Source organism: Thalassophryne amazonica, chromosome 10 (assembly GCF_902500255.1).
Source record: "Thalassophryne amazonica chromosome 10, fThaAma1.1, whole genome shotgun sequence".
NCBI lineage: Eukaryota > Metazoa > Chordata > Actinopteri > Batrachoidiformes > Batrachoididae > Thalassophryne > Thalassophryne amazonica.
In genome coordinates, this window is record NC_047112.1 from 59697460 (window position 1) to 59957590 (window position 260131).

Here is a 260131-nt window from a genome sequence, read left to right on the forward strand (position 1 = left end):
CTAGTAACCTCAACATATACACATTTATACAGATACTGTTTGCATTTTTATTTACGTATTTGTACCTGCCCGTTTTCCATTGCCCAAGTAAAAGTCTATTTGCGGCTTTTTATTTATTTATTTTTTACGTATTTTGTACAGTTTTTGGTTTGGTTTTCGTTTGTGCACATAATGTGTTCAACCAAGACATGAGTGAGCGCTCTTGTTATTTTTTTTTTTGCGATCTTTGGTAGTAGTGGGAGGAGCAGCTATTTTTGTTCCCAGCTAGTAGCTCAGGGAGCTAGTTAGCTAATCTACTAACGTGCTTGAAGTTTTTTTTTTTTTTTTTTTTAATTTAGCGTGTCGTTTAGGTTGTGCTGTTTCAATAAGATGGTCGTGTTGACTAATAACCATGAAGAGGAGGATATTATGTGAGTGAAAATAATGACCTTTTGGCTAGCCGGCTAGTTAGCGGTGGCATTAGCTCAATTTAACTCGACATTAAATAATTTTTCATGTCAGCCATTTTACTTGCTAACGTATATAATTAATTGTTTCGACAAAAACCTGCCTAAAACAGGCTCTATTCTTTTTGCAACCATTGTCTTATTCACGAACAGTTCTTAAGAACAAATTTGTTTTTAAGTCCTGCTTTTGAAGTTTTTACGAAGATTGTGGCATTCATGAATATTTTCCTATCCAAGACTTGTTCTTTAGTGAGAACAAATCCTATGAACACTCAGGAGTACACGCACATTAAAGTGTCGACATGTCACATTGGTTGAAGTTCATTAAAATGCGATATTTCCGTGAAATCTCTGTTCATTAATGGGTTGTCCTGGACTTTACCCGAGCGCCCTCTGGTGGCCATTTTTGGCAGATGAAAACATCGCCGAGCTCAATGCAAACGTAATTTGGTCACTTTTTAAAGAGGTCAGACTCGTCAATAAAGTCAATTTAATGTACAGTGGTTAATGTACAATGGTTAATTTCAGGTCAGCTTGGTGTATAAATCTCATCGTTCCAGGCAATGAGAGCTATCAGCTGGCTGTCAGAAGCAAGTTAGAGACAAAACAAAACTGGCTGATTTCATTAGACAGTCAATGCAGCCCTAGCTTGTTTTCATCGGGCGGCCAGTCACAGAGGTGCGAATTCTTGACTTCGGATTGGCCACTTTGCCGGAAGTAACGTGGCTCCGCTGCAACCCATATGTCGCGGACATTTCCAGTTTGTGGCTTTTTACCCACTGGGCAGATTTTTTTTGTGCCATTTCCGGATAGTTTTTTTGTGCCTTCATCTACCATAAGAGTACGGCTGCAGCTATCGATTATTTTAGTAATCAAGTATTCTATCGATTATTCTGGTGATTAATCAAGTAATCGGATAAAAAGTACTTTTGCATTTTTAAACAACATCTACAGTCCAGGGGTCTCCCTAAGCAATGGCACAATGATCGCAGTCGACTGGTGCTTTAAAAACTTAAATCATCACAGCATTTCATTATTCAGGTCTGATCAGCGGACCTGAAAACAGCCACTCAGTCACAGCACTCCAATCATTCACGGCAGCATTTGCCACAGCCAGTCGACTCATCAGCATTCTGTACACAATGAAAACGGTCCACCTTGATAAAAAATGAAAATAAAAAATAATGTTAAATTAGTCTGTTTGTGACCGGCACAACACCATGCAGTACTGACCTGAACCACTGGGTGGAAACGGGGTTGGCGACATACACTGGTTAATCGTCAAGGTGTGACAGCTGCGTTAATTTATTAGAATGTATGCCAGTGTTTTAATACAGTCGGTATAAGCAGGCTAAATCGTAAAGGTGTGACAGGGCCATTTACTCTTTATGAAATCTGCCTCTGGACACGGCAGTACAGTTCCATACCCGTTTATGGGCATTGATCAGCTGTTACTTATGCTAATCATTAGTGATGCTCAAATGAAGCAATAAAGCAGTATTGAGCCACTTTGCCAATTGTATTGAACATGGGTTCATTCATTCAAAGTTTCATTTCAGTGACATCTAGTGGTGAAATACTAGACAACACTGTCAAAATATGTTCAGCTGATTCAGTATATGTTGATTAGTATCTGGGATTGAGAGAAGGTGTCCTTTAGGAAACAAAGTATGTGCAGGGAATGTGGGCTGCGCTTGTGTAACTCAGGACAGTCATGAATTTTGGGGATGGGAATTCAGAGGTTTTAATTGAGGAATAATGCTGCGTTCACACCGGGCGCGACACGAGCGACTGCAGCCACAGGTTGCCATATAATCCCTATGGAATGATGCGTTTTGGCGCCAAGTCACGCAGCACGACGCGATGGGCGCGAGTGAAGCAATTTTGAGCGATTGGCGCATTTGTAGCGCGATATTGCGTTGCGTTGCGTTGCATCGCATCGCGTTGCCCTCCTCCCCATGTTGAAAAAGCTGAACTTTTTCGTCTCTTCGCGCCGCGATGACCAATCAGGGACTGAATATGTAGTGACGTGGAGATGTCTGGAGTTTGAAGATGTGAACATGTCCTGTCTCTGGTAGCAGCTTGTGAGCAGGACTTATGTCTCTTTTGTCCTTTATTTCACAATTATGACAGAGTTTTTGGAGCGAGCAGCAGCACCACAGCAGTGGGAGAGGAGTTTCTTTCTCTTTTTATTTTACATGCGCGCGCGCGAGGGAATCATCCATGGAGATTATTTTACTTATTAACTACACAGATGTATAATAAAGCAAATGGTGACTGGTTTCTAAACACAATTATGACAGTTTTTTTGGGGGAAAGATCGAGGAGCAGCCCCGCAGGAGGGGGAGTGGAGTTTCTTTCTTTCTTCTTTTTTTTTTTCTTTTTTTTTTGTTACGTGCGCGCGCGAGCGAATTGTCTCTGGAGAATATTTTATTAATTAACTACACAGATGTATAATAAAACAAATGGTGACTGGTTTCTAAACACAATTATGACAGTTTTTTTGGGGGAAGAGCGAGCTGCAGCAAGAAGCGGAGTTTCTTTTTTTTTTTTTTTTGTTTACATGTGCGCGCGTGAACGGGACAGTTGGTCCTCAAACTGGGTCCCGCAGAGGCAGAAGGACCACTGAAAGCGGCCATCATCCAGACGCAGCTCCTGCAGCAAATAATGATACTTCCTGTATTGGGAGCTTTCCACAACAACTCGCTCTGTGTGATCAAGGTCCGTCATGATGACTTGACGCCAAGCGGAATGGAAGCGCTTCCTATTTGATGACGCATTGGAGCGAATTTTCGCGGCGAAAGTCCACCCAAGCAGAGCGACACACCGGGCGAAGGTGGTGCTTCCGTCGCCACGCGACCCCCGCGAATCTGTAGCGTCTGATCGCGCCCGGTGTGAACGCGGCATAAGGTTTTCCACTGTTTGTGGACTCAGGCGATTTTTTATTTTTTCTTTGCTGACAACTTCTCCAGCTTTTGAAAAAACACGAGAGCTCACAGGAATTATACATCGGATGATGTTGTTTGTTGTGACAGGTGCCTTTAAGGTGTGTTTTGGCGCGCAGAAGCTTCCTGAAGCAAGTCTCACGTTGACTCATCTCGCAATATGAAGCGATTCATTCGGGACTGAAGCAGTCACTGCTTCATACGTTCTCGCTTGCGTCATTTGCTCTGCCGCAAAGCAAGCTTTAAAGCAGTGGTTCAAAGAGAATACAGCTTCGAGTTTGAAGCAAGGATCGGAGCTTTGGTGTCAGACTGACATCACTACTACAACCCCTGGCAATAATTATGGAATCACCGGCCTCGGAGGATGTTCATTCAGTTATATAATTTTGTAGAAAAAAAGCAGATCACAGACATGACACAAAACTAAAGTCATTTCAAATGGCAACTTTCTGACTTTAAGAAACACTATAATAAATCAGGAAAAAAAATTGTGGCAGTCAGTAATGGTTACTTTTTTAGACCAAGCAGAGGGAAAAAAAATGGTATCACTCAATTCTGAGAAAAAAAATTATGGAATCATGAAAAACAAAAGAACGCTCCAACACATCACTAGTATTTTGTTGCACCACCCCTGGCTTTTATAACAGCTTGCAGTCTCTGAGGCATGGACTTAATGAGTGACAAACAGTACTCTTCATCAATCTGGCTCCAACTTTCTCTGATTGCTGTTGCCAGATCAGCTTTGCAGGTTGGAGCCTTGTCATGGACCATTTTCTTCAACTTCCACCAAAGATTTTCTATTGGATTAAGATCCGGACTATTTGCAGGCCATGACATTGACCCTATGTGTCTTTTTTTGCAAGGAATGTTTTCACAGTTTTTGCTCTATGGCAAGATGCATTATCATCTTGAAAAATGATTTCATCATCCCCGAACATCCTTTCAATTGATGGGATAAGAAAAGTGTCCAAAATATCAACGTAAACTTGTGCATTTATTGATGATGTAATGACAGCCATCTCCCCAGTGCCTTTACCTGACATGCAGCCCCATATCATCAATGACTGTGGAAATTTACATGTTCTCTTCAGGCAGTCATCTTTATAAATCTCATTGGAAAGGCACCAAACAAAAGTTCCAGCATCATCACCTTGCCCAATGCAGATTCGAGATTCATCACTGAATATGACTTTCATCCAGTCATCCACAGTCCACGATTGCTTTTCCTTAGCCCATTGTAACCTTGTTTTTTTCTGTTTAGGTGTTAATGATGGCTTTCGTTTAGCTTTTCTGTATGTAAATCCCATTTCCTTTAGGCGATTTCTTACAGTTCGGTCACAGACGTTGACTCCAGTTTCCTCCCATTCCTTCCTCATTTGTATTGTTGTGCATTTTTGATTTTTGAGACATATTGCTTTAAGTTTTCTGTCTTGACACTTTGATGTCTTCCTTGGTCTACCAGTATGTTTGCCTTTAACAACCTTCCCATGTTGTTTGTATTTGGTCCAGAGTTTAGACACAGCTGACTGTGAACAACCAACATCTTTTGCAACATTGTGTGATGATTTACCCTCTTTGAAGAGTTTGATAATCCTCTCCTTTGTTTCAGTTGACATCTCTCGTGTTGGAGCCATGATTCATGTCAGTCCACTTGGTGCAACAGCTCTCCAAGGTGTGATCACTCCTTTTTAGATACAGACTAACGAGCAGATCTGATTTGATGCAGGTGTTAGTTTTGGGGATGAAAATTTACAGGTTGATTCCACAATTTATTCCTCAGAATTGAGTGAATCCATATTTTTTTCCCTCTGCTTGGTCTAAAAAAGTAACCGTTACTGACTGTCACAATTTTTTTTTTCTTGATTTCTTATAGTGTTTCTTAAAGCCAGAAAGTTGCCATTTGAAATGACTTTAGTTTTGTGTCATATCTGTGATCTGCTTTTTTCTACAAAATTAAACAACTGAATGAACATCCTCCGAGGCCGGTGATTCCATAATTTTTGCCAGGGGTTGTAATCATATGTTAATTAGGTTCACCAGGCACTTGCTTTCAGTTTACGAGGAGATGGGATTCATCAACTTAAGAATGCAACTGCGAACAATTCTGCAGTTTAAGAACACGTTGATGACTCTGACATAGAGTTTTCTTAAGAATCTTTTTAGATTTCTTCTTAAAATGTCCTTAAGAAGATTCTTAAGAAGATATTGGTGAATCAGGCCCACTGTTCCGAAAGATGATGACTGAGTCAACGTAGTCGTCAGAAATTTAGTAAAACAATGAAAAATCATAATTTACAGGAGCACAGTGTGATGTTACCAGTCCGTCAGCTCTAATTTGTGAAGGTGCAAGTGGTTTGTTAGTTTTCCTCGCAAACAGAAGGTCCCTGGTTCAGCGGCCTTGAACCAGGTACCTTCTGTGGTGACCCCAAGCAGAAACCACAGTAGCCAAAAGAAATTATGCAGGTGATACAAACCAAATAAATTCATACAGGGGAGATGAAATTTAATCTGAATCATCCTGCAAGCTCTGAAGGTTGTTCAGCCTTTACATATATGAGGATCAGCAGCTGTTTGATATAATTATAAGTTCAGTGGTTGGGTTTTGGGCCCATTGGTCATGTTGGTTGGACCTTTAAAGATGCTTTCCTGTGGTTATGGGAAACTGAGACAGGCATTTTCATATTTCGACATTTTTAATGATGACCTAGAGATGAATTTGTAATGACAATAATATGTAGTTGCAGCATGACATATTATTTCACTCCAGTAGTTCTGCTTTAGCGTCTAGCCTGTAGGGGCAAAGGGTGAAATTGCATCAGCAGAGCAAGTTCACTGTTACCAGGCAGAAAGGGATATACAGCAGAGACATGAGATGTTCACATAGCACCCTCTGAACAACATATAAGATACACAAGCTTTGGCAAAAATGATGAAATTGTCATAGGTAGAGGTTGCTTGCCAGATATTCTTACCTCGTAGTATGACGGAGGCTAGCAGGAGTAAATAGGCCTCACTCCCCTGACAGCTAAAGGATGCTCTGGCCACTCATCTTGCATCGTACTGCATTTTGTACGCATAACCTGAGGGAATAGTCCCAGGCTCACAGAGCCCATTTCTGTTTTAAAGCTTACTGTTTTCGGTGTCACCACCCACTGAGGTTGCAGAAATAGCTTGTCTTAGGTTTGACCCTTTGACTCTTTTTTCTGCTTTCTTCCATTTGTCTGTATTGACAAACTGATTCCTGAAGAATCGGCCCCAGCAAATCTCTCAGCATTTGTTCACCCTAAAAAATAAATAAAAATTGATTTAACATTGTTTCTGTGAAGGCTCTCAGTTGTCCAGGTGGTTTCCATAGTAGAGAAGTTCTCAACAAGGGTCAGACAGAAGTCAGACTACCAGAGCAAGAATTTTAGCTGAGGAAGCTTCTGCGATTTGAAGCGAAACATCCTCGCGTCAAGGCCATTTTTGTTCAGTAGCTTTACAGTCTGGCTTCCCGAAACAACTCAAGCTATTAAATAGAACTATGTGAATTTGTAGTGTTTTTAGTGGTGTTTCATGCACCTCGTTCACCGTTCAGTACAATTCACTGCTACAAGTTCACAGTATGGATCACATTATGAAACATTCCTGTCAGGTTTCTTGATATAGCTGTATGGAACAAAAGATTTCTACAAAATCAAGAGATGGTGTCTTAACACTTGAACTGTTTAACAATTGGCTTGAGGATCTGCAGCAGCATACCTTATAAATGTGATTTTTACTTTTGTTTTTTAGCCTGATAGAAGAACGTAAGTGCGTCTCCCTGCCCAGCTCTCCGGCCAAAAGAGTGTCACCAACAAAGAGAAAGCAGTTTTTTATCAATCAAGCCATCCGCAACTCTGACCTCATACCCCGAGCCAAAGGCAAGAAGAGCCTCCGCCGCCAGGAGAACAGTAAGTTTGTATTGCACTGCGATCAGATCATTCTGTTCTCCAGTGCTTCTGTGACTGTTGATCACCCCTGCAAACATGCTTCTAAAAGATAAATGTAAGCTTCTAGAAATTTATTGGACAGAAAAGGAAGAAATTGATCAATGAAGCAAGGCCCAAACAAACTAGCTACCATCAATAAATCATAATTTGGAGTCCATCACGTGCATTAATCATAAGATAACCCAGTTGTACTACTGTTCCTCGTCACACCATATATTGAACAGGTTAATAAGATGACTACTACAATGTATTTTTACTGAAAGGTGATACACAAATATACTGAACTATTCTCCTGTGTTGTGGTCACATTATTTTATGTGAAAATAGTAAAACCTTCCACATACAGTATAATATGACAATGTAGCAAATGTAACAAACCTACCAAACCTCTAACTTGGAAAAATACATGTAAAAAAGAATTATAGCCTAACCCAGTGATTCTCAACCGGGGTGCCGTGATCGATCGTCAGGGGTGCCGTGGGTATTTTTCATATTCGCGATTATTTTTCATATTCGCAATTACCGTGAATTATTTATTTTATCCACAAAGCATAAAACGACTCAGAATCTGATGTCAAACGTGCTGCAGCCTCGCTCTCGTCTTAAGGCGGGACAATAACAAGGAGGCTGACGGCCGATTAAAACAGTGCCGTCTTCTTCAAAAGCCGTCTAAAATGTGGAGCTGTCGGTGTGTGTGTCTGTGCCTGTGTGCGCGCGCTGAGTTAACAGGCGGAGTTAACAGGGGTGGGTGAGGGAGGGGGTGGGTGAGGGAGACTCCTGAATGCAGGTTCAGTGCGCAGCGAGCGCGGAGCAGAGAGAGGATTTTAACCCGAGTGAACGTTAACAAAACGGAAACGTGAAGCTGCCTTTACTTCTCTCTGAACTTTCTCTAAAGGTGTGATTCTGCCGTTACCGTCCTGTTCACACCATGTGCGCGTCGTATGCTGAATTTATGAGATCATGAGATGAAATAAATGGTCAAATATCTTTAAAAACATATTTAAAAAATGAGAATATATGAATGAACTGAGCCACAAAAAAAAAAAAAACAATGTTCAGACGCACAGATCACAAAAAGCAGGTGAGAACTCTGAACTTTAACAGCTGTTATTTTCCAAAGGTATTTATTTGTTCAATCTTGAGCTTAATGCAGTGTTTAAGCACAAAACGTGACTGATAAGGAGAAACAATTTCAGAAATGCAACAGAAACAACCACAATTCAGAAAAAATTGGGACTGTATGTAAAATGAAGATAAAAATAAAAATGTTGCACCATTCCCAGTTTCTCCACTCACAGAAGCCAAATGTTCTTCCAGAGTTGTGTAATTATACTACAATAGTAGAATATAAAGAAGGGAAAAAAGAAAAAAATAGACAATATATTCGTCAATCGCAATTATTTGTCTGACAATTAATCGTCTCCAGAAATTCCTAATCGTGACAGCCCTACTTGAGATCAGAGCGCAAAATGCTTGAGGATTTTCGAAATGCGGTGTTTTCTGTATCGATTTTCTATTAATAATAATAATAATAATGATATTTGGGTTTTGCGCAAAACCAGAGGTAATAGCATTATAATATTATTTTGGTTGGTGGTGTGCCGCAGGATTTTGTAAATATAAAAACGGTGCCACGGCTCAAAAAAGGTTGAAAATCACTGGCCTAACCAATATATTCAACGATATGAGCCTTTTACAAACACATAAGTATTGGTGTTAACTTTTCAGATATGAAAACTATTATTTTACCGAATAAACAGTGCAGGGAATAAACAATGCAGGTGTCATTACATAGGGTGATCTGACAGCATTATTTACCATGATGTCAAGCACGGCTGGGACCCTCATCACCCATTGGTCACATTAGCTACAATAGACAGGCAATGCAACTAGCAGCTAGTCACTATCTGCTATTCATCTTCAGTCAAGAGACAAGCAGTTGCTATGTAGGGCTGAAATGATTAATCGAGTAACACGAATAATTCGATTACAAAAAATGTTTGAGGTAAATTCTGTGCCTCAAAGCTTCGTTTAACATTGTAGTACATATGCCAGGCCTGTGTGTGGCGCTGCAACGTCCACAGAAAAAAAACAGAAGAAGACTGGAGCATAACAGCTAATCAAATTAGCAACGATAGCTACCGCTTTCCAACGTGACACACAGGGTAAAATAAAGCCTTTTAAGAGAAAGATGGTCCACCCTGATCATCTGAAATAGACTTACTGTGCATTTAAAGCGAAGCAGTCTGTTTGTGTATTTTTTAAAAACACGGTCTGCTCTACGTGGGGAGGGACTATTGACCTGGTGGCTGTCTGCTGTCTCTCTCTGCCCAGTGTGAGGGGCTCTCAGACCGGGCGAGTCACAGCTCTGTCCCCGGCTACATTGACAAACAGCAGAAGTCCACTCTTTCTTCTGTGTTTCCATCAGACTCACACTGAGTGTTTGACTTTTTAATTTTTGCTTTTTTGGGCAACACACAACACTTCACAAACACGGTAACTTAAATAAAATAATAAAAAAAAAAAACTGACTGCGAGGCTGCATGTTCAACCTCCAGCTGAAATGCATCTGAATTGCAGAGAAAGAGGGATAAAAAAAATCATGCAGGGACCCAGTCCACCAACCTTTATTAAAAAAAAAATAAATAAAAAATGGTTACATTTTACAAGTTGGAGAAAACAAAACAAAGCCACATCCCATCGCCAATTCAGCAAAATGCCAACACTTTGGCGCAGTGACATTGTGCCATTGCTTAGGGAGAGCCCTGGACTATTGATGTTGTTTAAAAACACAGAAGTACTTTTTATCCGATTACTCTATTAAATGCCAGAATAATCGATAGAATACTCGTTTACTAAAATAATCGATAGCTGCTGCCCTATTGCTATGCTGCCAGCCAGGCTTGGCCAAATTAAACAGGGTCTGTTTCATGCAAATGCTGAATGAGGTAACACGACAACTGCCAATCCGAGTGAAGGTAGGGTGACCGTAGCATGATGTACGTTGGTTAGTTGCTTAAACTAAATAATCCAAGATGGTGGAATATTCATTGCAACAGCTGTATTTCTATACAAATATATATGGAAACCTTATTAAGCAATATTCAAAACGGAGACAGCAATATAAGATCACATTGCACATGCTGGACAACATTAGCAAAGAGCATTGGCTGAAATACTGTAAAATTTTGCCTATTTAGTAGGGGTGCCGGAAAAAGTCGATTCACGTCCGAATCGCGATTCTTATTTATTACGATTCTGAATCGATCCAAAATGGCCAAGAATCGATTTTTAAAAAGTATTTTTTAAAACATTTTCTTGCTTACTCGCTGCGTGTACTGTTTGTCAGGCAACAGCTTCCGTACTACAGCGTCCCCGCGTGGGGAGAGTCTGGTGTGCTTCAAACATTCGTGAGCTGCAGCTTAGCATGGCGGACAAAGAGCTAATTCAGCCAGCACCACCTTTGCTGAAGGCAAATGTTTGGCCGCATTTTGGATTTTATTTTTTGCTGCGTAAGAAGGAGCTTGACATGACTTATGCAGTGTGCAAAATCTGCAAAATGAAAGTCAAGTACTTCGGAAACACTTCAGATCCACAAGCCCACATGATACGGCATCACCCGGAGCTAAAAGAGGGGAGCAGCGGTCTCTGCCGAGTACTGACCAGCGCTTCGCTAAACTGCCAGCCAACTCTGAACGAGCAAAGCAGATAAGTAAATTTACATCTAGAATCACTTGATTAACCTTGTAAAGCTGCATTTTCTTAAACATAAACATTTTTTAAGTAATATAACTATTTCTCAGAGCTCTTTGAATTGAAAATCGATTCTGAATTGAATCGTCACCCCAAGAATCGGAATCGAATTTGAATCGTGAGTTGTTATACGATTCATATCCCTACTATTTAGGGATACATTTTTAAGTATGTTGTTCCAATGAAAATTTTAAATTTGAGCTTGGTATCCATGTTTGCAAGATTCAGGAGAGTTTATTCCATCCAAAAAGAGTGGATACTAACCTCTGCTCAAAAATGCCACTACCTGAAAAACAAATGGTGGTAAGTGGTTTAGTCTGCCTGGATGTTACAAGCTGAAGCCGTCATCATATTTTAGTTTGTGAGCAGACAGTTGTGTTCCTGTTTGCTAACAACTAAAAGGACTTTGTTGTTGACATGCAGTCAAGGACATTTTATTTGGTACACTGTTCTGCGGTATAAAATGGTCAGTGTATATAACCAGGGTCCCATTGATCTCCTCTGATAACCAGCACGCTTCCTTGCCAACCTTCTTGAGAGAGATGAATGTTCCAAAGATGACTTGGAAGTTTGCAGTAATCCGACCATCCCGTCCATTTTCACTGAAGCCTGCACCAATAGAAGCTACATTGAGGTAGGTCAGCTGTGAGTAAACTTTACTGCCTTGCTGGAGACCATTTCTTGTGGACACGGACACATTTCACTCTGAAAGAAACCATCCATAAGCAATGGCATGCCACAAAAATCTTCATACCCCCTTCTGTCAAAAATGTTGAACTTGGTTTGTTTCTGCAAAATAATCCAACAAGATAGCACATGGCAGATAAATTATAATATGAATACATATTCTATTGCATTAAATCTTTATGGAGCAATAAAGTAGGTCAGTAACATTGTAAAGTGTCATGCAATGCTGTGCCATCAGATATAAATTAAATAATATGCATTGTATTGCATTTTATACACATAACCTGATGTAATAATCCCACCCCCAGAGCCCATTTCTTTTCTTAAACATCATACTATTTTCGGTGTCAATGCCCACTGAGGTTGCAGAAACAGTGTAGTTGCAGAAACAATCTGTCTTATGTTTGGCTCTTTTTTCTTCTTCTTCTTCCATTTGATACAGTATCTGTATTGACAAACTTAGTCCTGAAGAATCTGCCCCAGCAAATATCTCATCATCTGCTCATCCTAAAAAATAAATAAATAAAAATTGATTTAAACAGCCAAAGTCTACTGGGATTTCCATCTTTGTTAGATTTCACTTTGTTCTAGTGTCAGCTCAGTGACATCTCATGAGGAGAAATTTACCGGGATGCCCTTAAAAAAAGCTTTTGTTGGTGTAGTAGTCAGAGTAAGTCAGGCCTATAGACTTTGAGGTGTATTTGTGTTTATCTCTGGAGATCTGTAATGCGAAGTGGATGAGCAGCTACAACTTCCCCCATTCGGGATGCCAGACTGAACCAGGTTACTTCCCCAGCAAAGGCTGGTGTCCACTTACAGCTGGGTGGACTGGGACAATGCAGAGGAAGTGTCTTGTCAAAGGACACAAGGTAGCATGAGTGAGAAGTCTACATATTGGCAGGCCAGCTCCTTATCCACTGAGCTCCCTGCTCTACAGTATTGGTTGTGTGGCAAAAATGAATTATAGAAAAAGTCTATTGGTGTTTTTAAATTAGAGCTTTCCTTGCTTCCAAGTGATTTAAATTAGGGATGGCACAGTACAGTAAAACTTGCCTAAACCATCATTGTATAAACCGGATATTTACACTCCCAGTATGAAAGCAAAAGTCCTAATGCTTTTGTATGGTTTTCCATGTAATAAACACCATATATACCAAGATTTTGTATAACGGATTTTCGCTCACATCGGACAGAATGTCCTGTCCGATCACAATGCATTTCCATTAAAAACTAGACAGAGCAGTCTTGATGTGCCCAGTAACAGAGGTATGAAATTAAGTTCAGCACTGACACTTGCCGATTCGAGGAAAGTGCAACAAAATGCTTCCTTTTTGCTTGCACTGTAATATGATGTTAAGTTTCACATATTTCCCTGGGTGTGATGAGCCAAAGCGCTTTAGATCAGAGCCCTCTGCCTGGCTGCGAACCCTCCCCGTGACGTGCACTTGCTAAATGACTGACACCGCAAAAGGCTGTGATTTGTCACTTTTCTGGTTTCACTCCTTCCTCTCCTGTCATTTTTATTGCAGTGTGCACGCCAATTACATTACAATCATGGATCAAATATGTTTGGCAGAAAAGTTCGCAAATATGACCAACTTCACAACACGGAGTCGGAAAAAAGATGCCCAAATGACCTGCAATTCATGGAGGAAATTGTATGTACCATACCTTTGGTTTGGAGGTTGGTGATTGTATAAAGATGTGGAGCTCATTGAGGGACAAATTAATCCAGCCACTGTTCCTGCTGTAAATTGAACTTTAAATGATAACATGCACGTCAACATCATTGCATGGCCACAGAGTTAGAGTTGCAGAAGCATAAGTCAGGCTTTAGGATTTTAAGGTACCACTGGACTTAGAAAAAGGAGTGACTCCACCAAATGTAATCTTTTTAATGTGCATAATGCCTAGCACTTATTTAAGGCAGGCGTTTATTTTTTTCAGATAAAGTTTTGATCTCGTCATTAAATGAGGCAAGTCCTGATTTAGGATTCCCTGTAGATGTTTGGAACCTCCTGACTGTAACTAATCCATTACATACATATAACAGATTTTGTCAGTTTTATACGCATGACATACAAAATTCGCTGGTCCACCTGAATCCATTATATTCGAGTTTTACTGTCCTATATGATACTGATACTACTTTCAAAGCAACTAATTTGTTATTACACTTGACTGGATGTACTTGTCTAATCTAGCCATCTAACAAAACATTAAACTGTGAAACAATTACTCCAACATACGCAGCAGAAAAACAATTACTCAGATGTGTAATAGACTCTGCTTGGGGGACCCCCCCCCCAATTTCTGATAGTCATTTTGACCAATATCAGCCTCATACCCTAACTTTAAATGTTAATCAGAACTGCCTGGTTCACTTGGCAAGATAAGTATGCAGATTTCTGACCCAGTCGTCCCCTTCCGACAAGCTTAAGGACGCCCCGGCTATCGTGATGGCTCTAAAGATAATTTTATCAGATATTCCTGCTGTGTGTGGTGTGTTCAGAGTGCTCTAGTCTGCTTGGAAGGAGGTTGGGACTGCTCAGACCTCAAATCATGGATATTCAGCATGTTGGATTGTCTTGGCCCGATATCCCAGCGTGTGGGGTGTGCCCTGAGCACAAACAAGCATGCAGCCTGTTGAATGTGACATGTAGCCAATCAGAAAGTGAGGTGACTGAAGCACATAGGCGAATCTAAAATGAAAACAGCTGTCATAGCGCACCATAACGTCCGGTGCTCATGCTGTCTCCACTCCTTTAACAAATGCCTTTTGTTCTTTTTGTATAATTTTTTTTCTCAGTTAGAAATAGTCCACAATCCACAAATTTATCGCCATTGCTTCTTCCTTGTCCACCATGTTTGTTTACTCTAAAGTCATGTTTGATCTCAAGAGGTTTTGCAAGATTTTCCATCTGACCTGGGAATGTTTGCGAGTGAAATCTGTTTGTGTGTTGTATTGTCTTTACACACACCATACACTGTATGACCAAAACTGTTAAATATATGATTTTTTTTTTTTTTTTATCGCCATGTGTGGGGTCTCTCAGATTTTGAAAACCTACAGACAGTTTTAAAATCAGCAGTGTGAACCAGGCTTAAGCAGTTGTTCTGATTCTCCTTCTAGCCCTGGAATGACTTCATGAACTGCTCTGGTGAGGAACAGGAACGACTTTTAGCTCTATTGGAGGAAGAGGAAACCAAGAAGAAAATCACCAACCAGGTCCTCAAGGACCAGAGGAATGGTGAGAGTGCAGCATTACAACACCTACACTCAACAAAAATATAGACGCAACACTTTTGGTTTTGCTCCCATTTTTTATGAGATGAACTCAAAGATCTAAAACTTTTTCCACATACACAATATCACCATTTCCCTCAAATATTGTTCACAAACCTGTCTAAATCTGTGATAGTGAGCACTTCTCCTTTGCTGAGATAATCCATCCCACCTCACAGGTGTGCCATATCAAGATGCTGATTAGACACCATGATTAGTGCACAGGTGTGCCTTAGACTGTCCACAATAAAAGGCCACTCTGAAAGGTGCAGTTTTGTTTTATTGGGGGGGGATACCAGTCAGTATCTGGTGTGACCACCATTTGCCTCATGCAGTGCAACGCATCTCCTTCGCATAGAGTTGATCAGGTTGTCAATTGTGGCCTGTGGAATGTTGGTCCACTCCTCTTCAATGGCTGTGCCAAGTTGCTGGATATTGGTAGGAACTGGTACACGCTGTCGTATACGCCTGTCCAGAGCATCCCAAACATGCTCAATGGGTGACATGTCCGGTGAGTATGCCGGCCATGTAAGAACTGGGACATTTTCAGCTTCCAAGAATTGTGTACAGATCCTTGCAACATGGGGCCGTGCATTATCCTGCTGCAACATGAGGTGATGTTCATGGATGGCACAACAGTGGGCCTCAGGATCTCGTTACGGTATCTCTGTGCATTCAAAATGCCATCAATAAAATGCACCTGTGTTCTTCGTCCATAACAGACGCCTGCCCATACCATAACCCCACCGCCACCATGGGCCTGGGCTGGTGTGGTTACACGTGGTCTGCGGTTGTGAGGCTGGTTGGATGTACTGCCAAATTCTCTGAAACACCTTTGGAGACGGCTTATGGTAGAGAAATGAACATTCAATACACGGGCAGCAGCTCTGGTTGACATTCCTACTGTCAGCATGCCAATTGCATGCTCCCTCAAATCTTGTGACGTCTGTGGCATTGTGCTGTGTGATAAAACTGCACCTTTCAGAGTGGCCTTTTATTGTGGGCAGTCTAAGGCACACCTGTGCACTAATCATGGTGTCTAATCAGCATCTTGATATGGCTCACCTGTGAGGTGGGATGGATTATCTCAGCAAAGGAGAAGTGCTCACTATCACAGAGTTAGACTGGTTTGTGAACAATATTTGAGGGAAATGGTGATATTGTGTATGTGGAAAAAGTTTTATATCTTTGAGTTCATCTCATACAAAATGGGAGCAAAACCAAAAGTGTTGCGTTTGTATTTTTGTTGAGTGTATCTTTGTGTTTGTACAGGAGGCGTCACGTTAAACCTCGCCTGTATCAGACTCTGGCAATTACGCAACCTTTGTTCAACTCTCCACAGTAAATCCTGCCTTCACTGCTCAGGACTGCTTCCAGAGAATTGACCGAAGGCTGCGAGCCACTTTGAAACGGAAACAAATCCCCATGGTGAGCATCCCCTCTGTCTTCATAAAGCAGCATGACGATTTTTGATTGTTATGGAGCTCAAATCTGTGTAATTCTGATGTTTTCACCTTTTTGTGTTCTCAAAGGGAACTCTGGAAGTGCTTGAGGAAAACCTTCTGAGCTTCTTTAATGCTCAGCCTCGCTCAGTTTACACAACCAATCTCGCCAACAGGTATTAAAATTGTTGTTTTTATATGTTATACGAGGTCTGTCAATAAAGTAACGGTCCTTTTTATTTTTTTCAAAAACTATATGGATTTCATTCATATGTTTTTACGTCAGACATGCTTGAACCCTTGTGCGCATGAGTGAGTTTTTCCACGCCTGTCGGTGACATCATTCGCCTGTGAGCACGCCTTGGGAAGGAGTGGTCCCGCCCCCTCGTCGGATTTTCATTGTCTGGAAATGGCGGAATGAAAAGGACTTTTCTTCCATCAGAATTTTTTCAGAAGCTGTTAGAGACTGGCACCTGGAAACCATTCGAAAAATTTATCTGGCTTTCGGTGAAAATTTTACGGGCTTCACAGAGAATAAGGACTGTTACTACAGCTTTAAGGACCTCTTTAAGGACGCTCGGCGCGCCCCGCTCCGAGCTGCGACGACGCGGCACAAGCCACCGGACCATTTCTAAACGGATGGCTCTGTGGATACGAGACCGTCGTGTGCTCTTTCTCTGGTTATCACAAGAGCTGGACATCAGCCATTTTCCGGCACATTTCACTTTTAACAAGAGATATTGTCATGGAAAGCTGCGCGGAGGCTTCGCACGTAAAGACTGATTCGCTTTGGAAGCGAGACAAAGGAACACCTCCGTTTCGGCGTGTCAGAGGACAAGTTTGGACATGTCCAGCTCTCCACAATTTCTCTGATACTTACTGGACTGGTAAGCATTGAAAGCCGAGATAGGCATGTCCAAACTTGTCCTCTGACATGCCGAAATGGAGGTGTGAAGTAAGGCTCTTGTTACAAAAACAAAACAGGAAAGCTGCAGGCCCCGACCTTGTATCATCTGCCACTATAAAGTTCTGTGCTAATGAACTGGCTCAGTTTTTACTGACATCTTTAATTGGTCTCTGAGGCAAAACAGTGTCCCTGCTTGTTTTAAATCGGCTGTTATCATTCCCGTGCCTAAGAAACCAAATATTAGCTGCCTTAATGATTACAGACCTGTTACTTTAACGCCCGTGGTTAAGAAAATCTGAGCGACTAGTATGTGATCACCTGTCTAAACTGGCCAGATTGGACTCTGGTCACTTTGCATACAGGGCAAATAGGTCTGTTGACGATGCTGTGTCCATGTGTTTACATTCCATCCTGCAGCACCTTGAGACCCCAGGCAACTACGCTAAGGTGCTTTTTGTAGACTATAGTTCTGCTTTTAATACAATCTTACCCAGCAAACTCTTTTATAAGCTGCAGCAAATGGGAATTCATAGTTCCCTTTGTCATTGGATACTTGACTTTTTAACACAGCGCTCCCAAGTGGTCAAAATTCACAATAACACCTCCAAGGTTAAATATATAAGCACTGGTGCTCCCCAGGGATGCGTGTTGTCACCTCTTTTACTCGTATATTCCTTGTACACAAATGACTGCACATCACAAACTGATACTGTGAAAATGTTTAAATTTGCAGATGACACTACGCTAGTGGGTCTAATTTCTGGTGAGGACGATAGTGCCTATAGAAATGAGGTCCACTCACTCATACAGTGGTGTCACATCCATAATCTGGAGTTAAATGTAGCGAAAACCAAGGAGTTAGTGGTTGACTTTCGCAGACAAAAGAAGGCATCCCTGCCATTGCACATTAACGAATTGGAGGTGGAACGTGTGAACAGTTTTAAATTCCTGGACACTACGATAGATTCCTCCCTGAAATGGGATGAGAACCTTACTTGCATCACCAAAAAAGCACACCAAAGACTCTTCTTCGTACGCCAGCTGAGGAGGTTTAGGGTAGCCAGTAATGGGATGCTGCTGTTTTACCAAGCAGCTATTGAAAGTGTCCTGACATTTTCCATCACTGTCTGGTATGGCAACTCCACTGCTCAACAGAGGATGCAGATGGATAGGATAGTCCACACAGCCTCAAAGATCATTGGCTGTGAACTCCCTCCCATCTCTACTATTTACGAAACACGTATCTGTCGGAAAGGGTTGAAGATCCTACTAGATAAGTCACATCCAGCTAACTCCCTTTTAAACATCCTCCCATCAGGTAAAAGGTTGAGAGCCATATCCACTAAAACATCACGCTTTCTCACCTACTGCAGAGCCATTAAGCACTTAAATAGTTCTCCTACCCTGCACCAGCACCTTATGAAAGTAGGTTTTTATGACTATGACTGAGCTCATATACATTGTTGTATTTCTTTTTATCTTTTTATATATTTATTTATTTAGCATTTTAGTGCAATATGTCCATTTTGTATCTGCTGCGTACTGTACTACTGCACTTAGCACTTTAACAAGCCACTGCTGAGTCTATGTTTGCACTTGACACTTTAACCTGACTCAGGTTAAGGGGGTCTATTTTTTTTTTTAATTCTTCAGATATAATGTGTATGATTTTATGTGGAGTATTGTGTGTATGCTTATGCTTTTTATGTCTGTTCTTTATGATCACACTGAAACAAATCCATAGCAACTTGCATTGGTTGCATGGCAATAAAGTATTGAATCTTGAATCTTGGAATCTTAAGTGGAGTTTGCTGTGCCAGAGAGGAGACACTGTGGAGGTGGAGCAGCTGGGAGCAGGATGCTCCATCCAGAGCCGCGGAGCAGAGCACACGACCCGGGGAGGAGCGTGCCTGTCCCCGGTTACGCAGGAGATACCTACCGAACCTTTATCACTGCTTCTGTTTTGTGCATGTCAGCAGGCAGGGGCACCTGCTTGCAGCTGCGGGGCGTCAGTTTGGCAGTTTCTCACACAATGATATGATAACCGCTTTGCGATGCAGAATGATTTTTTTTTTTTAAGTGCTTGTTGTGCCACCCCCCATATGTGTCATGAAAAAAATGTGCCCTGGGTGGCTGCCCAGTTCGCCTGCACCAAAAACCGCATCTGATCTTGCCAGTTGTAAAACATGACATCAACTAAATGTGCCAAATGATAAATGCAATTTTTCACAAAACCTTCTCATTTTAATGAGAAAGTTCCTGCACTTTCAGTTAAAATCATTATAAAAACTTTACACAGTTTATTACCACACTTGAAAAATGTCAGCAACCTATTGTATAAACACTACCCAATGTAGAACCTGTGAATCCTCAAGGGCAGTGTGCCAGTTACCCATAATGCAGTATGGCGCAGCACTGCAGAAGATTGTTGCAGGAGTTCTGGTTTGTGTTTCTCTACTGATGTGTGGATTCACATTTTCAACACTAATATTACAACTTTCAGGAACATGATAATCCTAAGATCACTGGGGGGGTCAGCAAGGCAAAGTACAACTGTCAGGAATTTTAGTTCACTGTTATTTATTTATTTATTTGCTCAAATACTCAGGGAAAGAACAAATTGTTCAGAGTAAAGAGAGCGATGCCAAATTAGAGCTACTCCAAGAATTTTGCATGTATGCACCGCATTGCATTATGGGTAACAGCAAAACACCAAATTGCACCAAGAACTAATGCAATGCAAATAAACGTGATATGAATGAAAAGCAAACAGGTGGCATCAAATGCACACATACATGAACTCTGTTGATTGTCATGAGAGAAAAAATGTAATAATTCCAATTGCAAAAGTAACTGAAGGTTTGACCGGCTGTTGTTTGTGTGTCAGTTTTGAGCGACTGCTGCTTCATGCCGTCTGCCAGTATATGGACCTCGTCTCTGCAAGTGAGTAGAAATGTTTGAGACCAGTTTGATTATAATCCTAACTTATAAGACAAATATTGCACCCCCTCTTTTCCTACCATTCAACACTGCAGTATTTACTACTGTGTGTGTGTGTGTGTGTGTGTGTGTGTGTGTGTGTGTGTGTGTGTGTGTGTGTGTGTGTGTGTGTGTGTGTGTGTGTGTGTGTGTGTGTGTGTGTGTGTGTGTGTGTGTGTGAAAATGCTAAATTGTTATATTTCTACACTGCATACCTGAACAGAGTATTGATTATTGTACCCATGATATACTTATCAGAATTTGATTTTTCAACAAATTTGAACTGGACATTGTAATGAGTGAGTTTCAGACAACTTCAAATTTGAGTACAATCATTTTTCAACAGTACCCTCCTAATCTACAGTAAAACATGGTGTGTGTGGCTGCTCTGTGACTTTAAAAAAATTATTTTTTCATTTAGTCTTTGGATTTTTCAGGTATGGACTGCAACGGTGGACGTCAGACTGAAGTTGTGAATAAACAAGAGTACTTTCTGCCTCCTGGTCTCCTGCTGTCTGCCTACCTGGAGAAGATGAGCTGAGATGAGGACCACACCACGTGTCCCTGTACCATCCGAGCTGTCCTTGGTTAATGCTTCTCCACAAGGTGTAGAAAAACCAGCTCAGTCTGTACTTACCATGATAGTCTGGAGTGTGTGAGATGTCTTTTAAAACTCAACTCAGCCGTGCTGATGAGGCTGAAAAATGCCTCCTTCTGTTGCTCTGGGTTTTTTCCCCTTCAGCACTGCATTTTGTGGTAAATATTTTCTTTGCAAACAGTTTATCCACACACTGTTTGTGTGTGGATAAACATTATTCAGTTGTTAGCATGCCAAAAGTTACATGCTAAATGTAATTGTGTTGTCATGGCAGTATGTTAACATCCAGTCAATGTTACATTTAATTGTAGACATTAGCATGCTAACTGTAGCATTATAGTACAATGGAATGCTGCATGCTCGTATTCTACTCAGAGCTCAGGTGAGACTTATACTGCACCTGGGATGGTGCTATTTTGAAAAATTAATAAATCCTTTAAATCCCTTGTTTCAGATAGTAATTAAGAGTTGCAGTCATGATTTGGATTCATACAATTCAAACATTAAAATGCAAAAAATTGCAATGAACTTGAAAAGGACTCGCTCGAATGCATCTCTCTACCAAGGGCTACTCTGCCAATTTTTATTTTTTAATGCTTTAAAGTCTTCAACAAGATAGCAGTTGAATGTTGCAGTCAGCTGATTCATAAATATATGTACTCGTATGCATTTGTGTGTGCAGGTCGACGTGTTTGTAAATATAAATCTGAGAGACATGCATGCATCCACTCGGGCAGCTTGGGTGGATTTAGAGTCCTGTTGATGAGCAACTTGAGTTTACATTGTCTCAGTGATAATAGAACAATCTCTCACTGCTGATAGCTTACTTGTGTGTAGTCAGTTTGTTTAAAAGCAAAACATTGTTTCATAACTATGCTGTAATTTTCCACTGTATAAAGTCTCACTCAAGTACTGTTTAATGTAGGTGGGGCAAAACTATAAGAACAGCACCGTAATGGATGATAATAATATACTATAGTTTTAAGGACTTCAAGATTACCTGTACCGTTAAAAGCATAATTTTAGGGGTTTTTTCCCAATCTGCACAGTTAGAACTTTTAAAATGTCTAATATGCTTTGAAGATATACTGCATGTGCAGTAAATAAATGTTTTGCATTGACAAAAAAATTAGACCATTTAGTGTTTCAGTAGAAAACCTGTTTAAAGTTGCACATATTTATATCTCAATATTACTGTCAACCTTCACAACCCCACACAAACACTTATGTCTAATACAACTTTTTTTTTCTTGAACGTAAATTTTTACAGTTGGACATGACTGGATTTTGGAAGTGTACATCCTGTTTTTTTGAAAATCTTTCTTTAGTACAGTCACTGACTTTGTACTGAACCACGACTTTCAAGTGCATTTTGTTGACAGTCAAAGTTTAGGCTTTCTCTGTTTGCATGGAAATCTGATTTCTCAGGCTTTAAAATTTTTGCTTTGAATGTCATAATGTAAATTGGCAGTGTGTAATTTTCTACATACTTTACGCTTTCTTAAAGATGAACTTGTTTTCACCATGTTCACCCCAACACCTCTGGGCTTTTCCCAGTATTTCTAACCTTTTTAAAGGTCTTTCAAAGCAGTTAGTTGTACTGTAAATCTTGAAAGGTGCCAATATGTGGATTAAAAAACTGCCTACACTAAAAGCTTTAACAAGACATATGTAATTGTGCATTTAACTATGTGTGTGTAATTATGTATTTATATTTATCACAACTATTTTGTGGTACTTTTTCTTTTTTCCTTGTTTTCACTGTAGAATGTTTCAGACAGCAATAAAAAGCACATCTGGGCAGATGATCTTAATAAATGCCAATTTGCCTGCATACTTTTTTCTTTGCCTACATAATACTGTGGTGATTTTAATGTGTGATGTATTGATTTTTGTTCATGTTCAGGATTATTGATGAGAACTACATGACAGATGTTGGTTGCACAAATCCATTTATAGGCTCATCCTTGCATGTACAGTAGTGTTCAGAATAATACAACCCCTGGCAAAAATTATGGAATCACCGGCCTCGGAGGATGTTCATTCAGTTGTTTAATTTAGTAGAAAAAAAGCAGATCACAGACATGACACAAAACTAAAGTCATTTCAAATGGCAACTTTCTGGCTTTAAGAAATACTATAAGAAATCAAGAAAAAAAAATGTGGCAGTCAGTAACGGTTACTTTTTTAGACCAAGCAGAGGGAAAAAAATATGGACTCACTCAATTCTGAGGAATAAATTATGGAATCACCCCGTAAATTTTCATCCCCAAAACTAACACCTGCATCAAATCAGATCTGCTCGTTAGTCTGCATCTAAAAAGGAGTGATCACACCAAGGGGAGCTGTTGCACAAAGTGGACTGACATCAATCATGGCTCCAACACGAGAGATGTCAATTGAAACAAAGGAGAGGATTATCAAACTCTTAAAAAGGGTAAATCATCACGCAGTGTTGCAAAAGATGTTGGTTGTTCACAGTCAGCTGTGTCTAAACTCTGGACCAAATACAAACAACATGGGAAGGTTGTTAAAGGTAAACATACTGGTAGACCAAGGAAGACATCAAAGCGTCAAGACAGAAAACTTAAAGCAATATGTCTCAAAAATAAAAAAAATGCACAACAAAACAAATGAAGGAATGGGAGGAAACTGGAGTCAACGTCTGTGACCGAACTGTAAGAAACCGCCTAAAGGAAATGGGATTTACATACAGAAAAGCTAAACAGAAAAAAAACAAGGTTACAATGGGTTAAGGAAAAGCAGTCATGGACTGTGGATGACTGGATGAAAGTTGCCATTTGAAATGACTTTAGTTTTGTGTCATGTCTGTGATCTGCTTTTTTTCTACAAAATTAAACAACTGAATGAACATCCTCCGAGGCCGGTGATTCCATAATTTTTGCCAGGGGTTGTAGTAAGTAGTGCTATGTGTCTAAAAAGACTAATCCAGGTTTTGAGTATATTTCTTATTGTTACATGGGGAACAAGGTACCAGTAGATTCAGTAGATTCTCACAAATCCAACAAGACCAAGCATTCATGATATGCACCCTCTTAATGCTATGAAATTGGGCTATTAGTAAAAAAAAAAAGAAGGGGGTGTTCACACTAATAGTAGCATCTGCTGTTGACGCTACAAACTCAAAACTATTATGGTCAAACTGCTTTTTTAGCAATCTTGTGAATCACTAAACTAGTATTTAGTTGTATAACCACAGTTGTTCATGATTTATTCACATCTGCGAGGCATTAATTTTGTTGGTTTGGAACCATGATTTTGCTCATTTACTAGTGTGCTTGGGGTCATTGTCTTGTTGAAACACCCATTTCAAGGGCATGTCCTCTTCAGCATAAGGCAACATGACCTCTTCAAGTATTTTGACATATCCAAACTGATCCATGATACCTGGTATGCGATATATAGGCCCAACACCATAGTAGGAGAAACATGCCCATATCATGATGCTTGCACCACCATGCTTCACTGTCTTCACTGTGAACTGTGGCTTGAATTCAGAGTTTGGGGGTCGTCTCACAAACTGTCTGTGGCCCTTGGACCCAAAAAGAACAATTTTACTCTCATCAGTCTACAAAATATTCCTCCATTTCTCTTTAGGGCAGTTGATGTGTTCTTTGGCAAATTGTAACCTCTTCTGCACGTCTTTTATTTAACAGAGGGACTTTGCGGGGGATTCTTGCAAATAAATTAGCTTCACACAGGACTTACAGGTAACTCCAGACTGTCTTTGATCATCCTGGAGCTGATCAATGGGTGAGCCTTTGCCATTCTGGTTATTCTTCTATCCATTTTGATGGTTGTTTTCTGTTTTCTTCCACATGTTTCTGGTTTTTTTTTGTCCATTTTAAAGCATTGGAGGTCATTGTAGATGAACAGCCTATAATGTTTTGCACCTGCGTATAAGTTTTCCCCTCCCCAATCAACTTATTAATCAAACTACGCTGTTCTTCTGTACAATGTCTTGAACGTCCCATTTTCCTCAGGCTTTCAAAGAGAAAAGCATGTTCAACAGGTGCTGGCTTCATCCTTAAATAGGGGACACCTGATTCACACTTGTTTGTTCCACAAAATTGAAGAACTCATTGACTGAATGCCACACTACTATTATTGTGAACACCCCCTTTTATACTTTTTTTTACTAATAGCCCAATTTCATAGCCTTAAGAGTGTGCATATCATGAATGCTTGGTCTTGTTGGATTTGTGAGAATCTACTGAATCTACTGGTACGTTGTTTCCCATGTAACAATAAGAAATATAATCAAAACCTGGATTAATCTTTTTAGTCACACAACACTACTATTATTCTGAACACTACTGTATAGAAATTGTAAACTCACCAGACTCAGTTTAGATCTATATATGTTGGGAAAGTGTAGGAACACGGACCCACAACAGGGGGCGCAAATGAACGGACAATGGAGAAGGTAAATAAGTTTTACTGTTGTGAAACGAGCACAACCAATACAACAATCAACAATTTGGAGTTAAGCCGAATTCTGCTGGTGTCGTGTGGGCAGGCTCGAAGGTAGGAGACGTCCGTCCAAGTCGAACCGGAACCACCCAGATCTCCTCCGCCACCGAACCCTGGAAGTACTGGAACCGCCAAGTCCCGAATTCCCAGGTGGCCACTGCCTCCGCTCGTCGGATCCGGTACTGCTGGCAGGAGAGAGCAACAAACACACAGGTGTGGATGCGGTAGCACCCAGTAACACGGAGAGGGGAGAAGCCGCCTCCACCTCACGTCACAATACTGCAGGAAGGTGAGTACTTATCCGAAGCAACGGCTTTTTGTAGACAGCTGTCCTGCAATGCTCAACAAGAAAGACAATGTAATATTGTAAGAAATACAGCAGAGAACGTTACCTCTATCTCAAGGCGGTATCTCGGCACTGAGGTGGAGACGCCATCCTGCTGATATACCTCCGTGCTGAGTGGAACAGCTGTGTCCAGTGATGGGTGACAGCTGTCACCCTGGCTGCTCTCGTGAGGCGGCAGCGCCCTCTGGTGGTGGTGGGCCAGCAGTACCTCCTCTTCAGCGGCCCACACAACAGGACCCCCCCCTCAACGGGCGCCTCCTGGCGCACGACCGGGCTTGTCCGGATGGCGACGGTAGAAGTCGGCCAGGAGGGCCGGGTCCAGGATGAAGCCCTTCTTCACCCAGGAGCGTTCTTCGGGACCGTACCTCTCCCAGTCCACCAGGTACTGAAAACCCCGGCCCATTCGACGGACGTCGAGGAGCCGGCGCACAGTCCAAGCCGGTTCCCCGTCGATGATCCGGGCAGGAGGTGGTGCCGGACCCGGGGTGCAGAGGGGTGATGTGTGATGGGGTTTTATCCGGGAAACATGAAATACTGGATGGATCCGCAGTGAGGCCGGGAGCTGGAGCCTCACTGCGGCGGGATTGATGACTTTAAGGATCTTGAAGGGTCCGATATATCGTTCCTGGAGTTTTGGAGAGTCCACTTGCAGAGGAATGTCCTTGGTGGACAACCACACTTCCTGCCCAGGACGATACGTGGGGGCCGGGGCCCGCCGCCGGTCTGCATGTTTCTTCGCCCTCGTCCGGGCCTTCAACAAAGCAGAACGGGCGGCGCGCCACACCCGACGGCACTTCCGTAGGTGGGCCTGGACCGAGGGCACACCGACCTCTCCCTCAACCACCGGAAACAAGGGGGGCTGATACCCCAAACACATCTCAAAAGGGGAGAGGCCGGTGGCTGACGACACTTGACTGTTGTGGGCGTACTCGATCCAGGCCAGGTGGGTACTCCAGGCCGTCGGGTGCGCGGCTGTCACACAGCGTAGTGTCTGCTCCAGTTCCTGGTTGGCCCGCTCTGCTTGCCCGTTGGTCTGGGGGTGATACCCGGACGAGAGGCTGACCGTAGCCCCCAGTTCCCGGCAGAAGCTCCTCCAAACGTGCGAGGAGAACTGGGGACCGCGATCGGAGACGATGTCTGACGGTATCCCATGCAGACGGACGACGTGGTGGACCAAGAGGTCCGCTGTCTCCTGGGCCGTTGGTAGCTTCGGGAGGGCCACGAAGTGGGCCGCTTTGGAGAAACGGTCCACTATCGTGAAGACGACGGTGTTTCCCTGGGACGGCGGGAGACCCGTGACAAAGTCCAGGCCGATGTGGGACCAGGGGCGATGTGGAACGGGCAGCGGTTGTAGCAGCCCTGGGGTCTTTCGATGGTCGGCCTTGCCCCTGGCGCAGGTGGTACAGGCCTGGACGTAATCCCGGACGTCGGCCTCCAGGGACGCCCACCAGAAGCGCTGCCGGACGACTGCCACGGTCCTTCGCACCCCAGGGTGACAGGAGAGCTTAGAACCATGACAGAAGTCCAGTACTGCAGCTCTGGCTTCCGGTGGGACGTAGAGTCTGTTCTTTGGTCCGGTTCCGGGGTCCGGGTCTCGGGTCAGGGCCTCCCGGACGGTCTTCTCCACGTCCCAGGTGAGGGCGGCCACGATAGCGGACTCCGGGATGATGGGATCCGGGGGATCCGACGGCTCCGTTTTGACTTCGTCTTCGTGTACCCGGGACAATGCATCCGATCTTTGATTCTTGGTCCCGGGACGGTAGGTAATCCGGAAGTCAAAACGGCCAAAGAACAGTGACCAGCGGGCTTGCCTGGGGTTCAGCCGCTTGGCGGTCCTGATGTACTCCAGGTTCCGATGGTCAGTGAAAACCGTGAATGGCACCGATGTTCCCTCCAACAGATGTCTCCACTCTTCGAGGGCCTCTTTCACCGCAAGGAGTTCTCGATTGCCGACGTCATAGTTCCGTTCGGCCGGGGTCAACCTACGGGAAAAATAGGCACACGGGTGAAGAACCTTATCGGTCTTCCCGCTCTGGGAGAGCACCGCTCCTATCCCTGAGTCCGAGGCGTCCACTTCAACCACTAACTGGCGGCTAGGATCGGGCTGCACCAGAACTGGTGCAGACGAGAAGCGCCGTTTCAACTCCTTGAACGCGGCATCGCACCGATCCGACCAGGTGAAGGGGACCTTTGGTGAGGTCAGGGCTGTCAGGGGGCTAACTACCTGACTGTAGCCCTTAATGAACCTCCTGTAGAAATTTGCAAAGCCGAGGAACTGTTGCAGCTTCCTACGGCTTGTGGGTTGGGGCCAGTCTCTCACCGCCGCCACCTTGGCCGGATCAGGAGCGACAGAGTCTGGGGAGATGATGAACCCCAAGAAAGACAAAGAAGTGCGGTGAAACTCACACTTCTCGCCCTTCACAAACAGGCGGTTCTCCAACAACCGCTGTAGGACCTGACGGACATGCCGGACATGAGTCTCAGGATCCGGGGAAAAGATGAGTATATCGTCTAGGTACACAAAGACGAACCGGTGCAGGAAGTCCCGCAAGACATCGTTTACCAACGCTTGGAAAGTCGCGGGAGCATTAGTGAGACCGAACGGCATGACCAGGTACTCAAAATGACCTAACGGGGTGTTAAATGCCGTCTTCCACTCGTCTCCCTTCCGGATCCGAACCAGGTGGTATGCGTTCCTAAGATCAAGCTTGGTGAAGATCCTGGCTCCATGCAAGGGGGTGAACACTGAATCCAATAAGGGCAACGGGTATCGGTTGCGAACCGTGATTTCGTTCAACCCCCTGTAATCAATGCATGGACGAAGCCCGCCATCTTTTTTACCCACAAAAAAGAAACCAGCACCCATCGGAGAGGTGGAATTCCGGATCAACCCGGCAGCTAAGGAGTCCCGGATGTAGGTCTCCATTGATTCGCGCTCCGGCCGTGAGAGGTTGTACAGCCTACTGGACGGGAACTCACTGCCTGGCACTAAATCAATGGCACAATCATACGGGCGGTGAGGAGGAAGCGTGAGAGCCAGATCCTTGCTGAACACGTCCGCAAGATCGTGGTACTCCGCCGGCACCGCCCTCAGATTGGGCGGGACTCTGACCTCCTCCTTAGCTTGGGAGCCGGGAGGAACCGAGGAACCTAGACACTCCCGATGGCAGGTCTCGCTCCACTGTACCACTACCCCGGACGGCCAATCGATCCGGGGATTGTGCTTTAGCATCCAGGGAAAACCCAGAACCACACGGGAGGTGGCCTGAGTCACAAAGAACTCGATCACCTCCCGGTGGTTACCTGACACCACCAGAGTTACTGGTGGTGTCTTGTGCGTGATCGGCGGGAGGAGGGAGCCATCTAGTGCCCGAACCTGTACAGGCGAGGTAAGAGCCACCAGAGGGAGCCCTATCTCCCTGGCCCATCTACTGTCTAGCAGATTCCCCTCAGAGCCCGTGTCCACCAGTGCTCTTTTAGGACCAGTGACAGTCCGTTTACAAAGGCGGCGCGGAGGGCAGTGCTATTCCAGCCGGATCTCGCAGCCGCGATGCGGAAGGCGACTGCATAGGCAGCTGCGCTCCGACGCCCCTGTCTCATTGACAGTAGCACGGTTGAAGCGGTCTCTCCTCTATTGGGGTGATCGAACACCGTTCTGAGCTCCCGCACAAACCCATCGTATGTATGAAGGAGCCGTGAGTTCTGCTCCCAGAGCGCTGTAGCCCAAGCGCGTGCCTCCCCGCGGAGCAGGTTTATTACATAAGCTACTTTGCTAGCGTCAGTCGCGTACATCACGGGACGCTGTGCGAAGACGAGCGAACACTGCATCAGAAAATCCGCGCACGTCTCCACACAGCCTCCGTACGGTTCTGGAGGGCTTATGTATGCTTCAGGGGACGGAGGAAGGGGCCGTTGAACGACCAGTGGAACGTCACTATCACGCGCAGGATCCACGGGAGGGAGAGCCGCAGCGGCGCCCGGAGGGCGCGCTTCCACTTGTGCGGCGAGAGCCTCCACCCTGCGGTTTAGGAGAACATTCTGCTCGGTCATTAAATCCATCCGAGTGGTGAAAGCGGTGAGGATCCGCTGCAACTCACCGATTACCCCTCCCGAAGACGCCGACGCGCCCTGTTCTTCCATTGGCCGTTCAACAGCCGGTTGACGCCCCTCGGGATCCATGACGCTGGCCGAGATATCCTGTTGGGAAAGTGTAGGAACACGGACCCACAACAGGGGGCGCAAATGAACGGACAATGGAGAAGGTAAATAACAAGTTTTACTGTTGTGAAACGAGCACAACCAATACAACAATCAACAATTTGGAGTTAAGCCGAATTCTGCTGGTGTCGTGTGGGCAGGCTCGAAGGTAGGAGACGTCCGTCCAAGTCGAACCGGAACCACCCAGATCTCCTCCGCCACCGAACCCTGGAAGTACTGGAACCGCCAAGTCCCGAATTCCCAGGTGGCCACTGCCTCCGCTCGTCGGATCCGGTACTGCTGGCAGGAGAGAGCAACAAACACACAGGTGTGGATGCGGTAGCACCCAGTAACACGGAGAGGGGAGAAGCCGCCTCCACCTCACGTCACAATACTGCAGGAAGGTGAGTACTTATCCGAAGCAACGGCTTTTTGTAGACAGCTGTCCTGCAATGCTCAACAAGAAAGACAATGTAATATTGTAAGAAATACAGCAGAGAACGTTACCTCTATCTCAAGGCGGTATCTCGGCACTGAGGTGGAGACGCCGTCCTGCTGATATACCTCCGTGCTGAGTGGAACAGCTGTGTCCAGTGATGGGTGACAGCTGTCACCCTGGCTGCTCTCGTGAGGCGGCAGCGCCCTCTGGTGGTGGTGGGCCAGCAGTACCTCCTCTTCAGCGGCCCACACAACATATATATTTACCAAAGAAAAATGCTTGTTTAAATTTAACATGTTGAAATACTCAAGCAAATGTTTCACTGTATTTTAAACATTTTGAAATCGTGAGTCTTTCCGAAGTGGTTATTTCATCGTTATATTTTTTTTTTTGAGCCATTTCATTTATAAGTGTTTCAAGGCTGAATCAAATCTGTGGTTTTGAGTTTTTGGGACATTTAAAGTGTTTACTCAGATTTCTTATAGTGTTTCAAAGCTGAATCATTTCTCACTTTCATTGCAACATTCTCAAAAAGAATCTGTTTTTTAATTGTTTCAGTAAGTATTGAGCATTTTGGAATACACCTTTAGTGAAACGATGAGTTCAAATAGTGACGGGGTCATCGTTCATTTTCTTCTCCATCTTTCTCAAATTTCACATCTTGACTGAATACTTCAAGCTAATTTTCCCCCCAAATTGCACATGTTTTGATCAGTCAATATTAAGTAAATTATCTGCTTTATTTGCATAGATTTGTTTTTATTTACTGTCACAGTTTTAGTTGGTCTAACGTTTACATACATCAGCTTCACTTTAAACAACATGGACTATTTCAGAAATTGTTGGATAAAGCTTCTCAATGACAAATTTGCATAAGGATTAACTTTCTCTTACACAGTCATGAGGTTGTTATCCTTGCAGGAGAACAAAGGTCCAAGAATCGGGTCCTACTGTACAGCTGTGAGACTTGGACGCTAAGCAGTGATCAAAGGCGATGACTGGATGTCTTTGGTAGGTCTCTTTGGAGGATCCTTAGGTACAGCTGGAATGACTGTGTCAAACAAGTGGTTACTTGGAGAGACTGGGATGAGGAGTAATACTTGTAAGCGAGTGTCCATTTTGACATTCGGCTCATGTTCCCGCACGCAGGTACTTCAGTGGCTGGAGAAGACCAAACGAATGCCCACACTTCACCTGTGTGGACAGACTGGTTGTCTTCCTGGGTGGTTACCATCCAGGACCTGTGGATGTGTGGAAGTACAGCACCAGTGCATGCTTCCAAACGTGGAACTGGGGCACTTTGAAAATTTAGAAATGGCTCATGAGGTGGAACCCTGACATGTTGAGATCCAAATGTTGCTCCAGATGACCGGAATCCTGCTAGTTAGGACAAAGGAGCTGACGTATGCACTCTGTAAAATGCAGTGACTAAATCCAAAGTCCAAAGTTCTTTATTAATTGTCTACTTTCAGAGAAATTTAGCTTGGTGCATGAGGGGGCTCAACTGCACAAACAATAAACAGTACCAACATTACAACAGTGATACCCACAGAATAAATACAACCAACAATAAAATAGCATAAATAACCTTAAAACCAGTGAAAAAGAAAGAAAATCACTGCAACCACCCCACTATCAACTACTAAAACCACACAGCCATTAACAACTTGCCATTCCACTGGAAAATGTGCAAGATCTATCCTATGACAATGTGCAATTTAAGCTTGTTCATTACTAAGCTTAATGGACAACAGAACAAATGAATGTTTGTACTGGTTACATTTGCACAAAGGAACACGATATCTCTTCCCCGAGTTTAACAAGATATACTCTGAGTGCAGAACATGTGAGCTATCCAAATACATACAGATACCATGTAATTAACATTATCACTCAAAATTCCATCTTGCACAAGTTTATTTCTGCTTTATAGTGTTACTCTGACTACCACAAGGTGGCGAAGTAGTATTAAAAAAAAAAGTCCACTGAAGCACCCAGAAGCACCATCCTGACCACTCTGCCGCTGGAAGGTACAGGTCCAGTGTGGGTCATAGGATCCCGGCTGCTGCTGGTACTGGCCTACATAACTCTGTGAAAGAAATTGTTTTATTAAAATTATTTGGAAAAAAAAAATATACAAACACTAAAATAAATCTGTCCTTATGTTTATGAAGTTACTATTTTGCTGAAAAATGCATATAGCTGAAAAATAAATCTGTATGTGTTCTACTGTACCTGCAGGTGTGTTTACTGCTGTGACATTATGACCCTGGTGCTGATCATTCTTGAACCCTCTGATCACGTTTATTATGGTGAAAGTACAATCGTCCCATGAAGACTCTGGTATTTAAAGCGTCTGTGACTCTGTATACCTCCTGAAGTCTCTGACCCTCCTCTCATGCTGACTCTTTGTTGGGCCCTGATGGTGGAGATCAGGTTCTTGTCCTGCTGCAATATCCAACTTCATACAAACACAAAAGACAAAAAGAGGAAGGAAATAAATAAATGAATATTATGATGGCTCTTGTTCTCATGTCTGCAAAGTTTTCATCTTAAAGATAAATGCATATTTTGTAGAATATGTGTACCGCCATCTCAGACATGTCCTCACTGTCAGGTACAGTGGACCGTGGTGGTCTCCTGCTGCAGACTGTGGTTGTCATCATCAGCATCACCTCCAGGCCTTACACCAGGAAACGACACACATGAAAATCTGAATCTATTGCAAAAACAACAACAACAAAAAACACAAGAATAACAGATTTTCATTTCAGCAACTTCACAAATCTGGTTCACATATTACACAAATGTGCTTCCACTTGGATGACTGTAACATACAAAGAATACACAAGAAATGTAAGTATTTTTCACCAAAATTACAGATTACTTGGTAACAGTTACCATGTTGTTAAAAAAAAAAAAATCTATAAGGCAGAAAAATTCACTTCTTGCCCACACTCTAGGAGAAACGTATTTGCCTGCAGATCTTATTTCTTATTATTCTATTTTACTCTTCCTTTTTAGATATACCTAGTATACTTGCATAGTTCCACCTTAGAATTGGAATATAATATATAAGATATACCTAATGAATTTTCATGTATCTATGTACTCATGACTCTGGAATAAAGTCACTGTTATTATTATTATTATTATTATTGTTATTATTATTTATTATCAAACACAGAAACAAACATAACACGAGGAGTAATACAGAAGGTGATGCAAAATAATAATAATAATAAAACAAATACATAATGACTACTCAGGGGATACAAATATGTTTATATATAGCATAATCTTAGAAATTTATAGATTTTACATATCTTAAATATAGCATTAATTAATTTATTTATTATCAAACACAGAAACAAACATAACACATGAGGAGTAATACAGAAGGTGATGCAAAATAATAATAATAATAATAAAACAAATACATAATGACTACTGAGGGGATACAAATATGTTTATATATAGCATAATCTTAGAAATTTATAGATTTTACATAGCTTAAATATAGCATTAATTTATTTATTTATTATCAAACACAGAAACAAACATAACACATGAGGAGTAATACAGAAGGTGATGCAAAATAATAATAATAAAACAAATACATAATGACTACTGAGGGGATACAAATATGTTTATATATAGCATAATCTTAGAAATTTATAGATTTTACATAGCTTAAATATAGCATTAATTTATTTATTTATTATCAAACACAGAAACAAACAACACATGAGGAGTAATACAGAAGGTGATGCAAAATAATAATAATAATAATAATAATAATAATAAAACAAATACATAATGACTACACAGGGGATACAAATATGTTTACATATAGCATAATCTTATAAATTTATAGATTGTACATAGCTTAATAGTTTTGGTTAATTTTTATTATGCATTTTTAAGTTTGATATTGTTTTAAAGTATATCTCTAGAACTGACTTTTCAAAGGAAATATGAGAGGGCAATTTTTTTTTAAATACTTCCATTTCATGAACGTAAAATTTAGCCAAAAGAAGAATTTATTATATACCTGTTTTCACTGGAGAAATCTGGTCATTGAATATCAATTACAAGACTGTCCAGTAAGAGGCCATCGCCAAAAAGTAATGACACCCCGTACTTTAAAATGAACACTGTGCACATATATGAATATAATATTTACAAATATACGGGAGTTAACACGTGTAGTTGTAAATGGTGATTTTTTTTTTTTTTTAAACCACGTTCTTTTATCGACGCCCCCTGCGGGGGGAGTCTGGCTCGTGCTGATTCAGAAGTTCGGAATCGGAATTTACGTCTAATCGCCGTCTGTCGACCGGCGGCGCTGCTGCCGCTGTGACCGCGCGCCCACAGAGTCTCCACGCCTACGGGGCTTTTTTTTATTTTTATACTCCCAGCTCACAGTTAGGCGCAGCAGCAGTCGAACGTGTGGATACGATGCAGTCACATGAAGCCACTTTATTCGTGAGTGATAAACACACGGCCCACCCCTCTTCCGCTTTCGGCTGTTTGATTCTGTGTCTTCAGACGGGATCTACTCGGGGAAAACAGGAATGTTTCTTCCGGCTCCAAACAGTGTGAAAAACGAACGCAACCCGACGTGGTAAGTTGTTTTTTAAATCCTCTTTCTTTCTCTCTTTTATTTACAGCGTGTTTGTATTTACCTGTTGATTTGGTATTTTTGAAAATACGTGTTTCTGTTGCGCTCGACTGTTTCCACTTTGCTGCGACAGGCATATTTTTTTAATCGATACGTTATCAAATTGTGCGATCGATAATGTAGACAGCTGCCATATGTCAACCAGTGACTACAGTATAAACGAGCCCCATATAATGTCACTTTTTGGTGTAATAAAAATGAGATCGGCAGGTTTCTCTGCTGTTTTGCAGGTGTTACAAAAGATGACGTGACTCATCAGTTTGTGACCTTTAGCTAATTGTGAAGGTTTTACTCTATTTTGGCTGCGATAGAAGCTAATTGCACATGTTTTCCTCCGGCTATATTCATTTAGTTGAAGCTTAACACGCGACAGAAATGTACAAAAATGAGAGAACTGCAACAGAAATGACAGCAGAGGATCCAATGTTGGGGAAAAGTCATTGTAGCAGCACAGCTATGGAAGTCTGACATACAGCTAGTTTGTCAAATCACCACGTATCAAGACACATTTGCAGTTAGAATGGCACTCAGTAGAGTGTTGACAAAGACTGTTTACACTCGTTGACATAACGAGATCATTAATATTCAAATTAGTTTGTGGTTGTTAAGGTACCAAGGTGTTTAACATACAATGGAGGAGCTCCCTGAACATCTGGGTCACTCACGACCAGCTCCACAGTGCGTTTCTGGAAGTAAAAATATTATCCAGAGTTGCAACCATACAAAATAGACCCACTAAGCGCTACAGCATTCTGTAATAATTGTATGTGCTCCTGTAGAAGCCACGAGCCTACATGATATCAAGCTTATTGTAACAAAAACATGTTTTATTTACGGTTTCACTGAAAAGAACTACACTACCCGCAATCCTAAATTGAACAGCAGTGTCTCTGATTGGTGGACACCAGGTATTTTTTTAAGGGTTTCTCACATTGAACGCATTGTTCAGTAATTTGGAAACTACACTACCCGCAATCCTAAATTGAACAGCAGTGTCTCTGATTGGTGGACACCAGGTAAGTATTTTTTTAAGGGTTTCTCACATTGAACGCATTGTTCAGTAATTTGGACCCCTCACTTGCGTTGAACATGTTGGACACACGGACGGGGTGGAGATTTCTACGTCACTATCTGGTTGTTTGAGGGCCCGGTGAACAACACGGACATTCGGCATTATGGATTCATGACAGGAAAAAGCGAAACACTTAGTCTGCCAGTCATAACCACAATATTGAGAGAAAAAGCAGAAGAAACAGTGACGACATCACCTTGCTGGGGGAAGCGTTTTTCAGCAATTGTTCGGCGTGAGGCTGAGCTGAAGGGCCCGGCTAGCTGGAACTGAAGTTGTCAGTGTTTAGGCCAAAGCAAGACACAGCACCCAGTGTGATCGAGCAGACACACACAATCTGAAATTCTTCACTTTTGGATATATGCACACACACCCAGTTTGAGCAACAAAGCTTCTGCAAATTTGTCTGAGGTGAGTGAGTATATGAGCATAGTGCACCGCTGAAGATTTATCGGCTAATTTTATCTTAGTCTTTTAACCTTTAGCTGCAGAGTCATTCAACCTAGTTGAGTAAAAGTTTTATATTTGTAAATTGTTCAATCTACTTTTAATAAATAAAGCTAGTTTTTTTTTTTAATTGTTACTGCTGTGACTACAAGAAAAGTCTCAACTTTAAATAACTCAAATTTAATTTTTTTAACTATCTAGTAATCAGACCTCAAAGATTATATCACAGCACTTTTTCGTGTTTCTTTATATTTTAAGACATATATTTCTTCACTTGTCCCACATCAAGAACATTTCAACATTTGTTCTGCAGACAACCTTGTAAATACACATGCACTTCAAAAACTTCCAGTGATGGAGTTGAACACCACAACCTGAAGTCCAGAAGGAAGAAGAGAACATCTATGCTCTTCAAAATGTGAGGAAAGTGTCTCCAAAAACTCCATCAAGAGGTCGAAGCTGCAGAGGAGACCTTCATCAAAAATGTATTGAGGGTCCAGCTCACCTGTCGTCTCTGAAAACCAACACCTGCTGCTAAACGTCAAAATAAAACAAACGCTCTTTAAATAGCAACTATTTTATTCTTTGAAAAAACGGTGTTCTTTTACATTTTAACATTAAAGGAATGAATCATTAAACATGTCCATGAAGTCAAAGTTCAGTTAATGAGACACTTGCACAGGTAGAAGAAGCCCCGTCCCTATTGTGCACAATTTCAAAGCATTCACGATTACTAGGATAGTCAAATTCATATTTTAGTAATTACTGTTTTTATAGTCAGCGGGTTTGAGAGCATCGGAGGCTAGGACAATTAGCCAGGAAGTGCACGGCTGCTCAGGTTCGGGTTTCCCCAATGCTCGCCTTTATTACAAACGCAAAATATAACCATACAATGCCAGGTTATACGGCTACTTAACATATGAACCAAGTACGAATCCATACATCACTTGTGAGTTGAGTGGCAAAATATAAAGATGGGAGCTCGGCTTAAGACATACGTCCATACGAGAGTGCCACATAGACTGGCAAATAATATTAACTGTTGCGCCCTCTGGTGGCGTGGCATAGTCTCTCTTAAAGGTACATCACACGACCTCGACTGTTACACTTTGTGCAAGTGTGCAAAGAAAATTTTGAAATGTTCAAAATCTCTCACGCATTAAATATGTGAACATTGTGCAAACAATTAAAAAACTGTGTGTGAGTGCGAGTGATTACGTCAGCGCACCGCATCACAGCGCAACTCATCTGATCGACTATAACGAGATGTTAAATCTATCGTAAACATACTTTTACAGCTGTTCATGAGAAGGAATGAACATGCAACTGTCTTACAAAGCCATTACAATATAAACATTACAAACTAGAAGCGCTCAGAGAGTGCAAACCTCCGCCAAGGCCATGGGGTCACTGACCCCATAACATCTACACGCCGTGGAATCATTGAATCTAAAAAAGTCTAACAATGATGTTTGCTCAGTAGTAAAAAAAGTTTAATCTGCTGTGACTGGATAGCATGTATCCTTAGCACTTGGCATCACAGTTTATTGTAACTTGCACCTTTCCCAGAAGCTACTGTCATCTGAGCACTGATATTGATATTGCATGTGCTTATAGACAAAAACAAATAAGAGACAAAATTCAATTTATTATTCAACTAAACTGCAAATACGAGGTGTGTCCATAAAGTATAGGTCCTTTTATTTTTTTCAAAAACTATATGGATTTCATTCATATGTTTTTACGTCAGACATGCTTGAACCCTTGTGCGCATGCGTGAGTTTTTCCACGCCTGCGGTGACGTCATTCGCCTGTGAGCACTCCTTGTGGGAGGAGTCGTCCAGCCCCTCGTCGGAATTCCTTTGTCTGAGAAGTCGCTGAGAGACTGGCGCTTTGTTTGATCAAAATTTTTTCGAAACCTGTGAGACACATCGAAGTGGACACGGTTCGAAAAATTAAGCTGGTTTTCAGTGAAAATTTTAACGGCTGATGAGAGATTTTGAGGTGATACTGTCGCTTTAAGGACTTCCCACGGTGCGAGACGTCGCACAGCGCTCTCAGGCGGCGTCATCAGCCTGTTTCAAGCTGAAAACCTCCACATTTCAGGCTCTATTGATCCAGGACGTCGTGAGAGAACAGAGAAGTTTCAGAAGAAGTCGGTTTCAGCATTTTATCCGGATATTCCACTGTTAAAGGAGATTTTTTTAATGAAAGACGTGCGGACGGGTCCGCGCGTCAGCTCGCAGCCGCCGCGACGCTCCGCCACAGGAAAAACACCTCTGTTGGAAGCCTTAAAGACAAGTTGGAACATGTCCAGCTGTTAAACAATTTCTCATATACTCACTCCACTGAAAGCCATCAAAAGCCGCCTGGATTTTACAAATGGTTATCAACACGGAGGTGTTTTTCCTCTGCCGCCGCTCAGAAATGCGTTTGAGTGTGTGACGAATCAGGTGATGGATGGTGGTGTAAGGTAAACGCAAACTGTGAATGCAGTCAGAAATTAATCATTGTGTAATAACTAGCATATATTTTATTAACATAAACCTCAAAATGAGATTAAAAAAACACCTATTATTATATACTATTATTAATAATATAAACACTATGGTAATGTAAACAATTAGAAGTTTAAGTCTTGAATAGTTCTATCTTTTGGCTCAAGTTACAGGTTAACTAATGTTAGCTTGCTAAAACTAACATTTGCCTTATAAGATAAGGATCACTCAACAGGTAAGTGTGTGATTTGCATGCCGCCAGTAGCCACGACCACTTGGCATACAAGTCTTGTTACTGTAGCCACTCCCTTTCACTTAATTCCCAGCAAGAAACAGAGCTGTAAACCAGGGCAGCAAAGAGCTTTGCTTACTCTGTGTAAGTAAAATTATAATCTAAAAGACAAATATTTCATAGGTAAATGTGTTTGCTAAATGTAGCCGCTCTGCTTTTGGTGTGTCTGATCCCGTTTGATCTTCGAAGCTAAGCATTGCATGTCCTGATTACTACTTGAATAGTAAACCTCTTAGGAAGACCAGTGCGTGTTTCTCCAGATAAAACTGGAGTTACATCAGAAAGGATATCCTGTGTAAAAAAAATCCCAATGCAGATCTGTACTGGATGCGCTACAGCGACCCTGAACGAAACCGGTGGCAGCCGAAAGTCAAACAACGAAAATAATGCATTGTTCAATTAGGAATTACAACTAATTTCACTATCAGTTCTTAAGGACATGCGATTCATTGTAACATCACAATTTGAAAACTGAGTGACATTTTGGCAATTTACTTTTTAGATAAAATATGCTAATTTGAAGCACAAACACCTTTTCAAAGTAGGTGTTTAACTTTGCAAAACTGGAGAAACTTATGTTTACTTGTGGAACTTGGCCCCTTTATCTTCCACATGTATTTATGAAGTACCGAAATTCTTAAGAGGGATTTCCTGGCCTTTATCACATCCCACATCCTATTGTCCTCCAATCACCTTTTGAGACTTGAGCCTAGAAATTGCTGTGCTAATCTGTTTGGACCACTGTGGCATATGGTATCCTCTGAATGGCACAAGCCAACTGCAGCAGCTCAGTGTATAGACGACGCTGGGGAGGAACACAGGTGCTGTCCCATTGTGGATTTAAAAATATTTGGCAAATGTTGTAGTCATTCCTGTATTTTTGCAGGCCAGCCTAATGTATAGCACATCTTGTTATGCAGCATAGTTCAAGATGTTAATGTTTTATTTTTCCTTTTGGTTTGTGTAGGTCTCTTGTACAGCTTTAGCAACCTTTCAGAAGCATTTTCTCTAAAAGGGTAAATGGAGAATTTGAAGTGTGGTAAAATGTCAATATTAAGTTGATAATGTAGTATTGGGTATGTTGTTGGGCTAAAGCTGCAGAATAACTTATCTGACAGACTGTTTGAGCTGTTGAGTTGAAATCCAACACTCTGACATAGAAAAGGTCAGGGGTACACATGTCAAACTTTGGACATCAGCTTTCTGAGTCTTTGACAGCTGCAGTAGACATTGATTGCTCGTCCGTGCAGTTGTGATGTCATGTTTATTGCAGGTTCTCTTCTGACAAATTTGAATTTGTCCCATAGTATTGTTGTGTAGTGCGGCCCTTTCATTGAGGATAATTGTCTGTGGGTAGTCAAAAACATTATACATATGGAACCAGTGCCCTTTATAGTACGTTGCAACCTTTAAGGTCACTGTAGCAGGTTAGTAGGTTCAGCAGCAGTTTATGTCCTATGCATAGGCATAAGCCAGTAAAATGAATTAGCTATAGTTTAGCTTTAAAGATGGAAAATGTGTAATATAATTATAAAATTGAATGTGAAATTTCTTGAATAGCTTAGTCATGGATGATCTACTAGCAGAACTGATGTCCATCTGAGTGAAAGATCAATACTGATTTGAACTTCTAGCACTCCAGCCTACAGTAGGGGATTGAAAACTTTGATTGACAACAATATTGAGTTGGGCAACTTGTGGATTGTCAACATGCTTACCCCTCAGCCCCCTGTTCAATACCTTGGAATATTAGATTACAATTTGCTATGCTACTAGCATGTTAACCTGAACAAAATACAGGTGACACTTTGCATAGGTCTGGCTTGTGACCTCCTGTTGGTCGTTGACTTGAATGCCTTTTGTTGTAGGCCACAGATTGTAGTATTTTTGTAGTACAAATTATTTCCTTGTGGCTTCCATGGTTCTTTCATCACTTGTAAATGTAAACAAAGGACTCATTCTGTAGACTTTTCACTGAATAGTCTGCAGTACAGACTCAAGGTTATCAGTCTTAGAAAACACAGTGGTAGCGTTCTGTATGGTCTACTTGCAGGCATACCGTCAGGACTATGCAATGTTGTTTGAGCATCATCATCTTAAAGTGCATATGCGTGGTAGCAACATCAAAGGATGTATGATGTCAACCTACGGCTTTTTTGTTGCCTGATTTTTAAAAAAAACAACAAAAAACTTGTCCCTTTTTTTGGCATATTGCGATATATAGTCAGTCAGGTCTGGGAACATATGTCTTGCCACAATATCTATTGCACCACGGAACTCCTGGGTCTAGATAGCAGCCGCCCAGGCAGACGACTGGTCCATCTTGACTTTTTTAAATTATCCATCTATCTATCTCCCACAGCCAAATTAAATATGGGCATCTCCTGAACCTTCTCCGCTGCTAGACTCCTCAATTACTGAAGTACCTGCACATTGGATCATGCCTGGAGATGCGTTCCACATGGCCAGAATGTCATAGCTGATGTTTCATCATTGCAGAAGTCATCTGAATGTCCCCCAGTAATCGTTCTTTTGACACAGTCATTCCGTGGTACCCAAGGATTCTCCGAAAGACCTAGTACCTTAAACATCCAGTCATTACCTTAAGTCGTTGGGTGTCAAAGATTTATAACCATATAATAACTCAGGATGCGTCAAGACCCTACTTCAATTGCTGTAAAACATTTCACAGTGCCTTGTACCAGAAAAGAAAATGTAATTTTTGCACTCTATTATGCTGTTGACTTCCAATCGGAAAGATTGCACACATTTTTAAGGCGGGGGACAGTTTCGAGCTTCATCTCTGGAAAAGATGAAATCATAGGATGGCTCCACAGATCTTGTCTTTTGGGGTGGGGTGGGGGGAGATAATAATTGAAATACTGTTCTGAGTGGTCATCCTTTCATTGCACAGAAATTTATATTGCAGGGGGAAAAAACTGCAGTGTCAGTAGGCCTGTCATGATAACAGTTTGATAAACGATTTGATAAATGTTATTTTCATTTTAAAATTATTTTATGCAACCAGTAATGAGCGTACACCATTTGAAAGAGTGACTTTTAATTCTCAAGAACATTGTTAAATACAGGCTTTGCAGTACAATTATCACAATCCATGGGCCATTGTTACACCCTTACCTTGAGTCAAGTGCCGTTGTCACCAATTAGCATTGGCAACACGGTATCTTCACTTCACCTGCTTCACTGTTGTGTGGGGCTGAGCTACAACAGCAACAACTTGGCCATAGAGAGAGAAAAGCGTGTGTTTTTGTTTGTTCATTCAGCTTAGTTGGGATGGGGGATGCAGAGACACTGTGCCGTGGTAGTCCAAATTGGCTGTACTTTCTCATGTTAGCAAACACTTGTAAACACAACAGGGAGTATCATGGTCATGGTGTCGAGATATTATGCATTGTTTATTGTGTAATTATCATGAGAGGCCTAAGTATGAGTTTTTTTTGTGCATCCATACTTAACTGTTTATATGTTACATGAGTGTATTGCTGCGCAGATTCTTTCCTCCTGATATGGACACTGTTGCCACAGCTTGCTTTGGAAATGTGTGTCATGTAATCATGATGAAAAGGCAGGTTCACTTTGTTGTCCAAGGGATTGGTGATGTTTGTGCATCTGCATATATGTTTAATTTTGTTCTGTGCATTATTTGTGGACAAAACACAGGGTGTCTCCATTTTCAGACGGTTGACGGGCAGAAATCCACATTGTTTTCTGTTATCAGTAATGCCTGCTCACAGCCTGGGGTATTTAAGGAGCATTTAGAAGCAGTGTAGTATTCAAATCGGCCTGCTCGCTTTACCTCAGAGCATCGCGGCTGAGTGGGCTATTGTCACAGACTGGTGCCCACCACTGTGAACAGATGACAAACATGCACTGACAAAGCAAAGTGCATATGATGCCTGTTTTAGTCCATGGGCCAAGCAGGTTTTCAGTACCACTTAAGGGGAAGAAACGACACTTAGAATCCAGCCTCACTGTATCATAGCCTACATAAAAATGAATGATATCCATCCCAGGGTGGTAGCTGTAGCCAGGTAGGGGTCAATGAAGATTTACACAGAGGTCAAACTTTAAAAATGCTCCAGTCATGTTGAAAACTATATCACATTGCTTGTCTGATCAAAACGATTCCAAAAAAAGGTATAGTTTGGACTATCTATGACGGAACGTTCTGGAGTTTGGGGTCAAAACAGCAAAATTGGTGACAAAGGTCAAGTTCAGTTTGTACAGGGGTCAAAATTTAAGTTGCTCCAATTTCAGTGAATAATGATGCAAATTAATATTTGGGTTAATGGGGTTCTAATAAGGACTAGTTTGCATCATCTGTCATGCTTAGTTTTCATGTTACAGGGTAACATGTCACATGTCATAGAATCCAATGGATGTTGACCTTGTTTGACCTTTATTTTGGAGACCAAACATTCAACACAGTCAAAACTATTCCATTTATTAATCTTTATTTCAACCAATAATTTGCATCATTTTTTTTTACTGAAATTGGCACAGCTTTAACTTTTGACCCCTGTACAAACTGAAATTGACCTGTGTCACCGTTTTTGCCATTTTTACCCCATAACTCCAGAATATTCCGTCATAGATTGTCCAAACTATGCCTTTTTAGAATCGTTATGATAAGACAAGTAATGTGATATAGTTTTCAACATGATTGGAGCATTTTTAAAGTTTGACCTCTGTGTAATTCTTCATTGACCCCTACCTGGGTACAGTGACCACCCTGGGATGGCTATCATACATTTTTGTGTAGCCCATGATACACACTGAGGCTGGATTCTAAGTGTTGTTTCTTCCCTTTAAGTGGTACAGATTAGGTCAAAATTGATGACTGGCTCATGGACTATTTGTTTTCTCATTTTAATGAGAAAACAGTTTTTAGCAGGCTGTAAATGATTATATAATCCTTTACAGCCTGCTAAAAACTTTTTTTTTGGTGTTGCTGAAGTGAAATCTTGCTGAAAGGTGGAAAGGTGTTGGGTTTGACTTGAGGCCAACTTTGTGTTGTTGTTTTTAAGTAGCAAAGTATCAACACACATTTCACAAGTCATGTCTGCTGTCAGCTAGTTTTCCTGCTTTTAAAAGGAAAGGCTTGGCTGTGTTTGTGCCAAGATCTTCGCTCAAGAGTCTTTATTGCATGTGTGGCTTTTTATGCTGCCAAACATTGCTGGCGGGAAAAGAAGAAGAAAAAACTTCACAAAGTTATCTGACGGCTTGGGCCGGAGCCACGAGGGAATCCCACCAGCGCTAGCAGTGATGCAAACGGAACAGCCTGCAGGATAGTCTGAGCTTTGGGAATGCGCTGCTGTTCCAGAACCAGGGCTGGTGTCACAGCTGTAGACCTTCTTTTTCCAGTCTGCCGCTGGGTTGAAACTTACAACCAGCTAGCTAGGCTATCCTGGTACTTTTCTGCCTGGATACCAGCACAGAGCTGCAACATGCTGACACATCCATCAAAGCTCATGCATTTGCATTCCATGATTGCCAAAGTGTTCCCAGGGTAATTCAATCAGATACACTGTATTTTTTTTTTCTTTTCAGTTGGTGTTTCATGTGACTGATAACTGACCAGAAGATTCTTTAGCAGACATACAGTACCTGCTAGTTTTGTGTGTGTGTGTGTTTGCATTTGTGATTTTGTTCATGGTGCACCCATTAGTGCTCTTTGTCTTTACAATATTTCCATTTGTTCACCACTTCTCTGCAGACAGCTGTCTTGATTGTGAAAGATCGCAATACGACACTCATCATAAAACAAGTTAATCCAGTTTGGGATGTCGCCCAATGAAACTACACTCTCACCCCCAACCACCACCTCTCCCACACCAGAGGAACTATCATCCTGCCATCAGTCAGATAGAAAAGCAGTTCGTTGAACTCTACAAGTGATAACATGTAGGCTGTCTCATGAATGGCAAAGTCATTTTGCACACACAAGGAATTTGTCTGTTTCATTCCTGTAGGACACTAAAACGCCACCGTTGACTAGGACAGTGGAATATTAGACATTTGTGAAGTAGGTAGCAGAGTTTCACTTTCGTTGTGTGCATAGTTTATGTAAATAAGTTTTTCAAGAATGTGTTTGATGTCAGTCTGTTTTTTGTTTTCAAACTCATTACACCAATAATAGTGTATGTTAAATTATGGCACCAAAGGCTGCCAATAAAAATGTTTATTTTAAGAGGAGTTGAATTGGTTGTTCGTTAAACTGAAGCAAACATCATTTTCTCTGTCATGTATAACTGTTAAGCTTAAGTAAATTAATGAAATTGAATTAATTTTACTTGATTACTTGTGATTTTGTTGATGCTGCACCCATTCGAGTATTTACTTGATTACTAAAATAATCGATAGCTGCAGCCCTAGTCAGTTCATCAGCATTCTGCATGCAATGAAAATTAATCCCATGAACGACCAAGAAGACATTACTCTATTTGGCATATATTATTATTTTTGTTTTTTGCTGACATATGACCCTGACCGTTGTCCTGTCCTCTCCAAAAGTTCAATCATTTTGAGATCTCTATCCAAGTAATATCCCCACAAAGTTTGGTAAAATTCTGTCCAGTCATTGTTTCTTCTTAGTTATCTTGCATATGCACACGGGGCTGATTACAATACCCTGCTTGACTGACACGCAGAGTAAAAATAAATGCACAGAGAACGGAGATGAAATGACAATTAAACACAAACAAAATGTCAGTATTAAGTCCCTTCAGCTGCTCCCTTGTTTTCACTCGGGGTTGCCACAGCAGATTCAAAGTGGATCTGCACGTTGAATTGGCACAGGTTTTACACCGGCTGCCCTTCCTAGCGCAACTCCACATTATATGGAGAAATGTGAGTGGTGGAGTTTGAACCGGGAAACTTACCCACTGAAACTGAGCGGACCAACCACTTGGCCACCACCCCTGCACAAACATTTATCAGTAAGATAATTAATATGCAGAGTGAATGACTGCTAACCAATGTTCATTATAAAAGTAAACTGATGATTCACAATACTGCCACGTTTTATGTCAGTAGTGACCATTTAAAAAACAAACAAAAAAACTATTTTTTCCGTTACAGCTGCCATTGCGTGAGATTTCTGTTTGCTTCATAATGTTATGGTCTGTACCTGAAGATCTAGTTTGTAACCTCCACCAGTGAGGTGGCTGTGCTAAAATATGTGCAAACAACTGAATTATCAGACTTCATCTCAGCATTTTTTTTCTTTCTGTTTCAGATGAACTGCTGACTGTCCATATTATATGCTCCATCTATCGCAGTTTCTTTTTTCCTGTAATATGTTTGCTGAGACTGTTGATAAGCCTTTAGGGTGAGTGTCTGTGCTTTTGTCTTTTCCTCTTGTCTCATGCAAGCACATGCTGCAATGCTGTTTACTAGTTATGTTATTGTCAAAAGAAGAATTGAAGCCTTTTGCTGAATTCTGTATAAAAAGTGTTCTCAGTCAGGATGTTGGCCCGGTGCCTTGTACCAGAGTCTGATACTCCCGAGTTGCCAATAAAAGTTTCATTTCTTTAATACATTCCTTTAATTTTTCCCTGCATAGAGACCATACAGGGTTTGTACAGCAAAAATGTAGATAAGTATGAGCTACGCAGTGCCGTGTAGCATGACATTGGTGCACGAACGTACGTTTGGTCCTATCCTCCGCCCCTCCCACACTTGTTTCCTCATGGAGCAGGAAAGCGAGGAAAAAAGCGTCCAGATGAAACAGTCTTCAGTGATTCCAGTAACGATTAGAGGTGTTTTCACCATCCAAGGTTTGGCAGAAAATAATTATTTTTATATACAATGTCCAGCACACAGAGCAGGTGGAATTGTGTGCGCAAGAGGGCAGCCGCTCCAAAAATAGCCTCTCAGGTCCTGCATAGCTGCCAGGCGCTGGGATAATGGGCTCTTAGCAGCCTCATAAGCACCTTGCACATGCCTCTAAAATCCTCATTAATTGTCGTAGTAACTCATACGCAAACTGCCCCACGCTGTTGTTGCTAAATTTTGAACATCTTGAAATTCACGCTACGCTCAGAGATGAGCATCGTTAACCGAAGATAATACCTCTCAGAGCCACTGTTCTCCCACGACAGTTGAATAAACCCTCTCGTAGGGGGGAAAAAAAATACTGCGTGGCTCATTATTAATCCTTCATTATTTGGTGGGACCAGGGCTTTAGTCAACTAGTTGTTAGGTTGATAAAATGTGGAAAAAAACTAACAAAAATGTAGAAAATGTCGATCAATGTTTTCCAGAACCCAAAATGACAACTTCAGATGTTTTGTTTACAGCCCAAAGATGTTGAGTTTACTGCCCACGTTAGGAGTAAAGCAGCTGGTAAATTAAAAAAGAAAATATTCACATTTAGGAAGATGAAATCAAACACGTGGATACCTTTCCAAAAAAAAAAAAAAATCTTACAAAATGTATTGTATTTGCTGAGGAAGCTTCTGCGATTTGAAGCGAAACGTCCTCGCATCAAGCAACCCAGTCCAGTCGAAGATTCAAGCTTCTCTACTTTGCTAATGAAAATAGCATAATAGTGGCTTAATCATTGATTAATCGTTACAGCTTTTATGCTAGGTGATTTATGAAAAACTAGAAATTTACATGTTTTTTTTGTGTACACAAAGAACATGTAATGGGTTCATTGGTGCCCTTCGCCAACCAGTGCCCACCTTTGTCAGTAGCAGCCAACAAGTTAAGAGAGCAATCATGGGCTGAAACGTGATTATACCCACTTTTTTTTTTTTTTCAAAGGTCTTTTTATTGATGCAAAGTAACACAAATTGGTACATTATACAATCGTACATATTTTCAAAATATACATTTTTTTTAACCCCAAGAACAAATCCCCAGACAACAAAGACCATTAAACATATACAACTATCAATACAACAACACCAAACACACACAAACAAACAATAATCACATAATATGAACAATGTTAATACAGTACAGTTAAAGAGAGGGAAGCAGGGGGAAGGAGAGAAGGGGGAGGGGAAAAAAGGAGGCGGTTGGGGCTACTCGGAGACAATAGTAGTGGATTTATTAATAAATGTCATGAAAGGTTGCCATACTTTATAAATTTGTTTTCTGAACCACGGACAGTATATCTAATTTTTTCCAAATCCATACAGGACATAATATCCCTTATCCAGTGAGTATGAGAGGGAGGAATAGGGTCTTTCCACCTCAGCAAAACAACTCTTCTAGCGAGTAACGTTGACAAAGACAGCATTCTAAGCTTGAAGCCTGGCAGGTCGAGATCTGGGGCAACCTCAAAGATGGCGGAGACAGGGTTTGGCTCGACATGACACTGCAAGACTTCAGAAACTGTAAGAAAGACTGACTTCCTAAAATTGGCCAGGGAGGGACACGACCAGTACATGTGCAATAGTGAAGCAGGTGCACACCTACATTTTTCACAGGTTGGATCCACGTTCGGGTGCATGCGTGCTAATTTAACCTTGGATAAGTGCACATGATGAACCACTTAAATTGTAAGAGTGCAGATTATACCCACTTTGTGACTTTGTGCATAAACACGAGATGAAATGTATACTGAATGGAAATTTAAAACCACACTGAAAGACTGGATAGAATGTGGGCTGGGGATGATGCACACGCTTTTCGTTAGTCCTGTAAATTAGTGATGGCTAACTCGAAACACTATTTCAGAATGATTCGAAACCTTTACAGAGTCCATGTTTCAGAAGATAGTTCTGAAATCCATTTTAAAAGGATGGCATTGTTTGCTGTTCTAAATGGGGCCTCATTACGTCACCATCTGTTTTCAAAATGTTCCATTTGATTAGAGCTGTGAATAGTTGTGAACTATACTTTGCTTGTATAGTGATATTACTTGTATACAAAACAAAAAAAAATCTCGCAAACTCTTGTTAGTTTGTTAGAACAAACATTTGAGTAAAAACCAATTATCAGAGCATAGAGGGTGATTGAACACTTCGTACAAATGGCTTTAGGCCTCGCTTGCACAGCTGAAACTTGTTGCTTGATTAACAGCCACAAATCTCACTGCTGAAAAGTGGATCACCAAATTACTTTTGCTGTATGCCCAGATAATTTATGGCCTGGCTGGAGCTAATCAGATTTGACTCGTTAGGCTCTGGCTCACTGGAATAGTCAAGTGGAAATTGCGTGTCCAGCCTGTGCGACACTTCCTGAATGATCTTGTTGTTGGTGTAGTGGGCCTCAATGGAGCCTGTGTTACTGCTCTGAGAGAGTAATACGGGGAGGAATGTGAGAGAAGGATGCATAATCAGGACCAGCAGCAGTGGCTGACTTTTTCTTTTTTATAGAAAGGATCATGAATTGCTGATTTTACTACGTAGCTGTTCAATGATTTGCATTATATTAAGCAAAAAATATTTATTGTTTTTATCTGGTTGGAAGTTCTCACTGGTATACTGTCGTCCTGTTTTGTCTATATTGTACACATATTGGGTCCATTATTCAAAGACCACAATGGAAATAAGTGCTAGTTGCTTTATTGTGTTATCCTTTTCTTGTAATGGTATTTATGTCATACAATGGGATTTTAATAATAAATAAAATCAATCAATCCAGGCATCTTAAAAAATACAGATGAATCCTGTTAACTCGCACAAGTAGGGGTCCACAAAATCGGACCGCGAGTTATTCGTAACTGCAAGTTAGAGGTTGACCAAAAAAACTAAAAATCAGCTTACTAATAATAATACAATAGTTTAGACCATTTGAAGCTTGATTCCTTCCTGGATGGTGAAGATTTCTTCATCTGGAGTGAGTTCAGGATCATCTTCCTCCTTGGGCTGCTGCACTTCAGTGATGAAGGTGTCATCTCTGCTGACAATTCTGGATGATTCAAAGTTTTAATTGTTCAGATTGGGCCAAAATTTATAGATGGATGCGTCCCTCGCGCCAGAGGTGGACATGGATTTATACTTGCACCCACCTCTCCCAAAAACTGTCAAATCAAAATGGACTTTTGTACAGTAATCTAAATTTTTGGGGTCCACAAATCACAACTGCGAGTAAAGTGCCTTACGCGAACGTGAGTTAACAGGGAGCAGCCAAATGGACAACAACAACAACCTGTAGTAATATTCAAGTGTGCACTATGTATATTAAAGGGAAACGCTGGAATTTTTCAATCTCAGAGCCCCCCCCCCTTTTTTTTTCTTTTCTTGGTGGGGAGTGAATATGTTTTGGGGTGATCTTTTCACTCTGAAGAAAAACTATTTTTGAATCAGTTCGGTATTGATTAATAATCCAAACATAGACAACAGGCTAAATACCTACACAGTGCAATTGTACGTGACAAGCTAAAATGGTCACAGTAAACAGTTTCTTGTTGCTGGATCAGCAGGAGGCTAAGCTAAGCGGCTAACTGTATAATTGGTCATTTAACTTTCTTTACATTTAGTAAGGTAAACATGTATGTTTCCTCCATGGGATTCTTCTTCATACTACCAGACACTTCAAATGACGTTTTCACCTGTTCAGTGGTGAAAGAAGTGATTTACTGTGAATGCTTTTAGCTTGCCCTTAAAATCAAATTATGTAGCTGCTTAGCTTGTGACAGTGTTTGCATTATCAGTAAATACAGCACCATTTAAAATTGGTTTTGTCCCATGAGAGATAGTGGACCCAAAAAACATATAAAAATAGAGCGCAGGTTGGAAAGTTCTGGACTTCCCCCTTTAAAAGTGGCTGTGGTCTTTGTTTTCTATAGAATATAAGCTGGGTTTGCATTTTCCCTGTGGTATTAGACTCACAGAAAATCATTCACTTTTGTTTTACGGTTTTCTTGGAACAAACAGTAATTACAACCATTAGTGCTCACACAAACTGCTCATTCTGTTAACTAGATGAAGAAATCTGCACCACAGATCCTCAGACTGGATCAACAGAAAATCTGTCATTTAATCTTTGGGCGCTTCACTGTAGAAACACCACCAAAGAATGCTGAGATTCAAAGAGACAGACCCCCCCCCCCCCCCCCCCCCCCAAAAAAAGAGTTACCACTTTAAGAAACTTACCCCCTTTCTGGTTATCCAGTCAAGCATAACAGACATTCATTTTAATATCCATTTTCTACTTTCATGAAGACCTCACCCGGCACTTCTCAGTCCACACTTGGGGTGGGGGGGGGGGGGAGGAGTTTATGCAGTAAAAAGACTAGAAGACATTTAGACATGGTATCATTTAGATTTAATGCAATAATGCTGCTAATACAATTTTCTGTCCAGGTATCTTTGTAAACGCTTAGTGTTGACAGAACAGCTTTCATTCTTTTTTTGCGATCCTGTTAGTGTGTGGAATTCTCCTGCTAAACATTTTCATACAGACTATGTAGCTTTGTTGTGCATCGATTAAAGATTAACCCTTGTTGTCTCTGTTCAGTTAACACTGATGAACTGTGGTCAAGTCCACGACATAGCCCCTTAGACCTACTTTCCTTCCCACACACCATGTGCATAATATCTGTAATATAAGCAGTACGCCTTCTAGTGTTCAGCGTAAAGGAATTAATTTCTTTACGAACACTACAGGATCCATGAGAAGCAATCTTTTTTTTTTTCTTGCTTTCCAGTTGTGTAAAATATGTGCATGGAACACTTTAGAGACAAAACAAGGAGCTTGACAAATTAGTTATAGAACTGCATAACATAACTCTCCTCTCATATTCACAATGTAGTAAAATCATTAAAATGGTTTCTTTTCACTTTTACAGCTAAAAAAAAAATTGACATTGAACAGTAAGTAACTAGGGCTACACAAGCAACCCTACAAGTAACTGAGTTGAAAGCGCTAGCTTGTTAGCACTTCAGCGCTTTCTAGCTTATCAAATCTACTTTTGTTACTCTCGGCACATACAGTCTCTCTGAAATCCATTGCAGTAGTTAAATTTTTCAGTGTACTTAAGGCAAATTCCAGACTGGGAAAGTGGGAAGAAACTGACTGGAAGAAGGAGAAGGACATCATGGGGGCTTTGAAAGAATGGAATTGGTAAACGGTTGTCAACCATACCTACATAGAGGTATGAACAACAATAGAGTTCATGTTTTGTGTGGTCAGCATCATTAATTTGTTACTGTGCATTCATTCCAGAATTTCAGGGCCTGTAACACATTCCAAAAGAAAAAAAATGGGACAGAGCAATTTAGGTTGAATAATGAGGTAAAATAAATAAACCTTATTTTGTTACAAACAAGGAAGCTAAAGTTATGCACTGACCAACTCCCCAAATGTGTAAATCTCTCTTATTGGTCGTAAGAGAGTATTTACACATTTGTGCAGTCGGTTAGTTGGTTCAGTTCCACTCCTGTGTGTGTGTGTGTTGTGTGTGTGTGTGTGTGGTGTGGTGTGTGTGTGTGTGTGTGTGTGTGTGTGTGTGTGTGTGTGTGTGTGTCTGTCCACTCTGCTGTAAGCCATCTGGATGCATGAAGACCTGTTCACATGAAACGCTGGCGTGATTTTGGCAGGACTGGAACTACACAGTCCTTTTTTTATATTTTTTTTTATGGAAGTCAGAAGTCAGTGCACAACATCACTGGACTACACATTACAATTTGAACTTCAGCAGCAGTGGAACACCACAATGTAGGTCCCTTTCTGTTGTTATAAATTAATAAAATATCAAATGACAAGGATCTATTTAGCCATTATAAAACAAGTATGTTTTCAATGGACAAATATTTAATTTGGCGAAGCTGGAACATACTGCTCAACTCGCTTCGCCTCGTTGAATAGTTTGTTCCAGCTTTTGCCTCATGAAATATTCATACCATTGAACTTGTAAACATTATTTTGTATGCGTATGTATGTATGTATGTATGTATGTATGTATATATATATGTGTATATATATGTATATACACACACACAGTAGTGTTGAGAATAATAGTAGTGCTATGTGACTAAAAAGATTAATCCAGGTTTTGAGTATATTTCTTATGTTACATGGGAAACAAGGTACCAGTAGATTCAGTAGATTCCCACAAATCCAACAAGACCAAGCATTCATGATATGCACACTCTTAAGGCTATGAAATTGGGCTATTAGTAAAAAAAAGTATAAAAGGGGGTGTTCACAATAATAGTAGTGTGGCATTCAGTCAATGAGTTCGTCAATTTTGTGGAACAAACAGGTGTGAATCAGGTGTCCCCTATTTAAGGAGGAAGCCAGCACCTGTTGAACATGCTTTTCTTTTTGACAGCCTGAGGAAAATGGGACGTTCAAGGCATTGTTCATAAGAACAGCGTAGTTTGATTAAAAAGTTGATTGGAGAGGGGAAAACTTATACGCCGATGCAAAAAATTATAGGCTGTTCATCTACAATGATCTCCAATGCTTTAAAATGGACAAAAAAACCAGAGACGCGTGGAAGAAAATGAAAACAACCATCAAAATGGATAGAAGAATAACCAGAATGGCAAAGGCTCACCCATTGATCAGTTCCAGGATGATCAAAGATAGTCTGGAGTTACCTGTAAGTGCTGTGACAGTTAGAAGACGCCTGTGTGAAGCTAATTTATTTGCAAGAATCCCCACAAAGTCCCTCTGTTAACCTTGCTAAAGTGTCAGCTTTCTGTTACTATTCCTTATGTTAACGGGTCAGTTTCGACCCGCGTCTTAAATCAGCCAAAAAAAAAATGCCCCCAGAACAGTGGTTTATTAACCAATTTGTTTGTTGCCTCTTGGTTACCTTGTTAGGCTTCCATATCCATGAAAACTTTGATTTTAATATTTTTGGTGTGGCCCCCACAGCCTTTCCTTTTACAGCATACCTCTCTTTTTAAATTAAAAAAAAGGAAAAATGAAACCTAAGAGAATTCTATAGATAAACAAAAGGTTCTTATGCTATCTTAGTATTATTAAGAAGTATTAGAACACATCTCTAAAATAAATTTGTTTAATTATTTTGTTATTTTAATATTATTAACTATAGTTACATCTAGGGTGTTACGGATCAGTTTTGACCCATATATATTTACGTCAAAAAAAGAGAAAAACATTTCTTTTCAAATATAGAACTTTAATAAAAATATAAAATGAAAAGCAGGACAAGTAATAATACAAAATATAGATTCAGAAAAACAAAATTCAAAATTAAATAATTCAGGTTCTAGATCCAATATAGTCTTTGTGTGCAGGTACATGCATGCGTGTGTGTATTTGTTTAGAAGCATGTGTGGCAAAAAGTGGCACTTTTAGTGTGTTCTTTGCAGATATACGAGGGCTGTCAATAAAGTATAGGTCCTTTTTATTTTTTTCAAAAACTATATGGATTTCATTCATATGTTTTTACATCAGACATGCTTGAACCCTCGTGCGCATGCGTGAGTTTTTCCACGCCTGTCGGTGACGTCATTCGCCTGTGAGGACTCCTTGTGGGAGGAGTCGTCCAGCCCCTCGTCGGAATTCCTTTGTCTGAGAAGTTGCTGAGAGACTGGCGCGTTGTTTGATCAAAATTTTTTCTAAACCTGTGAGACACATTGAAGTGGACACGGTTCGAAAAATTAAGCTGGTTTTCAGTGAAAATTTTAACGGCTGATGAGAGATTTTGAGGTGATACTGTTGCTTTAAGGACTTCCCACGGTGCGAGACGTCGCTCAGCGCTCTCAGCCGCCGTCGTAACCTGTTCAAGCTGAAAACCTCCACATTTCAGGCTCTATTGATCCAGGACGTCGTGAGAGAACAGAGAAGTTTCAGAAGAAGTCGGTTTCAGCATTTTATCCGGATATTCCACTGTTAAGGAGATTTTTTTTAATGAAAGACGTGCAGACGGGTCCGCGCGTCGGGACGCAGCCGACGCGGTGTGGCAGCACAGGAAAAACACCTCCGTGTTGATAACCATTTGTAAAATCCAGGTGGCTTTTGATGGCTTTCAGTGGAGTGAGTGTATGAGAAATTGTTTAACAGCAGGACATGTTCCAACTTGTCCTTAAGGCTTCCAACAGAGGTGTTTTTCCTGTGGCGGAGCATCGCGGCGGCTGCGAGCCGACGCGCGGTGGCTGCGAGCCGACGCGCGGACCCGTCCGCATGTCTTTCATTAAAAAAATCTCCTTTAACAGTGGAATATCCGGATAAAATGCTGAAACCGACTTCTTCTGAAACTTCTCTGTTCTCTCACGACGTCCTGGATCAATAGAGCCTGAAATGTGGAGGTTTTCAGCTTGAACAGGCTGATGATGGCGCCTGAGAGCGCTGCGCGACGTCTCGCACCGTGGGAAGTCCTTAAAGCGACAGTATCACCTCAAAATCTCTCATCAGCCGTTAAAATTTTCACTGAAAACCAGCTTAATTTTTCGAACCGTGTCCACTTCGATGTGTCTCACAGGTTAGAAAAAAATTTTGATCAAACAAAGCGCCAGTCTCTCAGCAACTTCTCAGACAAAGGAATTCCGATGAGGGGCTGGACGACTCCTCCCACAAGGAGTGCTCACAGGCGAATGACGTCACCGACAGGCGTGGAAAAACTCACGCATGCGCACGAGGGTTCAAGCATGTCTGATGTAAAAACATATGAATGAAATCCATATAGTTTTTGAAAAAAATAAAAAGGACCTACCGTATTTTCTGGACTATAAGTCGCACCGGAGTATAAGTCGCACCAGCCACTTTATCCATTATAAAGAAAAACAAACCATAAATAAGTCGCACCGGAGTATAAGTCGCACCAGCCACTTTATCCATTATAAAGAAAAATAAACCATAAATAAGGTCCACTGGACTATAAGTCCCATGGACATACAGGTATGTTAACATGAAAAGTTCAGATGATAATATTGTGACGGCTACCGTTTTCGGATGCATATTTCACCAGTCGCAACTTGTAATCTGCAGAGTATGATTTTCTTTTGGTGGCATTTTTTCGGGCCTTCTCCGTTGTCTTGTTATGTTATCAGTAACGTTAAAATTTTTATTTTTCTATGGTAGTCAGAAGTCGCAGGAACAGTTACACAAGCCTTGAGTGCCCTCTCGTGAGCTGCATTTTACCTACGGATATGTTTGTATTTTGCGGACCACATTGCGAGCCGAACCATGCAGCGCCTACCTGCGCAGCTCATGACCACCCAGCGGTGTCGATCCAGCTCCTTCCAAGTGGAGACGCTAATCCTCCGCCGTCGCTCAGTGCTCCCATGCAGCTCTCAGCGTCAACTCTGCTCACACTGATATCCAAGGGTTGAAGCTGTCTTGTTAGCCGTCCCGGAATAAACACCATGTTCGTCTGCTTCAAACGCTTTTCACAATCATCGACGCCAGCTCCTTCCAAGTGCACACGCTAATCCTCCGCCGTCGCTCACCCAATGCTCCCACGCAGCTCTCAGCGTCAACTTAAACACTCTGCTCACATTGATATCCAAGGGTTGAAGCTGTTCTGTTCGCCAAGCCGGAATAACAGCAAGCACCGAGTTCGTCAGCTTCACACGCTGTGGGTGAGGTGAGGAATACGCATCCAAAGTTCTGTTCTCTGATTGGTTATCGCGACCAGCGTGAACTATAGGATGGCCGTCATACTACAGTGCCCATGATGCATTGCATTTCCTTTTCCGGTGGCCATTTTAAAACATAGATCGACTCTGTCACGTAAAATTGTTTTGTTACAGTAAATTAATTGAGATCCTACCGGTATATTTTTCATTTATAAGTCGCACCGGAGTATAGGTTGCACCCCCGGCCAAAACATGTAAAAAAGTGCGACTTATAGTCCGGAAAATACGGTATACTTTATTTAGTTTTTGCAGTTGAAGCACAATGTGTTTGTCTTTCTGTCCTTATTGCTAGGTCACACCTGACACCTCTTTCTTTTAGAATCAGGTGGCCTCAGTGGAGTTGTGGGTGTGCTGGTTGATGTTGAAGCAGGGCTGGCTGCAGCTGATGATGTGGTCGGCGTGCTGGATGAGCTCTGCAGCTCTCTGACAATGGCTGCAGCGGCTGGGTCTCGGGGCACCCCTTCCCTTCTCTGTGTGTGGCTTGACAAGCAAACTTCCTAGCTCCTCAAGAAACATTCTCCGCCTGTTGTTTTTGTTGGAGTTCCACCCTAAGTGGATGTGGGTCCACAAGACAAATGCATTGTATGCAGACACATCTAGGATGTTGTAAAACAGAACCATTGGCCATCTCCTGGTCATTCGCTGGCAAGTGTAGGTGGCAGTCAGCTTGTCCAGGTTGTCCACTCCTCCTTTGTTTTTATTGTAGTCCAGGATTATTACAGGCTTTTTGTCACTTCTTGTTGACACAGCTGCATCTTTGTGAAAAATGGACATAAGTACCACACTTACTTTTTTGGGGGGACAGTATGAAACAACAGTGGTGGTTTCTGTAAAAGCAAATTTTGAAGACAGTGGAGCCCTGTCTTTCACCAGCAAAATTTCAGGGGACAGCTCAGGTTTATTTTTTCTTATTGTGCCCACCATGGTAAGGTTTCTCCTGAGAAGTTCTTGTCCAAGATCATAGCTGGTAAAGAAATTGTCACACGTGATGTTGTGACCCCGCAGTCCAGTAGTCATATCAAGGACTACACGTTTTCCTTGATTTTTCTCAGGGATGCCACCTGCAGCTTTGCCTGTGTAAATCTGTAGATTCCAGGCATAGCTTGTTTTTGCATCACAGGCTGCCCAGATTTTTATGCCATATTTGCCTGGTTTGCTGGGCATGTATTGCCGGAAGGGGCATTTTCCAGGTGGGCATGTTTTTCCAGATGGGCATGTCTCTACATGTCTCTACATGCCACTACATGCCCATCTGGATGGCCTTTTTCAGTCTTAGGAAGCAGTGTATGAGGGACTATCAATAAAAGTAGTAGGGATAAATGGGGATGTTTGTTCAGTGAAGTAGATAAACAGGTAAAAAAAAAGAAGCCCCTAACATATTTATGACAGAGTTAGTGAGGTCACAGTGTGTTTATGATTTCAGTTTTGACACTGAATATTGGTTAATAAGCTTATATCATAACTGGGTCAAAACCGACCCCAACAGCCCAAACGTCATAATTTTCAAAAGAGCATTTTATAATTTAGTGAAATTATTTTTCTTTTTTTCTTTTGTTTAAATAAAGGTTCCTGACAAAGTCAAAAAAGCCTTGATGCAAGAAACATATTTAAAAGGCACTTTCATGCATTCAAAACCTGAAAACGGGTCGGTACTGACCCTAACACTTTAGGAAGGTTAAATAAAAGACATGTGCAGAAGAGGTTACAATTTGCCAAAGAACACATCAACTGGTCTAAAGAGAAATGGAGGAATATTTTGTGGACTGATGAGATTAAAATTGTTCTTTTTGGGTCCAAGGGCCACAGACAGTTTGTGAGACGACCCCCAAACTCTGAATTCAAGCCACAGTTCACAGTGAAGACAGTGAAGCATGGTGGTGCAAGCATCATGATATGGGCATGTTTCTCCTACTATGGTGTTGGGCCTATATATCGCATACCAGGTATCATGGATCAGTTTGGATATGTCAAAATACTTGAAGAGGTCATGTTGCCTTATGCTGAAGAGGACATGCCCTTGAAATGGGTGTTTCAACAAGACAATGACCCCAAGCACACTAGTAAATGAGTAAAATCTTGGTTCCAAACCAACAAAATTAATGCCTCGCAGATGTGAAGAAATCATGAAAAACTGTAGTTATAACAACTAAATACTAGTTTAGTGATTCACAGGATTGCTAAAAAAAAGCAGTTTGAACATAATAGTTTTGAGTTTGTAGGTCAACAGCAGATGCTACTATTATTGTGAACACCCCCTTTCTACTTTTTTTTTACTAATAGCCCAATTTAATAGCCTTAAGAGGTGTGCATATCATGAATGCTTGGTTTTGTTGGATTTGTGAGAATCTGATGAATCTACTGGTACCTTGTTTCCCATGTAACAATAAGAAATATATTCAAAACCTGAATTAATCTTTTTAGTCACATAACACTATTATTCACACTACTGTGTGTGTGTATGTATGTGTATAATACTCAACAAAATATAAACGCAACACTTTTGGTTTTGCTCCCATTTTGTATGAGATGAACTCAAAGATCTAAAACTTTTTCCACATACACAATATCACCATTTCCCTCAAATATTGTTCACAAACCAGTCTAAATCTGTGATAGTGAACACTTCTCCTTTGCTAAGATAATCCATCCCACCTCACAGGTGTGCCATACCAAGATGCTGATTAGACACCATGATTAGTGCACAGGTGTGCCTTAGACTGCCCACAATAAAAGGCCACTCTGAAAGGTGCAGTTTTGTTTTATTGGGGGGGGGGGGGATACCAGTCAGTATCTGGTGTGACCACCATTTGCCTCATGCAGTGCAACACATCTCCTTTGCATCATCCGTGAAGAGAACACCTCTCCAACGTGCCAAACGCCAGCGAATGTGAGCATTTGCCCACTCAAGTTGGTTACAACGACAAACTGGAGTCAGGTCGAGACCCCGATGAGGACGACGAGCATGCAGATGAGCTTCCCAGAGACGGTTTCTGACAGTTTGTGCAGAAATTCTTTGGTTATGCAAACCGATTGTTCCAGCAGCTGTCCGAGTGGCTGGTCTCAGACGATCTTGGAGGTGAACATGCTGGATGTGGAGGTCCTGGTCTGGTGTGGTTACACGTGGTCTGCGGTTGTGAGGCTGGTTGGATGTACTGCCAAATTCTCTGAAACGACTTTGGAGACGGCTTATGGTAGAGACATGAACATTCAATACACGAGCAATAGCTCTGGTTGACATTCCTGCTGTCAGCATGCCAATTGCACGCTCCCTCAAATCTTGCGACATCTGTGGCATTGTGCTGTGTGATAAAACTGCACCTTTCAGAGTGGCCTTTTATTGTGGGCAGTCTAAGGCACACCTGTGCACTAATCATGGTGTCTAATCAGCATCTTGGTATGGCACACCTGTGAGGTGGGATGGATTATCTCAGCAAGGAGAAGTGCTCACTATCACAGATTTAGACTGGTTTGTGAACAATATTTGAGAGAAATGGTGATATTGTGTATGTGGAAAAAGTTTTAGATCTTTGAGTTCATCTCATACAAAATGGGAGCAAAACCAAAAGTGTTGCGTTTATATTTTTGTTGAGTGTATATACACACACAACACCCATCTAGAATTGCATCAGGAAGGGAATCTAGCATAAAACCTGGATCCCTTCAAGTTCCACAGGAGAAGCCTATAGAAATTCGTTACATTGTTAACCATTTTGAATGTTAATTGTGTTGAATGTAAATTGTTAATCATTTTGAATAGTAAGTCCCTTCAGCTGCTCCCTTGTTTGCACTCGGGGTTGCCACAGCAAATCCAAGGTGGATCTGCATATTGAATTGGCACAGGTTTTACGCCGGATGCCCTTCCTGACGCAACTCCACATTACATGGAGAAATGTGGCAGGGGTGGGATTTGAACCCGGAACCTTCTGCACTGAGACCAAGCGCATTAACCACTTGGCCACCACCCCTGCGTTAACCATTTTGAATGAATTCTCTAAATATTTAATGTATCAGAAAATTGATTTTTAACAGTGTACTATTCTGATCCAAAGCCAGTGGCACCTAGAAAAGGCAGAAAATCTATATTAATTGCTAAGTGGCCTCTGTGTGCATGTGTGCATGTATGCCTGCATGCGTAAGTATGGCTTTGATCACAGAGAAACTGGGGACAGCTGACATTTGATGCTTGGTATGCTTATGTATATTGTGTCAAGAATGAATGTCGTGAAAAGGGAAAGCTGATAGGACTAATATTTTTGGAGAAACTCTGGATATTAGGTAACAACACTGAACAGTGGATGTTAATTATATTCTGGACTCGCACGCTATTCCACACTCATACGCCATTCCAGCGAATTGGCGTATGTCTAAGTGCATGCATCCATGATTTTATTGCCCTCTTCAGGTCGGTGGAGTGTCCTTGCCTCAAGTGGAGGAGTTTAGGTATCTTGGGGTCTTGTTCACGAGTGAGGGATGGATGGAGTGTGAGATCGATAGACGGATCGGTGCAGCATCTGCAGTGATGCGGTCGCTGTATCAGACCATCGTGGTGAAGAGAGAGCTGAGTAGGGGGGCAAAGCTCTCGATTTATCGATCGATCTACTTTCCGATCCTCAGCTATGGTCATGAGATTTGGCTCATGACCGAAAGAACGACATCGCGAGTACAAGCGGCCGAGATGAGTTTCCTCCGCAGGGTGGCTGGGCGCTCCCTTAGAGAGAGGGTGAAGAGCTCGGTCACTCGGGAGGAGCTCAGAGTCGAGCCGCTGCTCCTCCACATCAAAAGGAGTCAGTTCAGGTGGCTTGGGCATCTTTTCCGGATGCCCCCTGGACGCCTTGCTGGAGAGGTGTTCCGGGCACGTCCCATTGGGAGGAGGCCCCAGGGAAGACCCAGGACACGCTGGAGGGACTACATCTCTCGGCTGGCTTCGGAACGCCTTGGGGTTCCCCCGGAGGAGCTGGGGGAGGTGTGTGTTGATCGGGAGATCTGGGCAGCTTTGCTTGAGCTGCTGCCCCCGCGACCCGACTCCGGATAAAGCGGAAGAAAATGGATGGAAGGATGGAAGTTCAATGTTAGTACATAATATATTTGTAAATACATTCATAAAAATACAGGGATGACACAAGAAAGTGAAAACATCTGTCATCAATCTGTTGTGATCGATTTAAAAATCAATAAGACAGTAAATTAACATTAAAAATGACATTATTGGAAAATAAATAGTGCAACAGTTCTTATTGAGTCGTCTCCTCCAAATTTAGTTTTATCAATGAAACAAAGTTCATAAGAAAGGAGGGGGAGTTGCTATTTTATTTAATAATAATATTCTATCTAAGGAAATAAGGAAAGTGTGAATCTTTTGAATATGTTTGCCCTTCAGACTAAATTATTTTTCCATCAAGCAACATTTGTAACTGTTTATGGACCACCCAAATATAATGCAAAGTTTTTTGATGAGTTTACTAAGCTATTGTCAATTACAACCCCTGGCAAAAATTATGGAATCACCGGCCTCGGAGGATGTCATTCAGTTGTTTAATTTTGTAGAAAAAAAGCAGATCACAGACATGACACGAAACTAAGTCATTTCAAATGGCAACTTTCTGGCTTTAAGAAACACTATAAGAAATCAGGAAAAAAAAATTGTGGCAGTCAGTAACGGTCACTTTTTTAGACCAAGCAGAGGGAAAAAATATGGACTCACTCAATTCTGAGGAATAAATTATGGAATCACCCTGTAAATTTTCATCCCCAAAACTAACACCTGCATCAAATCAGATCTGCTCGTTAGTCTGCATCTAAAAAGGAGTGATCACACTTTGGAGAGCTGTTGCACCAAGTGGACTGACATGAATCATGGCTCCAACATGAGAGATGTCAATTGAAACAAAGGAGAGGATTATCAAACTCTTAAAAGAGGGTAAATCATCATGCAATGTTGCAAAAGAAGTTGGTTGTTCACAGTCAGCTGTGTCTAAACTCTGGACCATATACAAACAACATGGGAAGGTTGTTAAAGGCAAACATACTGGTAGACCAAGGAAGACATCAAAGTGTCAAGACAGAAAACTTAAAACAATATGTCTCAAAAATCGAAAATGCACAACAAAGCAAATGAGGAACGAATGGGAGGAAACTGGAGTCAACGTCTGTGACCGAACTGTAAGAAATCGCCTAAAGGAAATGGGATTTACATACAGAAAAGCTAAACGAAATGTGTGTGTGTATATATATATATATATATATATATATATATATATATATATATATATATATACACGTGTGTGTGTGTGTGTGTGAAGAGCTCTTTTCCAAAACGCGATAAACACCAAGTTAAAAAAAAAAAATGAGTTCACCACGCTATTCTGCTGTGTACTGAGCATATTCACTGCCCCATTAATGTTTCATGCCAAATCGCTATATTTCCTTGTTTATATGTGCTGCAAATTGTTGTTTCTTTCCAAACCGCGATTGTCGCTGCACACGGTTTTTGGCTGAGTGCGACATTTCCTCTCGACCAATCAGAGTTCCGTTAGCGATATCCAACATGGCAGCGATCTGAAGCGGGGAGTTTTGTTGCTGTGTAAGTTCTTGTGCCCAAACAACTTTCGGGAATGTTTGTTGTGAATACTTTTGATGGTTCCGACGAACCTGTGAGACCTACATCAGGTGGTAGAAGACGTCGTTTAAACAAAGACAACCATGAACGAGAGAAAATGAAGAAAATTCGCCATTCTGGTGGCGGGCTGATTCCCTCCGTTGGATGTAAACACACTGCTGCCAAAAACTTTTGCCATGCAGATACATTAGCACCGTATGACATCGTAATGAATTTTCAGAAGTTTTATGATAAGCCTGGTAAGGTTGAACAGGACAGGGCTCTACTTCATCTGATGACAATAACAGAAGTTAAGCGGCAGCGTCAAAAGGTTGACGATGAAGACCGAAGAAAGGACAGGAACATCTCTGTGAAATACAGTCTGCTGTGTAATGACCATCCGCATAAAGTACCAGTTTGCAAACCAACATTCCTCACAGTGTTGGGTAAGTACAATTTTGTACCTCTTTGAATCAAGCAATCTCAAAGAAAGCGACCATCAACTCCACTCTCAGCCAGCCATCCACCACAAACGCAAGTAACTAATAATTTGTCATCATATTATTTTCGCTTCTTACCTTGTGTTCGTCTTTTGGAACTTTAAAACACGTCGAATCCGGCCATAAGTGGGCTTATTTGTTCGTGACACTCCACAGAAAAAATAATATCCAGTTGTATTTCCCATAAAGTAATGCTGTATGTTGTTATAATCCATCAACGTCCATTTTTATTCCATGAAAAAGTAAAAATATGACGATAAAAACGCGTCTTTCCCGTGTTTCCGATACTTGTGGATTTTCCATGTGACTTGGCCTTATTCACTAACCTGTTTATAAATCCAGCGTAAGCTCCGTTCTTGCTACGCGCATTCTTCTGGTGGACGCTTTGGAGTAAAACGTGCGTTCCAAGGCAGTTACGCATTGAAGATTTTGGCCATTCAGAGCTAAGAAACCCAGTGACGTAATATAATAATGTTGATATTTACTGTAGAAATAGGAATGTCCCTTGTTTCCAAGAAAAATTCAGGGAAATTAGTTTTTTTTTAATTAATTGTGCTCGTAAGTTTCTTGTGTGGAAATGGTGTGTTTTGTATTGGTTTCAAAGTTGAAGTTAGTAAGTAAGTCTAAGCAAGGTAGATGACTGACAACCTAAATAATTTCCTTTTAATTTACTACAGGCATCAGGAAAGACCGTGCCTCCCGGGTTGCCCAGTATTATGCTGAGACTGCTGAGACACGTCCAGAGAGAAGAGGTGGTGCACGAAATATTCAGGAGAACAAACAGCGAAGGCAATTAATTGTTGAACACATACAGTCCTTCACATGCAGGGCCAGCCACTATGGACGGAGAGGAGCACCAGGCCGCAAGTATCTCCCTTGTGATCTGAATGTACGCAAGATGCATAAGCTCTTTGAGGCTCTCAACCACACGCACACGAGCTACTCCCTGTACTATTCTGTGTTTGCCAATGACTTCAATCTTGGCTTTGGCCACCCAGCTACGGACACATGTTCTGATTGTGCCAAATACAAAATCAGAATTTCTGATCCAAACTTGACTGAAAGAGAGAAGCAAATAGAATCTGCATCATTCATTTTGCATCGTCGCAGAGCTCGCATGTTCTATGACCTTTTAAATAGGGTTGCTAATGATTATGTAACAGTCTTTGATATGATGCAAAACTTGATTCTTCCGAAAACTCCAATAGGACAGGCTTACTACTCACGTCAGCTGTATCTGTACTTATTTGGTGTTGTTAGACACCATGGAGAAAACAGTCACCAGAGAAAAGAGGATGTCCACCTCTACGTGTGGCAGGAAAATGAAAGCAGCAAGGAGAGCAATATGATTGCATCTGCATTAAATGATTGCTTCAAGGTTCGCCTTGAGGTGAAATCTGTAAATCCAAGGGGCTTCGGCTGTTTAGCGACTCTTGTTTTGGGCAAAACAAAAATCTGACTGTGGTGTCCATGCTCATGGAACTTAAACATTTTTTTCCCAACCTTGGCATTGAGCACACCTTTCCAGTTAGAGGGCACAGTTATCTCCCAGCTGACCGTGTTTTTGGTAGGATTGAACAGAAGATCAGGAAAATTGACTCAATTCTGCTACCACAACATCATACTCTCCTGCAGCAGTTTGGCAATGTTTACATTTATGGCACAGACTGGAAGGCATTTGATTATAGGTCAGCCACAAAAGAATGTGTGAAGGCTCAGAGAAGCTTTAAGATCAGTGATGCACGCATGCTTGACTTGAGCACCAACAAGGTTGGCTTCAAGACGGTGTACAACGGGGAGTACTGCTTTCACAGTGTGTTGAAACGGGGCAAGCAGTGGGCTGACCTGAAACCTGCCATACTTCCAAAGCAGTCCACAGTGAAAGTCTCAAAGAAGCATGATGTGCTGGCACTTCTGGAAGCAATAGGTGTGTCTGATGGAGTGAGGGCTTTTTATAATGAGGCATTATCTGAGGTGAATGAAAATGCATACCAGAGTGATGAGGATGCACAGTAAACGCAGAAACACACGCGCACACACACACACACACACACACACACACACACACACACACTGTGGTCTGTCAGACTTGTCAGACATCCTCCTTACCCCTCTGAGGATGGTGCACACACAAACAATCCCACTCAGTTTTTGGTCTGGCAAAGTTGTAAAATCATCCCTCTTACCTCTCTCAGAATAACACACACACACACCTGTGGTCTAGCAGAGTTGTCAAACATACAACTTACCCTAACCTCTCTCAGGATGGCGAGCACACACACAAATACGTACAGGTTCAACACTAAACTTACTACTGAATGTATTGATTATTGTTTTTAAATGGTGTTTTTGTCATGCAAATTTAGGTGGCACTTCAGTAGGTTCAAGATGTAAGAATTAATTTAATATTGAGCACTAAAGTAATTTCTGTGTGTTAATTTTTGTTTTATGTAGCAGGTAAATTGCTACTTTTCCTTTTCATAGGTTCAGCATTTTACTGAATAACTTGAATAACTCGACTACGTTCATAATAGTTTGCTGTTACAGGTTCAGCACTTTACTGAATAACTTGAATAACTCTACTGAATGTATTTTTTTTATCAAAGTTCATAATAGTTTGGCGTTACAGGTTCAGCACTTTACTGAATAACTTGAATAACTACTGAATGTATTTTTTTTATCAAAGTTCATAATAGTTTGGCGTTACAGGTTCAACACACTATTGAATGTATTTTGTATCAATATTGATTATTGTTATTTAACACACACACACACTTGAGAGTTGTCAGACATCCCCCTTACCTCTCTCAGGATGCCGCACACACACATACAGGTTCAGCACTTAACTGACTACTGAATGTATTCTTATCAATGATTATTGTTTTTAAATTGTGGTTTTGTTATGCTATTTAGGGTTGCACATTGAATGGATTGCATTTAAAAAATGAACTGACTGTTTAGTTAGTTGTTTTCCATGGTGGATAGTCTTATAACATAAGATTAAGCATGTGGGAATGAATGTTATGAAGTGTTACTTTATTATTGCTTTTATTACAAATTGTTTGATGAAATTTCCTGATATCTACAACATGTTCTCTTGTTTTAAAATCAGAAAGACAGAAAAAAATGGATGGATTTATTGCGTTTTGCATTGCATTTTGAAAAAAGAATGAGTGGATTTATAGCGTTTTGGAAAAAACTAAAATAAACTTTGTATTATAAACAATAACATTATTGTTAGATTTGTCAATTATTGTTGAAAATGTTCAGACTGAACCAACCATCTATTACAACAGGACAAACTAAATATTTGCAAAATTTGTTGATCTGGATAAATAAGTCATTTTTCTCAAAACAATCAAAATGGATTTAAAGCATTTTGGAAAAGAGCTCTTCATATATATTTCCTTTTATTGTAATTCAAATGTCTTGTTTTTAATGTTCTTAATCCTGTAATGTTAAGGTGTTTTTGTTTTTAATCTTGTGAAGCACTTTGAGTTGCTTTGTGCATGAAAGGTGCTATATAAATATATTTGCCTTGCCTTGCCTCTAACAGGCTTATGGCTTCAAAAATGATTGCCGATATCATAACACATTTTTTTGTCATCTTAATGACCAGTATAATCCTTTAAGGCAAAATGGCACGAAACTAAATAAACTCATAGTTTGCAGTATGCCCCCCCCCCCCCCCCCAAAAAACATTTATTCAAGTTTTTCCTTTTAATTTGCAGGTTGTATTTATCTGGTTGGAATTAGACCCTGGGCTCTTATTCTTATCGCTATGTTCTGTTTGCTCTGATCTTGCAATCTTCCACTTGTCAAAGGTGGGTTTAAAAAAAACAAAACAACAATTAATCCAATAACTTCAATTCTTTCTCCTTTATCCTTCATTCAGTCAGCTGTCAAAGTTTCTGCCCCAGAGGCTCGTCTCTGTCCACATTTTGTTGCTTCAACCAATCTCAGCAAGCTCACCTCCTTCAACTAATTAAGGTGTTAAATGAGCCTTAAACATCTTATCAGCTGTGCTTTCATGTTATTTCACGTTTTGTGTATTTATTTTATTTGCCTACTTGTAGGGCTAATTCTGTATCCCCCTGGAAGAAAATTGCTTTTTCCATTGCTCCCACCACCCCGCTCCCTTTTAGGGAGATCAGAGGTCACGGTGGTGTTCAGTACAGAACATAATCCAGGTTGGGATTTATTACTCAATGTTTTAAACTTTGTATTTTCCTAATTCAGCTCACTATCCTACCCCACTAGCCTGCCCGCAAATTCTGTAATAAAATGTCAATTTAAGCATTAAAATTTGAATGCGAGTGAATGATTTGATGGCTGTTGCATTTAGGCCTCCTTTGGAAAGGTCTGCCAATAAAATTGTTGAGGAAATCCTTTATTACTCCACTAACTGGAAACAGGCCTGCAGGGTATCACACATGGACTTGCTGGTTTGACATCGAGCTTTGGTTTAGACATTAAATGTCTTATCACTGTTGCCAAGGTCTTTCATAATGTGGGAGAATGAGATTCCAAAAGTAAACCATAAGCCATTTTTCACAGCAGAGTCACGCTCAGAGGTTAAGGCCATGAGCTTCTAAAGCACTACTTTGATATTAAATCCAACCCAGGTTTCATGACTCAAGTCAGTCGGTCTCAGTGCCTTGCACTTTTATTGCCACAGGAAGGACTGATTCAGAACTCAGAAATGTTTGAAGATGCAGTATTTGGATTTTTCACACAGTCTCGCATCACATTAATTTTGAAACGGGGAATTGTGCTTTATGCAAACCCATTTCTGTTCAGGCTGCAAAAACAGCTGCGAAGGCCTTCGGTCACTTCTGGAAGGTTCATTTTATTATTAGGACAGGCAAACATCTTATTTATTTATTTATTCGTCTATTTACTTTTTATGAACATGTAGCATGACGTGCCCGTGTGTCACTGAGGAGTCTGGGTGTTTGGGTGCTGATGTTCGGTAACATTGGCCGGTCTGAAATAAAACCTGGAGGATTTGTTTTGACTGAAAATGACAAGACGGGCTGATTTTCACTTTAACTCTGTCCCATGCAGCAAACACCCACAGTGAGGTATATTACTTTAAAACCCCAGGGTGTAGGGCTTTGTATTTAGTGGTGCAGTTACAGATTGCGTTATGCCATCGCCAGCCATGAGTCTGTTTTCCTTCATGCTCTCATAATGAGGATTCATGCTCTCTTGCCTTATCTTGTAATAAGATATGTACGATCCTCCACTTCACCAAAATGAGAGTTCTCTAACTCATTAGCCTGCATCAGCAACCATTAAACTGTGTATAGTGGAGCAACCAGTGATTCCTCATCTTTTTTTCTTCAGTCTTCTGGTTGTGCTGCAAAATGCAAAAGTATGTCCATTTTAGCTACATGGCGGCATCCATGAGGGTGACCCACTCCCATGTAACTATGAAGTTTCATTCCAAGCTCAAAATGCATCGGTATGTTTGGTAAATTTGGTTCGGTTTGGTAAATTTTACACTAATGAACAGATTTTTATGAATGCTGTATTACATTGCTACTAATAAACATCCCTAAATCCTACACACTGTAGCTTTAAGGGAATTGTACTTAATTTATTTCTTTGCCATCTTGTGTGATATGACCCCCCCCCCGAACTCTATTCCTGTGTTGTCAGCGACGGAAATGAAGGCATACTTATGTGGTGTTGCAATGTAATTTTCTACCTCTGGCATGTAGGAAATTGTGTTTGTGTCTAAGAGTGGCGTGAAACAAAGTCACCACTTCTGCTTCTGTCTCCTATAGAAAATGTGGACGACATGTCTTTGTTGTAATCACTTCTGTCTTCAAATTACACCGATCTTATTTGTGGCGCAAATATTCAGTTTGGACTTATTTGCATTCATAGTTTTGATTTGTAAAACGTGTATAAACCGTAGTCCAATGAATGCATGTTGTACAGTACATTTATGATTTGTGTGTGTGTGTGTAATGTAATATATATATATATATATATATATATATATATATATTACACACAGGGTGGGCCAATAAAATGTTACCACTTTTTTAATTTGTACAATTTCCAAAATAACAAAGATTTCTTTTTCATTTTCAGGAATATCAATTCCTGAAAATGAAAAAGAAATTCGGAGTATCCCTCTTGAGATGTGTGGCATCACAAACTTCAATGTGCGTGTTGCAGCTGTAATCCAAAGAAGAGGAGCGTGGATTGAACGTCATCAATTATTGAACTGTGCGGAAAACGAGACAAAGTAGGAAACCTTTGGTATCAAATGTTAATTTGATGCTTCTGTTACAAGTCTGTAAATAAAATTTTCGAATAAGTTATCATTTCAAAAACTTGTGTATGATCAAAAAGTGGTAACATTTTATTAGCCCACCCTGTATATAGTTCAAATCCCCTCCACCAGTCATGCCGACAGAAACAAAATTGCATTCCGTCTGTGTTTGTCTCTGTCTGTCAACTTATATTTCTATAGTTCCTGTCAAGGGACCCAAAGTTGCTTTACACAGAGTTTAATCGGACAGGATTTTTAACAGCACAACAGCTTAGTGGTTATCACTGTTGCCTCACAGCAAGCGGGCCATGGGTTCAATTCCCACCTGTGGCCTGCCTGTGTGGAGTTTGCATGTTCTCTCCTTGTTTGCGTGGGTTCCCTCCGAGTGCTCTGGCTTCCTCAAACATACAAAAGACACTATGAATTGCCTGTAGGTGTGTGTGTGTTTGTCTGTCTATATGTGGGCCTGTCACAGACTGGCATCCTGTCCAGGGTGTACCCCGCCTCATGTCCTATGACTGCTGAGATAGGATCCAGCCCCCCCATGACCCTTAATTGGAGTAAACGGTTAAAGATAAGTAAGTGAGTGAGTGAAGCATAGCCCCTTCCAACAGGTTGGACTATGTACATTACATCATTGTTGAACAATGTCTATAACTTATGTATGAATGATTGCAAAATTTATATTCATAATTGTATGCTAGGTTTCTTCATCCTGTGAATCTTTGGACCATATGCAGTAATATTACACTCTGTCTGTGCATGAGTCCTTTTCTGTGGAGGTAGTTTCTTTTTAAATTGATGGTTGGCCCACGCCCCCCAGAAGCGGGGCATTTAAAATGTTTTATTTGTGCATTTGCTCATCACATCCCTCATCATTGTGACTCATTACACTTTCAGATATCATTTGCATACCAGATGCATTTATTTTGTTGTGATTTGGCGCTATATAAAAAAAATTGATTGATTGATTGATTGATTCTCTGGACCAAAATATTAGACAAATTTCCGTGCGAGCACCATATGGCCCTTGTAATCTAGTTAAAAGTAGTTCACGGTCAAAACCTTGTAGCCTCAATAATTCATCAGTGCTTCACTGCTTCCAGGTATTGCTTAAGTATGGGATACGAGGTCTGTTAGAAACGTATCGGACCTTTTTATTTTTTTCAAAAACCTGATGGATTTGAATCACGTGTGCTTGCATGAGCAAACCTTGAACCTTCGTGCGCATGCGTGAACTTTTTCACGCCTGTCGATTGCATCATTTTCTGGTAAGCAACCTTGTGTGAGGTGTGTCGTGGCGCTCAGCGGATTTTCATTCCAAGGAAAAAGACGGAACGACTGGAGCAGCGTCACAGTGGAATGTACCGAAAAAGTGCTGATGTCCACCTCTTCCGCAATTTCTCGGACAGTCACACGACGGTCCCGCATCACCATAGCGTTCACTTTGGAAATGATCTGGTCATTTCAGCATGTTGATGGCCAACTGGAGCGTGGCTCGCTCTCCACCGTTGTGCGGATGTCTTTAAACCGGTTGTACCGCTCCTTAATCTGTGTGATGCCCATAGGATCGTCACCGAAAGCCGTCTGAATAATCCGAATGGTTTCCACCTGGCTGTCGCCCAGTTTCTGGCAAAATTTGATGCAGCTCTGCTCCAGTCGTTCCGTCTTTTTCCTTGAAATGAAAATCCGCCGAGCGCACAGCACACACCTCACACAAAGGTTGCTTACCAGAAAATGATGCAATCGACAGGCGTGAAAAAGTTCACGCGTGCGCACGAAGGTTCAAGGTTTGCTCATGTAAGCACACGTGATTCAAATCCATCAGGTTTTTGAAAAAAATTAAAAGGTCCGATACTTTACTAACAGACCTCGTACAGATGCTTTCTGGACCATCATTTTAGAAGATATCACACATATCTCCTCTGTGACCTATGACCTAATTACAACTAGGTCATCATTAGGGCTGAAACGATTAGTCGAGTAACTCGAATAATTCAATTACAAAAAATGTTCGAGGCAAATTCTGTGCCTCGAAGCTTTGTTTAACGTTGTAGTACATATGCCATGCCTGTGTGTGTTGCTGCAACGTCTGCAGAAAAAAACAGAAGACTGGAGCATAACAGCTAATCAAATTAGCAACGATAGCTACCGCTTTCCAATGTGACAGAGTAAAATAAAGCCTTTTAAGAGAAAGATGGTCCACGCTGATCATCTGAAATAGACTTACTATGCATTTAAAGTGAAGCAGTGTGTTTGTCTATTTTTAAAAAACACACGGTCTGCTGTACGTGGGGAGGGACTATTGACCTGGTGGCCGGCTGCTGTCTCTCTCTGCCCAGTGTGAGGAGCTCTCAGACCGGGCGAGTCACAGCTCTGTCCCCGGCTACATTGACAAACAGCAGAAGTCCACTCTTTCTTCTGTGTTTACCTCAGACTCACACTGAGTGTTTGACTTTTTAATTTTTGCTTTTTGGGCAACACACAACTCTTCACAAGCACGGTAACTTAAATAAAATAATAATTAAAAAAACTGACTGCGAGGCTGCATGTTCAACCTCCAGCTGAAATGCATCTGTTGAATTGCAGAGAAAGAGGGATAAAAAAACAAAACAAAACAAAGCTACATCCCATCACCCTTTCAGCAAAAAACAGTTTGGCGCAGTGACGTTGTGCCATTGCTTAGGGAGAGCCCCTGGACTATTGATGTTGTTTAAAAATGCAGAAGTACTTTTTATCCGATTTCTCGATTAATTGCCATAATAATCGATAGAAATACTCGATTACTAAAATAATCGATAACTGCAGCCCTAGTCATCACCATCAAAACCTTGTTGCCACAATAACATCTCAACACTTCCAGGTATCTTCTTCATATCGGGCACACATGCTTTCAAAAAACAAAATCTTGGATAAGTTCAAATGTGAGTTCTCCTGTGACCTAGTTGGTTAAAGTAGGCCACTATCAAAATATTGTTGCTACCATAAATCATACATCCCACTGGGCATGGGCTGGTATGAGATTTGGATGGTAGTAACCGTGGCAAAAATACAGCAGTTTCACGGTATTATGTATAGCTTTAGAATGTGCTTTAACAACATTATGGCTATTTGCATATGAAGCATGCGTGATTCGGGCACACTGATTGATGCGATGTCTACCGCTACAAGCACTATACCACTGATAACTTTAGAGAAAATACCAAAATAATAGTTACTCTTTTAGACATGTAGCGTGTGTCCCATGGGAAACATGACTTACCTTCTTAGGGAGAAACGTGGCTGGAATAAGGTCCCGAACTCCAGATACTCAATATTGGCCCAGTTTCACACCAACAAAGTGCTTGGAATAGATGTATTTGTCCTTCTTGACATGTTTGTGGGAGAAGTTTGGTCGACCACAAGCACGACTGGAGTCCAGCGCTTGTACTTCTCAGTGGTTTCAAAGATGGGATAAAGTTTACTCCTTCCATGTAATCCTTTGCAGTTATCTTGAATTGCTCTGCGTCCAACACAGGCCATGGCTACGGTGCTTTGTTGCCACCGTTTTTGGCTTGAAGGGCTATTCCGCAGAAAATAAAACAAAAAAAACCGACTTGGTCCTTTTTGACGGAGGGAAAAGTTCAGTGCAGGCTTCGCCTCCTTCAGCCATGATGCAGAGCAAGGTAACATTAGCTGCCTGTTTGTAAACAGAGACAGAGGTGGGCGGCAGCGGCCACCTCTGCTCTGCCTGTCAAGAATTCTCATAACCTGCTCATACCGTAGGGACGGTATAACGGAAATTTTAGTGGTTTTGATACCGTGGCTTTTCATACTGCGGTATACTGTGAAAACCGGTTATCGGCCCATGTCTACATCCCACTATATGATATTTATCTGAATTAAGGGTGTAACATTACATGTAATTGTATTTAAACCGTTTCGGTACGGGACATTCGGTTTGGTACAGGGCTGGTCACAGGTGAGTCCGCGTTGCGTGTATTTACATTCAATGTTACCAACTTAGTGACTTTCTTGCTAAATCTGGCGACTGTCCAAACCCTCTTGACGACTTATTTTCTCAAAAGCGACAAGCGACAAATCTAGCTGCTTTTCCTGACGTTACTGGACACTTAGCTGATGTTTAGCTTAGCGACAGAAAGTGAAAGTCTCTGTCACTGAGCAGCAGCAGATCTCCCCCTCCTCTGCTGCCTGCAGCAGCCTGAAAGCACTGAGCGGAGGAATATCTACAATCCTCCTCACTCTGGCTCGCTCAGCCTACTGACTTCGTTTGATGTGCTGTGATTGAGAGGCTCTGGCTTTGAGAAGTTATTTTATTTTAATAAGTGATGGCCAATTTTAACTTAATTTTCACTTTTTTGCCACTCCCACAATGTTTTTGTTTTCAAAACTTTATGTATAAAGCTATATTAACAAACATTAAAAAAAACAGTTAATAGAAAGAAATAGAAAATAAAATAATTGTACAAAAAGTAAAGGGATTTTTTTTAAACATTAATTTTCTTTTAAAAAATCCTTAGAGTGTGACAGTTTGGACATTAATTTTCTGGCAAAAATATGATGGTTGAATAAAATTGAACAGGGCTTCATGCTGGAACCGCTATGCTGCACTTTACCTCGTGGAAAGATTTTATTTAAAGCTGTTTACTAGGATTGCATTTTTTATAATATTTCATACATTTGTCGTTTATTTGAGAACATTTTTTTAACTTATTACCAGGCAGCACTTTGCAATTATTTATTTTCCTGTTTGTATAATGTTACAATAAATTGTTGCTTTAAACAACAAGCAAAGGTTTTGCATTTTGTTCCCATACTGTACCGAAAATGAACCGAACCGTGACCTCAGAACCGAGGTACGTACCGAACTGTGATTTTTGTGTATCGTTACAACCCTTAGTCTGATATAGCAGAAAAGAGAATTCACTTTCTACCTCCAAGTATATGGAGTGTTTTAATCCAGTTTATACTGGTGCTATTTCTGATCTGACAACTGCGGGCTTTCAGTTGCGCCTGTGTCGCTCTGAAAGAATGTAATAAATCAATATTGAATATCTGTCGGCTGTCTTGCTGCATCTGCTGTGTCAGTTGTCACTTCCTTCACCCTGCAAAGAGTTTCACAGCTCTTACTTCCTTATGCCGTATTTCTCAGGCACACAGTAATGCTACAGTCCGGGCAAAGTCAAAGTCTATTTATGGAACAAATATTAAACAACTGCTGTTAAGCAAAGTGCTACACAGAGCCAAAACTGACATACATTTTTTTTTTTATTCTAAGTAAATTTTGACAATAAGACAAAATAATGGAGGGGTAGGGGTATGATGTGGGCACAATAGAGGAATTTAAACTTCATTAAAAACTAGTGTCCATCTGGTCGCTGCACTCACTAACTGGACAATAAACAGTGCACTTGCACGTTTCTGTCGTATAAATGAAATTTGAGATAAATCACTTCAGTGTTTGATTGCATAGCCTCGTCAGAGATGCACCTTGGTGTCTAGAAGGTTTCTGTTGTAACCAGCCTGCAGCCTGGTAGCACAGAGCCAAACAATTATTTGCAGTATAAGCAACTGGAACTTGAGATTTCAACATGTACTACACCATACTGGAATGCTATCCCAGTGCAGGTGCTGTCCATACCAGTAAACCAATAAATGCTGTCACATATCAACAGTTACACTGTGTTTTCCAGTGTTCTCTGTAGTCAACAACACTGCTATACTTAAAGCATGAGGAAAAGATCTCTTCCCATGGGAGTAAGGGAGGCAAGCACAGGTATCTAAATACCCTTTGGGCACCCTGTGTGACATGATGGGTATTGAGGGAAAGTTTGAACCCTGTAGCCCTGAGGGATGGTACAGAAGAAGGAGGTGGCTACACATGAAGTCAGAAATCTGTTATTAGTAAGATATTGATAGTTTTTCACTTTAGGGAAGCTATTCTAACACAAAGTAGTGTTTTGCAGCTAAATCCCTATAACCTGGATTGGTTAAATACAAAAAAAGTACCATGTCGATGTAAATATAATAAAATTAGTAGACCAAACCACCTGCACTCAAATAACTGACTCATGGGATTGGATTTCCATCTGATAAATATATGTAGTCCCACTTAAATTAAATTAAATGACATGGATGTACTTTATTTTATTTAGGGCTACATATATTAGATGGAAATCCTGCTGATAATTGAATCGAGTTCATCCAATGAGTCATTTTCTTGAGCCTGGTGATACGGGTCTTTTATTTCAATCGTGAGTCAGTGTAGGTGAATGAGTGGTGGGGTACAGTCATTGCAGTCTCTTGTCATAACTGGTTCTTTAGTATGTCCAGCACCTCGATTTCAATTCAATCAATTTTTCAATTTTTCAATTTTTTTTTTTATATAGTGCCAAATCACAACAAACAGTTGCCCCAAGGCGCTTTATATTGTAAGGCAAGGCCATACAATAATTATGTAAAACCCCAACGGTCAAAACGACCCCCTGTGAGCAAGCACTTGGCTACAGTGGGAAGGAAAACTCCCTTTTAACAGGAAGAAACCTCCAGCAGAACCAGGCTCAGGGAGGGGCAGTCTTCTGCTGGGACTGGTTGGGGCTGAGGGAGAGAACCGGGAAAAAGACATGCTGTGGAGGGGAGCAGAGATCGATCACTAATGATTAAATGCAGAGTGGTGCATACAGAGCAAAAAGAGAAAGAAACGGTGCATCATGGGAACCCCCCAGCAGTCTACGTCTATAGCAGCATAACTAAGGGATGGTTCAGGGTCACCTGATCCAGCCCTAACTATAAGCTTTAGCAAAAAGGAAAGTTTTAAGCCTAATCTTAAAGTAGAGAGGGTTCTGTCTCCCTGATCTGAATGGGAGCTGGTTCCACAGGAGATGAGCCTGAAAGGCTGAAGGCTCTGCCTCCATTCTACTCTTACAAACCCTAGGAACTACAAGTAAGCCTGCAGTCTGAGAGCGAAGCGCTCTATTGGGGTGATATGGTACTACGAGGTCCCTAAGATAAGATGGGACCTGATTATTCACAACCTTATAAGTAAGAAGAAGAATTTTAAATTCTATTCTAGAATTAACAGGAAGCCAATGAAGAGAGGCCAATATGGGTGAGATATGCTCTCTCCTTCTAGTCTCCGTTAGTACTCTAGCTGCAGCATTTTGAATTAACTGAAGGCTTTTTAGGGAACTTTTAGGACAACCTGATAATAATGAATTACAATAGTCAAGCCTAGAGGAAATAAATGCATGAATTTGTTTTTCAGCATCACTCTGAGACAAAACCTTTCTAATTTTAGAGATATTGCGTAAATGCAAAAAAGCAGTCCTACATATTTGTTTAATATGCGCTTTGAATGACATATCCTGATCAAAAATGACTCCAAGATTTCTCACACTATTACTAGAGGTCAGGGTAATGCCATCCAGAGTAAGGATCTGGTTAGACACCATGTTTCTAAGATTTGTGGGGGCCAAGTACAATAACTTCTGTTTTAATCTGAGTTTAAAAGCAGGAAATTAGAGGTCATCCATGTCTTTATGTCTGTAAGACAATCCTGCAGTTTAGCTAACTGGTGTGTGTCCTCTGGCTTCATGGATCGATAAAGCTGGGTATCATCTGCGTAACAATGAAAATTTGAGCAATACCGTCTAATAATACTGCCTAAGGGAAGCATGTATAAAGTGAATAAAATTGGTCCTAGCACAGAACCTTGTGGAACTCCATAATTAACTTTAGTCTGTGAAGAAGATTCCCCATTTACATGAACAAATTGTAATCTATTAGACAAATATGATTCAAACCACCGCAGCGCAGTGCCTTTAATACCTATGGCATGCTCTAATCTCTGTAATAAAATTTTATGGTCAACATTATCAAAAGCATCACTGAGGTCTAACAGAACAAGCACAGAGATGAGTCCACTGTCCGAGGCCATAAGAAGATCATTTGTAACCTTCACTAATGCTGTTTCTGTACTATGATGAATTCTAAAACCTGACTGAAACTCTTCAAATAGTGTCAGTTTAGTTTCTGTATGCTGTTGACTTGGCATGTGGCTCTTATCTCTGGCTGACTCATAGATGACCTGCTTTTTGTCTGGGAGGCATAATTACCCAAAACCCACACACCACTTACCATTTTGAACAGGTTCTGAGCAAATAGATAGCAGGGAAGGTAAACAGTTACACTCCTCTTGTATACGTTGATGGCTAAGATAGATTGTCATTGTATTATAAAAGTTGTCAAGCAAGAACAGAGATTTATTCCTGTGTGACTGTTGCGTAAAAAAAAAAAAAGGTAGCTTTGACCATTTTGTCTCTGTTGACAAAATGGGAATGTCACTTCTTAATATCAGCATGAATTACCTTCAATTTGAATTGTACGTAACATTTTTCCCATTTTGACGCACACTTGCTACCACCAACTTTGAGTGCTTTGCACAAGATTTAAATACGGCTGTACATAGGGAAAAAGACAACGTTATCACAGGTCTTTAAAGTATGGTCTCTCATTGGTCGTCATTACTCCGTCATTGTCAGTCTAATCTTTTGTTCCCCCTTATTTTTTTAGCTAACCCTTGTAAAAGAATTTAAAAACGATCTTCTCTAACATACTTGGAATTTAATTTAAACATGATTTTAGCTCTCCTGTGGGTTCACCACCTGCAGAGGGGGCCATGGGGGTCGGGTGCAGAGAGGATTGGGTGGCGGTCGAGGGCGGGTGGCCCGGCGGCCCGGTCCATGTTCACAGCCCCTGGTTGTTGGGACGTGGAAATGTCACCTCGCTAGGGGGGAAGGCCTGAGCTTGTGCGGGAGGTTGAGAGATACCGACTAGAGATAGTCGGGCTCACCTCCACGCACAGCTTGGGCTGTGGTACCCAACTCCTGGAGAGGGGCTGGACGCTTCACGGGGAGAGGTGGAGGGCTGGGGTCGCATTGCTTATTGCTCCCCAGCTCAGTCGCCATGTGTTGGAGTTTACTCCGGTGAACGACAGGGTCGCGTCCCTACGCCTTCAGGTCGGGGACAGGTCTCTCACCGTTGTCTCAGCCTACGGGCCGAGCAGCAGTGCCGGGTACCCGACCTTCCTGGATTCCCTGGGAGGGGTACTAGATAGCGCTCCGACTGGGGACTCCATTGTTCTCCTGGGGGATTTCAACGCCCACATGGGCGGCGACAGTGAGACCTGGAGGGGGGTGATCGGGAAGCACGGCCTCCCCGATCTGAACCCGAGTGGTGTTCATTTGTTGGACTTCTGTGCTAGTCACAGTTTGTCCATCACGAACACCATGTTCGAGCACAAGGGTGTCCATAAGTGCACGTGGCACCAGGACACCCTGAGCCGGAGGTCGATGATCGACTTTGTAGTCGTATCATCTGACCTTCAGCCACGTGTCTCGGACATTCGAGTGAAGAGAGGGGCAGAGCTGTCAACCGATCACCACCTGGTGGTGAGTTGGATCCGCCGGGAGGGGAGGAAGCTGGTCAGACCTGGCAGGCCCAAACGTATCATGAGGGTCTGCTGGGAACGACTGGCGGAACCCTCTGTCAGCGAGGTCTTCAACTCCCACCTCCGGGAGAGCTTCTCCCAGATCCCGGGGGAGGTTGGAGACATGGAGTCCGAGTGGACCATGTTCTCCACCTCCATTGTTGATGCGGCCGCTCGTAGCTGTGGTCGCAAGGGCTTTGGTGCCTGTTGCGGCGGCAATCCCCGAACTCTGTGGTGGACACCGGAAGTAAGGGATGCCGTCAAACTGAAGAAAGAGTCCTACTTATCTTTGTTGGTAGGTGGGACCCCAGAGGCAGCTGACAGGTACCGGCAAGCCAAGCGTGCCGCAGCCCGTGCGGTCACAGAGGCAAAAACTCGGGTCTGGGAGGAGTTTGGGGAGGCTATGGAGGAGGACTATCGGTTGGGCCTCGAAGAGGTTCTGGCAAACCGTCCGACGCCTCAGGAGGTGGAAGCAGCTCTCCACCAGCACCGTTTACGGTGCAGGTGGGGAGCTGTTGACCCTGACTGGGGATGTTGTCGGGCGGTGGAAGGAGTACTTCGAGGATCTCCTCAATCCCATCGTCACGTCTTCCGAAGAGGAAGCAGAGACTGGGGACTCAGAGACGGACTCATCCATTACCCAGGCCGAAGTCACCGAGGTGGTTAGAAAGCTCCTCAGTGGCAAGGCTCCTGGGGTGGATGAAATCCGTCCTGAGTACCTTAAGTCTCTAGATGTTGTGGGGCTGTCTTGGCTGACACGCCTCTGCAACATTGCGTGGCGATCGGGGACAGTGCCTCTGGATTGGCAGACCGGGGTGGTGGTCCCTCTGTTTAAGAAGAGGGACTGTAGGGTGTGTTCCAACTATAGGGGGATCACACTCCTCAGCCTCCCCGGTAAGGTCTATTCCAGAGTACTGGAGAGGAGAATTCGACCGATGGTCGAACCTTGGATTCAGGAGGAGCCGTGTGGTTTTTCGTCCTGGTCGCGGCACACTGGACCAGCTCTACACGCTCCATCGGGTGCTCGAGGGTTCATGGGAGTTCACCCAACCAGTCCGCATGTGTTTTGTAGATCTGGAGAAGGCGTTTGACCGTGTCCCTCGGGGCACCCTGTGGGGAGTGCTCCAGGAGTACGGGGTCCGGGGTCCTTTGCTAAGGGCTATCCGGTCCCTGTACGACCGCAGCAGGAGCTTGGTTCGCATTGCCGGTAGTAAGTCAAACCTGTTTCCAGTGCATGTTGGCTTCCGCCAGGGCTGCCCTTTGTCACCAGTTCTGTTCATTATTTTTATGGACAGAATTTCTAGGCGTAGCCAGGGTGTAGAGGGGTCTGGTTTGGAACCACAGAATCTCGTCTCTGCTGTTTGCGGACGATGTGGTTCTGTTGGCTTCGTCAAATCAGGACCTTCAGCGTGCACTGGGGCGGTTTGCAGCTGAGTGTGAAGCGTCCGGGATGAAGATCAGCACCTCCAAATCCGAGGCCATGGTTCTCGACCGGAAAAAGGTGCTTTGCCCTCTTCAGGTCGGTGGCGTGTCCTTGCCTCAAGTGGAGGAGTTTAAGTATCTCGGGGTCTTGTTCACAAGTGAGGGACGGATGGAGTGTGAGATCGATAGACGATCGGTGCAAGCATCTGCAGTCATGCGGATCGCTGTATTGGACCGTCGTGGTGAAGAGAGAAGCTGAGTAGGGGGGCAAAGCTCTCGATTTACTGATCGATCTACGTTCCGATCCTCACCTATGGTCATGAGATTTGGCTCATGACCGAAGAACGAGATCGCGAGTACAAGCGGCCAAGATGAGTTTCCTCCGCAGGGTGGCTGGGCGCTCCCTTAGAGATAGGGTGAGGAGCTCGGTCACTCGGGAGGAGCTCGGAGTCGAGCCGCTGCTTCCTCCACGTCGAAAGGAGTCAGTTGAGGTGGCTCGGGCATCTTTTCCGGATGCCCCCTGGACGCCTCGCTGGAGAGGTGTTCCGGGCACGTCCCATTGGGAGGAGGCCCCCGGGGAAGACCCAGGACATGCTGGAGGGACTACATCTCTCGGCTGGCTTGGGAACGCCTTGGGGTTCCCCCGGAGGAGCTGGGGGAGGTGTGTGTTGATCAGGAGGTCTGGGCAGCTTTGCTTGAGCTGCTGCCCCCGCGACCCGACTCCGGATAAAGCGGAAGAAAATGGATGGATGGATGGATGATTTTAGCTCCACTAATTACAACTACCAAAGTCAAATTTTGTACTAGAGGCTGATATTTTTTCAGGAATCCCAGGGGTCACAGGATTCCCATGGGATTCCCACAGGGTGGGAGTGAACTTTACTATTCATCACGTGATTGGGACAGTGCAGGATAAAAAGTTAACGGAAGCAGATGGGACCGGGAACCAACTAGTCGGAGGGAAAAAAAACAAAACAAAGGACCGGTGCCACCATTCTGTAGTTTTGTTTTAGCAAGCCTACACTGTAACACAAGTCAAAAAAACTATACGGCCCAGAAGCCAACAGGGTTTCTGGCTGCTGCTTTTCTCTGGAATTCAAAGAGCAGCAATGGACGGTGAAACACCAGCGGAGAAACCAGTGTGTTTAAAAAGTGATTTGCAACGCAAAATCAGTTGAAATTTATTGAATTTCAGGAGAGTCGAGTGTGACGTGTTAACACACTGTATGCTGCTTGTAAAACATGAGGAGAGGCACTCCACCCTCAATCCAGAAAATGTAGATGCACTTTTGTTCCTACATAGCAACATTTGAGGTAAAACGTGTTAGATGATAGTTGAACGTGACGATTCTGATCGTTAGCCCTAATTAGTTTCTGGGCAGTGTTTTCTTGCAAATAGACAAATATTCAAGTGTGCTGAAGAGTGAGAAAGTAGACTTATATGGCCATTGTATTTTTATTTAATATTTGCACCATATGCGCTTTTTTTCTTTTTCCAAAACTCAGGTACAGTATGTGAATTGTGAAGGTAATGATGCCGTTATGCACTTTTGTTCATTGTTGACAGCTCTCTTGTTGTTTTAGCAGTTTAAAACATAAAAGTAATGCCACTGTTTTAAGGGAAACAATTGCTCAGTAAATTAGTAAAATGCAACTTTATATGTTTGGGTTTATTCAACTAAGGTAGGCATGGTGTGACCCGTGCTTTCTTTTATTATTATTATTATTATTATTATTTTTTGCTGTAACTGACCCCTAAAAGAGCTAGAAACAGGGGCTTAGCAGCTGGTCCTCAGTTGAAAAACTGACCACAGGCCATGCATTATTTGTTTTGTGCCTTTTAGTGAATTTTTTTAATTTGGATTAAGGCAACAAGTGCCTGCCCTATATTACCACAGATGAACTGTTCCTGTTGCCATATCTTTTAAAATAAACCTGCAGAACACAATGCAATCTAAAAAATAATGGGGAGAAGATCATACAAATTCAGTGTATAGCCTAAAAACTAAAAGGAAAAAATGGGAGCAGTACAGGAGCGGGATGGGAGTGGGAGTTCATTTTACCAGGAGTGAGATGGGACAAGGAATTTTTTTACTCTGGCCCAGGATTGGGATGGGACAGGAATTTTTCTGTGGGGGTGGGATGGGACAGAAGTGAAAATGTACTCCTATGTCACCTTCTACTCTGTACCCCTAGAACATATCAGCTCTGCTGCTTGTGCTGTTTGACCACTCCATTTTTGAAGTAAGACATGTTTGTGTCAGTTTTCCTCTCGCACCATACACCCGGGTTCCTCCAAAAAAAGAAAAAAAAAAATACCTCTGCCAAATGCAGTGGCTTAAGGCTGGTTTCACTGCAGTGCTGCTGCCACAACTACATCATCTTGATTGACATGTGGCAGGCAGAGACTTTCTGTCTCCCCAGCGTTTCCCATTACAGCCAAGATTGTGGCGGCTTGCCATCATCAGTCAGCTCTTGTAGAACTCTTGATGCAGAGTTGTAGTGAAATCAAAGCAGATGTGTGTTCATGTGAACACTGGAAAATCAGTGGTAGGTTCACGTGAGTGGAGCATCTTAAAAACAGACGGCCTCTGCCACCTTGTGCTCTGCTCTAGGCTGTCTGGTGAATCCTCGACACGTCGAGGTCCAAGCTGTCGTTTAGCAGAATGGTGGGGCTGTGTGACGTTTATACTCTGTCTTGGGAAAACAAACTTAATGTGGATGAAAAGTTTAGAGTCTTTGCTTAGAGATGTCAGTCACGGTGGTAGTGTTCACTCTTTGGTCATGTGTAGCCAGAGTTTTCCAGAAGCTCTCTCTCTCTTTTCTTCCCCTCCTCTCCCTGAGGCTGTATCATCCTCTTTGTTGGTGATTCTGAAACATGTCTGAACTGAAAAATACATACGTTTAAGACATTAAGTCCATTTAAAAGCTGGGGTCACGCTACATGATTCTCAAGTTAATTTATGGTCAGTTTGAGCAGTTGAAGGCTATTGAAGGTAATTATGCTTTCACATTGGAACTCTAATCTGTTGGGTATGTGCTCCAAAACCATCTCCTTCAACTAGGTCATGATTGGCTCAAACCGGTTTTAATTGAACAAACCGGTTTTAATTTTAATGCATGTGTAACTTTGCAGTGCTGGGACATATTTAAGCAACTCCATTTTGCAGCATTGGTTGCACTGAGCAGCTGATTGAAATGTCTTGTTGCGTCATGTTGCCCAGATGAAGAAACTGACCAATCTTCCTGTGATTTCACTTCCTTATTTTTGTGACGTGAGAACATAAAGTATTTTGGTTCCATGTGTGACTGTCCTCTGTTTTTGTGAATCATGCGCTTATCACACAATGCACACAAAGCCAGGAAAGTATATTTAAACATGACAAATATGAATTTACCCCCCAGAATAAAGATAAGCTGATTATTTAGACATCAAATACAAATATTAGTTCTGTGGTACAGTTTGTGATTAGTATTTTAGGTACAGTGACTCTGTATTTTACATTTCTGTTTGTGGTGAAACATAGCATATTGGGTGTCTTAATAAATATAGCTTGGTTCAAGATGCCAACTTCATATTTGGTAAATATAGTTAATAAGGACATGTTCTTTCCCAGTGGTAAATTCTTTGTATGGTAAACCTTGTCAGACTTGTGCAGTATCCATTTGAATATAGGTGTGATGTTTTTTTTTTTTCTTAAATTTTTAATGCCTCATAAATCAGAAAACTTTATTTCTTCCAGAAAAATACTTTGTTGTCTAAATGGTAGTCTAACACGATAAGCAAATTCCAAAATTTGAAAGATCTGATGTGTTTCAGTGCAGAAATACAGAGGGCCAAAACCGCTCCAAAGCACAAATCAACAACTTTTTTTCTTAGTTTTCAGCAAGTTATAAACTGACAAATATGCAACTGTGGATGATCTTTTATAGTAAAGACATCTAGTACCTAAGAACAACTCCTGAAAATTTCTTGCATGAATAGTTCCAAAGTAACCCCCCCCCCCCAGTAAAATTTGTGTTACTGAGCCCTAATATCTCAAATAACATAAGAATATTAGGATGAAATTTTGTATTTGTGTTGGACTGGGAATATTACAACCCCTGGCAGAAATTACGGAATCACCAGCCTCGGAGAATGTTCATTCAGTTGTTTAATTTTGTAGAACAAAAAGCAGATCACAGACATAACACAAAACTAAAGTCATTTCAAATGGCAACTTTCTGACTTTAAGAAACACTATAAGAAAGTCAGGAAAAAAAAATTGTGGCAGTCACTAACGTTACTTTTTAGACCAAGCAGAGGGAAAAAAATATGGAATCACTCAATTCTGAGGAAAAAATTATGGAATCATGAAAAACAAAAGAACGCTCCAACACATCACTAGTATTTTGTTGCACCACCTCTGGCTTTTATAACAGCTTGCAGTCTCTGAGGCATGGACTTAATGAGTGGACAAACAGTACTCTTCATCAGTCTGGCTCCAACTTTCTCTGATTGCTGTTGCCAGATCAGCTTTGCAGGTTGGAGCCGTTGTCATGGACCATTTTCTTCACTTTCACCAAAGTTTTTCAATTGATTAAGATCCGGACTATTGCAGGCCATGACATTGACCCTATGTGTCTTTTTGCAAGGAATGTTTTCACAGTTTTTGCTCTATGGCAAGATGCATTATCATCTTGAAAAATGATTTCATCATCCCCAAACATCCTTTCAATTGATGGGATAAGAAAAGTGTCCAAAATATCAACGTAAACTTGTGCATTTATTGTGCATTTATTGATTATGTAATGACAGCCATCTCCCCAGTGCCTTTACCTGACATGCAGCCCCATATCATCAATGACTGTGGAAATTTACATGTTCTTTTCAGGCAGTCATCTTTATAAATCTCATTGGAACGGCACCAAACAAAGTTCCAGCATCATCACCTTGCCCAATGCAGATTCGAGATTCATCACTGAATATGACTTTCATCCTGTCATCCACAGTCCACGATTGCTTTTCCTTAGCCCATTGTAACCTTGTTTTTTTCTGTTTAGGTGTTGATGGCTTTCGTTTAGCTTTTCTATAAGTAAATCCCATTTCCTTTAAGCTGTTTCTTACAGTTCGGTCACAGACGTTGACTCCAGTTTCCTCCCATTTGTTCCTCATTTGTTTTGTTGTGCATTTTCGATTTTTAAGACATATTGCTTTAAGTTTTCTGTCTCGACGCTTTGATGTCTTCCTTGGTCTACCAGTATGTTTGCCTTTAACAGCCTTCCCATGTTGTTTGTATTTGGTCCAGAGTTTAGACACAGCTGACTGTGAACAACCAACATCTTTTGCAACATTGTGTGATGATTTACCCTCTTTTAAGAGTTTGATAATCCTCTCCTTTGTTTCAATTGACATCTCTCGTGTTAGAGCCATGATTCATGTCAGTCCACTTGGTGCAACAGCTCTCCAAGGTGTGATCACTCCTTTTTAGATGCAGGCTAACAAGCAGATCTGATTTGATGCAGGTGTTAGTTTTGGGGATGAAAATTTACAGGGTGATTCCATAATTTATTCCTCAGAATTGAGTGAGTCCATATTTTTTTCCTCTCTGCTTGGTCTAAAAAAGTAACCATTACTGACTGCTACAATTTTTTTTTCTTGATTTCTTATAGTGTTTCTTAAAGCCAGAAAGTTGCCATTTGAAATGACTTTAGTTTTGTGTCATGTCTGTGATCTGCTTTTTTCTACAAAATTAAACAACTGAATGAACATCCTCCGAGGCTGGTGATTCCATAATTTTTGCCAGGGATTGTATTATTTTGTGAAAGTATGAACAAAAAATCAAAGATGGTCAGTTGGGAACATAAAATCTGATGATTTGAGGTGAATGGATTTACAATGAGATTTGTGATCTGTTACACCACTACTTCAGATATTACTACACTTACTACTGGTGCTGCTCCACCCAAACGTGCTTCTCTTTCACCTCTAGGTACTAATGTTGAAAGTGGCAATCTGACACCCTGTTTTTATTCTTCTTCTTCACAGGTCTTTGTAGTCTGTCAGCAGACTTTTGTTCTACCTGCTTTTCCACTGCTCTTGCCTTGAAATTCGGGATACACTGCTCTGCCCTGCTGCTGGTTTTGCTCTCCCCAGTACACCAGGAAAAACCTTTGAGAAAGAGGGAGGTGTCTGAACTCAGAAGTAGAGCTGACCCTCTGGCTGAATGTCTCTGATCGCTGATCAGCTCCCTTCCTCTTCCTGTTTCCACTACCTCTCAAGGATCCACATTTTCATATAACCTCCAAGCCCACAGCCAGCTGTAATTCCTTTGATCACGGGCTCTTTTGGCAATCAGTCCCTCTGGACAAAAACATCAGTACCGTTCAGGCATCCCCTGACCGGCCCCCAACTGCTGCACTTTCTGCGGGGGAGGGAGGGGAAGCAAGGCAGCTGAAAGACGTGCGGCTTTCTCCAGAGATGAAGCTGCAAGCTGTCATGGAGAACCTGCACAGGCAGCAGAGGGCTAAGCTGCTTATGGAGCAGCAGCTACAGCAGCAAGCCGCCGCCCAGCTGACTCAGGCCCGCACTGGTGGGGGCGGAGGGGATGAACCAAAGGGGAGCCCGTCACCTGAGGTGGAGCAGGCCCAGATGGCAGCATTGGCAGCTATGCGGGCCGCAGCGGCCGGGCTGCAGAGGGTGTCGCACAGCCCTGTGTCCGAGCATAGCAGTGGTGGCGAGGAGGAAGACGACGATGATGAAGGCGAAGATCAGTACAAGGATATGATGGGGTCAGAAGAGGAGGAGCAGATGTGAGTGATGGAATTTTTTTGTAATCTTTTTTTTTTTGTTTGTTTGGTTTTTTTTTACTATTCAGAAAGCACCAAGTCTTGCTGTGCATGCTACTAAATCTTTTATTTATTTATTTATTTTTTTGTGGCCATCAGAACCACGTGACAACCTTTGTCACCAAGGTTAGTCTCCTGCAGTCTGAACAGTCAGTCACTATGTTTGATGTGAGTGACTTTTTCAGTCACTAAAAGGTATAGAAGCCACCGAACGCTGAATAATAGATTGTAGCGGAAGAAAGTGAGAAATTGAAAAGCAGTTAAATATGTATTTCTTTTTCGCTTACCTCAAAATTGAGCAAATTGACTTCATGTAGACATGAAGTACTTTTCATTTTTGTAGAATATCACAAAAACACAGCTAATTTTATTTTGAAAAAGTGTTTTGGGGAGATTCCATAGCAAATATAGCAAGTTGACTCTGTGAGATCTTGAAGATGACATGAAGGAGAGGTGTATTGCTTGCAGGCCAAGTAAAAATGTTGCAACCTTAAGTCATGTTCATATTGACAACTTGCACTTTTTAACTTGTGTGAGTGCTGTCTTGCTGGTCCAGCACAGATCCAGCAATGCTTTCTATGACATATGTATGTACTGAGTTATTCCCAACGGGATCTCTGGTCAGCTGTTTACTAGCTGTGTTTATATAACGGCTGAGTGGATCCTTGTCATTTGATTGGTGCTTTGTGTGTCACATGACATGGATTAATTCAGCCCATTTGTGTTGTATTGTATTTAGAGTGCAGTTTGGTTCCATATGTTTGGTACCATTGCACTCTGCTCGCGCACACACACACACACACACACACACACACACACACACACACACACACAAAAAACACACGTGTGCACACACAAAACAAATCCACTGCGCTGTAAGCCGTCTGGAGGCTGTTTGCAGGAAGTTAGAATGAGAAGCTGGACTAATTTCTGAAGTGATTTCTTTTTTGTTTTTCTTTTTCTTTTTTCCCTCGCTGCACTGAGGAATACAGTCTTTTTTTTGTAGCACACTGCACAGACGCGGGACAACGCCACAAGCGAGACAACAATTTGATTGAACTAAGCTAACTGTACTAGTTCTTGTCTCACACACACACACACATACACAAATTCCTGCTGTGATTTTTAGCTGCACTCTGGAGCTACACAGTCCTTTTTTTTTTTTTTTTTCTTCTTCTTAATGGAAGTCCAAAGTCAGTCCACAGCATCACGGACTACACATCACAGTTTGGACTGTAGCAGCAGTAGAACACCAAAATGTAAGTCCATTTTCTGTTGTTTCTAAATTAATAAAATGGCAAATGACAGGGATCTATTTTAGCCATTATGTCAAACAAATAATGAATATTTTTACGTTCTTTCAATGGAATGAATGTTTTATGAGGTGAAAGATAGAACATACCATCTTTCACCTCATAAATATTCTTACCATTGAACTCAAACATTCATCATTTGTATACTGTCGCGTTCATTCTACTTTCATTTGACATTTTTGGGGGCACTTACAGTCACAGATGTGGATCTGGCACATTGCTTCTGGTTTATTTTGCTGACAATAACCAAATTGCCTTCTAAGAGTCGGAAAAGTCCCCCATGTCATCTGTGATGTCATGGCATGTTATTGTCGTGTTTTACTCCACATGCGTCAAAGTCTGAGATTGTTTCTAGACAAAACACATTTTAATCATATTGGCGATATAACATTGTGAATCCTTAATTTCAATATTAAAGAATAAAATTATAGTGGTGCTCAAGAAAATTGAATATTTAAAAAGCAATAACAGGGCACTACTGTATTTTCTGGAGAATGCTGCTTTTTTTAAACTAGTTTGGGGGTCCTGCAGTTTAGAATCTGGTACGACTTATGTTTTTTTTAAAAATACACACAATGCGCTCACCTTTTTCTTGTTGTTTCCATACACACCAGAGACTTTGATGTCCACACATCATTCGTCTCCATCTGACCCTGTCCTTCTTCTGGATGGCCCCAAAATACATCTGATCCATTGTCCGATCCCCATCTTTGTCTGTGTTCATTATTTTTAGTACATAATGAGCCATAGTGTTTCTTGTGAAGTATGTGTTTCAAAAATGAAGGTGACTTATGCAGCTGTGTAACTTACACAGTGCACCTTTTTAAGTGTGCAGTAGTAGTGTAAAAATGTAAAGCTTTATTTGAGTTTGTTTAAACAATGTGCACAATTTATTTTTTATATTTATTCTTTCTTCTTTAATCCCATGACTCATTGTCTCCCAGTTGTCAGGAGTGGAAAAAATAAAATAATAGGAACAGCTTTTTTTTGTGTGTATAATGTTCTGCTCATTTTGTTTTCAGAAGGGAACATGCTGTTCAGTGCCACAGTGACATTGTTGTCCTTCATTCATGCATGTCTGTACATACAATGTCCTGTTTTTGCGAGCTTTAATAGCAAAATAGGAAATTACATCAACTGTCTTTCTGTTCCTCTCCGAAACAATCAGCAAGCAAAAATGGGACGAGGAGGACTTTGAGGGTGAGATAGATGAAGACTTTGATGAAGACCTGGCTGAAGGTCTGCCAACAGGTCATGACGCTGTTGCCCCTGGGAAGGGAATCCTCTTGCTGCCCCACCGTCAGCTCCACCCTCAGTCCCACCTGCTGAAGGCCCGTCCCTGTGTTGATCAGGAACCACGTGTAGCCATCCTCCCCCCTCACACCACACATGTCCACTTAGGTGCCCAGGACCATGGAGAATGGACCTATGAGGAACAGTTCAGACAGGTAGGAGCTCCACAGTGCATCTTCCCACCCCTCACTGTTACACGCAGGAAAGTTCTTCTGTAGTTCTCATGGTGTCACCCGGCTAAAATGAATGTGGTTATGCAAGAGTCCAAATACACTTAAAAAGGATTTATTTACACAAACGCGTACTTGGTCTTTAGCCACTCGACAGCAATACGAAAAAGAGCTGGGTAATAGCAATGACCTCATGATTTCATACATATCACAATACATACAGTATAGGGGGAAAAAGACATTTGCAACACACAGATGCACCAAACTACTAACTGTTGATTAAAAATGTGTGTGCACCCTTTAAAGCAACACACGGTCATACACGGCACTTTTGAAATGATTGTTTAGCATGGTGAAGCACAAATGCCACATCTGTGATATGTACACACAGGCCTTGCACTACACATTATGGTTGCATTCTTTACTGTTTGTTTCTTATTTTAGGAGTTGAAAATCATTGCATCACTGCCAGTAGAGAAATTAGCTCAAACTGTTCGCTTCAGCACCATAATTCACTTTCTCAGATGCATGTTGGGTAGTCAGAGTAGGGTGAGTATTTAACACAACAAGTCACTGGCCAAATGTTGGTTATCTTTAAGATTAGGTTTTAAACTATAGATTACATGTGTAAAATGTTCTTGTGTGTAAATACAGTGCAACAAAAGATGGATTTAACTGCATGGCGAGATACATGTTTGGTAACTGTTGTAGCCTGACACACACACATACATAATTCTGTCAGAGCTCAGACTGTGAAATGAGACTGAGTGACGCTGTGTGGGAGTGGGGTTATTTTACAACTTTACAAGCTGGAGTTTGTACTGTAAATATGCTTGTTGGTTGGATGTGATGTTATGGAAGAGGCAAGAGGTGGCCTGTTCAGGAAAAGATATTCAAGTCTGCAACAGCTACTTTGCTATGAAGAGCTGTTGTCAATAAAATAAGAGACAGAGGGATTGAATAAACAAAAATGTTCAATTTATTTAAATTGGAAACTTGTAGCAAATGTCATCAAAAATACAACTTAAAAGGGGAAATGAGGGTTTGACTTTTTTCAATGTAATGGCCTATATCATTATAATTATTATTTTAATTTTACAAGTTTGCTTTATAACCTCATTACAGACAAGTGGTGATATGTGCAGATAATTTGTGTGTATTTGTGGTGTGAACCTGCTTTTATAAGGTGCATGTGAGTGTCTCATTCTTTAGACAAGTTTAAGGAGCAGTCTCCCAATGTGGTTTTTTTTTTTTTTTTTTTTTTTGATCTCAGTTTAAAAGGTACAGAAGCTTATTGCATTCACTTGATAAATGTATTTTTTGGTTTGTTTTTCAGAGTAATTATTTGTGTTTTTCTGAGTAATTATTTTTGTCTGTTTTTCTGAACAATTATTTCTGTTTTTCTGAGTAATTTATTTTTTGGCTGTTTTTTGGAATAATTATTTCTGTTTTATTGAGTTTTTCTGTTTTTCAGAGTGATTTATTTTTATGGTTGGTTTTTCAAAATAATTTTTTTCCGGATTTTCTGAATTATTTTTTTTCTTCTTTTTTTTGGACCAATTTTTTTCTGAGTTTAGAGAGCATTTGAAGCATTCATTCATTGAGAGCTCGATTTGGTAACAAACATAACATTGTTCAGTTTAATCAAGTTTTACTTTGATCTGGGTTTAAGACACTGGGAGATTATCCTGTCTTTAAGTCATATAGATGGTATTATCATTAGTTTGTCGACTCTATGCAGGCACCTGAGGACTTTGCGGCTGTTCAGAAGGAAAGCCCATTCAGATCTGCTAGACATAGCAGTTTTTTCTCCAGGATCAGTTTGGACAGATATGGTATGCTCCATAGATACAGGATGATGCATTTGAAATGCATTCAGGCTGGCTACATGGTGACTCAAGAAATAGTAAAAAAAAACAAACAAACAAACAAACAAAAAAAAAAACAGAAAAAATAGTCCAAAAAAAAAAAACTCAGGAAACAAACCAAAAAATAAATTACTCAGAAAAACAGAAATTATTATTCCAAAAAACAGACAAAAAATAAATTACTCAGAAAAACAGAAATAATTACTCCGAAAAACAAACCAAAAATAAATTTATCAAGTAAATGCAATATGCTTCCGTAAAAAAGGGAGGTGATTGGACCCTTTTTTTTTTGTAGGTAAAATTGATGTTACAGCTGAAACTGATTTATTGCTGAATACACCAAAGTACATATGATTTTCATTCTGATTATTGTTTTTCTTCGCCACTCCCCTTTTTGTATCTGTTTTTTTCCCCCCCACACTCTTCCAAAATGCTAAAATACCTCTGTATACAGCTCAGAATGTCTTCTATTGAAGAGCAAGACATGCTTTTCATGGGTTTCATGTTGAGGATGAGGAATAGCATCAGAACAAGGCTTTGTTCAGAGAAGGATGGGTCCTGTTTTCTGCATATTGTACCCATTTGTCCTCCTTTACCTTCGTTTTGCTCGAGTTCCTCTGATCTCCACTACAATCACAATTTATCCTGTTGTCACAATTTTTTTTTTTTTAAACATGTCTAAAACTTTCACAGTATTCTACAGTGCTACTTTTACCACAGGTTACAGAATCTGATTGAGTATCTTATTATTAATATTATTATTATTATTATTATTTTATATTTATTGGCACCACCCTGTGACAGACTGACGTTCTGTCCAGAGTGTACCCCCCACGCCCTATGACTGCTGGAATAGGCTCTGGCCTCCCTTGACCCTTATTTGGAGTAACCGGGTAGAGAAAATGGGTGGATGGATATTGGATTCTGGTGATGAACAGTATAAGTGCAGCAGCTCTGCACCTGACCACTCATTGTTAGACCAACACACACACACACACACACACACACACACACACACACACACACACACACACACACACACACACACACACACACACACACACACACACACACACACACAGTATCAAGATTTAGAGGATATGGATGCTGAATGTAAAAATTACAGTTTGGCTGGAAACGGGCAGTAACACTGATGCTGGCTTGTTTGCAGGAGTTGAAGACGAGGCCTAAAGTTTCTGTTGAAAGTACAGACTTTCTTATGTGTAGCAGTATTCATGACCATAAAAACGTTTTTTGATGAGGAGCAGTTTGTCTTGTAGCTTCAAGGCGATTTATTGGTTTGGAGAAGTGTTGGGTGAAATTATTAACATTCTTTATGCTGGAGTTGAGATAAGTGAACATAGCACTCTGTCTACATGTGGTTCAATTTGAGATAATCATAGATGTGTATTTAAGACCTGTTTTTGTAATTAGAGTGTATGCAGTAGAAGTTCTTGTAAACCTATATTCTTGTTCTTTAAGCAGTCACCCCACCCCATAAAAGCTTAGTGTGCATGACCTTCAACAGTTGGTGGTTTTCAAATGTCAGATATGTTATTAGTTATGTGTTCAAGTACATTTTTATCATGGCATGTCAGCCAGCAGTGTCTCACCCACTCATGGATTTAGTGGTGTGGTCGGTTATGTAATCAAGACAGCCAGTATCTTAACTGTTAAAATAGCCTTACCTAGTCAATTCTTGATTAAAACCCATGTACTGTAAGACCTATACTTTGTCAGTGGAAGGTTCCTCCAATCTGAGATGGTGTACTAACAGGCATGCCTGTTTATTTGGTTGTTGATGAAATTCAAAGGCAGTTTTCACACCAAAATCTAATGTAAAATAAATAAATAAATAAATTCCATTCATGTTTTAAGCACAGGGGAACAAGCTGCAAAGGCCATACAGCTCTGCTTTTGCCAGACTGAAAATCTGACATTCATCATAATCAAAATGAGGATGTACTACTTTTACAGGTTTATTTTCAGTCACACCATGGAATGGATAAGACAAATAATGGAATGGCTTGTCTTTATCCTTCTTTCTATCCATTTGCACATGTGGACTGTAGAAGACGAGCTCCAACGTAATCTACTGAATACAAATGAATTGAACCAGGTTATGAATTGTAGTCATATCCAATGATGTTTGTCTGCAGGTTTTTAGAGAGTTAAGCCTTGTTCCCACTGAGTGAAGGAGTGAAGAAGGAGCCATGCACCCTGTTTTGTTTTTTTTGTTTCGTGAGCTATCGTGGCATTATAGTGGCTCAGAGTGGCTCTTAGAGGCATTATCTTCAGTTAACGAGGCTCCTCTCTGAGCGTGACGCTAATTTCAAGATGTTCAAAATTTAGCAACAACAGCGTGGCGCAGTTTGTGTTCGAGTTACTGCGACGACTTAGAGGCATTTGCGTGGTGCTTCCGAGTCTGCAAAAAGTCCATTATCCGTGCGCCTGGCACCTTCGCAGGACCTGAGAGGCTATTTTTGGAGCGGCTCCTCCTCTTGCGCACACAATTGCACCTGCTCTGTGCGCTGGACTCTATATATTTTGTAGTGGATTAATCATTTTCTGCCAAACCTTGGATGTTGAAAACACTTCTAATCACTTCTGGCATCACAGAGACTGTTTCATCTGGACACTTTTTTTCCTCTCTTTCCTGCTCCATGTGGGATGTATTTTGAACAGCTTAAGGTAATTATTTTTAATGTTTTTTTATAGCTTTATAAAACAGTTCCTAGCTGTAAAAGTATGTCTGTATGTTGATATCTGTTGTATGTAAAAGTATGTTAATTTAATATCTTGTTAATGGATCACATGAGCTCCGCTGTGTGTACGCACTGAGGCAGGACCTGAGAGGCTATTTTCTCTGTGCGCTGGTCTCTGTATAAAATAATTATTTTGTAGCAGATTAATCATTTTCTGTCAAAACTTGGATGCCGAAAATACCTCTAATCACTTCTGGAATTAATGGATCACATGAGCTCCGCTGTGTGTGCACACTGAGGCAGTGACTCATCGTCACGCTTCAAACGAGCATTTAGGCAGAACGCCAGCTCACAAAAGAGTGATATTTCAGTCAATATTGGACGAATACAAACTTAAAATTTGGGTGACTGCGTGAAAGTGGATGTGTGTTTAAAGCCATGGAAGATGATAACTCCAGTGGAGCAGCTAATAGCAGGAGCTGTGCGGCAACACAGGTGGAGAGCGCGCAAAAGAGCGATTTTGAAGACATAACACAAAGTTAAAAGTTGTATCATGGTGACTTGTAAGCTGCGGAAGAAATAAAGAAATATATATATAAAAGTAAGTCCCTTCGGCTGCTCCCTTGTTTGCACTCGGGGTCGCCACAGTAAATCCAAGGTGGATCTGCATGTTGATTTGGCACAGGTTTTACGCCGGATGCCCTTCCTGATGCAACTCCACATTACATGGAGAAATGTGGCAGGGGTGGGATTTGAACCCAGAACCTTCCGAACTGAAACCAAGCGCATTAACCACTCACCACCACCCCCTATATATATATATATATATATTATATATATATAGAAAATGATCCACAGGTGTATATAATAAAATGGCCACCTCATTCTGTATGCAGAACGGCGCCGCGCGCAAAAGAGTGCTTTTGCAGAAATAAACGGACGAACACAGTCAAAAGGGAATTCACGTTGTAAAAATGATTGTTTAAAGCCAGGGAAAAAAATAAAGCCAGCAAGCCACGGATGGAAAGGAAGCCACTTAGAAAGAGCAGAGAGGCGGCTGTCCATGAAAGGACAACAGCAGCGCGTGCGCAAAAGAGAGCTTTTGCAAAAACAAACGGACGAACACAAAGTTAAAGTGGATTCATGTTGTAAAAATGATTGTGCTTAAAGGAGACCTGCATTGAAAAAAAAATGCAGTCAGATTTTTTGAACAAAAAATGACTTACATTTACACGAGATCCTTCTGAATGTAGTAAAGTAAATCTGCAAGCCCAGATCTGTCATTCAACGGAGAAATCTTCATTTGAAAATGACAAATTTACAGCTAACATTTAGCCCTCCGCAAATTGTCCCTCTCATCATGGACGCTGCCGAGACGTCACGGACAAGACCCTCTCCCAGCATGCATTGCGCCAGTTGTAATTTGTGGATTTACGTCAGTTTGCATCTGCACCTTTTTCTTGTCTTATATGGAAGGATCTACTTTTTTAAAACTTTATATTGTCTTGCGGCACGTTTGGTGAGTACACATTTCTTTTATTTGTGCTTGAAAATTATTTTGGGGGACTTTTCATACGCCCGTTTGATTGAGTGGTGTCGTAATGAAAATCTGTCTTTCGCCTCCGGTACCTTCGCGGCATATGGAGGCGAGACCCACAAAGAATCCCAGTCATTAAAAATATATAAACTTCTCTCAGCGTCCATGGAGCTCTGGGTCTCCGATTGCCGAGACGTGCGGTGCTGTGGATTTTGCCGCAAGAAGTCTGTCCTTGCAGCAACAGGTGTACCGGCCGCTTCGCATTAAAACAGCGAGCGTAATCTCAGGACTTGTGCCAAGTGTGCCGCAGCTCCATTCAGTAGACAGAGAGGTGATGCCGGTGTTGTGCGCTGAATCTGGCACAACACCGGCTTCAAAACAGACACGGGCGGTGTGAGTGGCCCGCGTCGGCCGTGAACGAGCTCGTTAACGAGCCCGCAGACTTAATAAGCGCAGTGGAGGCAGAGAGCGGGAGAGGAAGAACGCCGCCCGCTGTCGATGTCGTTGCTGATCTGAGCACACAGATCTGTATCTCACATTCATTGCAGCTTACTTTTGGATGTTGAAACCAGGACGTGTCTTCTTCTTTGTCTTTCGGCTGTTCCCGTTAGGGGTCGCCACAGCAGATCAGTCGTTTCCATCTCACCCTGTCCTCTGTATCTTCCTCTGTCACACCAACCACCTGCATGTCCTCTCTCAGCACATCCATGAACCTCCTCTTTGGTCTCCCTCTTCTCATCCTGCCTGGTGGCTCCATCCTCAGCATCCTTCTCCCTATATACCCTGGGTCCCTCCTCTGCACATGTCCAAACCATCTCAATCTCACCTCTCTGACTTTGTCTCCAAACTGTCCCACCTGAGCTGTCCCTCTGATATGTTCATTCCTAATCTTGTCCATTCTTGTCACTCCCAAAGAGAATCTCAACATCTTCAGCTCTGCCACCTCCAGCTCTGCCTCCTGTCTTTTTGTCAGTGCCACTGTCTCTAAACCATACAACATAGCTGGTCTCACTACTGTTTTGTAAACTTTCCCCTTCACTCTTGCTGATATTCTTCGGTCACCAATCACTCCTGCCACCTTTCTCTACCCACTCCACCCTGCCTGCACTCTCTTCTTCACCTCTCTACCACACTCTCCATTACTTTGAACAGTTGACCCCAAATATTTAAACTCATCTACTTTCACCACTTCTACTCCTTGTAACTGCACTATTCCACTGGGCTCCCTCTCATTCACACACATGTACTCAGTCTTGCTTCCACTGACTTTCATTCCCCTTCTCTCCAAAGCATATCTCCACTTCTCCAGACTAGACTCAACTTGCTCTCTACTCTCACTACAGATCACAATGTCATCTGCAAACATCATAGTCCATGGGGACTCCTGTCTGATCTCATCTGTCAACCTGTCCATCACCACTGCAAACAAGAAAGGACTCAGAGCTGATCCTTGGTGTAATCCCACCTCCACCTTGAATGAGTCTGTCATTCCGATTGCGCATCTCACCGCTGTCACACTATTCTTGTACATGTCCTGCACTACCCTAACGTACTTCTCTGCCACTCCAGACTTCCTCATACAATGCCACAACTCTTCTCTTGGCACCCTATCATAAGCTTTTTCTAAGTCTTTTTCTGTCCTTCTCTGTACTTTTCCAACAGTATGAAACCAGGACGTGTATAAGTAACATTACTAACAGATAAAATCAGTTTCAGTGCGGGATTGGACTGAAGGCGGGAGCGCGTCGTCTTGTCCCTGACGTCATGGAAATGATACGGCTGTACAAACTGTTTTCACGGAGGGCTAAATTTTAGCTGCAAATTTGTCATTTTAAATGAAGATTTCTCTGCTGAATTACAAATTTGGGCTTACAGATTTACTTTACTGCATTCACAAGGGTCTTGTAAATACATATCAGCTATTTCTTTCTGAAATCTGACCACATTTATTTCAATGCAGGTCTACTTTAAAGCCAGGGAAAAAATAAAGCCAGCAAGCCACAGATGGTAAGGAAGCCAGAAAGAGCACAGAGAAGGCTGTCCATGAAAGGACAACAGCAGCGCGTGCACAAAAGAGTGATTTTGCAGAAATAAATGGCTTAGTGTGGCTGATGCGAGCCATTCGAGGCTGTAATGACAGGTGCTCGTGGCTCACTAGAGGCTGCTACGTGGCACATGCGGGGTACAGAGAGGCACATAGTGGCACCTTCATAGTGGATACGTGATAGATGAAAACGTGGGTCATTCTTCAAATAATCACACCACACCCATGCGTGGCTCCTTCTTCAGCCTTCATTATTCGGTGGGACCGAGGCTTTAATGACCACTATACTGTGAGCAGCTGACAGCTCTCCCAGCTCCTGCTGATAATGCATATTCTCTAGAATGTGCATCACAATAAAAGCATTTTAACTTAACCTAATAGCAGCTACACCCAGGACAGAGCTTTATTGTGAAAGGGTAATATGGGTGCTCAGGCTGACAGAATACCAGTAGTAATAAGCTAACATTCAAGTTATGATTTAAACAACTCATTGTATCAGGAAGATGTTTAGAAATAGCCCTGCGATAGACTGGCATCCTGTCCAGTATGTAACACTCCCCTCGCCCTGTGTTTGCTGGGATAGCCCCCCCACCCCCTTTTAATCCTTGACTGGAGTAAGCGGATATAGAAAATGAATATTTTAGATATACAGAATGTCCTAAAAACACATGTCTCTTGATGTAGTCTCTCTATGATTATTGCAGACAGCAGCAATAGGATAAGCTACTATGTTAACTCCCAAATTGGACCTTATGAAGGGTTACCTAATCAAAAGGATGCACAGTGCTTCACGTTCAGTGAGAAAGCAATCCGCCGGTGAAGGAATGTTAGCTGGAGTGCTGCAGGATAGCACCAGCAACCACAAAAGTGTCTTTCATTTAACATTACAAATTCAAGATTTTTATTTTCCATTGTCGTAATCAATCAACCTCACAGTTGATTGGGGGGAAATGGATTAAAAACAGATCTGGGGTGCTTGCACTGATGCTATGCATTGCTGCATCCATGGAACTGCCCCGTGTCCTTCCTACCCAGGCAAACAACCAGTCCATCCCCACCTCCCGCCAGTTGGCATTAATCTGCAGCAGCCAGGTGACATGTAGGTGTCTCCTTGGCCTTTTCCACTTGCTGGAGTCTTCAGTACGTGTGCATTTCCATGCCAGATCAGCTCCAGGAAATGTGCTTCATGACCATAATGGTGTAGCATGTTTAATTTAAGGTTGCAGCTTACGCTCTTAAACTCATCACCATGTTATGACTACTGTGTTCATGAAATGGTGTTGTATCCTCAATGAAAGTTGCTATTCCCATCTCTAAATTAATTTAACCAAAATCACATTCATTATTATAGTTTGGCTCACCCAATCCCCACCCAATCACAAATATTGATCGCTTCATACACAGATTGTTTTACTTAAGGAGAAAGAATTTCTAAACAAAAGGAGACTAATTAAATTAAAATAGCCATTTAGTTTCTCCCATCTTGCTGTAATATTAACTTTCAACAGACTGCCTTTTCGATTTTACAGTATACACTTGTCTTTTAACGTGATATTTGAATACAGTGACAACGGAAACATTTGTTTGCAGCCAGTTTTCCCCACAGTCTCATGGAACTGGTAAATTATATATTGTGAATCTGGTATTTTAGTCTTGCACATCATTCTCTCTGGGGTAATATTACCTCTGCATGATTACAGTCATTAGTAATGATTGCAGCACTCGACTGCGAGTCTTAATCCTAAGTGAATGTCTTGTGTCTGCAGTGCATAACTAAAAATGACCACCTGTTTTTGATGTTGGAATCAATCATTTCTGTCATATATATTTGATGCAATATAATTGATTTCTTCGTGTATAATGCCAATGCAGGGACTGAATTTGCATGTTGAAAATTCTTTCGAATTTCTCAGTTTGGATCAGATGATGATAGAGCAGTGAATCATTTAAAACAAATGTATTGTGTTCAAGGAAATGCGTCCTTGGTTATCGTTATATGATACATACCTCTTTCCCATTCAGTTGAAAGGGAAAGTGTGCTGAAACATTTGACTGGTACTGTCCATGAGTATTTGGTCATCAATACAATTTTTGTAATTTTTCATTTGCTGTCACAATGGAGTTAAAATAAAGCAGTCAAGATGTATTTGTCATGTAGACTTTCAGATTTAATAAATCAAGGAGTTTAATGAAAATATGGCATTAACCATTTAGGAATTATGGTTATTTGTGTGCATATTTCCTCCTTTTTCAGAGCCCATAAGTACTTGGACAAACTAAATGTAAGGATTATTGTTAATACAAATCATCACTTTTATAGCCAGTTTTCTTTAGACAAGTCAGGGGATGGATAATGAACATTTCCAAGTCACTGAATATATCTTGGACTTAATTTACATCAGACATTTAAAAAATACAATCAGTCCGTTTTGTACTCTGCAGTAAATCTGTCTGGAGAAGGCAGTTCTCAAAAACTGATTGACTGTGCAAGAAGCCTAGCGGAAGCAAACAAGACACATATGATGACTCTGAAGACGTTATAGGCTTCTGTGGCCGTGATTGGAAACTGCATAGTGCAACTTTTGTCTGTTGTAATGCCAGTTACAGCTTGACTGCGGAGTGGGATAGAGAAATGTTTTATGCAAGAAATGTCATCAAATCTGGGCTTCTGGCTACTTATGCTGCTGTAATTCCTAAATGGTTAATAGAATGTTTTTGTTAAATACCTTGAATTAAAGCTGGCAGTCTACACTACAAACATATCTTGTTTCGATTCAACTCCACATACATACACACACATTAAATAAAAAGAAATTAATAAAATATATATATGTAATAACGCTAAGCAACAGCATGTTTAACAAATTTTCTTTGTAATAATAGATATATTAGCGCTTGATCTGTTTTATTTTTTCCAGGAAAAAAAGAGGGGGCATCTTGATGGGGAGGAAGGGGTTAAGGCTGTACAGTTTATTTTGGGTAGGTGGGTGGAGGCTGTTGGAATGTGCCTGAGGGAGGGTGATAATGTGGCCACTCTGAGCCACAGACCCTCTGCAGAAACCTTGTCTGCTTTTATCAGCCAACAACAGTTGGAGAGTTTCCAAACTGAAAATTGTTTTTCTTTCTTTTGTCGAATTCAGTTTAAGCCGTATCAGGTTGATATGCAGGCCCATAACAGTAAAGGTTCTTGACCTTATAAGGATAAGGGGGGAGCCCCCCCCCCCCCCCCCCCCCCCCCCCCCCCCCCCCCCACACACACACACACACAAAACAGCATAAGGGGCAGGAAAACAAAGAAGTGGCATGATAGACCATTCAAATTTCAGTGATGGATTCAAGTTTATAGGTTACAAAGGTTTGCTTGTGGCCAGTGAATCCTCTGCATTCCCATCAAACCAGAAAATCACAAAAGCCTTGCTTTGAGTGACGGTAAAAAAAAGTCCCATTTATGTGCATGTCAGGTTTGAATCTGATTCCATGTTGAAAGTTGATCTGCGCACTGGCGTTTAATCTTGCGGGCCAGTGAGTAAATGCGTCGTAAACGGTGCGCGGTGCGCAAAGAAAACGTTAAAATGTTCAAAACGTCCGGCATACATTAAATTTGTGAGCTAGTCACATTGTGTAACCTATTCAAAAACACTGCATGTCAGTGTGTCAATGCGTGCAGCGCATCTGATCTTGAAATTGAGATTATGACAAGATGTTACATCTATAATTAAACATAACTTTAGAGATACATTATCTAACTCATAAAGAATGAAAATGCAACTGTTTAACCAGTCTATTACAATATTTTATGAGAAATAATTACCTTTGAAACAAGATTCCAAATGCATTCTCCACGGCACAAGGCGCACGACACAACCTGCAGCTGTAGATAATTTTTCTGTGATTCTGGGAACAATGAGAGAATGGTTTCATCAGCCAAGTTCTGAGAGCAAATGTGTCATTGGCTACAAAATTATTATTTTATTCAGTATGGCATCCAGTGGGACAAAGTTGGATGCATGACAAATTGTGTGGCAGTGTAGGGATCAAATTCATATAAGTGTCAAGGCACTATTGAGTCGCATGGAATCCCTTTTTTCCCCTAACTGGTTTCAAATCTGACCCAAATTACATTTTTTTTTCTTTCTCAAATCTGTTTTTGTCTGAATGCTCAGACTGGATTGTAGGTGCGTTTTGCTACATCTATATGGCCTCACACCTCAAACACACAGCACGTACAGGATTGTCACAAATATGTGTATTTACACCAGGCACAGTGTTTCAGCTGCTGCTCCAGTCATTTTGTTTGAAAGCTTTTTATTCCACATTTTGCATTTTTTGGTGAACATTTTTGGATGTCCCAATCTTGCACCCACTGGAACGGACTTTAGACTCCAATGACCCTTAAGTTGACTAATGGGGTATATAAGATTTTTAAATGTGAATTTTACAGTTTGGGCTTTTTTTTTATTTTATTGTACGTGTATGCTTGCACAAATGCATGCTCCCCCCCCCCCAGTCACTCAAGAATACACCTCCTGTCAAACATTTTTTTATTTATAAACCTAAAAATGGAAATGCATATGAACTCACTATAGCCTTTTCATTTTGATGATTCATATCCTGAGTCACAGAACTCTGTGTGGGGTTAGTTACAGCATGCGGCCAATGGACAGCAGTCATGTGACTATTTCCATGTGTGTGACATTCATTGCTATAGCAACTAATGCAGATAAGACAGCAGATGAGGACTGCAACACGGGCGAACAGATCAGATCTGGTCACTTGCTGTATATAATGTGGACAGTCAATTAGTGAGATCAGATATGCTATAAATCTTATTTAAACAGTCAGAACAAAGCCTAAGGTCCCCATGGCAAGGTCCTTAATCCCCAAACTGCTCCTGTTGTGCAGATGAGCACATTAGATGCAGACTGAGTGCAAACACATGCACTTTTCTAATTATAGCTGTTTTAAGAGGTTTTGCACCTCAAATATCTTTTTACCTTTAAATGCATCCAAGTACCTTCTATTCATCTCTTGCTACAGTTTGTCCATTCAGTGTCTTCATAGTTGTTGTATTTTTAGTTTGTTTGTTTTTTAAATAGACCTGAACGCTGCAACTTATATGTATTGGATTAAAACAAAAAGACTGTTATTAGTTTACCATAGAGGACAATAACCGCAGTGCCACATTCTTGTATATCATTGTCCTGGAGAGCTATATTCATTGACTTGAGGACACTTGAGGATGAGGCTTTAGGAAGATGCTGTCCAGATTCCTGGTCCTGCTTTTAAACTGATCTGCTCTGATTAAATCACAGACGTGATGTCATTCCTTCCTAGTCTTGTCATTGGTTTGAACTCCATAAACAAAAGCTTCTTATGTAGTTGTACCTTAACCAACTGTTTTTCTTACCAGCAGTGTGATTGTGTTTACACAATAAATTTGGGAGAGATTTTGTCGGTCCTGCCTAACAACTTATAACTCATCTAACATTTTCTTGAAAATGGCAGCAAGTTAAACAAGCAAGACTAATTAATTTCTTTCTGTTGAAATAAATTCAGTGAAACAAGTCTGAATTAGGACAGTCTAGATTGTAAACTCTAGGGGTGAAAGAACGTTTTGCCAGTTTTGGTAATTTTCTAATAATTACACCAACAGTTGTTGCCTTTTCACCAAGCTGCTTGACTATTGTCCTGTAGCCGTTTCCAGCCTTGTGCAGGTCTACAGTTTTGTCTCTGGTGTCTTGAGACAGCTCTTTGGTCTTGACCATGGTGGATAGGTTATAGTGTGATTGATTGATTGATTGTGTGGACAGGTGTCTTTTATACAGGTAACGAGTTCAAACAGGTGCAGTTAATACAGATAAAGAGTGCAGAATAGGAGGACTTCTTAAAGAAAATCTAACAGGTCTGTGAGAGCCAGAGTTCTTGTTGGTTTGTAGGTGATCAAATACTTACTTCAAGCAATAAAATGCAAATTAATTATTGAAAAATCATACAATGTGTTTTTCTGAATTTAGAGTCTGTCTCTCACAGTTGAAGTGTACCTATGATTAAAAATTACAGACCTCTCCATTCCTTGTAGGTGGAAAAACTTGAAAAATTGACAGTGGATCACATACTTATTTGCCTCACTGTATTCAGTGTCAAAGTCCACAAAAACACAGATTTCACACTATAAAAATTATGTTTTCCCCCATTCATTTTAGAGGCAGGACCTCAGGTGATGTCACAAAATTCATATTTCTGACAGCTTAAGGTTTTTGAGAGTTTAACAGAGGCAGGTGAAATCATGCTAATTTCCCCATGTTTATGATTGGCATATGTCACCAAAAATAAAATAAAATACATCAATATTTTCATAATTCTTAATTTATTTATAATAGTCAGCTTATTTGACATTTTATTTACTAGTGATATGAACTTTTGAGTGTCACAAGGAGCTGTGCTTGCACTGCAACTCATCCTTGCCTTATACCTCTGCTGTTGCCATTCAGGTGACACCGTTTCAAATGAGTGAGCAAGCTGCATTACCTGCTTTCATGCGATCTACCGGTCTACGTTAATCATAATAATTCTTAACTAAGCAACCATAGTGTTCCCAAACACCGGACATTATTGATAATGGAGGATCTGTAAGCTCTAGTTTGTCAGCGCTCATTGTGCTGTGCACATGAGCTGAACTAACATCATCTAGTCCTTTGATATAGTTGGTCAGGGAAAATGCGGTGTTATAAAGTGAGGGCTAAATGTTAGCTGTAAATTTGTCATCTTCAAATGAAGATTTCTCCGTTGAATGACAGATCTGGGCTTGCAGATTTACTTTACTACATTCAGAAGGATCTCATGTGTAAATGTAAGTCATTTTTTGTTCAAAAAATCTGACTGCATTTTTTTCAGTGCAGGTCTCCTTTAAGTAAATTAATGAAATTAAATACATTTTTTATCCAAATACTCGATTAATCGCCAGAATAATTGATAGAATACTCGATTACTAAAATAATCGATAGCTGCAGCCCTACACACAGGGCTCTAGTACACATGTATACTGAACAGAAATGCCCATTACAAAATTCTTCGGTACAGCTATGTGTACTGTTACACCCCTGCTATACTCATACCAAGGGCCACATCTCAACAAACTGATGCAGGTAAAAATATAACCTCTGATGGTCGGTCGACGGTCGTATTATGTCCAGTATTACTTTTTCAGCTTGTTTAAGTTCTGCAGTGCTGGGGAGGTAAGGACATGTACACACACATCACATTTTAAGTGAGTTTAGCTTGAGGCATTGTTGGCTAAGAAATATCATCCAATGCCCAACTTGCATTCCAAGTGGATCAGTGAGCCAGCTTCATCTCACTTTGAAAGGTCATACTAAATCAAGCCAAAAGGGCTGAATTCGTGTGTGTGTGTGTGTGTGTGTGTGTGTGTGTGTTTAATTAACTAATGCATTGTCAAACTGTGTGACATGTGGATAATATAGATATAAATAGCAACATGTTTTTAGGCTGATAACCGATGCCAGTAGTTGTGTTATTTTAGATTCTACGATCTAGATTTGTTGCTGGAGTACTATTTCAATTATAATTTCAGTGCCCATGTGAATATCTGTTCTTATACAACTGTCTACTTAATGCATCTTTGCCTCTTGAACTGTCTGTCAAAAAAAAAATCTCTGCATTACAAATAACTGTTTTGCAATAAATCTACTCTGTATTTTGACCGTGTACTTGGCAGTGCACCAAGACTGTTAAAAAGGTAAATAAAATTGAATCCCCTTTCTAAAAGAGAATTTAGAATTAGAAGAGTTTGATCACATTAAAATTCTTTGTAGATCTAAAACACAACAGGCAGCTAAGCAGTACTACAAACTTTTGCTCTTATCCAGCACAAGTTAAAATCCCATTCACGTACTGAAGCCAGGATCAGTCTCCATGCAGGACACTGATGACTAGTTTGTAGAGTGGGTTGTCCATTAACCATTCAGTTAATGGAAAAGCTACTCTTCAACCCAGCTATGGTTATTCTATTAAAAGAAAATTCCATTTTAAATGGTCTCTTAACTTTAAATCACCTTCCTTGTTTAAGATGTAGAATTTGCTGAACATGGATCTCTAAAGAGCCTTTTACACCTTGCCTACAGCGCGATCATTTTCTTGCATTTGCTCGCGCTTTTTTTTGTTTGTTTGTTTTTTGTAGTAACTGTAGCCACGGTGACTATCTGGCTTTTTGACCGTCCGGTGAACAACGCTGACAATCGCCATCATGGATTTGCAACAGGAAAAAATTCTGTGAGTTATAACCACAACATTTGGAACAAAAAGCAGAAGAACAAGTGACGGACATTGCCCTGCTGCGAGAAGCCTTTTTTTCCGTACTGAGTGCCGAGTGGCACTGAAGCGGCAGAGAGAGACAGCAGCAGGTATGATCGAGCAGATGCACTCAATTAAAAATTATTCACTTTTGGATATATACACACACACCCAGTTTGAGCAGTGGAGCTTCTGCAAATTTGTCTGAGTTGAGTGAGTAATCTGAAAATAAAATGTGATGTTAGTGTAGCACTGAGCACTGATTTTATCAGCAGTGATAGCTTAGCCTTCATCCTTTAGCTGCAGTATGCTGAAACAGTCATTCAGTCGAGCAGAGTGAAAGTTTTATCTTTGTAAAGTATTTGATTTATTTTTACCAAATAAATATGCACAATAGTTTTTTTAATTGTTACTGCTGTGACTACAAGAACAGTCTCAACTTTATATAACTTAGATTTTTTTTTTTTTTTTTTTTTTTTTACTTTACTAAATCAGACCTTAAAGAAAATAGAATGGCACTGTTTCATGTTTCTTTATATTTTAAGAAATATATTTCTTCACTTGGCCCACATCAGGACCATTTCAACATTTGCTGTGTAGAGAACCTTGTAAATCCAGATGCACTTGAGTTCCAGTGATGGAGCTGAACACCAAAGCCTGAAGCCCAGAAGGAAGAAGAGAACATCTCTGCTCTTCCAAATGTAAGGAAAGTTTCTCCAAAAACTCCACCAAGAAGTCAAAGCTGCAGAGGAGACCTTCATCTGGTTAAATGTCTTGAGGGTCCAACTCACCTGGCGTCTCTGAAAACCAACACCTGCTGCTACGCATCAAAATAAAACAATGGCTCTTTAAACAGCAACTATTTTATTCTTTGAAAAAGCTGATTCCTTTTATATTTTAACATGAAATGCATGAATCATTAAACTTGTCCATGAAGTCAGAGTTCAGTCAAAAAGACACTTGCATAGGTAGAAGCCCTGCCCCTATTATGCACCATTTCAAAGCATTCATGATCACTAGAATAGTCAAATTCATATTTTAGGAATTACTCTGTCCTGATTACAACATTAAAAGTTGTACAAAGATGTAATTAAATGTTAAAATGACTAAATTAAAAAATTATTTCATCATGAGGTGTATGTCACATTGAAAAATCCTAATTAACAGACACTGCAGTCATTCTTACATCATCTCATTTTGTTTATAATTATTTCTATTTTTTATGGTGTAATTTTTCCTGCTTGAAATGTAGATACGAATGAATGAATGAATCTAACATTACTTTTCATGCTATTTTATTTGTCTAAAAATAAATGCCCAAGGTTCTGTCATGCTTGATGGCACCAAGAGGTTGGACTCAAATGCAGGATTCAGGAGTCCGCTTAACAGAGTTTAATGTCAGACCAAGCTGGTTCAGTGCACAAAAAGGCAGTCCAAAAATAGCAACAGTAGCTGAAGCATCAAGCAGAGACAGGGCCCAAAAACAGGCAGACAGGTCGATACATGGTTAAGCAAAAAACAGGACTACGATACTCTGAGGACAAATGCTTGAAAGAGGCACAAAGAACAACAATCTCACAACTGAAAGAGGAAAAGGAAGTGGCATAAATAGGAGGAATGATAATGAGGAAATACAAGACAGGTTTGTGAGGAAGGTTCAGGAACGGAGCGTAGCAAGCATGAAGGGAGGAGGAGACACGCCCAACACTAAGCACTCACACCAGACAAGAGAAATCCCTTCACCAAAAACCAAGCACAAAAGTAACAGAGAAAATGTACCATAACACATAATAAGCCCCACAGACCCAATCATGACAGGTTTCTTATGTTAATCAAGAAATCATCTGACTCAGCAACAGATAAGTTATGGTTTTAATTTACAGATAAACATCAAAGATTTCTAAAGAATCTTTTTTTTTTTTTTTTTACTTAAAACTATTTTAATAGTAAAAATAACAATAGTACATTTTATTTATAGTGCCCTTTTCATCAATGATCTCGAGGACCTACAGGTTAAAAAGATAAAATAAGAAGCAAAAAAAAAAGATTTTAATTGCAAGTTTTCTAATGTAAGAAATGTTTTTTTTTAAACATCAAAATGTACAATAATCAGAACATATTGAGGTGTTTTGGCCTGCTGTCCCGTTTCTGCTGGACCCGCAACGCTACATCACAGCATGTGACGGTGAAAGTTGTATTGAGTTGAACATTGACCACGGTGACTTTGATGTCAAGTGGCGGTGCGCGCTCCCGGCGGAGCGTCATGCAAGCTTGATTTTTGTGCACTGCAATGCGATGCGATGTTTTCGCAATGCTTCTTAGTGATGACTAAGAAGTTCCTGGTTTTCATGGCGCGCTTTCTTTCACAAGAAGCGCGCCACATTTGTGTGCTTCCTGTGAAAGGTGGTATTTTAATGTTTGATATGTCCTCTCCTCATGTCACCCCCCATGATTCTTAATTGGAGTAAGCGGGTCTAGAAAATGGGTGGATGGATAGTGCCCGTGTATTCCATATAGAAGTGTTCAGAACAGTATTTGTCTATATGTGGCCATGCAATAGACTGGCAGCCCATCCAGAGTGGACCAAGCCTCTTGCCCAGTGATCGCTGTAGTAGCTGTGATAGCTTCCCCGGGATTCTTAATTTGGAATAAGCGGGTATAGATATTGAATGCCTGTTTTAAACAATCTCATATTTTGGAGTGTGAGACACATTTGTCTAGAACACTGTGTAAAATATATAATTTCTCTCTCAATCTGAAAATATGAAATGGGTTATCAGAAATTCTTGAATATACATTTTTAGTCATGTGGATCAAGTGTCTTGAGGTAAGAAATGGCGTTACCAAAGTCTTTAGGTCACAAAAGCATTTTAACATATGAAAAAGATTTTAAAACTACATATGATAAATGGAAAAATAATGAAATGGGCACCAGGACAGAGAAGGAACATACTCATGTGACTTTCTCCAGCCTCGCGGACTGACTGAGTCAAAGATCGTTTAAAGGAGAGATGAATTTTACAGCCAAGAATTGGTAGTTCCAGAAAGTGGTTGAATGAAGTCTCTATGATATCCTGTCGCTGATCTATTAAGCGAAACAAGACTAAAAGTACACTGAGACATGCAGCCACGTCCATAGAAATCAGAGTTAAAACTGCAGTGTGTAGGATTTATTAATGGGGATGTTGCACATTGCAATATGCTGTTGCTAGTCAGGATTTTGTTTCTGTTCACATTTTTGCTTATTTAATAGTAGGATTCAAAATGCAACAGTCTGCATAAGAATGTTCCTTTTGGGTTACAGTATCAACATGGCAATACAACATAGCGGCCTCTGATGGCGTCCACTCACATTTCGATATCAAGGGCTCATTCTAAGCTTATAAAAACACCTTGATTCTTTGTTGCAGGTAATTAATTACGCACTAATGAACAAATGGTTATGAATGTTATATCCTATTTCTCCTAATAAACAGCGCTAAATTCTGCACACTGTAGCTTTAATGCAGAGTCTGTATTGTATACATCCAATGTAACTATCCCAATCCCACTACTCCCTTTATAAACAGTATCCTCCTGAGGCCAGAAATGGTCTGGAGGCCATGCGGAGCCTTTGAAGTCTCCTCTCCTGTGTCTGTCTGCTTTAAACACCAGCAGCTGGGCAGATGGAACCCAGATGGACAGTAAAGTAGGGACGTCATTAAAAATTCATGACACCATGATCAGGGTGATTGGAGGGGCGTTGGCATTAAACATTAAATTGCTTGCACACGCACACACTCATCGGCAGTGGGAGGAAGGGGCTGTTAGTGGCCACAGGAAGTGTAACTGGAATAAGACCCAATAGGGAGCAACACTTACTGAGATTGCCAGTCAGGTTTCTGCTGATACAGCTGTCTCTAGGGTGTTTGTTTGACTTTTTATTCTGCTGTAGTTTTGTCAAAGCCTTTTGGCCTGTGTGGAGTTTGTGTGAATAGGTCAGACCATGCTGTGGTTTTTACATTTCATTTGAGCTTTGACCTTTTTCACAGCTACAGTTATAATTAAAGGCTTGGCACCAGAAAAGGCTGAATTGCAGCTGATACTTTTGCAATTAAGACTCTAAATGTCATCTTTGTAAAGGCTTCATTTGGAATATAAGTCAGCAAAGAAGAGACAGAAGGTGACAACGTTCTGTCTGTTAAAAGAAGAAATGCTGTAAATGGATTTTGACCATGTCATGAAAACAAGAAGCCAGAAAGGATGGAGGAGCATGGGAAGTTCTGTACAAGCCTTCCTGTTGAGTGCTGGAGGAGGGGAAAAGGATCTGTGCCACTGAGGCTAAAGGAAAAAGTCAGTTAGTTGTAGGTGGGCTTTGAACTAGTGCCAAGCAAAGTGTCGTACATGCTCGTTTTGACCGTGAAGCACTGCACAGCCTTTGATTCATGTCCGACGGCGAGCGTGCAGCACGGAGCTGATGTAAGAGCAAAACCGTACAGCGAAGGGGATTCTGGAAATTGGCAGACGTTCAATACAGAGTAGGAGAGGGAGGTTGGAAGAGGAATGTAAACAAAGAATGTGTAAAGGCTGAGGCTAGCACTTTCATTCTTTCTTTGCCTTTTTCTTAAAAAAAAAAAAAGTACATTTAGTTTGACACTTTGCCAGATTGTTCAGACACACTTTCCTGTCTGGGATACAGTGCACAACTTGGTAGAGAAAAAGGAAATTATTATTTATTGTAGTCAGGCAGGCTGTTTTTTTTTTTTGTTGTTTTTTTTTTTTTTTTGTGTTTTGTTTTTTTGTTTTTTTATCCTTCATTGTCTCTGACTTTTTGAGTGCTGCTGCTCTTTCATGTTCCTATAAGGAGTCTTGTACAGTAGCCTTGCATTTTTGAATTGAGTACAGGAATAGAGTAGCTCCGTGCCTTTTTTGGGCTGTCAACAAAGAAAACACTCAGTGATGTCTTTTGAAAGAAATGCCCATTCATATGAACAAAGGCACTGCGTGTTTGCTGCTGCCTTTAATGCTGATGAAAAGGTGGTGCGGTTCGAAAGCCTTCATTCCAGTATGCAGTTAGAAAATGGGTCAAACGTGGATGAAAAAAAGTGCTTTTGCTCCACATTGTCAAGGTCATAGTCTTTGTTTGCAATATAATCATTTGACTGTACACTCAACAAAAATATAAACGCAACACTTTTGGTTTTGCTCCCATTTTGTATGAGATGAACTCAAAGATCTAAAACTTTTTCCACATACACAATATCACCATTTCCCTCAAATATTGTTCACAAACCAGTCCAAATCTGTGATAGTGAGCACTTCTCCTTTGCTGAGATAATCCATCCCACCTCACAGGTGTGCCATATCAAGATGCTGATTAGACACCATGATTAGTGCACAGGTGTGCCTTAGACTGCCCACAATAAAAGGCCACTCTGAAAGGTGCAGTATTGTTTTAATGGGGGGGGATACCAGTCAGTATCTGGTGTGACCATTTGCCTCATGCAGTGCAACACATCTCCTTCACATAGAGTTGATCAGGTTGTCAATTGTGACCTGTGGAATGTTGGCCCACTCCTCTTCAATGGCTGTGCGAAGTTGCTGGATATTGGCAGGAACTGGTACACGCTGTCGTATACGCCGGTCCAGAGCATCCCAAACATGCTCAATGGGGGACATGTCCGGTGAGTATGCCGGCCATGCAAGAACTGGGACATTTTCAGCTTCCAAGAATTGTGTACAGATCCTTGCAACATGGGGCCGTGCATTATCCTGCTGCAACATGAGGTGATGTTCTTGGATGTATGGCACAACAATGGGCCTCAGGATCTTGTCACGGTATCTCTGTGTATTCAAAATGCCATCAATAAAATGCACCTGTGTTCTTTGTCCATAACAGACGCCTGCCCATACTATAACCCCACCTCCACCATGGGCCACTCGATCCACAACACTGACATCAGAAAACCGCTCACCCACACAACGCCACACACGCTGTCTGCCATCTGCCCTGAACAGTGTGAACCGGGATTCATCCGTGAAGAGAACACCTCTCCAACGTGCCAAATGTGAGCATTTGCCCACTCAAGTCTGTTACGGCGACGACCTGGAGTCAGGTTGAGACCCCAATGAGGACGACAAGCATGCAGATGAGCTTCCCTGAGATGGTTTCTGACAGTTTGTGCAGAAATTCTTTGGTTATGCAAACCGATTGTTTCAGCAGCTGTCCGAGTGGCTGGTCTGACAATCTTGGAGGTGAACATGCTGGATGTGGAGGTCCTGGGCTGGTGTGGTTACATGTGGTCTGCGGTTGTGAGGCTGGTTGGATGTACTGCCAAATTCTCTGAAACGCCTTTGGAGACGGCTTATGGTAGAGAAATGAACATTCAATACATGAGCGACAGCTCTGGTTGACATTCCTGCTGTCAGCATGCCAATTGCACACTCCCTCAAATCGTGCGACATCTGTGGCATTGTGCTGTGTGATAAAACTGCACCTTTCAGAGTGGCCCTTTATTGTGTACAGTCTAAGGCACACCTATGCACTAATCATGGTGTCTAATCAGCATCTTGATATAGCACACCTGTGAGGTGGGATGGGTTATCTCAGCAAAGGAGAAGTGCTCACTATCACAGATTTAGACTGGTTTGTGAACAATATTTGAGGGAAATGGTGATATTGTGTATGTGGAAAAAGTTTTAGATCTTTGAGTTCATCTCATACAAAATGGGAGCAAAACCAAAAGTGTTGCGTTTATATTTTTGTTGAGTGTAGAATAGAGCCTTTACTGTCATTGTGCATGCATACATACATACATACATACAGTGAAAATTATCCTCTGCATTTAATCCATCCTAATTACAGTTAGACAGAATCCAACCACTAGGAGCAGTGGACAGCCACAGTCTGGCGCCCGGGGACCAACTCCAGATGTAGAGACGCAGCTTTGGTCAGGGGCAGAGAAAGTCGCAGACCCTAAATAAACATGTTTTTGAATGTGGGAGGAAACCAGAGCACCTGGAGGAAACCTACGCAGTCTACGCAAACTCCAAACCGAAAGGGCAGGAAGCGATCCTACGACCTTCTTGCTGTGAGGCCGCAGTGCTAACCACTAAGACACCGTGCCATCCATATAGAAATAGTAATTCAGTTGTTGAGATATGGCTGAAATAGGCTGAATGGCTGAGAAGTGTCTGCGTCATAATTATGAGAAACCCTGTAAATCTTTTGATATTCTTTGTCAAAAGTATCCATTGACCTTCTTAAGTTTCATTAATGCTCAATGTTAAAGACACATATGGGTAGAGCCTTTTCTCCATACTCTTCGTTAGACCAGTTTGATATATTGTTTGAGCATAGATGTTGTGATACGCATGGAGGTAGTTTGGGGAAAGAAAGGATAATTAATCCCTTCCGCTTCTCCCGTTTTTGGTCACAGGAGATCTGACGTGGATCTGCATGTTGGCTTGGCACACATTTATGCTGGATGTGCCAAGTGTAAATTGGACAATTTGTTTTCTAGTGTGGAGGTTTTTGTTTTTAAGTCCAGTCTGAAGGTGATTCTGAAGAAGCTGTGGGGACACAACCTTAAGGTTTTGAGCCTTATTTAGACCACAGTGAGGAAGACTAAACCTTGGAGGAAAACCTTCAGTCTGACAACAGTGATGATACTGGCAGAGTTCAGAACGCAGAATGATTACAAAATATATAAATAAATAATGCAGGCAATTTTAGCATGCAGAGGGTGATTACACCCCCCCAACCTCTGTGGTCATAATTGACTGCTAAAAATTGTTTTTAAAAGTTTGTTTTGCTATCCTTGACATCAGGAAAAAAAAAAGAAGTATGGATTTTTATTTGTTTTTTTTTCTTCTTCTTCTTAGAAACAGGTACATACATTTCAAATCTGAAAAATTACATGAGACTGAAAATATCAGCTATTTTTAAAATAAATATTGTTTCTTTCTTGAATACAGTTAGTGTACTGTACGTTAGTAGCGTGATAGACATGCTATGCTAGACATGCTAGGAGTAAATAATATAGTATTACCTGTCTGTTTCAGTGAGATCATCTTCAGTCTGAAGAAACAGTCTGAAAATAATTTAATTCGTTTTCCTGGCTGAAGAAAAGTCCATGATGGTTCGAGTCTCTGCTGTTTAACGAGCTGCTTTGCATCGCAAGTTGAAAGACTCACAGCTCCTCATCTGCTCATAATGTATGTTTGCACGCGACAAAATTATCCCATGATCCACAAAAAAATAAAATGTGAAAATCCTCAGTTTTGCCTCCGTGTCGAGTGGAGAAGCCGCAGACACCATGCGTGTGCGCTTGTCAATATAAGCCTTCCACCTGCCAATTAAAAGGATGCCAGTGAGAATTAATCATCCTGACACTGAAACCACTGTGCAGCTCTGACCCGAACCACTCGGTGGAAATGGGGCTGTCAGTAGCCTGTAAAAATCCATAAATTAATGGGGCTATTAAGATAATGGTTCTCGTACTGATGTCACTTCCTCCTTCTTCTCCAATGTTCGGACTTGCCCGGAAGTTCCTGGTTTTCATGGCGCACAGTTCAAAATCCAAATATTTATCTGTTCAGTAACTGCTCACCAGGAAAGGATACATTTCAAACTGTTGTTTAATTTTAGTCTTAAATACTCACAATATACGTATATATATATTACATATCGTGTCACCTACACTTTAAGAGGAGAAGGATCTTTATTGTCATTGTACATCAGAGGTCTCAAACCAGTTCCAGAAAGGGCCAAGAGGGTGCAGGCTTTCTGTGCAACCACCCACTGCAGCAGGTGATTTCACTGATTAACATCACTTTGAGCAGGTGGAATCAGGTAATCAGTGAAATCACCTGCTGCAGTAGGTGGTTGCACAGAAAGCCTGCACCCTCTTGGCCCTTTCTGTAACCGGTTTGAGACCTCTGTTGTACATTAAATTAAATTTGTCCTCTGTATTTAACCAATCATAATTACATTTGGACACAATCCAACCACTCGGAGCAGTGGGCAGCCAAAGATGGGCACCTGGGGACCAACTCCAGGTGTTGAGACCCTGCCTTGGTCAGTGGGAGAGAGTGTAGCAGATCTTAAAGAAATCTGGATTTTCGTTGACTTTCGTTGGCATCGTTTAACCTTCACGCAGCTTCGTTCCTGCAGCTGGCACTTTGTCAGGAATTTTAAACTGTTGAAAAATTTGAACGAAGGGCAATGAAAACCTCAGTTCGTCTGTTTCGTTTTGCTGTCGTTCTTGATGTTTTTTTTTAATTGTTTGTTTAGTTTTTGTAATGTTATTGTTTAATTTGACTTCGTTGGAGCAGCTGAATGTTTTCACACAGTGCAGAAGTCGGTTTCTGAGCGCTGAGGCTGCTGTTGCTTCATGTACCTTTGGAAATTACAGGGCAAACTCAGCCTGCTTGCTTGGATTTTTTTTATCTGTGTGTGTGTGTGTGGGGGGGGGGGGGGGGGGGGGGGGGGTCAGCTTCAATGGGCTCAGGCACCTTACATAGGACAGAATTAATCTTTTGCGTGGATATAATTCATTTTGCCACAAGCAAATGTTGAATTTGAAACAACAAAAAGTTGTGTAATTTCTGACGGTACTTGAATGCAGCATTAGCAGCAGCATTTTTGTATTAAATATAACAATATGAGTGTAGGAATGACAGTCCAGTCCTTCTGTACATGTGGCAACAGGTAGATGAATCAAAATGATTATATAAAGAGCTGTTCTGGAAGACAGAATTCACGTTGTGGATCAGTGATCAGCTGGTGGAAATAACCGCACGAGTCAATGTTCACACACACTGATTAATTTACTACTCTGATATATTCAATCATCTTTACACTTAGATATATATTTATTCTCCCTTTTGGCAATTTTCTGTTATAAATCAATATATATGTATATATATATGCTTAGAACATAATACAGTGATACAGCAGTGACCACAGCATACTTTTTTTTTTTTTTTTTTAAATTGGAGCAAGACGGCGCATGCAGCGTGTCGACAGACAGTGTGGATTCTGATGATGATGGAGATGATCCCTCTTTTGTTCTGGACGAGGAACCAGAGCAGGTGGTCCACTGACGTGCACACAGATCTCCACAGCTTCTGTTAGCAGTTTCTCCAGGACTCAGGCACTGTGATCTCCGTCCCAGCGCCGAGTCCTGGAACGCAGAGATGCAGACACTCACTGCTCCAGTTATTGCTCCAGGTGCGTTTTGTTAAAGCGTCGAGATCGTGAGCTTCAGTTTTGTTAAGTTCCTCTTTCGTCCCTTTTTGCGCTTTTGCTTTGCATACTGTTCGGTGATAAAGCTCTTTCGTCCACCTTTTCTCAACGAATTGTCTTTTTTTTTTTTACTTTTTTCCTTTGTTCAGGAATCGTCGTGTGCCATGTGACTGGGCCATAAGCATGCTTTTGATAGTGTGAGGGAAACCAGCGTGCCCAGCCCATGCCGACACTGGATGAACATGCAAATTTCACACAGAAAGGAACTGGGCATGACTGGAATTCAACCCCAGAGGCAAGAGAGCTAACTAAAACCACCAACTTAAGCTGGCTCAAGTTGTTAACTGGCTTTCACTTAACATTATAATGCCAGACCCAAGAAATTTATGTATCAAAAATGATACATACAGCATTATTAGGTTAACTGCTCAAGTTGTAGCTCTGACAACAGCTAAAGTTATAAATGTTAAATTTTTAAAAATGTAAATTTTTTTAACTTTGCATCTGCCTAATTGGTGCTAATTAGAGCAATTGTTTAGTTACTAGCCTATAGCAGTCTGCCTCTCGGTAGGAGGGGTCTGGTTAGGTTTAAAACTTCAGCTTTTGTGGCTTCTGTTATTCTTCTCTACAAGAGTCAAGACAGAAGTCAGACTGCCAGAGTAAGAATTTTAGCTGAGGAAGCTTCTGCGATTTGAAGCGAAACGTCCTCGCGTCAAGCAACCCAGTCCAGTCGAAGATTCAAGCTTCTCTACTATCCCTCTGAGGAAGAAACCTCAAGCAGACCAGACTCAAAGGGGTGACCCTCTGCTTGCAAGTTAATTGTTATAAATTCCTGTATTTTTGCACAATACTATGCATGGTTTTTTGTGTGTGTGTGTGTGTGTGTGTGTGTGTGTGTGTGTGTGTGTGTGTGTGTGTGTGTGTGTGTGTGTGAGAGAGAGAGAGAGAGAGACTGGACGAAAATCAAATGGAACGCTGACGGTACGGGAAGTACGCAAATGATGAGGAACCATCAAGAAGGAAAGCAAAATGAATTATGGCTGAATTGAGGTTGTTGTCGGGATTCGTTCACATTTTTCAACAGTTTGAAAATTCTGATGAAGCGCCAGGTACAGAAACAAAGCTGGACGACGGTTAAACGATGTCTCTGAAAGTCAACGCAAGTCCAGATGTCTTGTTTCGTTTTGGCTTCAGTGTCCGGGGCTTTAAAAAAGGGTGGGGGGAACCCCAGCAAAGTCTCCTATGCTGGTTAAATCACAGCATAGGGGCCCCCTATGCTCAACTGCTCTGGCGAGAACACTGGTATGTGGGTGTGAGATAAAAATAATAGTACAGTGTCAGGTTTTTTCCCCCCAATATCATGTAGTCATATTCTGCATTCATTTCATCCATATTTGTCTAGTTTCTGAAGGTTTATGGATGTGGTCCAAACAGAGCAGTTCCACTGGAACTCGTGAGGGCAGTGTAGCCGATGACGAAAAGTTTGATGAGTCTAATATACATAATCTCATTGTGACGTATTTAATGGCCTCTTAGACCAACTCGATCTATTACACTTTTTCTCTTTTGCAGTAGATACATTATTCTAAACATTTTTTCCGCAAATGTGACTGGTTAATCTTGTGAGATTTCAGGCCATATAATATTAGCGTAACGATGGCAAAATATTGGATGTTTCACATTTCACATGTATTACTCCGCGCCCTGACCAGAGTTCTGACGACAGGCCAGCCCTCCGCAACTGCACATGAGCACGCATGCACAATATTGTCGGGATGTGGAACTGTCAATTTAAATGACGAGACACACAGTTCCACAGAACACTGGCTGTGTGTGCTGCTACGCAGATCTCATAATGGAGCCATTAGCTGAAAGCGAGAGAAAGTCGCGTACCGACACTGAAATGTGTGAATTTAAGCTACTATACGAAAGTATTGATGTCGATTCTGGCAAAGAATTACCGCTTCATATTTGATGGATTACTCCGCGCTCTGACCGCTGTTGGAGCGACGTTGGCTCACAGTAAGCCTCACCGACTGAGTTACCTACGGAAAAATAAACCGTGTAAACGATGGAATTGTATTAGAATGGGAATAACCCTGTTGTGTCTGATGATTTGTGGATGTTCATGCTGTTATATGTTCACAAATATCCGTTTTTAAAAATTCCTTTTTAAAGGTCAATTTGCGACTGTATAACAGCATAAACATCCACAAATCATCAGACACAACAGGGTTATTCCCAAATTACGATCTCTTCCACTGTTGGCATGTTTGACAGTGTCTGTTGCTTTTAAGCTACTTGATGTGTGGAAGTATGCAAGTCGTGGCTCTTTCAGTGGATAAGATGTCTACGTGATTGGACTGCATTCCCACCAAATGCCCATACACACACTCTTACGCATCTTTGTTGCCAAATGACAATTACTTTTAAAGCACATACAAAGTAAGCAAGTCCCTTTAGCTTCTCCCTTGTTTTACTCAGTGTTCCCACAGCAGATCCGAGGTGGATCTATACGCTGATTTGGCACACATTTTGCACTGAATGCTCTTCCTGCCACAACTCCACATTACATAGAGAATGGGCAGGGATGACCTTGACCTGGGAATCTTCCGCACTGGAAACAAGCTCACATAAACACTTGGCCACCACTCCAACAAAGCCAGCAAAGTGCATATTGACACAATTTACCAAATCTGTATTTAGCTTCTAAGAATATTGGATGAAGTGGCGTGACTATATTGGACGAATGACGATGTGGTCATTTTTAACCATGGCACATTCTTGTGTAAGCATGTAAGGTGCCTATTTTGGGGTTTAATTTTGTGCCACCATATTGTCAAGAGCAGAATCTTTAAAATCTGCAGCTTCATGCAGCCATTTAACCAGCATAGATTTACAGGTTGTTTGAGGTTAAACATTCTCTTACTGGGTTGTGCTTGACAGCATCCATACTGTGTGTGTGTGTGTGTGTGTGTGTGTGTGTGTGTGTGTGTGTGTGTGTGTGTGTGTGTGTGTGTGTGTGTGTGTGTGTGTGTGTGTGTGTGTGTGTGTGTGTGTGTGTGTGTGTGTGTGTGTGGCAGGTTTAGTATTTTTAAGTCCACCGTTTCCCCCTTATTAAACTCCCTGCCATGTCTGTCATTCTGAGTAACTCTACCTTTTTCTGACACTTCACAGCACATTGCTTCCCTGCCAGAAGCTGCAGCTCAGCAGTTTTACTTAATTGAATTTGACTTAATGTGTATTATTACGCAAGGTATTCCTGTTTATCTGATATAAAACCAGTTGTTTTTGCTTTAAAATAATTCATCTCTAACTGATAATCTTTCACTAACGTTAAAGTTATATCAACATCTAGTTTCCCTTGTTGCTGTGATGAACAGAACAAGTTGAACATTTTCAGTTTTGGACAGCACATTCTGTCATGGTGTGTGGTTGCTACTCTCACATCCAGCGGTTGCAGAATTTCGCTTTGTATTCTTATTGAAAATAATGTAACATCTGCCACACACCACAAACTGCCACACACCACAAACACATGAATGCACCGTTAGCCTTTCCAAGTCAGACCAAGTAACTTGTATTGTTTATTACCTCTTACAAGGGGCTAATGATTTCACCATGTTTGATTTCAACGTTTTATCTGTTAGCAAGGTAACTCAAATGAATGGGTTTCAGTGAAATTTGGTCAGCAGACACATAAAGTTCTGGGAAATAAGTGATTTAATTTTGGAGGTGATCCAGAATATATTCTGGAACTGAGATCTAAAAGGATGTTTGGTGCATAGCAACATTAACTCAAACGTGGTGAGAGGATGTCTATGAAATTTGGTGAGTAAATGGATAATGTCCTGGAAAATGAGGAATGTTATTTTGTTTTGGATCCAGGATCCAGAAGATGTTTGAAGCCGTTTGTGGCCTTCATGGAGGTATGCTCTCTCAGATTCTAAAAATTAAATGCTTCACCACACTTATGGATGTTCATCTGTTTCTAGTTGCCCTGATATCAAGTCTCCATCTGTCTGAATTTAGAGACAAACATTATCACGGCATCAGCAGTGGCGCTCAGTGCAGCCTTCTGCTTTCACACAAACTGCCATTAGATGCTTATCTCTGTCAGTTATTTGTTTTTTATTTGCTGTTTTGGGGTGGCTGGTGGTTCCAAGATGCATTATAATGCTTGTGATAAAATATTCATTACAGACATTACATTGAGCAAATCTCCACTGAGTTGTAACAGTTATTTAGTTGCTTTTTCACCACAGTAATTTATGATGTGAAATTGCTCCTGCACCCACTTCCTGTCTCTTAGTCTGTTCGGTTTTGCCCTCCCCTGCTAGGGTGTCCATCGTCATTGAGGACTCATTAGCTGTGTGGCGAGAACAATTGTTCCAAGCTACATACACCAGAGCATTATGAGCCTCCGAAAACTGGCTGCTATTTTGATTCTTATCCAGATGTGCACGTCAGGGCTGCTGATTGCGGACAAGAGGAATGGGTGGCACGTTGCTGTGGAATAGTGCTCATTCTTGCAGCATGTCCTGTCTTCATCAAGTGATGCTCAAGCTTTTCACATGTGAGAGGGGCAACTGTTCAACAAAAGCCATACATTAAAAATCCTTTGGCAAGTCCCCACAGGCCTGACTTAAAACATTTCCACCTTCAAGAAAACGGCTCCTCAAAAGCTACAGAGTTTCTGTAAAATATTTTAACGGGCAGGGAAAGTGTAAACACATACACTAATCCCATTGTTCCTGCTATAGCGTAAATATACATCTTCTAGCACGTTGTCTGTGGGGATCCACAGGCTCTAGATTGGGAGTGTTTATAGAATAAGTAGCTGACATTTTTCAAGGGTGGTAATAAATTATGCAAAGTTTCTATAATGAATTGTAATGGTGTGTGAATCCAGTATGTTTTTCAGACCTCAACAGTTTTTAGAGGAAGAACTCGACCCTTTTTCCTGTAATTGCATAATTTTTTAATGTTAATTTAGTGTCTTAATGTATTTATAAATTATTTAGGTTCTTGTTATCATGTGTACATTATTATTATTATTCCGAAAAGACAGGAAGTGGGTGCAGGAGCAATTTCAGCTCTCCACAGTTCGTCTGGGATTGAAGTTACACGTACACAGACACCACTTCGCTTTTAATATATAGATGGTGTACCGCCCCCTGCTGGAATGGCGTGTGAGTCCAGAATTTGATCAACATCCTTTGTTCAGTTTTTAGCTACTATCCCTAATTTCTCCAAAAATATTAGTCCTATCAACTTTCCGTTTTTGCGGCATTCATCCTTGACCCAATACATAAGCATACTGAACAGCAAATGTGAGCTCTCCCCAGCCATACTCATGCACACGCATGTACACACACACAGAGGCCACTTGGTTATTAGAGAGTGCATAAATGAAGGATGACGGCAAGTCTTTATTTGTGTATGAAGCGGCTGAAATGCACTGTGACGGTGCCGAAACAGACCATGTGACGTGTATGAGTTGAAGGGAGCACAACATGGCGTGCGCCATACATGTTTTGAATCAAGTGCAACTGTGGGCATGTCGTGCATGGGCTGAATGAAGCAAGGTCAATGGTGGGTGCTTAGTCTGTAAAGGTCTGATTCAAAGCCTCAAAGCACACATTGAAAATTCCAGAGAGTGCATAAATGAAGGCTCACAGCAAGTCTTTATTTATATATGAGGCGGCCGAAATGCATTGTGACAGTGCCGAAACAGACCATGTGATGTGTATGAGTTGAAGGGAGCACAACAGGGCGTGTGCCATGCATGTTTTCAATCAAGTGCAACCATAGGTAGCGCCTTGGGGCAACTGTTTGTTGTGATTTGGCGCTATATAAAAAAAAATTGATTGATTGATTGATTGATTGATAGGTGTGTTACCTTGCTTCATGGGCTGAAGCAAGGTAAATGGCAGGTGCTTAGTCTGTAAAGGTTTGATTCAAAGCTTCAAAGCAGAGAGTGCTTTCCGGCACAATCATTGCTTTGAATTATGTGATGTTGTGTGATGTTCATAAAAGTGCATACACAGAATAAGGCAAAAGTAGCTGGAACACAGGTGCACAATAATTTTTCAGGACATTTTGGTTAGAAGGGCAACAATGACCAAAAACTCCTGGAGCACCGCCTCAGAGACATGCAAACATGCAGAGTGGGGGCTGCTGCATGTACACAGGACAAAATTCACAGCAAAATTAAATTAAATTTATTTATTTTGTTGTTGTTGTTTTTAACATTATATATATATATATATATATACAGAGATTAAAGTTCTCTGTTGCTACAACGGATTTCCAGCAATTAGGCTGCCAAAAGGCAGGTTTCGCGCTGACACCGTCATGATAAAAAACTCGACTGAACGCAAGATATAAAATTTACCACATTCATAATGTTCAAAAATCCATTTTATAATGTCTGTCTGTTTTGTTGGGGTTTTTTTTTGTTTGTTTGTTTTTTCCTCCTGGCAGCGATTCCCTGTCTGTCCCTCTGTGTGTGTCTGTGATGAGTTTTACAAACACATTTTTAAACTTTTGTCTTCTGTCAAAGTCTGCTCTGAGTATTTCTGTGAGTGTCCTCGCTGTGGTTAAATTAAAAACACAGCTGCAGACCCACGACACACAACAACAAACACTAGTGTCTCCTCTCCCCCCAAAATATGTCTAAAATCTCTTTCTGAGAACAACATAACGTAAAATAGGCTCATAAAAACGTCTTACATCTCAAAGATAAAAAAACATTGGGACTTTTTTTTGTTTTTTTTGGTCTGGTGACGGCGAATATCTGGTTTATACGATGACGGTTTAGATGAGTTTTACTGTACAATGTACTGTACTGTAACCCGGCATTTTCAGCAAATAAATGATTAAAATAGCTGGATTTACATGCAGACAGATTAACAGCGAACACTATCTTGAACCCAAGATGGCACCACGAGTCACGTGACCGATTTTCTTCTTTTTTTTTTCTTTTTCTTTTTTTTTTTTTAACTTGTCATGTCACCACTCTCTCAATTAAGTCACACTAGCTGAAACCAGGCTTGCACTGTCCGAATGTGTTGATTTTTGGTTTTTGTCTCACACACACACACACACACACACACACACACACACACCACACACACACACACACACACACACACACACACACACACACACACACACACACACACACACACACACAAACACATAATATAGTTACTGAAACAATCCTTTTAGTGTGAGAACAGTGGGGCCACATATCCTTAGGTGCTTTCAAAAAGCACTATTTCAAAAACAGACCATGCATTGATGAGTCATATCGGTGCCCCCTGCCCATCCTGGCTCCACGTGAACCACAGTTTCCCTTCTTCATGATTTGTTTATGCACATTTTACTCTTAACTGTTCTTTCATGCAAAGTGCATCTTGGTTTGTGTGAGTGTGCCATAAAGCCAACAGGCCTGATGGGGAAGTGTGTTCTTTGTGTTTGCAGCTGTTTCACATAAAACTGCCCATCATAATGGTCCCTTTTTCTTTTATTGCAGTAGTTATGCCAGTTTGGAAAAGTTGTCTTACATTTGATGTGGAGATTGCTATTGCCTGTGTGGATTTGTTGAGTTGTTAGAAGGATTACTTTAAAACTTAAATATACTTATTTTCACAAAACTTGGTAAAGCTGTTATGTCTAACCTGTAATGGAAAACAATTTTGGGACCAAATCCAGACAACGAGATGGAGAAAATTTTGGAGCAGTTTTCTAACAATAAAAGATATGTAGCTATATTCATGAACTGCTCTGAAAGTAGGTAGATCTGTGTGAGAGATGATGTTTTCTCCAACATTGGGTGTGTTGCTGGATGCATTTTTAGAATTTTATTTTACTAATTTATTAAATATTTTACTATTTAATTTTACTCTGCACATAATTATATAAAGTATAACTCTGTATAATTGTTAACTGCAGAATACTTTGGGTTGTTGGGCTGGTTGATGTAAAGAAAGAAACAGGATTACAATGTATATGAAGTTGTGGAACCTGTTCATCAACATTGAACATTGGTTTAGCTTCTGTTAAGGAAAATGCAAACATTACTGTCTGTCCAATGGGTAAGACGAAGCTTATCTCAAGCTCATCATTTGAGATCTGGAAAAACACAGACATCATACTATTATAGTGTTATCACATCGTAGAACCACTCATGATCATGACTGTGCATGCACCTGTTATTTGTAACAGTTGAATAGTGATAAATCAGTAGCTGTGACTGATTAAAAACAGCTGTACTCATTTTCACAGCATATTTTATTCTTATAATCATCTATTACCATTTTGCTTAAGTTTTTTTTTTTTTTTTTTTTTTTTTAAAGAGCCAGAGTTCCCTCACACAAGTTATCAATTTGAATTGGTCATTAGGGCATTGCCAACCTTGTTATACAATAAGCAATATATTGATGTTCTGAAATCCCAAACAGACCAGGATAGATGTAATCGACTACAAAAACTGATCGAAATAATGTTTTAAGATCTCACATCATCTGTTGTCTGTGCAAACAACTGATTTAATGCAGTTAAAGCAATAAAATAAATGAGAATTCTGGTTATAGAGAGCACATTTAATGGCTTGTAAATGTGTGTGTATAGATGTATGTATGAGGTCTGTTAGAAAAGTATCGGACCTTTTTATTTCTTTCAAAAACCTGATGGATTTGAATCACGTGTGCTTGCATGAGCAAACCTTGAACCTTCGTGCGCATGCGTGAACTTTTTCACGCCTGTCGATTGCATCATTTTCTGGTAAGCAGCCTTTGTGTGGGACGTGTGAAACTGGGCAACAGCCAGGTGGAAACCATTCGGATGGTTCAGACGGCTTTCGGTGACTTTTCAGTCGTGTGACTATCTGAGAAATTGTGGAAGAGGTGGGCATGTCACAGCTTGTCTTGTGAGACTTCCAACACAGAGGTGCTTTTGCGCCGCCGTCAGCAGCAGCATGAATTTCACCACCAATCTTTTCATGGCCAAATCTTCTGTCACAGTGGAATGTACCGACAAAGTGCTGATGTCCACCTCTTCCGCAATTTCTCGGATAGTCACACAATGGTCCCACATCACCACAGGGTTCACTTTGGAAATGATCTGGTCATTTCAGCATGTTGATGGCCGACCGGAGCGTGGCTCGTTCTCCACCGTTGTGCGGACATCTTTAAACTGGCTGTACCGCTCCTTAATTTGTGTGATGCCCATAGGATCGTCACCGAAAGCCATCTGAATAATCCGAATGGTTTCCACCTGGCTCTCGCCCAGGTTCTGGCAAAATTTGATGCGGTGCTGCTCCAGTCGTTCCATCTTTTTCCTTGCAATGAAAATCCACCGAGCGCACTGCACACGTCCCACACAAAGGCTGCTTACCAGGAAATGATGCAGTCGACAAGCGTGAAAAAGTTCACGCATGCGCACGAAGGTTCAAGGTTTGCTCATGCAAGCACACATGATTCAAATCCATCAGGTTTTTGAAAAAAATAAAAAGGTCCGATACTTTTCTAACAGACCTCGTATATGTATGTATGTACAACCCCTGGCAAAAATTATGGAATCACCGGCCTTGGAGGATGTTCATTCAGTTGTTTAATTTTGTAGAAAAAAAGCAGATCACAGACATGACACAAAACTAAAGTAATTTCAAATGGCAACTTTCTGGCTTTAAGAAACCCTCTGCTTGGTCTAAAAAAGTAACCGTTACTGACTGCCACAATTTTTTTTTTCCTGATTTCTTATAGTGTTTCTTATAAAACACTATAAGAAATCAGTGTTCCCCAATCTCAGTTCTCTTTTGTACCCCTTCCCCTTGGCCCTACCCCTACGCCTACCCCTTTAAAACAAGGGGTAAGGTGAAGGGGTATGCCTCTAGCCCTATGAATTGAGACACCCCTCCGCCTTAGGAGAAAAAAAAACTGCCGTCTTCACTGTTTGTTAACATGGCAACCGAAATGCAACTTGTTGCAGTAGCTTGTTTGCTCTTTTTATTTTCTCGCCTTTCTGCGTAAATTCAATTCAATTCAATTGTTATGTGTCGACGCGGGTTGAGGAGCGGACCTGCGTCTGACAGAACCCAGCAGTAAAAATAACCAGAAGGCGGTTCCCAACAGAAACAATTTATTTTTCACCTGTGCTTACAAATGTAAAACATAAAAAGCGTCCCTCTGGTGGAGTGATAAGTGGCACGTTCTCCAGCGCCCGCAAGGATTAAAGCCCGGCGCTCCTGGACTCACTACCACCGCCAAACACCCCCCAGGTGGACACGACGAACCGATTCTCTTTAGGGTGTGCTGACAGCATGTGTCCTCACCCTTCCCTGCTTCACGGGCTCAATATGTCAAACCCAGGCGCGGTCCTCAGCGTCTCACAAACGAACGTCACAAGGTTGAGTTCCCGGCAGTTCTGCTCAAATCACACATGACTTATATGCAGAACGCCATCCAATTATCTGCTCCAGCTGCAAGTCTTCAAGGTCGCACGTGAGCCCCTGCCACAGGTGTTCCACATGACGCTAATAAGGGTGAGGACTCTTCAGCCAGCACTTTCTCCACAGACAAATCAGCCCTCATGCCACCTGGAGAGCAAAGAAAAGAAAAGAACACCAACACAGCCAGCCACGCCCCCCCAACACACAACAGTACCCCCCCATCAACGGGAAGCCTCCCGGCGACCGAACCAACCAGGCCCGAGAACAGCATCCCCCTCCAGGGTCCACGTCAGGAAGCAGGACAGGCACCGCAGCAGGAAGGCCGGCTGGAATCAACAAAAGCCCCCAAAACATTCCCCAAAAACAAGGTCACTCACACAGAAAAAAAAAAAACACAAAAACCCACCCAGCAACCTCCCCAGGGGACCGTCCCATCAACCCCGGGAAGAAAAGAAAAAACCCCAAACGCAAAACCCCCAACACAGTCCCACAAACACAATACAAACGTAAATGCATAAAAGAAAAGTAACAAACAACCCCCCCAGAGTGACCTGCAGAGCCCAACCCCCCCCCCCCCCCCCCCCAGAAGGCCTTCATTGCCAGTTCCAAAACCGTAAGCCCAACAAAGGTCCCCAGGTGCACATGGAGCAACACGGCGCCCCCCCCCCAGGGGACCGTACCATCAACCCCAGGAGGTACCCACCCCACAACCCCGGAACCCCAGACTTGGTCACACATGGCTGGTCGGTCCCAAGCCATCTCCCCCCCAGGGGACCGTCCCATCAACCCCGGAGGTGGAACCCGGAAGGAAAACAAAACGAAATCAAAAACCAACCCCCGGAGGACAACCAAAAACAACCCCGGGGGGATAGAAACGACCATAAATCCCGTTACCCTCCCCAGCACCCCGAAAGACCCCAGGTCCCTCCCAGAGCCCCCCGGCGGCTCAATTTTGGCAAACGGCCCAAAATAATAAGCCGGAGAAGGGAACAAGGAAAAAACTAACCCAGCTCAACCCCAAGGCGCAGCAGAGAACTGGAAATGCGTCCAGTGCCACAACTCGACCATACCCCAGCCGCTCGGGAAGGGTGGAACTACCGAAATGGCGAACTGCAACAGTTCGGCCCACCCCTCCGACTGAGGTAAGTCTCCGCTGCACCACACCCCGGCAACACCAATGACAAACGGTACAAAGGCTCACCAAGGCTGGAGTGGAACCGGGCCCTAACCAAACCAAAGAAACGCCTCCAACACCCCCCCCCCCCCCCCCCCCCCAGGTGCAGAGGTCTTCTGAGAATGCTCAGCGTGACCAACCTGCACCACCCCACAACCCACAAGACGAACAGGCTTGGGGCAAGTGAGGTCGGGGTTAGGGATGTAGAGAAATAAAAACAACAAAATAAAACGACCCAATCACCCAAACAAAAAATACCTAAACCACATACAAACTTGACAATTAAGTGAGCCCATCAATCACTCCACCAGATACGCCCCTAACTCCCCAAACACTCATAACCCCTAATTAAAGAAAACAAAACATTTACTTGTGCTAGACATTTATTTTATTTTTTTTCTTTTTATTGTGTTATTTTGCCTGTCCCAGAACACTTGGAGTTACGTCGCCGTTATTTCTCTTGACGCTTACGTGTCGGGGCAATACAGACATCTCTACTCGTCCGAGCTGCATGGGCTTGTCAGCAGGAGGAGCTGGAGGTCCCGTCGGAGGAGCCTCAGTGGGGCGAAGAAGAGGCGGCCCGGACCTGTGTCGGGGAAAGCCCCGAGACAAAAAAAAACGCTCTGATGGGCGTCCTCTCGCGTCCACGCTCCCTCATCCGATCATCCAGACGAATCACCAATGATATTAGCTCATCTAAATCGTTTGGCTCATCACGGACCGCCAGCTCGTCGTTTAGTGCCTCATTTAACCCGTCTACAAACACGCCCCGTAAAGCTACAGCATTCCAACCGGATTGAGCAGAAAAAATCCGAAAGTCCACGGAATACTCCGCCGCACTCCGCCTCCCCTGCCTGCGATTCAGCAACCGTTGAGCACCGGTATTCGTTTTCACCGGATGGTCAAAAACCAATCGGAACTCCCGGGAGAAATCCTTAAAGGACCCTAACAATGGCGAGTTGTTACTCCACAACGCAGTGACCCAAGCTAAGGCGTCGCCTCGGAGCAGATTTGTTACATAGGAGACACGACTTCCATCGGAAGAGAAGGAAGCCGGTCGCTGAGTAAAGACCAAAGAACATTGCATCAGAAACGAAGCACAAGCTTCGGCGTCTCCCGCATAAGGCTCCGGATGACAAATAACCGGTTCGAACACCGAATCCCTGGGTGACGGAGTTATCTGCCCCGGTATCGATGATGCCACAGCTGGAGCTGCAGGAAGCGGAACAGCTTGCGCTGCAAGCTCCGTAACACGGGCGTCTGTTTGTTCAAGTCGACTTGCGAGATGCTGTAATTGCTCCCATATTTTCTCCAAGTGTTCTAGCACCTTTTCGGCAAAAGGAACCGCCTCTGCCGCTGGGTCCATTATGGAATGGCCGGGAACTACTGTTATGTGTCGACGCGGGTTGAGGAGCGGACCTGCATCTGACAGAACCCAGCGGTAAAAATAACCAGAAGGCGGTTCCCAACAGAAACAATTTATTTTTCACCTGTGCTTACAAATGTAAAACATAAAAAGCGTCCCTCTGGTGGAGTGATAAGTGGCACGTTCTCCAGCGCCCGCAAGGATTAAAGCCCGGCGCTCCTGGACTCACTACCACCGCCAAACACCCCCCAGGTGGACACGACGAACCGATTCTCTTTAGCGTGTGCTGACAGCATGTGTCCTCACCCTTCCCTGCTTCACGGGCTCAATATGTCAAACCCAGGCGCGGTCCTCAGCATCTCACAAACGAACGTCACAAGGTCGAGTTCCCGGCAGTTCTGCTCAAATCACACATGACTTATATGCAGAACGCCATCCAATTATCTGCTCCAGCTGCAAGTCTTCAAGGCCGCACGTGAGCCCCTGCCACAGGTGTTCCACATGACGCTAATAAGGGTGAGGACTCTTCAGCCAGCACTTTCTCCACAGACAAATCAGCCCTCATGCCACCTGGAGAGCAAAGAAAAGAAAAGAACACCAACACAGCCAGCCACGCCCCCCCAACACACAACATCAATTTTATTTATATAGCGCCAAATCACAACAAACAGTTGCCCCAAGGCGCTTTATATTGTAAGGCAAGGCCATACAATAATTACGTAAAAGCCCAACGGTCAAAACGACCCCCTGTGAGCAAGCACTTGGCTACAGTGGGAAGGAAAAACTCCCTTTTAACAGGAAGAAACCTCCAGCAGAACCAGGCTCAGGGAGGGGCAGTCTTCTGCTGGGACTGGTTGGGGCTGAGGGAGAGAACCAGGAAAAAGACATGCTGTGGAGGGGAGCAGAGATCAATCACTAATGATTAAATGCAGAGTGGTGCATACAGAGCAAAAAGAGAAAGAAACACTCAGTGCATCATGGGAACCCCCCAGCAGTCTAAGTCTATAGCAGCATAACTAAGGGATGGTTCAGGGTCACCTGATCCAGCCCTAACTATAAGCTTTAGCAAAAAGGAAGGTTTTAAGCCTAATCTTAAAAGTAGAGAGGGTGTCTGTCTCCCTGATCTGAATTGGGAGCTGGTTCCAGAGGAGAGGAGCCTGAAAGCTGAAGGCTCTGCCTCCCATTCTACTCTTACAAACCCTAGGAACTACAAGTAAGCCTGCATTCTGAGAGCGAAGCGCTCTATTTGGGTGATATGGTACTACGAGGTCCCTAAGATGGGACCTGATTATTCAAAACCTTATAAGTAAGAAGAAGAATTTTAAATTCTATTCTAGAATTAACAGGAAGCCAATGAAGAGAGGCCAATATGGGTGAGATATGCTCTCTCCTTCTAGTCCCCGTTAGTACTCTAGCTGCAGCATTTTGAATTAACTGAAGGCTTTTCAGGGAACTTTTAGGACAACCTGATAATAATGAATTACAATAGTCCAGCCTAGAGGAAATAAATGCATGAATTAGTTTTTCAGCATCACTCTGAGACAAGACCTTTCTAATTTTAGAGATATTGCGTAAATGCAAAAAAGCAGTCCTACATATTTGTTTAATATGCGCTTTGAATGACATATCCTGATCAAAAATGACTCCAAGATTTCTCACAGTATTACTAGAGGTCAGGGTAATGCCATCCAGAGTAAGGATCTGGTTAGACACCATGTTTCTAAGATTTGTGGGGCCAAGTACAATAACTTCAGTTTTATCTGAGTTTAAAAGCAGGAAATTAGAGGTCATCCATGTCTTTATGTCTGTAAGACAGTCCTGCAGTTTAGCTATTGGTGTGTGTCCTCTGGCTTCATGGATAGATAAAGCTGGGTATCATCTGCGTAACAATGAAAATTTAAGCAATGCCGTCTAATAATACTGCCTAAGGGAAGCATGTATAAAGTGAATAAAATTGGTCCTAGCACAGAACCTTGTGGAACTCCATAATTAACCTTAGTCTGTGAAGAAGATTCCCCATTTACATGAACAAATTGTAATCTATTAGATAAATATGATTCAAACCACCGCAGCGCAGTGCCTTTAATACCTATGGCATGCTCTAATCTCTGTAATAAAATTTTATGATCAACAGTATCAAAAGCAGCACTGAGGTCTAACAGAACAAGCACAGAGATGAGTCCACTGTCTGAGGCCATAAGAAGATCATTTGTAACCTTCACTAATGCTGTTTCTGTACTATGATGAATTCTAAAACCTGACTGAAACTCTTCAAATAGACCATTCCTCTGCAGATGATCAGTTAGCTGTTTTACAACTACCCTTTCAAGAATTTTTGAGAGAAAAGGAAGGTTGGAGATTGGCCTATAATTAGCTAAGATAGCTGGGTCAAGTGATGGCTTTTTAAGTAATGGTTTAATTACTGCCACCTTAAAAGCCTGTGGTACATAGCCAACTAATAAAGATAGATTGATCATATTTAAGATCGAAGCATTAAATATGGTAGGGCTTTCTTGAGCAGCCTGGTAGGAATGGGGTCTAATAGACATGTTGATGGTTTGGCTGAAGTAACTAATGAAAATAACTCAGACAGAATAATCTGAGAGAAAGAGTCTAACCAAATACCGGCATCACTGAAAGCACCCAAAGATAACGATACGTCTTTGGGATGGTTATGAGTAATTTTTTCTCTAATAGTTAAAATTTTATTAGCAAAGAAAGTCATGAAGTCATTACTAGTTAAAGGAATACTCAGCTCAATAGAGCTCTGACTCTTTGTCAGCCTGGCTACAGTGCTGAAAAGAAACCTGGGGTTGTTCTTATTTTCTTCTAAATGCAAAGAAATAGAAGAAGTAGCATATTTCTTTGACGCATTGCATCCATTACCCAGGCAGAAGTCACCGAGGTGGTTAGAAAGCTCCTCGGTGGCAAGGCTCCTGGGGTGGATGAAATCTGTCCTGAGTACCTTAAGTCTCTGGATGTTGTGGGACTGTCGTGGCTGACACGCCTCGGCAACATCGCGTGGCGATCGGGGACAGTGCCTCTGGATTGGCAGACCAGGGTGGTGGTCCCTCTGTTTAAGAAGGGGGACCGGAGGGTGTGTTCCAACTATAGGGGGATCACACTCCTCAGCCTCCCCGGTAAGGTCTATTCCAGAGTACTTGGGAGGAGAATTCGACCGATGGTCGAACCTCAGATTCAGTAGGAGCAGTGTGGTTTTCGTCCTGGTCGCAGCACACTGGACCAGCTCTACACGCTCCATCGGGTGTTCGAGGGTTCATGGGAGTTTGCCCAACCAGTCCACGTGTTTTGTAGCTCTGGAGGGCGTTCGACGGTGTCCCTCGGGGCACCCTGTGGGCAGTGCTCCGGGAGTACGTGGTCCGGGGTCCTTTGCTAAGGACTATCCGGTCCCTGTACGACCGCAGCAGGAGCTTGATTCGCATTGCCGGTAGTAAGTCAAACCTGTTTCCAGTGGACGTTGGCCTCCACCAGGGCTGCCCTTTGTCACCGGTTCTGTTCATTATTTTTATGGACAGAATTTCTAGGCGCAGCCAGGGTGTAGAGGGGGTCTGGTTTGGGAACCACAGACTCTCGTCTCTGCTGTTTGCGGACGATGTGGTTCTGTTGGCTTCATCAAATCAGGACCTTCAGCGTGCACTGGGGCAGTTTGCAGCCGTGTAAGGCGTCCGGGATGAAAATCAGCACCTCCAAATCCGAGGCCATGGTTCTCGACCGGAAAAAGGTGCTTTGCCCTCTTCAGGTCGGTGGAGTGTCCTTGCCTCAAGTGGAGGAGTTTAAGTATCTTGGGGTCTTGTTCATGAGTGAGGGACGGATGGAGCGTGAGATCGATAGACGGATCGGTGCAGCGTCTGCAGTGATGCGGTCGCTGTATCGGACCGTCGTGGTGAAGAGAGAGCTGAGTAGGGGGGCAAAGCTCTCGATTTACTGATCGATCTATGTTCCGATCCTCACCTATGGTCATGAGATTTGGCTCATGACCGAAAGAACGAGATCGCAGGTACAAGCGGCCGAGATGAGTTTCCTCCGCAGGGTGGCTGGGCACTCCCTTAGAGATAGGGTGAGGAGTTGGGTCACTTGGGAGGAGCTCGGAGTCGAGCTGCTGCTCCTCCACGTCGAAAGGAGTCAGTTGAGGTGGCTCGGGCATCTTTTCCGGATGCCCCCTGGACGCCTCGCTGGAGAGGTGTTCCGGGCATGTCCCATTGGGAGGAGGCCCCGGGGAAGACCCAGGACACGCTGGAAGGATTACATCGCTCGGCTGGCTTGGGAACACCTTGGGGTTCCCCCGGAGGAGCTGGGGGAGGTGTGTGTGAATCGGGAGGTCTGGGCGGCTTTGCTTGAGCTGCTGCCCCCGCGACCCGACTCCGGATAAAGCGGAAGAAAATGGATGGATGGATGGATGGATAATAATAATAATAATTGATTAGTAATTTATTAATGTTAATGATACTAGTAATTAATCAATAATAATTAATATTCTTTGATTAATCATTAATTGATTGATTAGTAATTAAAATAATTTATGATAATACTTAAATTTATATAGCGCCAAATCACGACTAATCGCCTCAAGGCGCTTCACAAACATCATTTAAAAGCAGAATAAAATGAAATAAGATTAAAACACAATAAAAAATTTTAAAACATAAATAAATAAAAGAAGTAAAATAATAAAAATAATAAAGACACACAATCATAAAATACTAATGATAAAACAGGAAAACAGTTTATTTATTTAAAATAAACAAACACAAAATATATCAGTCTGCGTGCAATGAATGTATACATTATACAAGTTTCACTTTTTGAATGGAATTACTGAAACAAATCAAGTTTTTCATGATATTCTAATTATATGACCAGCACCTGTATGTATGTTATGGGCTGCATCTAGTTCGGTTAATATTTCTTTTTCAAATTCTCCCATTTTTTGCTTCCAGCTCTATTTCCTTTAGAAATTTCCTTGACAAATAATAGCAGTCTATTAGGACGTCAGGTTATATATTACACATATACATGTGCGTCTGTATATATTTTCCAACTTATTTCCATTGATTTAACTTCTCATTTTCTGCCTGAAAGCTTATTAGGAGGCGAGTGTGTTCAGGGCTCCCTGTTTGTTTACTAAATACACACACGTGTTACAGACCTTGAAATCCAACAGCAGGGGTTGATATTATACAAAGATTTATGAACATACAAATTAACGTGCTTATCCTTTATCATGATTTTCTCCATTGTGAGATATATGAGTGTCTTATCGTAGCGTTCATGTGTGTATGCATTATAACGCCTCAGCGCACGAGCAAAGTTACGATATTCCTCAGAATGACAATATACGCAACATGCATCCAGCAGCACACATGTTGCTGTCATAGACAACTGCCTGTAAAGTTTTTTGGCAAGTTATAACTTTCTAAACAAATCAAATCAATTTTATTTATATAGAGCCAAATCACAACAAACAGTTGCCCCAAGGCGCTTTATATTGTAAGGCAAAAGCCATACAATAATTACAGAAAAACCCCAACGGTCAAAACGACCCCCTCTGAGCAAGCACTTGACGACAGTGGGAAGGAAAAACTCCCTTTTAACAGGAAGAAACCTCCAGCAGAACCAGGCTCAGGGAGGGGCAGTCTTCTGCTGGGACTGGTTGGGGCTGAGGGAGAGAACCAGGAAAAAGACATGCTGTGGAGGGGAGCAGAGATCGATCACTAATGATTAAATGCAGAGTGGTGCATACAGAGCAAAAAGAGAAAGAAACAGTGCATCATGGGAATCCCCCAGCAGTCTACATCTATAGCAGCATAACTAAGGGATGGTTCAGGGTCACCTGATCCAGCCCTAACTATAAGCTTTAGCAAAAAGGAAAGTTTTAAGCCTAATCTTAAAAGTAGAGAGGGTGTCTGTCTCCCTGATCTGAATTGGGAGCTGGTTCCACAGGAGAGGAGCCTGAAAGCTGAAGGCTCTGCCTCCCATTCTACTCTTAAAAATCCTAGGAACTACAAGTAAGCCTGCAGTCTGAGAGCGAAGCGCTCTATTGGTGTGATATGGTACTATGAGGTCCCTAAGATAAGATGGGACCTGATTATTCAAAACCTTATAAGTAAGAAGAAGAATTTTAAATTCTATTCTAGAATTAACAGGAAGCCAATGAAGAGAGGCCAATATGGGTGAGATATGCTCTCTCCTTCTAGTCCCCGTCAGTACTCTAGCTGCAGCATTTTGACTTAACTGAAGGCTTTTCAGAGAACTTTTAGGACAACCTGATAATAATGAATTACAATAGTCCAGACTAGAGGAAATAAATGCATGAATTAGTTTTCAGCATCACTCTGAGACAAGACCTTTCTAATTTTAGAGATATTGCGCAAATGCAAAAAAGCAGTCCTACATATTTGCTTAATATGCGCATTGAAGGACATATCCTGATCAAAAATGACTCCAAGATTTCTCACAGTATTACTAGAGGTCAGAGTAATGCCATCCAGAGTAAGGATCTGGTTAGACACCATGTTTCTAAGATTTGTGGGGCCAAGCACAATAACTTCAGTTTTATCTGAATTTAAAAGCAGGAAATTAGAGGTCATCCATGTCTTTATGTCTGTAAGACAATCCTGCAGTTTAACTAATTGGTGTGTGTCCTCTGGCTTCATGGATAGATAAAGCTGGGTATCATCTGCGTAACAATGAAAATTTAAGCAATGCTTTCTAATAATACTGCCTAAGGGAAGCATGTATAAAGTGAATAAAATTGGTCCTAGCACAGAACCTTGTGGAACTCCATAATTAACCTTAGTCTGTGAAGAAGACTCCCCATTTACATGAACAAATTGTAATCTATTAGATAAATATGATTCAAACCACCGCAGCGCAGTGCCTTTAATACCTATAGCATGCTCTAATCTCTGTAATAAAATTTTATGGTCAACAGTATCAAAAGCAGCACTGAGGTCTAACAGAACAAGCACAGAGATGAGTCCACTGTCTGAGGCCATAAAAAGATCATTTGTAACCTTCACTAATGCTGTTTCTGTACTATGATGAATTCTGAAACCTGACTGAAACTCTCAGCTCAGAGGTACGGAGACACATTCATGCCAAAATGTCTGAAAGGAAATGCTGGCGACATTTGTCAAATAGAGCACAGCAACTTGCTCCATGTGATCAAGGTCCAGCATGTTGACTTGATGGCAAGCGGAATGGAAGCTCCTCCTATTTGATGACGGACTGGGGCGAATTCTCGCAGCAAAAGCAGAGCGACACACCGGGCGAGGGTGGCGCGTCCATCGCCAGGTGAGGCACATGAATTTGTGGTGTCACGTGGCGTCTGGTGTGAACGCGGCATAAACCAGGTAAAAATCCAGACATTTACACTGAAATTAGAGCAAATTACCCCGCCCCCCACCTTTTTTTGATAATAATAATAATAATATTCAGTTTGTCAGACAACTAACTGATAAATCAACTAATTATTTAAAATTGTTGTAAATTTTTCAAATCTCTAAAAATGTTTTGCAGCCACTTTTATAAACTAAGACTGGCAGGATGATCTACTTTCCTCCATGTGTTGTTATTTTTAGGGTCATGAGGAGCATCAACACAGATAGAAGCTAAAGTGTTGAGTGACGATGGTGATGGTGAGTCCGTCCTGGAGGCCGACTGAAGGACTCAGCGTAATTTGTAATGAAAGCCGCTTCATTTGTGCGGCTCTTTCGGCGCCATGTTGGTTTTTTCGGAGACAGCAGTAAGCTACTCCAACCCCTCCAAACGGAGTGTGCATCCAGATTCACTCCAAACGGAGGGGTTTGTAGCTCTCCGCCTACCCCTCTGCCTCGCTACTAAAAGAATTGAGACACCCCTCTGTCTCGCTTGCCCGCGCAAACGGAGGGGAAGGGGTAAGGGGAAGGGCCAAGGGTAGAATTGAGACTCAGCCTAAATCAGTGATTTTCAACCTTTTTTGAGCCGCGGCACCCTTTTTATATTTACAAAATCCTGCGGCACACCACTGTCACGTGTCACGCACCACTAACTCGACTGTCTCTACACGGTGCGTTAGCACGTTAGCAACACGTGTGGTACAGATTTGACGTAACATAGTATACTATAGTCATGGAGCTGTATATAAGAACTAGAGAGCGCAGTCCCAACGCTGCACACTAAACGAAAACGTCCGTTCATGGACGGCGACATGACGTCTCCTAACCGGGCAAAATATTGACGAAGTACCCGGATGTTAATGCATTTTCAATGGACATTCGCGACTGAACACAGAAAAATGCCGCAAAATACGTGTTAAAATGCCATTTTGTCCTGGATATCGAGCCAGTAAAATTAAATTACATTAAATTATGTCAGGAAAGTATTAAACTTACTCTGACACACACACATTCTCAAATATTAGTGTTGAAAGTTACACAGATCTGCGCTGATAAGCTACGCTGCTCGGCTGAGCTGCAGCTGTGTTCAATGCAGCGCGGCTCCTAAAACCATTAGAATACATTTATATACATTATATTTTTACACAATTATCCTTTATTGACCGAGTTTCATTCATGAAGTCAGCCGTGTGTGTGTGCACATCTCTGTGTGTGTGGCAGCACAGCGCGGGTCATTAATCTCATTATTTTAAGGTGTAAAAAAAAAAAAACTCCCCAGTCTTGTCGAACAATTTTTAGTCACTAACGACAAGAATTTTAACTAGACATTGGTCTAGCAGTGGAAAATATCAACTAGACATAAGTGAAATTAATGATCCGTGTCATTGGGCGACACAGGTACGGCAGGAGACATACAGTTGTTTATCATCCAGATATCACGGTCAAAGTGACAACAATAACCAAAACCACTTACTTATAGAAGGAAATATTGTCTCCCTTGTTCCTCCGTTTGTGACTTTGCCAACATGCGCCGCTTTCCGGCATATTCCACCTGTTTCTTGACGAGACTAAGTGAACTTCTATGCACACAAATCACTAACTTACCTGGAATTAAAATGGTGATCACCCCTCCTTGTCGGCACACGGCTCAGCGCTACTGCGCGCTTTGCTGCCATCTACTGGAGAAAAGAGCATTACACCATCTGCCACACTATTACAGCACATACACCCGATAATGGTGATATTTGATAATTGCCCACGGCACCCCTGATGATCAATCACCCCGGTTGAGAATCACTGGCCTAAATCATGTATATATAAAAAGCATGCGTGCACGTGTATGTGTGCGATTTTATTTAGTAACTTCAATGTAATTACATAATATAATTGTAAATACGTTAAAAGTACATGGATGACACAAAACAGTGAAAACACTTATTTCCATTGTGATCCGTTTAAAAATCAAATGACAAAGTAGAAGTATGTAATTAACAGGAAACAAAAGGGTTGAGTTGTTTTCATCAAAACTGTTGTGATCTGAGGTCTAAAGCCCCTTTCACACTGGGCCTGCATAGAGTTGCATTGTCTGTTAAGCAGGAATGGCTGCGTATGTTGCGTGTGGGGGGGTGGGGGCTTTGGCTGCCTCTTCTTCTTCTGTGGTTTTAAAGCTTCACTGCCAGCAAAGTTCAGCAGAGTCCAGCGGGATGAATAAAATGTAACAATGCGGGTATGTATTGACTTAAGAAAAAAAAAACCCCAAGCAAACAAAAAAAAAAAACTTAAAAGGATTTCTCGCCGGACTGGTGTAGGGTAGCGTATAATTGTGGAGGCTTTGTGTACAGTAGCACATTGTTACGTAGACTTGCATAGAGCACTGGATGCAGTGCGCTACGCCGAATGTCCGGACCCCTTTTGCGTCCCTCAGCATATTGCCATGTAGGGCTGCCTAAGCTCGGCGTAGTCAGTACTAGGGCTGCAGCTATCGAATATTTTTGGAATCAAATATTCCAGCGATTATTTTATCGATTAATCGAGTAATCGGATAAAAAGTACCTTTGTGTTTTTAAACGTTATCGGTAGTAGCCGGGCTCTCCCTAAGCACTGGCACAATGTTGCTGTGCCATCATGCAGATTTTTAAGTTTAGGGTGTTCTCTCTGTTTTGCCAGGTCATTATTTATTTTTTCATATTAACCATTTTAGAGCTTTGCCAAGCCATAAGCCCAGGAAATCTTCAGTCTGCGGACAATGCATATTTCATTTGCACTTTTTATTACTGTGATTTATTCAGTGTTTAGTGTATATTTATACATGCCGTACAGAGTGTAGCTCAAAACAAAGTCAAATTCTTTGTTTTCTATGGATATTTGGCAAATAACACAGCCTTTGAAAAACAGCTGTGGATTGCATTTTTAATCATTAAACATGACTCATTTAAAGTGTGCGTCCTTTCTCTTCATCTGCGGAGGTGGAGAACGGCCAGTGGAGCAAAACATTTTTATATATATATATATATATATATATATATATATACAAACACACTGCTTCACTTTAAATGTGCAATAAGTCCGTTTCAGGCACTACCCTTTCTCTTAAAAGGCTTTATTTTACTCAGCGTGTGGCTTTATAAACTTGTAGCATCGCCTGCTACATTGATTAGCACTATGGTCTTCTTCTGTGTTTTTTGTGGGAGCGTTACAGCGCCACATACAGGCCTGGTGTATGTACTACAGCTTTAAACAATGCCTCGAACATTTTTTGTAATCGAATTATTTGAATTACTCGATGAATCGTTTCAGCCCCTGTCAGTATGCTGCATTATGCAACTCTGTTGGCCCAGTGTGAATGGGGCTTAACGTTCTAAGAACATTCTGGACTCGTGCGCCGTTCCAACTCATTACAGAAACCTTGCATAATTTATTACCGCCCTTGAAAAATGTCAGCTACCTATATTATATGTACTACCCCATCTAGAGCCTGTGGATCCCCTTGGGCAACATGCGTGTGTGTGTGTGTGTGTGTGTGTGTGTGTGTGTGTGTGTGTGTGTGTGTGTGTGTGTGTGTGTGTGTGTGTGTGTGTGTGTGTGTGTGTGTGTGTGTGTGTGTGTGTGTGTGTGTGTTAGTTAGTTGAGCTTGCATAATGTTGATAATGGTGCTTTGGGGTTGCAGAAAGATTTCATTGCAGGTATCGGTTACAGAAGGTCAGGTCACACCTTGCAGTAGTAGTAGCTGTGACAGTCATTTTGAAGGTTGACTCATTTACATTGGTAGTTGAAGCAGAAGCTTTTGTCTGACTTTAAACAAAAGTGAAACTCACTCTCTCCACCTCTAAAACACCACATCTCATTTCATTCCGAAATATAAAGAACATTGACCCCGACAATCTTGTTTCAAGTATCCACTCCCTTCAACTCCTTGACATCCACAACCTATCCACCCCTGATAATTTGGTTTCTCATTACAACAACGGTCTCTATAATATTTTCAATTGTCTCACTCTGTAAAAAAATCAGATTGGTTTCTCCTTCCATCTCCGCCCCTTGGTTCACTCCCGACCTTTATCACGTGAAAGCCCAAGGTCGGCAGCTTGAATGACTCTACAGAAAAACTGGTCTCACTATTCACAGAGAAATGTATAATAATCATATCTTACAGTATAAGGACTCCATTGCCAACATCAAAACACGACTACTCCAGTATAATCACTGACAATAAGGGAAACTCCAAGTCACTAAAAGATCAATAGAAGATGCACATAGAGAAATGAAAATGGGAAAAAAAATTCTCATTACTTTCTCGAGGTTTAATTATTTGACCAGTTAACAGTCATTACAAACTAAAAATGGTGGGTAGTCCAGTCACTTGCAGTTGTTGCAGTATTTGTTCAGAGATGAAATACACTGGTACCAAAAGTTCAAAGCATAATTGCAGTATAAATATTAGAGGCTCTTGTATTCTTGGAATACAGCAAGCTCGATCCTGACATTTTCTGGTACCATAATCCCAATTATGATGCAATTAAAGGACAAGATGGTCTCTTTGCTAAACCATAGTGTTATCACTTGTTCCTGAAAATGTGTTTCAAACTTTGGCCCATGCCAGAAAACAAACAAGTTTAATTAAACACAAGCTATTCTAAAACAGAAGAGTGATCAAATAGCCATTGTCTGGTCAAAGGTAAACTTACTGAAAACCATCCGTTTTCTGTACCCACTTACTCCAATTTAGGGTCACAGGGGTCTGGAGCCTGTCTTAGCACTCATAGGGTCTGAGGCAGGTTACACCCTGGACAGGACCCCAGTCTATTGTAGGGCCACGTATAGATAAACACTTTCACACCCGCACGTGCACCTATGGACAACTTAAAGTTTCCAGTTCGTCTAATCTGCATGTCTTTGGAGGGAGCAGGAAGCCGGAGCACCAGGAGCAAACCCGTACAGACCCCACACAGAACAGACTAGGTCAGATTTGAACCAGAGACCTTCTTTCTGCTAGCCACTAAGAAACATTCAACCAAATATTACGCATGTGTATGTAAATAAAGATTGTTCTTTCTTTTTCTTTCTTTCTTTCTTTCTTTCTTTCTTTCTTTCTTTCTTTCGTTCTTTCTTTCTTTCTTTCTTTCGTTCGTTCGTTCGTTCGTTCGTTCGTTCGTTGTTGGGGTTTTTTTTTTTACCTTTTATGGACAATATAATTTTTCCACCTGTGTTGATTTCAGAAAATCTGTAATAAATTAGACTTGTGCATAAAATCCTTGTTTTTTTCCCCTAATAATAAAGGATTATTAACCGAGCAAGCAAGGTCAATAATTTGTTTATTATATGGCTATTATGTATCTAAACATGCAAATGTACGGTATTGACCAAATATGAAAGCTGCTAATAGTTTCTGACTTGTAGTCAGACCTGTTCGCTTCACCTTCATGAAGAACTTGCTAACAGTTGGGCCGGTCGTTAGCTGGTAAACTTTCAATCTGTGTGTTTTTTCCAATGCTGTTTAGATATTTATGGAGTATGTTCATGTCTGACTTTTTGTATTTTTAGCTTTCTGGTTTGTAACAAATTTGATACGCGATCTGGACCGATTGTCATGGTAAAGGTCTGATATGGGAAAATATCAGACTGGAAATCAGCCAATCAGAGCGCGCATAGCGTCGTAGCCATATAATACAGATGCATTTTGTGCAGTCATTCTGCCTGAGAGTGATTTAAGCATGGTGGCTTACTGGTTAGCACTGTTGCCTCACAGCAAGAAGGTTGTGGGATTGATTCCCACCTGTGGCCTTTCTGTGTGGAGTGTGCATGTTCTACCCATGTTTGTGTGGGTTTTCTCCGGGTGCTCCGGTTTCCTCCCACATTTAAGACACGCAGGTTAGGTGAATTGGAAACTTTACAATTGTCCAGGTCTCCCTTGCAAAAAAGATTTCGATCTCAATGGGACTAACCTGGCTAAATAAAGGTGAAATTCAATTAAAAATTAAGTAATTGAAAGCCGTAGCATTCATGTCTGTGGTGAGTGTGTATAAAATTCTGACCACAGTTCGATGTCATATGTAACTCTCTGTGTGCTGGCTCGCTATCATTTGCATTAATGATAAAGTCTCTCCTGGCTGCACAAACACACCTTATAGTCTCATTGCTGCTTTGATGGCCGTAAAGCTGAAGCAGCAGACTGTTTGCTTTGGTTACTGATTATTTGATGTTTCAAAGAACTTTGTTTTCTGTCACTTTGTTCTGTTTATAATTTATCTACAGACCGGCTGTCATTGACCTACATTTATAACCAGGGTGGGAAATTAAAGGACAGGTTCACTTTTTTACAACCTTGATCACACTAAAACATTGCTTGGCAGTCAAGCTGCAAGTGCTGTAGTCTTTTCTATTGTTTACAACAAAAAACTTATCTTTGTCTCTTGTTCAAAAGAAGCAGTCGTCAGGTGTGAGCAGATCAATTGGCATCTTGATTGCTAATATTTAAATCTGAGTGGAATTGTAAAGGTGAATTCATCTTTATGTAGTTTATCTGTTGTGACTTGTGAAATGTTGGTCAATCAGTTGTTAAGCAGCTAATTACAGATTGTCTCCACTGTGCGGTTTTAATATTTAGAAAATCCTCAAACTGTAAAATGTTTAAAATCCTGCACCTTATTATATGATCTGGAAGCACTAGTTCTCCCCTCATCCAGGTGGTTTTAACGGTTTGTTTTGGAAGGACTGGGCGACAGAGTGTGAGCTTGCGTTACCAGTTGGCCCAGTTTCTTCTCATTTATCTGTGTAACAGAGCTCCCAACCCCCCAGGACAGAAGCCAGCACACATCCTATAGATGATAAACTGACATGAAAGGGTTGTATAAACCTACAGCAGCCACACCCGATCTCAGGCTGATAAACCGCATATGTGCGTGTGTATCTGTCTTGGGTACATGCTGATTGTCAGATGAGATGAGAGACAAATGGGGGGAGACAGAGAATTCTTGAAACGGTAGAAAAGCGTGGCTTGAAGGAAGAGCTGGGGGAGGAAGTGTGGTCTTCTTGCTGGTTGGGCAGGAACCAGTTTGGTCCATCTTCAAATACTACATTCAATAGAGAAGCTGGCACATTTCCAAACCAGTTTCTGTCCACGCCGCCTTTTCTCATGCTTTAACATGAATATATTTTATTCTTAGCATTTTCTGTTTTTCTTTTGGGGGATATTTGCATGGGGAGTGTTGCCATTTGTAATCTGTTGCCAGATATAGACTGAAAACTAGTTATTTCCATACTGAAGGGGCACTGCACAGTATAGTACAGTATTAGTTTACTTCTCACGCCCTTTTGTTCAACCATTGTTTGCCTTTTTTTTGAAAATGTGCTTCAAGCTGTTCCTCTAACAGCCATAAGGGGCAGACATGCCTGAATGTGCAGAAAGAGTTATTCATTAACTGAAGTGTGAGGAGGGGTCCAGAGTCTGATACTGTGCATCCGTACTAAGTGTCCTTGAAGCCTGAACCCCAAACTTACCTGGTACTGGTTTGAATAAAAAGTGTCTTTTTCATAGAATGCACAAAAAATGTCTGAACGCAAGAACAGGATTGTGTGTCTTGAGATACCGTGAAAAGTAAAGTGCCACCCTAAAACGGTCCCACAACCTGTGAGGGGTTGAAAATTCAAGATTAAAAAACAATCATTTACAGGATCGTGCACAGCAACAATTTAGGAGATGACGTGAAATGATGCATTTTTAACTCTTTGTCAAGTGAGCTGAAGCATTATTGAGTTTTTGAAGTTGATGATTTAGGTTTTAGGAAAGAGCATCATATGTAGAGGTAGACAGGAGACTTGCTTATTTAGTGTAGATGACTACCTTCCTCCAAAAAAGTGAGAAGTGGGAAACACTTGTCTGAAATGGTACAAAAATTCCCCTAAAACAATGCCTTCCTTGTAAAGACAACAAATCTGGAATATGCACCCATATTGTTTGTGATGGCACCATGGGGACTTAGAGGTTAGCATTGTTGCTTCACAGCGAGAAGATTCCAGGTTCACTTCCAGCCTTATCCTTTGTGGAGTTTGCATGTTCTCCCTCTGTTTGTGTGGGTTCCATCCAGATGTTCCAGCTTCCACCCACTTCCAAAAACATGCAGGTTAGGTGGAATTGGTGACTTTAATTTGGCCGTAGACCCTTAATTGGAATGAGTCTGTGTAGACAATGAATGAATTGTTGTGGACAGACTGTGTGTGCGTGCATGTCTGGAGCGATGCCGAAGATGTGTGTTAACTGGCAGAAGCAAAGGCTGCACTGTTGGTGACAATACTGCTGCACATAAGTGTATAATTCAATACTAATTTTTAGTAAGAATAAGTAGCTGGGTATCTTTTTTTCTTCTTTTTTCCCCCTCTTCAACTCTAGTGACTAATGAAGACTGTGGTTCCCCTCGAATGTGGTCTAGCACACAGTTTGATGATATAAGATGATGCTGGACATGTACCATATGTTGGGTGCCAAAACAACTGTAGCATAACTATAGTATGAACTTTGCACAATTTTGGGCACTTCTGGAAATCCTCCTGGCAATGTCACCACATGTACAAGGATATTACAGGCTTCCCAAAAATGCAAGGGATTACCAAAGCTTGCAACTTAAAAAAATGGATTTTTGAACATCTTGAAAATAGCTGCAGTTAAAATAACCACAGCACAAAGTTGGAATATCCAGTTTATCACAGACATCTTTATTTCACCATCGAAGGCTTTCCAAGGTGTCGACAAGGTTTCAAACTGTGACCTTCTGGGATGCATATCCATGAAAGTATAAACAGTGCATTACACTTTTAAAACAGCTTTAGTTTTTACCAGAATTCTGAATGGAAAAATATGCAATATAACTCTCCTCTTTGCACAAAATTCCAAAGAATTTTGTAAATTAAAAAAAATGTAACAGATCATTTGGTTTTGCTTATCGATCTTGTATTGGCCTCCTTCTCATCGCTTACGCAGGTATTAACGATGCACAGGTGCAATGTAACAATCACTGTGTGACAGTTTGCATTTTAACAGTTAATTTAATACTTTGTGTCATTAGTAACATTGATGGTCTCTCCTGCAGTTTTTTTTGCCTGTGTGTTGAACATGTTCACATTGGGCGTAGCAGATAATAATTACAAAAGAGGCAGACAATTGACCAAACCCATGCAACTGAAGTCACCTGAACTATGGTTCTTTTTCTCCTTTATGACAATGAAAACACTAGAGAGAGAGAGAGAGAGAGAGAGAGAGAGAGAGAGGGGTTGTTATGGGGGGGATGGGAATTGAGAGTGGGTGTAATTTCCAAGATTTATGGTGCGGCACTTCACAAAATGCATGCATCCTGTAATTAAAACTCCCCCTTGCTTCCAGCAGGCCTGCACATTAGCAGGCATCACCCCCAACCCACTAGATAATAAGATCTTATGGCAGCTTTGCATCACTAATGAGCACTGAACACCAAAATGAGGGACAGTCTGGTAGTAGTTAGACGCCACTACTGTCACCATCACAAAAGAGTTCACATGGACCAGCCGCTTATTTTCATTTCGTGTGGGTGTGTGCTGTAAGTGAAAGAAAGTATATGGTAATTGACTGCAGTTTGTCATCTATTAATGGTGATGGTGGGGATTATTTATTTATTAGTAATGTAACCAACCTTATTATGTTGATACTCTGTGCTGGAATAGTGATCCACACCTCCATATCAACCAAAAATGATGCTCTGCTTCCAGAACGTATTTACATTTAGTCCTCTTTGCATCATCTATACTACAGTCTTTCCTGTGTGTGGGTGTGTGTGTGGTCTTCCTTAACAAGCAAAGATACCACTTTGTTTAAAATAAAAAGAAAAGACTGCTGCTATCTAATGACAAAGCATGTTATAGTTGCATCATTTATTCTTAGTGTTGGCTCTTAATCTGTTGGGAAAATTCTGTATGTCATGCTCTCATGTGCACATTGATCTGCTTAAGTGTTTCTTCAATGTTTTCCGGTTTCCTGTTTAGGTATTGGATAGTTGTTAATAGGGGTAAGTATGTATGCCTTAGACTTGCACATGCCCACAACCTCCTGTAACTAAATGTATTTAAGATCCAAACCCAATGCGTTTGAGCTAAGTGGTGAATTTCTAAAAATGTAAATGTTAGCTTGTTTTTTGTGACATGCATAGAAAGACCTCCTGCCAGCCATATCACTCACAGTGGGAAATGTCTGTGGATAAATAACAACAGGCTGAATGGGTCACTGTACTCCCCAGAGTGAGTGCCCTGATTTTACTGCTGGCTTTTCCGGAGCCCGGGGCCCCATGAGCAGCTGGACCTACATCAGTCTCTCATGAAACCAGGCTGTCCAACAGCATTTCTGTTTATCATTTTGTTTTTGATTTTCTCTTGTGTTTAGAGGGTGACTGATTATTTCCTCATGATTGATTGGCATAGCTAACGAGTCATGCAGTCATTTAAAAGTGGCGCTTTGGTACAGTTCAACATAATTTTTTCTTTGCAGTACTATGCATATATTCAAATAGCGTTCACGGGAGCATCACAGTCACAGTAAATTTTGCAGAAATAACCCCAAATCAACTCTGTTATAGATTTAAACCACCTCTAAGAGCGGACTCATACAACACCTGGTTGCTTTGTGCCATCCCCGAGCACGACTGTCCTCTCTCCCCACTGCCCCGCTGGCCAGCCAGCAGTCACATTGCACTACACGTTCCAGGCCCAAGCACGTTTACTTCATCACCACATAACTGTTGTTTTGAGAAAGAACACTAGCCCTACTCTGACAAGGTTAATTTAATTTGAGGAGGTGAAGTAATGAAACATTTATTATGGCCAAATAGCATGAGATAAGGCGGCTTGATAAATGACAAACATGGGAGTAAGTATTCAGAAACTGGGCTAGACAATTACCCCCCCCCCCCCCCCCAAAAAAAAAGCATAGACAAAAAACAACCAGTGTTCTGCACTCTTTCTTTGTTCTCGACTCTGTGAATTTCACTTTTATGCTGTGTGTGTGTGTGTGTGTGTGTTAGTTGGTTTCACTTATTTTTTTTTCCTATTTATTTATTCTTTTTTTTTTTTTTTTTGCTGCATTCTCTCTGTGCACATGTGAAGAGCATTCAGTCTAAACATCTCTCATACAAACACAAAACAAATGCACTGGCTTTGCATTTAGTATATGTTTACCTCCAGCAATAAAGTTGGGCAGAGATTGTTTTCACTCCTGTTTGTTTGTGAACAGCCTGCAACCCACAATTTTGCATATGTCATTATTATTATTATTATTTTTTTTTTTTACTGAAGATTCATATCCTGATAGACAAGAACTGATTCGGTTTTCAAGGTCTCGGAAGAAAATTGGAAAATCCATATCCTTTAACATTAAACACATTTTCAAAAATTCATAACTCTGTCAAAAAAATATTCATTAATCATTTCATCAATCGTTCTCATTTTTCTGTTATGGATTAACCTACACCACCAAAATTGAATGGCTGTTCCAATTTTATGCCTGTTTGTCTATCTCCCACTTATCAGTCGGAAACCAAGTGCCAAAAAAACTTGTACATAGCAGAGATAACCAATGTTATGTGAAAATTATCTGAAAAAGAATTCAGAAACTGAAAAAGGTACACCTACCTCCACAAAAAAACTTTGATTCAAGTGCATGAAATAAATGCATACTCCTGATATTTCATCACATCTAATTTAGCTTATAAAAAGTCACTTCTAAAAATTTTTTCCAAGGTACAAATTTGTGGAATTGAAAAATAGTGTTGGCGGAGGTTTGCGCTCTATGAGCATGGTGTTCTAGCTTCTTTTTTTAAATCTCCATGTAAAATGTCACTCGTCGCACTCCACATTGTGCATGCTGCATGCCAAGGCAGGTGTTCCAAAGATGCACAGTGATGCAGAGCTGAGGAGCTAATATGAACATGATCACACAGTTTCAGAGACTTGAGCTATAGTATGTGTGAAGTCATTGATACAGAAAATCGGTACATACAGTAGTGTTCAGAATAATAGTAGTGCTATGTGACTAAAAAGATTAATCCAGGTTCTGAGTATATTTCTTATTGTTACATGGGGAAAAAGGTACCAGTAGATTCAGTAGATTCTCACAAATCCAACAAGACCAAGCATTCATGATATGCACACTCTTAAGGCTATGAAATTGGGCTATTAGTAAAAAAAAAAAAAAAAAAAAAAAAAAAGTAGAAAAGGGGGTGTTCACAATAATAGTAGTGTGGCATTCAGTCAGTGACTTCATCAGTTTTGTGGAACAAACAGGTGTGAATCAGGTGTCCCCTATTTAAGGATGAAGCCAGCACCTGTTGAACATGCTTTTCTCTTTGAAAGCCTGAGGAAAATGGGACGTTCATGACATTGTTCAGAAGAACAGCGTAGTTTGATTAAAAAGTTGATTGGAGAGTGGAAAACATATACGCAGGTGCAAAAAATTGTAGGCTGTTCATCTACAATGATCTCCAATGCTTTAAAATGGACAAAAAAAAAAAAAAAAAAGAGACACGTGGAAGAAAACGGAAAACAACCATCAAAATGGATAGAAGAATAACCAGAATGGCAAAGGCTCACCCATTGATCAGCTCCAGGATGATCAAAGACAGTCTGGAGTTACCTATAAGTGCTGTGACAGTTAGAAGACGCCTGTGTGAAGCTAATTTATTTGCAAGAATCCCCCACAAAGTCCCTCTGTTAAATGAAAGACGTGCAGAAGAGGTTACAATTTGCCAAAGAACACATCAACTGGCCTAAAGAGAAATGGAGGAATATTTTGTGGACTGATGAGAGTAAAATTGTTCTTTTTGGGTCCAAGGACCGCAGACAGTTTGTGAGACGACCTCCAAACTCTGAATTCAAGCCACAGTTCACAGTGAAGACAGTGAAGCATGGTGGTGCAAGCATCATGATATGGGCATGTTTCTCCTACTATGGTGTTGGGCATATATATCGCATACCAGGTGTCATGGATCAGTTTGGATATGTCAAAATACTTGAAGAGGTCATGTTGCCTTATGCTGAAGAGGACATGCCCTTGAAATGGGTGTTTCAACAAGTCAATGACCCCAAGCACACTAGTAAACGAGCAAAATCTTAGTTCCAAACCAACAAAATTAATGCCTCGCAGATGCGAAGAAATCATGAAAAACTGGTTATACAACTAAATACTAGTTTAGTGATTCACAGGATTGCTAAAAAAGCAGTTTGAACATAATAGTTTTGAGTTTGTAGCATCAGCAGCAGATGCTACTATTATTGTGAACACTGCTGTAAAAATGAAAACTGAACATCAAATCTCACCTGTCAACAGGATGATGGCTTCCAAATCATCCTGGGTCTTTAAGTGCCTCCATATTGAGATAAATGGTGGAAAACTCATTTTCCACAGGATATTATGAGCATGTCTATTTACATGGGATTAATATAGCCCAAGGTAATTTCTAAAGATCATTTTACAGAAGGTAAAGGCACCAGACACTGGTTAGCATCAATGTCGCGACCCCCAGGTATAAACAGAAGCAGCCAAAGAAAACCACCACTACATATTTGTTGTTGTTATTCACAAAATATTTCTTTCCACAGTTGTATGAACTAGATGGAGACCCAAAAAGAAAAGAGTTTCTGGATGATCTCTTCAGCTTCATGCAAAAACGAGGTATGTAAGTGACTGTGTGGCTTACCAGAGCTATGACAAATTTGTTTTTTTTGTTTCTTTTTATTACATATGTGTTTAATGTCTTATTGTTCTGTTTTAGGCAGCACGGTGGCTTAGTCATTAGCACTGTTGCCTCACAACAACAAGGTCATGGGATCGATTCTCACTTGTGGCCTTTCTATGTGGAGTTTGCATGTTCTCCCCATGTTTGTGTGGGTTCTCTCTGGGTGCTCCGGTTTCCTCCCACATTCAAAGACATGCAGGTTAGGTGAATTGGAAACTTTAAATTGTCCATAGGTGTGCGTGTGAAGGTGTTTGTTTGTCTGTATTTGGCCCTGTGACAGACTGGCGTCCTGTCCAGGGTGTACCCGCTTCAAACCCTATGACCACTGGGATAGGCTCCAGACCCCCATCATCCTTAATTGGAGTATGCAGTTGAAGATGAGTGAGTGAGTGAGTGAGTGTTCTGGTTTACATATCTGTGCTTTACTTTTGGCCAGTATCAAGTGAATTGCTCGTAACAGTTTGCAGCTGACATTCGACACGCTGCTTTTACTCTTCTTTCACTCCAGTGGGTGGGTGGGGTCTATTCATTTTGGACATCGTGGCTTTATGGGTAGTGGCCCTATGTAGTTCCCAGGCTATAATGAGGAGTGGTATATTGTGTTGATGCCTGGGAATGGATTGGTTTACCGCCCACGCAGCCTGACCCACACACACACACACACACACAAAGCCAGCCACCATGCTGGCGTTGTCACAGTTGCAACCTGAGCTACAAAAATGTTAATTACAAGTTATTTAGACAGTAGTTTCTTGTACAAACAAAAAATAAATAAATAAATTGTGGAAGCGGTAAGAATGTGCAATTGTACTTGCATCCAGTAGGAGCAAAGGTGTCCAGCGTCTTAGTGCAGAAGGTCTTTGTTCTTAAAGATGTATAGCCTTTGGGTTCTTAAGAGTTAAATCAGAATTTTCAATGGATTTTCTTTGACACCACTGTAATTTTATTTATTAGCTTTTAAATTGTAATATGACATTGCCAATATGATTAAAATTCACTTTGTCCAGATAAAATTAATAAGTAGTTGCCCTGAAGGGCAAAATTTCAAGAGAATGGACATTCTTGAACTACATTTGGTAGCGACCCATATAGCCTTTGGGAGCAACGTCATAGATCATGTGCGAGGGATGCTGGGAAGCACATGGCGACAGCCAATCAGAGTACAGAATGGCCGGTGATGTCACTGCTGCTCTCTTAAGCAAAACTATTCAAATGGTGGAAAATGTTTTGAAACGACTGCGTTTCTGTATAAATCTAATATATTTCTCATATGTTTTGCAAATGTCAGCGAGATAATGAACACTTCTAAATCTAAAAATGCTGTTTTTGAAACCAGATAACGCCTCTGAATTGATTTGCAAGACATCTTACAGATGTTTGTGTGCACGACTCATGTACATGCATCACACGAGGTCAAAGGTAACTTTTTCAAAACCTCAATACTTTACCTGGCACACGCACTTCCTCCTGAAGCTCGAGTTAAAAGGAAATTTAAATATTTGTTATGGAATTCTCTCACGGTAAATGTGTTCTCTTCATTAAAATGAGTTGTAATTTTAAAAGATGTTTCAAACATAAACAGACACTATAATGCTTGGATTTCAGTAGAAACTACATTTTGTCAGTTTTGTGAAATTTGAAAGGCTGTACAGCTTTAAATACTATAATGATTTGTTGGTTTGACATCTTGGAGTCAGTCACAGCTGATATAATCAGACCTGCGGGCTGCTGACTGATGTAGGACAACACAGACGTGCTCAGAAATTAAAAAAACAAAACAAAACAAAAAACAGTTTACAGTGTGGGACACAGCAGCACCCATGGGTGGGTCTGCTGGATTTTCACTGTGGCTGTGAGAATGCCCCCTGGAGGCCATCCTAAGAACCAGACCATCGCCACATTGTAAGTCTGTTGTGGTATAGTCATGTTTTGTGACAGACATGCTCTCGGAACTTTGTGATTTGGTCACACTTGGTGTTTAAAGGAATTTGATGAATGAAGGTGTTGAATTGCCTTAGAGGAAAATCACTCACTGATTAAAGCGGCACCAAAGGCATTTGTTCACAGACTTGTTACAATCGCATCATGTCTGGTATGAACATAAGAAAAGCAGTGTTAGCGCATTGCTTAAGTAACAAAAGAAAAATTTGTCTGTTCTGGAAGACACAAGAAATATGGGCATTGTTCTTTTCCTAAACAAAATCAAAATAAGTAGTGTTACATTTCAGGATCACTTTGATCACAGACAGCTGAAGGGTAAAATGTCTGCTGAACTGCATTAAACTGACGTCAGTTGTAATAAACAGGGTGAGAGTCATTATACATCACTGCCATCATTCTGAAATCCTGATCAGCTTAAAAGCATGTGGTTAGTCAGTTAAATGGATAAAGTAGCCTGTGAATATCAGTTTTAAACGCTTTTGTGGCCTGTAGTCCACACTTTTCAATTGTCTGACAAAACCCACAAAGTGAGAACAAGTTCAGGAAGGTTTTAGCAGGGACTAAATATCGAACTGAACTGAATAAATGTGTAATTGTATAATGTAGTGTGTGTACAAAACGCTTGGCAATCTTCATTACAGCATGTATTATGTTTTAAAATAAATCCCAAACATTTACAGGCTGTGTAAAATTTAGTTTATACTCTGTGACTGCTGCATGTGACACAGCAGTTCAAACCCTCAAAAACTATTGTTTGCTGTTCAGAATCTTATGTCGTCAGCCTCAGTTTGTCACATGCTCAGACTGATCTAGTTTTATAATGTGCCTAGTTTACATAACACCTGTGAGGTATTGCTTACAAACTGTGCTGGAATCATGTGAACAAGTTCATACCACTTGTATGAGGCCAAGTGTACTTATTATACCCTGACCATATTCTGTTCAGCCATCCATCTGAAGACTGTTTATGTCCGGGTGATATTGCTAAAACTATTAGAGATATGTTCAATTCAGTTTAATTATACAGAACCAAATCCTACCACAAGTTCACCTCAAGGCACTATACTTGCTTAAAATTGAGAGCTTTCTCACCCCATGAGAATGCACATGAATGACCGTAGTAAGATAAAACTTAATTTACGTGGTCTATTAGAAAAGAAACCGACCTTATTATTTTTTCAAAAACTATATTGATTTGAATCACGTGCGATTACATCAGACAAGCTTGAACACTCGTGCGCATGCGTAAGTTTTTTCACGCCTGTCGGTTGCGTCATTCGCCTGTGGGCAGGCTTTGAGTGAGGAGTGGTCCACCCCTCCCGTCTGTTTTCATTGTTTAGGAATGGCTCAGAGACTGCCGCTTTGCTTGAACAAAATTTTTTTCAGAAACTGTAAGGCACATCCGAGTGGACAGCATTCGAGAAATTCAGCTGGTTTTCGGTGAAAATTTTAAGGGCTGATGAGAGATTATGTAGTGTTACTGTCGCTTTAAGGACAACCCACGGAGCCGGAGGGCGCGCCGCGCTCCGAGCCGCCGTCGTCAGCCTGTTTCGAGCTGAAAACTTCCAAATTTAAGCCTCTGTTGACCCAGGACGTCGTGAGAGAACAGAGAAGTTTCAGAAGAGGTCGGGATCAGCAGTTTATCCGGACATTCCACTGTTAAAGGAGATTTTGTAATGAAAGGCGTGCGGACGGATTTGCGCGTCGGCAGGCAGCCGCTCATGGCCCGGCGCCACAGAGAAACACCTCCGTGTTGATAACCATTCGTAAAATTCAGGCGGTTTTCGATGGTTTTCAGTCGAGTGAGTATCCGAGAAACTGTTTAACAGCTGGGCATGTTCAAACTTGTCCCGTAACGCTTCCAACGGAGGTGTTTCTCTGTGGCGCTGGGTTTGCATGTTCATCCTGTGTTTGCGTTGTTTCCTTCCAGGTGCTCCAGCTCCCTTCCACTTCCAAAGGAATTTCTTGTCTTGTCAGGTTAGATGATTTGGGAACTTTAAATTGACCGTAAATATGAATGTGTTTGCCGTCTAAGTTGCCCTTGCAATAGAGTGGTAGCCTGTCTAGGGTCTATGTATCCCTTTCTCCCAAAGACCGCTGGGATAGGCTCCAACCCCACTGTTACCTTTAATTGGAATAAGCTGGTAAAGAAAATAAATGGGCAACAATAATAAACAAATGCAAAAGCCTCTATCCATCTGTGCAGTTTTTCTGTTCTGTCTTAATTTTTCCCAAATTTTGTGTCCATTTGGAAGGGTAATTGCTAATTTCATTCATTCGTTAATTTTCTTCCGCTGCTTGTTCTGTTAGACCTCAGTGCTGCTTTTGATACTGTTGACCATAAAATTTTATTACAGAGATTAGAGCATGCCATAGGTATTAAAGGCACTGCGCTGCGGTGGTTTGAATCATATTTATCTAATAGATTACAATTTGTTCATGTAAATGGGGAATCTTCTTCACAGACTAAGGTTAATTATGGAGTTCCACAAGGTTCTGTGCTAGGACCAATTTTATTCACTTTATACATGCTTCCTTTAGGCAGTATTATTAGACAGCATTGCTTAAATTTTCATTGTTACGCAGATGATACCCAGCTTTATCTATCCATGAAGCCAGAGGACACACACCAATTAGCTAAACTGCAGGATTGTCTTACAGACATAAAGACATGGATGACCTCTAATTTCCTGCTTTTAAACTCAGATAAAACTGAAGTTATTGTACTTGGCCCCACAAATCTTAGAAACATGGTGTCTAACCAGATCCTTACTCTGGATGGCATTACCCTGACCTCTAGTAATACTGTGAGAAATCTTGGAGTCATTTTTGATCAGGATATGTCATTCAGTGCGCATATTAAACAAATATGTAGGACTGCTTTTTTGCATTTGCGCAATATCTCTAAAATTAGAAAGGTCTTGTCTCAGAGTGATGCTGAAAAACTAATTCATGCATTTATTTCCTCTAGGCTGGACTATTGTAATTCATTATTATCAGGTTGTCCTAAAAGTTCCCTGAAAAGCCTTCAGTTAATTCAAAATGCTGCAGCTAGAGTACTGACAGGGACTAGAAGGAGAGAGCATATCTCACCCATATTGGCCTCTCTTCATTGGCTTCCTGTTAATTCTAGAATAGAATTTAAAATTCTTCTTCTTACTTATAAGGTTTTGAATAATCAGGTCCGATCTTATCTTAGGGACCTCATAGTACCATATCACCCCAATAGAGCGCTTCGCTCTCAGACTGCAGGCTTACTTGTAGTTCCTAGGGTTTGTAATAGTAGAATGGGAGGCAGAGCCTTCAGCTTTCAGGCTCCTCTCCTATGGAACCAGCTCCCAATTTGGATCAGGGAGACAGACACCCTCTCTACTTTTAAGATTAGGCTTAAAACGTTCCTTTTTGCTAAAGCTTATAGTTAGGGCTGGATCAGGTGACCCTGAACCATCCCTTAGTTATGCTGCTATAGACTTAGACTGCTGGGGGGTTCCCATGATGCACTGAGCGTTTCTTTCTCTTTTTGCTCTGTATGCACCACTCTGCATTTAATCATTAGTGATTGATCTCTGCTCCCCTCCACAGTATGTCTTTTTCCTGGTTCTCTCCCTCAGCCCCAACCAGTCCCAGCAGAAGACTGCCCCTCCCTGAGCCTGGTTCTGCTGGATTTTACTTCCTGTTAAAAGGGAGTTTTTCCTTCCCACTGTCGCCAAGTGCTTGCTCACAGGGGGTCGTTTTGACCGTTGGGGTTTTTCCGTAATTATTGTATGGCTTTGCCTTACAATATAAAGCGCCTTGGGGCAAATTTTTGTTGTGATTTGACACTATATAAATAAAATTGATTTGATTTGATTTATGCGGGTCACAATAGCAACAAACTAAGCAGCACATTCCACACCCTCTGTTCTCCGCCAATTTCTGTAACAGTTCTTCGACGATCCTGAGGTGTTCCCAAGCTAGCTGGGAAATACAATTGTGAAACATGTTTAGGTCTTCCTCCCAGGTACATTTGCCTGGAAAAACTCCTTAAGGAGAGAGCCAGGGGGCATTCTCACAAGATGCCTAAACCACCTCAGCTGGTTCCTTTTGATGTGAAAAAGCATCAGATGTATTCAGAGCTCCTCAGATACTCAAGCTTCTCAACATGTCCCTCAGTATAAGCCCAAATACTGAACAGAGGACCCTCATTTCCGCCACTTGTAACCATGAAAATTCAGTAGGTATATCTTATATATTATATTTCAATTCTAAGGTGGAACTATGCTAGTATGCTAAGGTATATCTAAAAAGGAAGAGTAAAATAGAAGAGTAGTGTAGAGCCACTTAGGTGCCTGGTCTTGAGAACCAGGGATCATTGTAAAACTGAAAAAATTAATGTGATAAGTTCATGTACTAACCCAGGTCTATTGTAATTAACTAGTTCTTTTAATCTACGTTCTAAATCTGTCTTTGTAGTTGCATGTTATCTATTGCGCTTACCTGACCGTTTTTTGAACTTACGTTGTTTTTTGTTAAAATATGTCCATATAACAATATTTTCATTATCTTTTTTAGGAAACATTACCAAGTTTCTTGACATTGTCATTAAGCCCATACAGATAAATTGTGGCTAGTTCTTTGTACCAGTATTCCTCCTTTTGTAATCGTTTAGAGACTAAGCTAAGGCATTCACCCTCTTCCAAAACACTTCCTCTATAGGCATAACCTCTATGTCATCTACATTATGACCATATGAGCAAAAGTGTTGGTATAAAAATAAATCACACACTTTATTAAGCCTCTGTCTATGGTTATTCATTCTACTCTTAACGGTTTAGCTAGTTTCTCCTACGTATTGGATACCACATTTTTTGCAGCTAATCAAGTAAATTATATTTTTTGTGTTGCATGTCATTTCTGTTTCACTTGAGTTAACCTTGTATTGTCTACCTGTGGCGTTACTACTAAAGTTATTTCCTTCTACTATGTATTTGCAAGTTTTACATTTACTAACATTAGTGTCCTGTATAGCATCAGTCGCATCCCTTCCTACCAAGGTAGGGTTTGGGGATGTAACATCATAATTACAGGACGAGTTGGAAATAATAGGTATACCCTCCTTTAAGGGACTAGGGTATGAGTCCATCACCTTGGTCTGCTAGGTTAGTGACCGCCCCCTTTTATACATAGCCATCATGATATTTAAACCCTTGTTTAAGGGACTAGGGTAAGAGCCCATCACCTTGGTTTTTAGGGCTAGTGACCACCTTATATTAAAAGTAGCTATCATATATAGTTACTTATGTATAAGGGACAGGGTAAAAGTATATTATCTTATTTTGTAGGACTATTATTATACATAGTTATCATAATATCAGGAAAGTATAGAAAATTATTAATAGCTAGAAAAAAAATGGTCTGGTCTTGAGAACCAGGGATGGTAGGTTGAAAAGCTTGTTCTTGACCTTGTTCTTTTGGTCATTACCCAAAGCTCATGCCCAAAAGTGAGGATAGGAGCATAAATTGACTGGTAAATTGAGAGCCATATGCCTCAATTCTTTCTTCACCACAATGGTCCAGTACATCGTCCAGTCTACACTCTCTGGGCCCCCTTTTTAAAGATGGGAACCATTACTCAACTTTGTCAATACAGAGGTGTTGTCCCAGACTTTCATGCAACATTGTGTATAGCTAAATACCATTCGGAGACTTCAGCGTCTCATTGTGAATCTTGTCTGCTTGTGGCGACTTGAAACCAAGGATTTTTATTTTTTTGACTACCTCATTGACTTTGACTAGAGAGAGGATACTAGATCTGCCCAAGCCTTCCATCCCCTCCCCTGAAGAAGGCAGTTGGGAAGGTTTGGGGCAATGCTCAGTGTTTCTTCCACTGTCCCATGATATCCCTATTCCAGGTAAGCAGCTCTCCACCCTTGCTGAAACCAGCTGTGGCTAAGAAGTGCCTGCCTTTCCTGAGTCGAAATTTGGTTTGCCAGAACCATATTGAGGCCTACTGAAAGTCATTCTCCATGGCTTCTCCAAATTCCTCCCACACCTGACTTCTTTCTCAGCAGCCACTGAGGCTGCAGTCTTTCTGGCCTGCCAGTACGTGACCGCTGATTCCACAGACCTCTGTGTCAGCCACACACCAAAGGTGTCCTTTTTAATACCCATTTTTACACACCAATTGTGATTGTCAATTTTGTCTGTTGTGTTTTATATGCGTGAATTAACATGTACGCCATAGGCCCTTGAAATTTACTTTAAAATCTTTATTTGCTTCTTTACTTCAGACTGTTGTTCCTTCACTAAATCCTCATGTTCCCACCTATCCCCACTCAGGCAGAAATTCTGTGGAGCTGTTCCTGGTTCAAGCAGAATGTGAGCACAAATAAAGTATTGTGAAATTGTTTTTGTTTCAGGAACTCCTGTGAACCGCATTCCCATCATGGCCAAGCAGGTGCTGGATCTTTATATGCTCTACAGGCTGGTGACGGAGAAGGGCGGTCTGGTGGAGGTCATCAACAAAAAACTTTGGAGGGAGATCACAAAAGGACTCAACTTGCCTACCTCAATCACCAGTGCAGCCTTCACCCTCCGCACACAGTCAGTATTGATACTCACATAATTAGGATGTGATCACATCTCCATTTAGGTTTCTTTTGTGTGAACTATAGCTGGAAAGGTTATTTGTGAAGATATTGTTAATTTTGTGTAGCTTCACACTGATAATTAGGTTGGTGTTAGAAGTTTCTCTAACCTGACAGATCAAAACAAGTGATCTGAGTTCCCATAACTGAGGTACTTACAAATGTCCAGTCTGTGTTTTCTTCTCCAGTGGTCAAACCTGTTGAGAGCACTTTAAAAAATATAAAAGCAGAAGTCTAGATTTAATTTTGTTCTCATCAGCTCTTCAAGCATGCAGAGCTGTTGGTCATCAATGGCAACAACTGTTTTGTTCCACCCATAAGCCTTTGTTTGATGTCATTTTCCATAGTTAGTGGAGATAACAGCACATTCTAAAAGCACTTTCACACTGGCCATGTATATTTTCTTGCAAATATTTTGAAATGTGTGCATTCCATGGGTTGAAGTATAAGTTTATACACTGCAGTGAGGCCTTTGATTGGGTTGTGGAAGCAATAACCCAGGGAACCCAGAAGGACCCCTGCATGCAGCGTACGTACATCTTTGGAAAGTAATGTCTGACCAATGTCTCATCATCACCACAGCACCAACTTTACTCAACAAATGCAGGTCAGGGCTGAGATCTGGGAACATACTCATGTTGTGCATCGCCACATCTACCACATGAGGGAGCCGCCTTGGCTTCTAGATAGCAATTTTCCTGGTAACAACCGGTCCAAAAGTAACCATCTATTTTCCAGCAAGGTGAAACGTGTGGGATTACTTGGCCTTCTACAGTGGTTGGGACCGTCAGCACTGATACACCATGAGCTGGATTATGTCCAGACAAACAATGCAGTTCAAGTGATACTCCTTGTCATCGTCTCCTTAAATAATCTGGTGTCTGACACAAAATCCAGTGGCATTCAAGGATCATCTGAAGAGACCTAGTACCAAAGGCATACAGTCTTGTCTTTGGTTACTGGTTCATAAGCTCTTCCCAGGCGACTGTCTGTCTCAGAGAACGAGGACCCGGAGACATGAATATCACTGCTGAGATAAGTGAACGTCTCTGAGTTCAAAACTTTTACTGCACATAAATATACTTCTGATGGCCAACTTCAGGATGCAATGAACACTGAGAGGATTAAATTAATGTTGAGGCGAAACAACAAATAATTTGTATCACTGGAAGATAAGATCGATACTGAAAATCAGCATCCACTTTTTCGGATATAATTTTAGTAGTATAGAGTTGTATGCAGAGTTTCCACACAGAATCTCACACTGCACAGATATGAAATGGATGATATTATTGATGAACTGACTGCACTTTTGCTATTAGGAGAAAGATAAACTTCAGCTGTGTTGTTTGACTTTTTCAGCAGCAAGATGTGGTTTAATGTTTAATAGGTTCTCAGCAATGTGTGGCATGAGTTTGGTAATCTGTTCGCTGAGCATGCATATTCTGTCTTCCTTTCAGATACATGAAGTATCTGTATCCATATGAATGTGACAAAAGGGGTCTGAGCAACCCCAATGAGCTCCAGGCAGCCATTGACAGCAATCGGCGAGAGGGTCGACGACAGAGCTTTGGTACTTCCCTCTTCACATACTCCCCAAATGGGACGCCCACTATGCTTTCCTCACCCAAGCTCCCCACAACCAGTGTGGGTCTGCCAGTGGTCACCAATGGGGCATCACTGGCCCCTATCCAAAAGAACAAGAAAGGTGAGACTTTTTGTTAGGTTTGTGTTATACTGCTCTTGAGCCTGTACCACTGTGAGCATTCACTTCAAGGTGAACGTGAGCTAAGGCAGGAGAGCCTGCAACATGGGTATGATCTGGCTTTGATTTTTTTTTTTTTATATTAATTGAAATTTCTCATTGAAAATGACTTAGGCGCTTGTAATTATTAAATTTTAAGATGTGGTGATGGTGACTAGCAATCACCAGGACCTTGACGAAGACATGAAATGACTCTCAAAGCCTTACAGCCCCCAATCTGCTGAATGCAAAAAGTTGTTGTTGTGAATGTACCCCTGGTCAATGGAGTTAATAGTCTATCATTTAAGATGGACCCAAGAAGATGTGGGTTAATGTATAGATGAAAAACTAAAAAGAACAAGGCTGTTAGCTGGTGTTTAACCATCATACACTAGACTGCTTGGAAAAGAATGTCCAGTGCAGGAAGTACAAGTGAGGCGAGCTGGAGCAAAATACAAAGAAATTCAAAGACATTTATTTGCTTTTTCTGTGAGAAAAATTCACCTGCCTCTGAATTAAGGCAAGCTCGATCAATGCAATTGAACCATTGATTGAATGAGTGTGACCAATGATCGAAGACTTCTGGTGATGAGCAGTTGTGGTGATGCAGTTGCTCATGTCAAAACCTGATATTCTATCTGTGTACGAGTAAAAGGAAGCTGTAGTTAATGTCTACACACTTGAGTACAAATGTTGCATTTCTTGATGTTTTGCTTTGTGTTTTTAATAAATTAGACCTTTTTTTTTGGCACCACTTAGAACACACTTTGTATATTTTTAATTAAAAAAGTAAAACATTTATCTAGAGTTTCATTCTTAAACATTGATGTGAAATATTTCTTGTTGCCGGTGTCACAGACCGAATGGTCCCCCCTAAAATAAAACTGGCCCCCTCCCTTCACTGCGCATGCGTCATCAGCCGCGGTTCACAGATTATCACCTTGCTTCTTCTTAAAACTGCACTCCAGTCATCATCTGTCTCAGCGACAGATAGCGACAGAAGCTTTTCTACAACAATCATTTCCACATAAATTCAGCATTGTTTCATCATAAAAGACGGAGGAAGCGATCAGAGCGACGCGGGTAGATGGGCTGCTAGCTGCTGCGTTTTGTAAAGTCCAAATGACATATAATAGTGTACTTAACATAACTGAATGTGCTGTGCAAATATGGTCATTTATCACAAGAATTAGTTTACATTATTAGTGTTTATTAACTATTTTAAAAAGAAGAGAATGGATTACTCTGGCCTGTGTGTGTGTGTGCGTGCGTGTACACACATATATACACACACACACACACAGAACAAAAAAAAATGCAACCTTGTTTTTACTCACATTTTTCATGAGCTGAACTCAAAGATCTAAAACAGTTCCTATCTCTCTCAAATATTGTTCACAAATCTGTCTAAATCTGTTAGTGAGCACTTTTAATCCATCCCACTTCACAGCTATGGTAAATCAAGATGCTGATTAGACACCATGATTGTTGTACAGGTGTGCCCTAGGCTGGCCACAATAAAAGGCAACTCTAAAATGTTCAGTGTTATCACACTGCACAATGCCACAGATGTTGCAAGTTTTGATTGTTCATTTCTCTGCCATTGTTCATTTGTCTATTGGTCTCCAAAAGCATTTCAGAAATTTGGCAGTGCATCCAACCGGCCTCACAACCACAGACCACGTGTAACCACACCAGCCTGGGACCTCCACATCCAGCACGTTCACCTCTAAGATCGTCTGAGACCAGCCCCCTGGACAGCTGCTGCACCAGTCAGATTGCAGAACCAAAGAATTTCTGCACAAACTGTCAAATGGTCTCAGATGATCATCTGCATGTTCATCGTCCTCATCAGGGTCTCGCCCTGACTGCAGTTTGTCGTTGTAACTGACTTGAGTGGGCAAATGCTCACATTCAATGGCGTCTGGCTGCTGATTAACTCTATGGAAAGGAGATGTGTTGCACTGCGTGAGACAAATGGTGGTCACACCAGATACTGACTGGTTTTCTGACACCCCCCCCCCCCCCCCCCCCCCCCAATAAAGCAAAACTGCACATTTCAGAGAGGGCTTTTACTGTGGCCAGCCTAAAGCCCCGGTCACATGGCACCTGTTGTTAGCTGAATGAAGGAAAAAAGCCACAAATCATCAACAAAAAGTGGATGAATGAGTTGACACTTCCATCACTGAAAAGCCTGCGAGTGCGGAGCGCATAAAAGACTGAAACGAAACCAAAACTAACAACAGAAAAACAAAGTGAACTGCACCCTTGACACTGTGATCATTTCTGCAGTGAGTCTGTGCTCTCCACAACCACCGGCAGCTGCATTGTCTTGACAACAGATTTGTCTTCACTACGTGTGCGCGCACATGCAGGTTGGAGCCAGAGACGGCTGCAATGTGCGTCAATACTGAAAGTAGTTGATCAGATGTTCTTGCCGGTATTTTTTCTGTATAACGTTGCTTTTTGTCTCACACATGGATGAGTCACGTTCAGCTCGTCTGATCTTTAGTTATTGATCCGTTCAGATATCGTCAGTGTTCGTGCAAGACGTCGGACTTGGGTGGTTAGACGAAGTTGGACAATCAAATGGAACGCTGACAGTACGGGAACTATGCAAACGATGAGGACAGAAAGCAAAATGGAATACGGATGAATTGAGGTTGTTGTTAGGATTCATTCAAATTTTTCAATAGTTTGATAATTCTGATGGAGGGCCAGCTACAGAAACAAAGCTGGACGACAGTTAAACAATGTCTCAGAAAGTCATGTAAGTCCAGATTTCTTGTTTCGTTTGGTTTCGGTGTGCTTGGTTAGTGCCGTGTGACTGCGGCTTAACGCACACCTGTGCAACAATCATGCTGTTTAATCAACATCTTGATTTGCCACACCTGTGAGGTGGGATGGATTATCTCGGCAAAGGAGAAGTGCTCACTAGCACAGATATGTGAACAATATTTGAGAGAAATAGGTCTTTTGTGTATAGAGAAAATGTTTTATATCTTTGAATTCAGCTCATGAAAAAATGGGAGCAAAACAAGTGTTGCATTTATATTGTTGTTCAGTGTGTGTACATTTTATATATTATGTGTATAAAACAAACCCACTTTCCTTGAATCGAGTGTCAGTGCTGAATGTCATTTCGTACATATGTTGTGACCTGGACATGTCCACACTGCTCTGTCCCATACATGTGAGGCGTTTTTAATAGGAATACATTGTGATGGAATGGGATGTTTTGTCCGATGTGAGCAAAAATCTGTTAAACAAAATCCGCTATATACGTTGTTTATTACATGGAAAACCAAACAAAAGCTTTGGGACTTTTGCTTTTGTTCGTTGAGTGTATTTGGTTTATACAGTGTCTGTCTGCTCGTGGGATAGAAATTGGGCTACTAATATATAGACCTTGACTTTATTATTGGTAACACTAGCTGTCTCTGTACAAGTCATTTCATTTGCGTTGTCCCAGTCCACCCAGGGGAAGTCTCAGTCTCTTCTCTATTTCATGCTACAGAATGTGATGATAAGCACCAGAACCAGTGGACCCCAAAAATATTTAACATCCAAGACTATAAATATTTTATTTCTACCATCTAATATGAGCTGAGCTTTGTGCATGGTTGCCGTCTCCACTGGAATTGGAGTTTGTGTCCAAGTTCAAGTAAATATTTCAAGGCCTGGATATACAAGTGATATTCATCAAGTTAGTAATTTTGTGTTTAAGGAGAAGCATTCGTCATATCTGGGTGGGAAACCCATCCTACTTGGCAGGATTTGGCTTTGCTTTACTAAAGCTCAACCTTTTCATGGCCGTCTCCCTCTCTGTCCTATCTGACCAGAAGAGGAGGGAGGCCACCCGTTGCCGGGGGTTGGTGTGGCTCGAATGGCAGCTGGTCCCTTAGCGGCTCACCCTGTGACTGCTGTGCAAGCAGCGGCAGCGCAGGCAGCAATGGTGGCTCAGGTGGCAGCTCTGGAGCACCTAAGGGACAAACTGGATTCTGGTGAGCCACCAGAGAAGAAGATGGCGCTGTCGGCTGAGGAGCATCATCGAATGCTGCAGAGAGCACTGCAACAAAATCTGCTGGCCATGACAACCCAACTACCTATGAACATCCGCATCAACAGTCAAGGTACTGAAGTCATCGCCTGCTGTCGGTAAACAGAATAACCCATACATGATTTCTGATTTCACTTGCCCATTTGTCCAGAATTTTAATTATGTAAAAAGCATATCTAATGTTAAACGCCTGAATAGATTCTTGTCATTTGATTGGTGGATTCTATGTCATGTAACAGTCATTGTTTATCCCATTGCATGGCTGTTTTCACTAGTGTGCATTGGCGTCTTGTTTCCTGATACGAGGAAGCTAAATCCAGCAGCTGCGGTGTTTGAGGGGACATCTTTAAGAGCTGTTGAAATGCTGTCTATGGAGAATTTGAATTTTTTATTTTTTTTCCTCTTCTTCTTCATCTGATTGAAGATGTCTGTCCCCCCACCAGCACACACACACACACACACACACACACGGGAATGGGAGGTGATGGTCTAGTGGTTAAGGTGTTGGGCTTGAGTCCAGAAGAGCATGGGTTCAAATCCCCACCTGACCCGAAAATCACTAAGGGCCCTTGGGCAAGGCCTTTAATCCTCTATTGCTCCTGGTGTGTAGTGTGCGCCTTGTATGGCAGCACCTTGACATCGGGTGCTGCCATACAATTGGGATTGAAAGGGAGATAGGAGCATCTTCTTTACAATATGTGAAATTGAGTTTAGGTGTGGTAAGGTGACATTAGTGCAGGGATTTGTAAACGAGTTGTTATTGCACATGATTTGTGGACATATTGCATATGGTTATTTCACAGTGTTATTGTACAGTCTGACAGCAGCAGGGAGGAATGACCTGCTGTATCGTTCCTTCTTGCACTGAGGGTGCCTGTCACTGAACGAGCTGTTCAGCTCCACTACGGTCCGGTGCAGAGGGTGAGAGGAGTTGTCCATGATGGATTTGAACTTGGTTAGCACCCTCCTCTCAGCCACCTCCTCCAGAGAGTCCAGAGGACAGCCCAGGACAGAGCTGGACTTCCTGACCAGCTTGTTCAGTCTCTTTCTCTCCCGCTCTGTACTACCCGGGGCCCAACAGACGACAGCCTAGAGGTGAGCTGAGGCTACAACAGAGTCTTAGAAGGTCTTAAGCAGAGGCCTGCTCACTCCAAGAATCTCGGTCTCCTCAGGAGGTGGAGGCGACTCTGGCCTTTTTTGTAGCGCTATATAAATGCAGTCCATTTGCCATTTACACACACAGGCACATGGCTGAACTCCTCAGGGCAGCGGCTCTCGCTGTCACTGAAGTCAGTGGTGTGTTGGTGGTTCCTGCAGGGCTGAGTGAGCTGCTGGGTCCCTCTATCCTCAATTTGCTGCTCACAGAAGAAACACCTAATTTTGTATGCATTATCAAATGAGGTGAACCTATTGAGATGTCATATAAACCAAATAATGAATCTTTTCCATTCATGCAGTGTAAAGAATGTCATTCATTGAAAGATGAAGTGTGTGGCATGTTGTATCTTTCAGAACATGCAAATATTCTTACCATTGCGCTCATAAACATTCCTTTATTTGTATGATATTTGCTCATACGTTTTACTACATAAAATTCATAATCAAGTTTTTGTTTCTTCGTAGCAACAGTAGCGACTTTGTGAATTTTGTTTTTCTTGCTTCAACTTCCCTCTCCATTGTCACATTTATTGACAGTTAGTGATTTTGTCATTGCATTTTTTTTTACTTCTTGCCACAGACCACAATAGTCAACAGTGAGGAAGCAGCCCATAGAAGCTCTATAGGTTGACCCATTTACCATATAGAACAGGCAGATATACATGCTGTTTCTCTTTGTGTGGATTCCCCTTTTCAAACAGCTGCTTTGATCTTATAGACGCCTGCAAGCTTTGCGTCGCTTGCTAACTATCAGCTAAACATGTTGACTGTTTCTGATGAGCCAGGTGACTTTAAGGAAATGTTTAGGGGCATGTGTAAATACACATACACAAGTCTGCAGCTGCAGTAGCTTTGTGCTGCAAAACTCAAATTGTTTTATTCCGTCACTGTCAGATTCCACAGTCTACGGAAATTGGTATCGTTTTAAGTAATGAATCAAGTATTTAAGTGTGTGTGTGTATGCACATTTTCTGCAAAGGCACACATTCCCCCCCAAAGGCACATGTCATGAATGCTTTCCTTGTGCATTTATATCTAGAGATAGTGAAGTCATTCAACGGAGTTAAACGTATGGAGCCAAACCGAGCAGTAAATGGGAAACGAATTGCACAAAAAAATAACCTGAATTGGGGCAGCACAGTGGCTTAGTGGTTAGCACCATTGACTCACAGCAACAAGGTCCTGGGTTCAAATCTTTGTGTGGAATTTGCATGGGTTCCATCTGGGTTCTCTGGCTTCCTCCCACTTCCAAACACATGGTGAATTGGATGCTTTAAATTGCCTATAGGTGTGAATTTTGGTCAGCGTGGTGCCCAAGTGGTTAGTGCGCTTGTTTCCAGAGAAGAAGGTTGTGGTTCAAGGACCACCCCTATTCTTTCTCCATGTATTCTGTACTTGTGTCATGAAGGCCATCCGGCATAAAACTTGTGCCAAATCAATCTCTGATCTGCCATGGTGACCCCAAGTGGGGGGGGGCAGCTGAACTGACTTATTTAATTTAATGTTTAAACGCTACCGTCAGTGCAAGGTCTGTATGCCCACTAACACATAAGTTGTTTGTGTATAAGTAAATGGACTCTGTTGTCATGGATCTGTGGTTTTGTGTCCGACAGACGGCAGGCAGGACTCGGCTCTGAACCTCACCACCAATGGCATGAGCAGCATTAACATGTCAGTGGAGCTCAATGGAGTGGTGTACACCGGTCAGTACCTTAATCATGTGACGCTACACAGCTCATCACATCCTTTCTTTGCACTTTATTTATTCTCCATTTCATCATTTCAATCAATCAATCAATTTTTTTTATATAGCGCCAAAACACAACAAACAGTTGCATTTAGTATGTATATTTAAACATTTATTCTTGAGTTAATCCAGTACCAGCTTTGTGTTAAAATAATTGTATTTATGTAGCACTTTAACAACATCCACACAAAATACTAAACCAGTGTGAAAAATTTAACTAAATGGAGACAAATTTAAAATCTTAAAGAAACAAGTCAGTCTTATAAACCCTCTATAACTTGACTGCTAGTTCTCTGGAGGCAGACTGTTCCACAATAACAAACAGAAAGCTTTACCTCCTCCATTTTCTCTTACCTTTGAGCATGGAGCAAACGCCACCCTGTGACCGCTAAGCCTGTGCTGTCACATTTAGCCGAGGTCAACTCCATAATACATGATGGCACACAGCCCATTATTATTTTCAAGGTCCATTTAATGCAAGAATTTACAACAAGAAATCCAGTAGCCCATGTGCTTTCTGACGAACTGCAGCTGAGATTCGTCTTCCACCGTGAAGCTGTGTAACTGCTGATGCAACAGAGAAAATCTGCGCTCTGCACAGTTTCTCCAGTCACAGCAGCAGAAGCCTCCAAGTCCTCAGAGTTGTCGTGGGTGTCTGGTGGCTCCCTCACTAGTCTCCCTCGTTGTTGATTTAACCTTCAGTAATATTACGTCTTAATGATTGACGTAAATAAAGTCCGAGACATATTCAGTGACTCATTTCTTCATCTCTTCTTTTATATCTAAAGAATACAAGCTGTCAAAGCAATGAGGTGTGTTGTGTCATCGGTGCGCCTTTTTGTTTCTATTATTTGCAGTAGTGGTGGAAAATTTGGTTTTACACACTGTAAAGAATGCTCATTCCAACAGCAGTTTTGTATTCTGTTTGTGTGTGTGCGTGTGTGCACAGGTGTCCTTTTTGCCCAGCCGGCAGCGGGGTCGTCCTCGTCCAGTTCCTCTGGATTGTCGGTTTCCAATAAGGCCGTCAGCAGCCGTGTCTCCTCACAGCAGCAGAACACACCTACCTCATCCTCATCTTCTACCAACCTAATGTCTTAACAAACGCTTACATGTTATTTTTTAAGTACCACGCTAAACGAAGCCCAAAAATGACCTCATTTTCTATGTAGCTGATGCCAAACACAATCATAAACCATATGGAGAGACACAAACTGAAACTCGTATCACTTGAAGTACACTATCTCAGGTTTTCTCTCTCAAACTCGCCTCTTTTGTTCTTCAGAGCCAAAATATTTTGGAAAAAAAAATCCCAACTGAGAGCAAATATATGCTTAAAAAAAAAAAAATGCACAGCCTGGGAATTATTTATTTCTGCATAAATGTACAGATTATTGGAGAACAAAAGAGAAGGTAATAAATAGGAATGGTAATGCACTGTTTCCACACCAACACACCTACTGACTGACAGCTATATTTTATTTTCTAACAGATATTTTTTATTTTACCTTTTTATCATCATTATTGTTATTCTCATTGTTTTATCGTGTAAACGATTCACAAATCCTCCTACTGCAGAAAGAAAAAAAAAAATCTATATTTAGAATTCTACGGTAAAGAATAGAAAATATGGATATCCTCTATTTTAAAGGTATATGTTTCTTCAGGGTGTATTACATTGCTACCGTTGTGACCTCATTTTATGTAAAAATAAAATAAAAATTTCACCTGATGCACGTGGCACCCGTTTGGGGACTCCGCTCAGGAGCTGTGGTGATGACATGTAGCCACATACACATTACGGAAATGACAAATTTCTAAGCTAATGTCAAAAGGAACTGGATTTCAGGAACATGCGAGGATGTTGGCTCACATTTTAATATATTTAGTCCAGACACTAGTCTGCTAGAAATACACTAGCCAGTAAGAAACTACTGAATTTAAGTAGGTCCAGGCTTTGTTCTTGTTGCAGATCTCTAATTTAATGATTTCAGTCCTCTGAAGTTATATATATATAGACTCAGGCCAGCCTAATAATATCATTTTTAAAGGGCAGATTTTAAAAAAGGTTAATGATAGCCACTATGACGGAGGTCAGTTGTATGCAGGAATTTTTATTATTATTAGTATCATTATTATTATTATTCACTGCCTTTTAATGCTCAGACCTTTGAGCCTCTGCAACATGTACACAACTTATTGTGGTTGTTATTTGGGCTTCAGATGTTATATGAATTCTGTATTTCCTTTTCAGTTGTCCAGTTGTCATGAAATTACCTCTTTACGGAAAATATTTTACAACAAAGCCGCTTTAACTGCTTCGAGATCACGTGTTTTGCCCTTTTAGTGAAGTGGTTGTCTTACGCCCCGTTCTTGCTTTCATCAATATGCATCCTGGAAGTTCACTTTGATAACCTTGGAGGCACTGAGAAGGTGCCCGTGATGAACTGCGATATTCTGCCATTGTGCCATGGTCTTGTTTTAGCTGTAGCCAGGTTTTCAAAATGTTTGAAGATACCTTCCCCCAGTTGTAAATGTTAGTATACTTTCAAAGCTTGTAATGTCGTATGTGCTGTGACATCACCGAGAGGTTTTCTGGAAGCACCGCGGTTGTGCTAAAGTTAAGCAACAGTTAAGATTCGGTGAGGCTACAGATGTTTTTGCTGACATCACATTGTACAAGTCTGGCAAGTTGCATCATGAAGTTGTGCACTAGATCACATTCATGAACAGTCGTGATTTTTTTATTTTTTTTGGTTTGTTTTTGCATGTCAGTTTGTCATGGTTGTAGACCATGAGTGTCCAGGATGCATATCCCCGAAAGTGGGGCTTGAAGGTCGATTGCATGATTGTATTTGTATATGAAGCTCTTCACGGGTGAAGTCGGAAAATGTTGATTTCCTGCTAGAAATTCTCAGAAGTTGTGTATTTACAAATTACTTGTGGAGATATGCACATGCAGTCTATGTTTCAGAAGCAGCATACACTACAGTACCCTCCAAAAGTACTGGTCCCCTCAGTATGTCACATATTTTAATGTATTTATGCCATTTCAAATACACAAAGTAAATTAGGCCTCTCAGTATAAAAATTTCTAAAATTACCTTCCTTATACTCAAAGCAAAGCTCTACAATTTGATATGACTTAAGGGGATGGATACATGAACATTTTCAAGTCACTAAATATGTCCTGGGCTTTATTTACAACAATTATGAATTATGAGTAGACAGTTCTCAAAAACTGAGTGACTGTGCAAGAAGAACAGTGAGGAAAGACACCCAGACAGCAGAGAAGGAATTTCTTTCACCAAAACATCAAATCTAGGCTTGCATCAAAGATGTACCTTCTGGCAAATTGTAGCTGAACTTTAAGGTCTTCAGAAAATCCTCCTCTATACCACTTCATCATGAAGCTGTGTAACTGGGGATACAAAATGCAAAACATGCTCTATGCACAATTTCTCCAGTTGCAGCCACAGAAGCCTATACCTTCTTCTTTGTGGCTTTCCTCACTCTTCTCCTTCTTGCACAGTCACTCAGATTTTGAGAACTGTCTACTCCACACAGATTTGTGCCATACTATTTGTATTTCTTCATAATTGATGTAAATAAAGTCCAAGACATATTCACTGACTTGGAAATGTTTGTGTATCCATCCCCTGACTGGGTGAAGAAAACTGGCAATTAAACTCATTATTTACAGGTATTTACACCAAAGCGTTCTATTACTTATACAACCCATCATCTTTGCTTTTATATTTTTAATTAATTTATATCAACTTGTAGAGATTTGCTTTCAGTTTGAGTTTATGGGGGGATATATATATATATATATATATAGATAGAGAGAGAGAGAGAGAGAGAGAGAGAGATGATTTACTTTGGGTATTTGAAATGGCATAAACAAATTAAAATGTGTGAAATGCCAAGGTGCCCAGTACCTTTGGAGGGCACTGTATCGTCACTCTTTCAATTAAGGTGTTTTTTGTTTTGGGGGGTGGCGGTGGGGGGCATTCTTACTGAAGGTACCATATTTTTCCTCGGTCAGGTATATGTTTCATAAAACTCGTGCTTCTTTAGATTCAAGTGCTTCTTATTTGTGCTGTGGTGAGAACAGAGAATGTCAGGAACATTTTAATGATTTTACGGGAATATCTAGTGATTTTTGTTGTTTTCCAGATTATATTAACTCAGGCTTTTGACAGTTACCTGTAGAAGTAATCCAGACTCATGGCCAAGTGCTTTCTTCTTTTAGTTAAATCTGTATCACCGGAGATATCACACTGTTCACAAATAGTTGCGTCTGCATTTTGAAGTGTATTGAACGGAGAGCTTTTTGAACTTTAACCTGTCTTACCTCTTCAAGGACCTGTCTCTGGTCAGTAGAGTGTTGTTACCCACTGTCTCTGCCTTTCTTGAACAAAGCGATCCAACAACAGTGAAGTGGTTCTTATGTGCGGTTCTGTTCTGGAGACTTAACACAGCACATCTCACCAGTATAGCCAACAGTACCTCATTCTTATCCGTTTTTTATTGTTCTCGTCAAATGCCACCAGCTAGCGGTCGCTGTTTTTCTTCTGTGCTCACTTGAGTAGGCAGTTGGCTGGAAAACACTGGTAACATTTGGCTCTGTACTCTTCCTACTGCTTTGACTGGTGCACTCATGAAGTCTGTTTAAGTTTGTAGAAATGGTAAAAGTTCCCGCTTATCTGCTTCACTAGTTGCTATAGCAGCAGAGTTTTTTCTTGAGATTTCGTACTATGGAGACACGGTGGTCTGGGAGCAGAAGTGTGATCTGGTTGGTTATCATTCAATGTAAAATGCAGTGGTAGTTACTTTCCGTGCATGTGACTGTCGCAGTTGAAATAAAGCTGTATATGAATCTTCGGTTCTGATGTTGCGGTCTACATTTAAAGCTACAGTGTGTAGGATTTAAAGTCATCGAGTGGTGAGGTTGAAGATTGCATTATGTTCTGTGGTCATGATTCTGTTTCCCTTCATGTTTTCGCTTGTTTGGTGAAAAGGATTCATGCTCCTTTGCCTTCCTTGAGATAAGCAGCATATATGATCTTCCATTTAATAAAAAAAAGGAAAAAAAATCAGAGCTCTTAAGCTTGTTTTCCTGCACGAGCACCCAAGTAGTTGGTGTTTACAGGGAATCAACACCACTGATCCCCCCCCACCCCCAATTTTAAGGCAGTCCTGAAAAATGCACACGTGTGCCCATTTCAGGCAACTGTAACATCACGGAGTTCGCTGCCATGTACATATGAAGGGCTCATTCTGAGTTTATGAAAACATATCTCTTTTTTTTTTTTTTTTTAAATAATTATACACTAACTACACATGGTTATGAATGCTATATTCCATTTCTGCTAATAGATGTCCATAAATCCAGCACACTGTAGCTTTAAATGTCATTTGCTGTACCTGGTATTAGGACTTTTGTATCAGTGACACTGCTCTTGTTTATATCGCCGGGATGTTAACTACATCATCTCACCTAGTTTTAATTTGGATGTGAACAAAACCAATCATGGAAACAACCAGATGACATGACTATCTGTTGGTGTAGTGCCGTTGCACCCCCCCCCCCCCCCCACCCCATCAGTGGCACCATTTTCAGACTCCCGTCAGTAATCAAAGGCATTGCACGTTTTAACAAATACATTATTTTTTGTCTTGCAATATACACAGTTTTGTTTCGGCATTCAGTTGTTTGTCAACAGAGTTGTTGTTTTATACGTAGATGTACAAAAGAAGTGGTCAGATGTGTTGTTTTTCTGATTTGTAACAAACGCATTAATTGTGTTGCAGATCTTATCACAGCAGTGTGGTTGCACAGCCAGCAAACTGCAGCCATTTTTCCTTATAAAATATGAACGGCATTAATGCAGTTTTGACTTGATTAAGTCTGATTGAGGCCTCTTACGCGGCCTGCCTGAGTATTGAGTATTGATTAGTTCCTAAGTGTAGATTTGGACAGAGGAAATTGATGCATTTCTGCCATGAAAAATGTAGATAAGAGACGTGATAAATGGGCAATACCGTCTTTCATGATGCAAATAATGCCAATATCTTCTTCAAACCACTGTGTGAGATGGCCGCCCATACGTGACCACACCCGTCATGCAGCTTTTTAAAGGATTATTATTGCTATCATCAGTGCTGTTAGTTATAGTAGGTGGATTTTCAATTTTGAGTCTTTCTTGTTAGGATCATTGAACATCTGTTTAGGTTAGTATAACTTTTCCCTGGTACCATGTCGGGCCTCTGAATGGTTTCTCAATCTGTGCGACTTTCTGGTACCTCACTGTAAGCCAGTGATTTTCAACCTTTTTTGAGCCGCGGCACCCTTTTTATATTTACAAAATCCTGCGGCACACCACCAACCAAAATAATATTATAATGCTATTACCTCTGGTTTTGCGCAAAACCCAAATATCATTATTATTATTATTATTAATAGAAAATCGATACAGAAAACACCGCATTTCGAAAATCCTCAAGCATTTTGCGCTCTGATCTCAAGTAGGGCTGTCACGATTAGGAATTTCTGGAGACGATTAATTGTCAGACAAATAATTGCGATTGACGAATATATTGTCTATTTTTTTCTTTTTTTCCCTTCTTTATATTCTACTATTGTAGTATAACTACACAACTCTGGAAGAACGTTTGGCTTCTGTGAGTGGAGAAACTGGGAATGGTGCAACATTTTTATTATCTTCATTTTACATACAGCCCCAACTTTTTCTGTTTCTGTTGCATTTCTGAAATTGTTTCTCCTCATCAGTCACGTTTTGTGCTTAAACACTGCATTAAGCTCAAGATTGAACATTTAAATACCTTTGGAAAATAACAGCTGTTAAAGTTCAGAGTTCTCACCTGCTTTTTGTGATCTGTGCGTCTGAACATTGTTTTTTTTTTTTGTGGCTCAGTTCATTCATATATTCTCATTTTTTAAATATGTTTTTAAAGATATTTGACCATTTATTTCATCTCATGATCTCATAAATTCAGCATACGACGCGCACATGGTGTGAACAGGACGGTAACGGCAGAATCACACCTTTAGAGAAAGTTCAGAGAGAAGTAAAGGCAGCTTCACGTTTCCGTTTTGTTAACGTTCACTCGGGTTAAAATCTTCTCTCTGCTCCGCGCTCGATGCGCACTGAACCTGCATTCAGGAATCTCCCTCACCCACCCCCTCCCTCACAGTCTGCAGCCTGTTAACTCCGCGCGCGCACACACAGGCACAGACACACACACCGACACAGCTCCGCATTTTAGACGGCTTTTGAAGAAGACGGCACTGTTTTAATCGGCCGTCAGCCTCCTTGTTATTGTCCCGTCTTAAGACGAGAGCGAGGCTGCAGCACATTTGACATCAGATTCTGAGTCGTTTTATGCTTTGTGGATAAAATAAATAATTCACGGTAATCGCGAATATGAAAAATACCCACGACACCCCTGACGATCGATCGCGGCACCCCGGTTGAGAATCACTGCTGTAAGCAACAAGCGCGCCCACAAATCCGTTATCAATCCCCCCACCCCCACCCGAGTAAATAGGCTGGACGAACCTTGAAACAGGTCGGCAGTAGTACTGAGTTTTAATACCTGGGTTTAGACCAATCTGCTCTAAGATGTTTGGTTAAGAGTTTGAATTTATAACTTATTCTGAGGTGTGAAAGGCTTTATTAGCATTAATGAACTTTTTCAAGAGAGTGCTCGTGCCCAGTGTTTTTTATGGTGATTTTGCACTGCTGTGATAACTTAAAAGTTGTGTACCCATGACAAAAAAGATCATGTTTCCTAAGCAAATGCTACTGTAGATGACATATAACCAAAAAAGTTTTTGCTCAATAAATTATTCTGGTGGGACCCAGCAAGGCAAGAATTTCTTGCCGGGTTGCTCCCCTCTGCTGGAGTAACAGATGTCACAGTTACGGGTAATGGCTGACAATCAAATAGAGACATGCTGTGTCCTGAAAAGATTGGATTGGGAGGTGGGGGTGATGTAGAAAGAAAAATCCAATCAAACCTGATGTAAAGGATCAGCTCAGCTTTTTGTAACTTTTAACCCTGCGACCTATTTTCCCCTTAGGCAGCATTCAAGCACCTGTCCCCTTCACTGGATCCATCTTTATCACATATCTATCGACCAGCATTCGGAGGTATTTGCATTTGAACAGCGAGGGGATGTTGCAGCACGCCGCCGCCTCATTCTTCTTGCAGAGAATGACAGCATGCTTTTAACTGCATGGTAGTGACAATCAGAAGGGATTATGACAATGTTGTATACCCTAAAAACAAATCACATCGAACCTTCTTTACATCGACATTAGAAGCTGTGGGGTCTGATTTAGTCACCTCAGTCACAGCAGTGACTCATACTGAAGGCTGGAAATCATGATGAGTTCACTTTTGAACAAGATTGTAGACAATCAGTTAACCACTAAAATGTTATTCATGCCGATGACTGACAGTGTTTTGGATGAGCATTTGTCACCCTTTTGTAATGTAGGAGTGCCTGGAGATGACAGTATTCTATGATGCAGTTCAAGCTTCAGCATTTGTGACAAGAGCGCCCCTCAGTGGCACGTTGTTACAACGTGCATTCAGTTTTGCTCAGTTTCGCTCAGATGGATATGTGTTTGAAAACTATTGTTTTTCCTTGTTGCTGTTGGGTTGCAGAGGCCAGTGAAATGGCTTTTATTCTATTATGCAACAGAAAACTGCCACTGAGCACAAACAAACTCGTAGTATTTCAAGACTAAGCAACCCTCAGTACTTTAAATTATATGGAACGTATGGAAGTTCACAGAATTTAAATAAAATTTTGTGAACAATCTAATATCCTTCAAGAGTTTTCTCACTTTATTTCTCTGTATCTTGACGGTCGACTGATGTTTTGGACTAAGACATTCCAGCACTAGGACATTTGGGCCTCATGCTAATCCAGGTTGATAAAGAGTGTAATATTGGAGTTAGACATTCAAATACACTAAAAACCCAAGTAATCTTAATCTCTGTTTTCAGTATCTAGGTTAAACTACAAACATCTAAAATGTTCACGTTATGGCATTTTTTTTGCCCAAAATGTTCTAAGCTGGATCATCCTGGTCTGAAACATCCTTCACTCGGTTCTCTATAGGCCAGGTATTCTGCATCACAGTAGGTGATGACTGTCTTATGTTTAATAAACCTTGTACATTGTCGGACTGAAAAGCACCTGGAGTGAAACCACAGGACTTTCTACCTTTTAAAAAGTTTGCAGTAGATTTCTGTTCAGGCCAGGATTTTTCTGAATGCTGCCATCTACACTGGTATCAGTAGCTTCATAAAACCTGCATCCTAGCTATGCTAGGTTGTTGTTAGAGTAGGATAATGTGAGTCAACTTTTTTTTTTTTTTTTGGTCATATAGACAGATTTGTTTGTGCTGGACTTCCAGGTTGTGGTGCATTCATGTGTTGTATGAATTGGAAAAGTTAAGTTTCAGAAATGATAGACTCATTTATATATCTTAAAGGAGAATGTGTGTTTGTGTTTTGTTTTTGTTCAGATTTTTTGTGTGTGTGTGTAATTACGGTAGGTGGTGTTCAGCAGTCACGTTGGATGTCTGAACTTCCGATCTGTGCATACACATTTGAGTCTCTTGTGTTTGGTTTACTCAGTTGATGTAAACTGGACCTGAATAAGAAAGTCATATATGTAGAGAGTTGTATGCTTTGGAAATAATACTGCTGTTATTCCTGATGGAGTCGTTGCTGGAAAATTTTTGCAATCTTCTGCCTCCTGTTCCTGCATGTTAACAACTTGGAAATTGTGCCTGAAGGTTTTCAGATTAAGGTGCAAATGGAAAAGGAGCTTCTGACTAGAGTTCACCATAGATTTTGTATCTGTATCAAACTGTTGAAAATATATATGATGACAAGAAAATAAGATGCCTTCTGCTGTGACAATTGTATGAATTAATGTGTAATGCTAAGATTCTGTATATTAGAATATTCCTGAAATTGATTTTTAAGGCTGTGGATTATTGTTTCAACAATTTATTTTTCTGTTTGCTCTCTTCTTTTTGGACGTGCCGTAGCCGCCCCCAGCACTCAGAGGTTAGCAGATTAATTGTGATTAGAATCATGATGATAATGTGACTGTTTCAGTGAAGCATCTGTTTAGGTGAGTGGCTTCAGTGTGGAATTAACGTGTCTTCAGGAAACTTGTAAACTTCAGAAAGGAAACAAGGCTTTTGTCTCTTAAAACTTCTCAGGAAAACCTACCTCTACCTCCAGTTTGACCCATTTAACTTAGTTAGGGCCCAAGTTACAGTTTCATGGGCGCGCAAAGAGGGCATGAGAGGTGCGCGACAGGGTCTACAACTTGGTAATACTTCTGCCTTTATGATTACTAAACGGGGACCCTCCAACTAAAATTAGTACTGCAGTACATGTGTAGTAAATACAGCGACTAGTAGTACTGCTAGTGCTACATTATTGTTAGTCTATTATTAATGTGTGCTTATTCCTACTTTTTTCTATACTGACTAAACTTTGAATGGGATGTTTCCCGGTAACCATAGTAACATTAAAGTTGCCGGGCAATGCAACTTTTTTTTTTCTCATTTGGAAGGGTGAAGAGCTGTTCTTACCTATTTACTTTGTGTGAATACTTTTATTTTGAATCTGAAATGAATAAAATATCAGCTTTCTAAAATGTTACCAGTTTTTGAAGTATTTTTTAAATGTGTACTTTGACCTGTAAACAAGCCTTTGTGTTTTGCCTTGAGTCTAGTTCAGTCCATGTTTAAAATTTCTTGATTGTGTGCACAGCCTGGAAAAAACTAACTTGGCCCTTAACGCTTCATCACTAGAAAGTGCTGCTGAAATTAACACAGACAAATGATCACTTAACAGCCAGGATTTCTGTTTGTTTTTAAGTTCATGGATGCATGAACATTTCCAAGTAAATATGTTCCAGAATTAAATCAGTCATTAAGAAATGTAAATACAATGGTGCTTCAAAATTCAGAGATTTGAACCTATAACTTCAAAACTTATACAACCCAAGCTCCAACAACAGACACTATGGTAAGCCTTTTTTTCTTACTTTTTCAGTCTGTTTGGTTGTTAGAATTTAGAATTTAATGTATTGTTGGGGTACAACCTCAAAACTAAGAAGTTTTCATATATCTTCAGAGTTTTCATTGTGGTTCTTGTGTTGCTTTTCCACTGATGCACTTCCAGGGTCAGTTTGGACTCTGTGCTGAATCTCAAACCAGTTCTTCACATTTTCACAAACAAATAACTGGCTTTCCATGAGGAAAACCAGTTTCAGTTGGGAACCAAGATAATCCATTTATTTTGGGTCAGAGCCCTCAGAATGGATCAAAAATTGTGTGAATCAAAACTGTTACTGAAAAGGCCCAACTGAGTGTTGTCCCTGAAACTTTTTTTTTTCAAATCTTATTTGACTCCTTAACCTCAAATCATCCCAAACATGAGAAACAATTTTAAGAGTTTAAAATGGCCATTTCAGGAATGCTCCTCAGAAATGATACATTCCTTCTAGGTTCTATATATTTATAGCTTGATATACTGGAGGGACTTGTGAAATTCTCTGACCCTCCATCTGTCAACCATACCAGGCAACGAGTGCGCCACCTACAACCCCTGGCAAAAATTATGGAATCACCGGCCTCGGAGGATGTTCATTCAGTTGTTTAATTTTGTAGAAAAAAAGCAGATCACAGACATGACACAAAACGAAAGTAATTTCAAATGGCAACTTTCTGGTTTTAAGAAACACTATAAGAAATCAGGAAAAAAAATTGTGGCAGTCTAATGGTTACTCTGTTAGACCAAGCAGAGGGAAAAAAAATATGGAATCACTCAGTTCTGAGGAAAAAATTATGGAATCATGAAAAACAAAAGAACGCTCCAACACATCACTATCAATCAATCAATCAATCAATCAATCAACTTTTTCTTATATAGCACCAAATCACAACAAACAGTTGCCCCAAGGCGCTCCATATTGTAAGGCAAGGCCATACAATAATTATGAAAAACCCCAACGGTCAAAACGACCCCCTATGAGCAAGCACTTGGCCACAGTGGGAAGGAAAAACTCCCTTTTAACAGGAAGAAACCTCCAGCAGAACCAGGCTCAGGGAGGGGCAGTCTTCTGCTGAGACTGGTTGGGGCTGAGGGAAAGAACCAGGAAAAAGACATGCCGAGAAGGGGGGCAGAGATCGATCACTAATGATTAAATGCAGAGTGATGCATACGGAGCAAAAAGAGAAAGAAACAGTGCATCATGGGAACCCCCCACAGTCTACGTCTAAAGCAACATAACCAAGGGATGGTCCAGGGTCACCCGATCCAGCCCTAACTATAAGCCTTAGCGAAAAGGAAAGTTTTAAGCCTAATCTTAAAAGTAGAGAGGGTATCTGTCTCCCTGATCTGAATTGGGAGCTGGTTCCACAGGAGAGGAGCCTGAAAGCTGAAGGCTCTGCCTCCCATTCTACTCTTACAAACCCTAGGAACTACAAGTAAGCCCGCAGTCTGAGAGCGAAGCGCTCTAATGGGGTAATATGGTACTACGAGGTCCCTAAGATAAGATGGGACCTGATTATTCAAAACCTTATAAGTAAGAAGAAGAATTTTAAATTCTATTCTAGAATTAACAGGAAGCCAATGAAGAGAGGCCACACGGGTGAGATATGCTCTCTCCTGCTAGTCCCCATCAGTACTCTAGCTGCAGCATTCTGAACCAACTGAAGGCTTTTTAGGGAACTTTTAGGACAACCTGATAATAATGAATTACAATAGTCCAGCCTAGAGGAAATAAATGCATGAATTAGTTTTTCAGCATCACTCTGAGACAAGACCTTTCTGATTTTAGAGATATTGCGTAAATGCAAAAAGGCAGTCCTACATATTAGTTTAATATGCGCTTTGAATGACATATCCTGATCAAAAATGACTCCAAGATTTCTCACAGTATTACTAGAGATCAGGGAAATGCCATCCAGAGTAACGATCTGGTTAGACACCATGCTTCTAAGATTTGTGGGGCCAAGTACAATAACTTCAGTTTTATCTGAGTTTAAAAGCAGGAAATTAGAGGTCATCCATGTCTTTATGTCTGTAAGACAATCCTGCAGTTTAGCTAATTGGTGTGTATCCTCTGGCTTCATGATAGATAAAGCTGGGTATCATCTGCGTAACAATGAAAATTTAAGCAATACCGTCTAATAATACTGCCTAAGGGAAGCATGTATAAACTGAATAAAATTGGTCCTAGCACAGAACCTTGTGGAACTCCATAATTAACTTTAGTCTGTGAAGAAGATTCCCCATTTACCTGAACAAACTGTAATCTATTAGACAAATATGATTCAAACCACCGCAGCACAGTGCCTTTAATACCTATGACATGCTCTAATCTCTGTAATAAAATTTTATGGTCAACAGTATCAAAAGCAGCACTGAGGTCCAACAGAACAAGCACAGAGATAAGTCCACTGTCCGAAGCCATAAGAAGATCATTTGTAACCTTCACTAATGCTGTTTCTGTGCTATGATGAATTCTAAAACCTGACTGAAACTCTTCAAATAGACCATTCCTCTGCAGGTGATCAGTTAGCTGTTTTACAACTACCCTCTCAAGAATCTTTGAGAGAAAAGGAAGGTTGGAGATTGGCCTATAATTAGCTAAGATAGCTGGGTCAAGTGATGGCTTTTTAAGTAATGGTTTAATTACTGCCACCTTAAAGGCCTGTGGTACATAACCAACTAACAAAGATAGATTGATCATATTTAAGATTGAAGCATTAAATAATGGTAGGACTTCCTTGAGCAGCCTGGCAGGAATGGGGTCTAATAAACATGTTGATGGTTTGGATGAAGTAACTAATGAAAATAACTCAGACAGAACAATCGGAGAGAAAGAGTCTAACCAAATACCGGCATCACTGAAAGCAGCCAAAGATAACGATACATCTTTGGGATGGTTATGAGTAATTTTTTCTCTAATAGTCAAAATTTTGTTAGCAAAGAAAGTCATGAAGTCATTACTAGTTAAAGTTAATGGAATACTCAGCTCAATAGAGCTCTGACTCTTTGTCAGCCTGGCTACAGTGCTGAAAAGAAACCTGGGGTTGTTCTTATTTTCTTCAATTAGTGATGAGTAGAAAGATGTCCTAGCTTTACGGAGGGCTTTTTTATAGAGCAACAAACTCTTTTTCCAGGCTAAGTGAAGATCTTCTAAATTAGTGAGACGCCATTTCCTCTCCAACTTACGGGTTATCTGCTTTAAGCTACGAGTTTGTGAGTTATACCACGGAGTCAGACACTTCTGATTTAAAGCTCTCTTTTTCAGAGGAGCTACAGCATCCAAAGTTGTCTTCAATGAGGATGTAAAACTATTGACGAGATACTCTAACTCCCTTACAGAGTTTAGGTAGCTACTCTGCTCTGTGTTGGTATATGACATTAGAGAACATAAAGAAGGAATCATATCCTTAAACCTAGTTACAGCGCTTTCTGAAAGACTTCTAGTGTAATGAAACTTATTCCCCACTGCAGGGTAGTCCATCAGGGTAAATGTAAATGTTATTAAAAATGATCAGACAGAAGGGAGTTTTCAGGGAATACTGTTAAGTCTTCTATTTCCATACCATAAGTCAGAACAAGATCTAAAATATGATTAAAGTGGTGGGTGGACTCATTTACTTTTTGAGCAAAGCCGATAGAGTCTAATAATAGATTAAATGCAGTGTTGAGGCTGTCATTCTCAGCATCTGTGTGGATGTTAAAATCGCCCACTATAATTATCTTATCTGAGCTAAGCACTAAGTCAGACAAAAGGTCTGAAAATTCACAGAGAAACTCACAGTAACGACCAGGTGGACGATAGATAATAACAAATAAAACTGGTTTTTGGGACTTCCAATTTGGATGGACAAGACTAAGAGACAAGCTTTCAAATGAATTAAAGCTCTGTCTAGGTTTTTGATTAATTAATAAGCTGGAATGGAAGATTGCTGCTAATCCTCCGCCCCGGCCCATGCTACGAGCATTCTGACAGTTAGTGTGACTCGGGGGTGTTGACTCATTTAAACTAACATATTCATCCTGCTGTAACCAGGTTTCTGTTAGGCAGAATAAATCAATACGTTGATCAATTATTATATCATTTACCAACAGGGACTTAGAAGAGAGAGACCTAATGTTTAATAGACCACATTTAACTGTTTTAGTCTGTGGTGCAATTGAAGGTGCTATATTATTTTTTCTTTTTGAATTTTATGCTTGAATAGATTTTTGCTGGTTATTGGTGGTCTGGGAGCAGGCACCGTCTAGTAGTACACACTAGTATTTTGTTGCACCACCTCTGGCTTTTATAACAGCTTGCAGTCTCTGAGGCATGGACTTAATGAGTGACAAACAGTACTCTTCATCAATCTGGCTCCAACTTTCTCTGATTGCTGTTGCCAGATCAGCTTTGCAGGTTGGAGCCTTGTCATGGACCATTTTCTTCAACTTCCACCAAAGATTTTCAATTGGATTAAGATCCGGACTATTTGCAGGCCATGACATTGACCCTATGTGTCTTTTTGCAAGGAATGTTTTCACAGTTTTTGCTCTATGGCAGCAAGATGCATTATCATCTTGAAAAATGATTTCATCATCCCCAAACATCCTTTCAATTGATGGGATAAGAAAAGTGTCCAAAATATCAACGTAAACTTGTGCATTTATTGATGATGTAATGACAGCCATCTCCCCAGTGCCTTTACCTGACATGCAGCCCCATATCATCAATGACTGTGGAAATTTACATGTTCTATTCAGGCAGTCATCTTTATAAATCTCATTGGAACGGCACCAAACAAAAGTTCCAGCATCATCACCTTGCCCAAAACAGATTTGAGATTCATCACTGAATATGACTTTCATCCAGTCATCCACAGTCCACGATTGCTTTTCCTTAGCCCATTGTAACCTTGTTTTTTTCTGTTTAGGTGTTAATGATGGCTTTCGTTAGCTTTTCTGTATGTAATCCCATTTCCTTTAGGCGGTTTCTTACAGTTCGGTCACAGACGTTGACTCCAGTTTCCTCCCATTCGTTCCTCATTTGTTTTGTTGTGCATTTTTGATTTTTGAGACATATTGCTTTAAGTTTTCTGTCTTGACGCTTTGATGTCTTCCTTGGTCTACCAGTATGTTTGCCTTTAACAACCTTCCCATGTTGTTTGTATTTGGTCCAGAGTTTAGACACAGGTGACTGTGAACAACCAACATCTTTTGCAACATTGCGTGATGATTTACCCTCTTTTAAGAGTTTGATAATCCTCTCCTTTGTTTCAATTGACATCTCTCATGTTGGAGCCATGATTCATGTCAGTCCACTTGGTGCAACAGCTCTCCAAGGTGTGATCACTCCTTTTTAGATGCAGACTAACGAGCAGATCTGGGGCCTGTACTACGAAGCGGGGTTAGCTTACTCAGATGTAACCCAGGGTGAACTTCCTAAACCGGGGTTGACAAAACCTGGTTTCCTCAAGTGGTGTTAATCGGTACTACGACGCTGAATAAAATGTTGATTTGTTGAACCTGTGTTACCCTAATTGGAGTTTGTGCGCGTTCACATAAAAGGGGCAGGTTGCAGCACATGTCACCATTTTTCAATGATGGCACGGTCACCTTACTTTACCGAAGAAGAATGCACGATTATTATGCGGCGCTATGAGGAATTTAAATTAATGTTAAGTGGGAACTGAACCACATCATCTGCCAATAAAGCAAGACAGGTTCGACTGAACACATCATCTGCCAATAAAGCAAGACAGGTTCGACTGAACACATCATCTGCCAATAAAGCAAGACAGGTTCGTTGGCAACGTATTGCTGATCGGGTAAATACGTACATACAATTCAATGGTTCCCCAAATCTGATGATGATTAACCTGTGGAATGTCTGATATGTGTAAAAAAAAAAAAAAATGACCTTCATTAATTACACCCAGATGCAACACGATTCAGAAGTGGGCATAGGCCTACTAATAAATGTTAGGTTAATTCAATGTTTCCTAAATAGGCTACCTTGACTGTATGATTGCTATTCCTAATCCTGTCAATATTTCAGATTCAATAGCAGTGCCAAACGCACCTGGTAGCAGGTGAAGATGAAATATAAAAACATCCTTCAGAACGGTAGGTTTATATTCATAGCTTGATAAGCCCCACTTCGCCTAATTAATGGACATGCATTAGACCTATTTTGATATTAGTAATTACCCGCCGATTGCATAAAACCCTTCTTGATTTGCATTGTGGATAAATGGCCAGGGAAAACGACAAATGCATCCAACAGTTTAGATAGAGCAAGTACTACCTTGAGAATCATACGACATACAGTATTCTTGCTCAGATGTTCAGCATCACCGATGGAATACATAAATTGTCCACTGGCAAAATAGGCACAAGGCACATTATCTGCTCGATCGTTGGGGCATTGTTACACTGTAAAAAAATGACTTGTTTTTACAGGAAAACACTGGCAGCTGTGGTTACCAGGGAATTCCTGTAAAACATACAGCAGCACAGTAGATAACATTACAGACATAATATGTATATGGATTTACAGTGAATGAACCACGGCTGACTCACATTAAAAGAACTGTTAAATCTACAAACAAGAGCTCTCTTTTTTGTACATTTAACTGCTGTATTTTTTACAGGAATTCCCTGGTAACCACAGCTGCCAGTGTTTTCCTGTAAAAACAACAGTCTTTTTTTTACTGTGTACGATGGGTGATGTTACAGACTTCTGGCCCGATCAGCTGACAAAGATAACGAATTCCCTCGGCTGAGAATCTATATCTTTCATGGAGAATATCGTCCGGGTATGTCAGCGGATTCTGGCGGTCTTTAAAAACCTTCGCCCTGCGAAGAGAGCCACTCACAATTTGTGCCCCAATATCAAACGGATCATCCAGGTAGGCCGGCATTGTCTTCGGAGTGATTGAAGGTGGATGGACGGTACTTATAAAAGGAGTGGTTAAGCGAAAACCTCAAGCTAACCGAGAACATAACCTGCTCGGAGCAGGTTTGGCGCACAGCATAAATTGCCATGGCAGCATACCTCGATCGAAACCTATCCACCTTTCGTAGTATGGGTTAACCGCGAAGTTACTCCACACGTCATCAACTTACTCCCGAAGTTACCCTGATAAGCCAGTAACCCCGCTTCGTAGTACAGGCCCCTGATCTGATACACGTGTTAGTTTTGGGGATGAAAATTTACAGGGTGATTCCATAATTTATTCCTCAGAATTGAGTGAGTCCATATTTTTTTCCCTCTGCTTGGTCTAAAAAAGTAACCGTTACTGACTGCCACAATTTTTTTCTTGATTTCTTATAGTGTTTCTTAAAGCCAGAAAGTTGCCATTTGAAATTACTTTAGTTTTGTGTCATGTCTATGATCTGCTTTTTTTCTACAAAATTAAACAACTGAATGAACATCCTCCGAGGCTGGTGATTCCATAATTTTTGCCAGGAGTTATACTCAGTTAAATAACATTATTATTACATCCACAGCTACTGTTGCGACTTTCCAGATGCACCTTAGCGTTAAGGTTTAAGTATGCAAAAGCGCTGAAGACACATACACAACCAACACGTGCATGTCTATTATTCTGGCAAGATGTTAGACATCTCCAGTACCGGGGTTCTAGTGACTGATCTGCCAGTCAACCAGTGAAAATTCTTGAGTCGGGGCCCAAGGCAAAAATTCACAGGGGAACCCCTCCATCCAGTGTTTATCAAAATTGCACATTATTGTACGTGTAGCACTGTCTTTTATCATCAGTCATGTTGTTTCCTTAATCTTTTTTTTTTTTAGTATTAACCATTCAATGCTCCAGTAACAGTATCAAAATAGTTTTAAAATAGTGTAAATTTAAAAAAAAAGTGTAATGTAGGGCACCCCTTGAGTTATTAACACCACTAGCATTTGTCTAAACCATCGGGCAAATGTGGCTTCACTTTAAAATTTGCTAACCTTTGGGGGGTGGGGGGGTCTACTGGCCTGGGACCCCAACAGTTATCTGCTTTGCCTGTTGGCAAGCAGCACCTCTGCAACAGTAACCAGCAAAGGTTTAAATTAGATTATATAGAATTTTATTGATCCCTTGGGAAGACTCCCTCAGTGAAATTGAGGTTCCAGCAGCATTGTATAGCAGCACAAGAAGCACACAGTATCAAAAGTGAAAGCAAAAAAAAAAAAAAATTGCAAATATAAATATAAGTACATAAATATAAATACCAGAAATACTGCTCACTACTGGTTTACTGGCTACTACTGTTCCTCTCCTTCCCGTCCTCTGTCTTCCTGTTACTCCTCCTCCTGAGTGAGGAGTTGTACAGTCTGATGGTCTGATGGACAAAGGGGTTTTTCCAGTCTGTTGGTCCTGCACTTGGGAAGGAGCAGTCTGTGGCTGAAGAGGTTCCTCTGGTTGCTGATGACGGTGTGCAGAGGGTGACTGGCATCGCCCATAATGTCCAGCAATTTGTCCAGTGTTCTCTGCCACCGTCACCAGAGAGTCTAGCTTCATGCCAACCACAGAGCCAGCCCACCTGATCAGTTTATTGAGGCTGCAAACGCAATGAAACAGCTGAGGGTGAGGAAAGCTCCAGGGCTCTGCGGTACTGCAGTCGAACCTCTCCAGCTGGGCAAGATGCTGTTCCCCTAACATTGAAAACAATCTTTGATTCAATCTGGGAGATGGGTATCATCTCCACAGTAAGTCCCTTCGGCTGCTCCCTTGTTTGCACTCGGGGTCGCCACAGCAAATCTGCATGTTGAATTGGCACAGGTTTTACGCCGGATGCCCTTCCTGACGCAACTCCACATTACATCTTATTAGGAAGCAAGAAATGACCTCCCTTGAAAAGCCAATGCCAGGGTACGAGAGAGGAGATTTTGATCGTGAATTGAAACCTTAGATTGAGGAGGACCAATGCAGGTTCCATCCGGGTCATGAAATGGTGGACCAGCTCTTTATCCTCGCAAGGATATTCGAAGGGAGTTGGGAGTTTGACCAACCAGTCTGCATGTTTTGTGGACTTGTCAAAGCCATATGAACGAGTCCCTTGAGGTGTCCTGTGTGGGTGAGGTGGGAGTATGGGGTACCAGAACCACTACACCGTGCGATCTGGTCTCTGACCAAAGCAGGAGATGTAGCCACTTTCTCTGCAGTACATGGGACCTGTTTCCGATGGATGTTGGACTCCACCAATCCTGTTTGTGATGTTCATGGACAGGATTTCACGGCATAGTCAGGGACCAGAGGGTGTCCAGATTGGTGACATCAGTGTTGCATGTCTGCTTTTTGCAGATGATGTGGTTCTGTTGGCTTCATCAAGCAGTGACCTCAGAGGTGCACTGAGCAGGTTTGAGTCCAAGTGTGAAGTGACTGTGATGCGAATCAGCATTTCCAAATCTGAGATCATCTGCTGAAAAAAGTTGGACTGTCTCCTCTGGGTCAGGGGAGTTATTGCCCCCAACGGAGGTATTTAAATATCTTGGGGTCTTGTTCGTGACTGGAGGTAAGTTGGACCATGAGATCGATAGATGGATTCGGGTGGCGTCTAAGGTTTTATTGATGTTTACTGGATCATCATGGTGGACCTGAGCAAGAATGGCAGACTCTCGATTTACCAGTCAAGTTACACTCCTATATTCATGAATGCGCAGTGACTGAAAAAATAAGATTGAAGATTTAAGTAGCAGAAATGAGATTCCTCTGTCAGGCATCTGGGCTTACATCTCATTGAAAATGACTTAGGCGCTTGTAATTATTAAATTTTAAGATGTGGTGATGGTGACTAGCAATCACCAGGACCTTGACGAAGACATGAAATGACTCTCAAAGCCTTACAGCCCCCAATCTGCTGAATGCAAAAAGTTGTTGTTGTGAATGTACCCCTGGTCAATGGAGTTAATAGTCTATCATTTAAGATGGACCCAAGAAGATGTGGGTTAATGTATAGATGAAAAACTAAAAAGAACAAGGCTGTTAGCTGGTGTTTAACCATCATACACTAGACTGCTTGGAAAAGAATGTCCAGTGCAGGAAGTACAAGTGAGGCGAGCTGGAGCAAAATACAAAGAAATTCAAAGACATTTATTTGCTTTTTCTGTGAGAAAAATTCACCTGCCTCTGAATTAAGGCAAGCTCGATCAATGCAATTGAACCATTGATTGAATGAGTGTGACCAATGATCGAAGACTTCTGGTGATGAGCAGTTGTGGTGATGCAGTTGCTCATGTCAAAACCTGATATTCTATCTGTGTACGAGTAAAAGGAAGCTGTAGTTAATGTCTACACACTTGAGTACAAATGTTGCATTTCTTGATGTTTTGCTTTGTGTTTTTAATAAATTAGACCTTTTTTTTTGGCACCACTTAGAACACACTTTGTATATTTTAATTAAAAAAGTAAAACATTTATCTAGAGTTTCATTCTTAAACATTGATGTGAAATATTTCTTGTTGCCGGTGTCACAGACCGAATGGTCCCCCCTAAAATAAAACTGGCCCCCTCCCTTCACTGCGCATGCGTCATCAGCCGCGGTTCACAGATTATCACCTTGCTTCTTCTTAAAACTGCACTCCAGTCATCATCTGTCTCAGCGACAGATAGCGACAGAAGCTTTTCTACAACAATCATTTCCACATAAATTCAGCATTGTTTCATCATAAAAGACGGAGGAAGCGATCAGAGCGACGCGGGTAGATGGGCTGCTAGCTGCTGCGTTTTGTAAAGTCCAAATGACATATAATAGTGTACTTAACATAACTGAATGTGCTGTGCAAATATGGTCATTTATCACAAGAATTAGTTTACATTATTAGTGTTTATTAACTATTTTAAAAAGAAGAGAATGGATTACTCTGGCCTGTGTGTGTGTGCGTGCGTGTACACACATATACACACACACACACAGAACAAAAAAAATGCAACCTTGTTTTTACTCACATTTTTCATGAGCTGAACTCAAAGATCTAAAACAGTTCCTATCTCTCTCAAATATTGTTCACAATCTGTCTAAATCTGTTAGTGAGCACTTTTAATCCATCCCACTTCACAGCTATGGTAAATCAAGATGCTGATTAGACACCATGATTGTTGTACAGGTGTGCCCTAGGCTGGCCACAATAAAAGGCAACTCTAAAATGTTCAGTGTTATCACACTGCACAATGCCACAGATGTTGCAAGTTTTGATTGTTCATTTCTCTGCCATTGTTCATTTGTCTATTGGTCTCCAAAAGCATTTCAGAAATTTGGCAGTGCATCCAACCGGCCTCACAACCACAGACCACGTGTAACCACACCAGCCTGGGACCTCCACATCCAGCACGTTCACCTCTAAGATCGTCTGAGACCAGCCCCCTGGACAGCTGCTGCACCAGTCAGATTGCAGAACCAAAGAATTTCTGCACAAACTGTCAAATGGTCTCAGATGATCATCTGCATGTTCATCGTCCTCATCAGGGTCTCGCCCTGACTGCAGTTTGTCGTTGTAACTGACTTGAGTGGGCAAATGCTCACATTCAATGGCGTCTGGCTGCTGATTAACTCTATGGAAAGGAGATGTGTTGCACTGCGTGAGACAAATGGTGGTCACACCAGATACTGACTGGTTTTCTACCCCCCCCCCCCCCCCCCCCCCCAATAAAGCAAAACTGCACATTTCAGAGAGGGCTTTTACTGTGGCCAGCCTAAAGCCCCGGTCACATGGCACCTGTTGTTAGCTGAATGAAGGAAAAAAGCCACAAATCATCAACAAAAGTGGATGAATGAGTTGACACTTCCATCACTGAAAAGCCTGCGAGTGCGGAGCGCATAAAAGACTGAAACGAAACCAAAACTAACAACAGAAAAACAAAGTGAACTGCACCCTTGACACTGTGATCATTTCTGCAGTGAGTCTGTGCTCTCCACAACCACCGGCAGCTGCATTGTCTTGACAACAGATTTGTCTTCACTACGTGTGCGCGCACATGCAGGTTGGAGCCAGAGACGGCTGCAATGTGCGTCAATACTGAAAGTAGTTGATCAGATGTTCTTGCCGGTATTTTTTCTGTATAACGTTGCTTTTTGTCTCACACATGGATGAGTCACGTTCAGCTCGTCTGATCTTTAGTTATTGATCCGTTCAGATATCGTCAGTGTTCGTGCAAGACGTCGGACTTGGGTGGTTAGACGAAGTTGGACAATCAAATGGAACGCTGACAGTACGGGAACTATGCAAACGATGAGGACAGAAAGCAAAATGGAATACGGATGAATTGAGGTTGTTGTTAGGATTCATTCAAATTTTTCAATAGTTTGATAATTCTGATGGAGGGCCAGCTACAGAAACAAAGCTGGACGACAGTTAAACAATGTCTCAGAAAGTCAATGTAAGTCCAGATTTCTTGTTTCGTTTTGGTTTCGGTGTGCTTGGTTAGTGCCGTGTGACTGCGGCTTAACGCACACCTGTGCAACAATCATGCTGTTTAATCAACATCTTGATTTGCCACACCTGTGAGGTGGGATGGATTATCTCGGCAAAGGAGAAGTGCTCACTAGCACAGATATGTGAACAATATTTGAGAGAAATAGGTCTTTTGTGTATAGAGAAAATGTTTTATATCTTTGAATTCAGCTCATGAAAAATGGGAGCAAAACAAGTGTTGCATTTATATTGTTGTTCAGTGTGTGTACATTTTATATATTATGTGTATAAAACAAACCCACTTTCCTTGAATCGAGTGTCAGTGCTGAATGTCATTTCGTACATATGTTGTGACTGGACATGTCCACACTGCTCTGTCCCATACATGTGAGGCGTTTTTAATAGGAATACATTGTGATGGAATGGGATGTTTTGTCCGATGTGAGCAAAAATCTGTTAAACAAAATCCGCTATATACGTTGTTTATTACATGGAAAACCAAACAAAAGCTTTGGGACTTTTGCTTTTGTTCGTTGAGTGTATTTGGTTTATACAGTGTCTGTCTGCTCGTGGGATAGAAATTGGGCTACTAATATATAGACCTTGACTTTATTATTGGTAACACTAGCTGTCTCTGTACAAGTCATTTCATTTGCGTTGTCCCAGTCCACCCAGGGGAAGTCTCAGTCTCTTCTCTATTTCATGCTACAGAATGTGATGATAAGCACCAGAACCAGTGGACCCCAAAAATATTTAACATCCAAGACTATAAATATTTTATTTCTACCATCTAATATGAGCTGAGCTTTGTGCATGGTTGCCGTCTCCACTGGAATTGGAGTTTGTGTCCAACTTCAAGTAATATTTCAAGGCCTGGATATACAAGTGATATTCATCAAGTTAGTAATTTTGTGTTTAAGGAGAAGCATTCGTCATATCTGGGTGGGAAACCCATCCTACTTGGCAGGATTTGGCTTTGCTTTACTAAAGCTCAACCTTTTCATGGCCGTCTCCCTCTCTGTCCTATCTGACCAGAAGAGGAGGGAGGCCACCCGTTGCCGGGGGTTGGTGTGGCTCGAATGGCAGCTGGTCCCTTAGCGGCTCACCCTGTGACTGCTGTGCAAGCAGCGCAGCGCAGCGCAGGCAGCAATGGTGGCTCAGGTGGCAGCTCTGGAGCACCTAAGGGACAAACTGGATTCTGGTGAGCCACCAGAGAAGAAGATGGCGCTGTCGGCTGAGGAGCATCATCGAATGCTGCAGAGAGCACTGCAACAAAATCTGCTGGCCATGACAACCCAACTACCTATGAACATCCGCATCAACAGTCAAGGTACTGAAGTCATCGCCTGCTGTCGGTAAAACAGAATAACCCATACATGATTTCTGATTTCACTTGCCCATTTGTCCAGAATTTTAATTATGTAAAAAGCATATCTAATGTTAAACGCCTGAATAGATTCTTGTCATTTGATTGGTGGATTCTATGTCATGTAACAGTCATTGTTTATCCCATTGCATGGCTGTTTTCACTAGTGTGCATTGGCGTCTTGTTTCCTGATACGAGGAAGCTAAATCCAGCAGCTGCGGTGTTTGAGGGGACATCTTTAAGAGCTGTTGAAATGCTGTCTATGGAGAATTTGAATTTTTTATTTTTTTTCCTCTTCTTCATCTGATTGAAGATGTCTGTCCCCCCACCAGCACACACACACACACACACACACGGGAATGGGAGGTGATGGTCTAGTGGTTAAGGTGTTGGGCTTGAGTCCAGAAGAGCATGGGTTCAAATCCCCACCTGACCCGAAAATCACTAAGGGCCCTTGGGCAAGGCCTTTAATCCTCTATTGCTCCTGGTGTGTAGTGTGCGCCTTGTATGGCAGCACCTTGACATCGGGTGCTGCCATACAATTGGGATTGAAAGGGAGATAGGAGCATCTTCTTTACAATATGTGAAATTGAGTTTAGGTGTGGTAAGGTGACATTAGTGCAGGGATTTGTAAACGAGTTGTTATTGCACATGATTTGTGGACATATTGCATATGGTTATTTCACAGTGTTATTGTACAGTCTGACAGCAGCAGGGAGGAATGACCTGCTGTATCGTTCCTTCTTGCACTGAGGGTGCCTGTCACTGAACGAGCTGTTCAGCTCCACTACGGTCCGGTGCAGAGGGTGAGAGGAGTTGTCCATGATGGATTTGAACTTGGTTAGCACCCTCCTCTCAGCCACCTCCTCCAGAGAGTCCAGAGGACAGCCCAGGACAGAGCTGGACTTCCTGACCAGCTTGTTCAGTCTCTTTCTCTCCCGCTCTGTACTACCCGGGGCCCAACAGACGACAGCCTAGAGGTGAGCTGAGGCTACAACAGAGTCTTAGAAGGTCTTAAGCAGAGGCCTGCTCACTCCAAAGAATCTCGGTCTCCTCAGGAGGTGGAGGCGACTCTGGCCTTTTTTGTAGCGCTATATAAATGCAGTCCATTTGCCATTTACACACACAGGCACATGGCTGAACTCCTCAGGGCAGCGGCTCTCGCTGTCACTGAAGTCAGTGGTGTGTTGGTGGTTCCTGCAGGGCTGAGTGAGCTGCTGGGTCCCTCTATCCTCAATTTGCTGCTCACAGAAGAAACACCTAATTTTGTATGCATTATCAAATGAGGTGAACCTATTGAGATGTCATATAAACCAAATAATGAATCTTTTCCATTCATGCAGTGTAAAGAATGTCATTCATTGAAAGATGAAGTGTGTGGCATGTTGTATCTTTCAGAACATGCAAATATTCTTACCATTGCGCTCATAAACATTCCTTTATTTGTATGATATTTGCTCATACGTTTTACTACATAAAATTCATAATCAAGTTTTTGTTTCTTCGTAGCAACAGTAGCGACTTTGTGAATTTTGTTTTTCTTGCTTCAACTTCCCTCTCCATTGTCACATTTATTGACAGTTAGTGATTTTGTCATTGCATTTTTTTTTTACTTCTTGCCACAGACCACAATAGTCAACAGTGAGGAAGCAGCCCATAGAAGCTCTATAGGTTGACCCATTTACCATATAGAACAGGCAGATATACATGCTGTTTCTCTTTGTGTGGATTCCCCTTTTCAAACAGCTGCTTTGATCTTATAGACGCCTGCAAGCTTTGCGTCGCTTGCTAACTATCAGCTAAAACATGTTGACTGTTTCTGATGAGCCAGGTGACTTTAAGGAAATGTTTAGGGGCATGTGTAAATACACATACACAAGTCTGCAGCTGCAGTAGCTTTGTGCTGCAAAACTCAAATTGTTTTATTCCGTCACTGTCAGATTCCACAGTCTACGGAAATTGGTATCGTTTTAAGTAATGAATCAAGTATTTAAGTGTGTGTGTGTATGCACATTTTCTGCAAAGGCACACATTCCCCCCCAAAGGCACATGTCATGAATGCTTTCCTTGTGCATTTATATCTAGAGATAGTGAAGTCATTCAACGGAGTTAAACGTATGGAGCCAAACCGAGCAGTAAATGGGAAACGAATTGCACAAAAAAATAACCTGAATTGGGGCAGCACAGTGGCTTAGTGGTTAGCACCATTGACTCACAGCAACAAGGTCCTGGGTTCAAATCTTTGTGTGGAATTGCATGGGTTCCATCTGGGTTCTCTGGCTTCCTCCCACTTCCAAAACACATGTGAATTGGATGCTTTAAATTGCCTATAGGTGTGAATTTTGGTCAGCGTGGTGCCCAAGTGGTTAGTGCGCTTGTTTCCAGAGAAGAAGGTTTGTGGTTCAAGACCACCCCTATTCTTTCTCCATGTATTCTGTACTTGTGTCATGAAGGCCATCCGGCATAAAACTTGTGCCAAATCAATCTCGATCTGCCATGGTGACCCCCAAGTGGGGGGGCAGGCTGAACTGACTTATTTAATTAATGTTTAAACGCTACCGTCAGTGCAGGTCTGTATGCCCACTAACACATAAGTTGTTTGTGTAGTAAGTAAATGGACTCTGTTGTCATGGATCTGTGGTTTTGTGTCCGACAGACAGGCAGGCAGGACTCGGCGTCTGAACCTCACCACCATGGCATAGCAGCATTAACTGTCAGTGGAGCTCAATGGAGTGGTGTACACGGCACGTCAGTACCTTAATCATGTGACGCTACACAGCTCATCACATCCTTTCATTTGCACTTATTTATTCTCCATTCATCATTCAATCAATCAATCAATTTTTTTTATATAGCGCCAAAACACAACAAACAGTTGCATTTAGTATGTATATTAAACATTTATTCTTGAGTAATCCAGTACCAGCTTTGTGTTAAAATAATTGTATTTATGTAGCCTTTAACAACATCCACACAAAATACTAAACCAGGTGGAAAATTTAACTAAAGGAGACAAATTTAAAATCTTAAAGAAACAAGTCAGTCTTATAAACCCTCTATAATTGACTGCTAGTTCTCTGGAGGCAGACTGTTCCACATAACAACAGAAAAAGCTTTACCTCCTCCCATTTTCTTCTTACCTTTGAGACATGGAGCAAAACCGCCACCCTGTGACCGCTAAGCCTGTGCTGTCACATTTAGCCGAGTCAACTCCATAATACATGATGGCACACAGCCCATTATTATTTTCAAGGTCCATTTTAATGCAAGAATTTTACAACAAGAAATCCAGTAGCCCATGTGCTTTCTGACGAACTGCAGCTGAGATTTCGTCTTCCACCGTGAAGCTGTGTAACTGCTGATGCAACAGAGAAAATCTGCGCTCTGCACAGTTTCTCCAGTCACAGCCGCAAGAAGCCTCCAAGTCCTTCAGAGTTGTCGTGGGTGTCTTGGTGGCTTCCCTCACTAGTCCTCCTCGTTGGTGATTTAACCTTCAGTAATATACGTCTAATGATTGACGTAAATAAAGTCCGAGACATATTCAGTGACTCATTTCTTCATCTCTCTTTTTATCTAAAGAATACAAGCTGTCAAAGCAATGAGGTTGTTGTGTCATCGGTGCGCCTTTTTGTTTCTATTATTTGCAGTAGTGGTGGAAAATTTGGTTTTACACACTGTAAAGAATGCTCATTCCAACAGCAGTTTTGTATTCTGTTTGTGTGTGTGCGTGTGTGCACAGGTGTCCTTTTTGCCCAGCCGGCAGCGGGGTCGTCCTCGTCCAGTTCCTCTGGATTGTCGGTTTCCAATAAGGCCGTCAGCAGCCGTGTCTCCTCACAGCAGCAGAACACACCTACCTCATCCTCATCTTCTACCAACCTAATGTCTTAACAACCGCTTACATGTTATTTGTTAAGTACCACGCTAAACGAAGCCCAAAAATGACCTCATTTTCTATGTAGCTGATGCCAAACACAATCATAAACCATATGGAGAGACACAAACTGAAACTCGTATCACTTGAAGTACACTATCTCAGGTTTTCTCTCTCAAACTCGCCTCTTTTGTGTCTTCAGAGCCAAAATATTTTGGAAAAAAAAAGTCCGCAACTGAGAGCAAATATATGCTTAAAAAAAAAAAAAAAATGCACAGCCTGGGAATTATTTATTTCTGCATAAATGTACAGATTATTGGGAACAAAAGAGAATGTAATAATAGGAATGGTAATGCACTGTTTCCACACCAACACACCTACTGACTGACAGCTATATTTTATTTCTAACAGATATTTTTTATTTTACCTTTTTATCATCATTATTGGTATTCTCATTGTTTTATCGTGTAACTATTCACAAATCCTCCTACTGCAGAAAGAAAAAAAAAAAATCTATATTTAGAATTCTACGGTAAAGAATAGAAAATATGGAGTATCCGCTATTTTAAAGGTATATGTTTCTTCAGGGTGTATTACATTGCTACCGGTTGTGACGGTGCATTTTATGTAAAATAAAATAAAATTTCACCTGATCACGTGGCACCCGTTTGGGGACTCCGCTCAGGAGCTGTGGTGATGACATGTAGCCACATACACATTACGGAAATGACAAATTTCTAAGCTAATGTCAAAAGGAACTGGATTTCAGGAACATGCGAGGATGTTGGCTCACATTTAATATATTTAGTCCAGACACTAGTCTGCTAGAAATACACTAGCCAGTAAGAAACTACTGAATTAGTAGGTCCAGGCTTTGTTCTTGTTGCAGATCTCTAATTTAATGATTTCAGTCCTCTGAAGTTATAATATATAGACTCAGGCACAGCCTAATAATATCATTTTTAAAGGGCAGATTTTAAAAAAGGTTAATGATAGCCACTAGTACGGAGGTCAGTTGTATGCAGGAATTTTATTATTATTAGTATCATTAGTATTATTATTCACTGCCTTTAATGCTCAGACCTTTGAGCCTCTGCAACATGTACACAACTTATTGTGGTTGTTATTTGGGCTTCAGATGTTATATGAATTCTGTATTTCCGTTTCAGTTGTCCAGTTGTTCATGAATTGACCTCTTTAACGAAAATATTTTACAACAAAGCCGCTTTAACTGCTTCGAGATCACGTGTTTTGCCCTTTTAGTGAAGTGGTTGGTCTTACGCCCCGTTCTTGCTTTCATCAATATGCATCCTGGAAGTTCACTTTGATAACCTGGAGGCACTGAGAAGGTGCCCGTGATGAACTGCGATATTCTGCCATTGTGCCATGGTCTTGTTTTAGCTGTAGCCAGGTTTTCAAAATGTTTGAAGATACCTTCCCCCAGTTGTAAATGTAGTATACTTTCAAAGCTTGTAATGTCGTATGTGCTGTGACATCACCGAGAGGTTTTCTGGAAGCACCGCGGTGTGCTAAAGTTAAGCAACAGTTAAGATTCGGTGAGGCTACAGATGTTTTGCTGACATCACATGTACAAGTCTGGCAAGTTGCATCATGAAGTTGTGCACTAGATCACATTCTGAACAGTCGTGATTTTTTTTATTTTTTTGGTTTGTTTTTGCATGTCAGTTTGTCATGGTTGTAGACCATGAGTGTCCAGGATGCATATCCCCGAAAGTGGGGCTTGAAGGTCGATTGCATGATTGTATTTGTATATGAAGCTCTTCACGGGTGAAGTCGGAAAATGTTGATTTCCTGCTAGAAATTCTCAGAAGTTGTGTATTTACAAATTACTTGTGGAGATATGCACATGCAGTCTATGTTTCAGAAGCAGCATACACTACAGTACCCTCCAAAAGTACTGGTCCCCTCAGTATGTCACATATTTTAATGTATTTATGCCATTTCAAATACACAAAGTAAATTAGGCCTCTCAGTATAAAAATTTCTAAAATTACCTTCCTTATACTCAAAGCAAAGCTCTACAATTTGATATGACTTAAGGGGATGGATACATGAACATTTTCAAGTCACTAAATATGTCCTGGGCTTTATTTACAACAATTATGAATTATGAGTAGACAGTTCTCAAAAACTGAGTGACTGTGCAAGAAGAACAGTGAGGAAAGACACCCAGACAGCAGAGAAGGAATTTCTTTCACCAAAACATCAAATCTAGGCTTGCATCAAAGATGTACCTTCTGGCAAATTGTAGCTGAACTTTAAGGTCTTCAGAAAATCCTCCTCTATACCACTTCATCATGAAGCTGTGTAACTGGGGATACAAAATGCAAAACATGCTCTATGCACAATTTCTCCAGTTGCAGCCACAGAAGCCTATACCTTTCTTTGTGGCTTTCCTCACTCTTCTCCTTCTTGCACAGTCACTCAGATTTTGAGAACTGTCTACTCCCACAGATTTGTGCCATACTATTTGTATTTCTTCATAATTGATGTAAATAAAGTCCAAGACATATTCACTGACTTGGAAATGTTTGTGTATCCATCCCCTGACTGGGTGAAGAAAACTGGCAATTAAACTCATTATTTACAGGTATTTACACCAAAGCGTTCTATTACTTATACAACCCATCATTTGCTTTTATATTTTTAATTAATTTATATCAACTTGTAGAGATTTGCTTTCAGTTTGAGTTTATGGGGGGATATATATATATATATATATATAGATAGAGAGAGAGAGAGAGAGAGAGAGATGATTTACTTTGGGTATTTGAAATGGCATAAACAAATTAAAATGTGTGAAATGCCAAGGTGCCCAGTACCTTTGGAGGGCACTGTATCGTCACTCTTTCAATTAAGGTGTTTTTTGTTTGGGGGGGTGGCGGTGGGGGGCATTCTTACTGAAGGTACCATATTTTTCCTCGGTCAGGTATATGTTTCATAAAACTCGTGCTTCTTTAGATTCAAGTGCTTCTTATTTGTGCTGTGGTGAGAACAGAGAATGTCAGGAACATTTTAATGATTTTACGGGAATATCTAGTGATTTTTGTTGTTTTCCAGATTATATTAACTCAGGCTTTTGACAGTTACCTGTAGAAGTAATCCAGACTCATGGCCAAGTGCTTTCTTCTTTAGTTAAATCTGTATCACCGGAGATATCACACTGTTCACAAATAGTTGCGTCTGCATTTGAAGTGTATTGAACGGAGAGCTTTTTGAACTTTAACCTGTCTTACCTCTTCAAGGACCTGTCTCTGGTCAGTAGAGTGTTGTTACCCACTGTCTCTGCCTTTCTTGAACAAAGCGATCCAACAACAGTGAAGTGGTTCTTATGTGCGGTTCTGTTCTGGAGACTTAACACAGCACATCTCACCAGTATAGCCAACAGTACCTCATTCTTATCCGTTTTTTATTGTTCTCGTCAAATGCCACCAGCTAGCGGTCGCTGTTTTTCTTCTGTGCTCACTTGAGTAGGCAGTTGGCTGGAAAACACTGGTAACATTTGGCTCTGTACTCTTCCTACTGCTTTGACTGGTGCACTCATGAAGTCTGTTTAAGTTTGTAGAAATGGTAAAAGTTCCCGCTTATCTGCTTCACTAGTTGCTATAGCAGCAGAGTTTTTTCTTGAGATTTCGTACTATGGAGACACGGTGGTCTGGGAGCAGAAGTGTGATCTGGTTGGTTATCATTCAATGTAAAATGCAGTGGTAGTTACTTTCCGTGCATGTGACTGTCGCAGTTGAAATAAAGCTGTATATGAATCTTCGGTTCTGATGTTGCGGTCTACATTTAAAGCTACAGTGTGTAGGATTTAAAGTCATCGAGTGGTGAGGTTGAAGATTGCATTATGTTCTGTGGTCATGATTCTGTTTCCCTTCATGTTTTCGCTTGTTTGGTGAAAAGGATTCATGCTCCTTTGCCTTCCTTGAGATAAGCAGCATATATGATCTTCCATTTAATAAAAAAAAAGGAAAAAAAATCAGAGCTCTTAAGCTTGTTTTCCTGCACGAGCACCCAAGTAGTTGGTGTTTACAGGGAATCAACACCACTGATCCCCCCCCACCCCCAATTTTAAGGCAGTCCTGAAAAATGCACACGTGTGCCCATTTCAGGCAACTGTAACATCACGGAGTTCGCTGCCATGTACATATGAAGGGCTCATTCTGAGTTTATGAAAACATATCTCTTTTTTTTTTTTTTTAAATAATTATACACTAACTACACATGGTTATGAATGCTATATTCCATTTCTGCTAATAGATGTCCATAAATCCAGCACACTGTAGCTTTAAATGTCATTGCTGTACCTGGTATTAGGACTTTTGTATCAGTGACACTGCTCTTGTTTATATCGCCGGGATGTTAACTACATCATCTCACCTAGTTTTAATTTGGATGTGAACAAAACCATCATGGAAACAACCAGATGACAGTACTATCTGTTGGTGTAGTGCCGTTGCACCCCCCCCCCCCCCCACCCCATCAGTGCACCATTTCAGACTCCCGTCAGTAATCAAAGGCATTGCACGTTTTAACAAATACATTATTTTTTGTCTTGCAATATACACAGTTTTGTTTCGGCATTCAGTGTTTGTCAACAGAGTTGTTGTTTTATACGTAGATGTACAAAGAAGTGGTCAGATGTGTTGTTTTTTCTGATTTGTACAAACGCATTAATTGTGTTGCAGATCTTATCACAGCAGTGTGTTGCACAGCCAGCAAACTGCAGCCATTTTTCCTTATAAAATATGAACGGCATTAATGCAGTTTGACTTGATTAAGTCTGATTGAGGCCTCTTACGCGGCCTGCCTGAGTATTGAGTATTGATTAGTTTCCCTAAGTGTAAGATTGGCAGAGGAATTGATGCATTTCTGCCATGAAAAATGTAGATAAGAGACGTGATAAATGGGCAATACCGTCTTTCATGATGCAAATAATGCCAATATCTTCTTCAAACCACTGTGTGAGATGGCCGCCCATACGTGACCACACCCGTCATGCAGCTTTTTAAAGGATTATTATTGCTATCATCAGTGCTGTTAGTTATAGTAGGTGGATTGTCAATTTTGAGTCTTTCTTGTTAGGATCATTGAACATCTGTTTAGGTTAGTATAACTTTTCCCTGGTACCATGTCGGGCCTCTGAATGGTTCTCAATCTGTGCGGACTTTCTGGTACCCTCACTGTAAGCCAGTGATTTTCAACCTTTTTTTGAGCCGCGGCACCCTTTTTTATATTTACAAAATCCTGCGGCACACCACCAACCAAATAATAGTTATAATGCTATTACCTCGGTTTTGCGAAAACCCAGAATCATTATTATTATTATTATTAATAGAAAATCGATACAGAAAACACCGCATTTATCGAAATCCTCAAGCATTTTGCCGTCTGATCGCAAGTAGGGCTGTCACGATTAGGAATTTTCTGGAGACGATTGAATTGTCAGACAAATAATTGCGATTGACGAATATATTGTCTATTTTTTTTCTTGTTTTTTTCCCTTCTTTTATATTCTACTATTGTAGTTACTAACACAACTCTGGAAGAACGTTGGCTTCTGTGAGTGGAGAAACTGGGAATGGTGCAACATTTTTATTATCTTCATTTTACATACAGCCCCAACTTTTCTGTTTCTGTTGCATTTCTGAAATTGTTTCTCCTCATCAGTCACGTTTTGTGCTTAAACACTGCATATAAGCTCAAGATTGACATTTAAATACCTTTGGAAAATAACAGACTTGTTAAGTTCAGAGTTCTCACCTGCTTTTTTGTGATCGGTGCGTCTGGAAATTGTTTTTTTTTTTGTGGCTCAGTTCATTCATATATTCTCATTTTTTAAATATGTTTTTAAAGATATTTGACCATTTATTTCATCTCATGAATCTCATAAATTCAGCATACTACGCGCACATGGTGTGAACAGGACGGTAACGGCAGAATCACACCTTTTAGAGAAAGTTTCAGAGAGAAGTAAAGGCGGCTTCACGTTTCCGTTTTGTTACGTTCACTCGGGTTAAAATCTTCTCTCTGCTCCGCGCTCGATGCGCACTGAACCTGCATTCAGGAATCTCCCTCACCCCACCCCCCTCCCTCACAGTCTGCAGCCTGTTACTCCGCGCGAGCACACACGGCACAGACACACACACACCGACACAGCTCCGCATTTTAGACGGCTTTTGAAGAAGACGGCACTGTTTTAATCGGCCGTCAGCCTCCTTGTTATGGTCCCGGTCTTAAGACTAGAGCGAGGCTGCAGCACATTTGACATCAGATTCTGAGTCGTTTTATGCTTTGTGGATAAAATAAATAATTCACAAGGTAATCGCGAATATGAAAAATACCCACGACACCCCTGACGATCGATCGCGGCACCCCGGTTGAGAATCACTGCTGTAAGCAACAAGCGCGCCCACAAATCCGTTATCAATCCCCCCCCCCCACCCGAGTAAATAGGCTGGACGAACCTTGAAACAGGTCGGCAGTAGTACTGAGTTTTATACCTGGGTTAGACCAATCTGCTCTAAGATGTTTGGTTAAGAGTTTGAATTTATAACTTATTCTGAGGGTGAAAGGCTTTATTAGCATTAATGAACTTTTTCAAGAGAGTGCTCGTGCCCAGTGTTTTTATGGTGATTTTGCACTGCTGTGATAACTTAAAAGTTGTGTACCCATGACAAAAAGATCATGTTCTAAGCAATGCTACTGTAGATGACATATAACCAAAAAAAGTTTTGCTCAATAAATTATTCTGGTGGGACCCAGCAAGGCAAGAATTTCTGCCGGGTTGCTCCCCTCTGCTGGAGTAACCGATGTCACCGTTACGGGTAATGGCTGACAATCAAATAGAGACATGCTGTGTCCTGAAAAGATTGGATTGGGAGGTGGGGGTGATGTAGAAAGAAAAATCCAATCAAACCTGATGTAAAGGATCAGCTCAGCTTTTGTAACTTTTAACCCTGCGACCTATTTTCCCCTTAGGCAGCATTCAAGCACCTGTCCCTTCACTGGATCCATCTTTATCACATATCTATCGACCAGCATTCGGAGGTATTTGCATTTGAACAGCGAGGGGATGTTGCAGCACGCCGCCGCCTCATTCTTCTTGCAGAGAATGACAGCATGCTTTTAACTGCATTGTAGTGACAATCAGAAGGGATTATGACAATGTTGTATACCCTAAAAACAAATCACATCGAACCTTCTTTACATCGACATTAGAAGCTGTGGGGTCTGATTTAGGTCACCTCAGTCACAGCAGTGACTCATACTGAGGCTGGAAATCATGATGAGTTTCACTTTTGAACAAGATTGTAGACAATCAGTTAACCACTAAAATGTTATTCATGCCGATGACTGACAGTGTTTTGGATGAGCATTTGTCACCCTTTTGTAATGTAGGAGTGCCTGGAGATGACAGTATTCTATGATGCAGTTCAAGCTTCAGCATTGTGACAAGAGCGCCCCTCAGTGGCACGTTGTTACAACGTGCATTCAGTTTTGCTCAGTTTCGCTCAGATGGATATGTGTTGAAACTATTGTTTTTCCTTGTTGCTGTTGGGTTGCAGAGGCCAGTGAAATGGCTTTTATTCTATTATGCAACAGAAAACTGCCACTGAGCACAAACAAACTCGTAGTATTTCAAGACTAAGCAACCCTCAGTACTTTAAATTATATGGAACGTATGGAAGTTCACAGAATTTAAATAAAATTTTGTGAACAATCTATATCCTTCAAGAGTTTTCTCACTTTATTTCTCTGTATCTGACGGTCGACTGATGTTTTGGACTAAGACATTCCAGCACTAGGACATTTGGGCCTCATGCTAATCCAGGTTGATAAAGAGTGTAATATTGGAGTTAGACATTCAAATACACTAAAAACCCAAGTAATCTTAATCTCTGTTTTCAGTATCTAGGTTAAACTACAAACATCTAAAATGTTCACGTTATGGCATTTTTTTTGCCCAAATGTTCTAAGCTGGATCATCCTGGTCTGAAACATCCTTCACTCGGTTCTCTATAGGCCAGGTATTCTGCATCACAGTAGGTGATGACTGTCTTATGTTTAATAACCTTGTACATTGTCGGACTGAAAAGCACCTGGAGTGAAACCACAGGACTTTCTACCTTTTAAAAAAGTTTGCAGTAGATTTCTGTTCAGGCCAGGATTTTTCTGAATGCTGCCATCTACACTGGTATCAGTAGCTTCATAAAACCTGCATCCTAGCTATGCTAGGTTGTTGTTAGAGTAGGATATGTGAGTCAACTTTTTTTTTTTTTTTGGTCATATAGACAGATTTGTTTGTGCTGGACTTCCAGGTTGTGGTGCATTCATGTGTTGTATGAATTGGAAAAGTTAAGTTTCAGAAATGATAGACTCATTTATATATCTTAAAGGAGAATGTGTGTTTGTGTTTTGTTTTTGTTCAGATTTTTTGTGTGTGTGTGTAATTACGGTAGGTGGTGTTCAGCAGTCACGTTGGATGTCTGAACTTCCGATCTGTGCATACACATTTGAGTCTCTTGTGTTTGGTTTACTCAGTTGATGTAAACTGGACCTGAATAAGAAAGTCATATATGTAGAGAGTTGTATGCTTTGGAAATAATACTGCTGTTATTCCTGATGGAGTCGTTGCTGGAAAATTTTTGCAATCTTCTGCCTCCTGTTCCTGCATGTTAACAACTTGGAAATTGTGCCTGAAGGTTTTCAGATTAAGGTGCAAATGGAAAAGGAGCTTCTGACTAGAGTTCACCATAGATTTTGTATCTGTATCAAACTGTTGAAATATATGATGACAAGAAAATAAGATGCCTTCTGCTGTGACAATTGTATGAATTAATGTGTAATGCTAAGATTCTGTATATTAGAATATTCCTGAAATTGATTTTTAAGGCTGTGGATTATTGTTTCAACAATTTATTTTTCTGTTTGCTCTCTTCTTTTTGGACGTGCCGTAGCCGCCCCCAGCACTCAGAGGTTAGCAGATTAATTGTGATTAGAATCATGATGATAATGTGACTGTTTCAGTGAAGCATCTGTTTAGGTGAGTGGCTTCAGTGTGGAATTAACGTGTCTTCAGGAAACTTGTAAACTTCAGAAAGGAAACAAGGCTTTTGTCTCTTAAAACTTCTCAGGAAAACCTACCTCTACCTCCAGTTTGACCCATTTAACTTAGTTAGGGCCCAAGTTACAGTTTCATGGGCGCGCAAAGAGGGCATGAGAGGTGCGCGACAGGGTCTACAACTTGGTAATACTTCTGCCTTTATGATTACTAAACGGGACCCTCCAACTAAAATTAGTACTGCAGTACATGTGTAGTAAATACAGCGACTAGTAGTACTGCTAGTGCTACATTATTGTTAGTCTATTATTAATGTGTGCTTATTCCTACTTTTTTCTATACTGACTAAACTTTGAATGGGATGTTTCCCGGTAACCATAGTAACATTAAAGTTGCCGGGCAATGCAACTTTTTTTTTTCTCATTTGGAAGGGTGAAGAGCTGTTCTTACCTATTTACTTTGTGTGAATACTTTTATTTTGAATCTGAAATGAATAAAATATCAGCTTTCTAAAATGTTACCAGTTTTTGAAGTATTTTTTAAATGTGTACTTTGACCTGTAAACAAGCCTTTGTGGTTTTGCCTTGAGTCTAGTTCAGTCCATGTTTAAAATTTCTTGATTGTGTGCACAGCCTGGAAAAAACTAACTTGGCCCTTAACGCTTCATCACTAGAAAGTGCTGCTGAAATTAACACAGACAAATGATCACTTTAACAGCCAGGATTTCTGTTTGTTTTTAAGTTCATGGATGCATGAACATTTCCAAGTAAATATGTTCCAGAATTAAATCAGTCATTAAGAAATGTAAATACAATGGTGCTTCAAAATTCAGAGATTTGAACCTATAACTTCAAAACTTATACAACCCAAGCTCCAACAACAGACACTATGGTAAGCCTTTTTTTCTTACTTTTTCAGTCTGTTTGGTTGTTAGAATTTAGAATTTAATGTATTGTTGGGGTACAACCTCAAAACTAAGAAGTTTTCATATATCTTCAGAGTTTTCATTGTGGTTCTTGTGTTGCTTTTCCACTGATGCACTTCCAGGGTCAGTTTGGACTCTGTGCTGAATCTCAAACCAGTTCTTCACATTTTCACAAACAAATAACTGGCTTTCCATGAGGAAAACCAGTTTCAGTTGGGAACCAAGATAATCCATTTATTTTGGGTCAGAGCCCTCAGAATGGATCAAAAATTGTGTGAATCAAAACTGTTACTGAAAAGGCCCAACTGAGTGTTGTCCCTGAAACTTTTTTTTTTCAAATCTTATTTGACTCCTTAACCTCAAATCATCCCAAACATGAGAAACAATTTTAAGAGTTTAAAATGGCCATTTCAGGAATGCTCCTCAGAAATGATACATTCCTTCTAGGTTCTATATATTTATAGCTTGATATACTGGAGGGACTTGTGAAATTCTCTGACCCTCCATCTGTCAACCATACCAGGCAACGAGTGCGCCACCTACAACCCCTGGCAAAAATTATGGAATCACCGGCCTCGGAGGATGTTCATTCAGTTGTTTAATTTTGTAGAAAAAAAGCAGATCACAGACATGACACAAAACGAAAGTAATTTCAAATGGCAACTTTCTGGTTTTAAGAAACACTATAAGAAATCAGGAAAAAAAATTGTGGCAGTCTAATGGTTACTCTGTTAGACCAAGCAGAGGGAAAAAAAATATGGAATCACTCAGTTCTGAGGAAAAAATTATGGAATCATGAAAAACAAAAGAACGCTCCAACACATCACTATCAATCAATCAATCAATCAATCAATCAACTTTTTTCTTATATAGCACCAAATCACAACAAACAGTTGCCCCAAGGCGCTCCATATTGTAAGGCAAGGCCATACAATAATTATGAAAAACCCCAACGGTCAAAACGACCCCCTATGAGCAAGCACTTGGCCACAGTGGGAAGGAAAAACTCCCTTTTAACAGGAAGAAACCTCCAGCAGAACCAGGCTCAGGGAGGGGCAGTCTTCTGCTGAGACTGGTTGGGGCTGAGGGAAAGAACCAGGAAAAAGACATGCCGAGAAGGGGGGCAGAGATCGATCACTAATGATTAAATGCAGAGTGATGCATACGGAGCAAAAAGAGAAAGAAACAGTGCATCATGGGAACCCCCCACAGTCTACGTCTAAAGCAACATAACCAAGGGATGGTCCAGGGTCACCCGATCCAGCCCTAACTATAAGCCTTAGCGAAAAGGAAAGTTTTAAGCCTAATCTTAAAAGTAGAGAGGGTATCTGTCTCCCTGATCTGAATTGGGAGCTGGTTCCACAGGAGAGGAGCCTGAAAGCTGAAGGCTCTGCCTCCCATTCTACTCTTACAAACCCTAGGAACTACAAGTAAGCCCGCAGTCTGAGAGCGAAGCGCTCTAATGGGGTAATATGGTACTACGAGGTCCCTAAGATAAGATGGGACCTGATTATTCAAAACCTTATAAGTAAGAAGAAGAATTTTAAATTCTATTCTAGAATTAACAGGAAGCCAATGAAGAGAGGCCAACACGGGTGAGATATGCTCTCTCCTGCTAGTCCCCATCAGTACTCTAGCTGCAGCATTCTGAACCAACTGAAGGCTTTTTAGGGAACTTTTAGGACAACCTGATAATAATGAATTACAATAGTCCAGCCTAGAGGAAATAAATGCATGAATTAGTTTTTCAGCATCACTCTGAGACAAGACCTTTCTGATTTTAGAGATATTGCGTAAATGCAAAAAGGCAGTCCTACATATTAGTTTAATATGCGCTTTGAATGACATATCCTGATCAAAAATGACTCCAAGATTTCTCACAGTATTACTAGAGATCAGGGAAATGCCATCCAGAGTAACGATCTGGTTAGACACCATGCTTCTAAGATTTGTGGGGCCAAGTACAATAACTTCAGTTTTATCTGAGTTTAAAAGCAGGAAATTAGAGGTCATCCATGTCTTTATGTCTGTAAGACAATCCTGCAGTTTAGCTAATTGGTGTGTATCCTCTGGCTTCATGGATAGATAAAGCTGGGTATCATCTGCGTAACAATGAAAATTTAAGCAATACCGTCTAATAATACTGCCTAAGGGAAGCATGTATAAACTGAATAAAATTGGTCCTAGCACAGAACCTTGTGGAACTCCATAATTAACTTTAGTCTGTGAAGAAGATTCCCCATTTACCTGAACAAACTGTAATCTATTAGACAAATATGATTCAAACCACCGCAGCACAGTGCCTTTAATACCTATGACATGCTCTAATCTCTGTAATAAAATTTTATGGTCAACAGTATCAAAAGCAGCACTGAGGTCCAACAGAACAAGCACAGAGATAAGTCCACTGTCCGAAGCCATAAGAAGATCATTTGTAACCTTCACTAATGCTGTTTCTGTGCTATGATGAATTCTAAAACCTGACTGAAACTCTTCAAATAGACCATTCCTCTGCAGGTGATCAGTTAGCTGTTTTACAACTACCCTCTCAAGAATCTTTGAGAGAAAAGGAAGGTTGGAGATTGGCCTATAATTAGCTAAGATAGCTGGGTCAAGTGATGGCTTTTTAAGTAATGGTTTAATTACTGCCACCTTAAAGGCCTGTGGTACATAACCAACTAACAAAGATAGATTGATCATATTTAAGATTGAAGCATTAAATAATGGTAGGACTTCCTTGAGCAGCCTGGCAGGAATGGGGTCTAATAAACATGTTGATGGTTTGGATGAAGTAACTAATGAAAATAACTCAGACAGAACAATCGGAGAGAAAGAGTCTAACCAAATACCGGCATCACTGAAAGCAGCCAAAGATAACGATACATCTTTGGGATGGTTATGAGTAATTTTTTCTCTAATAGTCAAAATTTTGTTAGCAAAGAAAGTCATGAAGTCATTACTAGTTAAAGTTAATGGAATACTCAGCTCAATAGAGCTCTGACTCTTTGTCAGCCTGGCTACAGTGCTGAAAAGAAACCTGGGGTTGTTCTTATTTTCTTCAATTAGTGATGAGTAGAAAGATGTCCTAGCTTTACGGAGGGCTTTTTTATAGAGCAACAAACTCTTTTTCCAGGCTAAGTGAAGATCTTCTAAATTAGTGAGACGCCATTTCCTCTCCAACTTACGGGTTATCTGCTTTAAGCTACGAGTTTGTGAGTTATAACCACGGAGTCAGACACTTCTGATTTAAAGCTCTCTTTTCAGAGGAGCTACAGCATCCAAAGTTGTCTTCAATGAGGATGTAAAACTATTGACGAGATACTCTAACTCCCTTACAGAGTTTAGGTAGCTACTCTGCTCTGTGTTGGTATATGACATTAGAGAACATAAAGAAGGAATCATATCCTTAAACCTAGTTACAGCGCTTTCTGAAAGACTTCTAGTGTAATGAAACTTATTCCCCACTGCAGGGTAGTCCATCAGGGTAAATGTAAATGTTATTAAAAAATGATCAGACAGAAGGGAGTTTTCAGGGAATACTGTTAAGTCTTCTATTTCCATACCATAAGTCAGAACAAGATCTAAAATATGATTAAAGTGGTGGGTGGACTCATTTACTTTTTGAGCAAAGCCGATAGAGTCTAATAATAGATTAAATGCAGTGTTGAGGCTGTCATTCTCAGCATCTGTGTGGATGTTAAAATCGCCCACTATAATTATCTTATCTGAGCTAAGCACTAAGTCAGACAAAAGGTCTGAAAATTCACAGAGAAACTCACAGTAACGACCAGGTGGACGATAGATAATAACAAATAAAACTGGTTTTTGGGACTTCCAATTTGGATGGACAAGACTAAGAGACAAGCTTTCAAATGAATTAAAGCTCTGTCTAGGTTTTTGATTAATTAATAAGCTGGAATGGAAGATTGCTGCTAATCCTCCGCCCCGGCCCATGCTACGAGCATTCTGACAGTTAGTGTGACTCGGGGGTGTTGACTCATTTAAACTAACATATTCATCCTGCTGTAACCAGGTTTCTGTTAGGCAGAATAAATCAATACGTTGATCAATTATTATATCATTTACCAACAGGGACTTAGAAGAGAGAGACCTAATGTTTAATAGACCACATTTAACTGTTTTAGTCTGTGGTGCAATTGAAGGTGCTATATTATTTTTTCTTTTTGAATTTTTATGCTTGAATAGATTTTTGCTGGTTATTGGTGGTCTGGGAGCAGGCACCGTCTAGTAGTACACACTAGTATTTTGTTGCACCACCTCTGGCTTTTATAACAGCTTGCAGTCTCTGAGGCATGGACTTAATGAGTGACAAACAGTACTCTTCATCAATCTGGCTCCAACTTTCTCTGATTGCTGTTGCCAGATCAGCTTTGCAGGTTGGAGCCTTGTCATGGACCATTTTCTTCAACTTCCACCAAAGATTTTCAATTGGATTAAGATCCGGACTATTTGCAGGCCATGACATTGACCCTATGTGTCTTTTGCAAGGAATGTTTTCACAGTTTTTGCTCTATGGCAGCAAGATGCATTATCATCTTGAAAAATGATTTCATCATCCCCAAACATCCTTTCAATTGATGGGATAAGAAAAGTGTCCAAAATATCAACGTAAACTTGTGCATTTATTGATGATGTAATGACAGCCATCTCCCCAGTGCCTTTACCTGACATGCAGCCCCATATCATCAATGACTGTGGAAATTTACATGTTCTATTCAGGCAGTCATCTTTATAAATCTCATTGGAACGGCACCAAACAAAAGTTCCAGCATCATCACCTTGCCCAAAACAGATTTGAGATTCATCACTGAATATGACTTTCATCCAGTCATCCACAGTCCACGATTGCTTTTCCTTAGCCCATTGTAACCTTGTTTTTTTCTGTTTAGGTGTTAATGATGGCTTTCGTTTAGCTTTTCTGTATGTAAATCCCATTTCCTTTAGGCGGTTTCTTACAGTTCGGTCACAGACGTTGACTCCAGTTTCCTCCCATTCGTTCCTCATTTGTTTTGTTGTGCATTTTTGATTTTGAGACATATTGCTTTAAGTTTTCTGTCTTGACGCTTTGATGTCTTCCTTGGTCTACCAGTATGTTTGCCTTTAACAACCTTCCATGTTGTTTGTATTTGGTCCAGAGTTTAGACACAGGTGACTGTGAACAACCAACATCTTTTGCAACATTGCGTGATGATTTACCCTCTTTTAAGAGTTTGATAATCCTCTCCTTTGTTTCAATGACATCTCTCATGTTGGAGCCATGATTCATGTCAGTCCACTTGGTGCAACAGCTCTCCAAGGTGTGATCACTCCTTTTTAGATGCAGACTAACGAGCGATCTGGGGCCTGTACTACGAAGCGGGGTTAGCTTACTCAGATGTAACCCAGGGTGAAACTTCCTAAACCGGGGTTGACAAAACCTGGTTTCCTCAAGTGGTGTTAATCGGTACTACGACGCTGAATAAAATGTTGATTTGTTGACCTGTGTTACCCTAATTGGAGTTTGTGCGCGTTCACATAAAAGGGGCAGGTTGCAGCACATGTCACCATTTTTCAATGATGGCACGGTCACCTTACTTTACCGAAGAAGAATGCACGATTATTATGCGGCGCTATGAGGAATTTAAATTAATGTTAAGTGGGAACTGAACACATCATCTGCCAATAAAGCAAGACAGGTTCGACTGAACACATCATCTGCCAATAAAGCAAGACAGGTTCGACTGAACACATCATCTGCCAATAAAGCAAGACAGGTTCGTTGGCAACGTATTGCTGATCGGGTAAATACGTACATACAATTCAATGGTTCCCCAAATCTGATGATGATTAACCTGTGGAATGTCTGATATGTGTAAAAAAAAAAAAAATGACCTTCATTAATTACACCAGATGCAACACGATTCAGAAGTGGGCATAGGCCTACTAATAAATGTTAGGTTAATTCAATGTTTCCTAAATAGGCTACCTTGACTGTATGATTGCTATTCCTAATCCTGTCAATATTTCAGATTCAATAGCAGTGCCAAACGCACCTGGTAGCAGGTGAAGATGAAATATAAAAACATCCTTCAGAACGGTAGGTTTATATTCATAGCTTGATAAGCCCCACTTCGCCTAATTAATGGACATGCATTAGACCTATTTTGATATTAGTAATTACCCGCGATTGCATAAAACCCTTCTTTGATTTGCATTGTGGATAAATGGCCAGGGAAAACGACAAATGCATCCAACAGTTTAGATAGAGCAAGTACTACCTTGAGAATCATACGACATACAGTATTCTTGCTCAGATGTTCAGCATCACCGATGGAATACATAATTGTCCACTGCAAAATAGGCACAAGGCACATTATCTGCTCGATCGTTGGGGCATCGTACACTGTAAAAAAAGACTGTTGTTTTTACAGGAAAACACTGGCAGCTGTGGTTACCAGGGAATTCCTGTAAAACATACAGCAGCACAGTAGATAACATTACAGACATAATATGTATATGGATTTACAGTGAATGAACCACGGCTGACTCACATTAAAAGAACTGTTAAATCTACAAACAAGAGCTCTCTTTTTTGTACATTTAACTGCTGTATTTTTTTACAGGAATTCCCTGGTACCACAGCTGCCAGTGTTTTCCTGTAAAAACAACAGTCTTTTTTTTACTGTGTACGATGGGTGATGTTACAGACTTCTGGCCCGATCAGCTGACAAAGATAACGAATTCCCTCGGCTGAGAATCTATATCTTTCATGGAGAATATCGTCCGGGTATGTCAGCGGATTCTGGCGGTCTTTAAAAACCTTCGCCCTGCGAAGAGAGCCACTCACAATTTGTGCCCCAATATCAAACGGATCATCCAGGTAGGCCGGCATTGTCTTCGGAGTGATTGAAGGTGGATGGACGGTACTTATAAAAGGAGTGTTAAGCGAAAACCTCAAGCTAACCGAGAACATAACCTGCTCGGAGCAGGTTGGCGCACAGCATAAATTGCCATGGCAGCATACCTCGATCGAAACCTATCCACCTTTCGTAGTATGGGTTAACCGCGAAGTTACTCCACACGTCATCAACTTACTCCCGAAGTTACCCTGATAAGCCAGTAACCCCGCTTCGTAGTACAGGCCCCTGATCTGATGCACGTGTTAGTTTTGGGGATGAAAATTTACAGGGTGATTCCATAATTTATTCCTCAGAATTGAGTGAGTCCATATTTTTTTCCCTCTGCTTGGTCTAAAAAAGTAACCGTTACTGACTGCCACAATTTTTTTCTTGATTTCTTATAGTGTTTCTTAAAGCCAGAAAGTTGCCATTTGAAATGACTTTAGTTTTGTGTCATGTCTATGATCTGCTTTTTTTCTACAAAATTAAACAACTGAATGAACATCCTCCGAGGCTGGTGATTCCATAATTTTTGCCAGGAGTTATACTCAGTTAAATAACATTATTATACATCCACAGCTACTGTTGCGACTTTCCAGATGCACCTTAGCGTTAAGGTTTAAGTATGCAAAAGCGCTGAAGACACATACACAACCAACACGTGCATGTCTATTATTCTGGCAAGATGTTAGACATCTCCAGTACCGGGGTTCTAGTGACTGATCTGCCAGTCAACCAGTGAAAATTCTTGAGTCGGGGCCCAAGGCAAAAATTCACAGGGGAACCCCTCCATCCAGTGTTTATCAAAATTGCACATTATTGTACGTGTAGCACTGTCTTTTATCATCAGTCATGTTGTTTCCTTAATCTTTTTTTTTTTAGTATTAACCATTCAATGCTCCAGTAACAGTATCAAAATAGTTTTAAAATAGTGTAAATTTAAAAAAAAAAGTGTAATGTAGGGCACCCCTTGAGTTATTAACACCACTAGCATTTGTCTAAACCATCGGGCAAATGTGGCTTCACTTTAAAATTTGCTAACCTTTGGGGGGGGGGGGGGGGGGTCTACTGGCCTGGGACCCCAAACAGTTATCTGCTTTGCCTGTTGGCAAGCAGCACCTCTGCAACAGTAACCAGCAAAGGTTTAAATTAGATTATATAGAATTTTATTGATCCCTTGGGAAGACTCCCTCAGTGAAATTGAGGTTCCAGCAGCATTGTATAGCAGCACAAGAAGCACACAGTATCAAAAGTGAAAGCAAAAAAAAAAAAAAAATTGCAAATATAAATATAAGTACATAAATATAAATACCAGAAATACTGCTCACTACTGGTTTACTGGCTACTACTGTTCCTCTCCTTCCCGTCCTCTGTCTTCCTGTTACTCCTCCTCCTGAGTGAGGAGTTGTACAGTCTGATGGTCTGATGGACAAAGGGGTTTTTCCAGTCTGTTGGTCCTGCACTTGGGAAGGAGCAGTCTGTGGCTGAAGAGGTTCCTCTGGTTGCTGATGACGGTGTGCAGAGGGTGACTGGCATCGCCCATAATGTCCAGCAATTTGTCCAGTGTTCTCTGCCACCGTCACAGAGAGTCTAGCTTCATGCCAACCACAGAGCCAGCCCACCTGATCAGTTTATTGAGGCTGCAAAACGCAATGAAACAGCTGAGGGTGAGGAAAGCTCCAGGGCTCTGCGGTACTGCAGTCGAACCTCTCCAGCTGGGCAAGATGCTGTTCCCCTAACATTGAAAACAATCTTTGATTCAATCTGGGAGATGGGTATCATCTCCACAGTAAGTCCCTTCGGCTGCTCCCTTGTTTGCACTCGGGGTCGCCACAGCAAATCTGCATGTTGAATTGGCACAGGTTTTACGCCGGATGCCCTTCCTGACGCAACTCCACATTACATCTTATTAGGAAGCAAGAAATGACCTCCCTTGAAAAGCCAATGCCAGGGTACGAGAGAGGAGGATTTTGATCGTGAATTGAAACCTTAGATTGAGGAGGACCAATGCAGGTTCCATCCGGGTCATGAAATGGTGGACCAGCTCTTTATCCTCGCAAGGATATTCGAAGGGAGTTGGGAGTTTGACCAACCAGTCTGCATGTTTTGTGGACTTGTCAAAGCCATATGAACGAGTCCCTTGAGGTGTCCTGTGTGGGTGAGGTGGGAGTATGGGGTACCAGAACCACTACACCGTGCGATCTGGTCTCTGACCAAAGCAGGAGATGTAGCCACTTTCTCTGCAGTACATGGGACCTGTTTCCGATGGATGTTGGACTCCACCAATCCTGTTTGTGATGTTCATGGACAGGATTTCACGGCATAGTCAGGGACCAGAGGGTGTCCAGATTGGTGACATCAGTGTTGCATGTCTGCTTTTGCAGATGATGTGGTTCTGTTGGCTTCATCAAGCAGTGACCTCAGAGGTGCACTGAGCAGGTTTGAGTCCAAGTGTGAAGTGACTGTGATGCGAATCAGCATTTCCAAATCTGAGATCATCTGCTGAAAAAAGTTGGACTGTCTCCTCTGGGTCAGGGGAGAGTTATTGCCCCCAACGGAGGTATTTAAATATCTTGGGGTCTTGTTCGTGACTGGAGGTAAGTTGGACCATGAGATCGATAGATGGATTCGGGTGGCGTCTAAGGTTTTATTGATGTTATACTGGATCATCATGGTGGACCTGAGCAAGAATGGCAGACTCTCGATTTACCAGTCAAGTTACACTCCTATATTCATGAATGCGCAGTGACTGAAAAAATAAGATTGAAGATTTAAGTAGCAGAAATGAGATTCCTCTGTCAGGCATCTGGGCTTACACTCAGGGACGGGGTGAGAAGCTTGAGTGTCCAAGAGGGTCTCTGAGTAGAGCCACTGCTTCTTCACAGCAAAAGGAGCTGTGTGTGTGTGTGTGTGTGAGAGAGAGAGAGAGAGAGAGAGAGAATTGATTCCTGTGAAAGCACTGCAACCTGGACCTGGAAATGTGGTTGAAAATGAATGAATAATGATAACGGATGTAATTTTTTGGTTTGCCACACTAATATTTAGAAGAAAAATACATAAATAAAAAATAAAAAATACATACATAAATCAAAAATAAAAAATACATAAATAAAAAAAAAATACAATATAAAAAATACAAAAATACATCTTCTAATACATATTAAAGTAGAGAAGCTTGAATCTTCAACTGGACTGGGTTGCTTGACGCGAGGACGTTTTGCTTCAAATCTCAGAAGCTTCCTCAGCTAAAATTCTTGCTCTGGTAGTCTGACTTCTGTCTCTAACGCAGAAGTCAGACTACCAGAGCATAATTGGGAATATTCTTAATTCATAATTGGGATTTGGTTGTTCAAGTGAAGCTGTAAAAAGTGTTTTTCACTGCTTAAACCACAACACGGCAGGCTTATCAGCCTGAAGGACAAATTGTCCTGCTCTTTTCCTCCAGAGGAATGTCTTCAGCCTTGGTGAACATTTGGCTGTTTCTTATCTCAACTCACAAAGACAATAAACTGTTTCACAGGACTGAAGCATACTCCACTCCCTCTCCCCACCCCCTCCTGCCCCCCATCACACACCCCCCACTCCACTCCGGCTTCTGCTCACGTCATCCCTTCTGCGGGGGCGGCACGGTTTTAGCTGCAGCAGGTCCGCCTCCCCAAGCTGACGGTGGCGCGACTCAGGGTTGCTGCGAGACTTTCACCCACTTGCCTCAATTCGGATAACGGACTTCTTCAAATTTAGTGCACATAAACAATGCAAAATGTGTCTGTGCTGTCTTTAATTCTGATGTGTGCCATTATTACAGTAAACAATAATTGTGGACTAATTGCTGTCTGAGGTCACTGGAGTGTAAACATAATTTCTCCACTGTGAAATCAGTAAAGTATATCTCATCTCATCTTTTTCCTTGTTGAACTTTTTAGGTCTCATTTTATTTTCTGGTTTCTGTCACTGATTTCCCTGCTTCTGTTCACTTAGTTTCACTTTCCTGCACTCTCTTGCACCTGCTGCTGCCATCTTTGTCATGTCCTCACCTTCACCACACCTGACTCTTATCACGTCCTAATTATCCCACCTGCATTTAAGCCCCGTCTTTCATGGTCTTCCCTGCTAGTTCGTTGAGCTCCATGCTTTGTGCTTCTGCCCTTGTTCCAGCCCAGTTTGACTTTGATCTGGTTGCCTTACTGTATATGATCCTGCTTGTGTTTTTTGGACTCTGCTCTCATCTCAACCTGCAAACTCTGTCTCACTGTGTTTTTTGAACACTGATTGTGTTTTGACTACACCTCAGCCCGTCTGCCTGTTACCTCTGTATCGCTGCCTGCCTACCCGTGTACCGAACCACTGCTTTGCCTACAGATAAAGCCTTTTGATAATTCCCTCATCTCTGCCTGTGGGTCTGCATTTGTGTCCTCCACTTTCTGTGGCACTCATTCAAAAATCCTGACAGATATTTAATATTCAGACCGATAAACTTTATTGTTTTGTGCAAATATTTGCTCATTTTGAAATGGATGCCTGCAATATGTTTCAAAAAAGCTGGGACAGGGGCAACAAAAGACTGGAAAACTTGATGAATGCTCAAAGAACACCTGTTTGGAACATTCCACAGGTGAGTGTCATGACTGGGTATAAAAGGAGCATCCCCAAAAGGCTCAGCCATTCACAAGCAAAGATGGGGTGGGGATCACCACTTTGTGCATAAAAAATAGTCCAACAGTTTAAGAACAATGTTAATGTTCAATTGCAAGGAATTTAGGGATTCCATCATCTATAGTCACTAATATAATCAGAAGATTCAGTGAATCTGGAGAACTTTCTGCACGTAAGCGGCAAGGTTGAAAACCACCACTGAATGCCCGTGACATTCGATCCCTCAGGCAGCACTGCATTAAAAACCTACATCATTGTGTAAAGGACCTTACAGCGTCGGCTCAGAAACAATTCAGAAAACCATTGCCAGTTAACACAGTTTGTCGCTACATATACAAGTTAAAACTCTACCATGCAAAGCTAAAGCCATACATCAGCAACATCCAGAAACGCCGTCGCCTTCTCTGGGCCCGAGCTCATTTGAAATGGACAGACGCAAACTGGAAAAGTGTGCTGTGGTCTGATGAGTCCACATTTCAAATTGTTTTTGAACGTTGTGTCCTCCAGACAAAAGAGGAAAAAGATCATCCAGATTATTACCAGCACAAAGTTAAAAAACCAGCATCTGTGATGGTATGGGTGTGTGTTAGTGTCTATGGCATGGGCAACTTACACATCTTTGATGGCACCATCAATGCTGAAAGGTACATCCAGGTTTTGGAGCAACACATACTGCCATCCAAGCAACGTCTTTTTCAAATCAAATCAAATCAATTTTATTTATATAGCGCCAAATCACAACAAACAGTAGCCCCAAGGTGCTTTATATTGTAAGGCAAAAGCCATACAATAATTACAGAAAAACCCCAACGGTCAAAACGACCCCCTATGAGCAAGCACTTGGCGACAGTGGGAAGGAAAACTCCCTTTTAACAGGAAGAAACCTCCAGCAGAACCAGGCAGGAAGGGGCAGTCTTCTGCTGGGACTGAGGGGAGAGAATCAGGAAAAAGACATGCTGTGGAAGAGAGCAGAGATCAATCACCAATGATTAAAAGCAGAGTGGTGCATACAGAGCAAAAATAGGTGAATAAAAAGAAACACTGGGTGCATCATGGGAAACCCCCCAGCAGTCTAAGTCTATTTCAGGGATGTCCCTGCTTATTTCAGCAAAACAATGCTAAGCTACATTCTGCACATGTTACAACAGCATGGCTTTGTAGTTAAAGAGTGCGGGTACTAGACTGGCCTGCCTGCAGTCCAGACCTGTCACCCATTGAAAATGTGTGGCACATTATGAAGCACAAAATACGACAACAGAGACCCCGGACTGTTGAACAACTGAAGTCATACATCAAGCAAGAATGGGAAAGAATTCCACCTACAAAGCTTCAACAGTTAGTGTCCTCAGTTAAAACTGAGGACACTTATTGAGTGTTGTTAGAAGGAAAGGTGATGTAACACAGCAGCAAACATACCACTGTCCCAGCTTGTTGCAGGCATCCATTTCAAAATGAGCAAATATTTGCACAAAAACAGTAAAGTTTATCAGTTCGAACATTAAATATCTTGTCTTTGTGGTGTATTCAACTGAATATAGGTTGAAGAAGATTTGCAAATCATTGTGTTCTGTTTTTATTTACATAAGAAGAGGCAGCAGAAGCTTTCTCTCGGCTCAGGGAGATTTGTCCTTCAGCTGGCGCCAATCTGAAGGATGCCAACGGCACCAACAGTGCATCCGAGAATGAGGGAGAAGGATATTCAGACAGACTTCCCCCCTTGTGGTGTACTGACTGTGTAACAGGCCAGCACCACTCCACATGTATCTACATGTAGTAATTTCCTGCTCAGGAAGTGGTGATGATTGGAACTGTGTCGCGATTTGATAGGAGTGCAGTAATTATACCAGGATTTTCTTGGGTTGTTTGACTGTGCTAATTAATAGGAAATAGGTGGTAGAATTGCTAATTTTCATTTATGAATTTAAGACCCTGGTGATTCATTTTTGGGGTTTCATGGGGCTTACGTTTTGGGCCACTGGTGCAAATTGGAGGTTGCAACATTTACCTGGGACTTGGTTTGGTGAAACAAATCCGAAACTAATCCCATGGGATTGCCTGGTAGTATTTGTCAATGATTTACCATGTAGTTGCATTTAGTTTAAACAGGGCTGTGGATATCCAGCGTGTACTGGATGATGTCCAGTGTACACCACAGCAGATCCTTAACCTGAGTGACGCTACACAGGGCCAGGCCAACACAGCTCTCTGGTGACAGCAACGAAAGGGCTGGGTGACATCAACCACCATGCACGATGTCTTCTGCACAACCAACCCCGACGCTACAGTGCACAAGGTCGTGCAGTATGACAGAAAAGATCTCAGTCAGGTACAAAAAAATGACAGAATAGCCAATGGAGTTGTTTACCTCGATTCATTGGAATTTCTCAGCCTGTAAATTTATCAGTTTTTTTTCTCTTCAGATACCAGCTATCAAGTGGGGCTGAGACCATGAACAACAAGCCAGAGAACAATACTAAGTGTACTCCACCTGTAATAGGATTTTCCATCGGTACAATTCTTCTATAAGAATTGCAACATCTGCTTAAATATTAAGTTGATTTGCACACCAATGACCATAGCTGTTGTTTACACAACCATACTCACTGACTGCAACTGTGTTTGAATATCATTCCAGGAGCTTCTCCTGATGGACTGAAACTCTGCTCTCGTCATGGGATCTGCATGCTGGAGGTCAAATACCAGAGGTGAGACGAAGTCACTGTCAAGTCATTCTCAAGTCATCAATCTGCAAGTCCCAAGTCACGTCTCAAGTCAGCTTACAAACAATTGGTGGTCATTATGACTTGAGACGTGACTTGGGACTTGCAAATTCATGATGTGAGAGTGACTTGATGGTAACTTCGTCCCACCTCTGTCAGATACCCATACAAGTGCAGAGACGTTCACCCTGGAGACCCTGTGTGTCTGGCTGACTCTGCCTACTGTCTCAACAACAACCTTAACCTCAAGGTCAATCACAGATACTACACACAGATCCAGACACACATGCTGGTGACTGGGGCCTCGTCTTGTGATGTCATCGTTTGGACAACTGCTGGAATGGTTGTGGTAAATGTAGAGCAGGATCAGACATTCACACAAAATATATTATCCAAATTTATACATTGGTCAGTGAGAATTCCATGTCTAACTGGCGTGCATTATTTTCGTTTATACGTACACGTAGTTCGGCGCGTTAAGTCACTGTAATATCACTCCGCTCTGGTGGTCACCATAGCAACGTGCAAATCAGTTGGTGCAGATCAGCTGTGCTTTGACAGGTGAATGACAGAAACACGATAAAACATGGATTTCCAAATGAATTTTAATATTTTGGCTAAAATAAAACGTTTGAGGAATAGGAGGAGAGCAAACAAGAAGAACAGCAAAAGCAGCGGCATAAAGATTTAACATCGGACAAACTGGACAAGACTGAAGATGGGAAAGAAGAAGAGAACATGAAAAAAGTTAACTTAAATAAATATTTGTGTTAGCTCACTGTATGGGACCATGGTGCACTTCGCGGAGGAACACCAATCCGCTTTGCGTTGTGGTGTTTTAGACTCTGCGTCATGCATTCAAACCGTATAATGCACGGCTTCTCGTTGTTTAATCCTTACGTATTCAGTTTGTCAAAACTCATTTCTGAATTGTTTACTATCCTACTACTACTACGTTCAAAATGTTGATGTAATAGCTTCTAAAGAGGACGACCCAAACAAACTGTTCTGCTCCTGCAAGAAGCCATCATTTGGGAAAATGATCAAGTGTGACAATAATGATTGTGTGGATGAATGGTTCTACTACCAGTGTGTTGGCATCAAAAGGAAGTTGGTTCTGTGCCTTTGTACATGTGCAAAATGAACTCATGTTTCACATAAATACTGATCTGTTGGAATTTATGCTTATCAGATCAACGATATTTTCTTGTTGTATAAAGTTCTCTTAGTTTGACCACTTCACACAAGATAACATCAACAAACAACATTTATTATACTAAGCGAAGGGAATTCAACTCATTCCAGAAAGCGCAGAGAGGGTGCAGGTGTTCTTTGCAACCACGCACTCCACTGGGTGATTTCACTGATAAACTGATTCCATCATGATGGAAAGTGATGTTAATCAGTGAAATCACCTGGTGCAGTGCATGGTTGCAAAGAACACTTGCACCCGCTCTGCGCATTCTGGAATGACATTCTGGAATGACATTCTGTACTGACTCCAGTACCAAGCATTCAAATAACAAACATTTAATTTCAATAAACAATTAAAATTAATGGAAAAACAGTCATTCAATTCACGAGCTTGGGAAGAAAATTTGGCAGGGCACTGCAGATCTCAACAATTTTGGTTGCTAGGGGGGGCAAGGGAAAGGGGCATGACTTGGCATAAAATCTTGAAGTTCTGGATACGCCCTTGCACGTGCTCCACGTGTATACGGACGTTTGAGATCTGTTGCGCCTTTTGTACAACTTGTCCTGATAGGTGTTTTCGGCCAACTGCAAAACGTGATATAACTAGGGTTGCACCTTTCATTGCGAGTTCTTGTGCAATGGTAAATCCATGGTCAGCCATGACCATGTCACCATTGTCCCGTTTTTCATAGAACCCACTCAGCTCTGTTATCTCTTTGTCCGAGATATGTCCACCCCAGCACTTGGAAAGGAACGAAACAGTCCCATATGGTGTTATACCAATCAGGAACTTGAATGTGTGGTGGTGCTTATAGTTGCTCCAGGTTTTGGCACGTGAAGCAAGGTTGTAGGGTGTGTCAGCGAAGCTCTCGCTGCAATCGATGATCACCCTACACTTGGAGTACTTTCACCTAAACTATCGGGGAAGGCTGTGTCGCACAGCGTCTGGACTGGGCCAGTGTATGAGAAAGCGGAGATGTGCAGCAAGCACTGGGATACACCAGTTGATGATTTTGGAGACTGTTGTTGACGAGATCCCAAATTGACAGCCCAAGTCCCTGTTCTTCTGTCCTAGTCTGAGTTTCATCAGAGTGATGAGAATCTGAATAGCTTTGCTCACTGCCTTCAGACTTGTGATGAAATCACCCACAAGACCTTCTACATAGTTGTACAGAGCCATGGTTGGTATCCCAGTGTAGAGGCAACACTTCGCATCATTCAACTCAGATGCCGAGACGGTGGCTTCTTTGAGCTTTGCCCTCAAGTCATCTCGCTCCTTTCTCAGGTTGTCCGCTTCCTGCTGAAGACACTGGGACACGCCTCAGATGCTCATTCTCTGTCCTCATCTTCTCGTACTGCTCCTTGAGAGTCACAATGTCCGATGGCTCATCAGATGAAGACTCGTTACTTCCAGCAGCATCTGAAGGGATTAAGTGTAGATACACAAAAAAAAACTATAAAGTTTCTTGTCAACATACTGCCATCTTGCTGGCCTGAGGCCCCCTGCACGTGGCCTGCGGGCTCATTACTGCTGGGATATCAGCCAACTTGGAAAGTACCTGACAGATCAAATGACTGATAGAGCCCTTTTTTTGGGGGTTGAACACCTGCTAGTTCAGCCAGAGGACATACAGTTCAGATCAGGACACTTGATAGTTCATCACAGTTCAAATAAGGACCTAAAAATTCTTCTACAGTCCCTCCTCTGGGACTCGAAAGAGTCCCATTACATCAACTATACTCTTGGGTTGTTTACTGACAAGACATCCTCATTTGTGCATTGCAATAATAAAAAAGAAAAACACATCACTCGACTTACTGATAACTCTGGTGCGGATATGAATATAAGTGATACTTCACACGGTAAATATATTTAAGTGTAAGTGCAGGTGAACCTACATACTAAGGCACAAGGTGATCAATTAGCTGGATTATATCAACGCAAGGTGACATTCAAACATTGAGTTTTGGTGTAATTCAAGGCACTTAAAATGGCCACATAAAACAAGTTACATCAACCTCTTAATCATGGCAAAGTAAAGGCCTTACATTGACATTAGTGCAACCAATCGTCTTCTGGCATCTATTGTCTCACTCAACCAGAGGCTCCAACCCATTATACTTGGTTCTACATATTATTTTGTTAAAGCGTCACACATTTATTTTTTTAAATGCATCAAATAACCCCTACGTTACCACTATTTAGTCAACCAATCAAGAAACTATTCTAAGGTTGCGCAGCTATATCTAGTTAAATGATAAACACAATAAATGGTTTCCCTTCATGTCCGTCCTTAAGTCATTTGCCTTAGTCAATCATATAATGGTTTTCATTATAGGCCATTTCTCAACATTTTCCACTTTGTTTTTCTTCTTTTTCAGCTTGTTTTCTAATGCCCTTTTTGGCCAGATGCCAAATTTAGGCGATGCATGTCTCTTAAGGCATGCTATAATTTAATAAAAAGGGATCCCTATGGTGCATCTTTACTACTAAATCTCTAAACACGCCGTGTAAGGGTCCCCTTTTTATAACTTTGCAATGTGATATCTATGTGTATGCATTTAGCTTTATCTGTGTTACGCAGATGATGGTAAGGACAGACATTTACCCGACCTTCGTTACTAACATATATCCTTCTTTGTTTTTTTTTTATTTTTTATTTACACTCAGATTTCTGAAACCAGTCCGTAATTCAAACTCAAGAACCAAGGTCATCGTCCGTTTTCAGTGCCATTACGTCGGTCCGTGCTCCTCAGCATTTACTCAGCATCTGAAGTTTTGGGAGAAGTTGGGGAATATGGGGAGGTTGGCCTTTCAGGGGTAGTGGGGGAAGGATCAGGAATTCTGGCTTTCAGACAGTCGCGCAGTTCTCTGATGGATCTTTCCAGCTCCTTGTGCTGCTTGGCCAGGTTGTACAGGGCCCCCAGAGAATTCTTGCCCACATTCAGGGTGGTGGTGGCCAGCCCTAGGTGTTCCCTCTCCATATGCTCCATCATGCTGGCTAGCATGTCCATACTAGACTGAAGACCACACAGTTGAGTATGGAGGCCCTCCTGAGCACAAGAGATGTTGGCATTGTCACGGTGTATCCTTAACAGGTATGCAGCTGTCTGACTCAGTTGTGGCATGAGTTCCTCAAATAGTCCATGGGGAATGTGATTTGTGAGGGGCAGGAGCTGCTCCAAGGTTTTTGGAACAGACTCTTGTGGAAGACAAAGCTCTCGAACCAAGATTGCCATGTCCTGTGGGGTGACCATGACCAGATTAAGGTTGTGCAGTCCAGGGGACAGGAAGTACAAGGGGGAAGGCATTTCGTGTGTGGGGGGAGTATTGCTGATGTCGCTCGGGCAAGTGGCTGGGACACTCTGGGCATTTAGCAGCCTGTACAAAGCTCCCCTCTGTCCTGGTCGGTGAGTTTGACTAAGGTCCACCCCTGCTGATCCTCCTCCAGAGGTACTGGGCTGATCGGAATATCTCTCCTGCCTTGGGGGTGGAAAGCTGGGGACAGGTCCTAGCAGTGAATTGGGTCTAGGATGCACTCGGGCGGTTGCTGCATATGGCCGACCTTGGCTGCCTCCCCTGGAGGGTATCATTGCCACTGGCACATGTGACTGTCTCCATGGCATCTGCGGAAGGGGTGTGTTCCTGAGTCCAAAGGGTCCTTCAGGTGATGGTGGAGTCCTCGGGCCGACTCTTGCTGCAGGCAGATTCTGTGAAGCCATCATCGCCAGGTGCTGGAACGATGAAGATCCTTCTGTTGCCAACTGGTTTAGCTTCTGGATGGATGGCGGCTGTGGCGACCAATCATGGCTCGACCATCCCTCCTGTATATCCTCTTCTCCAAACAGTTCTGAGAGTCCAAGCAGACTTGATAGAGGCAGATCAGGCATAAGTCCCTGATCAGGGGAGTCTGGTCTCTCAGCCATACTCCTGTGTCCTATTAATATACATATACGTTCATTATTACAGCTCCATGTCATTCTTTCAGATACTGTCTACCCTATCCCTCATTGTTGTGGGAGCATGTGTGTGAGTGTAAATGTGCGTGCATGTCTTCTTCCTCGTCTACAATATCACCAAGCATGGTCCATCCCAGTCCTCCCTATCTGGGGTATACGCCACAATATTAGGTAGCTGGGGGCTATCGGGGAGGATAATTGGTATTTCATCCATTTCCATATATTCTGGTTCTCTGTCTATTTTGTTTGTGCTTTCTTCTAAAGCTCGGACGGCTAACAGTGGGAGCTGTCCTACTGTGGATGAAATCAATTTATTGTCCAGAAATTTTATCAAGGGAATACCACAACATATTACCAGCAAGACCGCCACCCCTGTTAGTGCCAAGATTACACCTATCTGATATAACCAGTCTTTCCATGATATCCACCCTCTCCTTAGAGCCCCAAACAGTGAAAATAGTGGGCCAATATTCATTCCATTCCCTACAATGTATCCAGAATCGTCAGTTTCATTTCTCCCTCCTATGGAGTTACTTAATAGTTCCTGTTGCATCTCTTCAAGTGTGATTAAGAGCTCTGTCAAATTTCCGTCTTCCCCTGTACGCATGGGAATAGCTGTGCAACATTCGGTGGCTTTGATCATAATACAAACTCCTTGTTCATCAGCCATCATCATCTCGATAGCTAATCTATTTTGCATTGTCATTAGCGAGGTGGCGTGCAGTTGTTCGGTTAAGGCTCCTACAGCTGCCAATGTCCAATTCAAATATCTTTGTTGATTATACCACAAGTAATTAATCCACTGCACCTCCTGGAACCTAGAACGGACTTTTGGAGTAACCCCGAACAGAGCCAATGCCCATCCCCATTTATCCCCGTCTTCATCTGCTTTAACTCTGCTACTGTCTATGGCTTCTAATTGTCGGGGTATCCCTTCTGGTATCCCGTTTCTTACTGTGATGTTGTAGTCTGTTTTAAACGTCATTATTCCTCTTTTCTTACAAAGTTTCTGTGGCATGGGTTGTATTGAATTTGGCATTTCAATTACTGTTATTGCTCCTGTGAGCATCAGCCTTTCCAATTAGGGGACAGCAATGACAGGAGTTTCCTTTTTTGTCCGCATATCCAAAAGATGTCAGCCAAGGGTACCGTTCCCTTAGCTAAATTTGGAGTAGATACCCATGAAGCATGGGTGAGATTCAGTCCAATTACAGACCCCCCTGTGGCCGGTACTATTTGTTCACACTGTATGCCTGCTGCTGGCAGAGTGTGACAGACGGTAATGTTCCATGCTGTTTTGGCCGGTTTGTATTCTTGCTGCTGTTGCATACACTGTATGTGGTGTTTTGACTGGGTCGTCCCTACCTGCCAATCACTTATGTATTGTGCTACTAAGCCTTTAGCTATACAGAATGGGTGTATCATCCCTTTCTCTATTTTAATCATAGGTGGAACGGTTCCTTCTGTACTTAGAGGCACTGGACAAAGTTTACTGTCGGCAGCATATTTTTCATCACCTACTGCCATTTTCATAACACATTGTGTATAGCATTCTGCTTGGTCTGAGTTATGTTGGGGGCTCCTATAACAGTTGTTGATATCAGGTAGGGGTTTAGCCTGAGGTATCACACCCTTCCGGTGACAGGCTATGCACGGCTTTTCACTGATCTGCCTAGCCGAAAATTTCAACCATTGGTAAAATAGATTTGTCTTCAACCCTTGTGTACGGGCTAGGTCTGTACTGGGATCCCATCTCCCTAAGTGACTGCTTGTTTCTAGGCTTCTAATTGTCCTCTTTTTCCTTGGTTTGATTTTTACCCATTTTGTGGCTTCATGTACTGTAACAGTTACGTCTTGCTTGGTTTCCCTGCATCCTCTTTTATCACAAATTACCTCTATGTTGAGTGTTCCCTCCTCTTCACATTTGATGCTAATGGCTTCGCCTAATATGTAATCCCCCAGCTTTCCCTGTATTCCTATGTTCTTGTAGGCTTTTGATTTAATGTATACCAAATTATATGTTTTTCCTGTGTTTAGAATGCCTTGTTTAGCTGCTATTGCGGCCATGGCCACGGCACAGTCCGTTGTATGTTTTGGACGTCTATGTTCTCCCATACTAACCACCAGTAGTATTGTCAATCCCTTAAATAATTCCTTAATCATTGTTCTGGTGACTGTTGAGATGTACTACTAGATGTGCTACTGAGTGAGCCGTCGCTAGATGAGCTGTCACTAGGGATGTGTGGTGTATCTGTGCTTTGTCTGGGTTGTACTTCCTGCGGTTCTTCTGTCGGTAAATCTACTGAGTTGCTGTCCGAGTCTGATGTCTCCTGTGGCCTGTCTATCTGTCGGTCTGTATTTCTGTCTGTCTGTTGGCCTGCGTCTCCAGTTGTTTCTGAGTCTGCATCTGAGTCTGTCGCTGCTCTATCTGGCAGGGATCCACTACTCTCTGAAGCTGTGCGTCGTCTTTGTTCAATCAGTCTCTGTGAGCGCCTTGGCCGGTGTTCGCCTGGCTGCAGGGAGGCGTGGCCTTCCCTCGGTGCTGCTTCTGGCTGCAGGGAGGCGTGGCCGTCCCTCGGTGCTGCTGTAGGGTCTCTGGCTTCTCTTGCTTCCCCCTTGGCCCGGCGGCTCTGCCAAGACGAGCTTGCTGAGGCCGCAGGGGCGCTGGGCCACCAACCCTACAGCAGTGGTTTAAATGAAACCAAGTGTCCTTACCGTCTACTTTGACTGCTGTACGTGAGGCAAGAATAACTTTAAAAGGACCTTCTCGGGGGGGCCTGTCCCACTTCTTTTTGAACATTTTGACGTAAACCAGATCACCAGGCTGGATGCTCTGATTTTCAAGTGGAATCTCTGCTTCTCTGTCTTCTGTAGCACCTTTGACCTGCAAAAAGATAGTTTTGTGTATTTGGGTTAACTGTCTCAGATAATTATGCCATTCGTCTTGTAGCTGCTCCAGCGATGGTCCTTCGTAGGGTCCTCTCAGGTATGGAATAGGCATCGGCCGACCTGTAAGAGCTTCAAATGGTGTCAAATGGGTTAGTCGGTTAGTTTGTGAGCGCATTGACAATAAAGCAAGCGGCAACGCATCCAGCCAGGTTAGTTTGCCATTGCTGTCTGCTATGATTTTTGCTAGTTTGTTCTTTAAAATGCCATTAGCCCGTTCCACCGCCCCATTTGATTGAGGGTGATAAACACACCCAAACTTCTGTTTGATACCCAATTGTTTGAATGTTTCTTGTGTAACCTTGGCTACAAAAGCCCTACCGTTGTCAGATGAGATAGTATCTGGAATGCCAAATCTTGGAAAGACATCTCGGCACAAGAATTTGGCTACCGTTTTATGGTCTTGATTTGCAGAGACTACTGCCTCAATCCATCGGCTGAATCTGCATATCACTACCAAAACATATCTCATTCGTTTAACTCGATTTTCAGCTCCCATGTCTATGAAATCCATCATAAGATGTCTGAATGGCCCATCAGGGACCGGAATGTGGGCTAAAGGGGCTGTGAATGATTTCCGGACATTATACTGTGCACATACCTCACACTCATTCAACAAACGGTCCACTGTAGCTGCCATATATGGTGACCACCAGACAGCTTTTAGTTTGTTCATAATTTGGACTCGCGAACAATGATCGGGTCCGTGGGCCCAAATGATTGCATGTCGTAATAAATTGGTGGGTAACACAAAATGTCCATGACTACTGCGCCACAGCTTGTCCGCTGGCCCCTGACTGCGTGTCTCAATAGCGCCTCGTTTAACCCACATTCGTTTTTCTTCTCCACTGGCCCTACTTTGAGCCACTATCAGTGCGTCAAGTGAAACCAGTGGGGCACAATCTTGGATGGTTAACAGGGGAAACATATTTTCCCCTTGTGCTCCTTTGCGAGCTGCGTCATCTGCTAGGTTGTTACCTTGAGCTATGATGTTATTATTCTTTTGATGACCTGCACATTTAATGATGGCTACCTCAGACGGCAATTGGAGAGCTTGTAACAGTTGGGAAATCGCTTCTCCATGAGTGACAGGGGTGCCATCTGCTCTCAGGAATCCCCTTTGTTTCCAAATGTTTGCATGTACATGACATACGCCATAAGCGTAGGCTGAGTCTGTGTAGATATTAACACGTTGATCTTTAGCTATCTGGCAAGCCATAGTTAAGGCTTTGATTTCTGCCAGTTGGGCTGAACAAGGCTGATCAATTCCTTGGGACTCCAGTAATTCAAAGGTCTCGCCATCCGTGTTTAGTTTAACAATCCCCATACCCGCATGCAATCCCGCGGCATCCCGAAAGCATGAGCCATCCACGAACAGGGTTAGATCTGCATCTATGGCGTGATTATACAAATGTTCTCTGGCTCTCAAAAATTTCTCTGTCTCTGTCACACAGTTATGTGGAGTACCATCTAACGGTGTGGTCAATTTGGTGGCGGGATTCACCGTGTGACGTTGTATTGTTATTTCTGGAGCGGACAACACAACTTCATATCCAGTGCGTCTAGACAAAACGTTGACTGGTTAGCAGGGCATGTAACTGATGCGACGTGTACAACGTTACGGCATGTCCCATGATTATGGATGATGCTTTTTGAAATGCAAAGGCAGCTGCTGCTAGACCCTGATAGCATGGTGGCAATCCTGTTTCAATGTTGTCAAGCTTTGTACTATAATAGGCCAATGGTTGTTTTCCTTCATTTGTTTCCTGCATTAGTACAGCACAAGCATATCCAGCTTTTTCAGTAACATACAAATGGAAAGGTTTCCCATAATCTGGGTTACCTAATGCGGGAGCAGATTGCATGTCTGTTTTTAGGGCCTCAAAAGCTCCCGTTGCCTCATCTGTCCAGACGAGGAGAGCTGCATTGCTTGTTTGCCCCACTGCTCTAATCATGGCACGCAAAGGTGCAGTTTTTATAGCATAATCACAAATCCACGGCCGACTGTACCCTGCCATCCCAAGGAATGAAAGCATCTGTCCCACTGTTTGGGGTTTGGGAGCCTTGATTATAGCCTCCACTTGGCTTGGGGCTATGCATCGCGTGGTCCCACACAACTGTCTTCCCAAGTATTCTACTTGTTGTTTGCAGAACTGCAATTTGTCCTTACTTACTTTATGACCTCCATCTGCCAATGCATTCAATACAATTAATGAATCTTTTTCACACTGTTCTTGAGTCTCTGATGCAATAAGGAGATCATCCATATATTGCACCAATGTACTGGGTATGTCAAGGTGTTGTAAATCTTCAGCCAGGACTTTGTTAAAGATGGCTGGGGACAGGTTCAGTCCCTGAGGTAGCCGTGTATACGTTAGCTGTTGTCCCAGAAATGTGAATGCAAACAAATGTTGTGAGTCTGGGTGCACAGGCACACTGAAATAGGCTGAACACAGATCGATTACTGTGTACCATTTTGCTCCAGCAGGGATGCTTGATAGTATAGTATGTGGATCAGGTACTATAGGTGCATCCATTTCTATTATTGCATTGATAGGACGCAGATCATGTACCAGCCGATACTCTTTGGTATTGTTTTTAGGGATAGGGTAGATAGGAGTATTGCATGGGCTTGCAGTTTTTATTAAAACTCCAGCTGCCATTAGTCCCTTAATTACTGGTTTTATGCCTTCAATAGCCTGAGGTTTTAATGGATATTGCCTTTGGTGAGGCAGTTTTGCTCCCGGTTTTACTTTTATTTTTACTGGTAAGGCTGTTTTTACTAGTCCTACATCTGTTTTGCTTTTGGACCACACCACTGGTGGTATTTGCTCTAACAATTTCTCTTGTTGGGCCAATAACACCATCTGTCCCTCTGGTCTAGGATTGAGCTCCACTTTTTGAGCTATAGCCTCATCATTTACTTTTAAGTTAATTCGTACAAACTGATGGTCTTTTGACAGATGTACTTGTGGACTTTCCATGTTTTGCCATTCTTCAACTTCTGAGGCTGTCTTTACCATTGGACCTAGGTCATGGGATTCGTACTTTTCTGAGACTAAAAGGGTCACATGAGGCGTGGCATTCGGCACTTGATACCATTGTTGTTCAGCCGAAGTTAGCTTGACAGAAGCTGCGGCCCCTTGGGGGCCTAAATAAATTTCTGCGGTGGTTATGTGAAACAGCCGTTGATTCATCAATACATCCCAGCAGCATGCATAGTCAGTTTGTTCTTGTTTGGCATCGAACATCAGGGTGACATGTAAAGGTAAACTAGGTGTATATACTGCTTCATAGTGTTGTTCTGCCCAGGGCTTCCATTTTTCCCATTCCAGTTGAAGATTTGAATTTTCTGGTTGTAACTTCAGCCAGTATACCATGGGTTGCACAGGTCGGACCTTGTTTTCCATATCCATAAGCACCATAATGTCGGCAAGTGCTTCGTCAGGAAAGTGTATTTGCAGTCCTTGATGGGTACACACTATCTGGGTTTGTAGCTTACATAAAATGTCTCTTCCCAGCAAATTCACAGGTGTATTTTGTGAGTATAACAGGGGTGCTTCAATTGTTTTTCCTGCAATCGTTACAGGAAGTGGGCGTGTAAAAGGTATTATTTGAGTTTTCCCAGAGAAGCCGATGGTCTTAATTACAGACCCAGAGAGGGGGAGATGAGCGCCCATTTTCCCTATGCAAGAGTATGTTGCCCCTGTATCCACCATGAAAGGGAAATCTCTGTTTTGTATATTAACGGTGACGGTTGGCTCTTCCTTAGGTATCATCGAAATAGCTAATGCCACCGTTTCCCCCTCTGTCTTCTCTAGGCCCCCCTATTGCCAATAGGCAGAGGGTCCAACCCAAGGTCGGGCCGGACAATTTCTCATTCGATGTCCAGGTTGTCCACAGCTCCAACACTCATTAGAGGGTTGATCCCCTATTGGGGGTGTTGGTCCCATAGGCGGTCCCGCTTGACTGTTCCTGGGAGCTGAGTTTTGGAATCTGCTTCCAAATGAAGGTTGGCGAGATCCTCTTCGCCACCCTCCTCTTTGACCTTGAAAGTTCTGTGACTCTCCTCTCCACCCATGACTGTAGGTGGGTCCATTCCCGGGTGTACCAGTGCTATGGTAGTGATAGTGATGCTCCACTGGTGCTGAGACTTCTCCTGCAGGAGTGCTCCCTGCTGCTCCTTGGGGGCTCTGTGTGGCTGTTACCACAGGTGCCTGTATGGTGGCAGCAGTGTTTGCCATAGGGCCTGTGCTTGCCGGTTCAGAAGGAACAGGGGTCATCATTGGTGCCTGGGTCTTTGTTTTTTCTTTCTTGCCTTTGGTTAGTTCTCCCAACTGCATCTGCACCAATTTTTTCGTCAGGGATTTTGCTGCATCTTCTTCTTTTTGTTTTTCTTTCTTGTAGATTTCAAGATGGTGACAAATATGCTCAGAGTATAAAGCCCAATTCATTTTCGATAGTCCCACGACTCCATCTAGGGCTTTCTGAACCTCATCTGGTAGAGCCTTTTTTACAGTTATTTTAAACAGGATTTCAGTTGCTGGAGAATGGTTCCATGCATTTCCTGTTTCCTCCGCCCATCTCTTCTGGAATCGGTGCAGGAACTTCTTTGGGCACTCTTCAGGTGTCCACTCCTCATCATCCAATTTAGAGGGATCCAAGACCTCAGGGTACTTTCTTCTCAGTCCTTCCCACATGGAGTTTCTATAGCGATTAAAGGGGACTTCATCATGTTGATTAGTGCCCATCATCTGTGTTAGTCCAACCTTTCCTGCTAATTCTTCAGTGTCATGTTTTCCCATTACATGCATTAGCAAGGCTTTTATGTCACCTAAAGACAAGGTTACACCTGCAGTGCCTTCTTCTAAGGCAGTTATCCATCTCCCAGCTCCTTGGGTGATGTCTGGCAGCCTGTTGGCCAGCCCCACCATGTCTGTCCAGCTCCATGGGGTATACACATGATGACCATTTCTGACCACCAGTGGGCATATGAGGTCTTCGTCCTCCTCTTCTTCTGTGGGGGCTCCATATTGTCTTCCAGATCGAGTGCGACTGACTGGTCCCAGGTGGTCCATCCAGTTGGTTATATCCTGTTCTAAAGCCGCTATGTCTTTGGCTACACATTGTTGTCTTTGCCTGAGTCGGGCCTCTTTTGCACTCTCAATGATGATCTCACCAGAAATCTTTCGGGTGGGTGGCTCTATAATGTGATTCCCTTGATTGGGCGTCGATTGTTGTAATATTCTTCTTTCCTCGGCGTCCCTATGTCTTTGTATTCTTTCCTTCGCTAGCCGAAGTTGCTCAGCTAGTTCTTCATTATCTCTTCTGGCCAGATCCAGTGTGTCACAGAAGCTCTTGTGCCACTCTTTGGAGCCTCTATAGCCTGAGAAGGTCCAGTCGGTTGACTTATGGTGGGAGGGGACGGTTTTCAGTGGACCTCGATGTGCAGGTGGAGACTTCAGTTCTTTCTCTCTATCTTCGTCTACCTCAGTGTTACTGTTATATGTGGCTCCCCCTACTGGTCGTGATGGGAAACCACTTACCTCTGGACTTGGAGACCTTGTATGATCCATCTGACAGATCGAGGACCTGTCTCCTTGTGGCTCCCGAGCTTTTAGTGTCAGTGTGAATTTGCCCTCCATATCCATGCCTTGGTCCTCTTCACGAGTGCCTAATACAAATTGTCCAGCTGTCTTTCCCATATCATGACGTTTATATGGGGGTGGCTCTGCTTCCCAGCTCAGTGCACTGGCTTTAGTGTCTTTGGATCTTTCCTCTGTCATTTTTTCTCTTTTCTGCTGTAGCCTCTGCGCTTTCTGCTTGAACAAGGCCAAAACGTCTTTTTCTTCAGTGCGGTTTTTGTTGTTATTCACGTTCTTCTGCTGATCTTTAATTTCTTTTTTCTGTATTTCTACCGCAACTGCTTCACACATCACCGGATCAAATGATCCCTCCAAAGGCCATTGCCTGCCCCCATGTGACCTTTTGTGCCACTTTCTCATACATTGGTTGGCCTTAATGCGTTTTCCTGGATATTTTCTTAGTACTAAGTCTAGCGGGGTACTTTCCCGACCTTGACCTTGAGAGTTACCCATGTAACCCTGACAAACACTATGTGAGATGTTTCTATGGTGCTCTGGTAGTCCCTCAGGGGCTGTCCTGATCCAGACCAATAGCTTGCTGGCTGTAACACCTGTTTTGTATTTTAAATCCTTAAAAGGATTAAATTTCCAACTGTTATGCCCGTCTTCTTTTTCTTTAACTAAATATGAAAATGTACCTGTTTCCCACCGAACCTTCCTTGGGACCACAGTCAGAGTCAACCTAGGAAACAGTTCTTCACCTGGATCGGTTGGTAGTGTTACTAAATGATTTAATGGTATGCTAATTTCTTTATTAGGATCAGCACAAAGCAGCTCCAGCCACGGAGTTAAACCCTGATGCCACAGACGTCTTATCAGCAGCTCCCAATTAATTAGAGGGAATTGTTCTTTCTTTTGCTTCAGATTGATTACCTTAGTAATCTGCCATAATTTCTGATTGATCTCTTGTTCGTCCTGCCAATGTTCTGCTCCTACACTGTCAAAATAGGTCCTTTCCAGCCAAAAATGTGTCCTGATTCCCTGGGTTTCGATGTCTCCGTCAGTCAAGTAATGTTCTGGGAGTATTATTTCATCATCACTTAAGTCTCCCATCAAAGACTGTCCCAAGCATTGATTAGTCTGTCAGCTTTTTCACTATAATCTAAGCTTTAACTTTTTTGATTTATAACCAACTTTATTTATTTAATCCTCTTACAACCCTAACACTTCCTAATGTCTTTGCTCCCGACTTTCTATTTTCCTTCTAATTTTTTTCACTGTCCACTTCTCTTTTTCGCTTCTCTCTTTTTCTGCTATGTTTGTTTATTAGTTTTCTCTCTTTGAAATAATATCTACCTTCTCTGTATTTACATAGCAGTCTCTTCTCCTGTCTTTTTCTTCACTGTCTCTGTTTCACACTTTCCTCTCTGCCTGTCATGCACCTCCCAAGTCCTTCTGTTGGGTCTAAACGTCTCCTCCTCCTCGTACTCTTTACATTAATCTTGTATGTCAGCCAGCCTGCAAGCCCTCACAGCTTTGCCTGCAACTCCCCGCTTACTCTCCGCTCTCCCACACACCAATCTTCAAAAGCTTTATACACAAAAATTATTAAAAACAACTTTCTATATATCTCTATCTAGACTTCTGCCACCCTTTACTCCGCGGCTTTAAACAACCTTTTTATTCACTTAGACAGCTTCTCCGGCGCTGCCAGCAACTCATATATTATTTTTTAACAAGCCCTCTTTGAGCGTACAATATTTCATTTACTTCTATGCCTTACCGCGCCTCGCATGCGTATCCTGTGCCTTTCTGCACTTTCTTCTACTTTTTTCACTTACTGAGCTCCTCGTGAGCTTAATGTGCCTTTGCACTGAAAGTACTCTCTTTTTCTTTTCTTATAAAAAAAACTCATATTACTGTGTACTTAATTACTTATTCTTCTCCCACGCCCCACAAGCGTGTATTTGGTGCCTTACTGCACTATTTTCTGCTTCATTAATTCTCATGTATTCTGCACTAACTCTTCATTCATTTTTTTTCTCTTTTCTTAAAAAATGACATCCTTTATTGAGCTCTTTTACTTACTGTCAGCTGTGCTACTTTGCACTTTTCTCTTTAAATCTCTTTATCACGTACGGTATTTCTACTGCGCCCCCTCAGGCGCTTATCTTGTGCTTCCTTTGCACGTATTCTCTGTTAAACTCTTTTTCTCACTTATTTCACTTCAGTCTCTGTTAAACTCTTTAAATAACCTTGTATTACCTTGTATCTATTTGTCAGTATACTCCCCTAAATTAACCCCTACAGCGCATGCTATCAGCCGGCACGTTAGTAACGAATTTCAACACCAATTATTCCCCAAGCATCCAGGTTAGTTCTCCATGCACTCTTTTCCGCACCAGAGTTCATGAACATTCCTGACCTTTCACTCACACAGACATTCTTTTTCCCGGGGACACACACACCTTCTGAGCATTTTATCTACAAGGCCTGATAATTTTCAATCTTATCTTTTTTAGTCTCTTATCAATTTTCTTAGTCCAGGTTCTTTTGGGTAAGAGGCAATTAAAAATATCACCTGTCAACTTGGGCGGAAATCCCGACTCACTCCTCCAGATCGTGCAGAAGTTATAAAAGGTTTCTGCTTACCTTTTAGTCGTGATCACTGTTATTTACGGTCTGGAGGGATGAGCTGGACTGCCCCAGGCTGCCGGAATGCCCCTGGACCCTCCTGAAGCTGGCTCGCCAAGTTCTGTCGTGGTCCTCTTTTTGGTCGTCTCAGGATGTCTTCTTTTAGATAACACAAACTAATTGCAAGTGATTTGCTAGAAAAGGACACAACACTTTGGAATAATTCAGCCTTAAGCAAGATAAAATGCACAGAGTTTTTAAGTTTATTTAAGCCTTTGACGCAGAGCTTATACAAACTGAGTCCTCTAGAGAGACTGAATATGACAACCGCGCTCATCTATTTATTGGAGACCCACGGGCATCGCTCCTCCTTCGACTTTTTTATTTATTTCATTCCCAAGACATGGTTTTCTATTGGAAGCGTCCTCTAGTGAACCCTAAGCAGGTGTTAGGCCATTATTTCAATGTGACAAACGCTCCCATTAAAACGTGAAGGATTTACAACTGATTTTTTTAAAAGACCTTCGGCCACAGATGCAGCTGGCCTGAGGCCCCCTGCACGTGGCCTGCGGGCTCACGGCCACAGGTGCAGCTGGCCTGAGGCCCCCTGCACGTGGCCTGCGGGCTCATTACTGCTGGGATATCAGCCAACTTGGAAAGTACCTGACAGATCAAATGACTGATAGAGCCCTTGGGTTGAACACCTGCTAGTTCAGCCAGAGGACATACAGTTCAGATCAGGACACTTGATAGTTCATCACAGTTCAAATAAGGACCTAAAAATTCTTCTACACTCTACACACTTTTCACGTATGACTGTGTAGCCTCCCAGAACACCACCAGCATCATAACATTTGTAGGTGAAGCTAGTCATTGGACTGATCACTGGTGGGGATCAGACAGCATACAGAAGAGAGGTGGCAGATCTGGTAGCCTGGTGTCATGACAATAGTCTTTACCTTTATGCAGACAAGACCAAAGACATGGTTATTTTTTTCATTTCATTTAACCAGATAAGAAAACCCACTGAGATCAAGACCTCTTTCACAGGGGAGATCTGGCCAAGAAGGCAACAGCACACACCAACAAGGCAATGCAATAATAAAACAACGCATCCGCCATAAAATACAAACACAAGCAGCTAACCAATGGACACAATAATTATTTTAAATAACAATGCAAGCTCTAACACAATAAAGCTCATGGTCTAAGACAGGGTTTAAGACATACACATTACCCAAAAGATTTCCGTTGTCAGCTTCCTAATATTGATCAGAAAGCTATTGATACAAGGAGGAGTGGGGAGCAGCAAACACCACTACACATAAATGAGACAGAGGTGGAGAGGGTAAAAACCTTCAAATTCCTCAGCATTCACATCAGTGAAGAGTTCACCTGGGCTTATAGCACCCAACAGATCATCAAGAAATCCCAGCAGACTGTACTTTCTGAGAAGACTGAGAAAATCTGTTGTGTCAGCCAAAATTCTCAGCTACTTGTACAGGTGTACAATTGAGGGTGTCCTCACCACTGCCATCACAATCCGGCACGGTAATTGCACAGTATCAGGCGTGGCACAAACTGGATGGACACAACTGCAAACTGACATGACTGATAGAGTACAAAAAGGTTTAATAAGCACAACAAGCAGGGGGATGGTACATGGGTAGTCCAGCAGGGAGGCAATAGCAGACAGATGTGAGGCAGAGGCATGGTTCAATAAACAGTCACAGGTCAAAATACAAAGTGTTAAGGCTATCAGAGGTAAGACAAACTCGAGGTCAAAAAACAAGGCAAAGTCAAAATACTGGCAGGCAGAATAAGGACAAAATGGGGCAAGGGACGAAGGCTGGAAAGTGACACAAAATCAACAATCTGGTGGTGAGCTGTGGAACTGTGAGGTCTTAAATAGGGAGCAGGCTAATCAAGGTGTAAACAAGGGACAGGTGCAAGGAAGGTGCTGGAAGGGGCGTGAATGAAAAAGACAAGGGCAGGTGCAAGAGAGTGCATTGAGATGAAAAGCAAAGTGGACTAGGGCAAGATAAATAAGTGACAGAAAAACCAACGGTGAAAAATGTGATGTGCTCAAGACAAACCATAATTAACGTGAACAAAACAAAAAGGGGTAAAGAAAGGAAATAACGTGACTAGTCTAAAAGCAGAACACAAGGAGATCAATGAATATAATAAGAACTACAACGGAACTGATACTAATTAATGTATGAAAGTAAATGCAATAACCGATAAAGAGATGACAACATAAACTACTGTATGTCGACACCGAAAATAAATGAACAGTAAGACAAAACCAGAGACTACAAAATAATGCAATAAATAACAAACAGACCATAATCAGATAAGAAACACTGAAGATAAATAATAACCAAAACCAATGACTAAAGCCTAATACAATAAATGTGATAAACAGAACTAAGCCAAGACTAAAGTAACTTAGGGACCAAGAGTGAAAGCAAACAATAAACAATAAGGCAAAACTATATACGTGGCAACCAAACAATACACAGAAAATAAATGAAACAAAACCAGTCATAAATGAAGCATGACCATAACATGAATAAAAACACAGAAGCTCAGAGCACGGAAGTGGAAATGAGTCCAGAACTATAACAATTGGCCCTAAAGGGACTGATCATGACACACAGTCCAAGACAGGAAGGCTACCCAGCGTGTGATTAAGATTTAGGGGTCACAGATATAACTCATTTGAGCATCTGATTCTCTGCTCTGCTCAGGATATTACGCATTGCCACAGTCAGAATAATAATAATAAAAAAAAAATCAGCCGTATTAATTTGTCACTGTATATAGGCCTCCTGGCCCATATTCTGAATTCTTACATGAATTTGGTGCGTTCATCTCTAACTTGTCAATGAGTGCAGTAACATTCTGATCATTTGTGACTTTAACGTTCATATAGATAAGCCTTCTGATCTCCTCTGCAGATCATTTATGGAAATAGTAGATGTATTAGGATTTCGGCAATGCATTTGGGACTCGGTGCACATTAGTGGAAATACCCTGGATTTGGTTCTCGCACGTGGTATTGCTGTCACGAATATTGACATCTTGCCTCTTACATCAGAGGTCTCTGATCACTCACTTATTAAGTTTACAGTTTCGCTGCCGTGTTTAGTGGAACAACAACCTTATATATCGCTACAGTGATGCATCAACTCCCCAACTAAGACTGAAGCTAGACTGCCTGATGTATTAGCTTCACATTTGGCAAATACCCAATCAGTAGACAGTCTTGTAAACTCAGTGCTCAAAACTGCAGTAGACATGATTGCGCCACCTGTGTTAAAACTGCACTCGCCCAAAACACAGTCACCTTGGTTCAATGATTACCTGCTTGACCTCAAGCATAAGGCTAGAGGTCTAGAACAGAAATGGCCTAGTTCAAAATTAGAAGTATTAAACCTTGCGTGGCGTGATGCTAACGTAGGGTATAAGCATGCATTACTGGCTACAAAGTGGACTTATTACTCTGATTTGATGAGCAAAAACAAGCATAACTCAAAGTTCTTGTTCAACACGGTGGCAACACTTATTCATGGACAACCACCTGTAGTTCCCTCTCCTTTTACAGCACAAGATTTCCTGGATTACTTTGAGAAGAAAATAGAAGACTTTAGGTTAAACATATCCCAGCATGCCTCAACCCAGCGACTACACCCTGACACGGTGAGATGCTGAAGAGCTTCACTCGTTCATGTCCGTGACATATACATATTACGAGCAATGGGCCACACAGCCGTGAAGTCACAAACCGGAAATGGCACAAAACAATCCGGAAAAGGCACAAAAAATATGCCCATAGGGGAAAAAGCTATAAACCGAACAACACTGTCGTAAAAAGCCACAAACCGATGGTAGACGAAGTGATCCTTTCGATCCTTGAAGGGCACGAACCATGTCATATAAAACTCTGCAAATTAGTGTTGCCACCGTTGCTATGTTTTGGCACCGCCATTCCCACTTTGAATCAATCCTTGAGGGGCGCGAACCATGGAGACCTGCTTTGTGAGTATTCCTAGCGTTGTGATTAGCTTACCTGAGTATTTTAAAGTAGAAAATATTTGAACAATGTAAATTTCACAGAACAAAAATCCTAAATTGGTCATTTTTTTCACAAAGAAAGGCCAGAAAAGCTGTGTGACACTTGCAGCTGTGATTCTCAATTATGCTAAAAAATGTATGTGGGACTGATCTCTAATTCGAAAGACAAATATGCCTGCTATAATTTAATTTTTTTAATTTTACATTTCATTGCTATGACAAAAAAAAAAAAAAAAAAATCGGAAGCACTGAAAAAAACTATTGAACACATTGTTTCTTCAATAATTTGTCTTTTATTTCTAAGTTTTAGCTATATTTTAAATCTCAAGGAACATGGAGAGCATAGCATAGAGCACGAAGGGCTAAAAACTTCTTTCTTCACATATTAGAATATTGTAAAAAAAAAAAGAATCGTAACGACAATTGTGAAGTAGCCTATCATTACTTTGAGGTTGTGCAACAATTATTCAATTTTAAATTATTGTTTGATTATATGTACACAGATAGTGAAGAGCTTCACTCGTTAATGTCAGCGACATCAAACATACTATGTATATGTCGCGAACATGAACAAGCAAACTCTTCAGCATCTCACCATGTCATTTAGGTCCTTCAGACTTTTTTCGAGTAAATGCTTCAGGGGAGCATTAGCATGGCTAAAACCTTTCAGCTTCTGGGGGAGCTCCACTTCCACAGGCCCCCCCTTAAAAAAAAAAATATATATATATATACACACACACAAACCCCCAATTCCAATTAAGTTGGGACTTTGTGTAAAATGTAAATAAAAACAATACAATGATTTGCAAATCCTCTTTAACCTATATTAAATTGAATACACCACAAAGACAAGATATTTAATGTTCAAACTGATAAATTTTTTGTTTGTGCAAATATTTGCTCATTTTGAAATGGAACACGTGCATCACGTTTAAAAAAAAGCTGGGACAGTGGTATGTTTACCACTGTTACATCACGTTTCCTTCGAACAACACTCAATAAGCGTTTGGGAACTGAGGACACTAACTGTTGAAGCTTTGTTGGTGGAATTCTTTCCCATTCTTGCTTGATGTACGACTTCAGTTGTTCAACACTCTGGGGTCTCTGTTGTCGTATTTCGCGCTTCATAATGTGCCACACATTTTCAATGGGTGACAGGTCTGGACTGCAGGCAGGCCAGTCTAGTACTCGCACTCTTTTACTATGAAGCCATGCTGTTGTAACACGTGCAGAATGTGGCTTGGCATTGTCTTGCTGAAATAAGCAGGGACGTCCCTGAAAATGACGTTGCTTGGATGGCAGCATGTGTTGCTCCAAAAACTGGATGCACCTTTCAGCATTGATGATGCCATCAAAGATGTGTAAGTTGTCCATGCCATGGGCACTAACACACCCCCATACCATCACAGATGCTGGCTTTTGAACTTTGCACTGGTAACGATCTGGATGGTCTTTTTCCTCTTTTGTCCATGATTTCCAAAAACAATTTGAAACGTGGACTTAGACCACAGCACACTTTTCCACTTTGCATCTGTCCATTTCAAATGAGCTCGGGCCCAGAGAACGCGGCGGTGTTTCTGGGTGTTGTTGATGTATGGCTTTCGCTTTGCATGGTAGAGTTTTAACTTGCACTTGTAGATGTAGCGACAAACTGTGTTAACTGACAATGGTTTTCTGAAGTGTTCCTGAGCCCACACAGTAAGATCCTTTGCACAATGATGTTGGTTTTTACTGCAGTGCGGCCTGAGGGATCGAAGGTCACGGCCATTCAATGTTGGTTTTAGTCCGTCGCTTATGTGTAGAAGGTTCTCCAGATTCTCTGAATCTTCTGATTATGTAGATGATGGAATCCCTAAATTCCTTGCAATTGAACGTTGAGAAACATTGTTCTTAAACTGTTGGACCTATTGTGAAAGTGTAGGAACACGGACCCACAACAGGGGGCGTAAAAGAATGGGCAATGGATAAGCCAAACGGTAACAATTCAATGTTGTAAATTGTGCACAACGGAATACAGACAACAACAAGTTTGGAACTACAGTCAATTACACGTTGGGTGACGTGTGGGCAGGCTTGAGGATAGGAGACGCCCGTCCAGAACCAAGCCGGATCCCACACGGCCCTCACCGCCAACGGATCTGAAGAACACCGGAGCCGCCAAGTCCTGAGTCCCCAGGTGGTCACCGTCTTCAGCTGTCAGACCTGGCACTGCTGGCAGAGAACAGAAACAGCACAGGTGAGTGTGAGTACGCACACTCAGTAATCCCACAGTCTGTGTTCTTTTGGGAGGGAGCACCTCCACCTCCAGTCACACACTCGTGCAGCTCCTGTCTAACCACTTATCTGGTTGGGGTGTGAAGCGAAGCCGTCGCTGATCACACCAAACGCCAATCCCTCAGATAAGGCACACAAACGGCTGCAAAGAAGTTCAGACTCTAAGTCAGAGTTAAGTGTAGCAGAGAAATTACCTCCAAGGTAGCTGATTTCTCGGCAGGGAGTGGAGTTGCAGTCCGGCCTTTAAGGTGGTGGTGATGTGGATGAGTGACAGCTGGTGCTGATGACGAGTGACAGCTGTCACTCCCGGTTGCTATGACGCCCTCTCGTGCTTGAAGCCCGCACTTCAAGCAGGGCGCCATCTGGTGGTGGTGGGCCAGCAGTACCTCCTCTTCAGCGGCCCACACAACAGGACCATTTTTTTTTTCACGCAGTTGTTCACAAAGTGGTGATCCTCGACCCATCTTTGCTTGTGAATGGCTGAGACTTTTGGGGATGCTCCTTTTAAACACAATCATGACACTCACCTGTTTCCAATTAGGTGTTCTTTGAGCATTCATCAACTTTCCCAGTCTTTTGTTGCCCCATTCCAGCTTTTTTGAAATGTGTTGCAGGCATCCATTTCAAAATGAGCAAATATTTGCACAAAAACAACAAAGTTTCAGTTTGAACATTAAATATCTTGTAAAGCAAAGACAAAGAGTTCACCACGCTTCTGCACAGACATAAGTGCAAAAAGTCTTTAATAAGGTGCTGAAAAAAAATGTTCAAAGGGACTGACGTTTCGATGTGAGAGTCACATCTTCCTCAGAGTCCTGCACAAACAGAGATGTTACAGCTTAAATACTAATAAGAAGCAGGTGCTTTCAAAAGGGCATGACCATCACTCAAAGGGCACAACACTCACTCAATTAGTAATCAATTCATGATTAGAAACACATTGTCCCAAAACACACATGACTAAAACCAAACTAAAAACAATTATTAAAGAAAACAAGTACATTTTAGATCTTCATTCAAACCAAAAGGTTCCAAAGTGCCTAAAGTATAAATCCAAAATGCTTCTCTACATAAGAGTTTTTTGATGATGTCACCACCTCTGGGTGGAACTATAATTCTCTCAATCCCCCAAAATTTTAAAGATGCAGGAGAGCCATGACCGGCCTGTTTGTAGTGCCTTGCCATGGCATAAGTTAAATTCTGAGTACGGATTGCCGTTTTATGTTCAGCTATCCGTAATTTAAGTTGACGTTTCGTTTGGCCAACATATGCCAAGCCACAGGGGCATTTTAAAATATATACTACGAGTGGTATTACAATTGATAAATGAAGAAATAGGATATTGCTTACCAGTGCGAGGATGAGAGAAACATGAAGCATTAGTAGAATTTGAACAATGTGCACAATTACCACACCTAAAGAAACCTTTTGGTGAGCTGGAGGGCCAGGCAGTTGAGGCGGGACTGATAATATCTGAATGAACAAGTCTGTCACGAATATTTCGGCAAGCCTAAATATAAATTTGGGCGGTTCAGCACAGATGTCTTTAAGTGTGGGATCACTCTTCAGAATGTGCCAATATTTATAAATTGTTTTTTATTCTTCCCGCAAATGGAGTATAGCTGGTAGAAAAAAACAATTTAGATGTTGAAGAGGATTTAGATTTTTTTCTTAAGTAAAGAAGCACGATCAGTATTTAGAGCTCTGTCCCATGCTTTGTCAATGTTAATTCTACTATAGCCACGTTGTTCAAACAGAGTTGCTAGATGGGCTGCTTTTAACATAAAGTCCATGGTAGAACTGCAGTTTCTTCTAACTCGCAAGAACTGACCCACTGGTATGTTCTGAACTAAATGGGGCGGATGATTACTATCAGCTCTCAAAGTATTTCTACTAAGAGGTTTATGATAGATAGTTGATTGCAAAGAATTATTGACATCCTTATAAATAGTGAGGTCTAAAAAAATCTATAGAATGAGAATTATAGTTCATAGTAAAAGATAATCTGTAGTGGAATTAATATAATTCAGAAATTGATGTAAATCATCATATGCGCCCCTCCAAATTAGGAGGACATCATCAATGTATCTACACCATAATGATATTTTTGAGTGAAAAGGGTTATTTTCAGTACTAAAGATATATTTCTCTTCCCAAAAACCCATCACTAAACAGGCGTAGGATGGAGCAAAAGCACTCCCCATAGCAGTGCCCTGTAGTTGTAGATAATATTTGTCTGAATATTTAAAGAAATTATTCGATAAAACAATCTCAGCCAGTTTAATCAAAAAGTCTGAAGGTGGCAGCACATCAGTGGGACGTTCGGCAAGATAAAAAGAAATGGCTTCTAAACCTGCATGGTGAGGTATGCACGTATATAGACTCTGTACATCCAAAGACACAAGGATATCATCACTTGTACAATTTCGATTATTGATAAGATTTAGAACATCAGTGGTGTCCTCAAGATACGAGGGTAATTTGCGGACAAACTTTGCCAAAAAGAAATCAACAAATTGTGAAAGGGGCTCAATAAGACTCTCTACTCCAGAAACGATGGGCTGTAACTGTTGTGTGTTGGGGGGGTGTGGCTGGACATTTTGGTGTTCTTTTCTTTTCTTTGCTCTCCAGGTGGTATGCAAACTGATTTATTGTCTGTGGAGAAGGTGCTGGCAGAAGAGTCCTTCACCCTCATCAACATGATGTGCAGCACCTGTGGATGGTGCTCACGTGCAACCTTAAAGACTTTCAGCTGAAGCAGATAATGAGATGGCGTTCTGCATTTAAATCATGTGTGATTCAAGCAGAATTGCCAGGAACCCGACCTTGTGATGTTCGTTTGTGAGACGCTGAGGACCGCGCCTGGGTTTGACACATTGTGCCTGTGAAGGAGGAAGGGTGAGGGACACATGCTGTCAGCACACATCAGAGGTGATTGATTATCTGAATAATTGTTAACAGTAACTTGGTATTTTGTTACGCAGTATATTTGAACTTTGATGAGAGTTGTGTAGCTCGCTTCTCACTGCCGTGGCATGCGGACTGATGATCCTCCACCTGTTGTGAGAAGCTGCTCATTTACATAAAGCTTGAATTCGGACCTGAATGTGTTGCTGATAGTGTGTGCCTTTTGAAGGATATTAGTTGTAGCTGCTGACTTACCTCACCTTTTCTATCTTTCGCAGAGTCGGTTTGTCGTGTCCACCTGGGGGGTGTTTGGCGGTGAACGTGGGTCCAGAAGCGCCGGGCTTTGATCCTTTTGGGCGCTGGAGAGCGTGCCATCCTTCACTCCGCCAGACCGACGCAGTTTTTGTTTGTACACTTTGTTATGCACCAAAGGGGGAAAATAAATTGTTTTGTTATTGGAACCGCTTTCTGGTTGTTTTAGCGCTGGGTTCCGTCAGACGCAGGTCCGCTCCTCAACCCGCGTCGACACATAACAGTAACGGAGGATCATCCAGTTGTTTGTGAATTTTGGGTACACCATAAAATACTGGACAAAGAGGGTTTTCACTTAAAGGAAAAGCCATCTCTTTTTCTGTTATCCAGACCTTCTTATGAGATGAATCAATAAATTCATGAATCATACTATTAATATTAGAGGTGGGATTGGAAGATAAGAGTTGATAATGTTTTGCATTATTCAACAATTTCAGTATGCCATTTTCATACTTCTCCAACCCCATAACTACAACAGCACCCCCCTTATCGGTGGGGCAGATGATGATATCCCATCTGGATTCCAAAGATCGTAATACATCCAATTCACTCTTTGTCATATTCTTATTTTTAGATGGACATAAAGCCTGTTGGGGAAAGTGTAGTGACACGGACCCACAACAGGGGGCGCAAATGAACGGTCAATAGATGAGCCAAAAGGTAACAATTTAATGTTGTGAATGTGCACAACGATTATATAGACAATCACAGAATCTGATAGCAGTCAATACACCAAGGTGACGTGTGGGCAGGCTCGAGGATAGAAGACGTCTGTCCTGAGAAGAGCCGGGACCACACGATTTCCACCGCCACAGAACCTGGTGAATACTGGAGCCGCCAAGTCCCGAATTCCCAGGTGATCACCGTCCCCGACTGTCGGATCTGGTACTGCTGGCGAGGAGCACAAACAGTGAGATGTGGGTGTGTGCACACCCAGTAACAAAAACAGTCAGAAGGTGGAAAGTCACCTCCACCTCTAATCACACACTCGTGCAGCTCCTGTTAAACCACTTATCTGGTTTGGGTGTGAAGCGAAGCCGTCGCTGTTCACACCAAACACCAATCCAGCAGATAAGGCACACCACAGGAAAACGGCTGCAAAAAGAGTTCAGACTACGACAGTTTTAGATACAGCAGAGAATATTACCTTCACAGGTAGATGATATCTCGGCAACGAGGTGGAGATGACGTCCGGTCTTTATGGAGTGAGATGATGTAGTGTAGATAGGTGACAGCTGTCAAGAGATAATGAGTGACAGCTGTCACCCCCGGCTGTGTCCGTGGCGGCAGCGCCCTCTTGTGCCTGAAGCCCGCACTTCAGGCAGGGCGCCCTCTGGTGGTGGGCCAGCAGTACCTCCTCTTCTGGTGGCCCACACAACAGGACCCCCCCCTCAACGGGCGCCAGGAGGCGCCCGACCAGGCTTGTCCGGATGACGGCGGTAGAAATCGGTCAGGAGGGCCGGATCCAGGATGAAGCTCCTCTTCACACAGGAGCATTCTACGGGTCCATACCCCTCCCAGTCCACCAAATACTGGAATCCCCGGCCCATCCGACGGACGTCCAGGAGCCGGCGCACCGTCCAAGCCGGCTCCCCGTCGATGATCCGGGCAGGAGGCGGCGCCGGTCCGGGAGCACAGAGGGGTGAGGTGTGGTGAGGTTTGATCCTTGACACATGAAAGACCGGGTGGATCTGCAGTGAAGCCGGGAGTTGGAGCTTCACTGCAGCAGGACTGAGGATTTGGAGGATCTTGTATGGCCCAATATACCTGTCCTTGAGTTTCGGGGTGTCCACCTGGAGGGGGATGTCCTTCGTGGATAGCCACACCTTCTGCCTGGGCTGGTAAGCAGGGGCCGGGGATCGCCGGCGGTCTGCATGGGTCTTCGCCCTCGTCCGGGCCTTCAACAAGGCAGAACGGGCGGAGCGCCACACCCGACGGCACTTCCGCAGGTGGGCCTGGACCGAGGGCACACCGACCTCTCCCTCCACCACGGGAAACAATGGGGGCTGATACCCCAAACACACCTCAAATGGGGAGAGGCCGGTGGCAGAGGACACCTGGCTGTTATGCGCATACTCGATCCAGGCCAGATGTTCACTCCAGGCCGTCGGGTGTGCGGACGTCACACAGCGCAGGGCTTGCTCCAATTCCTGATTGGCCCATTCTGCCTGTCCATTGGTCTGCGGGTGATACCCGGACGAGAGGCTCACAGTGGCCCCCAGTTCCCGGCAAAAGCTCCTCCAGACGTGTGAGGAGAACTGGGGACCACGATCAGAGATGATGTCGGTAGGTATCCCATGCAGACAGACGACGTGGTGGACCAGGAGGTCTGCAGTCTCCTGGGCTGTGGGAAGCTTCGGGAGGGCCACGAAGTGGGCCGCCTTGGAGAACCGGTCCACTATCGTGAAGATGGTCATCATGCCCTGGGACGGCGGGAGGCCCGTGACAAAATCCAGACCAATGTGGGACCAGGGGCGATGAGGCACAGGAAGTGGCTGAAGAAGTCCCTGTGCCTTCTGATGGTCTGCCTTGCCCTTGGCACAGGTGGTACAGGCCTGGATATATTCCCGGACGTCGGCCTCCAGGGACGCCCACCAGAAGCGCTGCCGGACCACTGCCACGGTCCTTCGCACCCCCGGATGACAGGAGAGCTTAGAACCGTGACAGAAATCCAAGACAGCAGCGCTTGCCTCTGGTGGGACGTAGAGTCTGTTCTTCGGCCCTGTTCCGGGGTCCGGGCTCTGTGCCAGGGCCTCCCGGACGGTCTTCTCCATGTCCCAGGTGAGGGTGGCCACGATAGTGGACTCCGGAATGATGGGCTCCGGTGGATCCGACAGCTCAGTCTTGACTTCGTCTTCATGCACCCGGGACAATGTATCCGATCTCTGGTTCTTGGTCCCGGGGCGGTAGGTGATTCAGAAGTCAAAACGCCCGAAGAACAGTGACCAGCGGGCTTGCCTGGGGTTCAGCCGCTTGGTCATCCTGATATACTCCAGGTTCCGATGGTCAGTGAAAACCGTGAAAGGCACAGACGCTCCCTCCAACAGGTGTCTCCACTCCTGAAGAGCCTCTTTCACCGCAAGGAGTTCTCGATTGCCGACGTCATAGTTCTGTTCAGCTGGGGTCAATCTGCGAGAAAAGTAGGCACACGGGTGAAGAACCTTATCGGTCTCTCCGCTCTGGGATAGCACGGCTCCTATCCCTGAGTCAGAGGCATCCACTTCAACCACAAACTGGTGGCTAGGGTCGGGCTGCACCAGAACTGGTGCAGGCGAGAACCGGCGTTTCAACTTCTTGAACGCGGCTTCGCACCGATCCGACCAGGTGAAGGGGACTTTTGGAGAGGTCAGGGCCGTCAGGGGGCTAACTACCTGACTGTAGCCCTTAATGAACCTCCTGTAGAAATCTGCAAAGCCGAGGAACTGTTGCAGCTTCCTACGGCTTGTTGGTTGGGGCCAATCTCTCACCGCCGCAACCTTGGCCGGATCAGGGGCGACGGAGTTGGAGGAGATGATGAACCCCAGGAAGGACAAAGAGGTGCGGTGAAACTCACACTTCTCGCCCCTCACAAACAGCCGGTTCTCCAACAGCCGCTGCAGGACCTGACGTACATGCTGGACATGAGTCTCAGGGTCCGGGGAAAAGATGAGTGTGTCATCCAGATATATGAAGACGAATCAGTGCAGGAAGTCCCGCAAGACGTCGTTTACCAATGCTTGGAACGTCGCGGGGGCGTTAGTGAAGCCGAACGGCATGACCAGGTACTCAAAATGACCTAATGGGGTGTTGAATGCCGTCTTCCATTCGTCTCCCTTCTGGATCTGAACCAGGTGGTACGCATTCCTAAGGTCCAGTTTGGTGAAAATTTGGGCTCCATGCAGGGGAGAGAACACTGAATCCAACAGGGGTAAAGGGTATCGATTACGAACTGTTATGTCGTTCAGCCCCCTGTAATCAATGCATGGACGGAGTCCGCCATCTTTCTTGCCCACAAAAAAGAAACCTGCACCCATCGGGGAGGTGGAATTCCGGATCAACCCGGCAGCTAATGAGTCCCGGATGTAGGTCTCCATTGATTCGCGCTCAGGACGTGAGAGATTGTACAGCCTGCTGGACAGGAACTCAACGCCCGGGACCAAATCAATGGCACAATCGTACGGACGGTGCGGGGGAAGGGTGAGCGCCAGATCCTTGCTGAAGACGTCAGCGAGATCGTGGTACTCAACCGGCACCGCCGTCAGATTGGGAGGGACTTTAACCTCCTCATTAGCATTTACACCGGGAGGAACCGAGGATCCTAAACAATTCCAGTGGCAGGTTTCGCTCCACTGAGCCACAACCCCAGACGGCCAATCAATCCGGGGATTGTGTTTAATCATCCATGGGAAGCCCAAAATCACACGGGAGGTAGAAGGAGTTACAAAAAACTCAATCTCCTCCCGGTGATTCCCAGAAACTACCAGGGTTACAGGTAGTGTCTTGTGTGTGATAAAAGGGAGAAGAGTGCCATCTAGTGCTCGCACCCTCACTGGTGAAGAAAGCACCACCAGAGGGAGCCCTACCTCCCTTGCCCATCTGCTATCCAGCAGATTCCCTTCTGACCCCGTGTCCACCAGTGCTGGGGCTTGAAGGGTTAAATCCCCGCTCAGGATTGTAACTGGGAGTCGTGTGGAAAGATGTGTATGACCCACGTGAATGTTTTGACCCCCCCTCAGCCCAGTCTCTAAGGGCGGGCGTTTGTGTTTTGACCGTTTGAGGCAGTCTCTCTGCTGATGCTCACTCGAACCGCAGACAAAGCACTCCCCGCGGACCAGCCTCCTCTGTCTGAATGTGGCCCTGCTCATGTCCCTAGCATCGTCAGCAGGGGGAGCTGTAGCCACATGGAGCGCTGTGGCTGTGGAGTGTGGGGAAGCCAGCTCTCTTTCGGACCCGGGAGGAAGAGGGACGGCTTGTGCCTGACCACGCCATTCGCCTCGCTCCCGTTGGCGTTCTTCTAACCGATTGTCCAATCGTATAACCAAATCGATAAGCTCAGCCAAATCCCGCGGTTCCTCCTTAGCCACCAGGTGCTCCTTCAGGACCAACGACAGTCCGTTTATGAAGGCGGCGCGGAGTGCAGTCATATTCCAGCCGGATCTCGCAGCCGTGATGCGGAAGTCAACTGCATATTCGGCTGTGCTCCGGCGCCCCTGTCTCATTGACAGCAGCACGGTAGACGCGGTTTCGCCTCTGTTAGGGTGATCAAAAACAGTTCTGAGCTCCCTCACAAACCCAGTATAAGAAGCAAGGAGCCGTGAACTTTGTTCCCAAAGCGCTGTAGCCCAAGCGCGTGCCTCACCTCGAAGCAAATTAATCACGTAAGCCACCTTGCTGGCATCAGACGCGTACATCACGGGATGCTGTGCAAAGACGAGGGAACACTGCATAAGAAAGTCCGCGCACGTCTCCACACAACCTCCGTACGGCTCTGGGGGGCTTATGTATGCTTCAGGGGATGGTGGGGGGGGGGTCGTTGAATGACCAGTGGATTGTCTGTATTCGGCACCGGGTCGGCAGGAGGAGGAGCTGCAGCAGCGCCCTGAGCGCGCGCTTCCACCTGCGCGGTGAGAGCCTCCATCCTGCGATTAAGGATAATGTTTTGCTCGGTCATCAGGTCCATCCGAGCGGTAAAGGCGGTGAGGATGTGCTGCAACTCACCAATCACGCCTCCAGCCGACGCCTGTGCACCCTGCTCTTCCATTGGCTGTCCAACAGATGGTTGATGCCCCTCGGGTTCCATAACGTTGGCCGAGATATCCTGTTGGGGAATGTGTAGTGACACGGACCCACAACAGGGGGCGCAAATGAACGGTCAATAGATGAGCCAAAAGGTAACAATTTAATGTTGTGAATGTGCACAACGATTATACAGACAATCACAGAATCTGATAGCAGTCAATAAACCAAGGTGACGTGTGGGCAGGCTCGAGGATAGAAGACGTCTGTCCTGAGAAGAGCCGGGACCACACGATTTCCACCGCCACAGAACCTGGTGAATACTGGAGCCGCCAAGTCCCGAATTCCCAGGTGATCACCATCCCCGACTGTCGGATCTGGTACTGCTGGCGAGGAGCACAAACAGTGAGATGTGGGTGTGTGCACACCCAGTAACAAAAACAGTCAGAAGGTGGAAAGTCACCTCCACCTCTAATCACACACTCGTGCAGCTCCTGTTAAACCACTTATCTGGTTTGGGTGTGAAGCGAAGCCGTCGCTGTTCACACCAAACGCCAATCCAGCAGATAAGGCACACCACAGGAAAACGGCTGCAAAAAGAGTTCAGACTATGACAGTTTTAGATACAGCAGAGAATATTACCTTCACAGGTAGATGATATCTCGGCAACGAGGTGGAGATGACGTCCGGTCTTTATGGAGTGAGATGATGTAGTGTAGATGGGTGACAGCTGTCAAGAGATAATGAGTGACAGCTGTCACCCCCGGCTGTGTCCGTGGCGGCAGCGCCCTCTCGTGCCTGAAGCCCGCACTTCAGGCAGGGCGCCCTCTGGTGGTGGGCCAGCAGTACCTCCTCTTCTGGCGGCCCACACAACAAAGCCCCTAATTTAGCAAGTTCCCGCTCAACTACCTGGCTTACAGTCACTATAGTGGGATTTAAATTTGAAGACGGCAAAAAAACGTGATTTCTTTTTAAAAGGAGTAACTTCTCTTGGAGACTCACTAATGTTAGAATCCAAATCCCTTTTATTATTAAGCTCATTGTTAGATTTGGAAAAAAAATATTTCAAATACAACTGTCTAAAGAATTTGAAAGAGTCAACTATAAGAGAGAAAGAGTCAAGGTGGTTAGAAGGGGCAAAGGAGAGTCCTTTCTGCAGACCAGCGAGTGGGCAGCGGGGGTTCTCTTCTTCCTCCCCCTCAAACCCCGCCGCGTTTTACTCCTCGACGAGTGGGGCCTTGATCTAAAAAAGAGGAACTGCTGGATTGAGAGGCACCACGACCTCCGACGTCACTCAGTTCATCAGAAGAATCTCGCTCACTTGCCGTAGAAAGAGGCATGTCCCTGTTTGTCTTAAGAAGAAGCGAGCATTTATTCACAAAAAAACTTCCTCTTTTTGCCATGCCAGTCATAAACTGATCCATCCACATAGTCTTTAGTGTCCCGTTCATACTTCCTTATCTTATATGCCTGTAGATCTTTTACAAAGGACGACAAGGAGATGGAGGATTTCTCTATAATCTCAGCAAACACATCAGCATTGACCTTGCTCCTCATTTCTTCTTCTACCCACAGCACAGTTTCTCTTGTTCAGATTTAGTCTTCTCAATTATCAAAAGCATCAGATCAAGGGAGCATTTATTTAAAATTTGCTCCCATTTCAAAATGAAGAGTTCATCATTCAACCCGAATGACAGAGTTTTATTAATGCGCAAACCACGCGGAATGCGCTTAGCTCTCCAATATTCAGACAACGTTATAGAATGCCACAAAAATCTGAATTCAGACTTCTTCAGATCTTCTAATTCTCTAGACAAAGACAGTATATTGGAATCTGAAGATTTAAGAGTATCCTTAAATAAGGAGTGAGGCAAAACAATTTCAGCACCTTGCTCATCAGTGAAAGACAAAGTTTGTGAACGTGCAGTAGTACTTGCGTTAATCGATTCAAAACTTGACATCTTGACCTTTTCTTGCAGCATGCAGCAGGAACAACAGGCCTGTCCTCTGGCCAAAAAGTTGTAAAGCAAAGACAAAGAGTTCACCGCGCTTCTGCACAGCACAAACAAATCTGGTGCAACCAGGCAGGACCAATTTGTAAAAAAGAAAAAATAACTGGTGCAGCACAGAAATAAGTGCAAAAAGTCTTTAATAAGGTGCTGAAAAAAAATGTTCAAAGGGACTGACGTTTCGATGTGAGAGTCACATCTTCCTCAGAGTCCTGCACAAACAGAGATGGTACAGCTTAAATACTAATAAGCAGGTGCTTTCAAAAGGGCATGACCATCACTCAAAGGGCACAACACTCACTCATGCCCTTTTGAAAGCACCTGCTTCTTATTAGTATTTAAGCTGTACCATCTCTGTTTGTGCAGGACTCTGAGGAAGATGTGACTCTCATCGAAACATCAGTCCCTTTGAACATTTTTTTTAGCACCTTATTAAAGACTTTTTGCACTTATTTCTGTGCTGCACCAGTTATTTCTTCTTTTTTATTAAATATCTTGTCTTTGTGGTGTATTCAATTGAATATATGTAGGTTGAAGAGGATTTGCAAATCATTGTATTCTGATTTTATTTACATTTTTCACAATGCCCCAACTTCATTGGAATTGGGGTTGTATATCATCTTGATATGACAGTATTGAGATACGATAATTTGGCCATATTGTACAACCCTATAGTGCAGCGGATAAGTTCAATTTTTCACTAGAACACTTCAGTTAATGATGCAAGCAAAAAAATTGGCACAGATATTCCCCATAGTGTAGTTGTGAAAATTCACTGGGTACCCAGTCAAAATTTCTAGATGGCCGCTATTTTTCAAGATGGCCACCAGTCGACTTGCCATATCGCAACTCTTGCAACTTTTTGTCAATGCACAACCAGGGCACACTGGTGACTTCACTGCTGTTCAACTCAGCATGGGGTTCAGTGTCAGCTAATCTTGCTTTACTAATGCCATACTTAGTATTACTAACACCACAATGGTATGCTAGCACTAGTTGTAGTGTAGTTTAGCATAGAATAGTGTCCCAAATGCTGTTTAGCAGCCCCAAATCAATTAGCTAGTAGAAAGTAGTTGGTAGATTTAAACAGCCGCACCTGAATTGACAGGGTGGGCCAGCGCGGGAGAGCCGAGCCAAGGGTGAGGGGGCTATACATGGGTTACCCATGTACTTACCCAGATGGTGTACAGATCACACGGGACTTAAATGACATTGGATGAATGATCGGGCTAGGTGTAGGGTAACCGAACCTAGTTGTATCCCATACATCAATGTGCATACTTGACAAAGGTGGTAAAAGGATAGCCTCTCGGCCTTCGTCAAGCGCTCAAAATGGCAAGTTCTTTCCCAAGCAGAAAGGTAACTGACTGGAGCAAATTATGTCTTTGTCAAGTCAATAAAAAGGAAGCTCTTATTTCACCCTTAGCTTCTGTGTATGATCCAGAGCAGGATGGATATGTGATGATTGCAAGAAATGTGCCATTGTTCCAGGAAATTGGTGAAATGCCAATCACCTTTGACCCAGCAAGGCTGGATGAAGGCAGTGGCATAGAGGCAACATTGAGAGAAAACATGGCAAAATACCACAGAAAAGGTGCAGCAACCTCCATAGTGTGGATGAGGCCAGACTTGACCTGTTTGCCAGAAAGCAGAGGCCATATGAAGCCATCCCTCCAACTAGAGCAGCTCTGCTTCAACACACAAAATGCTCGGCATATCAGGCAGGTTGTGTCTGGGCCCAAGCAATTCTGCGCCAGCCAGAAGAAGAAAGTCCAGCTGACTGGGATTGGGAGAAGGATGGGGATCAATGGAAAGTCTTCTGGACTGCCAATTCCCCAATAGCAAAGAGCTGTGAACAGCTGACAAAGTGTGGCTGTAAGTCTCGCTGTAGTGGCAGGTGTAAGTGCTACAGACTTGGGCTTCTCTGCACAGGTTTGTGTAGTTGCAAGTGTGATGTGTAGGTAGCCTCACAATCTCGTTTCGGTAGCCATGTATCTACTTTTTTATGATGTGCTCTCACAATTCGTATTGATCCTCTTCTAATTCTGAGTCACTTGTTTGGAGATCCTTTTTCTTTGGAACTGCCAAAGCTTTCTTTATCTTGTCGAGTTCTTTGCAATATAAGCAATGTATCATTGTAGCAGATGGTCAAAAGTTTCTTTATTTATATATTTTTTGTCAGAAAATTGTGTCTATCGCTACAGTACAGATCAACAAATATACATCTGAATGGCAATGCAATTGCCTCCAATTCACTTCCAATACTGAGTCTGAGTCTATATTTGTAGGTACGCTTTTATTTCTATATATATCTATTTACATACACAAACACGCACACATACACATATATATACAACCCCTGGCAAAAATTATGGAATCACCGGCCTCAGAGGATGTTCATTCAGTTGTTTAATTTTGTAGAAATAAAGCAGATCACAGACATGACACAAAACTAAAGTCATTTCAAATGGCAACTTTCTGGCTTTAAGAAACACTATAAGAAATCAAGAAAAAAAGATAGTGGCAGTCAGTAACGGTTACTTTTTTAGACCAAGCAGAGGAAAAAAATATGGAATCACTCAATTCTGAGGAAAAAATTATGGAATCACCCTGTAAATTTTAATCCCCCAAATTAACACCTGCATCAAATCAGATCTGCTCATTGACATTGACCGTATGCCATGACATTGACCCTATGTGTCTTTTTGCAAGGAATGTTTTTGCAGTTTTTGCTCTATGGCAAGATGCATTATCATCTTGAAAAATGATTTCATCATCCCCAAACATCCTTTCAATTGTCCAAAATATCAACATAAACTTGTGCATTTATTGATGATGTAATGACAGCCATCGCCCCAGTGCCTTTACCTGACATGCAGCCCCATATCATCAATGACTGTGGAAATTTACATGTTCTCTTCAGGCAGTCATCTTTATAAATCTCATTGGAAAGGCACCAAACAAAAGTTCCAGCATCATCACCTTGCCCAATGCAGATTCGAGATTCATCACCGAATATGACGTTCATCCAGTCATCCACAGTCCACAACTGCTTTTCCTTAGCCCATTGTAACCTTGTTTTTTTCTGTTTAGGTGTTAATGATGCCTTTTGTTTAGCTTTTCTGTATGTAAATCCCATTTCCTTTAGGCGGTTTCTTACAGTTCGGTCACAGACGTTGACTCCAGTTTCCTCCCATTCGTTCCTCATTTGTTTTGTTGTACATTTTTCGATTTTTGAGACATATTGCTTTAAGTTTTCTGTCTTGACGCTTTGATGTCTTCCTTGGTCTACCAGTATGTTTGCCTTTAACAACCTTCCCATGTTGTTTGTATTTGGTCCAGAGTTTAGACACAGCTGACTGTGAACAACCAACATCTTTTGCAACATTGCGTGATGATTTACTCTCTTTTAAGAGTTTGATAATCCTCTCCTTTGTTTCAATTGACATCTCTCGTGTTGGAGCCATGATTCATGTCAGTCCACTTGGTGCAACAACTCTCCAAGGTGTGTTCACTCCTTTTTAGATGCAGACTAACGAGCAGATCTGATATGATGCAGGTGTTAGTTTTGGGGATGAAAATTTACAGGGTGATTCCATAATTTTTTCCTCAGAATTGAGTGATTCCATATTTTTTTTCCTCTGCTTGGTCTAAAAAAGTAACCGTTACTGACTGCCACAATCTTTTTCTTGATTTCTTATAGTGTTTCTTAAAGCCAGAAAGTTGCCACTTGAAATGACTTTAGTTTTGTGTCATGTCTGTGATCTGCTTTTTTTCTACAAAATTAAACAACTGAATGAACATCCTCCGAGGCCGGTGATTCCATAATTTTTGCCAGGGGTTGTATATATATATATATATATACACACATGATTTGAGGTATACATATACATGTATATATAATGTGTCCATATAATTTATATTTTTTATTCTGATAAAACCTTATAATGTGAGGTATGCAGATATATCTGAAAGTTTCAGATTTATAGCTTGAAATCGTAATTGCTAAAAAGACGATTTTGCCCCGACAATTTGAACGATATGCTTTTCAAAATTATATTTCTTATACTGTTGATGATTTTAACTATTGTACAAGCCCAAAAACACACTTTAGCTAAGAAATGATGCATTTGTTTCATCCATTGTGTGCAGAAATCATCATAAATTAGTATAGCCGGCGGCCGTCTTGAAAAATGGCAGCCATCTTGAAATTTTTTTGTGGGTACCCAAACTTTTTGAAAGAGAAGGTTCTACTGAGCTATTGTGCAAAATTTCTTGCTTGCATCATTAACTGAAGTGTTCCTTTGCTTATCTGCTGCACTACTACTGTCAACTAGCTGAAACCTTTGAATATTAATTTACATCTACATAAAAAAATACTTAAAGTGGCAGGGGTTAAGAGGGCTGTAATTAGGGGGGTCAGCTGAAAGGCAAAAAAAGAAAAATGCTTAAAAAGGTGAA

At 41.8% G+C, this 260131-nt stretch overlaps 2 protein-coding genes and 1 long non-coding RNA gene across 5 annotated transcripts; all 3 read left to right on the top strand.

Annotated features, from left to right (window-relative positions):
- Positions 1–222: 222 nt before the first annotated feature.
- On the top strand, positions 223–22801 carry r3hdm4 (R3H domain containing 4). Of its 2 annotated transcripts, XM_034180071.1 has the most exons (9): positions 223–410; positions 7166–7323; positions 11628–11749; positions 14936–15053; positions 16431–16516; positions 16621–16706; positions 20325–20380; positions 20483–20495; positions 20845–22801. In XM_034180071.1, exons 1-9 carry the CDS (start codon positions 370–372, stop codon positions 20882–20884), a joined length of 720 nt encoding a protein of 239 aa, XP_034035962.1. In that variant the 5' UTR covers positions 223–369; the 3' UTR covers positions 20885–22801. The 2 variants fall into 2 exon arrangements, with proteins under 2 accessions (XP_034035962.1, XP_034035961.1); XM_034180070.1 differs by lacking the exon at positions 20483–20495 and having other exon boundaries at positions 20854–22801.
- Positions 22802–34874: 12073 nt separating this feature from the next.
- On the top strand, positions 34875–170645 carry arid3a (AT rich interactive domain 3A (BRIGHT-like)). Of its 2 annotated transcripts, none has more exons than XM_034180068.1 (9): positions 34875–35117; positions 87336–88099; positions 90617–90896; positions 151608–151680; positions 160084–160267; positions 161772–162019; positions 165898–166188; positions 168887–168976; positions 169970–170645. In XM_034180068.1, exons 2-9 carry the CDS (start codon positions 87768–87770, stop codon positions 170116–170118), a joined length of 1647 nt encoding a protein of 548 aa, XP_034035959.1. In that variant the 5' UTR covers positions 34875–35117; positions 87336–87767; the 3' UTR covers positions 170119–170645. The 2 variants fall into 2 exon arrangements, with proteins under 2 accessions (XP_034035959.1, XP_034035960.1); XM_034180069.1 differs by having other exon boundaries at positions 165901–166188.
- A 2279-nt stretch (positions 170646–172924) lies between these two features.
- On the top strand, positions 172925–179740 carry LOC117518830. The gene is made up of 2 exons (XR_004563087.1): positions 172925–175340; positions 176543–179740. It is a non-coding gene; the product is annotated as an uncharacterized LOC117518830 (long non-coding RNA).
- The last annotated feature ends 80391 nt before the right edge of the window (positions 179741–260131 follow it).

Excerpts from the sequence above, each read along its gene's own strand:
- arid3a (XM_034180068.1), top strand. The coding sequence starts at position 87,768 with ATGAAGCTGCAAGCTGTCATGGAGAACCTGCACAGGCAGCAGAGGGCT. Across the intron at positions 88,100-90,616 it reads TCAGAAGAGGAGGAGCAGAT|CAAGCAAAAATGGGACGAGG; the intron begins GTGAGTGATGGA and ends CGAAACAATCAG. Across the intron at positions 166,189-168,886 it reads CATCCGCATCAACAGTCAAG|ACGGCAGGCAGGACTCGGCT; the intron begins GTACTGAAGTCA and ends TGTGTCCGACAG.
- r3hdm4 (XM_034180070.1), top strand. The coding sequence starts at position 370 with ATGGTCGTGTTGACTAATAACCATGAAGAGGAGGATATTAT. Across the intron at positions 16,707-20,324 it reads ACAACCAATCTCGCCAACAG|TTTTGAGCGACTGCTGCTTC; the intron begins GTATTAAAATTG and ends TTTGTGTGTCAG. Across the intron at positions 20,381-20,853 it reads TATGGACCTCGTCTCTGCAA|GTATGGACTGCAACGGTGGA; the intron begins GTGAGTAGAAAT and ends TGGATTTTTCAG.